Source organism: Budorcas taxicolor, chromosome 14, assembly GCF_023091745.1.
Source record: "Budorcas taxicolor isolate Tak-1 chromosome 14, Takin1.1, whole genome shotgun sequence".
Taxonomy (NCBI): Eukaryota; Metazoa; Chordata; class Mammalia; order Artiodactyla; family Bovidae; genus Budorcas; species Budorcas taxicolor.
Genome location: NC_068923.1, coordinates 35,214,705 through 35,503,062, shown reverse-complemented (window position 1 = coordinate 35,503,062; position 288,358 = coordinate 35,214,705). Strand labels below are relative to the sequence as shown.

Genomic DNA, 288,358 nt, shown 5'->3' with positions numbered 1-288,358 from the left:
ACATTGTATGGAGACGCAGAGCTTACAGAGCAGGGCACGCCCATTGTTCGACTCCAGCTGCATCCCAGCCGGGAAACCAGGATCACACAGCCATGGAGACAAGACCCTGCACAATAGCCGTGAAGAGGGGGGAAGTGCACAGGGAGAAGGAGAGATGGTCTCCTGGCACCTCCAGCTGAAAGAAAGGCAGATGCCAGCTGCTTACCAGGCCGTGCTCTGCAGCCGCCTTCTGGTTTCTGTGATGGGGAAGCATGGTGACACGGTTAAGTTTGAAATCACTGGTGACCGCAGAGCTGGGGAAGTCACTGGGGTCCTCACAGGCGGGTTACACAAGTGTGGCAAGATCAGCCCCAGATTTCCTGCTCAAAGATCTAGAAGAATGATAGAAAACCTGCTTTCATCTCTTCAGTGTGGTTTCACTGTGCTAACAACCCCAGCTGGTATCATGGACCGTAAAGAAGCAAATCGAAAACAGACAGCAAGGGGAGTCCAGGTGGTTACGGCTCTGCGCTTCCAATGCAGAGGGTTCAGACTTGATCCCTGGGGGGGACATTAAGACCTCACATGCCTCACAGTGTGACCAAAACATAAAAGTTAGGGGGAAAAACCCACAGGAGGGAAAATCCTGGGATTCTTTTTCTAGGGATATAACACATATGAGCAAATAAAATTAAATATCTCAGTGGAAGATAAACAAAACTGTCCAGTGTAAGCAGCACCTCCCAACTGTACACAGGTTGTTCACGGAACAGTCTTTCCCATTGTACACGGGTTGTTCACAGAACAATCTTTCCCACAAAATTTGGCAGGATTCCAAGCACTTAGGCAAAACACCTTGGGGAACATAGAGAATAATATTTTTCCAGGTCATACTTTCCTTGATATGAAAACCCTTTGGTATTTCAAAGAAATCATATCTTGTCTCTTCTTAATCCATCCCCCCCCCCACCCCCGAAATCAGTAGATTTCTGTTAGTGTCCCAAGGCTTCACTGCTCAATACTATAGACACATATATGGGCTATTTATACTTAAATTAATTAAAATTTAATATGACTTAGAATTGTGTTCCTCAGTTGTGCTGACTGTATTAACAGTGCTGCTGCTGCTAAGTCGCTTCAGTTGTGTCCAACTCTGTGCGACCCCACAGAGGCTCTACCATCCCTGGGATTCTGCAGGCAAGAACACTGGAGTGGGTTGCCATTTTCTTCTCCAATGCATGAAAGTGAAAAGTGAAAGTGAAGTCGCTCAGTAACTGTCTGACTCTTCGTGACCCCATGGACTACAGCCTACCAGGCTCCTCCATCCATGGGATTTTCCAGGCGTGGCTAGTGGCTACCATATGAAACTGCATGGGTATCCATCAGAACAGAAAGTTCTATTAAATAGCACTACTTAAAAAGCAACTTCTTATGTTTTCTTCTTCTTTTAACCAGAAAGTTACATTTTGGTATGAAATAAATAATTTTCGAAAAGCTAGAGGTTTTAAATTACAGATTCAATCTCAAAATCTAAACCAAAGTAATTCCAACTATCAGTTTCCAGAACAAATGAAATGAAGTGAAAACAGTGAACTAATAGAAGACTTCTCTGTTCCTCTCTGCTGGTTGAGTACCAAGTCATCTTTCAAGGCTTTCACCCCCAAGATGCTGTTGGTTAGTCACTCAGTCGTGTCCCACTCTTTAGTGACTCCATGGACTGTAGCCTTCCAGGCTCCTCTGTCCATGGAATTTTCTAGGCAAGATTACTGGAGTGGGTTTCGATTCCCTCCCCTAACGGATCTTCCCAACCCAGGGATCGCACCCACGTCTCCTGCATTGGCAGGAGGATTCTGAGCCACCTGGGAAGCCATAACAAATACAATAAAGACTTTTAAAAATGGTCCCCATAAAAAAAGATCTTAAAAAAAAAAAAGAGCATGGACCCTTGATCATTATCCCCCCAACTCACACATACCTAGGAGGGACGTAATGAAAATAAACCAAGGCACTACTACACCAGCCATCAGTTTGTGCCAGGAACAGAACTAACGCTCATTTCCAGGGTTGCGAGTTCATTACAGGAAGTAGACCCACCCTCAAGGAGCTCATAAGCAGGCATTTACTTTCTTAAAACTGATTTAAAGTGCTGCTGGCTTGGACAATAAAGAATCTGCCTGCTAGGCAGGAGTCCCGGGTTCGATCCCTGGGTCGGGAAGATCCCCTGGAGAAGGGAATGGCAACCCACTCCAGTATTCTTGCCTGGAAAATTGCCATGGACAGAGGAACCTAGAGAACTTACAGTCCCTGGAGTCACAAAACAGTGGGCACAACTGAGCAGCTAAACAACAGCGACAGTGAAAAGTTCATCATTTGAAAATGTTGAGAGTGTTGAAGTCAGGAGTGATTGGACAAAACGTTAAGTTGGTGGAACTGGGGAGGTCTTGCGTCTCCCACTCAGAGGTGCACGCCAGTCTCTGGGGGAGTGTGTGGAGATGCTCCAGCAGGTCTGGGGTGTAACCCAAAGGTCTCTGCCGCAAGCTCGGTGATGCTGCCGATGCTGCCCCTGCTGGTCCCCAAGCAGCACTCAGGGCTCTGCAAGGACCAAGGTGGGAGCCCTTTAAAGCTTTGACCTTTGGGGCTGCAGTCCCTGCTCACTGTCCGCAGCCACCGGCGGGGACCCTGCCAGCTGCGCTGCTCTCTCCGGAGGGACAAACCTGAACTGGACCTGTCCTTACGGGCACACGTGCTCCTGCACACATGCACACACATCCAGGCACACAGACACACACGCACACATTTCCCTGGTGGGCTTCCCTCCCTGTACATCTGTTGCTGCATCTGCAACAGGTTCCGGGTGCTGGAGTGAGGCAACCAGACCTGCTGCCCAGAGCCCACTGTCTGCAAGAGGCCAGACTGATGGCGACCCAGCACCCTGAGTAAGATGGGGCAGGCAGGGATGCTAGAACCATGTGCTGCACATGCCCCTTTGGTCCAGGAGACTCAGTCTGTGCCATGCCATCCATGGCACCCAGCATCGTTTGCCAAGAGTTGAGTATCAGCGTCCCCAGAATTACTCCGCACTGCCTAAAACTGCATGAATACAGAGAATGTTTCATAGTGTAGGGTGCAGATCTGTTTAAATTGAATAAAGATGCAAATACTTTGCCTGGCATCTGTTCAGTTATCATGGAAGGGGGAACCATCCTTAGCAAGTCCTGGGTGGTCAGAGAGTACCCCAGAGAAGTTGGCCTTGAAGCTGAGAACTGAACTGTGGGTGGGTGGCACCCAGTGTAAGCTAGGAAGAAAAGGGCTGGAGAAAGCCTTCCCGTGGGGAGGGATGAGCTGCTGTAGCACCTGGAGGGAGAGATGGGGGGACCTGATGCCTGTAGCCACCGCAATACAGAATTAGAAAGGCCAACCGCCAGGTCCAGTCTCATCTCCCCCACATTCTCACTCATCAGCTCGGTTCACAGTCATTTCTTCTTTGACTAAATCTCACATCAATTAACTTTACAGCTCATGTGTTACCTGGGTTTCATGATTTTTGCAAATGTCTTACATAGATGGGAAGCCCCTAGAGGAAAAGAGGGTGCTCCAATTTTTCTTTATGACACCAACCTCCCCTCGAGACTGTTATCAGACTCTCTGCTTTGTGCCACAAGATGGCTTCAGCAGGTTTCTTTGCCCTCGAATTTCTATTTCGGCTCGGCCTGCGGAGTGGGACAGAGGAGCGGAGTTGAGGGAATGGAAGAAGAAATAACCGTGAACTGAGCTGATCTGTAAGAATGTGGATAACTGTAGCAGCTTTATTCATGATTGCTAAAACTTGGAAGAAGCCAGGATACCCTGCAATAGGTGAATGGATGAATAATAAATGGTGGTTCATCTGGGAAATGGAATATTACTCAACATTTAAAAAAATATAAATAAATGAGCTCTCAAACCAAGAAAAGAATGGAGGAAAACTTACATGCCTATTACTAAGTAAAAGAGGGCTTCCCAGGTGGTGATGGTGGTAAAGAACTCTCCTGCCAATGCAGGAGACATAATTAGACATGGGTTTGTTCCTTGGATTGGGAAGATCCCCTGGAGGAGGACATGGCAACCCATTCCAGTATTCTTGCCTGGAGAATCCCATAGATAGAGGAGTCTGGCAAGCTATAGTCCATGGGGTCGCAAAAGAGTCAGACATGACTCAAGTGACATAGCATAGCATGGGTAAAAAAAGCCAGCCTGAAAAGGCTACATATTGTATGATTCCAACTACACGGCATTCTTAAAAAGGTAAAATTATGAAGACAGTAAAAAGATATTTGTTTTCCAGGGGTTTAGGGGTGAGTAGAAAGGGATGAGTAGGTGAGCACAGAGGATTTTTAGCATAGTGAAAATACTCTGAATGATATTGTTATAATGCGTGTATGTCCTGAGACATTTGTCCACAGCCACAGAACACACACCGCCAACTTGAATCCTGATGTGAACTGTGGGTTTTGGGTGACTGTGATGTGTCAGTATCAGCTGTAACAAATGAACCAGCTGGTGGGGAAGATGGATAATGGGGGAGCTAAGGTATGCCAGGGCATTAGTATGGTTAGGATTATGGGGGAAAAGGAGTGAGTGTTCAAGACTATGGTCATCACCAAGCAAAGACAAAATCAAGAATAACTTGGAGAATGGTGAAGAGATAAAGGTCTGGTCCAGGGTGGGTTCCTGTACCAGCTGCTGCAAGAGAAATGCCCTTTAATGGATTCATCGCTCTCACAACAAATCTTTATTGGGCCCAACGTGCGTCGGGCATGGTACCAGCTGCTGGGCTGCAATGATGCTCTGCCAAGGAGTCCACAGGCAAATGGACAAGAGACCACAAGAGAACGGTGGGCGATCCGCTCGGATTTCCTCCTATTTCCACTTACTGATCCCTGACCCCAGAAGAGAGCTGATCACAGGTTAGGCTTTTAGAGATGTTTCCTCATGAAGTCCAAAATAGCATTAAGAGGATGACAGGACTAACACAAGACTGAGCCCCGCTTGCTATGAAAACATCCAGGGGGCGTCTCACTCAGTCTTAGGGAGGCAGGAAGACTTCCCAGAGTGGGTGGCTTCAACGGACTTGAGAGAGATCAAGTACTGTGTCTTTTCAAGTCTAAAATGGACACTTTGTTACTTCTTGACACACCTGAGATTAGGATATATCTCAAATTCACAGTTGAATTGGAAACATGTTTTCCTTTGTCAGAGGCATACACATTTATGGCGCACCTTGTGGGCAGTCACATTGTGAGCTTGTTGAGATGTGATCCTGAAGCCAAGCCAGAGTCCTTCCAGAAATCTGCATGGCCATTAACATCACGAAATCTCAAATTCCACCTCCCTAAGGACCTTGTGAGGGCTTCCCAGATAGTGCTAGTTGTAAAGAATCCAGCTGTCAATGCAGGATTCACAAGAGACGCGGATTCGATGCCTGGGTCAGGAAGATCCCCTGGAGTAGGAAGTGGCAACCCCCTCCAGTATTCTTGCCTGAGAATCCTATTGCCAGAGGAGCCTGGCGGGCTACAGTCCATGGAGCGACTGATCACACACAAGGACCTTGCATGAACCCACTCCTCACCAGCCTCCACAGTGGACTCTTCAGCTGCTGGTTCTGCTTCCTCTGAACCTGACCGTGTGCTTTCTCACCTGCTAATTCCCCCTCAATCAGCCACAACTTTCCAAAACCAGGTCTGCTCAGGTGACTTTCCTTCATGACAAAATCATCTCAGTAGCAGGGTGCCCAAGTCCCTTTGAGACCCGGTCTTCACCAGCTGCCTGTTTCTCCACCTCCCCCACTCTTGAACTTGGCTGACTCCCAGCTAATTTTAAGGAATCTAAGACGCCATCAGTGGTAAGTCACACCTTCATTTTATGGAACATTAAGAAAGAAAAAGAGACACTTAATCAACTGGTGACGCGCTGTCTCAGGCCAGGTCCCCAGGAAAAAGCCTCTGAGGAGACATGAGTGCAGAAGGTTGACAGGGAGGGCTCCCCAGAACAATAGTGGTGAGCAGGTGAGGGCCCAGGAGGCTCAGCAGCCCCACAGGGAGCCCAGTGGCAGGTGGGGAGCAGAGGCTGGAACCCCACGTGGACTAGGCACTGAGTGTGTGGGGCAGCCTGGGGTCAGGCAGCTCCCTCCCTCCAGCTGACAGCTGCCCTTTGTCAGCCCCTGAGAGATGAACTTGACAGGGGATGTGGGCAGAGCCTACCTCATCCACTACAGATGCATGCATCGTGAGGTGGTTTCTGATGTGATGTGTTAGGAGATGAAAAACTGGGCATCTTCCAGTTAAACATACTGTGTGGGCAGTTGATTCCTTTTCTACTGACGTTATTTGGTGTTAGTTTTGCTGACTTGCAACAAAGAGTCTTCATAATCCAGGGTAGGAGGGGCCACAGGGGAAAATGATACACCTGTTTTTTTTCGTAACATGGCTGTTGCTGTTCAGTTGCTGCCGCGTCAGACTCTTTGCAACCCCGTGAACTGCAGCACGCCAGGCTTCCCTGTCCTTCACTCTCTCCTGGAGTTTGCTTAAACTGATGTCCATTGAGTCAGTGATGCCATCCAACCATCTCCTTTGTTGCCCCCTTGTCCTCTTGCCCTCAATCTTTCCTAGCACTGGGGTCTTTTCCAATGAGTCGGCTCTTCCCATCAGGTGACCAAAGTATTGATAATCAATTTTAAGTATATAGTTCAGTGATGTTAGGTACATTCACCTTGTTGTACCACCATCATTGCCGTCCATCTCCAGAACTCTCTCATCTTGCAAAAGTGAGACTCTGTTCATTAAACAAAAATTCCTCCACTCCCACCCCCATCCCCTAGCAACCACCACTCTACTCTGTGAATCTGATACTCTAAGTACCTCCTAGGAGTGAAGCTGTACAGTATTTGTCTTTCTGTGACTGACATTTCACACAGCATAATGTCCCCAAGTTTCATCCGTGTGGTAGCATGCAAGAGAATTTCCATCCTTTTCAAGTCTGACTTATATTCCATTGTATGGACATTCCACCTTCATTTATCTGTTCATCCATCAATAAACATTTGGGTTGCTTCCACTCTTGGTATTATGAAAAGTGCTGCTATGAACCTGGCTATGTAAATATCTCCTTGAGATTACTTTCAATTTTGGGGGGTACGTGCCCAGAAATAAGATTGCTGCTTCATACGGTGATTCTGTTTAACATTTGGAGGGACTGCCACGCTCTTTTCCATAGAGGTTGCACCATTGTACAATCCACAAACAGTGACAAGTTGGCTTTTCCAGTTCTCCACATCCTTACTAACACTTGCAATTTGTGTGTGTGTGTGTGTGTGTGTGTGTGTGTGTGTGATAGTAGTCATTCTAGTTAGTGTGTGGTGATATCTTACTGTGGTTTTATTTGCATTTTTCTGTTGATCAGTGATGTTGAACATCTTTTCAAATGTCTTTTGGCCATTTGTCAATCTTCTTTGGAAAAACTTCTATTCAAGTCTTTTGACCATTTTAAAAATCAAGTTATTTGATTTTCTTTGCTTTTGAATAGGAGGAATTCTTTATATATTCTGGATATTAACTTCTCGTAGGATATATGATTTGCAAATTACACCATCAACACTTGAACTTCATACTGTCTTGCTGCCTCAATGCCTCAACAGCTCCACAAACAAGCTGTGACTCAGCCCAGGAGACAGGTGCATCCGTGAGATAAGGCTGGTCTCTCCCTTAAGAACTTTTCTTACCTTCACTGTGACCAGTGACCTTCACATGCACCAAAGCCTTTCTCTTGTGTACTCCATGCTGGCCCCAAGTAGTAGACACACTTACTGTATCTCTCAGCTCTCCACTTGCACTGGTTCAACACAAATATTTCTCCCATTCCATAGGCAGCCTTTTCCCTCTGTTGATAGTGTCCTTTGATGCACAAAAGTTTTTAAGTTTGATGTGGTCCCATTTGTCTATTTGTCCAAACACCCATTTGTTTTGGTGCCATATCTAAGAAATCACTGGCAAATCCAATGTTATTAAGATGTCCCCTATGTTTTCTTCCAGAAGTTTTATAGTTTTCAGTCTTATGTTTAGATATGTTTTTTATTTTGAGTTAATTTTTTATTCTATGTAAGAAAAGGCTCCAACTGCATTATTTTGCATGAAGACAGCCAGGTTTCTGATCACCATTCATTGGAAAGATCATCATTTCACAGATGAATGATCTTTGCAGCCTCATCAAAGAATATTTGACCATAAACACAAAAGTTTGTTTCTGGGCTGTCTGTTCTACTCCACCAGTCTATCTGTCTACATTAAGTTTATGGTTCCTATAGGGTAGCCAAAACCTGTAGGTAGTTGGTTTGGAACTCAGAAAGTACAGAGTTTGGGACTGACATATATACAGGACGATGTATAAAACAGGTAACTACTAAGAACAGTTAGAACTGGACATGGAACAACAGACTGGTTCCAAATAGGAAAAGGAGTACGTCAAGGCTGTATATTGTCACCTTGCTTATTTAACTTATATGCAGAGTACATCGTGAGAAACGCGGACTGGAAGAAACACAAGCTGGAATCAAGATTGCCGGGAGAAATATCAATAACCTCAGATATGCAGATGACACCACCCTTACGGCAGAAAGTGAAGAGGAGCTAAAAAGCCTCTTGATGAAAGTGAAAGAGGAGAGTAAAAAAGTTGGCTTAAAGCTCAACATTCAGAAAACGAAGATTATGGCATCCGGTCCCATCACTTCATGGGAAATAGAAGGGGAAACAGTAGAAACAGTGCCAGACTTTATTTTTTGGGGCTCCAAAATCACTGCAGATGGTGATTGCAGCCATGAAATTAAAAGACGCTTACTCCTTGGAAGGAAAATTATGACCAACCTAGATAGTATATTCAAAAGCAGAGACATTACTTGGCCGACTAAGGTCCGTCTAGTCAAGGCTATGGTTTTTCCAATGGTCATGTATGGATGTGAGAGTTGGACTGTGAAGAAGGCTGAGTGCCGAAGAATTGATGCGTTTGAACTGTGGTGTTGGAGAAGACTCTTGAGAGTCCCTTGGACTGCAAGGAGATCCAACCAGTCCATTCTGAAGGAGATCAACCCTGAGATTTCTTTGGAAGGAATGATGCTAAAGCTGAAACTCCAGTACTTTGGCCACCTCATGCGAAGAGTTGACTCTTTGGAAAAGACTTTGATGCTGGGAGGGATTGGGGGCAGGAGGAGAAGGGGACGACCGAGGATGAGATGGCTGGATGGCATCACTGACTCGATGGACGTGAGTCTGAGTGAACTTCAGGAGTTAGTGATGGACAGGGAAGCCTGGCGTGCTGCAATTCATGGGGTCGCAAACAGTCGGACACGACTGAGCGACTGAGCTGAACTGAACTGAACTGAACTGAAGAACAGAGCACAGGGAACTCTACTCAACAGTCTGTGTGGTGACCTAAATGGGAAGGAAATCCAAAAAACGGGATATATGTATACGCGTGGCTGATTAACTTTGCTGCATAGTAGAAACTAACACAACATACACAGCATTGTAGGGCAATTATACTCCAATAAAAATTTTAAAAATAAATTTTAAAAAGGAAGGCACTCATTAAAGAGCTTTGGGATAATTCTGTGAAAAATAAAATAGGTCAGGAGGGTAATAAATTCACACATCAAATTATGTAAGCTAGGCATTCTTATAGGAGCTTCGCATGCACTGTGACACATTTAATTAATGGAGCTATGAAGTGTGCTCTTCATAGCCCTGTTTAATACAGGTGGAGATGCAGGCACAGAGAGGCTGAGCAACTTGCCCATGGTTGCGCAGATGCCAAATGGCGTTTGAGGCTTGAACACAGTATGTCTGGCTCCAGAGTCTGTGCTTTTACTCAGGACACTGTGACATCTCTCCCGTGGGAGTGGAAGATCATGGAAAGCTTCGTGGAGGAAGGGGCATAGACCATGAAGCCATGGGCAGCAGGGAAAATAAATCCCAAAGGAAGAGAAGCTTCTGGGTTGTCAACATTTGTCTTACTTCTCTTGTTCATCCACAGAGTCTATGCCCAGTAGTTTTTGTTAAAATCATTTGAGCTGATTCTCCTCAAAGAGAAAAGATAAGACTTTGGTAAATTTGAGGGAAATCACACTCTGTGAAGCAAGGCTACTGCTGCTGCTAAGTCGCTTCAGTTGTGTCCGACTCCGTGCGACCCCACAGATGGCAGCCCACCAGGCTCCCCCATCCCTGGGATTCTCCAGGCAAGAATATTGGAGGGGGTTGCCATTTCCTTCTCCAATGCAAGGAGGAGGCTCCTTTTCACCCTACTCCTTCCATCTGACCTGGTGCTATACCCAGTGCCCAGATACACCTGGGCAAGGTAGCCCAGGATGGGCAGCCAGCTGCCCAGACCCACCGAGGTCTGAGGACACGGCCCCAGGACCTGCATTGTGACCCAGCTCCCCAGACATTCTTCAGCATATGAATATTTGAAAAATGTTGAACTAGAGCAAGTAAAAGTTTTACCTAAAGGAATTCAACTCAGAAAATAATGATCACCATAGAATAGTAAAATTCTTCCATAATTATCAACGTACAATCAGATATTAATTCACGTAGTGGAGCATTTTATGAGTGTAGCACATGTTGACTGTTCCTAAGACTCTTATCTCCTCATTTCTGTTTAGATTTTTTAAATGTGAAGCTCATTCATTAAAAAATACAATCATACAAATCTGCCTTCACTGTGCTACTTACTTGCTCTTTAAGACCGAATAAAATTCCCAACCATGTTTGATACCGTGATTCTCCTACTTGGGAAAGCCTTTACACTAACTGTTAAAATCATTAAGCCAATGTCCTCGATTTAATCTTTAAGGTTGACCAGCCAGCATTGAGTCACTGTAATCTTCTAGGTCAGACAGGAAAAGAATTGACGTCGTTACAAAGTACCACTGCGTAAGCATCTTTGAGAAGATGGCAGCCAAGTGTACACAGCTGGTTAATGAGAGGTGATAGCTAACAGTCCCTGGGCAGGTGAGTCGGAGGGCCTGGCCCCGGGCATTGCAGCCCTTGTGGGGGCATCTGTGACACACTTTCTCTGACATAACACATCTCAGGGAGGTATCAAGATGTTTCCTCTCCACAGATAATCCGCCAGCCTAAGAGGTTTGATGGTTTGGCACGTGCTATGCCCAAGGGACTGATGCAGTAAGGGATGTTTCATACAAAGGGGCTTTCACCATGAGCCAGCAGTGTTGATCTGCAGCTAAAAACAGAGTTGCATAAAAATAACCCTTCAACTTCTCACCCTGAACAATGAATATGTTTTCCAGAGAAACACATATGATCCAAACAAGCCTCATTTCTCCAGCTTTTACTTTTTAAAAAAGGAAAGATAAAAAAGGAGATCAGCTGACCTCACTGGTTTGCCTCACTCATCTGTGACACGGACCGCCCAAAAGAGAATTATAAACATACCTGAAAGGTCTTGTCACATTATGTCTAGCTTTCAGCAATAAACAAAGAAGTTGTTCCTAGCCATGAATTTTAATATCCTAATTAGCATAAATACTTCCATGTCACAAGTTAATGTGAGTATTCCTCTCAATTTTAAAGAGAGATGCCAGGAACTCAGCTCCCTTCACACACCATCCTCTCTGTCGCCCCTTCTCTTCTCCCAACCTAAGTCAGAGGGAGAAGGAACATGGGGTGATTTCTGGAGAACAGAGAGATAGACAATCACAAGGCCCAAATCACCCAGGACCCGTGTTGGGCAAGTCCAGGAGCCAACAGCAGCCTAGGGGACTGAACGCTAAAGACAAGGTTAATGTCAGGTTAATTCTCATCAAAAAAAAATTTTTTTTAATCACTCACTCCATTCCAGGGTCCTGATCATAAGACAGGAGGAAATGAGCCTGAGAACCAGAGTCCTGTCAGAGTGAAAACTGTGGTTAAACAAAAACAGAGAGAGAGCCCCTCGAGGCCCCAGGCAGTGGGGGAAGGATGGGGAAGGTGGGCACCTGACATTTGGAGCAGTGGCCCCCACGTGAGTACACAACGTCCCCGTCACTGCCACCCTCCTGCCCGTGTCCCCAGACCAGCTCCATCGCAATAAGTTTCCCCAGTCCCGTCCAGTTTCGTACATAATGTTTATACATGTCTGCTATAGAAACTACATTCTACTCACACCTTCCTTCTTTTTCTAACCATAACCAATCCAGATTCAGGCAAAGACAACATCCTATGTGTCTCCAAGATTCGGGTTTTTGGGGGGAGGGGGCTGCGCCAGCTTGGCTTGCAAGGTCTTAATTCCCTTACCAGGGATTGAACCCAGGTCCTCTGTGAAAGCAGAGTCCTAACCACAGGTCTATCAGGGAAGTCTCTTTCAGCCACTGGTCCCCAGGGGTTGGAAGGTGAGGTTTGTCCTGTTTCCCCTCCCTCAACCATAAATTCACCCCCTACACACACACCCCAAGCCTATCCACAGTGTGAAAGCTCACACCCAGTTCTCCTCACTTCCCACCTTCCTGGGGGCCTCTGACCAGACCTGTGGGTATCAACAGAAATAATCAATAAACAGTCAATCAAAGCAATAGAACAGAGCTTGAAGAAAGTGAAGTCGCTCAGTCGTGTCCGACTCTTTGTGACCCCGTGGACTGTAGCCCACCAGGCTCCTCCGTCCATGGGATTCTCCAGGCAAGAATACTGGAGTGGGTTGCCATTTCCTTCTCCAGGGGATCTTCCTGACCCAGGGATCGAACCCAGGTCTCCTGCATTGCGGGCAGCTGCTTTAACCTCTGAGCCACCAGGAGACCTTAGTTTAGACCTTAGACCTTAGAACAGAGCTTAGTTTGAGCCAAACAGGGACCTCTAGCCTAGGAGACAGAGATTCAAGACTTGAGCTATATTGTACCTGAATACAAAATGGGGGTAGCTTGTAATAAAGAATCTGCCTGCAATGCAGGAGACCCAGGTTCGATCCCTGGAGAAGGAAATAGCACCCACTCCAGTATTCTTGCCTGGGGGATTCCATGGACATAGAAGCCTTGCAGGCGACAGTCCATGTGGTCACAAAGAGTCAGACATGACTCACTGACTAACACTTGTAAAGGCAAAAACCATACAAAAAAAAATCAGGTAATGTAAGTTGTTTTTCAAGAATTACACTTGGAGCTGGGAAGAAGCAAGGGTGCTTATTCAGGAAGGATGGGGTGGGGTCTGAAATGGTTGCAGAGGCTGGGAGGGACCTTGGGATCATGAGGTGGCCGCAGGCAGCTGGCCACATGCACTGTTTTGAGAGCGGCTAGTGGTGTCCTTTGATACAATTCACAGTTCAAGTTCTTGGGGAAGCAGAAGTGTGTCTTGAACCCACATCCACAATGACCACCAGCCGCACACTGGAGTAACTACAGTTACTCCATTAAATATATATGAATCTATTTATTTTTGGCTGTGCTGAGTCTTCACTGCGTTCGGGTTTTCTCGAGTTCCCATCTGTGGGGCCTGCTCCCTGGCTGTGCTGTGCATGGGCTTCTCATCGCTGTGGCCTCTCTTGCTGTGGAGCACGGGCTCTGGGTGTATGGCCTTCAGTAGCTGCAACTCCCAGAGTCTAGAGCACAGGCTCAACAGTTGCAGCACACGGGCTTAGTCGCTTCCCGGCATGTGGGATCTCCCTCGATCAGGGATGGAACCCGCGTCTCCTGCCTTGGCAGGGGGATTCTTTACCACTGAGCCACTACAGAAGACCCCACAGTTACTCCGTTTTGATTTTTAAATGCATTCTTCTCTTTCATGGTTAAAGCAAATGTATGATGACCATTTAAAAGGTCACAAACTCTCTAGTTTGTTGGCATAAAGCCCGAGTTAAATTGTGTACAAGCCAGAATGACTTCCCCATCCTCAGTGTGTGAACATTCCTATTGTGTCAGGGACAAAGGGAGACAGCAACCACTGGCCCATCTTCAGTTCCAGCATAGCTCACCCCTGGCCATGGCTCTGCGGCGTGTCTGTGCTGGTCGGAGGCCACGGGAAATGATTCCATTCCCAGGGCACTCTGCTCCTCTGGAAATCCCGGCGCTGCCCGGGGCTCAAGGAAGCTGGGTGGGCAGGAGAGAAGGGTGGTGACTCTACACAGGGAATTCTAGGAAAGCAGTACTTGGGGACACCCCTAGGCAGTGTCTAGGCCAGAACAATTGTCCTTATCAGTGTTGCAAGAATATGAAAGCTATAGTGGCCCTGAAAGTCAGAAACACAAAATGCCAAGTGTCAGATTCCTAAGACTGTGACTCACACAGCCCATTTCTCCACTCTTATTCATTCTCTCTTGTTATTTTTTCCTCGGTAAACACTTGCTGGGCACCTGCTCAGTGTCCAGGGTCATGCTTTGTACTGGTTGTAGTGGCTTCTGTGACTTACTTCAACTTGTTTCAGTACAGTCAATGTGCAAGTGTGTGTGTGTGCATGCACACGCATACCAGCTAGTTGCAGCTCGAATTCACACATATGTGATCAGGAAAGCATGCCCGGGGGCCGTCCACTCGCTGCACATCCTAGACAACCCCCCAGAGCCAGTGCTACCAGGCTTCAGCCCACAGATCTCAACTGACACTGAGGATTTGCTTTTCAGCATCCTGACCATCGAAAATAGATATCGGTTGCAGCACTAGTGACTTACTAGTTATCATCATGAATGTGAGAAGGGGCTTTATACTGGTGAAAACATCTAAGACAGGGAAGATGGTATAAAAGGTTGAGACATTCAGTCTGGGGAGATGGAAACACGATAGAGGTGGACGGTGGCTATGGTTGCAGTGCAGTGGGATTATACTTCATGCCACCAAACTGCACACTTAAAAATGGCTACAATTTAACTTTCATGTTACACATCATTTTTTGCATTTCAATAAAATGCAGTGCCTTTTATCACAAAATTTCTTTAAGGTTTAGACACTGCCCATACTTGCATGATGGCTTCCCTGGTGGCTCAAATGGTAAAGAATCCACCTGCAATGTAGGAGAACTGGGTTCGATCCCTGGGTGGAGAAGATCCCCTGAAAAAGGGAAAGGCAACCCACTCCAGTATTCTTTCCCGGGAAATCCCATGGACTGAGGAGCCTGAAGGGCTACAGTCCATGGGGTCACAAAGAATCGGACACGACTGAACACAACTAAACAGCAAAAAAATCTTGGGGGTCGAGCGGTCACACAAGGATTTCTGGGCGGGATTATCTGGAAGGATGACTTGGTGTTCAACCAGCAGAGAGGGACAGAGAGTCTTGTATTAGTTTATTGTTTTCATTTGCTATGGAAACTGACAATTGGAATTAATTTGGTTTAGATTTTGAGACTGAATCTGCCATTTCAAACTATCTGGTAATCTCTAGCTTTTTGAAAATTCATTTATTTTATACCAAAATGTAACTTTCTGGTTAAAAGAAGGAAAAATAAAAAAGTTGTCTTTTGAGTCATGCTGTTTTGAATAATGTTACTAAACAGAAGCAGTTTGTAGACATAGAGAACAGACTTGCAGTTGCCAAAGGGGAGATGGAATGTGGGGCAGAGCTGGGGTGGGAGTTGGGATTGGTAAATGCAAACTATTACTTATAGAATAGATAAACAACAAGGTCCTACTGTAGAGCACAGGGAACTCTATTCAATATCCTGGCATAAACTATAATGAAAGAAAGTATATATATCTATTTGTATAACTGAATTATTTTACTACACAGCAGAAATCAACCTGACAGTAAATCAGCTATACTCACCAAGTGAAAGTCACTCAGTAGTGTCTGACTCTGCGACCCCATGGACTACACTGTCTATGGAATTCTCCAAGCCAGAAGAGTGGAGTGGGTAGCCCTTCCCTTCTCCAGGGAATCTTCCCAAGACCTGTTCAACCCAGGTCTCCTGCATTGCAGGCAGATTCTTTACCAACTGAGCTATCAGGAAAGCCCATACTCACTAAAATAAATTTTCTAAATAAATAAATAAAAATAAAACAAAGCATTCTGCATTAAAGGAATAAGACCTACAAGAAGGTAGAAATGAGTTTCTCAGAGCGGAGATGGGAGTGCTAACTTTGTTTCTCTAGGAGGTAGTAGATTTCCTGGGGCGCGGGGGGCGGGTCGGGGGCAGGCACGTGATGGACATGCTAAGTTGTTTCAGCTGTGTCCAATTCTTTGTGACTCCATGGACTGTAGCCTGCCAGATTCCTCTTTCCATGGGATTTTCCAGGCAAGAATATTGGAATGGGTTGCCATTCCCTTCTCCAGGACATCTTTCCAACCCAGGGATCAAACCCAGGTCTCCTGCATTGCAGGCAGATGCTTTACCGTCTGAGCCACCAGAGAAGCAGAGGTGAGCTCAAACCCCAGGGAAAATCACCGTTAGCTTATGTCCCTAATAAGTTTCAGGCACTTCCCTCAGAGAATCTACCCTTTAACACCTTTTTCGGTGAACTAGAGCTAAAAATAAAGGAAGCCTTTGTATTTGTTTATCTGTTTTGTATTTTTTGATTATGTTTTTTCCCTCTTACTTGCCTTAGATTCCAGAAATGGAGAAAATGTATATTGCTGGTATTTCTTTTTGGCACTTCTGATATTTTGGGGCCAGACATTCAAATCCTGGCTCCACCACACACAAGCTGTGTAACCCAGGCAATTTTCTAGTTCCTCTAAGCCTCAGTTTCCACTGTAAGATGGGACTGGCTATGGGGTGAAGGTTGAGAATATCCACCAAAAGCGCCTAGCATCGTGGTATCCTGGACTGTTACCCAGGCTGGCACCGCCCTCCCGGCCAGGGCACTGGCTGTTCGGAGTCCTCCCTGGTGGAATGGAGTGGACTTCACTGGAAACAGAGGAGAATGTGCTCTTCGTAAACATATTTGGGGCAGCTTGGTGTATCGTGGGAAGAATGTGGCCTTTGGAGCCCACACTTGGGCTCACATTCTTGCTGTATCTGCTCACTGGGTGACCTTGAATATTAATTAACATCTGAATCCCCATTTCCCCTCCTCACAAATGAATATCTAATACTCATTGGGTTGGAGATAAGGCTGGTAGGGCATTATCTGGATGGACTGATTCTTGTTAATTTTCTCCTTCCCCCTTGTAACAGCTTCACAGGAAGGAGAAAAGGTAAGCCTCTCTGTGGGGCCCTTCACTATGCATTCCAGGAGTCCTGGGTGTGTCCTCAAAGTCGGGATTGGCCCTCGGTCCTGGGAATATGGTGGAAGGAAATACAACTTGCAAGAGTAAAGCAGTGTATCCCGTGCAGTGAACTCGATTCCAGACCCTTTGAACAAATCATCACTCCCGTGGGAACCGTCCTCTTATTGGAACATTCTTCTTGATAAAATTATTTCAAATGTTAAAAGTAAAGATTTTTAAAAGCCATAATTCTCCTTCCTGCTACAACTATTTTTGGTTTTAGCTATTACCTTGCTGTCTTTGGCTGGGGCTTCCCAGGTGGCACAATGGTAAAGAATCGGCCTGCCAGTGCAACAGACTCAAGAGATGCAGGTTCGATCCCTGGGTTAGGAAGATCCCTTGGAGAAGGAAATGGCAACCCACTCCAGTATTCTTACCTGGGAAATCTCATGCACAGAGGGCTACAGTCCATGGGGTCCAAAAGAGTCTTTGCCTACCTGCTGATACGGTTTATTGTAGCTTCTGTCAATACAGTAATATTTATATTCTACTTTTAGAATATAAAATATGGTATTGTAAACTATTTATTTTCTACTTTTCTATGTAATACTATTCATTTGCTAGCACAGATTTCACATGATTCTATAAAATAGCTACATAATAGACCTACATTGTAAAAGTTTTACAATACTGGATATGAATATTACATGACAGTTTATGCTACAATGGCCTCTTTATGACCACAGTTTAATCTTTTTCATTTTTTTCCTTAGTAGATTATATTCTTTGCAAAAAATTATGGTGGCTTTGATGCATTATGGGCCTCCCTGACAGCTCAGTTGGTAAACAATCCGCCTACAATATGCAGGAGACCCCAGTACGATTCCTGGGTCAGGAAGATCCACTACAGAAGTGAAAGGCTACCCACTCCAGTATTCTAGCCTGGAGAATTCTGGACTGTATGCTCCATGGGGTCGCAAAAAGTCAGGTGCGACTGAGCAACTTTCACTGATGCTTTATATCTGTAAAGCAGTCCCCTATAAAAATGAGAAAAGCTCTTTGTTACCAAATAGTAGATTCTTCATCCAATTACAGCCAGGAATTTGTTTTGTTTGTTTAATTTTTATTAGAGTATAGTTGATTTTCAATATTGTATTAATTTCACATGTATACCAAAGTGAATCAGTTGTACATAGACATGTACCCACACTCTTTTTAGATTCTTTCCCCATATAGGTCATTACAGAGTGTTGAGTAGAGTTCCTTGTGCTATACATTAGGTTCTTATTAGTTATCTGCTTTATATATAGTAATGTGTATATGTCAATCCCAATCTACCCAATTTATCCCCACCTTTTACCCCTTGGTAACCATAGGTTTTGTTTTCTACATTTGTTGTTGATATGATACCTGACTCTTTGTGACCGCATGGACCGTCATAGCCCGCCAGGCTCCTCTGTCCATAGGAGTTTCCAGGCAAGAATACTGAAGTGGGTTGCCATGCCCTCCTCCAGGGGATTCCCAACCAAGGGATCAAAACTATAACTCTTTCATTGGCAAAGTGAAAAGTGAAAGTGAAGTCACTCAGTCGTGTCCAACTCTTTGCGACCCCATGACTGTAGCCTAACAGGCCTCTCCATCTATGGGATTTTCCAGGCAAGAGTACTGGAGTGGGTTGCCATTTCCTTCTCCAGGAGATCTTCCCAACCCAGGGACTGAACCCAGGTCTCTCGCATTGTAGGCAGACACTTTATCCCCTGAGCCACCAGGGAAGACCTGCTTTCAATGGCAAGCAGATTCTTTATTGCTGAGTCACTGGAAACTGTTTTCTACATATAAGTTTCTATCCGTTTTGTAAATAAGTTCACTTGTACTGTTCTTTTTAGGTTTCACATATAAGTGATATCATATGATGCCTGTCTTTCTCTGTCTGACTTACTTCACTCAGCACAACAACCTCTAAATCCACCCATGTTGCTGCAGGTGGTATTACTTCATTCTTTTTTATGTACAGCCAGGAATTTGATCAGTGGGCTGATTTCACACTTGGAGAAACTGGGGTACAAACACATTCTAACAGATCTGCCCTTAGAATCTGTACACCAATGTACTTATCTCATTTTTTTTTTTTTTTTTTTTTTTGGATCATGCAGCACAGCTTGAGGGATCTTAGTTCCCTAACCAGGATCGAACCCAGACCCCCAGCCATGGAAGCACAAAGTCCTAACTACTAGACCACCAGCAATTCTCTCATCTCAGTTTTAAGTGACCAGGAAAAGCAATGATGTACATTTCAGCAGTGGGTCCCTTGACAAATCACCCAGCATTTCCAGAGAGAAAAACCACCCTGGACTCCCTGGAAGTCTGGAGAAGAAAGGTGGTGGGGGAGGGGGGCAGGAAGAGAATTAGGACGAATAATCTGTTACACATACACTGTGTGCAGCGAGAACAAACTGAAAGGGCGCCCAGCCTGCCCCAAGGCACAGGATGTAGCTGTCCTTCCGAATGGCTCTTCTGTCCTATCGAGGCCCATTGTCTCATGGAACCCAGGCCTAACAATGTCCCATTGTGGCCGTGCAAAGACAAGGTGGTTAAATCCCAGTTTTCCAGCTATCTGTCTTCATTTTCAGTCTCCCGGACTGGTCCCCTGAGGATGGCTCTGTTCCACTGCCTGGGCTCCACGCTGCCAGCCGTGTAAGTAAGGATGATTTACAGGCTCCTGGATCTGCCTTGAGGACAATTATAAATCTCTCATCTTGCTCTGGCTTTTATAAACATGCAAAGATGACAGCACACATTTCCAGGGTGATAACAATGGGAGAAACTCTCTGCATTTGCCTACCCGGAGCCTGCTGTCCATCGCAAAGCCACGTGTGTGGAACCATGCGGATGCTTCCCATGGACAGAAGATGCTCTTAAGGGCTTTATACAAATCAGTGACTGGATCAATACTTTCATTTTAAAGGAAATTTAAGGACCAACTTCAGTTGCAAGAGACTGTTTTGCTTTAAATAAGCCTGGAATGGGTGTTACTACCATGTGGATTTTAAAATCCCTACACTGAAACAATTCCTAATGGCAGCCAACTGTTCTTGTTGCCCCAGATTCTGGGTCATGTGACATCTCTGCGTCGCCACCGGTGTGGAAGGACCGCATAACCAGCCAGCTGCAGATGGTTAATAAGGAGGCACTGGAGTGATGGAAAGTTCCCTGGAAATCACCTGCTTCCTGTGTCACCTCCCAGATGGAGAAGGTACTGGCTTGCTGACGGTGTCTGCAGAGAAATGAAATCCCAGGTGTTTCAGAGAAGACGAAGCATTGTCATCGCCATATGCTCCGTGGTCCTGCCTTTGTCTTTTCCTTCCTTTCTGGATCAGAGGGTCTTGGTACTGATGGACTTTGCTCTAAGAGTCCAAGCAAGAATGCCCGCTGGGTATGGAGGTGCACAGAAAGAAGAGGCTGATTCCTTGGAGAGGGATGGGTTGCAGGGTCTAAAACGTTCTCTTCTGTATACTCAACGAGTCTGTGGGCTGGACATGGAAGGAAAGCACCCCAGCCGGGACCCTGCGTGCACCGGGCAGCCACAGGCTGGCTGCCCCATCACTCTGCTGCCTCCTCTCCCGCCCGTAAGATGGGATGACTATTGTGCCATCCTCACCAGATACAAAGAGATTTAATGCAGGCAGAAGTACCTTATGAAAGTAAGTTCCATCTTTTGTGTGGAGTAACAAGCAATCAGGGAAGGCTGGTACTTGGCTGTCACCAACAGTGTGTGTCTTCAGGAGCTTTTAGAAACAGGTGTACCTCTTTTAGCAACTCCCCCCACCCCTTTACACTGACTAGCTGAGAACTGCTTTCCATATCTGCGAAGCTGTATTTCCTTCTGTCCTCCACGGGGGTTGGGGTGTCAGGACTACTGATAACTTGTTGGGGCTTAGCAGGGAGCTTGTTAGGTCTAAGCTCGGGGTGAAGAGGGAAGGGGAAGGTGGAAATAGGCTGTGGGGGAGGAGGTTTGGGAGACAAACCATAATCCACATTTTTTCCTAACAGGATATTCATCAAACCTAATTTTGGATAAAAGTGACATAGGTGACATTTTCTAAATTGTGTTACAAATTTCTCAACTTGAAATGCCTGCTTTTTACGTGTTTAACTGTGCTGTGTGTTGTTAAGACTCTTTGGATCCAGTTTGGGGATCTAAACTCATCCACTAACATTAGAGTGTTGTCCTTTTCCTAGCTGACTGTAAAAGAAGAGAAATATGTATTTTATTGGAGAAGAATGGATACATATATATGTGTGGCCGAGTCCCTTCGTTTTTCACCTGAAACTGTCACATTGTTAATCGACTCTACCCTGATACAAAATAAAAAGAGAAAAGAAAGAAATGTATATTTTATCTCAGTGGGTCTGAACCTCTTCACCAGCCTCAGTGAATACTTAGGGGGTGACGTGACTGAAGGTTGCTTGGAACCTCCGTCACGAAGTTCGTCATAGAAAGAAGTAAGTTTAGTGATAATCTTTTCTGCAGTTTGTTGGAGCTCTGTTTCCCAGTCTGTGAAATAAGAAGCTTAGATTAGACGCTCCCGTCTGTTAGCACAGAGTAAACAGCATCCTTTCAGGACGATTTTCTCTGCTCCTGCCCCACCTTAACCTTGGGGCTTAGTAAATAGTCAACCCATCCACAGGGATGGGAAGGGGAGGGGTCCTCAAGGGTTCTTCTGGTCCACTCTACCCTCACCCACCATTCCAATATCTACCAGCAGGAAAACCCAAGCTTTCTCCAAGCCAGTTGAGTTCAGTCAGCAATCCTATGGGGACTGATGTACGAAACAGAATCTGCACTAGGTTCTGGGAATACAAAGCAAGTGAACGCCTGTCTTCCAATGGTTTTTCCATCTTGGTGGGGGGAGGGGTGTGGGGAGGACAGAGTCAGGGAGACAGAACAGTGAGATAATAAGGTCAGGGCTCTGCACAGTATGAGCTCAGGTGGGGAGGAGCATGCAGGGGAGGAAAGAGTCCCCTGGATCCCGCCTCCCTGGATGGATCACACAGTAACTCAGAGTCAGGTCTGTGGGGCTCCACAGTCAGCTTAGACCACCAGAGTCCACCATAATGAGCTCACCCACTGAAGACTACGGAGCCACTTCCAAACATTCTAATATAATCAGAGTTCATCTGTCAGAGGTGAGAGACCAGTGGCGGGAGACCCCCCCTGCCTCCATCAGTCTTCACACAATGGGCCTGATAAAGCCCCCTCTTTAAACAAAGTGCCGGCAATCACTTTATCAGATGTAATTACATTTTCTAATCTCACAGCAACTTCCTCGAAGGCACTGAGAATCTCAGGTGAAGGATCTTCCCAGAGGTTATCTATTTAGGTTCTGTCCAGTTTACGTCTGCAGGTCTAAGCTTTATTAAGCATTGTCCTGGCCCCGCAGGTGGTGTCACACCTAAACCCAGACAGACTGACCCCCAGAACTAGGGGCCATCGACTCTAAGTCTGTCTCTGAACCATGTCATCCCTGAGGCACCCAGGCCTCTCCCTCCTGCTTGGGAGGCCTGAGAATGATGGAACCTCAAAGGCATTTGGTGAAATCTGGGCTGAGATGGTGCCTGGTTCATTCAGTGTGATGCCCTGAGTGACACACACCTCACAGGTGAGGTCTGGGTTACACCTGAGGCTCTTGATTGCTGGACCCAAGATTTCATATGCAAGGAGGCTGTCAGTGTGATGGGTGATTAAAGACAAGTGGTGCAAAAACCCGGTCTGAGATTGTATAAACATCATAAGTAGGGAATTCTCCAGCAGTCCAGCGGTTAGAACTCCAAGTTTCCAAGGCAGAGGGCACAGGTTTGATCCCTGGTTGGAGAACTAAGAGCCTACAAGCCCCATGGCGAGGCCAGGGAAAAAAAATCATAGGTAGACAAGTCAAGCACACAGGTGCGAAGAGACGACTTATTAGAAAAGAACCCGATGCTGGGAAAGATTGAGGGCAGAAGGACAAGGGGATGGCAGAGGAAGAGATGGTGGGATAGCATCACTGACTTGATGAACATGAATCTGAGCAAACTCCGGAAGATGGTGATGGACAGGGAAGCCTGGTGTGCTGCAGTCCATGGGGTCGCAAAGTCAGACACAACTTAGCAACTGAACAACAGCAAAGACAAGTGGCCAGTTTGTCATCCAGGTCTTCTTATTTGTAACTTGATTAAAGAGAAGAAAAACTTGGGTGGGGGCAAGGAGGGACAAAGCTGGCACATATTATCATCAGCCCTAAATGTCTTCAAGTTCCTCATGTCTTTCAGTGAGTTCTTCTCTTTTGGGGGGAAGTATTTTCCTAAGAGCTTTAGGATTTCTCATCTCTGACTGTGCTGCTTGCTGAGGACTGATTTGGTCACAGGTTCCCTTATCCTCTCAGCAAACAATACAGACAGTCACCACTGCCCACCCCCCCTCCACCATACCTAAGGCTACGATGCCATAAAGCTCAGTTTTTCTCTCTTGTCAAGTTAGAACCTTGAATGTCTGTCTGGTTAAACAGTATAGCCGTGTGGGTAAGTTCTTCAGAAACAACTGTGCAATACTTCCATTTCCCAGGCACTCCTTGAAAAGAGTTCTCTGTGATTGTTACTAATTTGCCCTTTTCCGAAGTGATAAATGCCCGTTAATTCAAGCACCAAGAGATGGTAAATGGTGCAACAGTATAAATTAACCACTTGGTCCAGGTGATCAGGGAAGCCTCAGTGGCTCAGAGGTAAAGAATTGGCCTGCAGTGCAGGAGAGATAGGTTGAATCCCTGGGTCAGAAAGATCCCCTGGAGAAGGGAAGAGCAACCCACTCCAGTATTCTTGCCTGGAGAATCCCGTGGACAGAGGAGCCTGGTGGGCTACAGTTTTGGGGTCACAAAGAGTCAGACACAGCTGAGGATGCACATGTACCCCAGGTGATCAGAGGAGCCACCCCTGAGGCAGGTGGGGAGCCTGGTATGTGGGGAACAGCACAGCCAGAAAGCTCACCACAGCCCTACCTGGAAACCAGCTCTGTAACCAGGGGCCCCTCTGCAGCCTGAAATCTACCTTCCCCTGAGGGACCTGCTGGTCCAGCAGGAATGGTCCCTTGCGACACCAGGACTTGATCTTGCGCAAGGAACATCCTTTCTCTCTTGTACTACCTTTAACCCATAAGAACTATTTAGTCTGGTCTATTTAAAGAAAGTGGTGCAGTCATGCCAAGGTGAAGACTCTGCCAGAAAAAACAAAATCCTAATCACTCCTTTAAAGTTATATGTATTGCAAGTGCTGGGTAAGCTGTTCACAAAGCACCACAAGGTTAGACCTCACACCAACCACACAAACAGGCGTCACACCTATTTCTGAGATGCGGAAACTGGGGCCAAGAGGTTGGGAAGGTGCTCGGGTCACTCACTGCTACACAGGGCAGTGGGGAGGGATGAAGCCAGACCTCATGTTCTTTACTGTTACTCTTGGCAGCTAAACTCATAGAGCTTTGAAGAGCATCTTGTCTGGTCAGACACAGCACACGGGGCTGGGACTGGGGCTGACCTAAAATCCTCCTGTGTTTACATGAACTTGAGTTTTAAATCTTTATTTAAATTTCATTTTACTTCATTTTTCATTTAAATTTCACTTTTCATTTAAATTTCCTTTATAGACTTCTATAGATAAGTCTGTACGTTCTTGAATGAATCAAAAGAAATTTTAAAAAAAAGAAGAAGATGGAATCTGTCTGTAGGACATATGTTGTTAGTCGCTCAGTTCTGTCCACGGCCTGAAGTCAGCCATGCACCTCTATCCCTGGAATTCTCCAGGAAAGAATACTGGAGTGGGTTGCCATTTCCTTCTCCAGGGGATCTTCTCGACCCAGGAGTAGAACCTGGGTCTCCTGCACTGCAGGCAGATTCTTTATCTCTGAGCCACCAGGGGAGCCCAGAACAGATATTATTAATACAAAAAATGTATTCCTATATACAGTTTTTCTGTATACAGCTTTTCTATACACAGTTTTTATATATAAATGTATTGCTATATACAGCTACAAATAGATGGGGGAACAATGGAAACAGTGAGAGACTTTATTTTCTTGGGCTCCAAACTCACTGCAGATGGTGACTGCAGCCATGAAGTTAAAAGACGCTTGCTCCTTGGAAGAAAAGCCATGTCCAACCTAGACAGCATATTAAAAAGCAGAGACTTTACTTCGCTGACTAAGGTCCATCTAGTCAAAGCTATGGTTTTCCCAGTGGTCATGTAGTCATTTCCTCAGACATAAAGCTGAGGGCTGAAGAATTGATGGTTTTGAACTGTGGTGCTGGAGAAGGCTCTTGAGAGTCCCTTGGACTGCAAGGAGATCAAACCAGTCCATCCTAAAGGAGATCAGTCCTAAATACTCATGGGAAGGACTGATGTTAAAGCAGAAACTCCAATACTTCGGCCACCTCATGCGAAGAACTGACTCGCTGGAAAAGACCCTGATGCTGGGAAAGATTGAAGACAGGAGGAGAAGGGGACAACAGAGGATGAGATGGTTGGATGGCATCACCGACTCAATGGACATGAGTTTGAGCAAGCTCCGGGAGTTGGTGATGCACAGGGAAGCCTGGTGTGCTGTAGTCCATGGGGTCACAGAGTCGGACACAACTTGACTGAACTGAACGGATATACAGTAGGTACGGACAAACACTGTTTGATTCCACTTATACGAGGTGCCTAAAATAGTCAAAATCAGAGTCAGAAAGTACACTGGTAGATGCCAGGGGCTGGGAGGTGGTGGTCGGGGGAGTAGTGGGGAGGGGAGATGAGGAGTTAGTGTGTAATGGAGACAGTTTCAGTTTAGGAAGGTGAAAAATTTGGGAGCAACTTGATGGTGAGAGTTCACAGCCATGTGAATGTGCTTGGTGTCATTGAACTGTAGAGTAAAATATGGTTAAAATAGCATGTCTTATATTATGTGACTTTTACCACAATCAAAAACATTTAAAAAATTAACAAAGCAGAAGAAAATGTCAAAGATGCTCATGAGAAGAGGAAGAGTGAGGAATATCACAGATGGTCAAAGGAAATGATCGTTTTCAAGCTGCTTGAATCAGCTGAATTGCCCTCTATTTGTACAATTCACGCTCCTGTCTTCAGGGCATGATAGTTGTGTAGGGTCGGTTCCTGAAGATGTTTTAACCATCCCTCCTGCCTCCACTGCCCTCCTCCCCACAACAAGGCAAACCAAACCGGGGATCCAGGACCCGCCTCTGTAACACGCAGAAGTGGGAGAGAATTGCATGAGAGCCAGAGAGCTATGCAAGGAATTTGCAGAGGACACAGGAGTTCACGAATGGAATGGCCTCCAAGCTCGCCAAAGCATCTCGTTCCTAATCTTCCTCTGTGTTATCAGACTTGGGTGGAAGCCCACAGCCAGCCAGTGTGGAGAGACAAAGCTCATTCTCCAGGAGGGAGGGGAGGGAGGGGAGGGGAGGGCCCTCGCCCCGCCCCCCGCCCCATGATGCCCCTTCCTTGTATTCTTACAAGATGGTGAGCAGCTGGCCCACTCAGCGTGCAGTCTCCCTTAACCGCCTGCTGGCCGCCCTACCTGGCAGCCCACACTGACCTCTCTGATGTCTCTTGTGAGGGAGCCATGGACAGGCGGCCAAGAGAGGAGGTGGGAGGGGAGATTCAGGCCGAGGGAGTCCTTGTGCAAAGGCCAGGGAGGTGAGAATAGGGAAGCAGCTCAGGGCTCTCAGCGGAGGTCCCTCCAGTCAGGGGGCTCGGAAGGTGCCCAGGCTCACAGGTGACCCTAGATTAATAAACAGGACCTCTGCGGTCAGGACACAGACATCCGCGACCCCAGAGGCAGCCATGGCTGAGCACCAGGGGTGCCAAAGTGAACCCAGAGAAAGGCAGGGGTGAGGCCGAGGGCTGGCATTGGGAAAGTGTGCAGAGTGGATGGTGGGGTCTCTGGTGAACCCCCCATTTCTTAAGCACGAGGAGCAGAATCGCCTGTGAAGAGACTGCTATGGCTCCCAGACAGGAGACGGTGATGTCGGCCCTAATTCTGGATACAGGAAGGACCCACAGCACGAGGAGGGTTTCAGAGATCAGAGGGAGTTAGGTGGGGAGGGTCAGGGGGAGGGGCGGCTACATAGCCAAAGGGATGAAGAAGCGGCGAGTGGTCAGGAAGACCTCTTTACTTTTTATGTGAGTATAAATATAGGGTATTTACTTATCTATTTTGGCTGTGCTGCATGGCTTATAGAATCTTAGTTCCCTGACCAGTGATTGAACTCACACCCTAAGCATAAAAACGTGTGGAGTCCTAACCACTGGCTGTGCTGCTGGGCTCAGTCACTGAGTCGTGCCTGACTCTTTGTGACCATAGTCCACTAGGCTCTTCTGTCCATGGGGTTTCCCAGGCAAGAACACCGGAATGGGTTGCCATTTCCTACTCCAAGGGATCTTCCTGACCCAGGGATCAAACTCTGATCTCTTGCATCTCTTGCTTTGGCAAGCAGACTCTTTGCTACTAGTGCCACCTGGGAAGCCCCCTAACTACTGGACCACCAGAGAATCCACAAAATAGGGTATTTAAAATACGACTATTCTGGAAAACCCTAGAAGTATAATTTCTAGACTCAAATATTTCATTGTTTTGTTTACCAAGTATTGTTTACTCCGTAAAAAATAATTTTTAATGTTCATCAAAAAGGAGTACATCAGTGTCTGCAGTAATGAGCTTTCTTATTCTTACAAATAAAATCAGAAGTGGTCCTCAACATAGCCACCCAACTTAATTCAGCTCCACTCTGGGCTCTCCGTGGTATTTTTCATCACTGGCTTAGTTTTACAGAGGGAACATCAGCATCACCTTCTGAAGTCTTTGAGAATTCAGATCTACACAAAGTTGTTAGGAGAGAGCAAGAGAGGCGAATAATAGAGGACTATGGGGAAATGATAAAATAAAAACAAAGTCCTATGATTATGTCTATAATAAAAAAATTTATGTTATGAAATAAAGCTATGAGGAAGATACTCAGGCCCACAGTTGCAAATGTAACTAAGCATTTAGCACTCGATCCATTTTTAGGTTTATTTCAGTTGTAGGCACTGAACTGCTTTTCCACTGTGGTGTTGGAAAAGACTACAAGGAGATCCAACCAGTCCATCCTAAAGGAAATCAGTCCTGAATATTCTTTGGAAGGATTTCAGCTGAAGCTGAAATTCCAATACTTTGGCCACCCGATGAGAAGAGCTGAATCATTGGAAAAGACCCTGATGCTGGGAAAGATGGAAGGTGGGAGGAGAAGGGGATGACAGAGGATGAGATGGTTGCATGGCATGACTGATGTGATGGACATGAGTTTGAGTAGCTCCGGGAGTTGGTAATGGACAGGTAAGCCTGGCATGCTTCAGATCATGGGGTTGCAAAGAGTCAGACACTACTGATCAACTGAACTGAACTGCTGCTACTGCTGCTAAGTCACTTCAGTCGTGTCCGACTCTGTGCAGCCCCATAGATGGCAGCCCACCAGGCTCCCCCATCCCTGGGATTCTCCAGGCAAGAACACTGGATTGCCCACTGGTTGCCATTTCCTTCTCCAATGCATGAAAGTGGAAAGTGAAAGTGAAGTCGCTCAGTCGTGTCCAACTGAGCTGAGACACTGGTAAATCAGGACACAGAGCACAGTGGACGGAGCACTAGTTTCCATGGCCTGGCTGTGCCTCCCACTTTGCCTGGGACCCCAGCTGTCCTGTCTCTGTGGGCCTCAGATGCCACTCTATCTCATGAGCCCTTGTAATAAGGAGTGTTTCTCCACCCAGTGGCCTGTTAGAATCCCCTAGGAAGAGTTTACACATCAACGCCCCTAGAGATTTCTGGTAGTAGGTCCTTGACATCAATATTTTTTTAAAAAACTCCCCAATATATGGGTTAATAAAACAAATATTGTATTTTAACACATATACGTGGAATCTCGGAAAAAATGGTACAGTGAACCTATTTGCAAAGCAGAAATACAGACACAGACCTAGCGAAGAAATGTATGGACACTAAGGAGGGGAAGAGGGAGTGGGTTGAATTGAGAGATCGGGACCGACGTATGTACGCTACTATGTACAAAGTGAAAGTGTTAGTTGCTCTGTTGTGTCCGACTCTTTGCGACCCCCTGGCCTATAGCCACCAGGCTCCTCTGTCCATGGAACTCTCCAGGCAAGAATAGTGGGGTGGGTTACTACTCCACTTCTCCAGGGCGTCTTCCCCACCCAGGAGCGAATCCAGGTCTCCTGCATTGCAGGCAGATTCTTTACTGTATAAAATAGGTAACTTAATGGGGAACATAGTGGTGACCAATATGGGAAGGAAATTGAAGGAGGAGAGGATATATGTGTACGTGTGGCTGATATACTTTGCTGTGCAGCAGAAAACAACATGACATTGTAGTGCAACTAAATTCCAACAACGAAAAAAAAAAAAGAAAAATCTCCCCAAGTGGTTCCAATGCATTGCCCAAGCTGGTAATTATTGGATGATCAAGACGATTTCTATGCTCTCTTCTAAAAATCAGGTTTTTCAAAAACCTAATTTCATGGGACACTTCTCCCTCAGTCTCTCATTCCAAAAAGAAAATCCAGAATAGCACAAGCTTCCTTTTGTTTCCAGGGAGCACACACAGGCAAAGACGCAGCAGTCAAGACCAAGGTTTAAGTGTGCCCTCAGCGCTGGGATGGTTTGGCTGATTTTAAGGAGAAAGTCTCCATAGCTTCTGAAGGTGGGTTGCTGTTTCCAGGTGCACTGAGAGGTCCCCAGGTGAGCAAGAAGGAAAGGAAGTGAATGGAGCCCTGGGCCAGCTCTTGGAACCGGCCAAGCCGTGGTGGCCCTCCGGCCACTAACCTTTACGCCAGTGGAGTGAGCCGTCCCTGAACACAATAGAAGCTCTGCCACTTTGAAGATAAGCTCACACAGCCTGCTTGAAACAATAATTCTGTACTTTCTTTCCTGTTTCTAGATTTATTTTAAGTATTAGTATAAAATGTCAGAGCAGCTGATAGCAGCCAGATCAGTTTGTATAAAACTCGACTGCCTGTTTGTGGTATATTATGGCTATATTTGACACAGGAAAGCACTTAATCATGCAGGCTATCAGCAGACCACACCCACCTTTGTGAGGACCCTCCGAGGCCACAAGATTTATCACTGTGAACTTGAACTGGATGGACAGGCCCTAATGGATAACACAGGCTACTTCTGAGAAGTTGGGTCTAGAAGGGTACCATCCACAACCCAAGGGCCAGAAGAAGGTCCGGAGCACAGAGCTATCTCCCACGAAGGGCCTGAGCATCTCCCACCTATGCCCTGGCTTTCATCTTAGGCCGCTGAAATCTTCAGGGTGGAAATCTGATGTAGTGGCAATTGCGGCAACCTCCCAAAGCCCCATTTCGCTCCAAAATAGCTTTTTCTGAGGCTGCTAACCACAGTTTTCTCTGCACACCAGCTAACCAGTGAACAGTGAACCTGTTTACAGAAAAAGCCTAGCATCTCCGTTGTTCACTAGTCTCTTTTCCAGTGGGTTACTCTGTTTGCATATTTGCAGGTCTCAGCAGTTGGGAGGCTGGCACGGCAGGCAGGGGGTGGTGGGGCCCCTTTTCACCTACTGGACACCTGAGGCCCATAAGAGAAGTAAGTGAGGGCTTCCCTGGTGGCTCAGTGGTAAAGAATTCACCTGCCAATTCAGAAGACACAAGTTCAGTCCTTGGGTTGTGAAGATTCCACATGCCATGCAGCAACTAAGCCCATGGGCCATAACTACTGAGCCTGCACTCTATAGAGTCTGGGAGCCACAACTACTGAGCCCACACACCACAGCTATGATGTCTGTGCACCCTGGAGCCTGTGCCCTGCTACGAAAGAAGCCCAACACAGCAACTAGAGTAGTCCCTGCTTGCCGCAGCTAGAGAAGATCCCACCCAGCAACGAAGACCCAACAGTCAAAAATAAACACATAGAGAAAGTTACTTCTTAAAATGTGACTAATGCAGACAGAGAAACTGAACCTTTATAAGCAAAAAGTAAGTGAGCTGGCATGGCGAGGTGTCCACAAGTCTCCGCAATCCAGAAACCCCAGCCCTAAATCCTTCTGCTTGCATGCGAAGCACTCAGGCCATTCCACCTGGTGCTGGCATTTGCCCAGAGTCAAAAACTCTGAATTCCGCTCCTGGTTTCCCCTTTCTGTAGTGGCAATGTGGCCTTTCACAAGTCACCTGTGCTGTCTGCTTCTACCTCTGGGGGTGATGGTCCCCAGATACCCAGTGTACTGGGATGTACCCAGATGGGAATGTACACCGCAGAGGACTAGTGTCGAATGGATGGGAAAATACTATTATGTTGTCATTAAATATTAATATTCTTAAATACCTGTTTGGAATTACACTCTGGGGCCAGTCTCACCGCTCACAGCTCAGCTCTTCCAAGTTGCTTACCAAACTCCTCCCAGCTTCAGTTTCCTCATCTGTAAGGCAGCAACAGTAGAATCTTATAGCTTCTTTTTCTCATTATTATGGACATATTCTGACATATTTTTAATGGTAGAAGGAGAGGGAGAATCAACTACAAAAATCCGTGCATCATCTAGGCCCAAACATCTTTTCTCTGATTTCCTCCAAACCAAGTCCCAGGCAGCAAGTCCTTTCCCAGTCTCAGGCTAATTAGGTTATGTTTTCTAACATCACCACTGTGCCATGTCACACCCAACAAAATCAACAACACTTCTTTATCATCCAATATCTAGGCCACAGCCAATTTTCCCTGATTGTCTCAAAGATGTATTTTTACAGTTGGATTATTCACTCAGAATGAGAGTAAGGTTCAAATGCTGAACATGGTTACTATATATCTTAAGCCACATTTATTCAGTAACAGTCTTCCCCCACCTCACCCTACCTCCGCCTTAAATCACAGCATAGTTATGTTGGAGAAATTGTATCATTTGTCTCCTGGAATGTTCCACATTCTGGATGAGGTTGATTGCTTCTTTCTACTGATATCTAACTCTCTCTACCCCATCCTTAGTACAGATGTCCTGGTAGGTTTATGGGAAGGATTACATGAGTTGATACCTATAAAACAGTGCTATATTCATTTGTAAAGGCTGCTGCAACAAAGTGTCACAAACTGGGTGGCTTAAGCAACAGACCTTTACTCTATCACAGTGCTGGAGGCCAGAAGTCTCTCTTTGGCTCCTGGCTGCCATTTCTCCCTGTGTCTCTTTACCTCCTCACCCTTGTATTTGATTCTGTCTCCAAACTCCCCTTTCCTAAAAGGATGCCAGTCATATCATGCTGGGACCTACCTCAGTGACCTCATCTCAGTTAACCACACCTGCAATAATTGATTGCCCAATAAGGTCACATCCTGGAGTGCTGAGGGTCAGGACTTGAATATACCCGTTTTGTGGGGACACAGTTCAACCCATAAGAGCACAAATACGTAGCAGATGGTAAAATTTCTATAAATATTAGCTATGTTGTCAATAATTCCATCATGACCATGTTATATTGTTACTTATTCAAGGATTCAGTGAGTCAATTCATGTAAAACATTGAACACAATACCTAGTCAGTAGTGAAATTTCTATAAATATTAGCTACGAAGTTGTAATGTGTTACAACATTACTTATTTAGTGATTGTTTCTGTACTAATGTATATTCATGTTAGAGTGTTTCTTCTTTAGTAATTTTGATACCAATTTAAATTCACTCTTGTTGTTCAGTTGCTCAGTTGTGTCAGGCTGTTTTCAATCCCATGGACTGCAGCATACCAGGCTTCCCTGTCCTTCACTGTCTCCTGGAGTATGCGCAAACTCATGTCCATTGAGTCAGTGATGCCATCTAACCATCTTATAAGCCTCAGTAAGAATGAGCCTCAGGCCAAATCTATTTTACTAGGTAGGGGCACAGGAAAAGGTCTGCCGCTTGGGAGAGAAGAGGGTAAGGGGGAGCCCGCCCATGGCCACCAGAGCAGCCGGAAGCCCCCGCTGGGGAAGGTCAAGTCCTGGCTCTCCTGTGTCACTGGCCATATCGTCTGGACATGCTGCTTCTTCAGACTGAAGTTTCCTTCCCTCCGAAGAGAGCAAACGTTTGATATACTCCAAGAGTCTTTCACTTTTGCTATTTCTAGGTTCTATAAAGAAAAGGATGGAAAAGGGCATAGCAGACAACTTCACTTATAACATTAAGAAAGCTATTTCTCTCTGTTTATAGTATCATCACAAAATTTACCAGTTATTAGGCAACTGGTAACTATGTTTATGACCAACCTAGATAGCATATTGAAAAGCAGAGACGTTACTTTGCCAACAAAGGTCCGTCTAGTCAAGGCTATGGTTTTTCCTGTGGTCATGTATGGATGTGAGAGTTGGACTGTGAAGAAGGCTGAGCACTGAAGAATTGATGCTTTTGAACTGTGGTGTTGGAGAAGACTCTTGAGGGTCCCTTGGACTGCAAGGAGATCCAACCAGTCCATTCTGCAGGAGATCAGCCCTGGGATTTCTTTGGAAGGAATGATGCTAAAGCTGAAACTCCAGTACTTTGGCCACCTCATGGGAAGAGTTGACTCATTGGAAAAAACTCTGATGCTGGGAGGGATTAGGGGCAGGAGGAGAAGGGGACGACAGAGGATGAGATGGCTGGATGGCAGCACTGACTCGATGGACGTGAGTCTGAGTGAACTCCGGGAGTTGGTGATGGACAGGGAGGCCTGGCGTGCTGCGATTCATGGGGTTGCAAAGAGTATGACACGGCTGAGCGACTGAACTGAACTGAACTGAACTGAACCATGCTTAAAGGCTTCCCTGGTGGCTCAGTGGTAAATAATCTGCCTGCCAATACAGGAAACATGGGTTTGATCCCTGGGTAGGGAAGATCCCCTGGAGAAGGAAACGGCAACCCATTCCAGGATTCTTGCCTGGGAAATCCCATGGACAGAGGAACCTGGCAGGCTACAGTTCATAGGGTTGCAAAAAGTTGGACATGATTTAGCAACTAAACAACAACAGTCAGTTTAAAATGCACCATAAAAAAATTGTTGTTTTTTTTTGTGAAACTGGTCAAGTAAAAGGTCAGCCTCCTTTTGTAAGACAATCTTCTTCACTTTGGTTGATCATTAGTTGTTTTTTGTTTTCTATCTCACAGACCATTTTTATTTTCTTTTTATAAGTGAATTTTCTTTGCTCTCAGTGTTGTGGTTATTTCTTTCTCATTTTTAAGCCTCTAACTAATTACTTTCTTTTTTAACTTTTTAAAAGTTTATTCTGTATTATAGTATAGTCAATTTACAATGTTGCATTAATTTCAGGTGTATAGCCAAGTGATTCAGTTACACATATCCACATATCCATTCTTTGTCAGATTCTGTTCCCATATAAGTTATTACAGAGTATTGAGTAGAGTTTCCTTTGCTATACAGGAAGTGCTTGTTGATTATCTAGTTTGTATGTCAACTAGCTACTTTCTTTGTCTTCCTTATTCATTTTTTCGTCACTAAGCTCTCTTTCCTGATCTGTGTTCTCTTTTATTCCCCTCCTTGGTACGTTTTCTTTCTTCTTCCACTCATTTCTTCCTTCTTCACTCTGGAGAAAGGAGTCCACATTTCTTGATACAAAGATAGAATCCCAGCATTCCAGGGAGAGCTCATCCTGAAAAATCTACTTACTTTTTTCAGATGAGACCAATAACCAAGAAAGCTGCTGCTGAGGAGAAAGCAGCAGGACTCAGCGTAGAACTGCACAGTTCTTCACAGCTTTACACAAGGCTCTGCCTCACACCCCATAGAAAGCCACTGTCCCTGCTGGATAACCCTACCCGGGGACAACTCTCCCAGGAAGCTCAGATTCACTGCCCAGGAGCCTGTTGGGAAGAATGGTGGGCAGGCATGATGCTCAGCCAGGAGGGAGCCTGTTGTGCAGCCAAAACACAGCCTTTGAGACGCTGACATCGTTAGAAGAGTGAGGATTCATGTCTGGATCATCAGAAATGATCACTCATTGAAAAGCAATCTGGAATTGACCGAGGGCTCTTAACAGCTTCTCATAGGTGTACCCACAGCAAGGGGGACTCAGGAGGCAGCTGTGTGGGTATGTGGGGAGAAGCGGGCAGTGGGAGCTGCCTAGACCAGGAACCAGCGTCCAGGGGTCGTCCATCATGATGGGCCCTTCATTTTCTTTCCCCACCCATCCACCAGGCAACATGTCCTCCTGGTTTTGCTTCCCTAATAGACTTTTCTCCTGAAAAACACAGTTCCTGTTAGAAAAAATCTACATGACTTTCTGTCTCAGACCAATTTCACTTGGTTGGACAGTACAAGCCAGTTTTCCCCTAAAACCCGATTACCCTGGATAAACTGAAAGGCCAACGTAATACAACCACAGGTCAGCAACACTTGTGACTCGAGGAATAAACAATAAGGAAGGAGTCAAAGTCCGTTTCGAACGTGTAAGTCAGAGTGTGCAGCAGGGTGACACACCACAAGCACAATGAGGTGGAATCACGTGTAACAGCCTGCAGCCTGGCCTCCCCACTGGCCGTCTCTACCACGGTGTCAGGGCCGAGGGTCCCTCGGACACCGTCAGGAGCCTCAGGGCCGTATCCCACATCCATGTTTGTCCAACAACGACGTGTCACGTGCTCACTACATGTATGACCCTGAGAACGTGCTACACGACCTCACAAGGATGAAGAACACAGGGCCGAGTGTGCAATATAAGACACGTGTAAGTGGCTGCAAGTGCAAATGTATTGGTTATTTGTACCATGTGTCACTTAAGATGCTGTTGGCAGCAAATACTAGAAAATTACAGCTTCTCATTTGGTTTAATGAATAAAATAATTGTATCATCTCACTGGGGCTTCCCTGGTGGCTCAGACAGTAAAGCACCTACCTGCAATGCAGGAGACCCGGGTTTGATTCTGGGGTCAGGAAGTTCCCCTGAAGATGGGAATGGTGACCCACTCCAGTATTCTTGCCTGAAGGATCCCATGGACGGAGGAGCCTGGTGGGCTACAGTCCGTGGGGTCGCAAAGAGTTGGACATGACTGGACACTGACATGTACACATTACCTCACTAAGAAGTCTAGAAATAATGTCTGATGCAGGATACAGCATGCTTGGGGCTGGTGCATGGGGATGACCCACAGAGATGTTATGGGGAGGGCGGTGGGAGGGGGGTTCATGTTTGGGAACACATGTAAGAATTAAAGATTTTAAAATTTAAAAAAAATTAATTAATTAATTAAAAAAAAAAAAGATTTCATTGTGGACAAGGATCCTAACAAATAAATTGGCTAGTGGTTAAACAAAAAAAAGGATACTAAAATAAAACACATTTAAATTCTATTAAAAAAAAAAAAAAGAAGTCTAGAAATAGGGTGACTGTACATTGGTTAATGCAACAGCCAAGATGTCCTCCTGGGCTAGGGTCTCTCCTTTTCCTTGGCTGCCCGGGACACTGGCCTTGTCCCAGGGCTGTCCCCTCGCGGACACAGGAGGAGAACAGTCATTGCACGTGACACATCAGATGGAAGACCAGGGCCCAGTGTGTCCAAGTGTCAGGCCTTCATTTTTATGGTCAATCATCTTTGGCTCTGCCCCTCCCCCACCCAATGTTTCACGTCTCAGAATTCTCAGAATTATGTCACCAGCCAGACAAATATTAACCTGAGCACCTGGACCAATCAACACTCAACATTCCAGACCTAAGGAAGGAGCCCAGGACGCAAGACAGTGAAACAAAATCTGGACCCTGTTATCAAGGGGGAAAAGGAGGTGGGGGCTGTCAGGTGGACGTCTGTGGAAACACACGCCTAGTTACTGGAAAGTTTCCTTGAAGCTGTTCAGCCCCATCCCACAGACGTGTAGACAGATCTAAACCTGGACTTCAAGGAATCTGAGAGTCTCCCACTGCTTTGCAGGAGAAAGGAAAACACCATGTCTCCCAGAACCGAGGCCGGCGCTGGGGTCAACATGGCTGTGCCTCCTCACAGCCCTACTGTGCGCCGGAACCTGCGTGCAGGTCTGTGCTGAGCATCCCACACCCGTCAGTTCCCTTGCTTCCTCCCAAGTCCTGCTGAGGGAATGTCTTATCCCCTTACACTGACTAAAGGAGACAAAACCAAAAACTTTGCTTCGAAGAAGTGAAGACATTTGGAGTCACACAACTGAGCGGTGACACAGGTGAGGGTCAGCCCTGCTTCTGGTCCCCATCTCTACTGCATCTTGCTGGGGTGACCAGGGTTGGGGGGAGCACGGCCGCATGCCCCTCACAGGCTCTGCGCTGTCTCAGAACCTGGGGCTTGGGGCTGGGTGGAGAGAAGCCTCGGGGGCTTGTCCAGGGGGCTTGCTGGTTGTCTGAGGCCACCTGGGAACCTGGTAGCTACAAAGATAAGGCTTTCCTCCTCTCTCTCCCAGGAAAGAGAGCTCATCACCCTGGTGGCTCAGCGGTAGAGAATCCACCTACAATGCAGGAGACCTGGGTTCAATCCTGGAGTCAGGAAGATCCCCTGGAGGAAAGCATGGCTACCCACTCTAGTATTCTTGCCTGGAGGATCCCATGGACAGAGGAGCATGGTGGGCTACGGTCCATGGGGTCGTAGAGGCAGACATGACTTAGCGAATAAACAACAAACAACATCGCTGTGGATGGTCACAGGAAAAGCAGAGCTGCCTCGTGAGAGGACCGGACGTGTACCCTAGAGCCACATCATCCCATCAGACTTCTCTTCAGGAAATCTGGGACGCCCTCTGCCTCCACCCCAGTCAGCAGTGACACACGTGTGCTATGCTTCAGTGTGCACAGGGTGTCCCCCACATGCCACCTCATCTGATGCCAGAGATGAGACAGCCCAGACCAGCGCCATCCCAGAGAACTTCCCAGGACGGTGAGGAGGTTCCGGATCTGCCTGCCCAAGGCAGGAGCAGCAAGCTCCCTGGAGCTGGTGAGCACGTGAGATGTGTCTCCATGACAGAGGAACTGCCTCTTTAGCAGTAACTAATTTTAGTTTAAATTTAGAGAGCCACATCTGGCTGGCGGCTGCGGGGGTGAGCCGTGCAGGTGCAGGCGTGGCATGACTGCTCAGGCTCACTGCTCTAGTAAGCTCCACTCCTCCATTTGTGGTAACCGGTTGTGACCAGAATTCCTCCCCGGTTCCTCGAGTTAATCATCAACCTGATCTCAATGTTGGAAATTAAATTCTGTGACAAAAACTTCTCAAGTATGAGTTCAATAAGGGGAAGGGACCAAGAATAATTGACAAAAACTTTCCCTTATGTCAGGGAGGTCTGAATTTGTTGGGCAATGAGTATATATATATATAATCAGGGCAAATATGAATATACATATATTATCATATAATGATATATATATATAGTCCCCTCGTTTGAGTGAAGTTTTCCACTTGGGTTCTGGGTAATAGGATGAGCTGCTGAAGTCAATAATGTAATACCCAAAAAAAAATCTACTGATGAAGGGGCATGGCCATAGCTGTCTTTCCCCTCCTGGGAGGAAAAAACAGAACCTAAGCCTCTGCTGTGAGTCACTCGTGTGCCCATCACTTGTAGAAAGTTCTAGGCACCAAACAGAAATCATTATCTGACAGCGGTCCTGCTTGTCATCCCTGGGCAGGCCCGTGAAGGGGACCTGGGGACCGGAGGACAGGAAGGGAGGGACTGGATCAGTGAAGCGTCGTGCTTGAACAGAAAAGAGGCACAAGGGTGAGAGCCCGCCCCCCCCGCCTCCCCGCGAAGATTTTTCTTGCCTTGTGAGGCTGTGGGTGTAGCTCCCTGTTAACCTGCACAAACCTTCCATCCTGCAGCGTGTTCTTCCAGGGCCCTGTAAGGTCATGGATGGCGTTTCTCTGACTGGCTCTCTGCCCACTAAGGGATCTTGGAAATGCTTGAGAAGAGCTGCCAATGACAACATCCCCACCCAACCCCCACCCATGGCCCACGGCCTCGGCCTCGCTGCTGCGTGAGGCTGAGGCCCATGGGCGTCTCTGGCATCTCTGCCATCTCCACCGCCCACCTTCCTGGACAGAGAGGGGGGCAGCTCAGCCGGGCAGATGACCCTCACCTCCACCCCGGATCGAGTCCCATGGAGTCAGACACTTCATTTCATCGTCATTATTAATAGCTGGGTGTGGGGATGTTTCCTGGAGCACACGATAAGAACCACATGGAATCAGGAGGAAACGAAGTCATGACTCAGCACTTTCCCCCCTCCCATCCAAGGGCTGGGGAGAGTTTCCTGTTCGACCTGAGGATATCTGGGGGGTCTGGGACGACTGCCCGGTGTCTGCTTGGAGATCTAACATTGCGTGGGGTCAGGGTGGCCAGCCGCTGAGATTTGGAAAAATGGCAGCTAGCCTGTTACGGTCACCCTCCAGCCCTTGGGTCTGAGGCCTATGAGCAGAACCGCCTCCCTCAGTTCATCACTGTGCCAGCTTCTCTTTCCTGCACTCCAACCAGTCTGTCAAAGGGCAGGAACCTAACATATACAGGGTTTTGTTCAAGGTCTCTCTGTAAATATAGAGGTATATCAGATTAGCCTCTTTACCTCCCCATGAGGTAAGAAAATATTAACCTGTTTTGTGGGTGTCCCAGGTTGCTCAATGGCAAAGAATCCACCTGCTAATGCAGAATATATGGGTTCCATCCCTGGGTCAGGAAGATCCCCTGGAGCAGGAAATGGCAACCCACTCCAGTATTCTTGCCTGGAGAATTCCACACACAGAAGAGCCCGGTGGGCTACAGTCCATGGGGTCACAAAGAGTCGGACACGACTGAGCGACTGACACTTTCACTTTAAGGTTAAACGAGGTCATGAAGGTGGGGCCCTCATCCGATAAGACTGAAGTTCTTAGAAAAGAGGATAAGCCCCCAAGATCTCTCTCCTTCCATGGCCACAGAGGAGAAGACTTCATCTTGAGCCAGGACGTTGTCCTCACCAGAATCCTCTCTCTAGGCAGCGTGACTTCAGACGTCCAGCCTCCAGCATCATGAGAAGATGCTCAGCCCCTGTTGAAGCCGCCCAGTCTGCTGGGGCCACCCTCGCAGACTCAGACACCCAGCTTGGGGCTTTGAGAACTTTCTCTTAAAAACTCTCCACGTTAACACTCAGAAAAATGCCATGCCCTGAAACTATGCCCCACCGCACATTCCTTGCCACCAACCTGCCTCACCAGCACGGCCAGGACACAAGACACATGGTAATTTCCCAGAAACACCAAAAAAACTTAGTAATTAAGATAAATGCCATCTTATTGAAATATTCTTTCAGTGAGTGAGTGTTGCATGCTCAGTCGTGTCCGACTCTTTGCGACTACATGGATTGTAGCCTACCAGACTCCTCTGTCCATGGGATTCTCCCAGCAAGAATACTGGAGTGGGGTGCCATTTCCTTCTTCAATTCTTTAAATAAATAAAAATTAATATCAACCATTCCATGAAGCTTTGGCCCCTTCTGTTCGGCCCACAACTAGCCAGGGTGAGAACTGTCTGTCCTGGGCTCTTCAGGGTAAGTGGAACCCCTGTGGATGGACCCCAGACTCCACTCCAGAGATGAAGGAACAACCATTCTTCCCAGGACAGATGATTGTTATTAAGCTGTTACTGATAATCAGCACCTCTGGGCTGACCACTGGTGTCTCCCAGACTTGATCCTGGGTGCAGCATACTCAGTGATGAACAAGGGGGTGGGGGCTGCCGTCTGCATAGGGGCAGAAGCAGGTGAGGGGCAGTAACAGTCCACAGGGCTTGGCACAGGCAGCCATGTGCCAAGAAGAGAGGATGACAGATGCAGGAGGAAGACACCAAAGCCTGACCAAGGGCATCAGGAATGGCACCTGGGCAGGTGACATCTTAGTTTACCAAACACAGGGGCAAGGTAACATGAGCGTGTGCTGCACAGCAGCTGCTGTTCACTGAATATTCATATTAGTTGACAAATGGCAAACATCACGGCCAAAACTAAGGATGTCTTACAGGAAATCTGTGCTTCTTTCTCGAACACTCCCATCCAATCCATCAACAAATTCTGGTGGTTTCACCTTTAAAATGCACAATCCAACCACCTCTTGACAAGTCCAGAGACCGCCCCCCCCCCCCCCCCCCCCGCCCCCCGGGCTGAGCCGCTAAAGCCCTGGCTTCCTCCTTTTCCTCCTCACCCATCTCTCAGTGCTGGTTCCAGAGCCATCTTGCACATCTCATCATACCCAGACCTGCCAACCATTTCTCCCCCTTTTCTTTTCATTTTTAAATTTTAATATATATATATATTTATTTGGCTGGGCTGGGTCTTAGTTGCAGCATGTGGGATCTAGTTCCCTGAGCAGGGATGGAACCCGGCACCCTGCCTGGGTCCTAGCCACGGGACTACCAGGGAAGTACCCAATTCTCCCTTTACTCAGAGAAGTCCAGTGAGTCAGTACTGCTGCTGGATGGTTTGCAGAAATCCAGGGGACCCATGAAGAATTATTTATGTCCAAACAGTATCCACCCCTCATTTCTGTACCATCTCAGTTTCTAGTAGACTTTCCTGTAAAAAATACCACTCTGTCATTCTCTCCAATTTATCTGACCACAGAGGCTGGGGCTAGGCCTCCTCAGTTAGTCTCATACAGCAATTAATTAAGGTTAAGACCTCCTGGACCCTGAGCAGTAGAGGGAGGCCAGGGCCCAATCATACCCCCCAGGGTCCTGGATCCAACCAGCCGAACAAATCCCACAAACCATCAGGGTCTCCCTTAGAAATCAAAGTGGCTTTTCCCTTAACTTTCTGTGTTAAGGAAACTTAACCCAATGCAAAAAGGCAAAACAGTTGTCTGAGGAGGCCTTACCAATAGCTGAGAAAAGACGCAAAAGGCAAAGGAGAAAAGGAAAGATATATCTATCTGAAAGCAGAGTTCCAAAGAATAGCAAGGAAAGATAAGAAAGTCTTCCTCAGTGATGAATGAAAAGAAATAGAGGAAAACAATAGAATGGGAAAGACTAGAGATCTCTTCAAGAAAATTAGAGATACTAAGGGAACACTTCATGCAAAGATGGGCATAATAAAGGACAGAAATAGTATGGACCTAATAGAATCAGAAAATATTAAGAAGAGGTGGCAAAAATACACAGCAAGAACTATACAAAAAAGATCTTCATGACCCAGATAACTGCAATGGCACGATCACTCACCGAGAGCCAAACATCCTGGAGTCTGAAGTCAAATGGGCCTTAGGAAACATCACTACAAACAAAGCTAGTGGAGGTGATGGAATTTCAGCTGAGCTATTTCAGATCCTAAAAGATGATGCTGTGAAAGTGCTGCACTCAATATGCCAGCAAGTTTAGAAAACTCAGCAGTGGCCACAGGACCGGAAAAGGTCAATTTTCATTTTAATCCCAAAGAAAGGCAATGCCAAAGAATGTTCAAACTACCACACAATTGCACTCATCTCACATGCTAGCCAAGTAATACTCAAAATTCTTCAAGCCAGGCTTCAACTGTACATGAACCAAGAACTTCCAGATGTTCAAGCTGGTTTTAGAAAAGGCAGTGGAACCAGAGAACAAATTGCCAACATCCACTGGATCATAGAAAAAGCAAGTGACTGCTTGCTTTTTCCAGAAAAACATCTACTTCTGCTTTATTGATTACCCCAAAGCCTTAGACTGTGTGGATCACAACAAACTGTGGAAAATCCTTCAAGAGATGGGAATACCAGACCACCTTATCTGCCTCCTGAGAACTCTGTATGCAGGTCAGGAAGCAACAGTTAGAACTGGACATGGAACAACAGACTGATTCCAAACTGGGGAAAGAGTATGTCAAGACTGTATATTGTCATCCTGCTTATTTAACCTACGTGCAGAGTACATCATGTGAAATGCCGGGCTGGATGAAGCAAAAGACGGTATCAAGATTGTAGGGAGAAATATCAATAACCTCAGATATGCAGATGACACCACCCTTATTAAAGAGATGAAGTGAAAGAGGAGAGTAAAAAAGTTCACTTAAACTCAACATTCAAAAAACAATGACCATGACATCCAGTCCTATCACTTCATGGCCAGTAGAAGAGGAAACAATGGAAACAGTGAGAGATTTTGTTCTCTTGGGCTCCAAAATCACTGCAGATGGTGACTGCAGCCATGAAATTAAAAGACGCTTGCTCCTTGGAAGAAAAGCTATGACCAACCTAGACAGCATATTAAAAAGCAGAGACATTACTTTGCTGACAAAGGTCTGTATAGTCAGAGCTATGGTTTTTCCAGTAGTCATGTATGGATGTAAGAGTTGGACTATAAGGAAAGCTGAGTGCTGAAGATCTGATGCTTTTGAACTGTGGTGTTGGAGAAGACTCTTGAGAGTCCCTTGGACTGCAAGGAGATCAAACCAGTCAATTCTAGAGGAAATTAGTCCGAAGTATTCATTGGAAGGACTGATGCTGAAGCTGAAACTCCAATACTTTGGCCACCTCATGCAAAGAACTGACTCTTTGGAAAAGACACTAATACTTGGAAAGATTGGAGGCAGGAGGAGAAGGGAACAACAGAGGATGAGATGGTTGGATGGCATCACCGACTTGATGGACATGAGTTTGAGCAAGTTCCAGGAGTTGGTGATAGAGAAACCTGGTGTGCTGCAGTCCATGGGGTTTCAAACAGTTGGACACAACTGAGCAACTGAACTGAACTGAATACAAGCCCAAGGCATTAATTCTGGTCCAAGAGAACATGTAGGACATTTTATTAGCCACAACGATCCTGACCAATGAGTGTAGCCCAGCTTAACTGGCCTTCAGGGATGCGGTCACAGCACTGACTACTTCAGGTAAAACCAGGGGCAGGTTCCACACCACCTCTCCTAACTGGCTGCTTCCCATCACAGGAGAAAGTGCCCACAGCCGTGCATAAATAACAAGCCAGGATTCCTCCACAGTGCACCCAAGACCCAGCGTACAGCTGCTTTGGCAAAGGGCCTCCACCACTATCCAAAGGCCACATGATCTCCTGGTGGTATTTTCCTAAATACCTTCAGGTCTCCTAGAACCACTCGTAGAAGTCAGGCCCCGAGTTGTCATGAAAAAGGAAGATTACCCCTGGGCTTCCAGATTTGATGCAGAGCACTGAGCGCACACCAGGCCCCTGGAGAGAATGCCCACAGCTGTGGGGGCCACTCAATAGAACCCACATCACCAGGTGAGTGTGAGAGATGGACAAGGCCAATGCAGTGGTATGCTGCTCAGCTGGTACGTCTGTGGGTCCCAGTTCAGCCTGAAAAATGGAGTCTAGCCCTTATGTTTAGAATGACTGGGGACTTCCCTGATGGTCCAATGTTACAGGGCATGTGAGTTCCATCCCTGGTTGGGGAACTACGATTCCACATGCCACAGGGCAACTAAGCCCGAGCACCACAAGTAGAGAGCCTGCACTCTGCAACTAAGATCAGTGCAGCCAAAAAAGCAAGTAGAGTGACTGCCTGAAGAGCAGCCCTTGTAACCTGTTAAGTCTGCACACGTCGCCCGTGGGCAGCCTCCATTCACCCTACTGGGTGGTGCGGCCATGGCTACAGTAGCCAGAAACGAGGTAGGGGACAGGAAGACATCCGGTGGTGCCAACAGTATGCTTTTGTCTTTGCACGTGCGGGCCCCTCCACTGCTGTAAACATGTCTTCTGCTGGCAGCGCTAGAATGATGAGGCTAGGCTCTCAGTTTGCAAGCAGGAGACATGCCTCCTGGTTCTTAATGGTCACCCTGCTCCTCCTGCTCATCCTGGTTACTGCCCTAGAAGCTGAGAAGGGAGACAATTCCATCCCAGGAACTGCGAGATCCAGTGAGCAAACGGCCTCCCTCAGGTGTGTGGACCAGGAAGAGAGGAGGGCGAACAGTCAGCTTTGGAGGAGGCTATTTCCACCCCCGGCCACACCGGACACCTGTGAGTGGGGGAGAGTGAGCTCCATTCAATGCTGGACTGTCAGAGCCTTCTGCGTTAAAACCTCACCATTGTCGAGATGCCAATGGTCCAGAAAACCAAACACAGATGCGGGTCAGTGTTCCACTGACCAGGGCAGCCAAGGGTGCATCCCACGTGATGTGGCCCCACTTTGTGCGGATGGATGAAGAAGGGGAGAGCACACACAGCTCTGGAATAGCTTCCTTGAGGCTGACAGAGTCCTCGCACCAAGGAGGCCTCTCTGGTCATCCCTGGAACTGGCCTGAGGACCCCTGGGAGCCCTCAGGCTGGGCTGCCTGCCCTCCATGTGATATGGAGATGGGGTCAGATGTCAGCCGATAGAGCTGGGTCCACCCACACTCTCTGAGAGCAGAAACCTTACAAGGTGCATCCTTGTGACCCCACAATCCTGTGCAGAACAACAAGAGTCCATAATAAATTATATTATGAGGAGGCAAGGGATTAAGACTGAAGCAGAAAAATAGAACAGCAAAAATTAGGTACATATTCAGTATGTATCTATATATATATATGCAAGGATAGTGAATAGAGAAAAAGAAAAGGAGTGTCGCACAGAGAATCAAGTTTGTAGTGTGTAAATATTTATACTTTAAAAAGATTCTATGAAGAACCAAAAACCATCTTTTAAATCCTGCTGAGAAAGCCATGCTAATCTCTGTAAATTGTTCAGTGGGATCCATCATGTTTTTCCTTTCTCCATAACCAAAAACAGCCTGAGGGACTTCTTCTTTTATGTTTGTGGGACTCAGTCAGGTAGCAGGAGGGTATGGGGGGGTCTCCCTTCTCACAGTCCAGCTGGAAAAGGCCTCCCTGTGGTGGGCTGGGGTCAGCATCGGGGTGGGGAGGGGAAGGCAGTGTGGGGTGTGGGAGGCCCAGAGTGGCCACTCCATCTTGTCTCACCACCTCCCTCCCTCCCTCCCTCCCTCCCTGCACATCAGTTATGTTAAAGACAAATTGGGATAGAATTTACCCCCATGTAAAAAATTTGCCCATGTAAAATACACCGTTCAATAGTGTGAGAATATTCACAGAGATGTACACTGTCTCCATGGTCTGAGTTTAGGATAACGACACCACTCCAAATGTCAAGACCCGTGAGCAGCCATTTCTCCAACCACCCCTAACTCCAGCCCGAGAAAACCGCTGATCTGCTTTCTGTCTCTTGCTCTGCTTGTTCCCAACAGTCCACACAAACAGGATCACATGGTTTGTGGTCTCTTTGCCCGGCTTCCTTCATGCAGCCCAGTGTGTTCGCGGCTCCTCCGTGGTGTAGGGCATGTCAGCAGGTCATCCTGCTTTTCGGCCAAATAACACCTGCCGTGCACCACACATGGATGCACCCCTTGGTGTGTATCTGTTCACTATTTAATGGACACTTGAGCTGTTTCATGTTTCGACTATGATGAATAACGCTGCTAAGCACATTTATGTAGAAGTTTATGTGTGATTGTATGGCATCAATTTTCTTGGGCACGTACAAGAGGAGGCATATAGTAACTCTACGTTTAACATCTTGATGAACTGCCAAACTACTTTTCTTACCCACTGCACCAGTTTACATTCTCACCTGCATTCTAGGAGGGTTCCACTTTTTCCACCTCTTGGCCAACATTCACTAGTGATTTTTTTATTATACTTATCCTAGTGGGTTTGAAGTGGTATTTCTTTGTGGTTTCAATTCATGTTTCCCTAAATTCCAGAAAGACACCTAATTCTGCTTCATTGACTACGCTAAAGTCTTTGACTGTATAGATCACAACAAACTGTGAAAAATTCTTCACGAGATGGGAATACCAGACCACTTACCTGCCTCCTGAGAAATCTGTATGCAGGTCAGTAGCAGCAATTACAACTGGACATGGAACAACAGACTGGTTCCAAATTGGGAAAGGAGTATGTCAAGCCTGTTGTATATTGTCACCTTGTTTATTTAACTTATATGCAGAGTACATCATGCAAACTGCCAGGCTGAATAAAGCACAAGATGGTATCAAGATTACAGGGAGAAATATCAATAACCTCAGATGTGCAGATGACACCACCCTTATGGCAGAAAGAGAGGCAGAACCAAAGGGCTTCTTGATGAAAGTGAAAGAGGAGAGTGAAAAAGCTCGCTTAAAACTCAACATTCAGAAAATGAAGATCATGCAGTCCCATCATTTCATGGCAAATAGATGGAGAAACAATGGAAACAGCGAGAGACTTTATTTTCTTGGGCTTCAAAATCACTGCAGATGGTGACTGTAGCCTTGAAATTAAAATATGCTTACTCCTTGGAAGAAAAGCTATGATCAACTTAGACAGCATATTAAAAAGCAGAGACATTACTTTGCCGACAAAGATCTGTCTAGCGGTATGGAGACTCCTTAAAAAACTAGGAATTAAACCACCATATGACCTAGCAATCCCACTCCTAGGCATACATCCTGAGGAAATCAAAACTGAAAAGACGCATGTACACCAGTGTTCACTGCAGCTCTGTTTACGATGGCTAGAACATGGAAGCAACCAAGATGTCCATTGAGAGATGAATGGATAAAGAAGCTGTGGTACATATATGCAATGGAATATGACTCAGCCATAACAAGGAATGCATTTGAATCTGTTCTAATGAGGTGGATGAAACTAGAGCCCATTATACAGAATGAAGTAAGTCAGAAAGAAAACTATAAATATCGTATACTGACATGTATATATGGAATCTGAAGAGACGGCACTGATGAACTAATTTTCAGGGTGATAGTGGAGAAACAGACGTTGAGAATAGACCTGTGGACAAGGTGGGAGGAGAGGGGGAGGAAGGGGAGACGTATAGAGAGAGGAACATAGAAATCAACAATACCATGTGTTAAAACAGAAAGCCGATGGGAATTTGCTGTATGACTCAGGGAACTCAAACAGGGGCTCTGCAGCAGGCCGAAGGGTGGGGTGGGGAGGAAGTTGGGAGGGAGTTCTGGGAGGGAGGGGACATGGGTGTACCTATGGCTGATGCTTGTTGATGCATGACAGAAAACCACAAAATTCTGTAAAGCAATTATCCTTCAATTAAAAAAATTTTTTTAAAATGTCTGTCTAGTCAAAGCTATGGTTTTTTTAGTAGTCGTGTATGGATATGAGAGTTGGATGATAAAGAAAACTGAGCACTGAAGAATTGATACTTTTGAACTGTGGTGTTGGAGAAAACTCCTGAGAGTCCCTTGGACTGCAAGGAGATCCAACCAGTCCATCCTAAAGGATATCAGTTCTGAACATTCATTGGAAGGACTGATGCTGAAGCTGAAACTCCGATATTTTGGCTACCTGATGCGAAGAATTGACTCATTGGAAGACCCTGAGGCTGGGAAAGATTGAAGGAAGGAGGAGGAGGGGACGACAGAGGATGAGATGATTGGATGGCATCATTGACTCGATGGACATGAATTTGGGCAAGTTCCAGGAGTTGGTGATGGACAGGGAAGCCTGGCATGCTGCAGTCCATGGGGTCGTAAAGAGTCGGATATGACTGAGCTACTGAACTGAACTGAATAAAATGCTAAAGATGTTGAGCATATTTTCATGTGTTTATTGGCCATTTGTATATCATCTCTAGAGAAATAGCTGTTCATATCTTTTGCCACCTTAAAAACTATGTAACTTGTCTCTGTTGATGTGAAGAGCTATTTTTATATTCTGAGTACTGGTTTCTTATCAGATATATGATTTCTAAATGTTTTCTCCCATTTTGTGGGTTGTCTTTTCACTTTCTTGATACATTATCTGTAGCACAAAAAGTTTAAATGGTGATCTAGTCCAATTTACCTATTTTTTTCTTTGATTGCTTGTGCATTTGGGGTCACATCTAAATGGACATTAGCTAACCCAAGGTCACAGAAATTTACTCTCATGTTTTCTTCTAAAAATGTAATAGTTTTAGTCTTGACACTTAGGTTTATGATGTATTGTGACTTCATTTTGTATGTGACGTTAAGAAAGGGGTTAGCGTTCACTCTTCTACATGTGGATAGCCCTTCTCCAGGCATCATATGTGGGAAAAGACCGTTCTCACTCTATGGAACTCTTTTGTCAGTTTTAAGCAAAAATAATTCTGTCTTGCTCTGACCACAGCCTGAGCAGAGGGCAATGAGACCATTCACATTCCTGAATTTCCAGTACTGGGTAAGTTGTGACACAAACCTCAGCCAAATGCATTTGTTAACTAAACAAACACAAGAAGCGTACTTAACCTTGCTGAACTACCTGAGAGCTTGAACCACTTCTGTTTGCTATAAATACTCAGCACTGTGGAGGAGGCCGTGTTTCTATTGAAACTCGATCCTGGAGTATTTGTCTGAGAAGCAGGGGGACTGATTTTCCTGTTTTACCCATGACCCCTCCCAATAAATGCATTTATTAATTTCCATGAATTGTTGTGGCTGCTGGGAGGTGTAGAGCAGCCGCCAGTGGGGGCCCAAAATCCCAGGCTGCCAGCTGAAGGCCACATAGACAGTGGACTTGCTCCTTCTCCACCCACCATGGTCTTAGTCTCTCTGGTTCACGTCCAGTTCTTGCCTGACCTTGGTCTTCCATCTGACTGCAGAGAATCTTGGGCACATTCAAGTTCTCCAGGCCAGTTCTCTGATAGCTCCTCAAAAACATCAAATGAAACCTCAGCCTTCAAAGTGGACCAACTCAAGCTACTTGACCAGCTCTGTGTGCTTAGTGGCTCAGTCATGTCTGATTTTATGCGACCCTGTGGAATGCAGCACGCCTGGCTTCCTTGTCCTTTAGCATCTCCCGGAGTTTGCTCAAATTCATGTCTACTGAGTTGCTGATGCCATCCAACCATCTCATCCTCTGTCATCCCCCTCTCCTCCTGCCCTCCATCTTTCCCAGCATCAGGGTCTTTTCCAGTGAGTTGGCTCTTCGCTTCAGCTGGCCAAAGTATTGGAGCTTTAGCGTTAGTCTTTCCAGTGTATATTCAGGGTTGATTTTCTTTAGGATTGACTGATTGATCTCCTTGCCTCCCAAGAAACTCTGAAGAGTCTTCTCCAGCACCGTAGCTCTAAAGCATCAATTCTTTGGTGCTCAGAAGCTGAGGCCCAGAGAACCCAGGGGCTGGCCTGTGTCACACAGGGAACTGAGGTTTTAGAGAAGGATTGTAAACTTTTGGTGCATGTTAATGTTCTGGGTCAAAAATCACTGATCCGAGACAGTTTTCCAGTCAAAGCTGATGCTTCCAGCATGCCACTGGCCCACCCAAATGATGAAGGTGAGATTTGGATAATCAATGTGAAATTAATTGGGTAAAAGATGGAGGAGGGGGATGGGCAGTCACTGCAGCCTCAACAAACCAAATCTAAATCTGATTCCCCACAGCACGGCTGAACAGAAAGGGCCTCCTCTGGTACATTTTTCTCCGCGTGAGATGTGTGACAATGAGAGGTCAGCTGACCTGGGTTCCTGGGATTATGTTGAGATTGTACAAAGAGCCTCCCAGTCTGTGTCTCGCAGGGCCCAGGTGCTGGCCACCACTGGACGTGGGTCCCCAGACCTCACTGTCCACTGCAGCAATTATGCTCTCTCTCTGCAGCTGCAATCGGAAGAGTGCTTTGTGGACCACCAGGCATTTCCTGTGATAGAATATCAGAACGCCAGCGGTGGCTGGGAGGAGGTGACCTCACAGGGCAAAAGTTCCCTTTCTACAATAAACATTCTCAGCGTGGCCATGTCAGAGACTTCCTACACAGACCCCACACCTATGAGCCACTTGTCATCGTGACACTGAAGAGCTGGAGAAAGAAACACAACCGTTTCCAGCAGATTCTCTTTCTGGAAAGGGACCTGGCCTCTGGGTTCTGAGTACATGAGCATCATCCTGAAAACCGGTGAACTTACAAAACAGAAAGAGACTCAACAAACGTAGAGAACGAACTCACAGTTGCCGGGGGGAAGGGGTAGTTAGGGTGTTTGGGATGGACATGCAGACACTGCTGTATTTAAAATGGATAACCAAAAAGGACATACCACACAGTACAGGGAACTCTGCTCAATGTTATATGGCAGTCTGGATGGGAGGGGGCTTTGGGGGAGAATGGATACTCATGTATATGTATGCCTGAGCCCCTTAGCTGTTCATCTGAAACTGTCACAACATTGTTATAAGAGAACTTAGGGGTTCTACAAAGCAAACAGTCAGTGGTTCATAGGTGAGGGATAGAGGCCTGAAAACCTATGACCCTAACGCCCTTTAGCATCTTGAGGGGAGAGGATAAGGGGTGTTTGCTGTGCCCCACGGAGAGCCTGGGAGCATTGTGGGGGGTAACCAAGGCCATTGACCCCAAGGCTTTATGTCCCCAGCAGCCGCCATGCAGAAGAGAGTCACTGAAGAAAGAAGTCAGGGCCGTGAGATGATGCGTCGTCAAACTCGGTGTCCAGGGAAGACACGCCCTGGGGGATGGCAGTCCAGGGAAGGGGAGCTGGCACGCTTGCCCCAGCCTCCTCCTCGGACCCGCACATCTACCACCAGTGGAGACAGCACCACAGGCCAGAGGGTGACGTTCTCTCCTCTCTCTCAAAGACCTCTCTCTGTGCCTGACTCTGCCTGTGTGTGTGAACAGAGTCCCGGGTTCTCGCCCGCAACATCTCCCGCTTAGGGGCTGCATGTGTCCCCACTTGTAAATAAGGAGCATCGTTGTGGACGGACCAGTGTGCCAGCTCGAGAGCAGATGGACCTGTCAGAGCTGAAGGTTAACTTCAACCCTTCCGAGGGTCTTGTGAGGAGCCACGTCCTTAGTGAGAACCCCTGCGAACACACCCACCTCTCTCCAGCTTGGAGCTTGGACCCTGACTTTCACCTGCTTCCAATGAGTGATGCTTCCCACTCATATGACCAGACCCCTCAGTAGCTTCCATCCTTCTTGTAAAACAGGATGCAATGGTTTGACTAGGCTTGTGTTCTCCTAGGCTCTGTGGCTCCTAGCCTCTCTCTCTCTCTCTTTCTCTCACACAGAGACACACATGTCTAGAGTTCTTCCCATCTTTCTACAAGAAGGTGACCACAGCTGGGTTTGGCTGGAGGCGGGATGGTCAGCTGTTCTCACCCGTGTCCTGAGCTCCAATCCTAAGCATCCCCAGGCCCACGTCCCTGAGGTCAAGTAGGAAGCACGTGAGACCAGCGGCAAACCCTGCACAAATGTTTAGTGCGTGTGCTCAGTTGTGTCTGACTCTGTGTGACCCCATGGACAGCAGCCCACCAGGCTCTTCTGTCCGTGGGATTCTCTAAGCAAGAACACTGGAGTGAGTTGCCATGCCCTCCTCCAGGGATCTTCCTGACCGAGGGATCAAACCCCCATCTCCTGTGTCTCCTACATTAGCAGGCGGGTTCTTTACCACTAAGCCACCTGGGAAGCCTACGTATCTTTGCGCAGTCAGATTCACCCTAGTTCTCCTCTAGGATCCCCCGTGTCTGAGAAGAGCCCTAAGCCCTGGTCTTTTTCTCCTTCTCGTTCCATGTGAACCAGAATTATAGGCAGGACGTTGGAGCAAAGCGTTGGCCCCTCTTACACCTTCCCTGAGCCCACATCCCACACAATTTGCCTTTGATGCTACTGCCGCTGTGTCTGTCTGAGGATTGGACAGAGGCTCCTTTCAAGACCACAGTGTGGGTGACCCGTGCCCCTAGTCCAGGGACTCTAGTCAAGCTGCCGTTGTTCCAGGAGCAAGGTTGGGGGGTACCCTCGCCCAAGGACAGGGGTTCCAAGGCTCCGGTCTAGGAAAAGGAGCTGGCAGGTCCATACAGGAGGAGGAGGGATTTCAAGCTCCAGCCTGATGCAAACAGCAGCTACATCAGAGATGCCTCAGAGCCAGGACCCTCCACCCAGCAGCCCAGACAGCAGGCACTGCCTCTGCTGAAGCAACACAGTGCATATTCATAGGTTTGGGGAACGAACGGGGCAAAGAGGCGCATGTCTCCGGCTTCTGAGCAGCTCCTGAGAGCTGAGACACTAGCTTTCTGAGCGGGGACCATCCCTGCCCCGCTGCCGAGCAGCCACCAGGTTTTCTTCTTGCTCACCCTGCTCCTGCCCGGGGTGCCCGGGTTCACCCTCAACTCACCCATTGTTCAGTTTCCTCCGTCAGCCTCCTAACCCACGGCTGAACCACGGCAAAGTGACGTTTACAAACACGTCTGTTTGGCTCTAATAAATTGGCACTGACTTCTTCTCTATAGAATATTCAGGAAGGATGTATACAATGGGGCCCAGACAGAGACCCAGGCCTGGCGGATGGAACTAGGAGCTGGGGGTGATGTCATCTGGGTCCCGGGGAGGACAGTCCCTCCCCTGCGGTGACAGAGGACCAGGTGCGTCATCGCCCCAGACCCCAGCCCGCCCCACGTCTGTGCATCAGCAATGCTTGATCGAGGGCCTCTGAGGCCCTCAGGCTCTAAAAGTTCGGGTCATGGATATAGTTTCTGAGCACTCATCTGGTAGCAGGCCTAAGACAGCCCAGACTCTATCCCTTTGACTTTGACCTAATGGGGCAGGGAGACACCCAACGAACAATTATAAAGAGAGGAACACTGTGCGCTCTCCAGGTCAACATGCAGTCTGGGCACCATGACAGCATGGATTTTTGCAGACTTAAGGAACATGAAGAGGAAAGCTACAGAAGAAGCTGGGGTGCATCTCAGTGGGAAATATGGAAGGCCTGATGGCATTCCCAAGACATGGAACTTGCAGGGAAAACAAAAGCCAAGGGCGCTCCAGCACAGTTCTTACTCCCCATGCCCACAGGGCCTGACCAGTCCAGGTGAATCCACACCAGCCGTCCAGGCGTCTCCATCAGCAGGACACGCTGATCCTGGCAGATTCAGGCTCAACCTACCTGGAGACCCGGATTCAGAAGACTGGTAGGAACAAAGACAAGCCGGACAGCGGGAGGCCAGCCAAAATCTCAGCAGGACCATAGCACACACACCACCCCACACAGTGGACCAGCCTGGAGGCAGGTTGTTTTGTTGGGAAGACCCGATGGAAGAGGAAATGGCAAACCACTCCAGTATTCTTGCCTGGTCCCATGGACAGAAGAGCCTGGTAGGCTGAAGTCCATGGGGGTCACAGGAGATGGACCTGACTAAGCGATGAACACCAACTAGCTGTGCAGCCTTGAGCTTGTTGCTTAACTTCTCTGTGCCTCAAACCTTCCTATGTAAAATAACCTTAAAAATACATTGCAGTAAGCCTAAAATGTTGCCAACTGGAAGATGTGCTATTTTATGAGCCACTAAGCAGGAAGAAAAAAAACCACTGTGACCTAGTGCTTTCTTATTGTTCCAATTTTTGATTTTATATTTTGTGAAGAATCCATCTTAGATCTTTTAAGATGCAGGTTTTTACTATGCCACTCTTACACAGGCATTAAAAGGAAAAATAAATCAATTAGGAGACTTCTGCTATTGTTCAGTCACTCAGTCCTGTCCGACTCTGTGATCCCATGGACCGCAGCACGCCAGTCTCTTCCGTCCTTCACCATCTCCTGGAGTTTGCTCAAACTCATGTGCATTGAGCTGATGAAGCAGGAGACATCTAGCCCATTCTCAGTTCAGAGCGCAGCTCTCCACCTTCCCCACGGCCTGCAGGCCTGGCCGTTGGCACCCCAGGCACTGTAGCCCCAGCAGCATTTCAGCAGAGCGCTTCTGCACCATCTCCTCCTGGACTTGCAACAAGCCTCAGACACCACTCCTCCAAGCGTCGCTTTCTTACTGCTGCTTTCTTGATCTCCCAGAAGTGTCCAGCTTCCAGAGCACGGCTACGGGCCTTTCCAAGTCCAAGTGACCCCCAATCCGTCCACCCCTCTGAGACAGCGAGGGTTTCTGTATCCTCCAGGCCACCAGGAACTCGTGAGCATGCATAGCAAGACCAGCCCGGGGCGACCACAGCCGGATGCTAAATGCTGGGCAGGTGGTGCCTCGGGTCCCAGCAAGGAGTCACATTCCTGCTGGGCCCCAGCCGAGGGTCGTGACCTTGAGCTCACTTCTTCATGGAGCACAGTCCTAGTACACCATCAGCACTCAATAGACGCCAGTTCTTTTCTGCTTTAAAAAATTTTTTAATAATTTAGTTTTAAATTTTCGGCTGTGCTGGGTCTTCGTTGCTGCTTCCTCTAGTTGTGGCAACTGGAGCCACTCTCTAGCTGGTGCTCCGGCTTCTCAGTGCAGAGGTTTTTCCTGTTGCAGCTCCGGGCTCTAAAACACAGGTTCAGTAGCTGTGGCATGTGGGCTTAGTTGCTCCGCGGCACGTGGGATCTTCCTGGACCAGGGATTGAACCTGTGTCTCCTGCCTTGGCAGGTGGACTCTTTACCACTGAGCCACCAGGGAAGCCCAGTTCTTTTCTGCTTTTAAGAAACACATGCAGCAACAGGGAATGATACTCAATATTTTATAATAACCTCTAAGGGAAAACTCTGAAATATACACGTATACATATTTCTTCAGCTCTGCCAAGTAGCCTGAGGTCTGCTCTCCTTGGGATGAAGTTCAAAGATGTGTATCCAGCAGCCAGGACTCAGGTTGGCTCAGAGGCATCCCAGCAAGGGACACACATTCTTTACGGGTCGGCACAAGTGCATACGTACAGTTTTTTCCATCTCTAATTATTTCAGCTTAGCTCAGTGATTGCGTATGTTCTTGGGAGCCCAGAACAGCCTTGATGGTTTTCTTTTGTGTGATAACGGACTTGGAACACTGAATCCTATTCCTGACCATGACGGGTCACACACCCTCCCCCATATACAAGCAGAGTGGGAGATGGGAAAGGCCCTCCCCTGGGTGGGGTCCTCGGAGGAGCCTGTGGAACAAGGGCCAGGACACCCTCTTCCAGTGTCTGGTGCCTACTGCATGAGTGACCGGGGGCCATGAGGAGGCAGCTGATGCCCCACTGGAAAAGCCATCATTTCACAATCCTTTGTGAAAAATAGACCTTTGACCCTTTACAACCATCAGTCCCTCCCCTTGCATTTGCCTCTGGTGCAATTTGGTGTTTCTAAGGGAAATAATTTGAAATCTTGATTTGACAAGTCATTAGCTACAGGGACCAAAACTCTTTGTTTTGTCTGTAAAATGAGAATCAATAGCACAGGCCTGGGTGGCAGGCACCCAGGAAGAGGAAGGGGAAGAGAGGCACTTGCCTTCCCTTGAAATGAAAGCTATGACAAACATAGATAGCATATTAAAAAGCAGAGATATTACTTTGCCAACAAAGGTCTGTCTAGTCAAAGCTATGGTTTTTCCAGTGATCATGTATGGATGTGAGAGTTGGACCATAAAGAAGCCTGAGGGCCAAAGAACTGATGCTTTCTAATTGTGGTGCTGGAGAAGACTCTTGAGAGTCCCTTGGACTGCAAGGAGATAGAACCAGTCAATCCTAAAGGAAATCAACCCTGAATTTCATTGGAAGGACTGATGCTGAAGCTGAAGCTCCAATAATTTGGCCACCTGATGTGAAGAGCTGACTCATTAGAAAAGATCCTGATGCTGGGAAATATTGAAAGCAGGAGGAGAAGGGGGTGACAGAGGATGAGATGGTTAGATGGCATCACGGATTCAATGGACATGAATCTGAGCAAACTCCAGGAGAGAGTGGAGGACAGAGGAGTCTGGCGTACTGCAGTCCCTGGGGCTGCAAAGAGCTGGACACGACTGAGTGCACAACAAAGCATCCCCAGGTCAGCATCAGATGTCAGGTTTCAAGTGTTCCAACGCTGTTGATGGCTTAGGATGTGGCTTTGAGCCCAAAACATGAGTATTTGGCGTTTCAGTAAATACCACCCAGTTGTGCCCAGATGCAGTCCCAGCATGGAGTCAGAGAGAGCCAGCTCCACACTTGCCCACAGCCCCCAGGTTCTTTGGTTTTTACTGCATCGTTGGTGAGTGCTGCAGGCGTCATGCAGTCATGAACAACTGAATTTCTCGTTTCTCTCTCAGGTTAGGGGATAAGGCTTCATTTGTATCTTACCCCAGCAGCAAAGAGGTGAATATCCGCTCGGACTGAAGGAGGACCAGTCGCTGATTGAAACTGTTGTTCAGTCACTGATTGTGTCCAACTCTTTGTGACCCCATGGAGTGCAGCATGCCAGGCCTGTACTCAGGTTCATGCCCGTTGAGTCAGTGATGTTGGTAGAAGAGAGCCTCTCAATTCTCCAGGGCAGTTGGGCTCAGAGAGTTGGGAACCTCTCTCCAAGGAACCCGCTCCTGAAACCTTGAGGTGGAGAAGAAAAGTGCTCCAAGGAGCTCCCAGGGGGCCTAACTCTGCCCAGAGGGCTGGGCTCCCATCACAGGGTGGCCCAGGAGTGCAGGGCAAGCGGCTGCTCCACACTTCCTCTCTGTCACTTAGCCCAGCCACAGAGTCCCCGGAGCTGGTAAGCCTGGAATCTCAATTTATAAATTTCTTTGTTTATTCTGAAGGAAAGAAGCGGGAAGTTCATTTTTACCGGTGACCTTGACTAGAAGTCTTTGATGAGGAGGTTTCACGGGTTAAAGGTTCATCATGGTTTATTTATGTCTTGATAAAATGACGCCATCCTTCTTCTTACATTTTTTTCCGCATTTCTCTGATGGATGTACTTCTTGAAATAAACTACACACACACACACACACACACACACACACACACACACACACACACTCACACAGGACACCTGTAGTTAAAAGCCAAAATTCTTCAATTTACTATAACTATTTTTATTGTAGCACCATCCCAAACTATCATACAAACAATGTCATGTCATTTCCGATATTTGCCTGGACTTTTAGAGCAAACATTGTGCCAGTCTTTCTAAAATGTTTTAGACTTTAAAATATTCCTTCTCCACAATTATTCCTCAAATACAACTTTATATGTTGTACATAACAGTTTTTGCTACTACTATATTTGTTTTCTCTTCATTTAAAGAGCAAAACGTTATTTCAGTAGAGGAAAATAACATTATTACAAAAAAAAAAAAACCACTAAAAAAAAGACAGCTATGGGTCTAAAGTCACCCTTAAGTATAAAAATCTTGAGGAAATGGCTCCTCCTAGTGGTCTTGACGAGATACTGCAACATGCAAGCTCCGTATCTCGTACCAGAGCGTCTCAAACTTGAAGGTGTACGGAAATCATCTGGAATCTTGTTAAAAGGAAGACTCTTACTCAGCTGAAAGGACTGGAGGACTGGAGATTCTAAACTGCTAATGAGCTCCCTGGAATTCCAATGCTGCTGGTTCATGGAACTTCCATGATTTTGACGATGTCTAGTCTCTAGTAAAGCGATGCTCAAAATTCTCCAAGCCAGGCTTCAGCAATACATGAACCATGAACTTCCAGATGTTCCAGCTGGTTTTAGAAAAGGCCGAGGAACCAGAGATCAAATTGCCAACATCCACTGGATCATCAAAAAGCAAGAGAGTTTCAGAAAAACATCTATTTCTGCTTTATTGACTATGCCAAAGCCTTTGACTGTGTGGATCACAATAAACTGCGGAAAATTCTGAAAGAGATGGGAATACCAGACCACCCGACCTGCCTCTTGAGAAATGTGTATGCAGGTCAGGAAGCAACAGTTACGGCTGGACATGGAACAACAGACTGGTTCCAAACAGGAAAAGGAGTACGTCAAGGCTGTATATTGTCACCCTGCTTATTTAACTTATATGCAGAGTATCATGAGAAACGCTGGGCTGGATGAAGCACAAGCTGGAATCAAGATTGACAGGAGAAATATCAATAACCTCAGATATGTAGATGACACCACCCTTATGGCAGAAAGTGAAGAGGAACTAAAAAGCCTCTTGATGAAAATGAAAGAGGAGAGTGAAAAAGCTGGCTTAAAGCTCAACATTTAGAAAACTAAGATCATGGCATCTGGTCCCATCACTTCATGGCAAATAGATGGGGAAACAATGGAAACAGTGTCAGACTTTCTTTTTGGTGGCTCCAAAATCACTGCAGATGGTGATTGCAGCCATGAAATTAAAAGACATTTACTCCTTGGAAGGAAAGTTATGACCAACCTAGATAGCATACTGAAAAGCAGAGACATTACTTTACCAACAAAGGTCTGTCTAGTCAAGGCTATGGTTTTTCCAGGGGTCATGTATGGATGTGAGACTTGGACTGTGAAGAAAGCTGAGCACTGAAGAATTGATGCTTTTGAACTGTGGTGTTGGAGAAGACTCTTGAGAGTCCCTTGGACTGCAAGGAGATTCAACCAGTCCATTCTGAAGATCTGTCCTGGGTGTTCTTTGGAAGGAATGATGCTAAAGCTGAAACTCCAATACTTTTGCCACCTCATGTGAAGAGTTGACTCATTGGAAAAGACTCTGATGCTGGGAGAGATTGGAGGCAGGAAGAGAAGGGAACGACAGAGGATGAGATGGCTGGATGGCATCATTGACTTGATGGACATGAGTTTGAGTAAACTCCAGGAGTTGGTGATGGACAGGGAGGCCTGGCGTGCTGCAGTTCATGGGGTTGCAAAGAGTTGAACACAACTCAGTAACTGAACTGAACTGAACTGAGTCGTCTAAAAAGAATTAGAAGGTTGTAATTATATGTAAGGACTTCCCTGGTGGCTCAGATGGTAAAGAATTTGCCTGCCATATGGGAGACACGGGTTCAATCCCTGGGTAGGGAAGATCCCCTGTAGAAGGGAATGGCAACCCACTCCAGTATTCTTGCCTGGAGAATTCCATGGACAGATAAGCCTAGTGGGCAACAGTCCATGGGGTCACAAAGAGTCAGACATGACCAAGAGACTAACATTTCACAAAGACCTTTTCCTGGTAAAAATTCTAAAGTCAGACTCATTTCCTCCATTTTCTACAAAAGGCACTGTATAGTTGAACTGGTGGCATTGATTACTAATTGCAGAAAAGCTTATTGCCCTAAGTGAATTCCCATTAATGCTCAACCCTTATTTTGTTAATACCATATGTCCCCTACATACGAACAAGTTCCATTCTGAGAGGATATTCTTAAGTCCAACAATGTTAACCCAGTATGACCAGCACAATTGGCCATATAGTACTGTACTGTAACAGGTTTATAAGATTTTCCACACAAATAATACTCAAAAACAAACATAAAAAATAAAGAAAACATTTCAAGTCCCTTTACAGTACAAGGCCCTTAAAAAGTACAGCAGTACAGTACGCCTGGCATACAGGGGCACGTATGCATCTTTGAAAGTTCAGACGTGAAGGTTCGTGTGCAGGGGACTTACTGTGCAACATTTAGAATGTGTTCACTTGCTCCTGCGCCCACTGCCTTACTATGAGCAGCTCTGAGAGCAATCTTTCTGTGTTCTATTTCACCTCCCTGGCAGGCGTCATCGGCTGAATTATAGCAGGTGCCCAGCCCGCTGATCTTGGGAGACGAATTTTCCAGATGAGGGAACTAAAGCAGGTGGGCACACAATGAACCCCTCCTGGCAGGCATGGACCCAGCGAGCGTGCACCTCGAGGTTCTGCTGTGTCACTGGGTCCATCCTCCCTGAAGCCATCCACCCGATGTCTTCACAAGGATAACGAGCTCTCCTGCTTCCTGGGCCTCTCCTCTGCCCACCACCTGCCAAGGACGCACATCCTCTCTCTCACCAGCACCACAGCCGTCTGAGGAGGGGATCATGCTCTTGCTGTCTTGAAGGGGAGGCCGCTGAGGTTTGAGTTTTGAAGCCCCCTGGGGAAGCAGCCCCCACGGGACCACCTCATCCAAAACCTGTGGCTTTAAACCACTTTGCCACCATGTGTAACCCCAGCTCGTGAGCACACACTTCCTGGGACATCTCTTTTAGGTAGTCTGCAGCCAGCTTTCAAATGTGAGTGAGGATATACAGTCCTAAAAATTAAGAGTTTGTCTATTCCGTACCCTTAAGATGTTAGGAGGTGCTGTGAATGTCAGTGTTGGAAACAGGCAAGCGGACACCTCAAGCTTTACAGGACCTTAGGGAGAGCTGGGTGAGAATCAGAGTGCATCCTTTGCTGCCACTTTGGGTTTAGTTCCCCCTTCCCTCCTCCCTCCTCCTCCTCCTCCTTCGTCACCTACTGCAGCCAAGGAAGAGCTTGGGTTTGCTGTGCCCACATGCAGGTCCCAATTCCTTTAAAACTGAGGAAGAACCAGAGTGTTGGGAGCAGGCTACGTGTGGCACTTTGGGCTCTGTGATTTCATTGCCCCTTCCCTTAGCTCCCCGTTCCCTTCTACTGGTCTGTGTAGGCCAATCACTCCACCTTTCTCACTGTCGCAGCCCCAGTGCCTAGCGCTGTGCCTGCTGTGTGAATGCTCCGGGTGTGCTGAATGCACAGAGCATCAGTACATCCTAACTAAGGAGGACCACACCCCACTCCAGGACTCTTGCCTGGAGAATCCCATGGACAGAGGAGCCTGGTGGGCTGCAGTCCATGGGGTCGTGAAGAGTCAGACACGACTGAGCGACTTCACTTCCACTTTTCACTTTCATGCATTGGAGAAGGAAATGGCAACCCACTCCAGTGTTCTTGCCTGGAGAATCCCAGGGATGGGGGAGCCTGGTGGGATTCCGTCTATGAGGTCGCACAGAGTCGGGCACGACTGAAGCAACTTAGCAGCAGCAGCAGCAAGAAGGACCAAGGTCACACCGGGAAATGCCTGCAGTCTCACATGTGGTCACTAGATGGCAGCCTTGCTTCATTTCTGAAGGCTAAGGATGTTGGGGGGTGTATATGTGTGGTGTGTGTATGTGTATGTGTGGGGTGTATATGTGTATATAGGTGGGGGTGTGTGTTATGTGTGGTATGTGTATGTGGGTGGTGTGTGTGTATATGTGTGGTGTGTGTGGGACATGTGTGGTGTGTATGTGTATATGTGTGGTGTGTGTGTGGTGTTTGTGTCTGTGTGGTGTGTATATGTGTGTGGTGTGTGTGTGTGGCATGTGTGTGTATATGTGGGGGGTATATATGTGTGTGGTACATGAGTGGTGTGTATATGTGTGGTGTGTGTGTGTATGTGTGGTGTGTGTGGTACATGTGTGGTGTGTGTGTATATATGCGGTATGTATGTGTGGGTGTATATCTGTGGTGTGTGTGTGTGTGTGGTGTGTGTATGTGCATGTGTGTATATGTGGGGGTGTGTATATGTGGGGTCTGTATATGTGTGTGGTACATGTGTGGTGTATATGTGTGGTGTGTATGTGTGGGTGTATATGTGTTGTGTGCGTGGTGTGTGTGGTACATATGTGGCGTCTGTGTGTATATGTGGGGGGGTGTGTATATGTGGGGGATGTATATGTGTGTGGTACATTTGTGGTGTGTATATGTGTAGTGTGTATGTATATATGTGTGGTGTGTGTGTGTGGTGTGTGTGTGTGTGTGGTGTGTATGTGTGGGTGTATATGTGTGTGGGGTGTGTGTGGGGAGGTGTGTATGTGTGGTGTGTGTGTGTAAATGTGGGGGGTGTGTATATGGGGGTTGTATATGTGGGGAATGTATATCTGTGTGATACATGTGTGGGGTGTGTGTGTATATGTGTGGTGTGTGTGTGTATATGTGGGGGGGTGTATATGTGGGGGGTATATATGTGTGTGGTACATGTGTGGTGTGTATATGTGTATATGTGTGGTGTGTGTATGTGTGTATGTATGGTGTGTGTGTGTGTAGTGTGTGGTACATGTGTGGTATGTATGTGTATATGTGTGGTGTGTATGTGTGGGGGGTTGTATATGTGGGGGTGTATATGTATGTGGTACGTGTGTGGTGTGTGTGTATATGTGGGGGTGTATATATGTGTGGGACATGTGGTGTGTGTGTGGTATGTGTGTGGTGTGTGTATCTGTGGTGTGTGTGTGTATATGTGGGGGGGTATATATGGGGGGTATATACGTGTGTGGTACATGTGTGGTGTGTGTGGTGTGTGTGTGTATATGTGGGGTGTGTATATGTTGGGGGTATATATGGGGGGTATATACGTGTGTGGTACATGTGTGGTGTGTGTGGTTTGTGTGTGAGGTCTGCAGCAACCTCTCCCAGGTCTGGACACATACCCTGTCTCGGAGACCACAGCCATGGGTACACACCAGGGGCCCACGTGGAAGCGAGACAGGGGCTCTGACAAGAGCTTCTCCAACTTCAAACAATAGCCGGCAGTGCCTGGGCTTTCTCTGGAAATCTTCCCTCCATTCCTGGAGATGTGAGCATTTCGGATGCGTTAGGATGGCTCCCTTTCCAATAGCAGGAGATGAGTTTAGTTCCAGTCAATGTGACTCCACAGGGGGACTGGGCTCAGGACCAGCATCCCCAGGGGGTTGAGCTGGGGCCTAATTCTTCACAGATTCTTAAAAAAAAAAAAAAAAAAGACAAGGAGGAAATACTGTCAAATCATTCTATTTGCCTAGTATTATACTGATACCAAGCCAGACCAAGACACCACAAAAATCATGAACAAAATACTAGCAAACCAAATCTAAGAACAAAAAAGCAAGTAGGGTTTATCAATGATCTGCAAGGCTTGTTCAATATATCTGAAAATCAATGTAACACCCCCAAAATAGAATAAAATACAAAAACCACATGATCATTTCGAAGACGCAGAAAAAGAAATGGACAAAATTCAACATCAACTGATGATGAAAACACTCAAGAAAACAGCTGAGGTTTCTTTAACTAATGCCATAAGACCTATTACAAGAGTCAGAACTGAACAAGCTGGCCCTGCAAGTGGTGAGAATGAGGAGTACATGGGATCTTGCTCAGGGGTGGGAGGGGGATGAAAAATGGTTAAAAGACTTTAGACAACAGCCTGGTATGTGAGATAGGCGTTTACCCATGAGCAAAGGAAGCACACACCCAGAGACTGGTACACAAATGTTCGTGGCAGCTTGATCTGTGATAGACAAAAACTATAAACGAGGCAATTACCCTTCTCCAGGTGGATGAGTAAGCAGATTGTGTAATGGAACACGTGTGCTGCAGGGGGAAAGAACCACTACTTATACACACGTCAGCGTGCAGAGGTCTGAAGCTTATCATGATGGTGGCAGGCCATGGCACAGCCACGAGACGGAGAGGCACTCAGCAGTCAAAGGGCAGAACTGCCTGCAGAAACACTGGCATGGCTAAGCCCTCCACAGGCCTTGTGCCAAGTGAAGAAAGCCACACTCAGGATGCTACAAAGCCTGGGAGGGAAATTCTGGAAGAGGCAAAATCATGGGGCCAGAAGCCAGATCACTGGTTGCCAGGTGTTAGGATATGAGGGAAGGAACTGACTAGAAATAGACAAGAGGTAACCATGGAGAGGGTAGTCGAGTGTACAAATGTGTCACAACTCAGCTGGACACCTGAACACCTTTCCTGGACAAAACTCATGTCTCGATAAGCCAGCGTTCTTAGGAAGAGACATCGGCAGTATTTATTGGAGAGACACAGGCGTCAGCCAGGCCACAGAGGAGGAGGACAGAGTTGACTCTACGGTGGAAAGGGCCCTGTGGAAAGTTTTGCCAGCAAGTCCACAGCTGTGGACTTTGGCCACCTGATGCGAAGAGCCAACTCATTAGAAAAGACCCTGATGCTGGGAAAGATTGAAGGCAGGAGGAGAAGGGGATGACAGAGGACGAGATGGTTGGATGGTATCACCGACTCAGTGGACATGAGTTTGAGCAAGCTCTGGGAGACGGTGAAGGACAGGGAAGCCTGGCGTGCTGCAGTCCATGGGGCCACAAGGAGTTGGACACGCCTGGGTGACTGAACAACCACAGCGGTGGGAAGAAGGCAGACGGTACACACAAAGCTGTGAGGACGCCAAAGGAAAGGCCTGAAGACACTGACACAACACACACACCGCCCCCGACTGGCCTCTCCTGTCGGGGACGAGACTTCCTTTCCTGCAGAGGGACTGTACAACACTTTGAGCCTGGGTTTACAAGGATTAGCAAGATCATGGCTACTTCTGTGATTGATTCAGAGCAGCGAGCGCTGCCAGGCTCTCTGACGAAAGCGTGCACTGGGGCTTAGGCTTAGTGGATGACAGACGTCTTATCCCAACCCACTTAACCCACCAGGTTTTGCCTTTTGGTCTCAAAAGGACTTATTCTTTGAAAGATGCAAGTGTCTAGAGCTCACTAAAACAAACAGAAAAACTTCCTCTTTAAAAACCTTTTAAAATGCTTTCAATGTGAAAGTAATTATTTAAAAAATGCAACCTCATAAAACCTAGACTAGTAGCATTCAAATTTATTTACGAGATAAGAGACCAGAAGGCAAAACCTAGTATTTCTTGATGTCTTCCAACAGTACCCAGGTTATTCTGTAATTCACAAGGAACTTAAATCCTGAGCCAGAAATGCTGACAACTGCTCTGCACAGTAAATGTGTTCCCCATTTCACGTCTGGGGAAACTCAAGTGTCAATACATCCTCTGTGGTGACCAGCACGGAGCAGCATGGGTTAGAAGGTCAAGTGCAGTCTGATCTCTGCCCTTTGGCCAAGTGAGCAGGTCAGGAAGATCCCCTGGAGAAGTGAATGACCAAGTAATATATTTATATAAAAGAAATTAAAATCACTTTGATGCTTATAAAACCAAAAGATATACACAGGGCTTCCCCGGAACCTTAGAGGTAAAGAATCTGTGCAATTCAGGAGATGAAGGTTCGATCCCTGGGTCAGGAAGATACCCTGGAGAAGGAAATGGCAACCCACTCCAGTATTCTTGCTTGGAAAATCCCATGGACAGAGGAGCCTCGTGGGCTACAGTCCAAGGCATTGCAAGAGTTGGACCTGACTGAGTGACTGAACAATAAACAATCACATAAGAGGTGGGCCACGTAAGATGCTTAATTCATGAACACTTAAAAGGCACTTCTGTGCCAGGTGCAGTGGGAAGTGCTTCACACACTGATTTCTCTCAGTCCCCATCATCACCGGATATGTTAGGCTCTGTCATCATCCCGCATTTTTCAGATGGTGAAGTGGAGGCTCAGAGAGATTAAGCAGCGGTCACACAACTAGTACTAGATTCTGAGCCCAGGAAAATTCTCCTGACCAGTTTGCACACTGGCCTCCATGCCTGGAGCCTCTGCCCAGGTAACCCAGTGAGTCCCTGGCCACAGAAGGAGACAGAAGGAGTCAGAAGGAGTGGGTGCTGCAGTTAAGAGGATGCACCCCGGGTCAGCTGGCTTCCATGAAAGCCTAGATCAGCACCGAGGTTCACAGCCAATCCCCCGACACAGCACAGGGTCTATGCTCACTGACGCCAGGGAGTGAGCTTTGCTCTGACACATACTCAGCTGCTGCTGTCAGACGCTTGCTCTGCCACTGCAGTCCACCCGCAACCCGAAGGACAAAGGGACATTAAAAGAGGAAAAGGGGAAACCCCTGACGCGCCAGTGGTTAGGACTTCACGCTCTCACTGCCAAGGGGTGTGGGTTCGACCTCTGGTCAGGGAACTAAGAACCCCCATGCCGAGAGGCATGGCCAAAGAAAAGGAAAATAAGGCAAAGCAATCCACAGTAATTACTTTCAGGCACTAAAAGATCTTTTCTAACCCATATCAACTGAAGACTTCTCTGCAGACACGCACAGGCCACGTCCTGTGAGAACAGGCTCAAGTCACACCAGGCAGGACTGGGATGTAGATGGGAGGGCATGTGGCTTTCCTACTTAGATCTGCTGCCTTGGAAATGACCTGGCACAGGGCACTGTTACATAACGCAGCTCCGGTCTCTCTGCTGACCCGGATGAGAGCAGAGTGGACAGACTCTGTGGAACGTGCCTGCGCTGGCTGAGAATGAGCTGCAGGAGTACGAGATTAAGGCCAGGATACAGCTGTTTGTGACTAAGCCCCGCGCCCCGAGCGACTGCTCCCCAGCATGACGCATCACCGGGCACCTGTTTCCTGTTTTCATTCTTCCCTTTATCGTTCTCTCCTGACTTCCCTCCACCTGGAGGGCCCGAGACCACCAGCTTCAGCAAGTCTGGTGTCTGCCCGCCTCCTCCTCCACTCTCACTGTGGCTCCGGGTAGCTGAGTCATTTACTGGGTGCGGGGGACACTCTAAGGGCCTCTTGAGTACTTCCTGGGGCTGGAAGCTGAGATCCCATCATCCACTTGCCCGTGATTACCTCCTCCCTTCACGTCTCCTGAAGAACTGCCTGTCGGGGCCCCTCCAACACGGCTGTGAACTGAATCGCAAGCCAAGCTCCGGCAGCACGGCCAGGGGGTGGGGGTGGGTGGTGGTAGTAGCCCACCCACAGCGAGGTCCACTCTGCAGAGACAAGTGGTCCGCTCCAGATGGACACAGGACAGGATGTGCTTAAATGTAAGGAAGTTCATTTCTGCACAAAAGGTTGAGGTCATAGAAGCCTTCCTCAGCCCAAGACAACTCAGTCATCATGGTATTTGAGCCTGTGCTACAAACAGTACGTATCACTACACTTCAGCCAGGCAGGCGAAGGGACTTATCTAATGGACCCTGTGTGAACGGCTTGTTAGTCGCTTAGTCCTGTCCGACTCTGCGACCCCATGACCCCAGGTTTGGTCAATACCAGTATCCAGCCAGGCTCCTCTGTCCATGGGATTCTACAGGCAAGAGCACTGGAGCAGGGTGCCATTTCCTTCTCCAGATCTTCCTGACCCAGGGATCGAACCCAGGTCTCCTCATTACAGGTGAACTCTTCACCATCTGAGCCACCAGGGAGGCCTATGTGAATAGCTTAGTTAAGAATAAGAGTAGACATCATTTAGAAGTGGACATTTAATTTCCAAATACATGGTGTTTTATACGTTTGATATTAATTTCTCATTTAAATGCTTTCTTCTCTGCAATCACCCTGTGTTTTTTTCAGTCTAACTTCACTGAGGCTTTCAACGGCTGAGTCAAGTATCTCTCTCAGTAAAGGCCACAATGCACTTGAAAATATGTGGGTTACTTTTGATATTGATTTCTAAAACAATTTCACAATGACAGAACAGACTGTAATGTTTCAATACTTTTAGACTACGACACTTAATGCGCCTTTGTTTATGTCCCTGGATATGTTCCAGTGTCTCCTAGCTTATAGTCTATGGAAACTTCAAATTTGTACCAAATAGGAAAAGGAGTACATCAAGGCTGTATATTGTCACCCTGTTTATTTAACTTCTATGCAGAGTACATCATGAGAAACACTGGACTGGAAGAAACACAAGCTGGAATCAAGATTGCCGGGAGAAATATCAATAACCTCATATATGCAGATGACACCACCCTTATGGCAGAAAGTGAAGAGGAACTAAAAAGCCTCTTGATGAAAGTGAAAGAGGAGAGTGAAAAATTTGGCTTAAAGCTCAACATTCAGAAAACAAAGATCATGGCATCCAATCCCACCACTTCATGGGAAATAGATGGGGAAACAGTGTCAGACTTTCTTTTTTTGGGCTCCAAAATCACTGCAGATGGTGACTGCAGCCGTGAAATTAAAAGATGCTTACTCATTGGAAGAAAAGTTATGACCAACCTAGACAGCATATTCAAAAGCAGAGACATTACTTGGCCGACTAAGGTCCATCTAGTCAAGGCTATGGTTTTTCCAGTAGTCATGTATGGATGTGAGAGTTGGACTGTGAAGAAGGCTGAGCACCAAAGAATTGATGCTTTTGAACTGTGGTGTTGGAGAAGACTCTTGAGAGTCCCTTGGACTGCAAGGAAATCCAACCAGCCCATTCTGAAGATCAACCCTGTCATTTCTTTGGAAGGAATGATGCTAAAGCTGAAACTCCAGTACTTTGGCCATCTCATGCAAAGAGCTGACTCATTGGAAAAGACTGTGATGCTGGGAGGGACTGGGGGCAGGAGGAGAAGGGGACGACTGAGGATGAGATGGCTGCATGGCATCACAGACTCAATGGATGTGAGTCTGAGTGAACTCCGGGAGTTGGTGATGGACAGGGAGGCCTGGCGTGCTGTGATTCATGGGGTCGCAAAGAGTCGGACACGACTGAGCGACTGAACTGAACTGAACTGACCGTTGTATGAAAACTGTACAAATCTTAATTATGTTGAATTGGTTCATAGTGCTTTTCAGGTCTACTATACCCACTTTTCTGTATATTTCTTCTATTAATTTTTGAGGGTTTGACATCAAAACTAAAAATCTACTAAAAAAAATCGTAATTATGCAGTGGAATTAAAGTAACTTTGGTCTGTATTTTCCAAGTCTCCTATAAATGTGTTATCATACTTTCATAATTTAAAAAAGAAAAAAGGTGCCGTTTACCCTAATGGAAAGTGTTTTTGAAACAGTATTAGATGTAACAAGGTAACTGCCTTTATTTGCTGTCTATGACGTTTTGATTAAAAAAAAAAAAAAAAAAAGACTCCAAACAAACCAATGGTTCTCTCACCTCTGGGAAGTAGGTCAGGAACCAGTAACAGACAATATGGACTTTCACTTTTTAGACTTCAGTATTACATAATTTCAAAACAGGCATTGGCTATTTTCATGATAGAAAGTTTTTGAGGATCTTTCCCAGTGACTTTAAAAAATGAAAATGTATTCTCTTAATCACTGTAATCATCAAAAACATGTTTTCTGTGTACCTTGCTGTTTTGCTTTGCAATCTATCACCTCTCTTCTTCCACATACAGTATTCCAATATAACTTTTTAGAATCTAACACAGGAAGCCTAAGACGGCTTGACGGTCAAAATGTTTAGAAAAAGGAGGCATGGAAAAAAGTAGATGGTGTCTGGTTCTTTATTATTACTCTCCTTCAAAAACATCGTTCTTACCCAGATTGATGAATTAATCACTTAGTTTTATAACTTACTGAACAGAATAGTGAATATACCATTAAGCACATGCTTTTGTATGCTCAGTCATGCAAACTCTCTTGTGACTTTACGAACTGCAGCCAACCAGGGTCCTGTGTCCATGGAATTCTCCAGGATAGAATACTGGAATGGGTTGCCCTTTCTCCCTCCGAAGGATCTTCCTGACCCAGGACTCAAACCCACGTATCCTGCACCTCCCTGTGTTAGCAGGCAGGTTCTTTACCACTGAGCCACCTCAGAAACCCCTACTGTTAAGCACAGAAATAATGAATTCTGCACTTTTTTTGATGTTTGTCTAATTTAAGTCAATTAACCTCAGGGTTGAAGTTTGGTCAATACCAGGAGGCATCAACCCCCACTGCTGGTTGTCAACATTCCCACTTGTGATTCACCCATCACAACAGGGTTTTTCAGCTGAGAACACAAGCTGCCAAAGAAAAGACTTCAGCCCCTTGTGTTAGAAAAGGGCTGTAGCCAAGCTTTGGCCAGGGGTATGGGTGTAGTGCAGGTTTTGTGTGGCAGCTTCCAGACTCGTCTTGGGGAAAGCAGCTCCGTGTGGGTTCTATTTGGGTCCTAAAGATGCATCTCTCTCTAGGACTGGGGGAAGCCAGCGACTGAGAGACCAGTCGACCCTACAGTGATTGCCACACTTCACTTGAGAGAACAAGAAACCTGATCTCATTCAAGCCACTGAGACCTGGGGCTCCAATCAGTGGAGCCAAATCTAATCCCAACACTGCCAGCTCTTGTCACTGGGTCTCCTGGAAATAAAAGCATGTTTTACAATTGTTGCCTATCCTCTGAAATTCACAGGTGACTATCAGAGAAGGTAATCCTAGTACTGATTCTTATGAGTTCTGGATACTATGAAATGGCTTAATAACAAGCCAAACTAAATAATCCTGCATAAACTGAAATATCCTCTTGGTATATAAATTACTTCATCGACTAAATATTATACCAGCAATATCTGAGGTAGATAAATTGACAAATAATGCACTGTTTAGGTTTTTAAAAAAAAATTTTAATAAAATAAACAGGAATCATTTTAATTCTACTTTAGAATTACCAGGAATTATTCAAGATTTAATTGCATCAGGATAAATTAAGCTTCCACGTGGTTTAGATACAACAGATATTTGCAAAGCTAAAAAAGCTCACTGACTGCTAAACCTTTTACATTAACAGTTTAATTTTCACGTTACCAACTGTTCTTATTTCTTATATAACCACTGACCGTTTTCTTCAAAACCATTTAAAATGACTGCAAAACAAAGGTTTCCAAAGTCTACGAAATAAGTAAAATTGTATCAATTGGAACATTTACCTTCTTCAAAGAAAAAATGTTAATGGCTTGATCATTTTTGACAGCTTTGCCAGAGCTGAGAAAGATGAATTCACTTGGAATTTTCATTTCAATCTTGCCAGCAAATACTGCAATACTTAGAAACTATTCACCAGCCTTACACTCACATCCAGCAATTTCATCAGTCTGGGTTGAAGGCTTACTGTCTCGACTCTGGGTAAGAGGTTCCTCAGGGCTAACCAAGAGGCACACCAGCTCAGCAGCAGCCCTCGGACCCCGACCGACCGAGAGGACAACAAAGCAAGACCAGCCCATCTGCATTCATTCTGATTTGCAACAATAAGACAAGACCTGAATGGGAAGATGATGGAAAACTCAAGCGGAAATGGTCTAAGAGCTGCCCACTCCCTTGGGCAGTGTGCCAACGAGCTCGGGTTGCTGAGACACACACAGATCCACATCTTCCACATAGTTCTTGCTTACTGTATTTTTAATTTTGATTAAAAAAAAAAAAGAAAGACGTGATTACACAGAAAACATCATCCTCCTCAGAAACACAAACTGAGCCGATGCAGTGGGAGACACGTGTCACCACCCCTTCCAGTGCCCTCCTACCACTGGCTCCCCTGGACGGAGCTCAGGAGCTGTAGTACTCAAGCAGCTTCTCATCCGTAGGTTTCAGAATCTTCTTGTCTGCCATGTTCACCACCCATCCGGGAGCCAGACCAAAGAAAATCTGCCGTGGATCCTTTCGAGTACTGAGCATTTTGAAGAGTTCGTCTTTAGTGATGTCGGGTAAAATATAGCCATACTTCTTGGCAAGCTCCAGTCTCGCTTCGGGAAATCTGGCGGGATCCGCCAGGTAGCCTCGATTCCTCGCGTCAGTGTAGTAGGGGACTAATGCCTCGGGGGGGAGCATCCGCTTGGGAATGGGTTGTCCACGGAGAAAGAATGGGATGGGTTTGCATAGAATTTCTAAAAAACATTTTTAATAAAGAGAGAGATGCAAATACTGGTAATATATATACTGGTTTTCTCTTAATGATATTCTTTTAATTATTAAATTATTTCCAAAATGAGAGCTTAATTCCAAAAACTTTTTTTTTTAACTTAGTAGACTTAAGTAAACAAATGGAAACACTTGATCTTCAAAAGTTTGCATCTTGAAGGTCAAAGTCACTCCTGGGTTACCAACAATTAGTGAATTTCTAAACATAGGGCATTTGAGCTCCAGGTTTTTTTTTTTTCTAAAAAATTTTAGGACATACTAGCTGAGGTGTATCAGAAGACAGAGCCCCACCAGCCACACCACTAGCAGAAATTCCCAAAACAGGAACCGAGGTGTCTGAACAAGTCAAACCCTGGTGAGGCAGTCGACACAAGGCCCCGAGAGGACAAGCTTACCCAGGCTTCGTGGGTCGTAGAAGGCGGTCGTGACAACACCCCCGTTCTTCTCAATGGCAGCGATGGCCAGCTCAGAAGCCAGCTGAACTTCTATGTTAACTTTTGCCTTAAAGGTGTCAGCGCCCTGTCATCCGTCAAAACAAAGTGTGTGAGGCAATGGCTGCGCTGCCAGCAAACTAATCATTAGGGCCTCCTCCCTGCCCTGTTTTCTCCTCTGGAGTGCCTCCAGCCCAGCAGCTACTCCTACTTTAACATCTCTGCTTTGAGGTCCTATTAAACACCACCAAATCGTTCCTCATTTCTTTAGGCCACCCTATTTTCCTAGTTTTCATTCCCTAAGAGCAGGGATGATAAGACTTCCATTTTACATATTCAGCAGGCACCACCGTAAGCACCCATTCCCAACACCTCCTTAATAGCAGATTGTTTAGCCCTCAAAACAACTCTAAACCAACAATCACTGTGACTCCAATGCCATAGATGGTGGCACAGAGAGCCTGGGCAACCTGCCCAAGAACATAAAGCAAGGGAGCCTAGTCCCAGTGGCTGTGTTCCTAACCACAACATTATGTCATGTGATACAGACAGAAAGTTACCGGAAATTCCTGACCTACAAGTAAGCAAGAGGCCAAGAGATGGTTTAAACAGGGGGACAAGCACGGTGGAGCCAACGGAAGAACAAAATAGCTGAGCTCTGGAGGGCCAGCCCTCTTGAGCAAAAGAGGCAGAGACAAGAGAAGTAAAAACAGTTCTGAACTTTTTTACAGTCCTGTCTTTGGTCAATTTCATTAGGCCTAATTTCAAAACAGATTCTGACAAAAATAAAAAGATGGTAGCACTACCATTCTTTTTGCAGTGGTAAAAAGTTTTCTGCTATTTTCGTGTGGTTGAAACAAGGTGGTTCCCAGTTTCAAAATATTCCATCAATTGTAAGACACATTTCTCCCTTCTCTGATACTGGTAGGGATTTTTACAATCAATGGGGCCTTTGACTCAATAAAACAAGGTCTTGCCACGTTACGTGACATTTCTCATTACTATCCATAGACTGCTTAACCATTTCCCTGTCTCTGGGCACTAGTGTTAGTTCCAGCATTTTCAGTGCTGTAAGAAGCCTATTTAGTATTTCTTTATATCAATTAAGTTTCTTTTATCTTGTTTTACCTTAGGACACATGTTCCTAAATTGGTGATTTTATGCTGAAAAGATCAAAACCATCTTATTACCCAATATTGACTGCAAATCTGAAATCCAGAAAAAGGCAACTGGTTTACAAAGCTGTAAATGATGAATAACTGTACATACTCAACCAATAGATTTCAGAATGATTTTTGCTAGTTTAATAGACATATGTCCAAAGCTGTTGGGATGTACAGTTTAAGGTCTCATGAGGTCATGGGTTTTTCTGTATGTTACTTTATAACCATGTTCCTTGATATGCCTAAAGTAGAATACTGAGGCTTAATCCTGTATTTGGTATTCTCTCTTCAAATCATTAATCTGGAAAACTTTTATCGACAAGTTTACTTTTTCAAAGATCTGAAAGGTTTTCCCATAAACTATGCTTCCCTCTAGTGGACGCTAAGTCACTTACACAGCAATCAACTGTATTATTGACACAGAAGAAAAAGGGGATGGGGGGGGCATTAGTTGATTAACAATGTACAGGTTCATTTGCCTATAAAACTCCTGGCCAACTTCTCTAAACAGAAAACCTCTTCCCTACAATCATAACTGGATTTCATTCATCCCTTTCTTCCATAAATACTGAGTGACTATCACAAGCCAGTATTTCCAATGTTGAAAATACAGCAATGAGTCAAAGCACCTGCACTCAAAAGAACTGACATTACAGTGAGGAAGACAATGAAAAATGCCTGCACTGCCTGGTAATAAATATCAGGTGTTCATATATTCAAAGAAAAACCCTTTTGGGCACAATAAGGCAGACCGTCAGATACGAGAGTGTTCCTTTATAAAGAACATCTCCATAATAAAAATAATTTAAGCCTCAAATAATTTGGAAGGAAAAAAAAAGTTAAAAAGATCCTCCTTCTAGGATGACATCTGAACAGAGAACCAAAGAGAGTGAGGGAGCAAGCTGAATGGATACACAGGAAGAACACCCAGGACAAGGGAACAGTGGCTTTCTAAAACCACAACTGAATATAACACAATCAACCACTACAGAATGGTTACAACTCGAATGAGATAAAAATGAAGGAGGCACAGTGTTGATTATACGGAAATCAGAAACAGTCATCCATGAAACTTACCAAAAAAATTTAATTCAGACTTACCTCCTCTACCAGCTGGACTCCATAGTCCCTTTTAGATGGCTGGATGGTAACACCTCGCCCGTTGACCAGCTGGGTTAAGTCAATAGGTTGTGTGGGATCCACGCGGCCCAGGTCAATCAGGTACTGCAGCCTATTGAGACTCAAAGGCTGATACTGGCGTCTGAAGCTACGAAAAAAAGCAGCAACAGATGGAAAACTCAGCCAGACTTATCTTCCTGTAAGACCTCAAGATAAACGCAGAGTTCTGTCCCGTCCTTTCCTGCATCAATTTAGTTGGTTTAAAATAAAACTCCTACATTTACTTCACTCATTTATACAAATAAATATGTGAAAATTTTAACATAATATCTGAATTATGCATTAATGGATCTCAAAGTAAGAGCAGTTACCATTTACTGGGTGACGACAGTGGGCCAGAGTTTCAAACATAAAATCATTCTAAACCTCCGGAGCATGCACCATTACCTCCATTCTGCAAGTCTGGGTGTAACCTCTGGCTTTTTTCCTCTACTAAGTCAGGCTAAACTTCATTACCAAAAATGGTTCAAAGGAAGGGTAGCAAAAGTTTGCTTTAAAGAAGTGGATTTAAATTTCTACCAAGCTATCATTTGGTGATTCTCAGAATCACAAATTTTTACACTAAGAAGCAAAGCAAAGTAAAAAAATTAAACCACAAACAAAGCAAACTTACCTGTGTCCTTCATTAAACCCGTATTTGGGGATTCGAAGGTAAAATGGAGTCTGGCCTCCTTCAAAGCCCAGCCGGGGCCGGGTTCCTCTCTGCCGTTCTCCTTTGTGTCCCCTGCCACACTTCCTACCTCTTCTCTGACCTCTTCGCCGTCTTTCCTGGAAGGAGAGAAGAATGTTTTATGAGCTGCAGATGCACTTTTTAAAGTATATTTCACCTCTGCGCTGTCAGGTGGTAAGGCCCTCATTCATCCTTCCAGCCAGCAACGAGCCAAACCCCCTACGTGCCAGGCACTATTAGAACTGCTCTGAGGTCAAGACACCAAATTATTTAAAAAAAAAACTTTTTTCTTACTTGGCGAAAGCAACGAGTTGATTTTTAAGGTGACAGTATGCCCATAACAGCTTTTCTAGCTGTGTTCAGTGACTTGCAGAAAGTAAAATATCTTTCCCCTTAAGATAAAGGTATAATGGAAAAGCACTTCATGCTAACCCAATACTGAATGAGACAACCATCTGCACTTCCTGCGACCTCGCTCCCCGCCCAGGTTAACGCGATTACTCCTCTAAACCCGACCTGAGAGCTGGGACTACCGGGGCAGGCTTCTCGCATCACTCAAGAGCAGGGGCTCGCAGGCCCCTCGTTCCCGCAGCGCCTCTAGACCCGCGACCCCAGGACTCCTGCGCCATCCCCAGCCTTACCGGTTTCCTGGAGCCCGGGTTCGGCCTCAGGTTAGCCAGGCTCACACGAGGCAGGGCCCGAAGCAGGTCCAGGGCCCAGGGCCCTGCTGCGCCCCGCACCGGGCCGGCCATGACCCGCTTGCATGAGACGCCGCAAGGGCGCCTGGCACCCAAACCCACGTGATCTCGGGCGCTGCTTTACGGCCGCGGCCCCGCCCCCGTCGTGCAGCAGGAGCGCAGCGCCGCCGGCCTCGGGGCACGCCGGGAGCCGGTCTTCATCCAGGCGGCGGCGGGTACGCTAGGCTGTCTCCTCCGAGCTGACCTGGCTTTGTGTTTAGTTCACTGGGGATGAGACCGTATTTTGAGAGATCGTGCCTTGTTCTTGGCTTGGAATGTGCTGCGTTTTCTTTCGCCGCACAAACACCTGTTGAAACGCTGCGCGTTGTATGACTTGGTGTCATTGCTGAGCTGTCTCACAGTCTGGTGCTTAGAGAGGCAAGGTCTCCGAGCGCCACGTGGAGCCCAGAATAGTATACTCGGAGCTGAAGTTCCGGTTTGGAGCTGGGAGCTGGGCTGATTATACGCCCTGTCAACTGAAAAATTGTACAACACAGAGCTGTGAGTTATTTGGGGCAAAATGAGAGCTATAGCCTAGAAGACAACCACTCAGCTCTGAGAAACAGTTCCGAAGTAGGGGTGGGGGGGGGGGGGAGGTCGGCTTATATGTTATTTTAGTGGAGTCAGGAGTCATTGGAAAAGACCCTGATGCTGAGAAAGGTTGAAGGCAGGAGAAGGGGACAACAGAGGATGAGATGGTTGGATGGCATCACCGACTGGATGGACATGAGTTTGAGCAAGCTCCAGGAGTTGGTGATGGACAGGGAAGCCTGGCGTGCAGTTGGACACGTCTGAGCAATTGAAATGAATGGAGTCAAGCACATTTTGCAGCGGCTCCTGCTAGTAAGGAGGAGCAGGTGCCCCCATTAATGATTTCACTGCTTTTCTAGACACAAGGAAAGTCAAGAATTTGGGCTTGTAAAATCTGAGAATGTCTGAATATATGAAGGTCTGTTCTGTCAGTTTTTCCCAGAACACAGATGCCTCACTCCTGATCTCAGACCTGAATTCTGAAGTGAGGGGTTTGTTGAAAGACAGGGGCTGCAGTGGCTCCTGACTTCGTCCTTGTAGAGGCAGATAGTGAGTGCCTTTCAGTTGGCAACCCTGAGATATAATAGTACCCAGAGTTGAGCTATTACCACTGGCTGGCTGGTACCAACCTGTGCTTAAGACTCAAACTCTGCACCCCACCCAGGTGCACTTGTGGTGCTCTGACCAAGTCAGAGATGCTGACTTCACTTGCTGTTAATGAAGGAGCCACCCTGGCTTGATTCATTAACTAAATAACCCCTTGTTGGGTAGATGTTATTACCTTTGACAGACTTGGCAAGGCTGGTTCAGTTCAGTTCAGTCGCTCAGTCGTGTCCGACTCTTTGCGACCCCATGAATCGCAGCATGCCAGCCCTCCCTGTCCATCACCATCTCCCAGAGTTCACTCAGACTCACGTCCATCGAGTCCATGATGCCATCCAGCCATCTCATCCTGGGTCGTCCCCTTCTCCTCCTGCCCCCAATCTCTCCCAGCATCAGAGTCTTTTCCAATGAGTCAACTCTTTGCATGAGATGGCCAAAATACTGGAGCTTCAGCTTTAGCATCATTCCTTCCAAAGAAATCCCAGGGTTGATCTCCTTCAGAATGGACTGGTTGGATCTCCTTGCAGTCCAAGGGATCCTCAAGAGTCTTCTCCAACACCACAGTTCAAAAGCATCAATTCTTCGGCGCTCAGCTTTCTTCACAGTCCAACTATCACATCCATCCATGACCACAGGAAAAACCATAGCCTTGACTAGACAGACCTTAGTCGGCAAAGTAATGTCTTTGCTTTTCAATATGCTGTCTAGGTTGGTCATAACTTTTCTTCCAAGGAGTAAGCGTCTTTTAATTTCATGGCTGCAGTCACCATCTGCAATGATTTTGGAGCCCCCAAAAATAAATTCTGACACTGTTTCCACTGTTCCCCCATCTATTTCCCATGAAGTGATGGTAGCTTAACCAAATTCTAATAGTAAGCAGCCAGGATTCATACACTGCCTCTTACCACGTAACTAGTATTTTTTTTTAAATAGTATAAAGTTGAATATCTGCAGCCCAAAGTACATTATTTTCACTCAGAAATATCAGCTTCCTTATTTTTGTCTTAAGTGAGTGTGATACAGACCATGCCCCATTCCTGTACTGTTTCTTTTGTTGTTTCACCCTCTTGCTGGGGGTTTGTTCCTACTGGTGATCACAAGTAGTGAAGGTGGAAATAAAATTTTGGAGGGCAGCTATTTCTATGTTTAACTAAACCTTTTTGAAGTTATTTTAAATCAAGTATTAAAAAATAAAAGGGGATTCCCTGGTAGTTCAGTGGTTAAGATTCTGAGTTTTCAACTGCTGGGCCTGGGGTTCCAGCTTTGGTCAGGAAACTCAGATCCCACAAGTTGCATGTGTCAGGGCAAAAAAGAAAAAAAAACTACAGAAAAAGTTTCATTCATTCCTTTATGTGAGCAATATTTGAGCAAGCTACTGAACTTGTTACAAAAATATACATGGAGGAAGTCAAAAGTTTTGTTTCCAGATTATTTGACGGTAATGGAGATCTTCCAAAAATGAGTACTTTTGAAAAGTTAAAAAAAGCCTTTTATAAAGCTAATAGCACAAATACTTTCAAGAGGGAGCGGACATATGTATACCTGTAGCTGATTCATGTTGATGTGTGGCAGAAAAAACCAAAATTCTGTAAAGCAATTATCCTTCAGTTGAAAAAAAAAAAAAGAAATACAAATATATGAGTTCTGTAAAACAGTGTGAAGATACAAGACCAGACTCTATTTAGAAATATAGAAAGAAATACAGTGAAAAAATAAAAGCTAGTTCCTGACCTTAAGGCTTCTCAGTTCAATATATTTCATCATCTTTCTGTTAGAAATTTTATACTTCTGGGAAGAAAATTGCAAAATATGTTGCAAAATGTGTCCTAATCTCCAGAAAGAAGCACAATTTCCCTGCTTATCTAGAAAAATCATAGTTTTCACTAAGTAATGAGCTTCTGGGTGAGTGTTCATTTCCAATATTATCATCAAAAAATTTTCTATTGAATAAATGAGATACAGGAAACATAAAACAGTGTGCTGCACTTCTGGGAAGTAGATGCTTTCTGTTGTATAGGTTATGTAATGTTATTGGTGGACATCGGTTAATAATAGTATAAGTAATAATTATTTGTGTTTAGCTATAGACTCCAATTTATCCCATAGCAACATGTTGACCAAGCATATAAAAGTGAAAATAATTTGATGAGTCTCACCTATGTTTTAAGAATGTAAAATTAAGGGTGTGTGGTGAATAAGTCATGAGTCATTGATCTTTATGCCTATAGAAGTTTTTCATCATCATTATCATTGCAAGATAATGTTTATGAACCACCCACATGCTTGGGGTGTTGTGCTACCCCTGTTTAAATCACATTAAGGAGACCTTGTAATAAGAAAACATCTCAGCAACTATTTAAGTTCATCCTGACTCTAGCCCTGGTTAATAGTGACCATTGAGTCATGTAAAAGAATGAAGTGGGACTTCCCTGGCAGTCTGGTGGTTAAGACTCCATGCTCCCACTTCAGGCAGCAAGGGTTTGATTCATGGTGGGAGAAATAAGATCCCACATGATGATCATTAAAAATTAAAACAGCATTAAATATGGATTTTGAGGGGACAAATTTGACAAAATATTAGGCCAGTGGGGCTTCCCTGGTAGCTCAGTTGGTAAAGAATCTCTGCAATGCAGGAGACCCCAGTTCGATTCCTGGGTCAGGAAGATTTCCTGGAGAAGGGATAGGCTACGCACTCCAGTATTCTTGTGCTTTCATTGTGGCTCAGCTGGTAAAGAATCTGCCCGCAATGCGGGAGACCTGGGTTCGATCCTTGGGTTGGGAAGATCCCCTAGAGAAGGGAATGGCTGCCTACTCCAGTATTCTCGCCTGGAGAATTCCATGGACTGTATAGTCCATGGGGTCGCAAAGAGCTGGACACGACTGAGAAACTTTCATGCTATTCAGGTCTATATGATAAAAAGTATAAAACATTACTGACAGAAATCCAACATTACCAAAATTAATATCTATCAGTTCTTAGATCAAAAGTTTCAGTTGTCAGATTTCCTCAAATTGGTCTGTAGACTCATGAACCTCTCAATGAAAATCCCAAAAGCCACACACCCCCTTTCTTTTTTTAATCAGCATCAATTTAAGAGTTTTGAGAGCCTACAAAATTTTAAGCACTCAGATTCAGGACAAGAATGATTGAAAAAACAAAAAAACCATGTATAAGACCTTCAACTCAGCATTCTGGCCATCATGTGAGTAATGTGAAGTTTTTTGTTTTTTTAAAAAATCTTTGCTCACTGTCTTCCTTACCCTGGACTCCCTAAGGACTGTTAAAAACAAAATTCAAACTGGGGCTCTGTAACAACCTAGAAGCCTGGGATGTGGGGGGAAGGTGGGAGGGATGTTCAAGTGGGAGGGGACATGGGTAAACCTATGGTTGATTCATGTTGATGTTTGGTAGAAACCAATGGAATACTGTAAAGCAACTGTCCTTCAGTTTTAAAAAAAACCACATAACTTCAACTGAGTAAAAACTAATGGCTTTATGCAACCATTCATAAATTGGGCAGCATCCCATATGGCAAATAGAAAGGAGGTCTGAAGAGCTGCACAGACAGAGGACTTTTAGAGGTAGAAAGAAGGTGGGAACAAGAGTTCAGTTCAGTCGCTCAGTAGCTCAGTTGTGTCCGACTCTGTGACCCAATGGACTGCAGCATGCCAGGCTTCTCTGTCCATCACCAACTCCCAGAGGTTGCTCATAATCATGTCCATCCAGTCAGTGCTTCACCCAACCAACTCATCCTCTGTCGTCCCTTCTGCCTTCAATCTTGCCCAGCATCAGGGTCTTTTCCAATGAGTTGGCCCTTCACATCAGATGGCCAAAGTATTGGAGTTTCAGCTTCACCATCAGTCCTTCCAATGAATATTCAGGATTGATTTCCTTTAGCATTGACTGGTTGGATCTCCTTGCAGTTCAAGGGACTCTCAAGAGTCTTCTCCAACACCACAGTTCAAAAGCATCAGTTCTTCAGCGCTCAGCTTTCACATCCATACGTGACTATTGGAAAAACCATAGCTTTGACTAGACGGACATTTGTCGGCAAAGTAATGTCTCTGCTTTTTAATATGCTATCTAGGTTGGTCATAGCTTTCTTCCAAGGAGCAAGTGTCTTAATTTCATGGCTGCAGTTACCATCTGCTGTGATTTTTGGAGCCCCCAAAAATAAAGTCTGAAACTGTTTCCGTTGTTTCCCCATCTATTTGCCATGGAGTGATAGGACCGGATGCCATATTAGTATTTTGAATGTTGAGTTTTAAGCCAGCCTTTTCACCCTCCTCTTTCATCAAGAGGGAGCAGATTAACTCATTTTGGGGGGGAGATGGAAGGGATCCTACCAGGCTCTCTAACACCCTCAGGCCCACCAGGAAACTCCAGACTGATTCTGACATCTTGCCAGAGACTGAAACAGACAAGTTCGGGTAGTGAGTTTCAGTTTGGTGATGATGCCAGCCTGGCAGAAAGGGCTTGGTTCCATTTGGGGCTGGTTGTTACTCTTTTGACAGATTGCATATATCTTTTAGGGCTTCCCCGATGGCTCAGTTAAAGAATCTGCCTGCAATGCAGGACACACAACTTCACTCTCTGGGTCAGGAAGACCCAGACCTCCTCCTTAGAGGAGGAAACGGGCAACCCACTCCAGTATTCTTGCTTGGAGAATCCCATGGACAGAGGTTCTTGGCAGGCCTCAGTCCATGGGGCCGACTTAGCATCTAGACAACAACAATATAGCTTTAAATTTCTCCACTAGATTAAGACAATGTCATTTGCCGTCTGGTTCTACAAGAATGAAGTAAACAGTCCCTGATCTTCAATACCCCCTGAAAGGAGTTCAGGGTGGAGATCAAGAATGAGGCATCCAGGGACTTACCTGGTGGCTCAGACAGTAAAGAAGGAGGCATCTGTGTTTCAGGAGAAAACTCGAAGAACAGGCCTTCAGACAGTAGATACTTCCAGGTGAAAATTTTTATGAACCCAAACTGGTATCTTCCCACCTTCAAAAAAGCACCAAAACCGTATTTTCTCCTGACTACCAGCAACCTACAGAAATGCTGCTTGACCATCTCAACACTTGGACCAAAATCGTATAGAAGCTGACCTCGCCCACGCCCCCCTTCCAGAGATGCTCCTCAGAGCTCAGAGGCTGTGTCCCAGGGTACAGTCCTTAGTGAGCTCCCAAACAATACGGGACCAGAGCTCACAAGCTGTGGCTTTTCACCAGTGGTCAGTCGTAACCTTCCGAAGGTCAGGGCATTCTGACTTTTAAGTGTGCCCATCTCTGCTCCTCCCAGACCTCACCAGGTAGTAGAGAGGCACTGGGCCCCCTCCCGTGGTCGGGTGCCTAAATCAGTATTAACTCCACATCCGCCCACTGGTGAACCGTGGAAACCCGGTGACAACCGTTTCCCTCTCCAGCTGCAGTTTAGAGGAGGAGGGGAGCGGACCCCCGAAGTAAACAGTGGAGCGGCCCCTAAAAGAAACGCCGCGAAAGCTGCCCCAAGTCCCCACCTTCGCAGGGCAGAGACCCGATGCCCGGGGTCGGCAGTGACCGCGCGCCCCGGCCCGCCAGGCCCTCCGCCCGCATGGAGCATGCGCGGCCCGCGCGCGGAGGTCAACTCGGGCAGCCCTCGGCCGCAGCCAACCGGGCGCCACTCGGCGGGACATTGTGACGCGCAGGCAGCGGCGCGGAGGGCGGCAGGGACGCGCGGGGCCGGGGGTGCGGCGCGGGGCCGGGGGGGCGGCGCGGGGCCGGGGGTGCGGCGCGGGGCCGGGGGGGCGGCGCGGGGCCGGGGGGGCGGCGCGGGGCCGGGGGGGCGGCGCGGGGCCGGGGGCGCGCACGCGCCGGAGCGCGCGCCCGTGGGCGGGCCCGACTCGCCGCTCGCACGCCCTTGGGCCCGGCCGGGCGCCCGCTCCGCCTTCCGCTTCCGACGCGCGGCCGCTGGAGCCGGTGTATGTGCGGCAATAACATGTCGGCTCCGCTGCCCGCCATCGTGCCTGCCGCCCGGAAGGCCACCGCCGCGGTGAGTGCGGTCGCGGGCGCGCGCCGGGGAGCCCGCGGGCCGGGGGGAGGGGGTGGGACGCCTGGCCGGTGGGTCGGGTGCGGTCGGGCGGGGGTGATAGACGCCGCCTGGCCCGGGTGTTTGCGGAGAGCGCGGGGTCACGGCGAGCGGGAGGCTGTTTTCCCACCCTCGAGCCCCCATCCCCATCCTGAGCCCGTGCCCCGATCCCCTTGTCCCCAATCCTGCGTCCCCAGTCCCGATCCACTTGTCCCCATCCTGAACCTCCAGCGCGAACCCCCATCCCATCCTGAGCCCCACGCCCACATCCAGAGTCCCCCACCCGTGCCCCGGCCCCGGGAATTTCCCCACCCCGCCCGGCACCCCACTCCCAGGCCCCCATGTGAGCGGACGGCGCCCCAGCCCCAGGCAGCTCTGGAGCAGGTTTCTGCCTGTCTGTGGATGGGAAAGGCCTTAAGCCCCCAGGAACAGGACTTTATTTTCGCACCTCACACCCCTTATCTCAGAGTTTGAAGGCTTAGTGTCGTTTCCGATCAGGGTGCCACTGCTTAGGAAACTTGTGCGTGAGGATCTCAAACTTTTACCCCGGGAAGCTCCTTTTTTGTGATGGAAAAATTCTACCGCGTAGGTGAGACTCTCACGGTCTGACCTGAAAGAGACAACTGTGTTCTGTAGAATGTGATCGTTTGCCCAAAAGCATGTCTAACTGGAACCTCAAGAAGTGCTAAAACCCCACGGAAGTTATCTGAGGAGCTTTAAAGAGAGAAGTTAAGTATTTTTGCCGCTTCAGCGAGGTCTGTGGAGATAATTAACTTGCTGAAGGCAGTGTTCTGTGACTCCTGGTATCCAGCTTAACCAGAGCCCCAGGCTGTGACATTCTGGTGGTTTCTTGGGGTGTTAATCAGTCATTGCTCTTTTCTCTTTTAGGTGATCTTCCTTCATGGATTGGGAGACACAGGGTAGGTAACCATCCTTAGTACCCTGATGAACGAGGTCATGCACCCCTACACGAGCAAGAATTCACTGTTGAAGAACTCTAGGACTATATAAAAAAGACTGCTAGTCATATTTCTTACACTTGGGTCATGAGATAGAATCCTTTCTTTTTTGATTCCCAACCCCACCCCCTGCAGTTTCCCCCATCCTCTTAATTTGTCATGCATCAACTCCTGTTTCTGGAACATATTAAAACTGCAAACTCCTCCTTGAGTTGCCATGGGTACTGGATGCCAGAGTTGGGAGGTATGTTTGTAGAGCTTGCACTTGAGAACTTTCTGGAGGTGAAATTTCAAGGCAGTTTGAGAAGAACTGGTGGATTTTGTGTAGTGAGATACTATCAATGTGAGTATTCTGAGTGAAATCTTGAATGTTCTGTTCAAAAATCAGTTGAAGGGCAGAGGATGCAGTGTAAAGATTTGTTCTGAGGCTTATCAGACACATGGCTTTAGCCCTGTGGTTTATCTGTCACTCAGCTTTTCTCTGTATTGAGAGCTTTTTTGGGGGGGAAGCCGGGGAGCTATGCCAGGTCTTAGTTGCGCCGACCCAGGATCTTTGTTGCAGTGCTCAAGATCTTCCTTGCTGCATGAGGACCTAATTCCCTGAACAGGGCTCAAACCCAGGCCCCCTGCATTAAGAGCTCTAAGTCTTAACCCCTGGACCACCAGAGAAGTCCTGAGGGCTTTTTAAAATTTAAATCCAGGATTATCTGTTTGAAATGTCAGTCAAGTTGTTGTTATAAAATTGTTACAAAATTACAGAATTGGAGGGAAAGTGAAACAAATAAATTTTGATAAAGGAGCCAAGACACTATTGAGTCTTTACAAGGAAGCACTGGGCTAGAATTAGATTAAGTCTTAAAAGCGATTGATTCCTAGTATCCTTTTAGGCCTCCCAAGTGGAGGTCCATGCCTTACATGGAGTTATGGGAAGGGTTATAGGACTTTATGGTCAACAGGTAGTCCTATGAAAAAGACAGACTTGTTTTCCTCTTTATTTATCCATCTATCTATCTAATCCAGAGGTTTTTAGAGAAGCCCTGTTTCATTACCTGACAGACAGAGAGCATCTTGGTCCCCTGCAACTTTCCCAATAAAGAGCTTTGAGGCCTGAAGAATCAGGCCAAGAGAAAAAAGCTTCATTTGGAGGAAGGTTCTGTGTGGACCCCAGTGTAGCCAGATACTTTAGACAGAAGTTAAGAGTGAGATGGTGACGAAAATGACCACCGTGAGATTATAAAGGCTGAGAGCAGCTGTGACATCTTGACTAAGAGTGAAGTTTATATAAAAAATTAGAAGTCTGAAGGACAAAAATTAGAGGTCTCAGTTCTGACAGTGCTTGGTGGGGTGGCACCAAAGAAAGCTGACATTTAACTGGTTCCATTAACACATGAGAAAATTCAGCACCAGCCTGTCTGACAAATGGTAATTCAGTGTTTAAGATAGTTTTTGGAGAACTGAAGTTCTTTTGTCAGGTTGACTTGCAGGGTGAAGAGGGTTAAGCGATTCAGTTTGTTGCTATAAAAATGGGCAGCTTTTTTTTTTTTTTTTTTGGTTAAGGTTCTTTTTTGCAAGGCCAGCCAAGGTGTGCTGTCTTAACTTGGATCTAGCAGTCTATGTCCTGTAGATTCCTCATGAAAAGTGTTTGGTGGCCAAATGAGATTGGGAGACCTTGTGTAATTCCATAGTTTCTCAATTCCCATATGTCATTTCCCCCACATTTTTATGTTTCTGAGTTTGGTATTCATCTTATATGTGTTTATTGTGATGGTGATTTTTTTTTTTTATAAAAAGATTTTTTTCAGTGGTGCCACTTAGATTATGTCTTAGTGTCAAGGGAATATGATATGGCTTATTCTCCCTTTGAAGCTTTACTGTGTGGGCACTAGCATGTTTAAAGCTCTGAAAAGTTCTGCAAGAAAGACATTTGACCACATGTTCCTCTGCATAACCTGTGTAATAAAATGTGTTAGTCCACACTATATTGCTTGAGATCAGTTTTCCTTCCAAAATAAAGATAGCTTTGGTTATGATTATGGAAATGTTACATTTGTCTTGTAAAAAAAAATTCAGGTTCAGATATATTTGAGAAGAGAATGAAATCAGTTGAAATCCTACAACCCAAAAGATAAATACTTTTGAGAGTATTTTTAAACTGTTTTTTTTTTTTTTTAATACGTTCAAAGGTATAGAAGAGTTGCAAGAATAAAGGGGCTTCCCAGGTGACTCAGTGGTAACTGAGTGACTCAGCTGTGACTCAGTCAGGAGTCAGTGATTCCTGACTCCACCTGCCAGGAGAGGAGACTGGTTCGATCCCTAGTCGGAAAGATCCCCTGCAGGAAGAAATGGCTATCCACTCTAGTATGCTTGCTGGGATAATCCCACGGATAGAGGAGCCTTGTGGACTCCAGTCCATAGGGTCGCAAAGAGTTGGACACGACTGAGTGACTGAGCATATGCTAGAATAAAACAGATTCCTCAATTCCTTCTACTCAGATTCACTGAGCTCTATCTAACATGTTACTGTGTTTGCCTAAACTTGGAAAAGTTGCCAGTACCATGACTCTTTACCTCCCAACTTTAGTACTTACCTGCTAAGCACGAGCACAGTCTCCTGTATAACCACAGACCAGTGTCTGCTTCAGGAAGTGTAGCACTTCTTTAATGTTCTTATCGGTCTACCCTGTTACCTAACAGACCTTGGCAGCTGCCCCAGTAATGTCCTTTGTAGTAATCCTCTCCTCTTGCCCTTCAGTCCCTGCCACGCTGCCCTGAGCAGCTGCAGCGTTTGAGTCTCTTTTAATCTGGGACAGTCCCTCTGCTCCTCTCTGGTGCTCAGGATGTCTACCTTTCTGCATGGATGGTACTGGTCCCTCGTTTAGGTTTGTGTGGCACTTCCTCACATGGAGGTTCAGCCCCATTCATTGCCTCATGCTGGGAGCCAGATGGGGTCCTCTGTCCCATTACTGATGCCGCCCCGGGTCACTCGGTGAAGGCGGTCTCTTCGTTTCCGGCTTCTCTGCGGCCGTATTTTCCCTGTGTGGTAAGCGCAAGTCGTGAGGAGGTGCTTTTAGATGATGCAAATCGTACAACGGACTTTCACCCAGGGCTTTTTGCGTGGGTGAGTCTCACTGGAGGCAGGTGTTAGTGTGTCGTGGTTCTCTAACTGCCACTCCCCTGGTGTTTTTGGCTTGACCCTCCTCACTTCTGTCATGTGGACTCATAGAATCACTTAACAGGTTATGTTCCATCATTGTGTAAAATTTTAGCTGCTTCTATTAAAATAACTTTACAGTTACATGAAAGTTACAGAAGTAGTATTTGGAGGTCCATGGCAACCCACTCCAGTATTCTTGCCTGGAGAATCCCATGGACAGAGGAGCCTGGTAGGTTACAGTCCACGGGGTCGCAAAGAGTCAGACATGACTGAGCGACTTCACTTTGCCCTTCACTCAGATTACCCAGTTGTTAACATTTCTCACACGTTCAAGAATAAAGTTGCAGGCCTGTTGCCTCGTTACTCCACGGAGCTGCAGTGTGTTTTGTAAGCAGAAGGCACGGCCATGTGGCCACAGCATACCCATCAGTCAGGCCATTCGTGTTGACCTGAAGCTCCCATCAAACCCACTGTCCACAGTCACATCCCTCTGCTCTGACCAGCAGTGTCCTTTGTGGGTCCAGATCACAAGTGAGCTGGTCAGGTTGAGCTGTCAAATCTCCTGAGGCTCCTTCAGTCTGAATCGGTCCATCTTCTTAGCTTTGGTGACCTGGACCCTTCTCCCTGACGAACCAGTTCCTGGATGGGGTGGCCCTCAGTCTGGTTTATGTGACTTCTCGCTTTTGGTAGGGACACCACAGAGGGTGCCATGCGGGTCCCGGGCCCACACTGGGTTGATTTTTGTGCCTCTGATGATGATTTTATGTTTCACTACCTGGTTAAGATAGTATCTACCAAGTGTCTCCAGAATAAAATTAGTAAGTATAATTGCACTTTAAAAGTATTTTGTGGGGAGATGCTTTGATTTCATAAAAATGTCTGTTTCTCATCCATTTTTCCCCTTTGGATTTAGCATCCATTAATGATTGCTGTCTGCATCTGTTACTGTGATGGTTGCCAAATAGTGTTCTTCTAAAACATTCCTTCATTCTGTGTGTATTCACTGGCGGTCTGCAATATCGTTTCAGCCCTCTCTGTGTTTGCCTTTTCAGTCAGGTTTCTGTGTCCTTAAGCCTTTTGGGGAAGGTGGATTAAAATAGAGAAGTAGTTAACAGAAAAGCAGTTAATGTTTATTTCAAAACCATTTTATCCAAAAAAGGCTTAAGTTACTTTTATTTTACCCTTTAGTAGAGGTAATGGGGCTTCCCTGGTGGCTCAGTGGTAAAGAATCCGCCTGCAGTGCAGGAGCCACAGGAGATGTGGGTTCAATCCCTGGGTCGGGAAGATCCCCTGGAGGAGGGCATGGCAACCCATTCCAGTATTCTTGCCTGGAGAATCCCATGGACAGAGGAGCCTGGCGGGCCACAGTCCATAGTGTCACAAAGAGCTGGACACAACCTAAGCAACTGTGCACACAGAGGTAACATGTAGAAAGTACCAGGTGTAATGTCAAGTGTAAGCAAGTAGGGAGCTGTGTGTTTGTAGTGTGATCCCATTCTTGTTAAATCTGTGTTTACCTCTCCAGAGATAGCATGCAGAACTTGGAAAAAAATATGTTAAAAGATTAACTGTTTATTTCTGGCTGGAAGGATTTTGATGATGTTTATATTTTTCTAGTTTTTCTGTTACTCCATTTTGAACATACATATGTCCACATTTGCACAAGGTGCGAATGTTAAACTTGTTTTACTTTTGATGGTGTAGTAGCAAAAGAGAGATAGCAGACAGTTGCTTTACCCCTCTGAGGGTTTTTTCTTCGTATAAAATGAATTATATCATCTATCTTGGCTATTTTGTTAGGCACATGGTTGGGAGATTATAGAGTTTAAAAAAATACACTTTGTAGATTTGAAAGTCCAGTGAAGTATATGAAAGAGAAAACACTGCTCTCTAGGAAACATTAGAGAGCTTCTCATGGTAAAGCTGAAATCACATGCTTTGGGTTATTTCTAGGTTGGCAATGATTTTTTAAGGGGTGAAAATTTGTCCTTACAAATGTAAGTAACTATTTATTCTGTTACTAACGGGACTGTAAAACAGTATCTAATGGTGTACGGGACTGTAAAACAGTATCTAATGGTGTTACTTCTCCACCAGGCATGGATGGGCCGAAGCCTTTGCCGGGATCAGAAGCGCCCACATCAAATACATCTGCCCGCATGCGTAAGTGTTTCCAGTTTTCAGGCTTGCGATTTGGAGTCCAGAGAAGAAGCATCATGATAGCTTTACTTTTCCAGAAAAGCATTTGTATATGTTCAGCTTCAAACTAAAGATTAGTAAGTTCTTTAAAACATAAATGTGACCTGGTTACCTTGATTTTTTCTTCCCTTTTGTTTTTTTAATTGAGAAATTTAAAATAATGTTCTCTTGGAGATTGATTGAACTCACAGACAGGAAAATTCCTGTAGATACACAGATACTTGTTAAGTTCTGAGGATATCCATGAGCTGTCTCTGAAGGGGATTTGCCTGTCAGGTTTGTGACTACCTTGAAAAACCTTTGAAATTCCATCAACTAGAGACAGTATGATGCAGCACAGAGAGAACACATACTTTGGAGTCTGTAAGATTTGGCTTTGAATCCTGAAAATATTTTTAGGTCTCCAAAAGATACTAGTAAGTTTTGAGCAAATTCAGAAAGTCCCTGAGATGAGCAGGTCTTAGATCAGAGGGTGCTGAGGAGTGGTAGCCGTGGAGAAGCCAGTGGGATGAGACGAGTGCTGACGGGTCAGTAGTTCAGCCTCGGAAGTGGTCATAGCAGCAGAGTGGATAAATACGAAAGAGGAAGAATATCTAAGACTAGGTAAGAAAAGGTTCCCTCCTCTTCTTATCCTGTAGTACAGGCTTCATCTTAACCATTGCCAGTGACAGCTGCATAATGTGGCCAGAGTTGCCGTGTGCTTCTTAATGACTCAGGCCAGAGACAGGATTCTTGATGCTGTTGGAATTTCTGCTCTATTGTTATTGGCCCCCAGATTGAATTTGGTGTAAACCTATCTTTGAACCTAGGGAAGCAAGTTTATGTCCTCAAGGAGATTTTGCTAAGATTTTGTGACATCTAAGGTGGACTTGTTTCTCAAGTAAGAAGGATGGTGGTGAGATGCAGTTAGAGTGTGTCTGTTCTCTCCTTTGGTACCTGGCTGCAGGCGGGTGGTCCAACATTGTCAGCACAGAACTGAGTTGGGTATAGTGGACACTCAGGCAAAGCTAATGTTTTCCTTATTTATTTAGAGGTCTTGTAAGCAGGTAAGAACTAGAAAATCAGCACACATGTCATTTGAGCCTACGGGAATCGATGTCACCTTTTCTGTGCAGTAAATTGCTTGCATCCCTTCCCCCCCACCCTTAGCCAGTCTGACATTTCCAGCCATGTTGGCCACTGTTTTCTTTCTCACGTCTGGTCTGAAAGTATCGAGTAACGGTGTAGATAAAGAAAGATATTTGTTTGCCAACTTTAGTCCATCCCAGTGGCTGCTCTTGTCTCAAGAACCATTTGGAGAGTGTGGAGCACAGAGTTGCACAGGTGTGTGTGCAGCTCAGCAGATCATCTGTTTAAAATTGCACACTCGATGTTGTGTGAGCCTCAAGTAATTATCTGCAAAAGATGGTGTTGACTAGGTTCTGTGCTATGGTGTATTATTCTTGTTTTTCTTTTTTCTTCCCCATGTAGGCCGGTTATGCCTGTAACATTAAATATGAACATGGCCATGCCATCATGGTAAGTAAGACTTCACTAATTTACTAAGAACTTTTTACTTAGGGTTTTTTTTGTGTGTGTAAACTTTTCTTTCTTTTTTTTTTTTTTTTGTTTTAATCAGAATTGCTTTTGCATACATCAATTTTTAATGAACTGTCTTTAAGTTGCAAAGTTCTAAAGTGAAATGTAACCTTTATTTCACTGTCTTGGTTCTCATGATTTAGATTCAGGGGTAAACTTAAGGAGCTGCGACAGCAGGTAGAGGAAGAGGAGGGAGTGGGTGGATAGAAATGCCACGGAGTCTCAGCACTTGACACACCTTTGCTCACTGCCGTGACCAGACGGGGCGTCTACCTCCCGCCTCGGCTTCTTGGCAAGCTGGTGGGTGTGTAGGGAGACCACTTCCTGATGAGCCCTCTGGGGGTCTTCAGGGTGCCAGGCGTTCCCTGTGTGCTTCACAGTCGCTCCTTTGTTCTCTGAGCCGCATCCAGGCCACGTGTTCTTCCTGCTGCTCTGAGAGCCCTGCCCTCAGTTCTGCTCAGAAATGACGACTCCGACCCCCGGGCCCTGTTTTCCTTTTTACTCCAGCTAGCTCCTGCCGACGTCTTACCTTTCTAGTGACTGGGGGATCCAATGTCCATGGCCCGTTCACAGCCTTGAGTGGCTGTTGCCTCCAGGACTCTTCTTTTCCCGCTGACCTTTTCCTCTCTCAGCCTCAGGCACCCACATCTCCCCTGGGCTCTGCCATCTGGAGCTGCCCCATCTCTGAAGGCACTTAGCCCAGGCCTAACCAGCAGGCATACTTGCTCCCCTGTCTCCACACTCCTGTCAAGGCATCGTGGGGACTCTGGTGTGTTGCCACCTATCCTCTGCTTGTCCCCACCCCCTCTAACCCAGCTGAACGTTCATCTTTGTCTATGGGAGATTCCTTGGCAACTCTCACAGGTTCCTGCCCATGGTGGCCTCTGATTCTTCTGTCTTCCCTCTCTGACAGAATCCCTGTCTGGCACCAAGACTTCCACCTCACATTGCTCCTGACCATAGTCTGAGCATGTAGTGGATAGCGGGGCAGACCCAGATTCAGGGTCAAGTGGTGATAGGCTCTCCAGACTGTGGTCAAGGCGGCCCGAGGGCCTTGTGTAGCAGGTGCAGGCCTTGCGCGCGAGGTGCTGCACTGGTGCAGGGCTCTCCAGCCAGTGTGACTAGGAGGGAAGTGAGGAGATGGCATCTATTCGGGTGTCCCAAGGGCTGAAGATTCCTCCCCAGGTGTTAGGTTAGCCTGGGTCATTCTGCAGGTGTTTCTAACTTTAAATTATGTGACAGTGACTTTCTAATAGTATCTGCATCTACTTAGTGCAAAAGGAACTCACAGGATATCAGATTCACACATTTAAGTTGACTCTTTGGCCTGCAGAGACAGTTGTTATTTAGTCATTAAGTTGTATCTGACTCTTTGTGACTCCATGGACTGCAGCCCACCAGGCTCCCCTGTCCCTGGAATTCTCCAGGCAAGAATGCTGGAGTGGGGTGCCATGCCCTTCTTCAGGGGATCTTCCTGATCCAGGGATCAAACCCATGTCTCCTGTGTCTCCTGCATTGGCAAGTGGATTCTTTACCATCTGAGCTATCTGGGAAGCCCAGAAACAGTTTAGTTTGAATTTAACATTCTAGAGAATATTTCTGGTTAGCGTTTTTTCTCTGAAGTTACCATCAAAGGTAGTTATCAAAGGTAGATATTCTTAGAATCAAACAATTCTTTTAGGACTTTGCTTTATTTTCCAGGTTTGACATTATTGGGCTTTCGCCAGATTCACTGGAGGATGAAACTGGAATTAAACAGGCAGCAGAAAATGGTAAGTAAGGAAAGTTTTATAGTAGATTCGGTTTTGTATTGCTGTTGATGAAAACTATGCAGCTGTCTAAACTCAGGTGGTGGCACTATGCCACTCTTTTCTGATCACTCTTACCTTGTTGGACTGTTAATTATGGTCCATGAAGATGAGGTGGATGGGAAGGAATGGCGTTTTATCAAACTTGAATGCTGTCAGATGCATCATTTTGCTTTCATTGATGTAGGCAAACAGAAAGTCACAGAATATTTCATACTTGTGGCCAGTTAAATTTGGAAATTTTCATCTTAAAAAGGTGAAACTCTTACATATATATCAAAAGTGAAAGGAGGTAAATTTGTAAAAGGTGCAGTTATTCTCATAGTATTATAAAGAAAAATGGAATTATAGGGAGTTACTGAGTAATATAGTTAGTGGTATGTGTTGAAATATTTTGCGGAAACAAAAGAATTCATCTGTTTCCCCGCCCCCCCCCCCCCCCCATTATTTACTGGCTATAGGGAAAATTAATACTGTGTTTGGGGGTTTTAAATAATAAGGCAAATTATTCAAGCACTGTAAATCATGACCCGCGTAAAGTACTTAACTATCTATGATTTTAAACTAACAGCTTTTAGGTACAAATGCCCATGGACGGAGGAGCCTGGTGGGCTGCAGTCCATGGGGTCACTAAGAGTCGGCCACAACTGAGCAACTTCACTTTCACTTTTCACTTTCCTGCATTGGAGAAGGAAAGGGCGACCCACTCCAGTGTTCTTGCCTGGAGAATCCCAGGGACCGAGGAGCCTGGTGGGGTGCCGTCTATGGGGTCACACAGAGTCGGACACGACTGAAGTGATTTAGCAGCAGCAGCAGCAGCAGCCTGGGGTTCATTGGAGAGAAAGAACTATAGAATGTATATGAGCAGAATGGACCGTGGATAAAGGAATATTCATATCCCTCTACACTGATGAGAGAAAAAACTGCTTTACAAATCACGTAACAAATAATTGAACAGTTTAAGCAGTGCCTACGAAATTGAGTTCTTGAAAATACATTCTAATTTTGTATTTTAAGAGAGTGCTTCAAGTTGTTCACTTGTTTTGACCTTTAATACACTGATACAATTTAAACAGGAAAAAATTAATAATGGAAAAGCACATCAGTGGACTTATCTTTGAAAGTATTGGTGATTTAATTTTTGGTGATTTTATTTTTTATGTTGTTTTTAGTAAAAGCTTTGATAGATCAAGAGGTGAAGAATGGCATTCCTTCTAACAGAATTATTTTGGGAGGATTTTCTCAGGTAAGATAAAAGTTTGCGTGGTGTGTCATTGGTGTATTTGTCTAGAAGCCTCGATCCTTTTTTTATGGGAGTCCTGTTTTTAGAAGATGTTACAGAATATGATGTACTCCTTACCTTTAATGCTGAATTAAGTTTGATTGGACTGGGAAGTTCTTTTTTACTTTTCTCTGTCAGTGATAGGCTTTACTCTAAAGATTACGACTTGAAAGTCAGTTTATTTAAGGAAATCAATTGGAGCCTGGAATGTGTTTTTCTTGAGTAACCACAGCGCACACGTAGCTGTATCTGTTAACAGCTACATGATAACAGCTCTAGATAAAACTGCTGAAACACAGGTATGAGGCCCTGTCCCAGGAGATGACTGATGGGAAATAAGGTCAAAGAAGAGAAAAATCCCTTCCTTCTTTTTCTCACAAATTCCCAGTGGTCGAGCCCCACGGACCCCCTGGAATCCCAGTCGGGTGGGATCAGAGTAGGGGCCCCGACAAAGGGGACCCCAGTTGGGGGCTGAGCCAGCCACTTGACCACCCCTGCGTCTGTGCTGGTCCCAAGGTCGGGGCTTCTCCAGCCACACCCTGTGTTCAAGAATCCCTCTGTGGTTCCCATTCTGGAGTAGATGGTTCTGGTGAGGGGAGCCAAGTCAGTCTTGGTGATGTCATTCTGTCCTCTTTTTTCTTGTCATGCAGAACAGGTTTTAGATGAAAGTGTATGATGTTCACTTTTGGCATCTTTCTTCTCTTCCTGTACTTTTTCTCCCACCTGCGGTACTTTTTCTACAGTTACGACATACTGACATTTACATCTTAATTTCAGCTCATCACCTGTTTGCCATGTCACCCCCCCCCCCCCCCAAACTGCCCTCACTGCCAATCTGTAAATCCTCCAAGGCAACAGTTTAGTGTCCAGACGACCTGAATTAGGGCAGTGTCGGAATTATGGAATCATTTAGAAGTTAGAATTCAGTGGAAACATAGGTTGTTGATATGATACAGTAAAAAGACGTGCTGTTGATGTGGTATTTGTTGGAAGTCACGGGTAATGTACATTGTAGTGCACACACTGTGACATAAATGTGGTTATAGGAATGAACACTTGGTTCAGACAGGAGTCTGTCAAGGAGATTCGTAGATTAGAGCAGACAGAAACTAAATCCTAACATCTTAGGCAAGAAAGAGTAAGTTACGAGTCTGGGGTCACATCCCAGAAGCCAGCGATGAGAATGAAGCCAGGCTTTCAGAGGCAGGTCAGACTCAGGTAGCTCTCCCCCGGCATCTGCCTCTCTGCCCGTCGGCCTCACTTGCTTCGCCATCTGTGGTTGGCCTCTGCTTCCTCTCGCTTTTCCCATTCTTGAGCTTACATGTTACATGTTACAGCCACATAGACCGTGACAGTCACTGAATTTCTCAGATGAGAAAGGCTCTCACATCCTTGTGTGGCCCTGGAAGCTGTGGGCTAGAGTGAATACAGGCTTCGGGCGGCGGGTGAGGGGGGGTGGTGGGGGGGTGGTGGGGGGTGTTGTGAGCTCCCAGCCAGTGCTCCCGAGGTGTCCCCCCAGACAGTCCTTATCATCCTGAATTCTTAAAGTAATACCAGTTTAAGACCAGATTTGATTTTCTACCCAAGACTTTGCAGAGAGGATAGTGACTATAAATTTGGACTACCCCTCAAGCATTGTCAGGGCAGCCATGAACTCTGCTGTTCAAACTGCATCTTGGCTGGTTGGGACATCACTGGGGTCTCATGACTGTCTTCAAGGTGGAGAGTCAAGTCCTGGAGGACGTGCTGCTCGGGGGTGCGTGTGTTTCTACCAGTTTGCCTGTTTCAATAGGTGTCAGCCATCCAGTGTGACTTTTTTCCTAACAGATGGTATTGATAACAAGAATCACTCCCACCGCTCTTGGCAGCAGATCCGCCCCACTGACTCTGCCTGTTGTCTCTCCAGGGAGGAGCTTTATCTCTGTACACGGCTCTGACCACACAGCAGAAGCTGGCCGGGGTCACCGCTCTCAGCTGCTGGCTGCCACTGCGGGCTTCGTTTCCACAGGTGCCTGACGCATGCGTGCAGCGGGGCATCGCTGAACTCTGAGATGGCAGATATTGTTGAGAATAGCCCCATATTAGTAGTAGTAATATACTTAAATTTTTAGGGCGGTTTTAGGTTTACAACAAATTGAACTGGAAGTACAGAAAGTATCTGTTTACTTTGTGATCTATTTATGTAGACTTTATCTGCACACTACACTGCTTTTACTGTGGATTGCAGAAAATGTAAGAAATGAGTGAGTCCTTAAAACAAGAAAGAAAGAAGTCCCTGCTGTCATGAATTCTATATTTGATGTCTTTGGTACACTGTAAGATTTATATCAAAAATTAGGGCTATTTTTAATACATAGAAATAATGTTTTTGGAATGCTCAGTATGCTCACTGCTTAACAGCAGAATTTTGCCAGAGAATGTAGTTTTTAAATACTCAATATGTAAAGCAGTACATAATACACACAAAGGATAAGGACATTTTCAAATTCATCTTTAAACCTAGCATTTTCTTTTTTCTTTGTCACTATATAGTAACTCTTTGGTGTCTTGCACATAGTGTTGTTTATTAACCTTCTTATTTAAATCAAGTAAGAGCTGAGAAGAACATGATTCAGCTAAAACATACTGAGTCCAGACTCTGGACATATGACTAGGATACAATGTGCTTTGAGGAACTGATTCATTAGAACGTTTAATATAAGCAGGGTGATCCTATGTCCTTTAAATGAAGAGGTGGGGGGCACAGGGATGGAGGGAGTTTCATTTCTGTGGCCAGATGTCACCTGTGATGTAAGAACATGCCGTATGATACGTGCCTATCTCTGGTTGTACGCGCCTGACACAGCGCGCCACCCCTTTGAGTGAATAACACAGCTCTGTCGTGTTGTCTGCAGGGCCCTATTGGCGGCGTGAACAGAGACATTTCTATTCTTCAGTGCCACGGGGACCTGGATCCTCTAGTCCCCCTGATGTTTGGTTCTCTCACTGCTGAGAAGCTGAAGACATTGGTGAATCCAGCCAATGTGACCTTCAGAACCTACGCAGGCATGATGCACAGTTCATGTCAACAGGTAAACGACAGGAAGCAGTGATGACAGGCATACCTCTGCAACTTTTTGCATGTGATATTTTTAGGATAAATAACATTTGATGGCTTAGGGGTTTAAAAGAAGTTAATGAATGAATTCACATTGAACCATAGGTTAGTAGGACTTAGATCAAAGTTTATTTCGTTTAATTCAACATTCATTCATCAACTTCCCACTTGCAAACATTGTACGTAATTCAAGGACAAAAAACATTCCTTTATTAAAATCTAAAGTAGGTTAACTCAAATGAGAATTTTTTTTTTTTTTAATTTTTACTTTATTTTACTTTACAGTACTGTATTGGTTTTGCCATACATTGACATGAATCCACCACGGGTGTACATGCGATCCCAAACATGAACCCCCCTCCCACCTCCCTCCCCACAACATCCCTCAAATGAGAATTTTTAATAGGGGAGAAGAGTATATATCCAAGTGACTATATAGCGAGCAGACTGTGATGTATGTTATGTTAGAAGTTTTTTAAAAGTTCTCTGAAAAGCTCTCTGAGAAAGATGATCGCTTGTTAAGAATGAAGGACGTCAGGATAGGTTCAGAGGCTCTAAAAGGCCGAGACTAAAAACTGACTGCTCAGCACCAAGGCAGTCCAAGTTAACATTTTTTTGCACCTGTCAGCCTGGCTAAATCATCTACTTTTAAGGGCAGAGAAGGCAAGTAGTAAGATTTATCCAGAAGGACGGGGGACCTAGGACTCTAGGTGTGACTGAGAAGGCAGTTGAACCCCTGATGACGTATCAGATTTGGCAAGGCTGGCAGCCAGATCCCAGGAGGGAGGGGCTGCAGGTCGAAACCAGTGGTCTTCACAGCCGGCATCCTGTCACAGGTGCCCCGAGCTTAGCACACACACACCCAAGCCAGGACCCCAAACTCAGTGCCTCTGGGTCAGCACACTGAGGACTCGGGGGTGCACCTGGGCACTTGTGTTTGTGTGGAGGGGACCTATGCACTAAATGGGAGGACAGTGGATGGACAGCTTGAGGCAGAAAGTGAGAGGCGGTGGGGCTGGAGGAGGTGGCATTGCAGGGACCTTTGGGACCACAGAGGATGTACAATAGGCTGGAGGTGATACCGGTGAAGGGTCTCTGTGTGCTGGGGTTTGGATCTGTGAGGTCAGACACCAGGGGTAACAGCAGGGAGCCTGTTCTGGGGCAGTGATAAGGTGGAGCCGCAGGTAGGAGGCATGGAGCCATGTCTTCGGGGATGGGCTCTCTTCCACGGCTCTCTAGGCCTGTCTTGGGCACCTGCCCTCCCTCCTTCAGGTGGCTGGTTGTGTGTGATTCCTCATGAAGGCACAGAGTGTTTGGTGCTACTGGTATAGCATCATCGTTTTAGTGGGGGTGTGTTAGAAGCTGGGCACTGATGCTTAGTTGACAATAGTTGTGTGTGTGTATCATGTCTTCTCCAGGTGGTTATTGTCACTTCTCAACCCCCCTTCCCCCTGACCCCCAGCAGAACAAAGTACATACCATTTTCCTGGGACTTCATAACACTAGAGCAGTCATTGAATGTATTAATACAATCATCACTATCATCGTAGAAAGTATTCCCAGATTTCTGTTGGTGCTTCATTTCTCTGTCACCACTTTTTATGTAACTGTAGTAAAACCGTGGTTTCACGTTATCTGTGCACACCATGGATTTAGTTAGCAGAATTTAGTAGGGATTTCATTTCTGATTTGTGTAACTGCTTATCAGACCTCTTTATTCCAAACAGGAAATGATGGACATCAAGCAGTTCATTGATAAGCTCCTACCTCCCATTGACTGACACCGCCAAGAGGCCTTGTGTAGAAGTGCACACCAGCATCGTCCAGTGGAGCACACACTTCTTCCTGTGCCCGACCTTGAAACCTCTAATGTTTGCAGTGTTAAAACGTTTTGCAAATATACACCAATGACACAGACTAAATAAATCTCCTCGTGGGAAATGTATGATCTTTGACATTTCTCTATATGTATTTGTATGATATGATCCAGGATACACTAGTGTTAAAATAGATGAAGCAGCCAGCTTCTTTCTCCCAAATGTAATTCAGCAAAATCATAAAATACTGCAACCGGACTTTTTTTAACTAGGTCACTTGAAAATTACTAGTATGCTTAATGAAAACTTGTTCAGGTGTAAATGAGGATTTAAGACATAAAGGGTTTATACGTGCTGTGACTTAGGACTATGGTCATATCCCCAAATTACATAGTCACCATGCAGTATCCATATTTTTATATATGTGTTCTTATATACTTAATGATTATAATATTAAGAATGAGGTGTTATTACATTATTCCTTATAAGAGGGATAATGCTTCTAAGTGTCCATAAAGAGTAATATTGCTCTCTAGAATTAATGGCCCTTTTATTTTGGGGACCAGGTTTTTCTTTGCTGAATATGATTTCTGTTCTATTTAATGTTCTTTTTTCCTCTCTAGAAATATGTTCTTTCTTCTTTTTATCCTTCATAACAGACCAAACATTGCCTCCTTGCCATAGACACTTGCAGTCAATATATGCTGTAATTTGACATTCTGAATCACAGAAGAGGTGGAATAAAAATGTACTGATACTTATAGAAAGAAAGCTGACATCCCTTCAGAGTTTGTACACTACTTCCTAAACTGGAGTTTAGTCCACATTTTGGACCTTCAGAGTTACTAGAATCTTCAGTGCAGGAAATGAAAATAATTCTGTGGTTGTATTTTCCTGTAATTAACTGAAAGAATAGTTCATATTCTAGTATGTTCTGGAATATTTAAAACTGATCTTAAAAACTGTAATCTCTAAGATGATTTGCTCTAAGGTGATTCTCCTCATAGCATAGAATTTACTTATTCTGCACATATGTTTGAAACCGACTGCTGTAGGAAATGAGCAATCATTTCAAAAATTTGCTTTATTCTTCTCTGCCAACAGACTCATTTAAAATTTTCACTGTAGTCAAACGATATTTTTAAGTTAGCTTTTGTGCAAATGTAAAAATAGCAATTATTTGATTTTAAATAATCAGATTTTTCAAACTATCGGTTAAAATTACTTGAAAATAAATTTATGGGTAACAAAAGTTAGTCAGAACTCAGTAGTTACCACACAGTTTAATACATACCAAAAATGTACACTTGATATTTCTGAGCTGGTCATTTTTCTGCTGTATTCCAGCTGACTAGGACAGTGTTAGGATGGCATCTTCATAAATGGGTGCTATTTGATGATGGAAGTGACTTGGTATGGACTACATAGAGCATGTGAATAATGAAGCCATATGTTTATGTCTGGATTCACAGTTTTTAAACAATCATTTACTAAGTCATTCTGCTTTACCTTGAAGAATATAAACTGTTGTTTCACTGACACAAATCAACAAGATCTAACTTATGGCAAGAAATAGTCCATTGAAATACTGTGCTGTAACGTGGGAAAATGTAAATCTTTTTCACGGTTTCTATCAATGTGAAATAAAATTGAATTCTGACTTTGCTGTGACTGGCTCTTTGGAATATCTTTGACTTTTGAATTTGCCTTGGAATGGCTGTACGGAAGAGGAAGACAATGATGCAGTTACAGGAATACAGGTGGAGAGAGCAGATCGATGGTGGAGTGGAGTCAAGTGGGAGCCAGTGTTAATGAGCTAAAAAAATCTCCAGTTTGATCTTAAGGGTTCCTGGCCTATTGAAGTTTTCTGTGGTGTGTCCTTCTGTCTTCTCCTTTCAAACAGTTTCACGGGATTTTAAAATTAGTGTCATAAATCAGTTATCCAAGTGGTTTTTTCTCCTTTTATTTCACTGCTATTTCTTTCTTTTCCCTGTAAAGGGATCCTGTCTGCCTTTTAAACAGTCCTTTGGCTTTTGATTTTGAATCAAGTGACCAGCTCACCTTTTCGTGAGGCTGCTTGTTCCATTTGAGGGTGGCCTTCCTGCTTAAGAGAGTTCTGTGCTGAAATCTTGTCTCCAGCTTTAGCTCTTTCTTAGATTTATCCTTCACAGCAGTGGCTTATTTCATGTGATAACCTTTTATTTCACCATCCTTTTGAAACTCTTGGTTCAAAAATAGGTGTGGTCCAAGCATGATTTTAAATCTATCTACAGATAACAACAGTGTCTTACTAAAACTTAAGTGCTTAGTCCGTTCCAGGCAGGCACTGTACTAGGCATTTTATATCCTTTACTCATATAGTCCTCACAACCTTATCTTCATTTTCCAGAAAAGGAAATATACCTGGAGAGATGAAGTGTTTGCCCCTGGTCCCAGAGCTGATATGTGTAGAAGCCAGGGTTCAAAATGATGTGTTTTCCTTACCCTGTAGTCCCCTGCCATGCTCTGTGCCCCCAGGAGGTAATTTAAATGCTTCTAAACATTAAAAAAAAAAAAAAAAAAAAAACTTGTTTCATATCATTCAAAACACCAAGTAATGCCGAATAGACTGGGGTAAAATTCAGCTTGCCCTAAATAAATTGCATCCTCCAAAGCGCAGAAAGAACAGAAAAGGAACCTAAACCCCACAGGCCACACCTAATTTGGGGGCTCAGAAATAACACCATGATGAAGCAGGCATCCTTTCAGGGGCTCCACTCTGTCACCGGGTGAACCGGAGAAAAATCTGACTCCTCGGAAGGGATAGGAGGAATTTGTCTGTCTTGGCTTGGGCTCTGACAGCGAAAAAGAGGGGAGCCCTTCCCTTGAAACCACAAGCTTTCCTCACAGATACCTGGATTCTGAATTTGTACTGTTAATGTGGCCTGGAAACACATAAGCTTCTAATGAACAAGAATTTCCCTGGAAAGGTCCATGATGGTTCAGTGGCTAGGACTCTGTGCTTTCACTGCCAGTGGCCAGGGTTCATTCAAATCCTGGTCAGGGAACTAAGATCCCACAAGCCTCAGGGTGCAGCCAAAAAAAAATTTTCCTGGGACTGTGTCTGCCCCTCTGGTACCTGGAAGAAGCAAACAGATTCTCCCATAGACAGTGATGTATTCTCAGCCCAGGTTGGTTAGTTAGCCCTGCCAAAAGTGAGCTCAGCACCCCTAAAGGACAAACCTGATGAGAAAACTACCTGCACAGGTGAGTACCAGGTGACACAAAAGGCAGAGGGATCACTGGGTTCTCAGGAAAGTGAAGAGACTAATGGTATAAGAGAGTTCAACCAACCAGAGGAAAGGACAGACAGGTGAAAGCACACAGTATCAGAAAAAGCAAACTTGTAGACACACAACATAAACACTCCAGTGAGAAATCTTCATGGAGAAGGATTATTTATGATGGTATTTATGATGGAGTAAAATACTTGAAACAACCCTATGTGGAATAAAAGTCGCCCAGCTAAATAAATTACTCTTCACTTGTACAATGGCTTGTTACACAGCTGTTAAAATTAATTTGGGAAAGATTCAGAATAAATTACTGATGAAGAAGTATGAAACACAAAGGAGTGGAGAAAATAACACCGATATATTTCACTTGGCTAGGATTTGCATGAAAAAAAAAGAAACCCATATGTGAGAAGGATGTGAAGGATCTGATAAAACAGGTCACACAGCATGACTGGGGCAGGGATGCAGCCGGTAAGGACAGGAAGGGAGCAGGCCAGGCTTGGATATACTTTTTTTTATTCTTCAGATTTTTTTAAAAATAGTGGTTAAATATAACAAAATTTACCATTTAAACCACTTTCAAAGTATACAGTTCAGTAGCGTGTGCAACCATCACCACCGTACACCTCCAGAACTTTAATCAGCTTCCCAAACTGAAACCCCACACTCCTTGAGTTTAAATCGTCACATATGACCTACAAAAAATACTCAAATAGATGAGTTAAACTGCATATTAAACACAGAAGACTTGTATGCATGAAACTGTGTATGAAAGAAACTCATTAGAAGAAATTCGAGGGAGCAAAAGGAAGGGTGAGAGACTGGAAAAGCAAAATGAAGAGGTCCAACCTAAAGTTTCATGGAAGCTGCAGAGCACAGAATGGCAGAGAAGCAATACTTGAAGATAAAATGACTTGACATTTTTCCAGACTTCAGGAAAGGTAAGAAATCTTAGATTCAGGAAGCAACATGAGTTACTAACAGAAGAAACAAAACTAAGGCTCTAGGGGCTTCCCTTGTGGTCCAGTGGTTAAGAATCCGCCTTTCAATGCCGGGGATGTGGGTTCCATCCCTGGGCAGGGAGCTGAGATCCCACATGACACATGGCCTGCCTGTGTGCCACAACAAAGACCCAGTGGAGCCAAAAAAGAAAAAAAATTAATTAAAAAAAAAAAAAACCAAAGTTTCTAAAGAGACATTTCATGGTGAGAAGCAAAACTGAATACCATAGAATAAGATTCCTTTTTTTTTAGAAAAAGATCTTAACAGCAATCAGAGAGAGCCTACTTGAAGAGTCGCATCACACTTTAACAAAACACCACCACCAGAGGTCAGAAGATAAAGGAATAACATAAAAGTGGAAGAGAAAGGATAACTGATAAACTTAGAGGTGAATTCATTTTACAGTGAGGGCAAAAGAAAACCACTTTGATATAGAAAGTTTATGAGAAAAAAGAAGAAAAAAATGAATTAGAGGAAAGGAGAGATGCAAAGAATGGGCAGAGTGATAAACATTTGGGTAACTCAACAAGCAATGGCTGCATGAATCTAACTAACTTGGGAGCTGAAACACAGTTTAAAATGACCTAAAAGTCAAGGAACTAGCAAGGAACATGTGAAATCCAAAATTAAAAATACAATACTATTTACCATTCCCCAAAAGAAAAAAGAATACCTACCTGTATACCTAAGTAGAAATCAATGATGAAAAGATAATTTTAAATCTAAAACGAAATAAAGAGAAAAGGGCATGGTTCAAATTACTCTTTCACCCAAATAACTGAGCTAGAACCATATCTGACATCCTAGTATAGAGGAAACATTATAAGGTGGTGAGTTTTGATTAGTGATGGTTAAATTGGGTGTGGGGTATGTCTGCAAACTGCACGAGATGGTTCAGTTCAGTTCAGTCGCTCAGTCGTGTCTGACTCTTTGCGACCCCATGAATTGCAGCACGCCAGGCCTCCCTGTCCATCACCAACTCCCAGAGTTCACTCAGATTCATGTCCATCGAGTCAGTGATGCCATCCAGCCATCTCATCCTCGGTTGTCCCCTTCTCCTCCTGCCCCCAATCCCTCCCAGCATCAAAGTCTTTTCCAATGAGTCAACTCTTCCCATGAGGTGGCCAAAGTACTGGAGTTTCAGCTTTAGCATCATTCCTTCCAAAGAAATCCCAGGGCTGATCTCCTTCAGAATGGACTGGTTGGATCTCCCTGCAGTCCAAGGGACTCTCAAGAGTCTTCTCCAACACCACAGTTCAAAAGCATCAATTCTTCAGCGCTCAGCCTTCCTCACAGGCCAACTCTCACATCCATACATGACAACTGCAAAAACCACAGCCTTGACTAGACGGACCTTTGTTGGCAAAGTAATGTCTCTGCTTTTCAATATGCTATCTAGGTTGGTCATAACTTTTCTTCCAAGGAGTGAGCATCTTTTAATTTCACGGCTGCAGTCACCATCTGCAATGATTTGGGAGCCCACAAAAAGAAAGTCTGACACTGTTTTCACTGTTTCCCCATCTATTTCCCATGAAGTGACGGGATCAGATGCCATGATCTTTGTTTTCTGAATGTTGAGCTTTAAGCCAACTTTTTCACTCTCCTCTTTCACTTTCATCAAGAGGCTTTTTAGTTCCTCTTCACTTTCTGCCATAAGGGTGGTGTCATCTGCATATCTGAGGTTATTGATATTTCTCCCGGCAATCTTGATTCCAGCTTGTGTTTCTTCCAGTCCAGTGTTTCTCATGATGTACTCTGCATATAAGTTAAATAAGCAGGGTGACAATATACAGCCTTGACGTACTCCTTTTCCTATTTGGAACCAGTCTGTTGTTCCATGTCCAGTTCTAACTGTTGCTTCCTGGCCTGCATACAGATTTCTCAAGAGGCAGGTCAGGTGGTCTGGTATTCCCATGTCTTTCAGAATTTTCCACAGTTTATTGTGCTCCACACAGTCAAAGGCTTTGGCATAGTCAATAAATCAGAAATAGATGCTATTCGGGAACTCTCTTGCTTTTTCCATGATCCAGACGATGTTGGCAATTTGATCTCTTTCTTCTGCCTTTTCTAAAACCAGCTTGAACATCTGGAAGTTCACAGTTCACGTATTGCTGAAGCCTGGCTTGGAGAATTTTGAGCATTCCTTTACTAGCGTGTGAGATGAGTGCAATTGTGTGGTAGTTCGAGCATTCTTTGGCATTGCCTTTCTTTGGGACTGGAATGAAAACTGACCTTTTCCAGTCCTGTGGCCACTGCTGAGTTTTCCAAATTTGCTGGCATATTGACCTTTTAGAACTGACACCCAAAAATGTCCTTTTCATTATAGGGCACTGGAATGCAAAAGTAGGAAGTCAAGAAACACCTGGAGTTAACAGGCAAATTTGGCCTTGGAATGCGGAATGAAGCAGGGCAAAGACTAATAGAGTTTTGCCAAGAATGCCCTGGTCATAGCAAACACCCTCTTCCAACAACACAAGAGAAGACTCTACACATGGACATCACCAGATGGTCAACACCAAAATCAGATTGATTATATTCTCTGCAGCAAAACAAGACCAGGAGCTGACTGTGGCTCAGATCATGAACTCCTTATTACCAAATTCAGACTTAAATTGATGAAAGTAGGGAAAACCGCTAGACCATTCAGGTATGACCTAAATCAAATTCCTTATGATTATACAGTGGAAGTAAGAAATAGATTAAAGGGCCTAGATCTGATAGAGTGCCTGATGAACTATGGAATGAGGTTCGTGACATTGTACAGGAGGCAGGGATCAAGATCATCCCCATGGAAAAGAAATGCAAAAAAGCAAAATGGCTGTCTGGGGAGGCCTTACAAATAGCTGTGAAAAGAAGAGAGGTGAAAAGAAAAGGAAAGATACAAGCATCTGAATGCAGAGTTCCAAAGAATAGCAAGAAGAGATAAGAAAGCCTTCTTTAGTGATCAATGCAAAGAAATAGAGGAAAAAACAGAATGGGAAAGACTAGAAATCTCTTCAAGAAAATTAGAGATACCAAGGGAACATTTCATGCAAAGATGGACTTGATAAAGGACAGAAATGGTATGGACCTAACAGAAGCAGAAGATATTAAGAAGAGGTGGCAAGAATACACAGAAGAACTGTACAAAAAAGATCTTCACGACCCAGATAATCACGATGGTGTGATCACTCATCTAGAGCCAGACATCCTGGAATGTGAAGTCAAGTGGGCCTTAGAAAGCATCACTACGAACAAAGCTAGTGGAGGTGATGGAATTCCAGTAGAGCTATTTCAAGTCCTGAAAGATGATGCTGTGAAAGTGCTGCACTCAATATGTCAGCAAGAGAAGGTAGTCCAGGGTATTAACTGGGCAAAGATCTACGGAAGGAGCCTACACTCTCCAGAATTGATTATTTCGATTTTCTACCTCGGTTTTGGGTTGTTAGTCATAACTTTTTACATTTCAACTTCCTCACTTATCTTCAGAGCAGGTGAGACGCCTTCATCAATTTCCTTGATGAGAACGTTACTGTCAACGACTATTCTACTATATTCAAGGTACAGCGACCAACATTCTGAGTCAGGAAACAAACAAGATTGGGTCCCCGTCCTCACGGCGTTTACAAACGACTTTAAAGAGGAAACTCTTACAACGGCCACATCCTTACGATACAACAATCTATTGAGGGGGATGGAGAATCCTATTTCCAGGCAGCGGTCGACGGCGGGAAAAAAAGCTGGGGTTCTCACCACGTTCCATCCTCCAAAGCCGCCGGGGGGACCCCGGGGGATGGTCTCTGCGGGCGCCACGGCTCGTGGACGGGAGACCAGCAGACCAGGGGGACCGGAGCACCAAGGGACCGCGGTGGGGAGGGGTGGGGGCGGGGCCGCAGGTCGCGCGAGCGAATCTCCGCGGCGCAGCCCGCCCACTTTCACGACAGCCGGCGAAGACCTGCGGCCCGTCGGGCCTGTAGCCCAGCTGGTCTCTGTCGATTGGTGACGCCTGCTCGGCGCGCGCGCCGTTCGATTGGCTCTGCCTGCGGGGGAGGAGCGCCGCCGCCTCTGCCGCCGCCGCCGCTGCCGCCGCCGCGGGCTCGGTCGGTGAGGAAGCGCTTGGGCACGGCCTGCTGAGGCGCCTCGCAGACGCCTGGGCTCGCCCGCCGCCCGCCAGCTTCGCGTACTTCCCGTCCCACACGGCCGGGCGCGGGGCAGGCCCGCCGGAGCCATGGAGGACGAGGTGATCCGCATTGCCAAGAAGATGGACAAGATGGTGCAGAAGAAGAACGCGGTGAGCGCGGCGGGCGGCGCGGGCCGGAGCGAGGCCGGGTGGCGGGCGGGGACCGGACGCAGGAGCCTGGCGGCCTGACGGGGTTCGTGGCCCGCGCCGCCCGCCCTCCCTGCTTGACACCGGCGAGGCCTCGTCCTGGGGCGGGGGCCCTCGAGGGAGTCCTGACCCGCGTCCTGGGGAGAAAGTCCCGGGGCAGGGGTCCTGTCCCGCGTCCTTGGTAGGGGAGGCCTGGGGAGCGAGTTCTGTCCCACGTCGCGGGGAGGGGGTCCCGGCGTGGGAGTCCTAACCCGCGTCCTTGGGAGGGTGTCTTGGGAGCGGTGTCCTGTCCCGCATCTCGGGGAGGGGTCCCTGGAGAGGGAGGTCCTGGGGAGGTGTCTTGTCCCGCATCCTGGGGAGGGGTCCCGGGGCGGGAGTCCTATCCCGCCTTCTTGGGAGAGGGTTCTGGTGGAGTGGGGTTGTCCTATCCTACATCTTGGGGAGGGGCTCACGGGACGGGAGTCCTATCCTGCGTTCTTGAGAGGGGTCTTGGGAGGGGTGTCCTGTCCCGCATCGCGGGGAAGGGGCCCTGGGGTGGAGTCCTGGGGGGTGTCCTGTCCCACGTCCCGGGGAGGGGGTCCCGGGGCAGGAGTCCTATCCCGCGTTCTTGGGAGAGGGTTCTGGTAGCAGGGGGTGCTCTGTCCCACTTGCCGGGCACAGGGTTTCGGGGGTGGGGAACTCCATCCCGCGGCCGAGGGCCCGCTCTGAGCGCTGAGGCCCCTGGGGCTGGTGCAGCCGGGTGAACTTCATCGAGGCGTTCTCACTATAAACTTGACGGTGGCCGAGCCTCTTGGCTTAGCCCAAGAGTACAGACAGCCCTCGCCGTTTGAAAGAATCCGTTCTCATTTTCCGGGCTCGTTGGCTAAAAACGAGAAAACTTCGAACAGCGGTTTGTGATCTGTTTCAGACACGAAGCTGATAAAGCAAAACGTGAAATTCCCGGATCATTTTTTTTTTTTTTTGAAAGGGCTAAACATGCCATGGATTATCTCAACTGTCTTCCATGTTTGTTTAGCAATTAAAAAGGTAAACGATGCCAGTGTGTTTGGCAAGCTGCTAAACTTTTTTTTAAGTGGATCTCCTTAGGCAGTAGAGTGCAGAAGGGCTGTGTCTAAGGCACACACCCTGACGAGAGTGTGCTGCTGGGCGGGTTTGCACAAGTGTCCTGGCTGGGCCTCTCTGGGCGCTTTACTGTTGATGCCAGCAGCGTTTTCTGTCACTGATAACGTGTTTATGTGGATGTGTTCTCTTGTGGTTTGTATGAGATGTCCCAGTTTCTGCATTTCTGTCCACCTGCCTGTGCCACTTTCAGTCCCTTGCTTCAGAGCTGTCTGTTCTGTCGCTCAGTCGTGTCCGCTCTTTGTGATCCCATAGACTTCAGCACTCCAGGCTTCCCTGTCCTTCACTGCAAAGCCGTCTTTTTTCAGCTAAACTGAATTCTCAAACTAACTGGAGAGAGGAAAGGGGTGCTCTGGTTTGTATAGCACTTTAGAGAAAGCACTTTACAAAGCATCTGTGCAGCGGCATTTTGGGACTCCAGACACAGCTGTGCTGCATCCATTTTACAGAATAAGAAACCAAGTCAGGCCAAGTAGTTCCTCAGCTTCCATGAAGGGTACACTGTGGATTAAGCCAGGAGCTGAGTGTTCTGCTGGACTGCATGCCAAAGCAGGAAGCAACCTTAAACACCGAATTCTTCAGGCTTCAAACTTAGTCTCTTCCTCTTTTCCTTTCACAGGTGCATTGCCTAGCATGCGATTTCATAGCCTGTTAATCTGCATTTGCAATTTTGGACTTTTAAAGTATTTCCTGTTTGTTTTCTGTTCTAGACAGTTGCCTTTGCTATTTGTTTTTTCACAGGCCATTCATTGCCTGATGCAAGTGATGAATTCTGGGTATTTCATTGGCTGAACATTTCTGTTATTTTGCTTAAATTGGCAAGTTTTTTCTCTGTCTGGGGAACGCTCAGTTCAGTTCAGTCGCTCAGTCGTGTCCGACTCTTTGCAACCCCATGAATCGCAGCACGCCAGGCCTCCCTGTCCATCACCAACTGCCAGAGTTTACTCAGACTCATCTCCATCGAGTCGGTGATGTCATCCAGCCATCTCATCCTCTGTCGTCCCCTTCTCCTCCTGCCCCCAATCCCTCCCAGCATCAGAGTCTTTTCCAATAAGTCAACTCTTCGCATGAGGAGTTTCAGCTTCAGCATTAGTCCTTCCGATAGGGAATGCTGTTGCTGTTAAGTCGCTTCAGTCGTGTCCAACTCTGTGCGACCCCATAGATGGCAGCCCACCAGGCTCCACCGTCCCTGGGATTCTCCAGGCAAGAACACTGGAGTGGGTTGCCATTTCCTTCTCCAATGCATGAAAGTGAAAAGTGAAGTCGCTCAGTCGTGTCCAACTCTGTGCGACTCCATGGACTGCAGCCCACCAGGCTCCTCTGTCTGTGGGATTTTCCAGGCAAGAGTACTGGAGTGGGGTGCCATCGCCTTCTCCGACAATAGAAGCGTAACCTAGGGGAAAAGGCTGTTAGTTGGATAATTGTTTTCTCTAACTTGGGCTATATAATCTATCCTTTAATCATCTAGTGATGCTTGTGTTTGTTTCCTTTCCTTGTAATAGATATTTCCCCAAAATGAGGAATTTCCTAGTGAGCAAGTATTGAGAAGACCAGTTTATGCTTATCTGCAGTTCTCAAATTATAAGGACATAATGCGTCAACAGAAGAATGAGAAGTATCACAAATAAGCCTCAAGTCTCATTTTTCTTCTCAAATCTTCTATTTTTCTAGTAGTACAAAATTTACCAATATAAAAACTTGCCCCCCCCCCCGCCCCGCCCTCAAAGAAAGGTAAAATTGACTGGCTCTTTTACTTTTTTCCTGTCTCTTTTCCTGTCTGTGTTACAGAAATTCAAATAGGCAGATGAAATAAAGAAAGGGAAACAGTCTAAATGACTCTCCCTCCCGGCCCACCAGCAGCCCATGAAAGCTTTTTAAGTTGTTCAGTAATTTAACAGAAGCTGTTCTGGGGAATTGTAGGATTATGATAGATTTGTTTCTTTTTCGTGTGTGTGGCTCCCAGATTTTCTCTACAAGCTATTTTTTATACTGTTTTTATACAATGAAAAAATGAACTTTGCTAAAAAAATAATAGTTTTCCTCTGAATTGAAGTTTAAGTGCTGTTGTTAGATAGTGCTTTACTATCATAGTAAAAATCATAGGTGTCGCTTTTAAGTAATAGTAAAAACAGCTTCCATTAATTGAGCTATTACTCTGAGCTAGGAATTCTTCTCAGTACCTACCTTATCTGCTTTATTCCTCAGACAGTTTATTGAGCTAAGTCTTAATCTCTATTCTAAAAATGAGGAAATTGGGCTTCCCTGTCAGTTCAGTGGCTGAGACTCCATGAGTTTGATCCCTTTTGGGGAATCTAAGATCCTACATGCCATGCAGTGCAGCCAAAAAATAAATTAAAAAAATATATATTTAAAAAAAAATAAAAATGAGGAAGTGAAGTATTTAGGCGCTTGAGTGAATTCTTAAATCTAATAGCTACAGAGTGGCCAAATGAAGATATAAATCTGAATCTGTTTTGTGTCAAAGCCAGTACCACTCTGTTCAAGCATCTACCACTCCAAGCATCTCTCTAGAATCTGGGTCTTGAACCTTGTCTGGGTACATTGGGCAACCAGGGTGTTTGCTGTTGTGGGACAGACAGGTTTCTCTAAATATCCCCACAATATCCTGACCCTGGTGCTGCCCAGAATGTTGCCCCGTCTGTGCACTTGATCTTAAACAGAGTGCACTTTGAGGCCATGATGAATCATGTGAATTAGTTCTAAATTTTCAGATATTAGCAATTTTTTACATAGATTTTCTTTTTCTTGACATTTTGACTTAATGTCAGTAAGCAAGTCTGTCTCCTAATCTTGGTTCAAATTCTGACTCTTCTGAACTTTAGCTGTTAGGGTCTAAAATGTTTTTTTGGTAGTAAATTGGATACAATTTAGTAAAGATTAGATGAATATAAAACTCTTGGCAGTACCTAGGATATGAAGGACTGATGTTGAAGCTGAAATTGCAGTACTTTGGCCACCTGATGCGAAGAGCTGACTCATTGGAAAAGACCCTGATGCTGGGAAAAATTGAAGATGGGAGAAGGGGACGACAGAGGATGAGATGGTTGGATGGTATCACTGACTCAATGGACATGGGTTTGAGTAGACTCTGGGAGTTGGTGATGGACAGGGAGGCCCAGCATGCTGCAGTCCATGGGATCTCAGAGTCGGACATGACTGAGCAACTGAACTGAACTGAAAAACATCTTCTGGTTTGTCTTTGTAAAGGATTTGTATCACTTGACTTAGAGGAATCAAGTGAGAACTTAGAATTTTCAAGTTCATGGACACATTTAATGAGTGATGTTGATTTGTTTATTTTTTTCTTCACTGAAGGCTCAGGGCTGAGTAGAATTAAATTGCAAAGAGAGAATCTAGGTGCAGGGATACCTGAAATATGTACATTTCTAAGGCTTAATCTTACCTGGGTTGGGGAAAAAACAAACAAACTGTGGTTTCCATATCAGGGTTAGATTAATTAGCATAAATCAGAATTTAGAATGACTACCCAGTCTTTGTGCTGCTGTTCATGGGGTTGCAAAGAGTTGGACATGACTGAGTGACTGAACTGATATGAACACAATCTTTTATAACAGCTTTATATAGCTGTACAATACAGTTCACCTTTTAAAGTATACAATTCAATGGTTTTTAATATATTCTCAGAATTGTACAGCTATCACCACTATCTAATTTTAGAACATTTTCATCACTCCGGATGGAAACTATCTGTTAAATAGCCTCTTACATAGTCACCGTATCTGCCCCCAACCACTAATCTACGTTCTTTCTTGATTTGCTTATTCTGAACTTTTCGTGTAAATGGAATCATACAATAAGTGGCCTTTTATTTTTTTCGCTTGCTGTTTTCCAAGTTCATCTGTGTTAACAGCATGTCAATACTGTGTTCCTTTGTGTTGTTGAATAGCATCCCTTTTTTCTGATGGATATATCACATTTTGTTTATTTACTCATCGTATGATGGACATTTGGGCATTTTCCACTTTTTTACTATTATGAATAATCTAAGCACATTCTTGATCAAGTCTTGGTGTGGACATATATTTTAATTTCTGTCGGTTGTATGCATTTCTGTAGGAGTAGAACTGCCAAGTCATCTGATAACTGTGTCTATGTAGCCTTTGGAGGAACTTCCAGACGATTTTCCAAAGTTGAACTATTATTCTACATTATCACCAGTAGCGTGAGGGTTCAAATTTCACCACATCTTCATCAGTACTTGTTATTACGGCTTTTTGACTATAGCCTTCGTATTGAGTATAAAGTGGTATCTCATTGTGGTGATTTGCATTTTTCTGATGACTAATGATGAACATTTTTCAGTACTTGGTGCCCTTGCATATTGGAGAAATGTCTGTTCAGATCCTTTACCCATTTTTTAAATTGAATACTTGTATTACTAAATTGTGAGAGTTCTTTATGTTCTGAATGCTGCTGCTGCTGCTAAGTTGCTTCAGTTGTGTGCGACTCTGTGCAACCCCATAGATGGCAGCCCACCAGGCTCCACCGTCCCTGGGATTCTCCAGGCAAGAACTCTGGAGTGGGTTGCCAAATTTCCTTCTCCAATGCATGAAAGTGAAAAGTGAAAGTGAAGTCTCTCAGTCATGTCCGACTCTTAGCGACCCCGTGGACTGCAACCCACCAGGCCCCTCCGTTCATGAGATTTTCCAGGCAAGAGTACTGGAGTGGGGTGCCATTGCCTTCTCCATTATATTCTGAATACTAGACCCTTATCAGAGATAGGGTTTGCATATATTATCTCTCATTTTGTGGGCTGTTGTTTCACTCTCTTAATAGTGTCTTCTGAAAGATAAAAACTTTTGTTTTTCTGGCTGCATTGTGTGACTTGCAGTATCTTACTTACCCAACCATGGACTGAACCCAGGCCACTCCTTGAAAGCACTGAATCTTAACCGCTGAATCACCAGGGAATCCCCCAAAGCTTTTAATTTTTATAAAGTTGAATTTATGTATAAATTTTGTATCTTACCAACCATCTCTCAAATGTCAGGCACTCTAATTTGATACTTCTTAGGTGTTACATTACCTCATTTGATCATCTTAACTAAAGTTTAGTGTAATATGCTCATCTACACATGAAGAAGCTGATGCTTGAAAAAGCAAAGTAACATGCCCAAGATCTGACAGTTGGGAATTGACAGAGCCTGGATTTTAATCTAGACCTACCATGTACATGTGTGCTCTTTGTGTTCTGTGTTGCTCCTTCCCTCCTTGAACAGAAGGCTATTTGGATCCTGGACAGTCTTGTATATACTGGGTTCTCACCATACCATATTTTATAAAGCACTTCTCTCTGATGACAGGTAGTAGTACCAAGGGTGTAATAAAGTAGTCTGTAGCTGTTTATCTTTTAGCCAGTACTGTGAACTAAATTTGACTCTGGAAGTTGAGGCAGACTCTTTCTTTCTCTTGCATCATTGTCTGTAGGAGATGCTGCAATCGAATAGACTTGACTTTTAGAAGCAGGTGATGATTAGGGACTGTTTAGTAGTGCTGTTTGCTGGAGCTAACACAGAGCAGAACTGCCCCAAGGGTGGGGCTGTAGAATGGACAGAGCAGTGAGGTAAGGCCAGGAAACTGGACTCTTGTCCCTTTGCAGTACCCATCCGTATCGCCTCAGGCAAATTACTTACCTTCTCTGAATTCAGGGTTTTGGTTTTTTTCTTGTTTAATTGAGGGTTTGAAGTGGAGGCTCAAAGATTTCTGCTTATTTTTAGATTTCCTGAGGTCAGAAAGTGTTTCTGTTTTGCCTATTGCTGTGTCCTCAGCACAGCAGAGAGCTTGGCATGTGGTGTAAATGGGTGTTTGTTAAGGGGGAGTGTGTCATTTGACAGAATGGGGTAAATCTCACTTTTTCTGGTTAGTAAATCATGTGACCTTGTGCAAGTTTCTTAACTTTTCTGGGCTTTTAATTTCTCATCTGTAAAATGAGGATAATAGGATTCCTGCTTCCATAGGATTCATTATAAAGATGAAATGAGATACTCTGTGCAGTGCTTGCCACATAATAACTCTCAAAAAAGTTTAATTTCCTCATCTGTAAAATGGGAATAATAGGATTCCTACTTCCACAGGGTTCCGTGTAAAGATGAAATGAGATACTATATACAGTGCTTGGCACATGGTAACCCTCAAAAAAGTTTTTGTCACTGAATTAACATATGATTGTCTCTTTTTTGCCCTTTTCACCCATCCAGATCATCATATTAATAGTTGTTTATTTCCTAAAGAACCTTGATTGAAATACACATCTTATTTGGTTAGAACACACTGTAATTCTGAGAAAGGTCATACTTTTATCCCATAAGTGTTATTTAACTTTTCCTTCCTTCCATAGCCTATATCTCTAACCCCAGTCTCACCAAAGAGATCCGAGTGAAAAAGGAGAGTGTGATGAAATTAATGCAAATCTGTTGCTTCCTTCTGTTTGAAAAACAGCTTAGACCTTAAGCCACATTGCTGATGTGTTAGAAGAGTCAACTTTATATGCAACCCAGCTTTATGTAAACCTAAGGAGACCCTGCTTTTTAAGGGACTCTTAGAATTGTGATTCTCTTCACTCTTAATTGATCTTAGGTCAGAAATTTTTCAAAAAGACCACAGAGACTTGAGTAGAAGAAAGATATCTACGGTAGATAAGGGTGCAGGCAAACAGTCTCGTAATCAGAACCTTCAGAGTCTTTGACATATTTCAGAATTCCAAATTTTCCAGGTTTATAAAGGTATTGGTATAGTACAAACATCACATATTTCATAGTATCGTCAGTGGGAGCTGGGCAGTTCCCGGTAATCAGACATTGGCATTTCTATAGTGAAATGTAACATTCACAGATTAAGTAGGATAAATAGAACTAAATAGCTCTGTACATCTGTTGAGATTAGATGTTACTGCCAAATGAGTTTATTGAAAATCTATGGCAAATCTTTTGGGTTTTAAAGGATTTTGGTTTGGGGATTTGCAGATACAGGATTAAAGACACTTGCTCACAAAAATGGCATGCATATAAAAATTCTTGATTAACAGTAAATTTAAAGTCAGTGTTTTATTTTTTTAACAACTCTAATGTTTTACAATTTTTAGTTGTCTCTAAATAAAAAGAAATTATAGAATTTATGGTCAGGAGGCATCTCTAAGAGGTGGATCCTTAAAATCCTTTATAATGACCTGTTTCATAATTTCTATTGAACTTAATTTTTAGCTAGGAGGTTCTGGGTTAAATTAAAAGGATGTATCTGTTGCCAGAAGAAAATTTAATACTGTTTTATTCTCCAGGGCCATATCTGTTAACTTAAAGTGGAAGAATTATCTGGCTAGAAACCTTTGCTTGATTTTAAACTTAAGAAATAGGGTGATACCATGAGGTTCCTTGCTTGTTCCGTGCTCTGGGCTTTCTGTTTTCCCAGGGTGTGGTGTGTTTCACTGGTTCATGGAGTGCCTAGTTTTCATATTTTAACATTTCAGAAAGCAGAATAAGTTACACGTATTGCTGGCCAGATGGATGTTGAGATGTACTTTCACAGACAGAACATGCAGCCCAGCATCAACATCGTGGAGCAGGTGTCAGTGACTTGGAAGGAAATCTGAGAGTAGCGGGGTGCTCTTGGCCCCCCGAGAAGCCAGTGGGAGAAGAGCAGTTTGGTAAAGGCAGCAGGCTCACACACCCAGAGCCCACCCTGGTGCCTGCAGAGAGCTGATGGTTCAGAGCTGGGAGCTCTTCTATGGATTCTTTTGTGAAATGTTGTGTTACTAGTGTTTTGACACAGCTTTTTGTGGGCTAAAATCCGATATTATGGAATCTGAGTCAATAGGCAATTCATAAGTGTTAAACTCTGCAAAATAGTTTTAGAACCACCACCTTAGCTAGTTTTGATTATATTTTTCTATATGTAAAAGGTAATATGCAAAAATTCCAAGTCTAAAGGAACTGCAAAAGTAAAAAGAAGTGATAAGAAAAGTTTATGATAGTTTAGTAGTTTTTTTATTAGTGGTATGTAGAATAATGATCTGTCCAAATATAGTACATTAAGTCACTATTAGACTAAATGGAATATGATTGATTAAGTTAAATGTATTAGATGAACTGAACGGAACTGAACTGAAATGTGGTTGATTGAATGAGTATCACGTTGGAACGTTGGCCACAAGCTGTAGGTGGCACTGTTGCCTCTCATGAAATTCCAGCCCCTTAGCTGCAGTGCTAAGTCGCATGTCATCAGCTGCATGGGAGCCTTTGATTCTAGATGGGAATCAGAGCCCTGGCAGAAGATGGGCCTGCGAGCTTAACAGAGACCTCACTTCTGGATTTCCTTTCAGAATTTGCTTCTTACCTTGCAAAAACCAGGTAGACAGCAGTGTCCTTGAGTCTGAGCTGTGAGGTGCAGAGGCATGGTGAGAATGGTAGAGAAGCGGTGCCCCCACCACCATTCTCCCACTCCTGCTTCCATAGCTAATTGCCCTGCATGGAAGTCTGGGGGTATTGTACCACCACAGTGAGAGACATTGCATATTTCTAGTTGGGACATATAAACAAATACTACTGAAAGTAAACCTTCACACGACAACACATAGGTGCTGGTTGTAACCCAATAAATGGATTTTATGATCCTCTAGTGAGTTGCAGCCTATTTGGAAAACTCTTTCCTCTCTCTCCTTTTCCTCTTTCATCTATGTATCTGTATCTCTATATACCATTCTCCTCACATGAATAAATGACTCTCAGTGAATTGTGGATAGGAAAGTACACATTTAAATCTCTGGTTACTCTTTGCTTTACTCTCTGGAGAACTTAGTTTGAAATTATTTTATTTTATAGGCTGGAGCATTGGATTTACTGAAGGAGCTTAAGAATATTCCCATGACCCTGGAACTATTACAGGTATGTCCTAACATATGTCATAATTTTTGAATAGGTAATTGTCATAAAATAACTGAAACATCTTCAATACCAACATAAGTTTTTTGTATTTTCCTCTTATAGTGTAAAACATTATTAACTTGTTTTTGTTTTTTTTTTAAAGGTGGTAACATAAATTAGTAATCTACTGAATTACCATCATAGAAAAATGTTGCCTGCTTTTTTGAAAGGTTTTCTGCATTCAAGTGCATGCCCCACCGGCTGAGAAGGCAGTGCTTTAGACAAGTTGTAAAGCATTCTAAAGTTCTAACAGTTTTTCTTCACTGAGAAAAGTTCGTAGAACATACTATCTTCTACAAGAAAGGAACCACTTTCTGTGGGGAAAATGTCCCCCAAATGCTGATCTCAAAGCACCTGTCTGTGTCTGCTGTGGAAACTCCCCCCGCTGTGCTGCATTCTCTGAGAGAGAACACAGGACAGTCCAGTCAGATACATATTCTAGATTCTTCAACAGCTGCCCTACATCTCTTTGTTGAGTGCATTGAATAATTTAAAAGGAAACCTTAAGGATCCATTTATTTCTCAGCTTTAAAGTTTATAGCAGGGTCTCCCTTTTATATCTCACTAACAATTCCTTTTGTTATTTTATTTCTTTCTATAACCATATTTTGAAAGATTGTCTACTGACAACCTGAATTTACTAATTAAGTCACCATTTTTTATCTATCATCCATAATTGGCCATCAGAGCGTTTATGTTCTCGCAGCACAGTTTGAAGACAGTTGATGTGTGGGAAAAGAGCATGGATTTTGGAGGCGACAGACCTGGATTAAAATCCCAGTTTTGCCATTTAGTAATGGTGTGCTGCTGGCCAGGTTATTTATTGACACTTCCAGTCTCTTCATCTTTAAAAATAGGGATGATGGTTTCGATTTTAAAGGATCTTGGGATGGTTGATGAATATGGGCGTTCCCAGCACGCCCCTGAGCAAGTATGTCACCGCAAGTTAAGTTTTCTGTATTCTGTGAAGTCCATTTTTAGTATCTGTGATCGTGTGCTGGTGTTTAACCTCGTGTAGACGGTAGTATTTGTTTAGGTGTCCTCCTTATAAGGTGCAGCGCGTGATGCACATAGTCATCTGTACAGGAGAATGTGAAGAGGCAAAGTGGGTGTGTGTGAGCCATGGTTGCATCCGCCTGCCTTGCCTACACACACAGACACTCTTTGTTCTGTTCTCTTGTGAGAGAGACTGACTTCATCTTACTAGTTGACCAGCCTCACTTCAGTAGTGAGTTAACGTGCCTGCAGATCTCGGTGGTGAGACCCTTGATGTGTGTGTCTTAAGTCGACAGTCTACTGCTAAAAGAATTGATACAGTTGATGTTTTTTCTGTTCTAAAATGAAGAGGCATCTGGAAAACAAGAAAATCAAACAACGAATTGCCTGAAATAAAATTGCTTGTGTACTTTTTTTTTTGTCATTGCCTTGCAGTCCACAAGAATTGGAATGTCAGTGAATGCTATTCGCAAGCAGAGCACAGATGAAGAAGTTACATCTTTAGCAAAGTCCCTCATCAAATCCTGGAAAAAGTTATTAGGTATCTTCCCTTATATATATTTATGATCTGGTTTATTCAAACATTGAGTTGTTGAATTTTTTTTTTCTTTTAATGAATATAGGTGTTTTGAAATCTGTACTTTATAATCTGGGAGGGGGCTTTAGTCTGACCTTGAGGGTTCTGCTTTTTAAGCTAGTCAGATTTAACTTTCTTGGTTTTTTTTAATACTTACAATTAGATGGCCTTTTTTTCTTTTTTTTGCCACTTTATTTTTTAATTGAAGGATAATTGCTTTACAGAATTTTTTTTTATTTCTGTCATACATCAATAAGAATCAGCCATCTGTAGACCCATGTGCCCTCCCTCCCCATCCCACCCTTTTAGATTGTCACAGAGCCCCCGTTTGAGTTCCCCAAGTCATACAGCAAATTCCCATTGGCTATCTATTTTACATATGGTGTTGTAAGTTTCCACATTACTCTCCATACTTCTCACCTCCCTCCTCCCCTGGATTGCCTCTTTAAGAAGAAAAATTTTCCCCAAGGGGAAGGTGTCCCACTTTTTGAAAAAAACTATTTCTAACTTAGAGAAAGTTTTCAAAAATAATAAAAATAATTCACGTGTCATTTTTCTAGGGCATCCATCTTTAATATGTGCCATGTTTCTTTTGTCATAGTCTCTCTTCTCTTTTTCTCTTTATGCTTACACTTTATTTTTTCCAAACTACTTGAGAATAGGTGGATCTCTCTTCTTTATTGACTCTTTAAAACTTAAGTGTGTGTTTTCTTGGAACAAGTTTATTTTCTTACGTAATCCTAATACAGAAAATTCGGGCAATTTAACATTGGTACAGTTACCTTAATCTGCAGTGCGCTGTCGTTCCAGTTTTGTCAGTTATCCCAGTAATTATTTTTCCAGCTTTTTCCTCATCCTTGAGCTTTTTTATGTCTTTTAGGACATTTACTTTTGAAAACACATGCCCCCTCCTCCCCTCCCTCTGTTGCTGTGTGTAGGGGCTTGTCTGGTTTTGGCCTGCGCAGTGCATATTACAGGCTCTTAGTTCCCCAACCAGAGCCTGGATCTGGGCCCACTGCAATGAACACGCTGAGGCCTAACCAGGACCGCCACGTTCCCTGTTCAGGCTTTATCTGTCATTTTCTCCTGACTAGATCCGGTTGTGTGTCTGTAGTTGGGGTGCTGTGCATGTGTGTCATGTCCTTCTGGGGTGTGTGGCGTACAGAGATAGGACGGTGTTATTTCTGAGACTCAGCCAAGGTGTACAATGCATCACTGATGATTTTTCCTCGTGTCTAATAGAAGTTCTGTGGGAATCACTTTAAGACCCTGAAACTATGGTGCTCCCTGTCAGACCTTCCCCCACCCCCATTTGGTATCCCCCGATTACTGCCCAAACCATTCTTTCCAGTGACAGTTGCAAAATTATGATTTTCTAGTTTTTCTACTTTTTCTGTTTTCACACATCCTCATTCTGTAAGAAGAACACTCTTCTTGCCTCCCAGTTCTTTTTCTGTTGTGAATGTGGATGCATAGGTTCCTGTTCTGTATAATGGATTATAATCCATTCCTGCTCATATTTATTTTGATATTTACATTGTCCTAGGTTTGACCAGTGAGCACCCCTGCACACTGGCTTCTGTGTCTCTTTAACAAGCTCCTTGCTTTTTGTTGTTGTTTTTTAACCTCTTTCCTGCATTCTGGCACCACCCAACATGCTGGGCTCATCTGTCCCAGCCCTGGAACCAGCCATCTCCTGAGCAGTTACCATTCTCATGTGGAGGAGAAAATAAAAGAAGTGAAGCTTTTAAAACTTCATAGATAGCAGCAGTAATAATAAAAGACCTATTACATATAAGAGCTTGGAAACTAGTAACCAAGAATTGTAAAGCCTATGAAATTTAGAAAGTTCATCCTTAAGAAAACTAACTAAATAGACGATCCTGTATTAGATTCCAAACCAGAAAGCATTGCCGTTTAGGTTGTTAGCTAGATTTCTGGGAGATTTCCTACTGCTTCTGGTTAGCACAGTTCTGAATACTTAAGACACACTGTGTGTGGGCCTGTATTAGTGCACTTAGTCCTCCCAGCTGTCCCGCGTGCTCGGGGCTGCTGTAACCCAAATTCGTGCTGAGACAGTCGAGGGGCTGCTGTAACCCCACTTTGTGCTGAGACAGTCGAGGGACTGAGAGATTAGGTGCCTTGTTTGTGCGCAGTAGGAGGAGTGCTGACCGGCTGAGCTAGGGAGTGGTCTGAGCCCTCTGAGCCGGGCTTTGCTGCGTGGCTCACCACCCTCTGCTCAGAGGTTGGAGTGTTTTTACGACTGTTCCTGCCTCTTACTGCCCTGCCTTTTCAGAGGGCCACCCTAGTGCTCACTGCACCATGGCAGCGTTACAGCTCCCCCACCAGCACTGGACCTTGTTAGACGGTACTGCCTGATTGTATTACCTGTCCCTTGTGGCTCAGATGGTGAAGAATCTACCTGCAGTGTGGGAGACCTGGGCTTGATCTCAGGGTCAGGAAGATCCTGGAAAAGGAAATGGCAGCCCACTCCAGTATTCTTGCCTGGAGGAGCCCATGGACAGAGGAGCCTGGTAGGCTGTACAGTCCATGGGGTTGCAGAGAGTTGGACACAATGCATCATGTGACCTTTCTGAAGCCTTCTGCACGTCTTGGAAACACGTCTTGGTCCTTGCTCTGTTCTGAAATGTCATCGCCGATCCGTGCTTTCTTCCTCACGATACCATAGCATCTTCAGGCCTTCCAGGGAATTATAGAGTAAAGGGGACAATACAGTTGGTCTCTGAGAACTGACAGGTGTCCTGAGGACTGGATTCCCATGATAGTTCTGGAGTTGTGCTTGGGACTGTCTTCCGTCAGTCAGTCCTGTCCAGAGTGGCATGTTAGCGTCGTCTGGGGACACTCAAGCCCCCTTCTCCTCCGGGAGCTGGATGGAGTGTTGGGGTGGGAGCTTAGAGCTGCCTGGGCAGTCATGCCTCAAGGGTGAATGTTCTTCCATGTTCTGTACAGAGGGCAGTGGAGAACTGAGTTATTCATGCAGCTCTAGTACTCGTGTACGGATCAAAAAGTAGACCAAACTGGGGTAGTTCAGGGGCCAAACATTTCTGAACCCAGCTTCACAGCTGTTTTGGTTGATATAAACGTGAATGTTTCTTTCCAGTGTTGCCTTCACCCAACCTATTTTATGTACTTTATTTTCCCGTGTTTGATGACTCATTTCTTTAAGTCTTAAAGCTTATGCTTTATTAGTATTAATAACCTGTATTAGTTTTCAGATTATTTAAGATAGAGGAGATGCTAAGTAGGCCTAACTCATAATCCTGAAGTATATTCTATGAAAATCTTCTTTGTTTACTATCTCTGAAATATTTATTTGTATTTTGAGTACCACCTCAAATTTTTTTACTTCATGAAAAATTATCAAAACAACATTGTTATATATACTTTGCACTTTAATTTTTTTAATGTGCAGTGTTTTTTCCATGTACATTGGCTAATAGAATAGCTTGCGTAAACTTCATTTACTTGTTAAAAACTTAGGATTTTATTGGGTTTTTGTTTTCTTTTTTTGCTTGCATAAATAGCTTGATAACATGTAGTAGTCCTGTTTTTTGTTTTGTTTTAACAAGTGCTGAAACTTAGGAATTTCATACATTTTCAGATGGACCATCAACAGATAAAGACTCTGAAGAAAAGAAAAAAGATACTGCAGTTACGTCACAGAATAGCCCTGAAGCGAGAGAGGAAAGGTATTTCACTTCATGGAAGCTCATGTGTTTTGGGAGACAGGGGTCCTGGAGGCTTCAGAAAACACAGGACTGACCTTAGAAGGCCTGTGGAGTTGCTGCCAGGTCCATGCAGGCTGTGTGTGGAGGCCGGCTGGGTTACCGGCAAGGGCAAGGGGCTGCCTGCCGGTAGGGAGCACCAGGTGACGTCCATGGAGTGAAAGGCAGGATTAGTTTGGTAGAACTAATTGGCGGAAATCTTTACTGTGGTAAAAGTTAACTGAAACTAGTCTGAAAATATTTCAGTAAGAATCTAACACAGCAAGTTAAATCAGGAGTGTTTGAAGTGATTAGGTTGACTGGAAGAGTTATTAATTGTTGGAATGGTATCGATGTTTTTAGGGAGAGATTAAGAGATGTTTGTATTTTCACAACTCCTCACTCCATGTGGTTTTTATCCTGAAGCGGTGTCTCATGTATAAGCCTCACTGGTTGTCTGATTGGAGCAGGGTTTGCCAGCGTTTCTCTCTGGTTTTGGTTGAGAGCAATCATAGTCTTTGTGCCCTCCCCTCCCACCTCTGCTCATAACTGAGATCCTGTCTTTTCATGTGCTGTATTGAGGCGTAACGTGTATTTTCTGTATTAAAAATATTGTTTAACATTTAAAAGGAGGATCAAAGTTAAAAAAATAAAAGACTTGTCTCATCTTTACTAAAAGTTTTAACTTCTTTTTAATCTATATACAGGCAGGTTTTTTCTTTTTCCATTTAAGAATCACTGGAATATTATTTCATTTATTTAGGCCCAGAATTACTGTTTTTAGAGAGTAATGGTAATGATACTCACTTTAAGAGAGTTTTCCTGACTTCTCTTTTTGTTTTTTTTTTGTGTCCGTGTGTATATTCTAGCAGCTCCAGTGGCAACATGAGCAGCAGAAAGGACGAGACCAATGCCCGGGACACGTACGTCTCATCTTTCCCTCGGGCGCCGAGCACTTCTGATTCTGTGCGGTTAAAGTGCAGGGAGATGCTCGCTGCTGCTCTCCGAACAGGAGGTAAATGTTGTTGCTCAGTCCCTTGACCAAGGCCGCTGCTGCCCTGTCCACCTCGTTTCATCCTCTGGGTGGGACCCCGATGGTTGCTGCCCCTCACTGCCCAGCCTAGGGAGCGGCTGTTGTGCCGGACGTTACTGAGAGCAGTGAGGCGCAGGCATGCAGGCCTCTGCTTATTACGGGTGATTCTCAGAAACAATAGGTTCCTTCCTTCTGGTGAATGTTCCCCTGAGTCGTCGTTATTTAAACTCTTTTTTACAATCCTTTTTCTCCTCACATTTAATCTGCAAACTCAGTATCCGCCCCCCTCAGATTGAGAGTTAATGATACATATTACTGTCCGGTTGTTAAATGTTACTATGACATATAATAAGTTTTATATTCATAATTTCATTTCCTACTCTTTTAAGTGGGAAAGAGATTTTGGTTTATATATGGGAGCTCTAATTTAATCTGGAGGTATTCATTCCTATGTAAAATTTGGCTTTAAAGTTTCATATATAGGAATATATATTTATTGTCTTCTAAAAATGCATCCTTTTCTATTCTCCTGAGCCCTAGTTAGTATGACCTATTTTTCTTCTTACTCTGCCTTTTCTTTACTCTGATTCCTTTATTATCTCTATGTATATTTTCTTGTTTCTTTCTAGTTTCTTTTTGTTCCTTCTGTCACTTTGAATGTTTGCCTAGAAGTCTTTTGAGTGTGTCCATATATGTGATTGGCTGATGAAATGAATGGTTTCTTTGCATGGAAGTCTGAGGCGGGAAGGAGACAAGACAGTACTTTGCATAAGTTTCTCTGCTCTCTGTGGGAACAGCCAGAATTTCTGGAGTTGTGAAATGAGGGGTTGCCTGCTGGATGCGTGACTCCCCGACTCCTGAGGGATAAGGCATCATCCATGCAGGAGCCCTGTGGACACTAGCTGAATCCAGAGGAGGAGCCGAGGGAGTCACAAAGAAGACCAGATTCTAAGGAAACTATACTGAAAGGATTCTTTGTACAGGGCAAGTGGGGCTGAAGAAATAGGAATATAGTTTAATTGGCTCTGTACTGAAATTTTCTTTTAATGTGTGGTAATCATTCATTCATGACACTTCTCTGTGTCTGTGTTTAGATGACTACATCGCCATTGGAGCTGACGAGGAAGAATTGGGATCTCAGATTGAGGAAGATATCCTTTGCGTGTATATTCACAATGGTGTCAAGAATCCACTAGATTATTTTTTCTTCCTGTAAAGAAGAGAAAATCTTATTCTACAGTTTTTGTCTTGATTGTTTTGGTGGGAAAGGGAAAGGCTGTCTGTGACATGTTATTCTTGTTTTCCTCTTATGTAGAAGTAAGACACGTAATGGTGATAGTGCTTTTATTTTTCTGCCTTGCAAATTGAGACTGTAACGTCTCATGGACACGTGCTAGCGAGTGTAAAGTGGGGTCTCACCTTGTGGAGAGGGGGGCCCTGAGCAAAGCATAGAAATCCCCTGAGCTCGTCATCCTGTGCGTTCACGCTGGTTGCTTCAGAAAGAACTCTGGTTGGGGAGAGGGAGTCTTGCACATGGGTCCGGCCGCAGGGACCATCTGGTGACAGGTGACAGTGTACCGCAGGCCTGTCCTGGCTGAGGGGTGGCTGCTCTAGGGCTGGGCCTCTGCTGGAGCCTGTCCCATTGAGAAAAACCTCCTGCTAACCTGGCTTCTTGCTGAGCCGGAAGGAGATGAACCTCCAGGCCACTACGAACTGGCTGTGTGGTCTTTTTGAGGCTTTTAGGATCCTTGGCAGAATGCAGATTTGGGCCAGGGAAAGCATGTATAAGTTCAAGCTCTTTTTCTAAAGTTTTCTTACTCAGATTGAATACCTGAGTTACATTTTTAAACCCTTTTAATCTGTGTCACTTGGCATTAAACATTGAGAAAGTTTAATAGCATTCATAGCATAAAATCACTATTTTTTGCCAGGTACTGATCAGGAAATCAGGCCTTATTAGGAAAACAGTGCCTTATTAATTTAATCTGAATTGGAAATACTGCTTAGAAATTTCAGGAATTCTTATCGTGGCAGAATTTGAAAAAAATGATCTTAGGACCTTTATAATTTAACCTTTTTCCTTAACGGCCTAGTACCTATCTATCAAGAAATAAGGAATACAGACATGAAATACAAAAATAGAGTACGAAGTAGGATATCAAATCTTAAGGATGCCAAAAACCCAAATTTAAGGAAAAACGTGCTGTGTGGGAACATTCCTCCTGACTTGTTCGCTAGAATGACAGCAGAGGTGAGTGTATTTGAATAGAACATTTCTGTGGCAGTATTCCATGATGTCAAGTGTAAAGTCTGTTTAAATCATGAAATACTGAATAAATACTAGATCTGTAATAGCTATCCTAGTACACTTTTATACACAGTATATACAGTATACTAGATAAGAACTTAGGTGATTGAATCTGTTAGCGTTAGTACTTTGTCCCTTTCATAACTGTACCGTGATCTTTGAGTGGTTGCCTTATTAAATTATTGTCAAAAAATAAAAATGTTATTTATTGTAGATTCATGTAGAATCAGAATTAAATTTCTAATTGCAAACAGACTTTGTAACCTCTAAGCTCTTTTCTTGGTTAAATACTATAAGATTGGCTACATCTTATTGACTATCCTTATATTTATTTAGAAAGTGATGCAGAAAATGATATTCATTGTTTGCTTTTTTAGATGTAGCAGTTCATAGATATAAGCTGAAGTGTGTCTACAGTTTCACTGTCTTACTGAGCATCCAAGTGAATTTGTCTTTCTGTATAACTAATGAAAACTATATTTATAAGATTCATTTTTTAAAACCTCATTAGAATAATTTTAAACTTTCCCAAAGTACAGAGCATAGTGTAATGAAGTCCTATTATCTACACATCACCTAAGCTTCAAATATATTAAGTAATTTGTCACTTGTTTATCATCTGTCTCTTCTTTGTTTTCTTTCTTTTCCCCTGAATTATTTTCAAGTAAATTCCAGACATTGTATCTTTCCACCTCTCTATCCTTCAGAGAAATCTGTAAAAATCTGACATTTTTATGTAACTACACTCATAGCATCACTGCATCCAGCAAGTCTAGTGATGATTCCTTGGTGTATCTGATATCTGGTTTATAGTCATTGTATGTTCCTGGTTGTACATTTACTTTGTATCAGGATCTGAAGTCTAGATGTCACCTTAAGCTTGGTCTCTTAAGACTGTGTATGAACATAGTTAAGTCTCCTTTTCCAGCCCCCTTTTCTTCCATGACATTGACCCATTGAAGAAACTGGTTTATCTCTTGTGTATCTCACACTGAATTGCCCATTTCTTCCTCATTACACTAATTTTTCTGTCTCCATTCTTTTCTGTGAACTGGAAGCTAGTTTTGTAGCTTAGATTATATACAGGTTTAACTTTCCCTGCACAAATGCTTCATCAGTGGTCCTTCTTACTTCATACTGCATCACTTCAGGAGACATGTATCTTGTTCTCTTCGGGTGTGGAAATTTATCAGGGATTTGTGTGCAGTCTCATCCCTTCTCTGTGAGGTTCTCCACTGGCCTTTTATCTGCTTGTTCACCCACTGATGATCCTTGCCTGAACTGGTGATGTCATTAGGAACTGCAAAACAGATTTCTAGAATTCTGAAAGTCCTTTCACCTTTCTTAGCTAGACTTCTTTTATAAAGGAGCACTTGCTCTGAGTTTAAGGCCATTGGTTAGGATAGGAAAGGCAGGTGAATGTGTAATTCTTCCCTTTGGTTAACAGTTGTCAGAAGCAGTGGTTGGCGCCCCACTAACCCCCAATAGGGGCTTTTATTGCCATTTTTGCATGTGTTTGTGCTCTACTTTTTTAAGTGTCATTACAGACTTGTGACTTTATTTATCCAGTGGGGTTGATCTTTTCAGTGATTTATCATGGTGGCTGAAGAAATTATCCTCTGTCTGGTCAATGGAGCTCTGTCACGTAGCCCCTCTGTCCAGTGATGCGCTCACAGTGGTCAGGCAGCTCAGAAATGTGTGTTCTTTCCTTATTATTTCGCTTCCTGGCACAGGACGATACTCTGCCTTTCTTGTGCATTTCTTGACTCAAAACTGGAACCAAACATTCCTCTGAGGCCCCTGGTTCCTTTTCCGGCGAAGGAGGTGGGTGCAGTACTAGAGTCCATGGTCTGGATACGCTCATCACTATAGGATTGCATTAAATGCAGCTTTCACATACAGACTTCTGAGTGTTTGGGGAAAATGTAAGAGTAAACAAACTGATGAGTCCTTTGAGGAAAAATATGATATTTCACTTTCAAAATTTTAAAAGTTGATTTTGATCCTGTTGTTGTTTAACTATTAGAGCATAAACAGCATTCTGCATGTGTGTAGAAGGTGCCTGTAACTGGGTGGTATTGCTGTCCTTATGATAGGAGATGGCTAGTGATGAGCTCAAAGAGATGCGGAAAAACTTGACCAAAGAAGCCATCAGAGAGCACCAGATGGCCAAGACGGGCGGGACCCAGACAGACTTGTTCACATGCGGCAAATGTAAAAAGAAGAACTGCACTTACACCCAGGTTTGTGACTGTTAATAGATGGACTTTCATAGTAAGAGGCTTACAACTCCTGTTTCAAGACAAATACCAACGTATTTTCAGTTAGCTGGATTTGTTAGTATTAATGTATCCTTCTACTTGAAATCTCTCTCAAAACATATCAAAATAACTTTGTGTTTCTAGTTACAGTCTTATATTAGAGCAGATGTCAAGTTCCCCAGTCACAGAGGATGGGTATTGAAGGCTCTTGTTGCTGTCTGACTTTTAGAAAGGTTTTGGCAGTTTTTGTCAGAATGAAGTATTTGTAATTTTTACATTTTTGCAAGTTTGTAAGAAAACTGAGAGGTCTTTTAATTAGTATTTCTGTGCTTCTTATGATTAAAATTTTTCGTATTTGTTAGCCATTTATCAGTAGTATAATGTGCGAGTTTAGATGATTTTCCCACTTATCTGGGATAAAGATGAGAAGACAAGGACTTTTGTTTAGAAATGTGTGTTCTTTCCTTATTATTTCGCTAATTTGTTAATAACTTGTTTTAGACTGTTACACATTTTATTGTGCTACCATTGTAGTTGATGTAGGATATCCTAATTTAAGTTGGATTTTCTGTAGTAGTGTGAAAAGCAGTGTTTTTCACCCACCTTTGCCATAGGTACAAACGCGGAGTGCTGATGAACCTATGACAACGTTTGTCGTCTGCAACGAGTGTGGAAACCGGTGGAAGGTAGGGTCCCCGGGGGGTTTCCTGTTTCACCCGGCTCTGTGGAGTGGTTTCTCCCTGGGGTGGTTACACTGGCTCTTCTCTGGGGGCTGTCCCGTGTGTCCCATGCTCACACTGCCCCATGCTGGGGAGGCTAGGGCTGGCGTCTGTTGTGGATCACACTATTTGGTACTCTGCTAGAACTAGGCAGTGACTTTGGACACTGCCCTCTGCGTGGTCTTGGTGCAGGAGTCAAGGTTGGATCTTAGAGGTGTAGCTACTGTGTCGCCATCCTGTGCGCACGCTGTCCTTTCAGGCGCTCCCATGCTTGTTCTTCTGGAACACATACATGTGTGTATGGTTGCATAAATGTTTATCCTGGAAAAACTGCTGTACCTCATTGAAGTCCAGCCCACTGGTTTCAGTGTTTATTCTAGGAAATCCAGATGAGCACTGCCATGATCTGGTAGGCTTCTCACGAAGCCTTTTGTATTGCCTGTGTTCTCCTAAATTAGCCCCACACAGGCAAATAATGTTACATGAATGATCCATTCTTCAGTGATTTCTGTGAGCCACAGAAACATCACCTAAAACAGGTAGGGACATGAGGAGTGTGTGACTGGGGGCTCCCACAGGAGGAAGGTGGGCTTTGGAGCCAGACACGCTTTCGGCTCCTTTGCCCCTTACTGTTGCTGAACTGTGATATTTTCACAGACAAATATAAATAAGACCCACATTACAGGTCATGCCGAGTAGTAGAAATGATAGATTTAAAAGTGCCTGGTCATTGTTGATACTCCAAAAATGCTTTCTATTTGTGATTAGTTATGTGTGTGTGTGTGAAAATTCTACAAGCTTCTTTTCAAGTTATTCTTACCTTAGACTTTTCCTTACTTTAAAACAATCATAGAGGTTAAAGCATTTCCTGAAATCAGAAGTGAACAAAAAAGACAGTGGGCGGAGGGCTCCAGCAGGGTTCCAGGGGTGAGGCCAGTGCCTGTTTCATTACACACAGAGATTCTGTTCTTGGGCCTGGAGGTTATGGTGCTGACAGTGTCTTCATGGCTTGAAGCAGTGTCTCCTGTCTGGAGCTGGCAGTTTCTTTAACTGGTCTACGGGAGAGATGTTCATGCTGTTCAATCCTGTTGGGCAAACCCGGTTTTTCCAGCGCTCTCCTGGATTTGTTTAGCATCAGGAGGAGGAGGAAGACTGGGTATATCACAGTTTGTATTGAATACAGGCAGTTTGCTGCAAAGTGCTGACACAGTTCCTGTTGGATTTAAGAAAATTCAATGTAATGTAGAAAGCTGATGCCTATGGTGGCTTACTCTGGAAGTTCAAATTTGGAATTAATTTTTTTAACCTAAGAATTAAGGAGAGAAGTGCTTAATAAGAAAATATTTTATACTATTTATGTATGCTTAGCAATTCTAAATTGGAAGAGTCAAACACAATATAGGTGACTGTTCATGTCTGGAAAATACAGCATATTTTTTAAAAATGCCTGTTTGTTTAGCAGTGTCATGTGTATGCTGTGTTGAACAGGGAAGGAGGTACACCCCATTGTCTGTATTTAAAGGTCTCATAAAATATTTCTTCTTTTTTGACAGTTCTGTTGAGTTGGAAGCATTGGCAAAACATCTGGACCATTAAGAAGATGGATTTTGTAATTAGCTTTAAAGACTAGGTCAACTAGCTAGTTTTCCTGCAAATCAGATTTTTAAAGTAACTTGCCTCCCTTGGGTTAGTCTCTGGTTTTGACATAGTGTCCCTTCCTTAAACGCCTTCTGTAGTTTCAGGTCAGTAGGGAGACCACATAATGGTATCTGTTTCAAAACTTTTTTTTTTCATTTTTATAAACTTTTGGCAGTTAATTTTTACCTTTTTTTTCTTCTTAAAAGAAAATGTAACAACTTTTATACAATATAAAACATACGCAGTAGAATGTTACTCTTCTCAGTTAACACACAAGTGGAAATTACATTTTTTTTTCCTATATTGGCATGTACCTGCAAATATTAAAAAAGGATAAGAGGCAGTGTAATTATAAGTTTATCAGACATGGTGTGTATTCAAGTAATACTTGACCAGCTTATCTAAATTGTATATAATATTTGAACTAGCATATGAAATTGATTTTAATTATTCTGTTCACAAGTCTGGGATAATTAGATATTATTTTGCATTTGTAACTAACTGTGATCCTCATTTCTTGTAATTTCTTGTACATGTGTATTACTTGTTCTTAATAGATTTTAGCTTTTGGAAATATGACTTGACTTTGTTGAAATCAGTTTGGTTTGTTGTTTATTTACCTGTTTGACTTTGTAGTGTATTTTAGTTTTGCAGAACACTGTTGTAATTTGGTATGCTTTTCATAAATCCCAGACAGGCAAAGAGTGGAAAGTTTGAACCATTTTTACCTTTTGTAGGAAGACACACTGGGAGGAAGATGTTAGCATTTTAAAATAGTGTGGTTCCTGTGAACAGTTCCTGACTTGACTTTGATTTGGAAATCTGCCCTGACAGGACTTTAAGGCTTATATAGATCATTAAGCTGTGGTCTTTCCATATGGAGACTGATGGAGCACATTTCTGTCCTAACTGACTTGCTGCCTCTGTTACACAGGAGTAGGCTGAGGGACAGACGAGTGTGTGGGCTATAACATGGCCCACGTTTATGGGACGGACCTTGCAGTTAAGTGTGTGCCATCTGCTTGGTTGGGAATAAGGAAGAATGATCTCACTGGCTGTAGCACATCTTGAATCTCCAGTTATGAGGACCACATCTCATCCTGCTTCATCTCCCCTCTCCAACCCCTATGGAAAGACTTCAGCACCAGCTTGCATGCCCCTCCCTCCCTTTCCCCACTGCTCACCGCAGGTCAGTTTGATGCAGTAGAGAAAACATCCAGAAGTCCACATGAAGACACCACATGTAAGAATTGGCCACTGGTGCCATCCCACCTCTACTTTGTCAGGTCACAGAGTAACCTTTTATCACTTGGAAAATAACATGAATTTTTGAAAGAATGAGTGTAAGAAGATTAAAATAGTCCCACTTTTAAGTGAGCCATTTTTAAATTTGTAATTCAATAAAGTTTCTTGTTATTAAACATGTATCACATTTTGTCATTTTATTTGGATATCTATACTTGCTTTATTTTTTGTTTAAAAAGTTCTGCTTTCCCAACTATTAAGGTGTTTTTAAAGTACAGTTTTAACTAATGGTTGCCTGGTTGTAGGTATGAAGGGACAGGTATCGAGCAGTGGTGCAGAGCACGTTTGTTGTCTCCTCCCTGGACCCCGGAGAGGGATTCAGGCTGGTTCAGAGCAGAGTACATGCGTGCATCCTCTGTGTGCACTCAGTGTGATACGAAAAACCAAACAGGGAGTCTTAGATTGGAAAATCCCAGCCAGTTATAAAGTAACTGGAAGTAAACAGTTCTCAAGGGTAATATCTTATAATGTCTATTTCTAGGACAAAGCAACTGTGTTAAATTAACATAGAGGAAGTAAGATGTTGCTCAGTCGCTAAGTTGTGTCCGACTCTTTGTGACCCCATGGACTGCAGCACGCCAGACTTGCCTGTCCTTCACCATCTCCCAGAGTTTGCACAAATTTATGTCCATTGAGTCAGTGATGCAATCCAACCATTTCATCCTCTGTCACCCCCTTCTCCTGCCTTCAGTCTTTTCCAGCTTTTCCAATGAGTTGGCTGTTCGTATCAGGCGGCCAAAGTATTGCCGCTTCAATGTCATTTCTTCTAATGAATATTCAGGGTGTATTTCCTTTAGATTGACTGGTTTGATATTGCTGTTTAAGGGACTCTCAAGAGTCTTCTCCAGCACCACAATTCGAAAGCATCAATTCCTTGGAGCTCAGCCTTCTTCATGGTCCAGCTCTCACAGGAAAGCTATAACAAACCTAGAGAGCATATTATTGAAAGCTGAGACATCACTTTTCTGGCAGAAGTCCCATGTAGTCAAAGCTATGTTTTTTTTCCAGTAGCCATGAACAGATATGAGAGTTGGATCATAAAGTTAGATGTAGTGACAGTTAATGAAGAACCATCCCCGGAAGGCAGAAGATCACCACCTCGGTTTTCCAGCTCCCCTGAGAGTGATGAGTGTTCATGTGAGTGTTGGGGAGCCACGGCAAGAGTTCTGACACACAGACACATGTGCATCACAGTCTACGTGCCTCACAGATAGAACAACGTTTAAAGTGTTAGCATTAGACTTCCACAATGATTGCCTCCAGTTCAAAGTATAATTTGGGGATTTGCGGTATCAAAAACAACAAAGTGATGAGATTTAAGGAGTTTTAGTCAACAGTTACTCTTTCCTGCTCCCTGCAGCCCTCCACCTTCACCCCATTTAGCTGTATGTAGAAAATTAGCCATTCAAGAAGAATTGAGGGACTTCCCTGGTGGTCCAGTGGTCAAGACTTACCTTCCACTGCAGGAGTTATAGGTTTGGTCCCTGGTAAGAAAATTAAGATCCCATATGCCATAGGATACAGCCGAAAAGTGAAACAAGAATGTCCCACCAGGAAATGTAAGGTGAATAGTCACTGATGTAAAAAATCCAAGTGTTTCAGAAATAAGCAAAGTGCCAGCGTTGAAGATGCTACTTCATAGTGAGTAGGACAGAGGTACTGCCTGACGAGTTCCTAGGTCAAACTGGTTGTGGGGGCTCCCCTCACCCACTACGTAGTTCCTAGGATGAATGACACAGGTGAAACCAGTCCAGCGCAACAGCTATGATGAGCAGCTGTGAGTTGGGGAAGGTGGAGCCCATGCATTTCTGTGAGAAACTTGTTCACTGCTGTGTTCAGCACCTCGGAGAATGGGTGCACCCAGTGGAGGCTCATGGAATAGTCCTCTTGCTTCTGTTTGTGTTATATCTCGACTGGGGAAGCTGAGCCATGAAGGCAGTCCCACGACTGTGGACCTGGGGGAAGGCAGCTAACCAGTGCTGGCAATGTTGTGGACTCAGTTCCAGGAAGAAGTAACAAGCTCCAGCCTTGGGAGGTCTCTTCTGGCACTTTGGTTCTGCAAAGTGATGCAACAGGTTTATTATTAATTAAATTTTTTATTCAAATCAACCTGTGTACTCTGGTCCTTGTTTATCTAAGTGGTAGATGGAAGGTGAGAGCACAGATGACTGCCTCCAATGACTGTTCTGATTCCTCTCCCCAGTGCTATAAAAAGACAGCTAATTTTTTTTTTCCTTAATGGCCCCAACTGCAGAGAGAAACATTTCATATATGATGTGCCATAGAGTCTGATTAAATTAGCCCAGGTGTTTCCATAATTGGAAGACAGCTGCTTTGACACGAAAGGGCTTTTCCACTCATATGCAGCTGACAGTGTGTATCCAAGTTACCTTTGTAATAATGCTGTTAGAAAGGGTAGCTGATCAAAAAGCAGAATTGTGAGAGCCCTGGGAAGGGAGAGCATTGCTGTATCTCTTGTCTCTCTGGCGCTAGTTCCCAAACATCTGATTCATTTAAGGGATACTTCATCCCCATGTGACCTTGCTGGGTCTGTCAGTGTTCCGCCCCTCCTCACCTGTGCTCCTCCCTGGGGTTACTGTATGAAAGGTGGGATGATAGACAAGTGCTTCCACTGGACAAGCTGAGCCAGGAGGAGCTGCCCCCGGGCTCCCTGTACTTTCTACCCGCTGTGTGCGGAGACCCTCTGTGTGTGATGAGCCAAGGGAAGTTGAGATGGGGAAGGGAGGTCAGGTAGTTGCAGGCATTGCAACTACCCTGGACTTCTGTCAATGGAAGCTGGTCCATTTACTTTATGCTAGTTTAAGATAGACTTCTATAACAAGCAACTGAGAAAAGAAAGATGTTTTCATATTAAATGGTTTAGGATGAATACGTGAGTTCAAAGTAAATGCATGATTCTAAGTAAAAGTGAGATAATACCACATCAAAACCTGTGGGAACACTGCTAAGATTTCCAGTTAAACTACAGAAGTGTTTTTGATCCAGAAGAAGCATTGAAGTCCCAGTTTAATAGCGGGCTGATTTATCTCAAGATTGTTGCATGTACACAGATGACCCTACAGATTCACACACTGGATTTGTTCATGGTGGGCTTCCCTGTTGATGCAGACGGTAAAGAATCTGCTTGCAATGCAGGAAATGGGCATTCAGTCCCTGGGTCAGCAAGATCCCCTGGAGGAGGGCATGGCAACCCACTCCAGTATTCTTGTCTGGAGAACCCCATGGATAAGGGAGCCTGGTGGGCTACAGTCCATGGGGTTGCAAAGAGTCAGACACAACTGACACTTCTGGGAGAAATGGAAGGGGCACTCAAGTGAACCCAGGGAAGAGCTTAGGGTGGGCGGCACATGGATCGTGAGGCCCAGGTGGGCGGGCTCAGAGCAGGAATGTAGCACTTGGACGTGAGGATGCTCCCCTGGGGATTCTTGGGCACTGTCAGCCAGTACCAGGTTCCCAGGTGAGAAGGGGTGGACCAGAGCCTGGCGGGAGCTCGGATCATCTTCACAAGTTCCTTGTCGCCTAGAAGGCTTCTAGAGCTCAGCTCCTCTCTGGACCAGTACTCATGGTGGCTGCTGTCTCTGCCCCACACATCTGTCGTCTTTACTCGGGTGTAAGCGGCTGCAGGGCAGTGTCGATGCCTCAATCCCTAAAACATCCTCTCTGTCTAAGGAGAAACATGAGACCCTAGGAGATGGAGTCAGAATCAAGATGCAAATTATCATTATATAGGAAGGATAAGCAACGAGATCCCATTGTAGAGCACAGGGAACTCTATATTCAACATGCTGGGATAAACCATTTGTCGTTCAGTCGCTAAGTCCTGTCCAACTTTTTGTGACCTCGCATATGCCAGGCTTCCCTGTCCTTCACCATCTCCCAGAGCTTGCTCAAACTCATGTCCGCTGAGTCAGTGATGCCATCCAACCATCTCATCCTCTGCCACCCCCTTCTCCTGCCCTCAATCCTTCCCAGTATCAGGGTCTTTTCCAGTGAGTCAGCTCTTCACATCAGGTGGCCAAAGTACTGAAGCTGAGGCTTCAGTATAGCATCAGTGTTTCCAATGAATATTTGGGGTTGATTTCCTTTAGGATTAACTGGTTTGACCTCCTTGCTATCCAGGGGACTCTCAAGAGTCTTCTCCAGCACCACAGTTTGAAAGCATCAATTCTTTGGTGCTCAACCTTCTCTATGGTCCAACTCTCACATCCGGATAAACCATAGTGAAAAAGAATATACATAGGTACAACTGAATCACTTTGCTGTGCAGCAGCAATCAATTAACACTGTAAATCAACTGTAACAACAACAAAAAAGGACACAAGAGAGTTTAACGTCTTGGAAAGGGGGAAAGAGCACCTTCAGTGGGGCTGGGCTCAGGAGAGGGCATGGATGCTGGTCCACACGGATGTATAGGTCGTCAGGGCGATGGAGGCTTGGGGGGGCGCCATGGTCACAGTAAAGGAGGAGGGGAGGTGTTTGCTGAGAATGAGGACCAGGGGCTTGAAGAGTATAATGAAATCTTCAGACTGAAGGGCCAGGGAGGGGGTGACCAAGAGGAAGGCCATCCTGTGAAGGCTGAGGCACCAAGTGTGGTTCAGTCGCTAAGTTGTGTCCGACCCTTTGTGACCTCAGGCTTCTCTGTCCGTCAGATTCTCCAGGCAAGAAGAATACTGAAGGGGGTTGCCATTTCCTTCCCCAGGGAATCTTCCTGACCTAGGGGTTGAACCTGGGTCTGCTGCATTGCATACGGGTTCTTTACTGACTGAGCTTCATGCAAATTACGTTCTGGATGCATTTCTTCCCCACTCATTATAGTGATGGTTTAGATCTGTAAGCCTGTATTTTCACCTATGAACTATGAATTTATTCTGTTCACCTGTGATAAAAAACAGTGGGCTCTAAAGATGAAATCCTGGTCTGGGAACTAAAAGAGAATCTTGAGTGTGTCTGTATTTAGTTAATCTTCAGTTCAGTTCAGTCGCTCAGTCGTGTCCGACTCTTTGCGACCCCATGAATCGCAGCACGCCAGGCCTCCCTGTCCATCACCAACTCCCAGAGTTCACTCAGACTCACGTCCATCAAGTCAGTGATGCCATCCAGCCATCTCTTCCTCGGTCGTCCCCTTCTCCTCCTGCCTCCAATCCCTCCCAGCATCAGAGTCTTTTCCAATGAGTCAACTCTTCGTATGAGGTGGCCAAAGTACTGGAGTTTCAGCTTTAGCATCATTCCTTCCAAAAAACACCCAGGACTGATCTCCTTTAGAATGGACTGGTTGGATCTCCTTGCAGTCCAAGGACACTGCAACACCACAGTTCAAAAGCATCAATTCTTGGCGCTCAGCTTTCTTCACAGTCCAACTCTCACATCCATACATGACCACTGGAAAACCCATAGCCTTGACTAGATGCAACTTTGTTGGCAAAGTAATGTCTCTGCTTTTTAATATGCTATCTAGGTTGGTCATAACCCTCCTTCCAAGGAGTAAGCCTCTTATAATTTCATGGCTGCAATCACCATCTGCCATGATTTTGGAGCCCCGCAAAATAAAGTCTGACACTGTTTCCCCATCTATTTCTCAAATAGTTACATGTACAAAAGAAAGGCTGAGATAAAACTCTTGTGCTTTATTTTTTTAGAGTGAAAATGCCCATGTTCTTTCAGTACTAAAAAAGGAAATATGCTTATTTGAATGTTTGTGATGAATGTCACTAAGTTGAAAATTCATTCTTTAGGTTGGCAGGCTCTGGTAATAAAAAATAAAGGTAACTTGTCAACAAAACGATTTTCTAAACACTGCTTCTCTTACCAGACTTTTGAGGCTGATCCAGTTAAGAGCACAGCACTTCACATCAACCATGTAAGATACACATAAACATATATACACATTTAGCAATACATACATGTATCCTAAGATACAGCAGGGTACCAATTTTACAAGTAGCGGTCACATTTTTATAAAATGGGAATCTGGGTCCTGTTTGTTCCCATGATGTACCCTTTGAAGGCAATGTGGCATCTTCTTGTGTATCCTTTGTCACTTGAGAACACACTACTGTCACCGTAAATGTAACTACACAACCTCTCTACACAGCCATACCCCAGTCTTTCCAAAAGGATCAGGAAAGGTGGCTGCAGTTTTCTTGGTGCATGTATCAGTTTTCTGCAGAAGAAAGCATCTGTTATTAAAACAGCCCGAGCACAACCAGCAGAAGACACTACCGCCTCTAAAGTCCCTGTCCTAGACGGAGCCCACGAGTTCTTGGATTATTTTATTAATAATAAATATCTTTGATATCCTAGGCTTCCACTGCTTTCTCGGATAAGGAGCGGAGCAGGTCTTTGTAGAGAGCGGAGTTCGTGAAGCGGGGGTATGAGTCCCTGTGCATCAGCGTGTAGATCTGCAGCTGGGCATCATCGAAGATGTTCCGGGAGGGCTCGGCCATGCTCCTGTTGATGGTCTCCCGCACGCGTGAGTCCAGGCTGACCTGGCGGAGGCGGGGGAAACACCGGGCTCGTCAGACATGGTCCTCTCTGGACATCCACCCCAGACTCGCACAGCTTGTTTGGCTTTTTAAAAATCCCAACCAAGCAAGATTGTCCCCAATGCTAAGCTACCAAAGGAGGAACTGAACAGAGAACAGGGGTCCCAAACTTCAGAGGTGTTGGAAGCCCCTGGTGGGTTGGTTAAACCGGGTGGAGCCCCTGCAGAGCTTCTGGCTTAGTGGGTCTGGGTGCGGGTGAGAATCTACATCTCCCATGAGTTCTCCGCGATGCTGGTAAAGTGATGCTTATGGGGGTTGTATTTCTTTTTTAAAAAAATTTATTTATTTTTAATTAAAGGATAATTGCTTTGTGGTATTGTGTTGGTTTCTGCCAAACATCAACATGAATCAGCCACAGGTATACCTATGTCCCCTTCCTCTTGAACCTCCTCCCCATCTCCCTCCCCATCCCACCTCTCTAGGTGGTCACAGAGCACTGGGTTGAGCTCCCTGTGTCACACAGCAAATTCCCACTGGCTGTCTATTACACATGCTAATATATATATGTTCCCATGCTGCTCTCTCGACTTGTTCCACCCTCTCCATCCCCCTGGAGAAGGCACTGGCACCCCACTCCAGTACTCTTGCCTGGAAAATCCCATGGATGGAGGAGCCTGGAAGGCTGCAGTCCATGGGGTCGCTAAGAGTCGGACACGACTGAGCGACTTCCCTTTCACTTTTCACTTTCACGCACTGGAGAAGGAAATGGCACCCCACTCCAGTGTTCTTGCCTGGAGAATCCCAGGGACGGGGGAGCCTGGTGGGCTGCCGTCTATGGGGTCGCATAGAGTCGGACACGACTAAAGCAACTTAGCAGCAGCAGCAGCAAGGGCACTTGGCACCCATTGGTGGGACCACTGCCCAAGTCTATGAGGAGTAGGGAGCAGGGGGAGTTCCTTATTCTGGAGCAGCGGTAAGAGGGCCAGGCGACCAGACACTGAAGGGGTCCTTTGTGCCCATGGCCTCGACCTCTGGCGGGCACCTACCTCCTTAGGAGAGAGAATAGAAATGTAGTCTTCATATATGACCCTCGCTTTCTCTTCAATCATGGCTTTATTCGCTTCTTTCTTCAGCTCCTCGCACGCCATCCAGAAGAGCATGTTCTCCTCGCTGAACTCGGTCCGCAGAAACTCCCGGAAGGCGTTCCTGCCCGCGGGCGTGAGCATGAGCTTGTCGAAGGACTGAGCCCAGGCGCTGGCCTCCTCCAGGGTGGGACCCGGGCTGGGGGTGGGAGAAAGGGGTGTGGGGAGCTGCGGGATAGGGAGCTGATGGGAATTCAGCCCTGGACAGATGTCTTTTTCCCTCTGAGAATGAAAATGTGCACATAGGCCCTTTCAGGCTGAGAAAGACTTGTCCTCATTCCTAAAGCCTTCAGCAAAAATACGAGCATGGATTGAATTGTGTCTCCTAAAAAAGAGATGCTGAAGTCCTGACCCTGGACCTTGTGTTAGAAGTAGGATCTCTGCAGATTTAACCAAGTTAAGATGCGGTCGTTAGGAAGGGTCCTCATTCAGTATAACTGGTATTCTTATAAAAAGGGGGATTCGGATACAGACAGACACATGCAGAAAAGGTATGAGTCGATAAGTGAAAATAAGTCCATTGATAATACAGGAAGAAAAAAGACACTTTTAAATTTGGCATTATGGAAAGTAATTTATATGTTTTTTCCAACTTTTTTAAAAAAACACTTCAAAAAATAATATATTAGCTAAAGCATAAAAAAAGAGTTAAGAAAAAATGGACATTTAAAATTTTCCTGAACCTCAACAGGATGTGTATTTCATTATGTTCTTTTATTTAAAAAGGTGAATCACATAAAAATAAAATATATCACCTTTTGCCAAGAAGCATCAATTTATATTTGTGGTTAACAAGCATTAGATTAATAAATGGCACTGACTTTTCTCCCTGTCACACAATAAATTGAAAGCAATCTGCTGGGATTACCCTGGTGGTCCAGTGGTTAAGACTCCAAACTCCCAATGCAAGGAGCACAGGTATGGGTTCAATCCCTGGTCAGGGGACTAAGATCCCACATGCAATGCGGTCAAAACATTTTTTTTAATTAAAAAATAATAATTAAAAAGAATTGTGCAGAGTGAAAATGTGATACAACATTATGATTTGATATTAAACTGCAGTTAGATAAACTATTCTAGTGACACATATAATGCAAAACATCAAAAAATTCCAGCTGGGCATCCATAGGATGATGGATGTTCACTAAACTTACTGTAATCATCATTTCATGAGGTATGCAAGTTAAATATTTACGTTGTATACCGTAGGATTATACAGTGCTGGATGTCAACTATATCTCAAAAAAAAATTGGAAGAAGAAAAAATAATAAGGAATTAAAAATAGTAAGGCTGGCATTTCTGTCTATTCAGCAAGCTAAACACTATGAGATTTTACCTTTCTTCACAGGTGGGAAGGTCTTCTGTTCTGACTTCATAGGAAGTCCTTCTAAGCCTTTGTTCCTCCTGGTTTCTTACAGTGAGACTGCACGAAAGGAGATGAGGGTTGAGATCATTCTGTATCAAGTAATAAGTTCCTTGTTTTCTTGACACAAATGACTCTGCTTTGTTTTCTTAAGAAAACCAAAAGTATGACAAGCAAGTATCAGCAAAATAAATTCTATATATAATACTCTGGTCTACATGAATGTGGGACAGTTGACATTTAGAATAATAATGCTTTTCGTAAAACAAATGAACAGTTAGGTTGTATGCACTTTGGGGCTATTTGTAGTCATTTTGTGTGGATGTCTGTTTTTATTTCTCCTGAGTAGACACTCAGGAGTGGAAATATTGTCACATGATGACTCTATTTTTAACATTTTGAGGAAGTCCCACACTGTTCTCCTCCAAAGCAGCTGCACCATGTCACGTTCCCACCAGCAATGCTGGCGGGCTCCAGTTCCTCCACACCCAGACCAGCCCTTACTATTGTCTGTCTTTCTAATTCTAGCCATGTAAGTGGGTACGAAAGGTATCATGCTGTGTGTCTGATTTGCATTTTGCTAATGACCCATGACATTGAGCATCTTTTCAAGTATTTACCAGCTATTTGTCCATCTTCCTTGGAGACATCTTCTTGAGTTATAATTTGACTAAATTTTCTGTTACTTTGCTCCCATACTTTGAAGACATTGCTCTCATCTTTCACAGACGCACATACCACATGATACTTGGTTTCTGGCTGTGATGATGATGTCCAGGCATAGATTTATATTTTATTCATCATAGTTGTTACTAGTAGGAGGAGCCTGCTTTGAGGCCCGACACCACCTGCCCACCCACCCCCCCCATCAGTCCCAGACTTTATTCAGGCCATAATCCTGCCTCCTATGCCTCCCAAGGCAGCAGATCGCAGACTGGATAGATAGGATAAATGCCAGCGTCATTCCACATTCATGGGGACATCTCTGAGCACCTTTCAGGTACCATCTCACTGAGCCTGATGAGCAGAGTGAAAAGTGCAGAAAAGGGGCTTAAATGTGGTCTTCTTCCCATTAGGGGGTCCTGGACACACGTGGTGCAGGGGCTGCCAACACACCCTTTCCTCCGGTCCCCTGCTGGGTCCTCTAGACTTCTACTCAGGGCTGTAGGCTTGCCTCAAATGCCAGGCCACTCAGCCCTGTATTCCCACCAGAGTCTGGGGTTCTGTCCCGAATAGACAGACCTCCCAGCATTGAGTTCCATCTGTTCTCAAAGGGTCGCACTTCTAGGCCTACTCACCGGAGTGGAGCTTCTTGGAAATTAATGCCAGCCCAAGGCAAGCAGGAGCAGACCAAACAAACTGCCTGGGACTTCCCATTTTCAACTTTCCGGTCCCCTCATCACTTCGTGTGATTCTGTCACTGATCTATCCCAGGGTTTCTTCTTCTGCATGGTCTGGGTCGAACTTGCAGTCAAGCCCAAGTACATTACAATGGTTTCATTGACTAAAGCTACACGCACATTTGGTTGGCATGAGGTATGTTTCATATACAAGATATCAGAGATGCAATCTAATGCCCATGTGATTTCTGAGTGTAAATCATACTCCTTCTTCCAGATCTTCAGCAGTGACTCAAACAGTCAAGTTGTTTCTCTTTTTTTAAGCAATGAATGTGTATCTTCCTCTTCGAGTAAGTTAGCCTATATTTTTAGCTTTTCCTCTCTCTGTCCAGCATAAATTTTAATAATTTTCTTTATTAAAAACAGTATTAATAGAACAGAAGCAGCAGAATATAAAATGCAGGCTCATGCTCTTTCATAACCCTAATCTTTAAGACCCAGATTAAATTGTAACTCCTCCAAAAACTCTTTATCTCCAAGTAGAGGGCCTTGAGTTCACTCCTTTTTGACAATATAGGCACCATTTTTGCCCAGATATTAACATTCAACTATCAGCTAGCTTAGATTGCTCTTCAGACATTTGATATATATTAGTTAGCCTGATTTCAGGGACTGGATTTTGTCCGTTCAGAGCTAGGATGCAGCCTTGTCTTTTTTTTAAATATTTATTTATTTTTTAAAGGTTAGCAATGTTGGGTCTTCGTTGCTAGGCTGGCTTTTTCTCAAGTTGCGGTGGGTGTAGGCTTCTCACTGTGGTGGCTTCTCTTGTTGTGGAGCATGGACTCTAGCTGCACAGGCTTCAGTAGCTGAGGCACACAAGCTCAGTAGTTGCCTTACTGGGGACCCTAGAGTCCATGGGATTCAGTCATTGTGGTTCTCAGGCTCAGCTGCCCCATGGCATGTGGGATCTTCCCAGACCAGGAAACAAACCCATGTCCCCAGCACTGGCAGGCAGATTCGTAACCACTGGACCACCAGGGAAGACCTTGTGTTTTTAATCACTTGGCTGACCCCAGGCTTAGCTGTAGGAGGCGGGATCTTTCAGCTGAGGCATATGGGATCTAGTTCCCAGACCAGGGATTGAACCCTGGACCCCGAATTGGGAGCACAGAGCCCCAGCCACAGGAGCCCCAGGGAAGCCCTTGTCTTGGTTTTTTGTTTGTTTTGTTGTTTTTGTGGTCCTTTACAAAACCCACATCAGTGTCAGCCATACAGCATACAGCCTTACAAAGCACTTACTGAATCATCATAAGCTGGCACTGTTCAAGGCACCGTTTTCTTATCATAAGCATGGTCATAACAAAGCCACCAGCTTACCAAGAACAGCTGCAGCAGCAGCACCAGCAGAAGCAGCAAGCGTTGGACCCCTGGTTCTCTACTCCGGGCTGGCCAGGGGCGCAGGCTGCGGGCTCCTGGGCTGCGCACACCGGCCGCTTCCGCATCTCCATCCATTCTGACCCCATTGGCTGCAACAGGAGAAGTGGAGTGGAGGGGCAGAGTTAGTATCAGGTAAGCTGGAGATTCCACTGTTTGCATCATTGAGAAGATGCAGTGTGACTCTATCCTGTCATCTCTGCTAATTCTGGTAAAAGTTGGTCCTTTGAACCTATTCATGCATGTGTGTTAAGTCACTTCAGTCATGTCCAACTCTTTGCGACCCATGGACTTAGCCCGCCAGACTCCTCTGTCCATATTCTCCAGGCAAGAGTACTGGAATGGGTTGCGGTGCCCTCCTCCAGGGGAACTTCCCAACCCAGGGATTCAATCCTGTCTCCTATGCCTCCTGCATTGGCAGGTGGGTTCTTTACCACTAGCGCCACCTGGGAAACCCTTAGAATCCATTCATTTACCATTTATTCACTGTCTAGAATCTGCCATGTGCTGTGATAAATTCTAGTAACGAAACAACGAATGGAGGTCCCTGCACTAAATTGCTCACAGTTTGGTCAAGGAGGTGGATGCTGACAGGACATCCCTTGACATCACAGTGAGGACGTCCCACAGGTGCGTTTCCCAGTTTGCGTGCCCCCCCAACCCCACCCCTGCTGGACCAACTTCGTGGGGCACGTGGGAGCAACTGCACTGACTGGATCACAGTGGCAAAGCTCTTGGAGCCGCGTCTGTGTCCTGCTCAGTGATGCCCTGGGCACACCCAGGAGACAGTGACGCCTCCTCCACAAACGTGCTGCCACCTGCAGAAATGATGCCCTGGCCTTCCTCCCTGGACATGGTGCCACTGGAAACCCCTTCAACCTTCCCCTTTCCTGAGAACTACAGGAATGTCTAGAGGAGAGAACTATAAAAGCAGCATAAGAAAGAGAAATTGCTGAATCCATTTTTAACTTTTGATACAGTGGTTAAAAAATTGTTGGCAGAGTAAAAGGAAAAAAAAATTTAAGTCTTTAAAGAACCTTAAATAGGTCTTTGGAATTAAATTCTGTATTTGCTATTCCATTCCAACATTAGATTTATCTATTCTTACTATTACTTATCTTTTCACGTTATTGGACTTTGTTTTAATTATCATAGTTTTATTATGTATTTTCATATTGAGTAGGCTAACTTCTCTTTATGAATTAAAACTCATTAACAACAGCTTTGGATTAGCCCTCGTCTTTTCATTACACGGGGATGTACGTTCCAGGACGGAACAAGAGACTCTTCAGAGGGTTGTACTGTCCCTCATCCACAGGCAGAACAATGCTCACAACACCTGTCCAGAGCACCAGCCTGGGCAGTCCATCCTCCCAGGTGGACCCAATTCTCACCGCATCAGTGGCATTTCAGTGGAGCCAGAGACAGACAATGCTTTCACTTCATTTAGGACGTGGAGGGGCAAGGACAAGCCAGCACAGTCTCCAGACTAATCAGCTTTGAACCACAGATGCTCTGGGTAACTGTTATTTTCTCAAAGATACTGATGCAACTTGCCTCATTAAAAACAAAATCCCAGGGCTTCCCTGGTGGCTCACTGGTCAAGAATCCACCTGCCAATGCAGGAGACACAGGTTCAGTTCCTGGTCTGGGAAGATCCCACATGCTGCGGAGCAGCTAAGCCAGCACGCCGCCACTACTGAGCCTGTGTTCCAGAGCCCAGGATCTGCAATTCTGAGCCCAGGTGCTCTAGAGCCCGTGCTATGCAACAAGAGAAGCCACCAAAATGAGAAACCTGAGCACTGCAACTAGAAAAACCCTGAACAGCAACAAAGACCCTGCACCGCCAAAAGTAAATAAGGAATTTTATATTTTTTAAAATCCCACTTGTTTCTCAAAAAAAAAAAAAGAAGGACTGTGATGTGGTCATGTCAGCAGGCTTCAAGAGACTCCTGTTTCAACATCTTTGCAAGACTGAGTCTTAAAGTTTGATTTCTGTTCTCTTCATACTTTCTTCCTCTCTTTGAGTCAGTATGGGTATTTTTCATTTCCTGAAAAATAAGCCATCCCTTTCATTGCATTTTCAAATTTACTGGAACTTGTCATTATAGGTTATCTTAATTATTTGATCGAGACACTTTCAATTATTGCAGGCCTGTTCAAAATGCAAACATGTAGTAACTTATGGGAGAGTTGTGTAAGTGTCACTAAATATTTGTAGAGAATTAATTTTTCAAGTGTCATAGTTAATTAACATGAAGACTAATAACATATATTAAATACCTACCTATATACAAGATTTTAAAAATATGCCATTGTCATATGTGTTAGTTCAACTCATCCTTTCAGACACTGATATGTGGTCTGATTTGCCAGACGAACTTTGTGCATCTCTTTTGTGGCCTCCATCATATGTGTGGGAGAACTCTGAATACATTTCATTTCCATCTGCTCTAAGCAACACAGAATCAGTACTCCTTTGACACTGCCATTATATTCCTCTTGTGGGCTATGTGTGGCACAGACTACTGGCCATAATTTCAGTGTCTGTTGGCATGATCCAAGCATGAGGCCCCAGCAACTAGCCTTTGTTTGAGGGTCCAGAGGCTTAGAAGTTAGATGAATGTAAAGCCAATGTCAGTGACCTCAGAAACTGTTTCTATAATTTATGGCAGCCTGAGGAAATGGTAGAAAACAGGTTGGCAGTTTATTAAATGTTCTGTAGTCCACTGGGCTCCTCTGTCCATGGGATTTTCCAGGCGAGAATACTGGAGTGGGTTGCCATTTCCTTCTCCAGGGGATCTTCCCAACCTAGTGACCGAGCCCACGTCTCCTGCTTGGCAGGGAGATTCTTTACCACTGAGCCACCTGGGAGGCCCAATTAAATATTTAGATCTCAACTAAGAGATCATCCTACTCAAACATGGCTTTTCCATTCCCAGGAACCCAACATTTAAGAGAACTCTTTTCAAGATTAAGTAAAGAAAAAAAAAAAGTGAATTCTTAATCTTGATCAAAATATTTGGTAATTTGGGATTGAAAGGAGCAACTAGTTATAAAAAAATTTAGCCTAACAGTGACTTTCTCAGAAAAGTTATTTTCTTGTAAACTTAAACTTGGCAGTTGGATTCCATGAATAGCTATTTATTTTCATTATGGTTTCCAAATTCTGAAAATAGCCATTATTCAATTACACATAGGGAATATGATGTAAGAACAAGCATCGCACGGGAAAAAAAAAAAAATCTTCTCTCTTGAAAGGGCCTGATTCTAAGCTGTAGAATCATAGACAAGGGCCTGATAAAGGAGAACCAAGAACCTTCAAGGACATAACATTAAAACCATCCCCAGCGATCTTTAGAAGGATGATCTTACCATCAGTAAGAAGTGATGGGCCCTGAAAGAGTTAAGCCAGAACATAAGGAAATTTGAGAGACAAACTCCCCTTAAAGCCAGGAGTGCTCTCTCTTTATAAGGACAGCCTTTATAAGGACAACCTTTACAAGGACACCCTGGTCTTTATAAGGAGACTCCGGTCCAGTGTGGCCTCATCTGCACCTGATTACATCTGCAAAGGCCCTTTTCCAAATAAGGCCACATTTACGAGTGTGAACAAGATTCAAGGCTAATTAAGAGAACAATGCTTCATATTTTTATGGGGCTTCACAGATTACAGGAGACTTTCATATGTATTACCTCATTTGTATTTTCCCCCACATTTCCGTGAGCCAAGAAAGACAGTTATTAGCTCCTCTTCTCAGGTGAAGAGACCAAGGCTTAAAGAGGCTTACCTCATCCCTGAGGTGCCTCGGATGGACCTGTAGCCCAGGTGGCCAAGCCCACTGTCTTTCTTCATGCCAGTCTGTCAATCCAAGGGCCTTCTTCAGAAATTTGACAGCTCAGCACAAACACACGCATTTTTCTTTTTTTCAGATGCCTGCATTTTATAACACACTAATGTGCCAATATTTCTAGTTATGATGTTTACTTTGACCTGTACGTGATCTAATCCACTTAATTTTTAGGCCAAGGGAGCTAAGCGACTTTTCCATGGCCCCTTGGCTAATTGACAGTGTATAAGTGACTAGAATCTACAAACAGCTCACACACACATGCACACACATGTGACTCATGTTATTTCCGATACATTATGCTTCTTCCCTTGAGACTGTACATATTTTACATTTTTTAAAAAAACTGTAACCATTTTTAAAATTGAAGTATAGTTGATTTACAATGTTGTGTTGGTTTCAGATGCCCAACAGTGATTCGGTTACTTTGAATAATCTTTTCCAGATTCTTTTCCATTGTAGGTTACTATAAGATATTGAATATTGTTCTCTGTGCTATACAGTAGGTCCTTTTTTCCTATTTTATATACAGATTCTTTACCATCTGAGCCACCAGGGGAGCCCATTTTATATACAGTACTGTGTATGTGTTCATCCCAAACTCGTAATTTATCCCTCTCCCCGATCCCTCTGGTTACCGTAAGTTTATTTCCTACATTTGTGACTCTATTTCTGTTTGTAAAAAAGTTCATTTGTATCATTTTTTAAGATTCCACATGTAAGTGATACCATATGATATTTGTCTTTCTCTGTCTGACTTAATATGATATTTTTATAAACATTAATATCTCAGAGGTTAAAGCATCTGCCTGCAATGCAGGAGACCTGGGTTCGATCCCTGGGTTGGGAAGATCCCCTGGAGAAGGAAATGGCAACCCACTCCAGTATTCTTGCCTGGAGAATCCCATGGACAGCGGAGCCTCATGGACAGTGGAGCCTGGTGGGCTACAGTCCATGGGGTCGCAAAGAGTCGGACACGACTGAGCGACCTCACTTTCACTTTCACTTTAGGTATTCAGATATTCCAATCAGTTTTTCATTTCTTTTGGCCCCAAATGCAGAAACCAGTTGCACATGTAATTGCAGATATAAGATTTCATCAAAGGCAAAACTTTAAAACCAAATTTGAAAACAAAACTTTTTCTTTTTTTTGCCTTGCTGAGCAGTATGTGGGATCTTAGTTCTGCAACCAGGGGATCCAGCCCACACCCCCTGCGGGGGACACGTGGAGTCTCAACCACTGGACCACCAGGGAAATTCCAATAAAACTAATTTTTTTTAAAAATGAAAATCCCCAATGAAAAAAGGAATACATGCTGATGAATCCTCAGCCAGGCTTCCATGCTGAACACAGAGAAATCACAGCTCTGCTGAACTCTCTAGTCCTTCTCCCAGCCCCAGAAATAACCATTATTAAGATTTTGATGTGATTCTTTCCCAAACCATTTCTTTATCTCTTTTTTTGGTTGTGCCACGAAGCATCTGGGATCTTAGTTTCCCAACCGGGGATCGAACCCTCGGTTGGAAGTGAGGAATCTTAACCGCTGGACTGCCAGGGAAGTCCCTCCAGAACCATTCCTATGATTATAAGAACACATAATTAACTTTAGTTTAAAACACAGTCTTAGTAATGCTTATCTAAACAGCCTCGGATGCTATGTATGACTCTGTGCCTTATGTTTTTGCTTTAAAAATATATCAGAAATCTTACTGAATAGGACATGTAGCTCTGACTCCTTCATTTAATAGGTGACTAGGCTCTCATACTTTAGATGCTTCGACATATCATGACACAATTACTCTTCCCCCTAGAGATCATAAAAGATTGGCGGATTTGACTATATAAAAATTCTAAACTTGGGAGCCATGAGCTAATATAAACAAGGCTGCCCCTGCCAAGTGTGGGAAAGTTTAAGTATCAGAAAGAAAATATTAACTGCAATGAAAAAAATATCAGATGTGTGTGAATCTGTGATTTCACAGTGATGCAAAAACACTCACTGTTACTTTTAGAAAATGTTAGGGAACAAACTGATTTTGAAAACTGGTAAATACTGACAGAGAATCAAGGTTTTATCCTATCTTTTCCAACACAAACATGACTCCAGGGTAACCGAAGAGTTGATAAGGAGAAATTTCTCTTTACAAAAGTTTGCTTGTTGTTGTTTAGTTGCTCAGTCGTGTCTAAATCTTTGCGACCCTGTGGACTGTAGCCTGCCAGGTTCCTCTGTCCATGAGATTTCCCAGGCAAGAATACTGAAGTGAGTTGCCATTTCCTTCTCCAGGAGGTCTTCCTGACCCAGGAATAGAACCTGAGTCTCCTGCATTAGCAGGCAAAGTCTTTACCACTGAGCCACCAAGGAAGTCGCTTACAAAAGTTTACTAGCTAGTAAATGGAGATGCTCCCGCCTAGACCATACTATCTGACCACCTCTCATACACGTTATGGGGCTTCGCTGGTGGCTAAGTGGTAAAGAATCTGCCTCCCAATGCAGGATACATAAGAGACATGGGTTTGATCCCTGGGTAGGGAAGATCTCTTTGAGGAGGGCATGGCAACCCACTCCAGTATTCTTGCCTGGGAAATCCCATGGACAGAGGAGCCTGATGGGCTACAGTACATGGGGTCGCCAAAGAGTCGGGCATGACTGAGCGACTGAGCAGAGGCGGCACGTTATGCTAGCACATTAATTGACTGGATTTCCTCTCCTAATATTTTATGTGATGCTGAGAAAGATTGAAGGCAGGAGGAGAAGGGGGTGACAGAGGATGAGATGGTTGGATGGCATCACCAAGTCAATGGACATGAGTTTGATCAAACTCTGGGAGATTGTGAAGGACAGGGAAGCCTGGTATGCTGGAATTATGGGATCTCAAAGAGTCAGACATGACTGAGCGACTGAACAAAAAATATTTTTTTAAAGTTTTTTTTTTTAAGTGGATAATTTTTGAAAGTCTTCATTGAATTTGTTACAGCACTGCTTCTGTTTTTGTTTTGGGTTTTTGGCCCCGAGGTAGGGTGTGAGATCTTAGCTCCCCGACCACACTCCCTGCACTGCAAGACGAAGTCTTAAGCGCTGGACCACCAGGGAAGTCTCTCCCAATATTTCCTGGAGCCTCTTCAAAGGATCAGGTTTTTGTTGCCTCTCTGAATTCAGAATAGAGCTCCTCTCCTCCATGGCCACACCTGTTCGTTTCCCTTTGGCTCCTTCCTGAGCTCCCCTCAAGGGGTACCAACATCATCAAGAGAACAGTCTTCCAGGAACATTCTCTGCATCCTCCTGAGACTCTTTCCCTTGTTCTCTGCAGTAACGTTTCTGAGGACTTAGCCCCATTTGCTCCTAATTTTAGCCTCCTTTCGGTCTTTCTGCCTTCTAAGTCTTCCCAGCCTGGGAAAACTCTTTCTATTAATAACACCCTTCCCCCAGATGCAGGATGATTTTTCGCAGATGTGAGTCAGTTCTAGGTTCTGCTCCGACCCCGCCTGCAGGGCAAGTGCATCCAGGGAGTGCTCAGTGGTGGTACCTGGTGGAGGGTGGGGTAGGGCTGCCACAGGTTCTCCTTGGGGTCTGGCACTCACCCCGGGGTGGGGTGGAGGAAGCTGTGATCCAGGACCCTCTCAGCCCGAGCCCCTCACTCCTGGTAGAACTGGAAGAAATCTAGGGCACAGGGTAAGGAAAGGAACTGTTAGACGTCTTTACTCGTGAGGGAGGAGAGAGCAGTCTGGTATGCCAGGCACGCAGGCTTCCAGAACCCAGAGGAGCTGTTTCTAAGGATGAGTGGCTCTGAGGCTGATGAATCCGACAAGAAGTCTTTTTTTGGCTTCTTGTTGAATTTCATTGAAGAATCTACACAATGGGACTTTCCTCGTAGCTCAGTGGTTAAGAATCTGCCTACCAGTGCAGGGGACACAGGTTTGACCCCTGGTGCAGGAAGTTTCCACATGCCCTGGAGTAACGAAGCCCAGTGTGCCCCAGCTGCTGAGCCTATACATCCGAGAGCTCCACAACAAGAGAAGCCCCTGAAAAGAGAAGTCTGTGCACCACAAGTAGAGGGTAGCCCCTGCTCACTGTAACTAGAGAAAACCCTCGCATAGCAAGGGAGACTCAGGGAGGGAAGGAAGGAAGGAAGAAAGGAGAGAGGAGGGAAGGAGGAAGAAAGAATATACACAACGGATAGCCAAGGTCCTGCTGTAGAGCACAAGGAACTATCTTCAATATCCTGGGATAAACCATAATGGAAAAAAACATACAAATGAATCACTTTGCTGTACAGTGCAAAGTAACACAACACAGTAAATCAACTGAAAAAGGGAATTTACACAGTGGGGTTTGAAGACCAGACCAACTGAAAGTAGAGGGTGGATGGATCACACAGTGCAGAACTCTCCCTGGAGTTAGCTGCCTACTCTGAAAATAGCAACAGGTGAAGGTGGCTTTCTCTGAATGACATACTCCAGGCATAAACACCAATCAGCTGGTGCCAATTAAGTCACAAACAGGCCCTCAGCCTGCCCAGGGCTCCCACCTGTTGTTATTATTAGCGGCTGAGAAATAACATGAATCCTGTCAACAACGGTGTTTCTACTGTTTCGTGGGATCTTGAAGTCAGCTGATTTTAAGTGTGCGAATCCTGTGGTCTAGTCATCACCAGAAAAAAAATCCAACTCACTCTGGCTCATGAAATATTAATGAAGAGCTAGAATTACTTGCACTGACTTCAGCACAGTTAATAGACCAAAAGTCAAATCAAATCTGTGTCTTCCACTTCACAGGACACAGAAAGCTATCAATGTTTAGTAACCTACCAGTTTTAGCGAGAGATCTTAATGTGTCCTCTAGTTTTCAAATTTTTCTGCCTTTTGGTTTTATTGCCTGGATAATTTCAGGTCTATTTTAGGGAAAAGCTGGTTCATTATTTTAGGAGGGGAAATCAACTGAGAGTTTAATAATAATAGACTTTTTAGAATTATAATTACTTCCAGATGGATGATCACATCTGTCCTTAGCTTCTAAAAGAACTACTTAAGTGACCATCTGTTTTTCAGTAACTTTGAATGGAAATCTTTACTCTTTTGTTTATCTGGTTGTCACCAAGTTTGTAACTTGAACCACACTGAAGGTTTTTAAGACTAGGATACTGATGTGCTTTTCTTCTGTCATTATTAAATGAACATATTGTATAACTCAACTTTTGCAACTGCCTTTGGGAAATTAAAGTATGATCAGAAGGAAGTAAATGAATTATACATGCTTTTACTTGTTCTTTCTTAATACCAATCAACAGTTACAGTGTATTTTGCAAGTACTGATTGAAATGTTGACCGTGGGCATTCCTTACCCCATGAGGCCATGGGATTTCTCAAGGAGACAATAGATGACTGCTTAGCCCAGGGCACCTCTGAAAGAATTCAGCATTTACTAAATCTTTGTCTCTAGGGCTGTTTCAGGCAATCTTCAAACTGGTAAAGAATGTGCCAGGTCTGGGTAAGAATTTCTGCCAACTTTTACCACTTCCTTTCAAAGCAAGGAACACGTGCTTGGTTGCATCCAACTCTTTGTGGCCCTGTGGACTGTAGCCCGCCAGACTCCTCTGTCCATGGGATTTCCTAGGCAAGAATACTGGAGTGGGTTGCCAGTTCCTCCTCCAGGGGATCTTCTGACCCAGGGATCAAACCTGAATCTTGTGCATCTCCTACATTGGCGGGTGGATTCTTTACCACTTAGCCACCTGGCTCTTTAAGAATTTCTGAGCAATAATTGCAAATTTCAGAAAAAAACAGGAATAAATATTTTCAACACAGACAAGTGAATGTCTAAAATCGAACGGGGTTGCAAAAGAAAGGGACTTGGTGGGTGACAGCTGACAGAGGCGGCTTCCTTCTTGAAATGATGCAAATGTGAAAATGTTCTCAAGCGGATAACGGTGATAGTTACTCTGAATCTACTAACAGTCCTTAAACTGCACATGTCTAATGGGTGTCCTCTGACATAAGTCACTTGCCTGCACTGTGCTTCTGGTGGCTGTCATTCCTACTTCCTGTTTCATCAAGTTCACTTGACTCAGGTATAGTAACTAACTGGGCTTCCCTGGTGGCTCAGTGGTAAAGAATCTACCTGCCAGTGGAGATGCAGGTTCGATCCCTAGTCTGGGAAGATCCCGTGGAGGAGGAAGTGGCAACCCACACCAGTATTCTTGCCTGGGAAATCCCATGGACAAAGGAGCCTGGAGGGCTATAGACCATGGGGTCAAAGAGTCAGACACGACTTAGCGACTGAACAACAGCAACAACAACGATAACTAACCGGACAGTGGTCATTTGGTTGGAAATGATAAAGCCAGCCCGTGACTGAAAGTTGAGACACATCAGAAAAGGAAAGAAAAATATCCAAGGACGAAGGGAGAGAGAAGATGGTGGGGACTAGTGCCTGTGCTGTGCTGCTGCAGTGGGGGGTAGTGGTGATGCCAAGAACAAAGGTGACGCTGGGGAGACAGGAATGGAGCACCCCACGGCACTGGAGCATGGTCCCTATGGGGCCCAGATCCTAGCTCCAGAGGGAAATGCTACAGCCCAGTCCAGAATCATGGTGTTTATCACAAATCTTTAAGTGTGTATTTTGGGGGAAAGTGCCATGGAAATCCTTTCCCTGCATGTCATGTTACAGTGGGGAGTCCAGATGAAGACGCTGGGCCAGTGAGACAGCATCCCTGTGCTCTCCTTTATCCACACAGGTTAGCACCAAGGTCAGGAATGCAAGCTCTTCCTTGGTTAAAAGCATTGGAGTGCTCTTTGGCCCAGAGAATTTTGATATTTATAGCCTTTCCTACAATCAACAGGGAAGAAGTGGGTTCCCAAAGTGCACCCTGAGAAACAAAATGAACAGAATGTAACTAACTACAATTCAGATTTTACTTAATAGGGAAGACAGTGGGTAAGTGCAATGAATGCCATATAAGTCCTGATTCTGTTCAGTCTCATACGTATTTCATCTCTACCTCTGGCTTTAAAATCTAAATAAAACTAGAGCCTGGAGGGTATCATGGATTACATGTGCTTCAATGAAACCCTGAGAATGCGAATAGAAACTTCACGTGAATGTAAAGCCTCTACAAGTCCACACTTCTATGAAAGTGCCTGAAATGCTGATGAAAGCAGAAGAGCATTAAGAAAGAAACCAGTTTCATCAAGAAGACAAGAGACAATAGACGTTGCCAAGGCGGTGAAAAAGGAAACTTGAAGCATCATTAGTGGGAATGTAAGTGGTGTGGCCACTATGGAGAAGGATATGTAAGTCCCTCAAAAAACTAAAAATAGAACTACCAGATGATCCAGCAATTCGACTTGACTCCGGTAGATACCCAAAGGACATGAAGACAAGATTTAGATATCTTATCTGCACACCCAGGTTTACTGCAGCGTTATTCACAGTAGCCAAGATGTTGAAACAACCCAAGTGCCCATTGAGGATGAGTGGATAAAAAAGAGGTGGTATACATACAGGACTGAATATTATTCAGCCACAAGAAAGGAAGATATTCTCCCATTTGGGAAAAACATGGATGGACCTTGAGAACATCCTGTTAAGTGAGGTAAGTCAGACAGAAAAGTACTAGATTGTATCGCTTACATGTGGAATCTAAAAAAAGTTCAATCTGTACAAACAGAGACAAATGGTGGTTACCAGGGAAACCCAGAGGGTCCTCTGAAAGCTCCCTTGCAGTCTTGTAGTCTGGTCCAGTCTGCGGGCTCTCCTGACCCATTCTGTGTTTACTGAGCACAAACCTCATACACATCAGGCCTGGAGGAATATTTGCTGGTTGAAGAACTTCTTTTCCACCAGTTACAGCAGATGGGTTATGAAATGTATTAATGTACATGCAAACCAAGGATAATAAAAGTTACAGAAAGGTGTGTTCGTAAGTCACTAAACTAGGCTTTTCTACCTTCAGGTCTGCCTAGGCAAACTTTTTATCTCTTTTTTTTCCCACCACAAATTCTACTTGTCGCCATAGGAAATTCTCCACGATCTGTGACTGGATGGTAGGGTTGGCTAGTCAGACTTGGCCTCTTGTACATTATCAGTTAGAATTTTCATCTGTGATGATAATCCTATTATAAATGATATGAAATATTCGCTCCCGTCCTGTTAAAGCTTTTAGGCTGTAATCTGAATCCCTAAGAGCCTTCACAGTCTGAGCGCCCATCCACAAAATCTTTGTGTGGATCATTTCCCTCTCCTTTCTTCATTATGACTTTGAAAAAATATTTTATATCAAATTTAATAAAATATCTGTACTTAATTATTTCCTGCCTCCAGTGTCATTTTTTTCTGCATCAGTTTTGAAAATTATTTATTTATTTAGGGCGAATAGTTTACAATGTGGTGTCAGTTTCTGCAGTACAATAAAGTGACTCAGCTGTACATATTCATAAATCCACACTCTTTTTTTGTATTTCCTTCCCATTTAGGTCGCTGCGTTAGTACTTTTGGGACTTGCTAACTGTCATTAAGTTTTCCCATTCATATGAAAATGCTGAATGTTGAAATGGTGGATACCTGAAGGAAACTTAAATTAGATCCTTTGATTTTATCTCCTATAGGAGATTGTCTTTCACCGGATTCGTGGTCTGTCCTTCTGAACTTTTTTTTTTATTTTTTCTTGAGAGTGCCTTATCACTCTAAGAAATGTCATTGTTATTGGTTGAAGTTACTTTTTTAGAGGCCGTTTCCTAAGATCCTGGTAGTGGTACTCCACACTGACATTTAGATTATGGGTCAGAAGTAACACTTTGTCTGTAAAGGACTAGAGAGTAAGTCCGGTGGCCATGGGCAGTCCATCTCCAGTTCTCTCCCCCACAGACTTTAGGGGCAGTGCAGAGTTGAGTAGTTGCAATGGAGACCACGTGGCTCTCAAAGCCCAAAATATTTACTCTTTTTATCTAGAATCCAGTCGTGGTTAGTCCCCCTCCCGTGGCCATTAATGGTAATCCTTGACACCAGAATAAAATCTTAGCTCCTTATCAGGGCCTGCTTTCTCTCAATCATTTCCAACCTATGTGCAGTTTCCCTTTTGTCTGAATGAGCAGATGGAGTAGTAAGCACACATTACTTCTGTTTACTCCGTGGGGCAGTCTCCACACTGACTCAGACCTACACCATCCACCCACAGAGCCTCGCTCTTCACCCCACAGCTGTACACGGGCCACCTTTAGACAGACTGGGATTACTTTTTGATGCCCATCAGTGGATGCCTCTGGAGTCCTTTTCCAGCAGGTATGCTGCTGATGAGAATGGGCTAATGGACATACCAGAACACCTTCACGTCGGTTCCACACTGCCTTCCTGTTCCCAAGACAGTTCTCCAGGGGCTGAGCTGTTGGGATGTTTTTGTCTGCTGTTCCTAGGACATGTGTGACAGAATCTCTGTTTTGGTTTTCTACAATTTGCACCAAAATATCTCCTGAATTTTCGGTTCCCCGCCACCCCACGCCCTGCCGGCATGAAGTATTAGATGGCTAGATATGCTGAACAAGCAGATCCAAAATTGCAAAAATTCTCAGTGAGTTGGAATGTTTAATGCTTATGCATTTTAGGCTGTAGAGAACCATAGCCATTCATCTCTTTTTGTGTGACCACAGAAAGCAGTCAGACATAGGGAACTAGGAGTAAAACCCCATCCTAAAGGATGCATAAAAGGCTCATAAAGGAACAATTTCCATTAAAAAATAATCTCTATGCAGTCTCCACATTCTCAGACTACATTTGATATATTTTAATAAATAAGTGCTCTATCACAATTAGAACTTATAGCTTAATACCCTCAGGATTTTGAATACATCACTAGAAGATAACAGAAGAGGTATCTTTTGGAGGTTAGTTTATGATGCGTTTAACCTGAACAGGCAAGTTGTTCATGTTATTAGATTTTGTGAACGTTTTTCATAACTCTTGTACCATTTTCTTCACCCTTGTTTAACCCACATTTATTCCACCTGGTCTGGTATGCTGTTCAGATATTTTTGTTCATAAGCAAGTACTTCATTTTGCCAGAAGTACAGTACAGAACTTCCAGGTCATTTAAAGGTCTAGAAATGCCTTATTTTCTATAGCAGAGACTTAGCTCTAACGAGAATTTGATAAATTCTAGGTTGTTGTAAAACTACATCCCATAATTCTTTTTTTTTTTTTGGCTGCACTGCACAGCATGTGGATCTTGGTTTTCCGACCGGTGATCAAAACTGTGCCCTCTGCAGTGGAAGGCAAAGGACCCTGGACCACCAGGGAAGTCCTGAGACCCCACAGTTCTCAAGCCTTCACTGCTGTGACGAGGGCAGACCTCTCGGAGTCTGGAGGCTAGAGCAGCAAAACCAGCTCCAGTGGCCCCCATCACGCTGAGCAACCGAACTCTGAGCAGGGCCTTTGGCCTCAGGAATGTAGGACCACAGCGCTGTCCCCCTGGCCAGGGGCTGAAGAGGCAGGCAACTCTGGAACCGCCCCCCAGGACTGCTGTTTCCATCTTAAGCTCAGTCACTCAGTCATGCCTGACTCTTTTCAACCCCATGAACTGTAGCCCACCAGGCTCCTCTGTCCATGGGATTCTCCAGGAAAGAACACTGGAGTGGGTTGCCATTTCCTCCTCCAGGGGATCTTTCTGACCCAGGGATTGAATCCATATCTCCTGTGTCTCCTGCATCAGCAAGCAGATTTTTTACCACTGAGTCACCTGGGAAGCCCTAACAGGAAACTTAATGTAAAAATGATTTTTATTTTGGGACTTCCCTGGTGGTCCAGTGGTAAGAATCTGCCTTGCCATGCAGGGGATGTGGGTTTGATTCCTGGTCTGGGAACTAAGATCCCACATGCCGCAGAGCAACTAAGCCCAAGGGCTGCAACTACTGAGCCTAGGTGCCACAGCTAAAGAACCTGTAGGTGGACAGGAAGGTTCCCACATGATGCAACGAATATTCCATGTGCCACAACTAAGACGGGACACAGCCAAATAAATACAAAACCTTAAATCTCATTATCAACCTCCTCCCGCCATACATGAAAGTCATCTACAAGGGTTGGGTAGGGTGTGGGTTGAACAATTCTTTCCACCAACTTGCATCAGAACAGCAATACAAGCTTGCATGGACCTAGTCAAACAGCCCCAGAAGGCTTGGGAGCGCTGCATGTATTGCTGCAAACTCGTGTTCTGGCTCTCTGGAGCAAACAGCATCCAGTTAGCATCAGATGTGACAGGCGCACAAACAGAGAAAAACCAAGAAAACAAGATGTTTTCCTCCACTTCACAGTGGGACTGAGGTGCACACAGTCAACCCAGGACATTAGGAAGTTCAACTGCAAGGTGACTTTGCATGAGATACCATTGTCTAAAATCCAAACACTGATACGTACTTGAGAAGGATTTTATAGTGTAAAGTTTATTAATAACTGGAAACTGAGAATTCCCAAATCAGCAAGGTCAATCAGCTGTAATAATCATTGAAATAACTCCAGTGAAATATCACTGCCAGGTAATGGAGCATATTGCTCACTTTTCACAAATGACTCCCCACACAAATAGCTAGAATGAAATCAGCTGGGTTCTACGAATTTGTAATTGCGGAACACCACCTTGAGCACTCAGTCACATCAGACTTGCCTGTGAACAGCTGCTGCAGAAGCCCATTCAGTCGTACTGGGAACTAACTCACGCCGGGCAGTGCTGTCCCTTAAAGTGGCTGCTCAAGGTAACATTCAGGGACCATCTCAGAAGGGCTGGGGAGTCAGTGACTCACGTGTAATGTACTGAATGCTAGGCTCTGATTCGACTGACCCCTATTAGCTGCTGCTGACACTAAACAAATATGAATAGAAGCACACCCTGTGAGTCACCTGGTGTTCTAGCAAACCAATCTGCTCTATTCCCAGTTGGACCATGATTCACATGATAATCATAAGGGGCTGACTTGATACATGCGATTTCAAAACTCAGTTCTGCTGAACTGACTTAGGAGCCTGCTAGAAAGTCACTCCTTGCTTAATGCCATGGATTTCCATCTATGAACAAGTGTACAGAAATGCAAAACTGAGGGTAAGCTATCCAGTTCACAACTGGAGAGAACCATGGTCTCCTTCAAGGATGCAGATGCAGTTCCTAGAAGTACTTTCCGTGGTAGATACATCATTCCTGTGAATAACTGTGCAAGACTACTCACTTGAAAGGCTCTGCCATGTCATTTTAAACCACTTATCTGAAGTCTGGGGGCTTCTCAGGTAGCACCAGTGGTAAAGAAGCCACCTACCAATGCAGGTAGATTTAAGAGACGAGGGTTCGATCCCTGGGTCAAGAAGATCCCCTGGAGGAGGGCACAGCAACCCACTCTAGTATTCTTGCCTGAAGAATGCCATGGACAGAGGAGCCTGGCAGGCTACAGTTCAAGGAGTCACAAAGAGTCAGACATGACCAAAGTGACTTAGCAGGCACACACGTCATGTCATTTCTAAACTACTTATGTGAAGTCTGGACCTTTAAGCTGCATCTGTTAGTGAAAGGTGAATGTCATGAGCCGGCTCCATGCAAAAATGAAAGAACACCAGGACTTTGGGAACTGATGTTCAAGTGTCTGAAATGAAACCAGCCATCTGTGCCACTGTATTAAAATAAGAAAACTTCTTTACCTCTCTCACTCTTGTTTGTCTACATAATCTGGAATAATAAAATCTCCTTGTATGTAATCTAAGTTGTGTATGACTCTATGCAACCCCTTGGACTGTAGCCAGCCAAACTCCTCTGGATCCATGAGACTGCCCAGGCAAGAATACTAGAGTGGGTTGCCACTTCCTTCTCCAGAGGATCTTCTCAATCCAGGGATCGAACCCATGTCTCCTGCACTGGCAGGCGGGTTCTTTACCACTGAGTCACCTGGGCAGCCCAATCTTGGAAGACTTTACAGGCTAAAGACTGTCAAAAGCCAGAAGAAAGGGGATTAAAAATCTAAGAAAAGGTCAAAAATGTTTTCTAATGTAAAACTGCTACAAGGGATTAATCAATCAAATGTGTTGAGTCCTGCCCCGAAGGCCACAGGGGCAAGGCCTCGCACCAAGGCCACAGAAGCGAAGCCCAGAATCAAGGTCACCTCTGAAGCTGACTGAGCCACTGTGTAACCTTGCCAAAAGCCCCCTGATCATCACTGACAAGCTTCCTGACTCCCAATTAGGTAAAGGTGCCCACTCCAGTAAACACCCTATAGTACCCCAACCAATCACCTAATGCCAACCTTCCAGAAGGAATTTTGTCTGAAGCTGTAAAAATTTACTATTAACCCACGAACACTGTCGGCTTTCCCTGGTCTATTAGGTGGTCAGACCGCTGTGCTCACAGTGCCCACTTTATCTCTGCTCTTTGTTCTTAATAAACTTCTCCCTTCTGAAATGCTGTGTCTGGAAATTCTTTTCCAACCCATGCTCAGACTGCCTCAGCAAAATGTGGGATATGAAATTCTAATGCTGTCTCTGCTTTGATCTGACACCTCTCCATACCTCGAGCAAGTCACGTGGTCATATCTTCTGCTGTGAGGGACCATGATTAAAGGGTCTGACAGTAGTAACAACATTACTGCCTGGCCTTTCTTACGTTGAAGATAACGCATGCTTGTATATTTTTTCCTTCTGGTTTCCTATTTGTTAGAGGTTCATGAATCTGCAAGAGTTTCCCATGTGGCTCAGTGGTAAAGAATCTGCCTGCCAATACAGGAGACTCAGATTTGAACCCTGAGTTGGGAAGATCCCTTGGAGAAGGAAATGGCAACCCACTCCAGTACTTTCCTGGGAAATCCCATGAACAGAGGAGCCTGGCAGTCCTGGGGTCTGCAAGAGGGACTGAGCACACACATGCATCAATCTGCAGTCAACAGAAAATCATCTGTTTGGTGTGTAAGAGCCCTGGGCATCGAGTCCGATCTAATTCTAATCTCATTTTGGCTTCTGTTTAGCTGGAGATGTTTGACAAGGCGGTTAACTTCTCTGAATGTTTCCACTTCTGTAAAGTGAAGTAAGTGAATAATCTGACTTTTATCATTCTATACTTTTGATATCGGGCTTCCTTGGTAGCTCAGCTGGTAAATAATCCACCTGCAATGCAGGAGACCTGGATTCAGTCCCTGGGTTGGGAAGATCCCCCAGAGAAGGGAAAGACTACTCTCTCCAGTATTCTGGCCTGGAGAATTCCATGGACTGTATAGTTCATAGGGTTGAAAAGAGTCAGACATGACTGAGCGACTTTGATTGGATTTTAGGAAAGTTAGCATTTCTAGCTCCCAAGTTTCCACATTCTCTTAATTAAAATGGACTCAGTGTAGTATTTTAATGCAGACATTGGATTTTCCAAATATAGCATGACCTAAAACATAGTTTTAATGCATATTTGTTTTACAAAGTGAAATATTTTGAAGTTTAGAGATAATCTTTTCTTCTTTTTAAAAATAATTTTATTTATTTATTTGGCTGCACTGGGTCTTAGTTGAGCCACTGGAACTCTTAGCTGTAGTATGTGGGATTTAGTTCCCTGACTAGGAATTGAACCTGGGTGCCCTGCACTGGGAGCATAGTCTTAAACACTGGACCACCAGGGAGGTCCTGAGATAATATTCTTAAAATGCTATTTGAAGGTTATAAATAAATAAAATAATTATTTGAAATAAAAGTGTCCTTATAATGTAGAAATGTATTGTTTTTAAATTTAGATACTGACAGAAAACATTTTATATTTTCCTAATTTTGATGGACATCTTCTATTTCATTGAAAGGACTAATGCTGAGGCTGAAACTCCAGTACTTTGGCCACCTCATGCGGAGAGTTGACTCATCGGAAAAGACCCTGATGCTGGGAGGGATTGGGGGCAGGAAGAGAAGGGGATGACAGAGGATGAGATGGCTGGATGGCACTTGACGCACATGAGTTCGGGTGAACTCCGGGAGTTAGTGATGGACAGGGAGGCCTGGCGTGCTGCGATTCATGGGGTCACAAAGAGTCGGACACGACTGAGCTGAGTGACTGAACTGAACTGAACTGAACAGGGCTCTACTGCATTAATTTACTGAATGTGTGCTAAGAGGCTTCAGTCATGTGGGACTCTTTGCGACCCCATGGACTCTGGCCCGCCAGGCTCTTCTGTCCATGGCGTTTTCTAGGCAATAATACTGGAGTGGGTTGCCATTTGCTTCTCCAGGGAATTTACTGAATGCTGGCAGTCAACCCAGTGAGTGGGTGGGCTACTGACACTCGAAGCAGATTTGAGAAACTTTGGGCGCCAGAGGCATACCTGCTTTTCTTATCTCTATTTTACAGACGATGAAAACTATGGCACAGGGAGGTTGAGTAACTTGCCTGAAGTCACACAGCTAAACGGAGATCTGAATCTGGACAGTTCCTGAGTTCAGGACTTCTACCTATTACGAAATATTGTGCCTCCTACGCAATACTGACACGTGATACAAAAGATGCCACTAAACGTACAGGACGAGGCCCAGGAGAAAATCAGGTCGTGAGCAAAAGGGAAAACAAAGCTAAGACTTTACAGGCAGATCCTCTTCATTACAATTTCCTTTGCCAAGTCTGGGGAAGAAGTCACATCCATTTCGTCAACTCGGACCTTCGTTTGGTCAACTTCGCGATCTGGAACCACCAGAAGGGAACTGAAGCCCAGCCACGCAGGGGCCCTGGGCTCCAAAAGAGGGGAGCTGACGCCGGAGGGTGACGAGAAGAAGCCCCCGCCTCCGGGGATAGCGCGAGCCCCACGGGCGAATGACGGCTTCGGCCCGCTGGTGGCCGAGGGGCGTTCCGCCGGCGCCGCAGGCATCCGCGGGACACCCGGCGCCCTCTGGCCAATCGGCTCGGCGGGGTCAGACAAAGAGCGCTCGGCCTCGGCCGGATTCTCCGGAGGAAGGGAAGTCGGGGTGAGTTCCCCCGGAGCTCCGTCCTCCTCACAGACTGAAGCTGGGCCTCGGAGCCCACTCCTGCAGCCGGTCAACCGCGGGGGTCGCGGGGACAGAGCTGCACTCCCGGCCTCGCCCCCTGCCCGGTGCCCAGGCTTTTCCCCATCGCTGGCCAGTCCCGGGGGCTCGCAAGCCACTCGGGCCCTCAGGCCCTACCCTAGTCGGCTCCCGCAGCATCGAGACCACCCCCCACACCCGCTGCCCACTCCTTCCAGCCCGCTGCCCCCACCGCTGTAGGGCCCCGGGCGCACAATCCAGTCCCGCCGGCGCCCCGCCTCCTCCGCGACCGCTCCCTTGCCCACTCCTCCACAATCCAAGGAGGGGAGTAGCGGCGCCCACCGACCCCCAAAGCCCACTCCCCGCTTCGCGCCGCTGCCCCAGAGGTCCACTCCAGCCCCGGGCCCGCTCAGATCCCCGCAATCGGGGCGCCAGACTCGTTCCACCTTCCGAACGCAGCCGGGAGAGCGCGGGCGACTAACCGCGCGGTTACTACAAGTAAAACACCCGCCGCGCCGCCTGCACCTCCTCCGCGCGGGCAGAGGGTGCAGACAGTTCTGTCCACTGCGTTTTCAAGAGCTTCAGGGCCGACACAGAGTCAGACCCCCGGGGCTCCGTGGAGGGCGCCAGCCGGAGTGGAAGTCTCCACTTCCTCTCCACCTGGGCGCACTGCCGGCCTCCGGCGCCCAAAGTTTCTCAAATCCGCTTCGGGTGTCAGTAGCCCACCCACTCACTGACGCCGGGCCACCGGGGTCGAATCCTGCGGACTCCCCGGCGGAGACCCTGAAAACGCGGTCACAGTCCAAGCCCAACACCCGCTGCGCACTGACTCAGGCCTGCTCCCGCCACCGCCGTCCTGCCCCCCGTGCGCTTCCCGCCCAGCCCCCGCCGCCCGGGTATCCGAGGTCTGAGCGCGAGTCCGGAAGGGAGAAGGAGCCGCTGAGCTAGCGGGTACTCACGGTTCCTCCGTCCACCCGGAGAGCCGGAGGGGTGGCTGGGGCCAGCTCGCCTCCGTCCTCTGTGCGCATGCGTCCCGCGAGTGCCTGATTTTTATTATAATTCCAAGTGCAGCCCTTGTTAAGCCCGCGATCGCCCTCCCTGGCTCTCCTCTGCCTTTGGCTCTCGGCCTTTCCAGTCGCCCTCGGCTCTCGCTCTTTCCCTCCCTCGGCTCTGCCTCTCCCCGCCCCTCTCTCCTGCTCCCTGGCTCCGCGATCCCAGGGCTCGCCTCCGGCGGCGCGCTCCTCTGCGGCGAGAGCTGGGGGTCCCCATCCACGCCCGGACCTTGGTCCCCTTCTCCAGCCCCTGATTAGGAAGTACGGAGAGTGGGCGCCGAAGACCCCCCTCGGCTATTCATTACGCTGGGGTTCGCGGGGACTGGATGGGACTCAGGCGTGCGGGAGAAAGAGCGTGGGACCTTATGAATGGAGCGGTGGGAAGGAGGAGCCAGTGTGCGCGCGGGGTTGGGCCGCGCGCCCAGGTGCTGCTACCTGGAGAGTTCGGCCGCCGACTCTCCGCCTCGGGAGGGCAGTCCCCACCGTCTCCTTTCCCCCGAGTGCTTCTCCCAGCTCGCCCCCCACCCTCTCAGGCTGCAGCCTCAGCCGCCAACGGCCCGATACTGAAAAGGGGTTCCTCACCCCTCCCTACCCGCCCGAGTGAGTCGAAGGCCCCACCTGACTGGATTGCGGGGTGGGGGTGGGAGCGAGCGGGGGATAACTAACTCCTGACTGGAATCCGAGGAAGGAGGAGACCTGAAGGGTGGGGGGAACCCGCCGCCCAGCTCTGCGGCCGCGGAGGCCTTAAGACCGCGGCGCTCCCTTGGGATCGAGACGCAGTCTGACTGCCGGGGCCGTGCGCCCGAGCGCGGAGAGCTGAACCGAAGCTGGAAGCCGACCTGACCCTAAAATAACATCACGTCATTTCCTCCCTGTCCCCCCAAGCCCGCAGTAGCCGGGGGCTGGGGAGTGGGAGCGCGAGGAGGGGGCGGAAACTTGTCCCCGGTTGGCTTGGAGTAGCCGGAGGAGAGCGACGCGTTAAGACCGAGTGTTTGAGAAGCCGCCTCGCAGACGGCGGGGGCCCCCTCCCTCTTCCATAGACTCTGGAAGGAAGTGGTCCGGGAAAAGTAGCCTCGAGGGTCTCTTGGGGGGAGGGGTGTGAGGCGGGCAGCCGGCGTCTTTTCCTTGAACGTGCGCTGCCGGGTCTGACCTTCCCGCTTGCCCTCCCGCTCTCCCCTTGCCGGCCCCACATGGAGTGGGTCAGTCCGAGTTAGGGAGGAACCCGGGATGCTGGCGTCCCGGTGAGGTCGCTGTGAGACCACAGTACTCACGGGTATGGGCGAGCTCTGCCCGGCGCTGGCGTCCACTTCCCGAGGCAGACGTCCCCCTGAGGGTCGGCCAGGCAGTGCCAGAGCTGCCCTGAGCAGGAGCGAGAGGCGGCCCGGCCGCTCCTCCTGCCCCGGCGAGAGCCCGGCGGCTGGCAGGGCCGGGATCAGGGCGGAGAAGTCCCGGCGCCGCAGGGGAGCCTCAGTAGGGGGTCGCCGAAGGAGGAGAGCGAAGAAGCGCGCGAGGCCGGAGAGCGTGCCGGAGAGGAGGCTGAGCAGCGTCGGGGCAGCGGGCGAACCTGGGAGCTGTGCGGGGCCGGCGGGCAGGGCGAGAGGCGGGGGAGGAGAGAGACAAAACCACACAAGGTCATTGTGGGGTCCTGCTGCAGACCGAAGAGGAAGTGCAGAGTACCAGTTTGCAGCATTTTGAGGCGTTACTTTGGGGGTGCAAGAGAAGTCGGTGAGAGCAAGAGGAGAAGGACTCTGCTTAGTTTCTCCCAGCTGCTAATCCTCCCCTCTCTTCCCTCTCTGCCTCACCGCCTTCTCCTCCCACCCTCTTCTAACTGCCTGCTACTTAAGGTGTGGTCCTTGGACCCGCAGCTTGGATAATACTTAGGAGCTTGTTGGAAAACCAGAATCTCAGACCCTATCCTGACCCACCGCATCAGAATGGGAATGTTAACATTCCCAGGGAATTCTGAGACCTGTTCCCTGTGAGGTGCAGTGCACAGCAGTGTCTGTGTTCACCTCTCTTGGTTCTTTCGAATATGGTTGAAAATCTGCTTCACTTTTGCAACTCTCACTCTGCCTCATCCTCTCATCCTGCCTCTTTTCCTCTGTCTTGTTCCACCGTCCAAAGTGCCCAGAGCTCTACTAGAGACGGATGAGGTCACCAGGGCCTGTGAGAACAGTCCAGGGGAGGCCTGGTTACAGGCAGGAGACTGAAGGGCCTTCAGGCTGGAGGAAAATGCACTGGCGATTTGATTTCGGTTGTGCTGGGTACTGGGGTCAGGAGAGACCAGAACTTAGCACAATCTACAGCCCCCTTTCCACACGCCCTGTGTTCATCTTATTCCTCCAGCCAATGCTGGAGGCAGGCCTCCAGCTGAGAGGCAGGCCTCTCACCTTCCACTTGTTGCGTGGGAGATCTAAGAGACTAAGGTAAAGATAAACTTTCTTCTTGTTATGTATAGGTAAACGTTAATTTAGAACTCAGGGCCTCAGGACTCTACCTTGCTACCAACGCGACCGCTAACCTTCGGAAATTCTTATTCTTTGAGTTCATCCGATTCATTTACGCAGTAAAAGGATTGAACTTTGGCTTTTTGAGGTCACCCTCCTTGTTCAGGTTTTTGGAGCTCTCAGAGCTTCTTGATCCACTAACATTTAGTGAAGTTACAAACCGGAACCTAACTCAGCCAATCCAAACAGCCCCCGCAAGCAAAGTGAAAAGACAATTAAATGTGTGTGAAAAGCAAGAGCTAGTGGTTGCCAAGAAAAATAAAGGTGGAGGCGGCAAGCAGCGAATACAGGCAACCCGGGGGCGTGGCGGGCGTCCTCGGGGCGCGGCGACCGCTCTCCAGGGTCCTGAAGGCGGGAGCGGCCGCGTGGGCTTGGCCGCGCGTCCCCGCTCGGCAGTGGCAGGGCCAGGCCTGCTTCCTTTCCTCTGGTGGGAAGCGGGTGTCAGGAGGGAGCGAGGAAACCTAGCAACCCATTCTCATTCATGAGGCCCTTTCTGGGAAGCTGCCGGGCTCTCCGGCTGATTCGTCCTTCGCTTGTTGGTATGCGCCCGGCGAGAGTGGAGCTGGGTTTGCATTTCCGAGCAAGTTCACTGTTGAGCTTCTCTCATTACCTTTTCCTAGAGAACGGGGTCGTTCTCATAGTGTTTTCATTCTCCGCGTGCGGACGCTTCTCTCCCCTCCCCCGCTTTCTGGACCTCCGCAGCGTTTATTTTAGGGGTTGGACCCGGAAATCCCCGAGTCTTCTGGATGCGCGCCAAAGGCTCACTCGAGGGGGGAAGTGAGAGATGCCGAAGAGCCCAGAGCCGGCCTCGGCGCCCAGGGTCTGTCTCTCGGGGAGGGACGCAGGCGACCAGCCCCTGGGCGGGGGGTGGGAGGAGAGCTCGGCTGCGGCTGCGCCCCTGGATCTGGGCGGGATGCCGCTAGCCCCGGGCGCACCTGCGGGGACCGTGGGCCAGCGGCCGCGGCAGCTCCAGAGCGGTGCCCGTGGCCGCAGGCCTATGCCACTATGCTAAGCAAGTCAAGAGAAAACAGGCCTGGTTCCCGGCGACCCGGAATTGGCAAGCCCACCCCGCGGCCTTCCCAGCCCGCTTCAGGCAAGCGCTGGAACAGAGCGGAGAGCGCAGAACTGGAGCCGCAGGCGCACCTCTGCCGAGCGCGCCCGGCTGCCGGGGCCCCGAGGGTCGCTCCACAGGCCTTTCGCGGGTCCCGGAATTTGAGTCTCTAGATCAGATTTTCAAGTGGTTTTTCGAGAACATGGAACCTGTAACCTGACTCTTCTCCCGCCCCAGCCCTTCTTCCGGAGTTGCTGGACGCCCCTTCCTCGGCACGCTTCATTAGGCATTGCGCTGCGGTCCTGTGAGCCCAGACAGAGACGCTTGTGAGGGAAACCGCAGACATGTGCAGGCAGAATATAAAAGCCCGGCTCCTCTGGGCCTCTGGAGAAGTTCACCTCTTCCTCTTCTGTAGAGTGGTGTTTTCCCTAGGGCAGCAGTCCGCTCCCCCAGTTCTGGCTCCTGTCTTGCGAAGGACCGCCGGCTTCTCCAACTAGCGGGGATGTGAAGGCTGGAGGCATCGGGTGCTGAAACCCAGCCACTTCCTTTGCTCGTTTTGGCAAGGTCAGAGCACGGAGTATTAAAGCAGCCACAAAATTCCATCCAAGAAAAGTTATCCGAGGAGAGACCTTCAGCCGCAGGCGGCGCCAATCACGCCGAAAAGCCTGGTCTTCTAGGCCAGGTTCTGTATGACAGTCCAAGAGTTTAAGAAACAGTTCCAAATGGAATCATCTTGGAATCTGTATTCCTAAAAGGACTGTTCCCAGGGACTCCAGAAGTCTTAGGGAATCCCTGATTCTGATGGGGAATCCACCTTCCTAACTGTTCATGTTGCTTACTGAACTGCAGAGTCAATATGAACAGAGTCTCACTCCCTTCAAAAGGAAAATTCAGAAATGTCATTCACCCCTAAATAGTACATTTCATAAAGGAAACATCCACGGTGGAATTAAACTACTTCTTTACCAAAAATTTATGAGAGCCTTTAAAATGAAAATCACAGAATGGAATTTGAAGTTAGATTTAATTTTTTGAGCTGACCTATTTTTCCTGAACTTTATTATTTTTTAAATTTTATTTTGTTGTGGTTTAGCCATACTATATATTTTAATTTTCTGTCATTGGTAGACGTCGTTTTTCCATGACCACAACAATCATATTAGTTCACAACTGCAGGGCTGCATGGTTCTAATTTTGAATATTTTAATTAAAAATGTAAATGAACTGAAGCATTTGTAAATGAAAAGAAAAAAGGATCCATGTACCAAAGTCCTAAGACTTCAAAATCTTTCTCCCCCATCTTTCTTATTTCTTAGCTCATTTAAGAGGATGAAAAAGAAAAGAAAGGAAAAGTAAACTAAAGCCTGCACTGTCTTCTGTAATATCCCATATATCCAGAGATCAGGAGGGAATTTTTAAATTACATATCAGAAAATTAAAAAGAAAAAATCAAAACTCATTTTTGAAGCTTTAGTGATTTTTGGGGGGGGTCTCTAAATCTATAAAAATTACATTTGTCTACACTAGTAGAATTTTTTAAATTATGAATGATTACAATTTAAAAATTATATATATTATGTAATATATAATTATAGAATAATTATATATAATATAATGCTATATATTTTATAATATATAATTTAATATATATAAATAGATATACACCAAACAAGCTATTCCTAAGAAGGAATAGGCAGTCCCCTAATAAAATTTCCACTATATTTTGCACACTTACTTTTATCATAAAAAATATTGACTTCTTTTTACCCTGATGTATGAGCATTTTCAAAATGTTCTCATGTATGTTACTCGACTAATCACTACTCCCCTGCCCCCACCCCCCTTCTATTTAATGAGGAAACTGCAGAGCAGTGAGGTTAGATGATGTTTGTTAGGACAAGTAAAACCATAATTCAAAAATACACATGTTCCTCAGTGTTCACTGCAGTGCTGTTTACAATAGCCAGGACATGGAAGCAACTTAAATAGCCATTGACAGATAAGAAGATGCAGTATGCATATATAATGGAATATTACTTGGCCATAGAAAGGAATGATATTGGGTCATTTGTAGAGATGTGGGTGGACCAAGAGTCTGTCAAACAGAGTGAAGTAAGTCAGGTAGAATAAAACAAAAACATATATAAACACATATGTGTGGCATCCATAGAGGTGCAGACATAGAGAACATGAACTGGGAGGTTAGGATTAACATATATACACTCAGTCAGTTCAGTCACAGCACGCCAGGCCTCCCTGTTCATCACCAACTCTTGGAGTCCACCCAAACTCATGTCCATTGAGTCAGTGATGCCATCCAGCCATCTCATCCTCTGTCCTCCCCTTCTCCTCCTGCCCTCAATCTTTCCCAGCATCAGGGTCTTTTCAAATGAGTCAGCTCTTCAAATCGGGTGGCCAAAGTATTGGAATTTCAGCTTCAACATCAGTGCTACCAATGAACACCCAGGACTGATTTCCTTTATGATGGACTGGTTGGATCTCCTTGCAGTCCAAGGGACTCTCAAGAGTCTTCTCCAACACCACAGTTCAAAAGCATCAATTCTTCTGTGCTCAGCTTTCTTTATAGTCCAACTCTCACATCCATACATGACCACTGGAAAAACCATAGCCTTGACTAGACGGACCTTTGTTGGCAAAGTGATGTCTCTGCTTTTTAATATGCTCTCTAGGTTGGTCATAACTTTCCGAGCAAGGAGTAAGCGTCTTTTAATTTCATGGCTGCAGTCACCATCTGCAGTGATTTTGGAGCTCAGAAAAATAAAGTCAGCCACTGTTTCCACCATTTCCCCATCTATTTGCCATAAAGTGATAGGACCAGATGCCATGATCTTAATTTTCTGAATGTTGAGCTTGAAGCCAACTTTTTCACTCTCCTCTTTCACTTTCATCAAGAGGCTTTTTAGTTCTTCTTCACTTTCTGCCATAAGGGTGGTGTCATCTGTATATCTGAGGTTATTGATATTTCTCCTGGCAATCTTGATTCCAGCTTGTGCTTCTTCCAGTCCAGTGTTTCTCATGATGTACTCTGCATAGAAGTTAAATAAGCAGTGTGACAATATGCAGCCTTGACATACTCTTTTTCCTATTTGGAACCAGTCTGTTGTTCCCTGTCCAGTTCTAACTGTTGCTTCCTGATCTGCATATAGGTTTCTCAAGAGGCAGGTCAGGTGCTCTGATATTCCCATCTCTTGAAGAATTTTCCACAGTTTGTTGTGATCCACACAGTCAAAGGCTTTGGCATAGTCAATAAAGCAGAAATAGATGTTTTTCTGGAACTCTCTTGCTTTTTTCATGATCCAAAGGATGTTGGCAATTTGATCTCTGGTTCCTCTGCCTTTTTGAAAACCAGCTTGAACATCTGGAAGTTCACAGTTCAGATATTGCTGAAGCCTGGCTTGGAGAATTTTAAGCATTACTTTACTAGTGTGTAAGATGAGTGCAATTGTGTGGTAGTTTGAGCATTCTTTGGCATTGCCTTTCTTTGGGATTGGAATGAAAACTGACCTTTTCCAGTCCTGTGGCCACTGCTGAGTTTTCCAAACTTGCTGACATATTGAGTGCAGCACTTTCACAGCATCATCTTTCAAGACTTGAAATAGCTCTACTGGAATTCCATCACCTCCACTAGCTTTGTTCATAGTGATGCTTTCTAAGGCCCACTTGACTTCACATTCCAGAATGTCTGGCTCTAGGTGAGTGATCACACCATCGTGATTACTGGGGTCGTGAAGATCTTTTTTGTACAGTCCTTCTGTGTATTCTTGCCACCTCTTCTTAATATCTTCTGCTTCTGTTAGGTCCATACCATTTCTGTCCTTTATTGATCCCATCTTTGCATGAAATGTTCCCTTGGTATCTCTAATTTTCTTGAAGAGATCTCTAGTCTTTCCCATTCTGTTGTTTTCCTCTATTTCTTTGCATTGATTGTTGAGGAAGGCTTTCTTTTCTCTCTTTGCTATTCTTTGGAACTCTGCATTCAGATGCTTATATGTTTCCTTTTCTCCTTTGCTTTTCATTTCTCTTCTTTTCACAGCTATTTGTAAGGCTTCCTCAGACGGCCATTTTGCTTTTTTGCATTTCTTTTTCTTGGGAATGGTCTTGATCCCTGTCTCCTGTACAATGTCACGAACCTCCGTCCATAGTTCATCAGGCACTCTGTCTATCAGATCTAGTCCCTAAAATCTATTTCTCACTTCCATTGTGTAGTCATAAGGGATTTGATTTAGGTCATACCTGAATGGTCTAGTGGTTTTCCTTGCTTTCTTCAATTTAAGTCTGAATTTGGCAATAAGGTGTTCATGATCTGAGCCACAGTCAGCTCTTGGTCTTGTTTTTGCTGACTGTATAGAGCTTCTCCATCTTTGGCTGCAAAGAATATAATCAATCTGATTTTGGTGTTGACCATCTGGTGATGTTCATGTGTAGAGTCTTCTCTTGTGTTGTTGGAAGAGGGTGTTTGCTATGACCAGTGAGTTCTCTTATACACCGCTGCTACTGCTGCTAAGTCGCTTCGCTTCAGTCGTGTCCAACTCTGTGCAACCCCATAGACGGCAGCTCACCAGGCTCCCCCGTCCTTGGGATTCTCCAGACAAGAAGACTGGAGTGGGTTTCCATTTCCTTCTCCAAGGCATGAAAGTGAATAGTGAAAGTGAAGTCACTCAGTCGTGTCCGACTCAATGACCCCATGGCCTGCAGCTACCAGGCTCCTCCGTCCATGGGATTTTCCAGGCAGGAGTACTGGAGTGGGGTGCCACTACCTTCTCCCTCTTATACACTACCATGTGTAAAATAGATGGCTGGTAGGAAGCTGCTGTATAGCACAGGGCATTCAGCTCAGTGTTCTGTGATGACCTAGAAGGGTGATGTAGGGAAGGTGGGGAGGAGGGTGGTCCAAGAGAGAGGGGATATATATACATATATGGTTGATTTACTTCATTGTACAGCGGAAACCAACATGGCAATGTAAAGCAACTATATCCCACCCCACCCCCACCCCCTGCAAAGAAAAAGCAGAGCTGGGCCCCATCCTACAACTCCTGGGCATAATGCTCTGTGGCCCCACATCCACAGACATGTGCTTATTATTTACTGACACCAGTGACAGTAATCTGTGACAGCGATGGTGTTAACTCCTAGTCTCCAAATGAATATGATAGTTTCCCGTTGTAATTATGTACATCTGACCACACTGATTCTCTATGATCAAAATTCCAATGTCTCATTCTTCTCATACTCAGCAGTGAGGATTCCAAGACTAGTTATGCTTCCAAACCTGCAGATGAGATTGAATGACTGAGTTCAACTCTATAGGTACAAGTCAATTCATCACATGGCTGTTAATTCTCTATTTCCCTACTAAATTGTTTAGTTCTCTGAGGTCCTAAAAGAATAATAAAGGCTCTATAATAGCCTGATTTACCTGAACTTAAGGAATAGTATTTGGGGGCTTCCCAGGTGGCTCAGTAGTAAAGAGGCAGGGAAAGCAAGAGATGCAAATTCAATTCCTGGGTCGGGGAAGATCCCCTGGAGGAGAAAATGGCAACCTGGTCCAGTATCCTTGCCTGGGAAATCCCATAGAGAGAGGAGCCTGGTGGATTACAGTCCATGGGGTCGCAGAGTCAGATGTGATTGAGCATGGCGCAAGGAATAGTACTTTAGGGCCTAACAGAGAAGCCTCTGATAATTTAGTTAGTGAGGGATTTACACCAAAGCTTTAGGAGAGTCAGCCTCATAAAAGTCAGACACCTTTGGTAAGTTAAATCCATGGAATGCAGAACATTGTTATTCTGAAATGAAATTCAATGTAGGTGACTCTGTATGATGTCCAAAGTTTCTATTTATTTATTTTTTTGCAAGAAAGCTTTCAGTCTTAGAAAATTTAGAAGCGGCAAGACTTCCAAAATGATTGACAGCCATAGTCTAATGTAATTGTAAATCATGCATTTCTTTTTCACTTCATATAAAGTTTCTCTTAAGACAAAGGAGCAGGTCAAGAAGGATTTATATAAAATTCTGTAAAGCTATTACCCTTCAATAAAAAAAATTAAAAAAGGATTTATATTATGATATTTCATCCCAAGACTTTTCAAGATTTGATGTCAGTAACTTCAAGAAATGAAAAGCTCTTTTGTTAAAATCCTAAGAGCTGGTGGAGACCAGTGCAAGCTTGACTGGTGCAGGTGACAGAGACGCTCACGATCATCAGTATTCTCTTTCTTCACTGTGTTGTTGTTGTTCTTTTAGTCTGCAAGTCATGTCCAGCTCTTTGTGAGCCCATGGACTGCAGCACCCCAGGCTTCCTGTCTTTCACTATTTTCTGGAGTTTTCTCAAACTCATGTCCATCGAATCCGTGACGCCATCCAACCATCTCATCCTCTGTCGTCCCCTCCTCCTCCTGCTCTCAGAGTCTTTCCCAGCATCAGGGTCTTTTCTAATGAGTTGGCTCTTCACATCAGGTGGCCAAAATATCAGACTGGTATGTATGTGTATATGAAGTTTCCAATGCCGTTGTCATTTGAATCCTAAACACACATAACACTAACCCCAGACCCAAACCTTGGCCCTGCCTTATAGTGGAGACCCAGGGACTTCTCTGGTGGTGCAGGGGTTAAGAGTTCCCCTCACAATGCGGGGGTGAGAATTTGATGCCTGGTCTGGGAGAAAAGATCCCACATGGCTCCCAGCCAAAAAACCAAAACATAAAGCAGAAGAAATATTGTAACAAATTCAGTAATTATTTAAAAAGTGGTGCACATCAATTTTTTCTTTTTTAAGTGGAAATGCAGAGCAGAATCCACAGAGGAAGCTCTACAGCCTGCGGGCCTCCCAATTGTGCACTTCAGCATTCCCTGTGGGACTGCCCAGCGCGTTAATTAAATTATAGCTGCCTCCTTCACAGGTCCCGCCTTGGCGTCTACACTGAGCTTCTGTCCAGTCTAATCCACTCCCACCTTGCATGAGGGGTGATCTCTCTGCTGGCAAATGTGATCATGTTTTCACTCTTTCCATCTAACCATTCAATGGCTCATGGTGTCTCTGCAGGACTCAGTGGGGCATAGAAGACCTTTCCTGGTTTGTTGACACTCTGCTGACTCACCCAAGTTTCTCACTGTTCTTTTATACTCGAAGTTCCAATCATTTTAAGATTCCTTCAGTTCCTAAAATCCCCTTGTTTGTTCACATTCCTGCTCTTTGTATAGACTGTCACCTCTACTGCAGTCCCTCCCCTTGCCCCATAGAGGCCTCCTTTTTTCTCCAAGGGCCATCTCCCACTCACCTTAGATGCCATTTCCTTGGGATCTCGCTCAGGATGGGTCAGCAGTCTGTCTGCTTTCTCTAACCACAGTACTTCCTGCCCTGTGTTGTAACACTGACTGTTCATTTCCCCTGAGTCTTCAAGCCCAGTGTGTGTCAGAACTATGCCTTATTCAGACCTGTGTCTCCAAAACCTAAAGCCTTCCTGGGATGGAATGTGTATGCAATCATTTTTTCCTAAATGAATGAACTTGGGAATGACATGACCTGGGTTTGATGATTATGGAGGCTGGGTAATGGGTTGCTGTTTAGTCGCTAAGTTGCTATAGTCGTGTCTGACTCTTTGTGACCCTATGGACTGTAGCCCGCCAGGCTTCTCTGTCCATGGGAATCTCCTGGCAAGTATACTGGAGTGGGTTGCCATTTTCTCCTCCAGGGGATCTTCCCGACCCAGGGATCTAACCCATGTCCCTTGTACTGCTGGCAAATTCTATACCACTGAGCCACCTGGGAAGCCCATGGAGAATGGACACTTAGGGTTTTATCATGCTATTTTTCTCTGCTTTTAGGTATATTTGACCTTTTTTTGTAACAAGACGATCTTACAAAAGACATGGTGTTTAACTTATCGAGGGTGTGTCTCACATCTTCTTAAATTGCAGAAGACCAGAAACGATGGTATAGAAGCAATCCCAGTTCCCTGCACACACCTCAAGGATATGATTTTATGAAATGAGTGTTTGGAGAAGGCCTGATGCAGAAGGGAACACAAACCAGAGCCTGCACTTCATTTGTCCCCATCGATCAGGCTGGATCCCCCAGTGTCACAGCGGAGGACATGAAAGCCAACAAACAGGACGGCAAGAACAAGAGCAGCCATTGTTCCGTCCAAAGTGGACAGTCTGTGACGGCCGGGAAGACTGCTTGCGCTTGTGCTTCCCCACTGGTTCCTTGTGAACCGGGTTTTGTGTGAGCCTCACTCAGGCTGCACGAGCTCCCTCCCTCTCTGCCTGGCTGCCCGGCTGCCTGAGAACTTGTCAGCTGGCCCTGATTTCTTTCAGTTGGACTCACTGGATGGCTTTACCCGGCATTTTAAAAAGACTGTTTTTCTTGAGGAAGCTGGAAGTTGGCACCTACTTGAAATGACACATCTTGGGGCCATTCAGGATTTGTAGCTATCATTAATTTCCCTCAGGACATGAGACATTGGCTGAAGAAAGATTTTAACAGTGACCTCACCTGATGTGAAGAGCCAATTCATTGGAAAAGACTTGGATGCTGGGAAAGATTGAAGACAAGAGGAGAAAGAGGCGACAGAGGGTGAGATGGTTGGATGGCATCACTGAATCAAAGGACATGAGTTTGAGCAAACCCCAAGAGACAGTGAAGGACAGGGAAGTCTGGTGTGCTGCAGTCCATGGGGTTACAGAGTCGGACAGGACAGCGGCTGAACAACAAGTTAAAGAGGTCAGGAGAAAACATCTCTGATTGGGGTCTCAGGAAGCAGAGCAATAATGCAATTCTATTTACTAATCCGTCAGCCAATTAGTATTGACTAGGCTCTTACAATGTGCCCAGCAGGTGGAGGCCCATTTTGTAGAGGGAAATAACCAGGTTAACAACTGATTATTGGAGACGGTGTGCCTGCGTGCTCAGTTGTGTCCAACTCTTTGTGACCCCATAGACTGCAGTCTGCCAGGCTTCTCTGTCCATCAAATGGGCTACAAATCAAACACGTGGGTCTGGGGAGTTTACCAGGATGGCAGGGCTAATAGGAAACCTGGATCCTTGGGTACAGGTTTTTTTTTTAAATTCAAAGTATCTGATAAAAAAAGAATCAATCAAATGAAATTCTATCTGGCAGGTATTACTGTCTTGATTTTATAGACAGTAAAACTCAAGAGAATTAAAGCTAACTTGGACCTGAATTCAAACCTCATTCTTGCCATTCCAAAGATACTGCTTTAGGTCCTCACTCTGGTGGCAGCTTGGCCCTGGCCAGGATGCACAGAACAGGACACCTGTGGCTGGGATAAAGAGGTCTTCAATTTATCAGACTCCAGTTAGTTATTAATACACTGGAGCCTCAAGTTTCACTAGCTTGAGATCCTGCACTGCTTGAATTTCCACCATTCACCGTTCATCACTCCCTTCGGTCTTTTACAAAACAGAGCAGAGCCATCTTGCTCTTGGGATCCTCAGCATGGTCACTGCATCTGTGCCTGCGATGGAGGGCTGGGTGCCAAGAGAGCAGCTGAGTGCTGAATCCTGACTCAGCAAGAAGGCATTTGAAAATGCAGTCAGCTTTCTGCTTCCATGATTACCAAAGGCACTCTATTTTTTCCCTTTTTTGATGTCATTTATGGAAAAAGAGAGCCTGTTTCTGACAGATGAGCCCAGCAGAGTTCTCCTGGCCTTTGGTCAAGACTGCGCAGAACACAGGAGGTTCTGAAGTGAAAGGGTGATGCAGGGCAGCCGGCTTCTTTGTAACCAGAGGTAGAATCTGGTGCCTGATGGGTCTGGGGCTGGACCAGGCTTCAGCATGGCTTCAGGAGAGGCGCCAGAAACAGCTGCACACACCAGGTCTCTCTCATGCTCAGGTTTTATTTGCCCCAGATTATGCTATTGGGACTTCACACTTGTGGACCTAATATTAGCAGTCCATGCACATTTTGTGATGGGAACAATATGTTAGTTCATTCATATCTAAGTAAACTTAGATGAGCAAACTCCAGGAGATAGTGAAGGACGGGGAACCTGGCATGCTGTAGGCCATGGGGTCGCAAAGAGTTGGACACGACTTAGCAACTGAACAACAACAACACATCTAAGCACCAAATGAACTTTATTTTCTTCCTAATGGGAGAAGTCAGGCCAGAGTGAGAGGATGAGGTGTCCCAGGTGTGACTGGGAGTGTTGGGGAAGGTTTGAGGTGAGGGGTGGGCGCAGGCTAATGGCTGTGGTGCCTGGGAAACCTTCTTAGCTTCCTTCCCTAATGTCCTCCCCTCCTCACCTGCTTCCCTCTGTGTTATCAGGGTGCATGAGGGGTGAAGAGGGGCCCCCAAAGCCTGGGCTTCTTCAGGGGCCAAAACATGGTGGACAGGTCTGGGGCTGGAACCCTGGGAAAGGGGAGACCTTGATGACACTAGTGAGTTGTTAAAAACAGTTTGCAGCTATTTTTAGGAAACGACAAGAACAGAAAAAAGGCAGCGTTAGGATGTGGCTCTTAGTTCCTGATTAATATGCTTATAATCCAGCAAACTTGTTCTGCAGTGAAAGTCCCCACGTAATTAAGTACATATCCTCCTATGATATGCGGTGCGGGTGGCACCACTCTGAGCTTTCCACTGAAAACTTCAAAAAAATATCTCCTTCACGACACACGGCTTTCCAGGCAAACGGTCACAGACAAAAGACTTAAACGCAGCTTGCAGAAGCAGAGAGAGTATACTTACTGTAGAATTGGGAAAGGTGGTGTGAAATTGCTAATATCAGATGCTTGGATCATTTCTTTCTAGCAATGTTTTATTCATTCCATGTGGTCCTATTTTGCTCAACTTTTTTTTTTTTTTTTAACATAACCTCCAGCAACATTTCCTGATAACTTAGAAGTAAAAACAGTCATGTCTCCATGTATCTGGGTGGTTAGGTGATCCACACTGGATCCATCTGGTCTGACTCAAGACAGCAGAGAGGGTCACATGAAGCTTTCACCATCCACTCCGGTACTCTTGCCTGGGATATTCCATGGGCAGAGGAGCCTGACAGGTGACAGCTGATGGAGTCACAAAGAGTAGAACACGACTGAGCACACACAATGGATAGAAAAATGCTAGAACTCAAACCCTGAAAGCAAGTCAGTCTCCTTCGAGTACCTGATTGTTCTGGGAGGGCCACACGCTGGTTCAAACTTACAGTCATTCAAAATGTGTGCTAGACAACCGTTTAAGTTTGTCTCACAGGTGACAGGACTGCCAGGACCGGCTTGACCCAGGGGTGGGTACCGGACCCCACTGGACTCTACTCTCCTGGGAACTGGCAGTGAGAACTTGGAGAGCAGACTCTTCCACAGACCCCTGGGGTCAGGTTCCTGAGCTGCCAGGCTCCTGCCGTTTCCTTTTATCCTCCAGTCAGGTGCAATCTGAACAGGTAGCTGCAAACAAATGTTGAGACTAGACTTATGATATTTAAATCATTCCTCAGTCTGTTTTTGAATAACAGTTCTTGGAATTGTCTCTTATTTGAGAATTGCTGTGTTGCTATGCTCAGTCATGTCTGATTCTTTGTGACCCTATGGATTGTAGCCTGCCAGGTTCCTCTGTCTGTGGGATTCTCCAGGCAAGAATACTGGAGTGCGTTGCTATTTCCTTCTCCAGGGGACCTTCCCGACTCAGGTATTGAACCTGCATCTCCTGCATTGGCAGGCGTATTTTTTACTGCTGAGCCACTAGGAAGCCCTACTTGAGAATAAATCCTGGTGATTATTAATGTTGAAAATTCAGCTTCACATAAGCAAAATATGTTCCTTTGGAAAAACATATTTGATTACATCACTAATGTCAAGTTAAATTACATAGTCTGCAATTTGGGTTTTACTCTTGAATATCTGAATATGTTCCAAGGTTTAAACTATCATCTTTCAAAAGAGTTGCTACATTTTAAATTACTTTCTTCAGTCATTTCAAGTGCAATAATTATAAAGCCATTCTGTAAAGTTTCTAACTCCAGGCTACAATGCCTCCCAGGCTGCAGAGAAGCCCTGTGTGGCTTCTATCACAGCACCCGGGAAGTGAAGACATGTTTTAGAATCCTGAGACACCATGGAATAAGAGGCTTCTTATCTTGTGCCCTGAGTCTGGTGTGATGGGTAAAGACAGGAAGCCCTACAAAGCCATTGATTTTAGAATTACTGTCATTTGTTCATGTGTTCAGAAACTCTAGGTTTACATTCTCAAGAACAAAAGCAAACTCAGGCTAAGTTAGAAAACTACATAATACAATACACTCTTGATTCTCATTCAGAAAAAACTTCAGAGGAGCGAAGAAACCTGTTAAAATGCTGTCTACCTTTGCTAAAACAAGCCACCTGGTGGCACCGGTAGAGACGTTTGCCTCTAAAAATACAACCCAGTGGGAAAACCCAATTTTTTATTTTTGGAGCAGAGCAAGGTTTGCTACAGGGTCCTGCAAGGAGACGTGTTGCTTATGCCCTGCAAAGCTCATGACCTGAGCCCCCAGGAGGGTTTCAGCAAAGCATTTTTAAAAGCCAGGTTGCTGGGAGCAGGTGTTGGGTGGCAGGGTGTGAGATGAGCTGGTGTGCAATTCTCTGATGGGGCTGATGATAATGTCACAGGGGGTGTCCCGGGCTCAGGGCTCACAAGATCAGTCCTTAGGCTCCAGGAGGCCTGGGGCTGTGTGCTCACGGTCCTCAAGTAGTCAACATCTTCCATTTGAAGGAGGGTTTTTATGTCTGTAAAGCAACTCAGGAAATGTGCTGTACGCAGGGAGAAGCTACAGCAGAGGGAAGGACTGAAGGCCTGTCCCTGCTTCCCAAAGCCCCACAGTTGGGGGTTGGGAGGAGGGAGTGTCCTGTTCTGTTAGAATTCCTCTCTTTTCTCTGATACTTCTCAACCTTGAGGAGAACAAAGAAAACCCAATCTTTAATGTAAAACTCTGAAAGACAATTATTTAAGCATTAAAAAAATTGTAAACATGACCAAAACTTTATTTAAAAGTTTTTATCTAAAATGTTGAAGAATAGGACTGACGTGGGTCTTTTTTGTACACTATTATTTTCAGAGTAGAAAAATCTTTACTTCCACTGTGGAGAATGGAGAGGCTGACACTGGGTTTTAGGAAGCAAACAGTTGGCTTTCCCGTGATAGTCCCAGCGGAGGAGAGAATTGCATTTTCCCAGCAGCCTCCCTGATGATAATTAATGGAAAACAGTTAATGACCCAACTCTTTAACCTCAGAGGACTGACTTTTTCAGGTCAATTGAAAAGTACAGATTATAATTGTACATTTTTTAATGCCTGTATTGTGTGTGTGTATATATATATATGTATATTTTAAAGGTATGCATTCTTTTAAAATTGAAATACAGTTGATTTCCAATATAATGTTAGTTTCAGGTGTATAGCAAAGTGATTCAGTTTTGTATATATGTATATATATTCTTTTCAGATTCTTTTCCATTGTAAGTTATTACAAGATATTGAGTAGAGTTCCCTGTGCTAGGTGTGTATTTGTTAATCCCAGACTCCTAATTTATACCCCTTCCCAGAGATTCACTTTGAAATTGAAAATTGATCACTATTTCATTGATTACAGTGAAAGGCATTAACTGGTATCTTAGATGCTTCATCAAGTTAAGATAGAGTCCAGATTAACTATCTAAAACTCTAGGGTGATAACACTACTTGTTTTGACAGGCTGAAAATAGTTTTGCTCTTTTTTTTTTTTTGTAGCACCATGCACCATGTGGCATATTAGTTCCCTAACCAGGGGTTGAACTTGAGCCCCCAGCTTTGGGAGCAAGGAGTCTTAACCACTGGACTGCCAGAGAAGTACCCAACAGTTTTGCTCTTGACAGTGAAAGTCACTCAGTTGTGCCCGACTCTTTGTGACTCTATGCACTGTAGGCCCGGAGAAGGCAATGGCAACCCACTCCAGTATTCTTGCCTGGAAAACCCCATGGACGGAGGAGCCTGGTAGGCTGCAGTCCATGGGGTCATGGGGTTGCAAAGAGTTGGACACGACTGAGCGACTTCACTTTCACTTTTTACTTTCATGCATTGGAGAAGGAAATGGCAACCCACTCCAGTGTTCTTGCCTGGAGAATCCCAGGGACGATGGAGCCTGGTGGGCTGCCTTCTATGGGGTCGCACGGAGTCGGACACGACTGAAGCGACTTAGCAGCAGCAGCAGCAGCAGCACTGTAGGCCACCGGGCTCCTCTGTCTGTGGCATTCTCCAGGCATGAATACTGGAGTGGGTAGCCATTCCCTTTTTTCGGGGATCTTCCCAACCCAGGGATTGAACCTGCATCTCCTGCATTGCAGGGGTATTCTTTACCACTGAGCCACCAGGGAAGATCCCCATAGTTTTGGTCTTAATGCCGCACCACTGACCTGGCTTCTGTGAGCCAAAACTGAGCAGCAGGAGAACTCTTTACACCTTTCCAAGGACAACACCACGCGCTTTGTTATGGTCCCCATAAAAGGAACACAATGTAGCTATGATCACTGAGAACTCAGAGTCCCTGGGTCCGGAGCCTGGGGAACCCTCCTCCTTCTGCTCACCTGGAATCACCTGCAGGGGGCCCCGAGGATTGCTCGCCAAGGATGGAGGATGTAACCACGACAGACTTCCAGATGAGCCTTTCCTTAGGCAAGTTTATGAGCCTCTCAGTTGTTAATTATGACAGAATTCTTTTCAGAGGGCCTTCACAAAGGGAAGAACCAACTCTGTCCTTGGGGAACTCGCTCTTTCACAACTGGAGGCAGGACAGGATAACTTTGTCTTCTGAATACATCGATATAGATGTATATGGTGCTGGATATTGGAAGCCTAATTTCTTTCTTGCTGAGAGATTTTTCCTTTCTTCTTTCTGCTCCCTGCTTTTGCCATAAAAAGCTCCATTGTCTTGGTAGGTACCTTTGGGGGCCTTGGAGTTTATCTCTCTCCTTTCAGTGTGTAATATCTCACAGCAAGGGCTTTGATGGGCTTCTCAAGGGGTCATACACCTGGACCAGGAGAGCACCGAAAAGTCTGCACTCTCAGAGGGACAGCAATTAAAAGGACATGAAAAATAATTTTATGTAGAAAATTTTCTGGTCTAAGCTCTGATCACTTTTATTACTGGGAAAGAATGCATACATGTGTATGCATCTATCTGTACTGACAGATGGATGGGTAGATAACTGCTTACCAGGGTGGCTGTCAAGTTTCCTCTCTCTCACTTTTATCACTAAAAAGAGCACCCGGTCCAGGGAGCACCCCCTCTCCCACTCGGTCTCTGTGCTCTGAGTGGAAGGAAGCAGAAATCCTGGTGGAGAAAAAATAATCCCGATGAAGTCAAGTTCATAAGTGTGTGTCTGTGTGTGTACATGTGTAGGTGGAGAGATGTTAATTTATTTTGTAGTAAATTAGCAGTTTTGTTGGGTTCTTTGGGCAGAATGCACAGATAAATCACTACTGAGGAGGTTGGATTCCAGCCTGGGAAATTATAGCCTGCTTCTAAAGCACAGCCAGAATCTATTGACTTAGTAACGAAGTCAGTGTCAGAAAAACATGGGTTTGAATCACCACTTAGCTGACTGCCCACATGTAACAGTGTTTTTTACAAACATGCTTTCTCATCTCTAAAAAAGGTTTGACCACCTCAGCACTTCTGACCTAACGAAATTGGTTAAGAATCCAAATAAAAAAGAACAGCAAGAAGAACCACAATAGACAACACATTTATGCAACACAAATGAATTGTTATTTTCAGTCTAACCTACCTTTGGAAGGATTTTTTTTACACATTTAATTCTGAAATTATTATAGATTCACTGGAAGTTTCACAAAAGAATGTACACACAGTGGTCCCACACACTCTTCACACAGTTCCACCCAATGGAAACTGCATAAATTGTACAACATCAAAGCCAGGAGACACATTGGTATAATTCTAAGAGCTCATTCAGATTTCATAAGTTTGTATGCACCCGTGTGTGTATGTGTGTGTGGGGGGGAGGGGTTGCCATTTTCTTCTCCAGGGGATCTTCCTGACCCAGGAATGGAACCCACATCTTCTGCATTGGCAGGTGAATTCTTTACCACTGAGTCACCTGGGAAGCCCGACAGGTGAGTGTAGTCCTATGCAATTTTAACACATGAGAAGGTTTGTGTAACCACTGAAATCAAGTGTAGCTTCCTATTGAACCACTGAAATCAAGTACCTTCCTATTGAAAAAGCTTCCCAATGACTTAACAAACAAACAAACAACTTCTCCTTGTGCCAGTTGGTTAAAATAAGATCGGGGAGGAACTTCCTTGGTTGTCCAATGGTTAAAACTCCAGGCTACCAAGGTTCCATTCCTGGTCTGGGAACTTAGATCCCATATGCTGTATGGTGAAGTCAAAAGATAAAACAAAAAACTATGGGGAAAGGACAGATCTAGATAATTAGAATCTGCATATACGTGATTATTATGAGGATATGAGTGAAGGCACAGGCACAGTTTCTAGTGCTGCAGAATCTGGACAGGTCTGCGGTTGTAGAATTTATCAGCATTTACTTCTGAGCTCTGATCATTATTGGTCACAGGCATTAACACATGTCCATCCCCCTCCATACTAAATAGCCTTTTAAGAGGTGCTTCTATTTATAGTTAAGAGGATTGACAGACTTAAACTGTACTTTCTGCAAAGATACACACAACGCTGAGTAGGAAAATGGTTACTCTTCGGGGAAATCACATTGTCTAGTGATAGAAATTCATGCTTAAGAAATTCAGCTAGGCAACTATGACTTTAGAAAAAACACCCTTAGTTCCTAAATGGTCTTTCATGCCTGTATTAGTTTTACCAATTTTTTTTTCCCTCAAGCAATTTTGGTGGAAAGCAATCTATACTTTTTCATTGGTGGTGTTTTAGTCACTCAGTTGTGTTCAACTCTTGCAACCCCATGGACTATAGCCTGCCAGGCTCCTCTGTTGATGGGATTTTCCAGGCAAGAATACTGGAGTGGGTTGCGGGTTCTTTCTCCAGGGGATCTCCCCAACCCAGGGACTGAACCCGGATATCTTATATCTCCTGCATTGCAGGTGGATCCTTTACTGACTGAGCCACAAGGGAAGCCCATTTTTTTTCATTACTATATGGGATATAACTTTTATGTCAGAATATCTAAGCATTGATAGTAGCCATAGAAATCTATGGCTAGGTTTTCTGCTTTTTAAGACATTACTTCCTGAAACAAACAAAATGTAGTCATTTGCTGTTGTAAAGGGAAGCTGTTTAGGTTGGAGAAAACTGGAAGAATCAGGTTGTTATCAAAGTTCTAGTTTTTCTCTTGGGTTTAGTTTGGAAGCCTTTTTGATAAATGTTCAGTAAGGTAAAGTGAGCACTGACACTAAAGCTTGCTTATGGTTTTGTATTCTTTCTGGATAAACCCTTTCCTTGCCAAGAACGGTCACGGACTGGGGAGATGGTCTTACCTTGACATTGTGCGTGGCTGTGGCACATCCTTCATTTTCCACGGTTTGGTGAACATTCACATTATATGCCTCAGCCCACGGCAGAGGCAGAAATCGTATCCGCCTCGATGGTCTGGAGAAATGTTTCTGGTGGCCCTGTTGGTTGTCTTGGGAAAGCCTGGGCATGTTTTTACAATAACGCCTCAATCAAATCCTGTAGCTTGATTTTAACGGTACCAGCCCAGGGTCCACTCTGATTTCTCTTCCTTTGGCTGGTGCTGGGCCATCGCTTAGTCTGCTGAGGGCCTCCCTGTAAAGTCGCATCCCTCGAAGCAAGAGGATTATCTGTGTTGTGGGTCACCAGTTTATCCACAGTCCGTGGGCTCTATTCCAGGATGAGAGTCTAGGTATGTTCTGACTGCCCTCTACAGGTTGCAAGTGAAGTGAAAGTGAAGTTGCTCAGTTGTGTCAGACTCTTTGTGACCCCATGGACTGTAGCCTACCAGGCTCCTCAGCTCTACAGGTAGCAATGTACTCCTAATTCAAATTTAATGCTACATCAAAACTGAAAGAAATGATTCAAGTGATATATTGCTTAGTATATCGTGATAAAGGAAATAAATCATGTGGTAATATTCTGCATTTGTAGTGTGTGATATGCGAAAAATTTGGACTATACTATCGAGAGGCAGAGGAGCCATTTTATCTCAGTCTCTTAAAAGGTCCTTCTAGCAGCAGTCGGCTTTGTGGCTGGAAATGCTTGCTAAACTCATAACCACACTTCACTTCAAAGATTATTACTTTTTATTTATGTCTTGTAGAATTAATTGAGGACTTCCTTGGTGGCTCAGATGGTAAAGAATCCACCTGCAGTGCAGGAGACCTGGGTTTGATTTCTAGGTTGGGAAGATCCCCTGGAGGTGGTCATGGAAAACCACTCCAGTGTTCTTTCTGGAGAATCCCCATGGACAGAGGAACCTAGTGGGCCACTGTCCATGGGGTCACAAAGAGCTGGACGTGACTGAGTGACTAAGCACAGCACAGCACAGAATTAATTGAAGTAATTTCCCTGTGCGATAGTCATCTAACCATGAAGTCAAAACTTGGCTTCTACGTCATACTTCCTTTTTGTAAAGTGCTTTATAAATATCAGATTATTGGACTTTTCCTGGTGGTCCAGTGGTTACGTCTCTGCGCTTCCATTGCAGGGGGCCTGGGTTTGATCCTTGGTCAAAGGTATCTAAGGCCCAGGTAGCTTCTGCTGGGTCTGGAGGAGTACAGAAGTAAGTACCCCAGGTATGCATTGCTGGGGACTATGAACTGAAAAAACTTCCTTTCAAAACATAGTCCCAGGCCCCCAAAATGGATATATAAAACTAACATAAGTTGGACCACACATCATGTTAAAAAATTAACTCGAAATCAATCATAGACCCAAGTTTAAGAGTTAAGATTATAAAACTTTTAAAAGGAAACTTAGGAGAAAATATTTGTAATCTCAGATGAGGCAAAGCCTTCTTAGACATGATACCAAAAAGCACAAGTGACAAAAAAAAAAAAAAACAGGCAAACTGGATTTCATCAAAATGAAAACCTTTTGTTTTTCAAAGGACATCATCAAAAGAGTGAAAAGACACCCACAAAATAGAGTAAAATATGGCAAATCATAAATACATAATAAGGGACTTATATCGAGAATATATAAAGAGCTCTTAAAAAAAAAACTAGAAATGGGTGAATTACGTAAACAGATGTTTCTCAGAAGAAGACAGGCAAATGGCCAAAAAGCATATGAAAAGATGCTCAACATCTTTGACTTCCATGTCAAAATCACCAACGAGATACCAGTAGATAGGCTTTAATCAAAAAGACAATGACAAGCTTTAGTGAGGATGTCAAGCACTGGCACCCTCACACACTGCTGGGGTGAATGTAAAGTGATACCTTCCCTTTGGAAAACAGGGTTATCATTCAGTGTAGCAGTTCCCTTGTAGATAGCCGCTGAAGCCAGAGAAGGGAAACATGTTTACCAAACACTTGCATGCAAGTGTCCAGTACTGTAAATCAACCCACATGCCCATCAACTAGTGAAAGATAGACAAAGGTATACCCGCACAATGGAATATTTATTCAGCTGTAAAAAGGAATGAAGTACTGATATGTACTGACACACGAATGAGCCCTGAACATATACGAAGTGAGAGAAGCCAATCTCTAAAGATCACGTATTGTATAATGCCCCTCCTAAAATGTCCAGAATCGGCCACTCCTTAGATACATAAAGTAGAGGGGCGGCTGCCTTGGGCAAGAGGGTTTGGGGAGAGATGGAGAATGATGGCTAAAGAGTAAGAGGTTTCTCTTTGGGGCGATGAGAATGTTATAACACTGACTGCAGTGATGGTTGCCCAACTCTGAGAATACAGTAAAAATCTGACATTTGGGATCTATGTCTCAGCATATGCTTCATAACTGAGACTCGTTTTAAGAACGCCTGATTCACTGAATTGTCAAATCCAAGTGAAAGTTAACCGATTTCAAAGCTCTAAATTAACACTTTCGGAATGACGGTTACGATAAATGATCAATAAACTTTGGCCCCGCTCTCCGCCTCTGGTGCCCCCGGCCCTGTCCCGGGGAGCGCCGGTGTCGGGGTGGGGAGAATCCCTGCTTGCCTCGTAGACCGGCGCTCCGCGAGCCGTTTTGGGCCCTCCCGGCTTCCGCCTTCCGCGCGGTCACGTGCCCCGACTCACGTGACCGGCGCTCCTGTCATTCCGCCGCTGCCGCTCCGGCTTCCTCCAGCCTGTGCCGCCCTCAACGTCTCCTCGGTGCGGGACCGCTCCCGCCGCCGCCGCCCAGGCCTCCGGACCGGGAGGACCCCCGACTCGGCTGTGACTCTGCTCCCGGACCGTCGCGTCCTCCTGCCTCCTTTGGGTGCGTCGGGGGGTCCCGCGGTTCGCGGGGTGAGGCTGCTCTCGGGTCGTTCCGGCTGCGGCCCCGGCTCTGCGAGCCTGCGGTTTCCCCGCGTCCCTGCCGCGCGCTGGCTTCCTCCTCTGCCCAGGCGCCCCCGGCCCTCCTCCAGCCCCGGGTTCCCAAGTGTCTTTCCTTCCCGGTCTCAGCGGCGTTTGCGGAACCGCAGAGCCTCCCCCGCAGGGAAGGGCAGGATAGAGCGTGGACCGGCGAGAGGTGCTTTCCCCGGGTCGGGGCGGCGGCTGTGGCCGGCGCGGGGTTCGGGTTGTTCAGGGCCTAGGTGACCGCCCGCCCGCAGGCACCGTCGCCCGCCGCGGGAGGGCCAGCCGAGGCTGGGCCCGCTCGATTCCGCGGTCCCAGTTTGGCCCGAGCGGAGCCTGTTTATACTTGGGCCCGGCCGGTCCGCAGTGCCTCTGTTTGTTTAGACAGCAAATCCTCAGATGTAGAGATCCCTTCCAGACTGACTTAAGGTCGTTGGGACCCTGGAGAAGAATTTGGGTTGTGGTTTTAGCTTGTTTTTGGTCATAACTATCTGTGAGCTTTTATTTTGTAAACTGGATCTTGTATTTTGTGTCGTGATACAATCAGGCTTAAGCTTTTATCTTTAAGTTTAGGAGTCAATTACTTAAAAGCCCATTATTGTGCATTCATATCATCAGATCAGTCTCCCATTGTTGACTGAGCCTAAAATGTAATCTCAATACAAATTATCTCAATATTGATTTTGAAACTGCTGTTAATTTTGATTGAAAAAAGAAAGCTCTGCCTTCAAAGATGTTACATTCCCACTTTGAATCTCTTAATTTGATTAACGTTATCAAAAGACATGTAGGTTTTTCATATGTCACTTTAAAATGGTACTTAGTAAATGTAGAGAAAATAGTTGGTTCTATCTATATTATGCAAGTTCTTATTTTTAAGTTGATCACAACCGTGTATCGGAGAAAGCAATGGCACCCCACTCCAGTACTCTTGCCTGGAAAATCCTATGGATGGAGGAGCCTGGTGGGCTGCAGTCCATGGGGTCGAACAGAGTCAGACAGGACTGAAGTGACTTAGCAGCAGCAGCAGCAACTATATAGATTTAAAATACTTTATCTTGTATGCCTATTCTAGTAAGTATGATTTCTGAATTTAATATCTTATGAAAGTGAAAGTTGCTCAATCCTATCTGACTTTTTGTGACCCCATGGACTATACAGTCCATGGAATCCTCTAGGCTAGAATACTGGGGTGGGTAGCCTTTCCCTTCTCCAGGGCATCTTCCCAACCCAGGGATAAAACCCAGGTCTTGCGTATTGCAGGTGGATTCTTTACCATCTGAGCCACAAGGGAAGCCCAATATCTTATGATTACTTTTAAAATGTTACTGCGGTATTAGTGCCAACAAATGGAAAACATTTCCTGGAAAAGTGAAAACCTATAGAGAACACTTTTATGGAGTAGTGCATAACTGGACAAGATTTGAAATATAATGATGTTAATGTGCAGGCTTTTTAATGTTTGTGATGAATGCTCCTAGAGATTATGGTGATAATGATGCTATTGATGATAATAGTAGCAGTTGTTAAAAAACAATCACACCTTGTATTCTGGTTTTGCCTTGCATGCAAATTGAAGATCGGTAGAACAGTCAAGATCATAAGTTTAGATGACCAAGATGGATATCCGGGGCGCTGTGGATGCTGCTGTTCCCACCAACATCATTGCCGCCAAGGCTGCGGAAGTCCGTGCGAACAAAGTGAACTGGCAGTCCTACCTCCAGTAAGTGCTGGTTCGCTGTGAATCAGGGCTGTCACGCGCCTGTGCTTTGGCCTTCTTCATGGTCATGCTTCTGTGAGAGGAACACTGGAAAAAGCCCAACAAATATGGAAGAAAACACTTCCTCCTTAGAACTGTTAGCTGTCACCAGCTTAGTGTGATGGAAACAGCTTGGGGCTCCAGTGGGTAGGCTGTGCTGCTCACAGTGCTTAAAAAAATTTTTTTTATTAAAAATATAAGTACTTATTTTTGGCTGCGCTTGGTCTTTATCGCTTTGCTTGGGCTTTCTCCTGTTGCGTCCAGCAGGGGCTACTCTAGTTGCAGTGCACCGGCTTCTCATTGCAGTGGCTTCTCTTGTTATGGAACATGGGCTGTAGAGTGTGAGGGCTCAGAAGATGTGGGTGCACGGACTTAGCTGCCTCACGTCATGTGGGATCTTCCTGGGCCAGGGATCGAACTGGTGTCCCCTGCATTGGCAGGTGGATTCTTTATCACTGGATCATCAGGGAAGCCTCTCATAAAGGTTTTAATTTGTCAACTGACTTAAAAAGGACTTTTGTTAAAAGCCTTTGCCTAGGTGTTAGGTAGAACTGCCTTTTAGATTCATAGTCTGACCAGGTGAAAGGAGTAAATGTGTAGTCAGATGTGTGCTTGACAGAACTTCAGGGTCAGAGGGGCGTGGAGGAGGGTGGAATTGAAAGCAGGAAGCCCACTGGGCTGTGGCCATGGGGCTGAGCCACCCCCGAGGGGCATAGAGGAAGGTGTGATTGGAAGCCAGAAGCCTGCTGTGCTGTGGCCATGGGATTGAGCCCCCCGAGAGGCAGGTAAGTAGGGAGCAGAGTGAGGTCAGGAGGAAGAATTGTCAGGACTGCCTGACTGGGCTGGCTGTCACAGAAGGGGCCAGAGCTGCTGACCTGTTGGGTTGGCTTGGGTGGGGACAGGCTGAGACCTGGCTAGTGCCCAGAGGTGGTATTTTATCGAGTTTTGGGGAACCAGGCCTGTGCTGACCACCTCATGTGAATTGTTTCATCTTCAGTCCAGCCCTTTAAAGACAATGTGGTTCTTGTTCGCATCTTGTGGGTCAGTGAACTCAGATCCTGGGAGCCCCTGACCAGGAGGTGGTGCAGCTAAACTCTGAAGACAGGTCTGTGGGTGCTGGGCCTGGGGTCAGTGCTCGCAGAGAGAGGAGAGAGGCAAGCATTCTGTATCACTAGCTCATAGGGACCCTTCAGTCCTTACTGAACAGAAATCTCATTCTCTCTTTCTAGGGGGCAGATGATTTCTTCTGAAGACTGCGAGTTCATTCAAAGATTTGAGATGAAAAGAAGTCCTGAGGAGAAGCAGGAGATGCTTCAGACTGAAGGCAGTCAGGTGATCGGTACAGAGAGCAGACCACGAGCCCTGCCCTGGGTTGTTAGACATTCTAGAGATTTTCTCAGTGATTCTTTGACATTCCTCTTAAGCAGATGTCATAGTTTTACTAAAAATTCTCTTTTGTTGGAAGACATTTGAGTGATTTCTAGTTTTCTTTGTTAATTTTGGAAAAACTGTCATACTGAGTGTGTATATGTTCCTCCATCCTTTCCAGCATTTTCTAAAACTTTTGTTTTTTTTGAAATAGGGTGCATTCCTGGCGTGGAAATTGCTGTTTCAAAGTATACAGTATTTTCAAAGTTGCTTAACTTTTTTTTTTTGTTTGTTAAGAAAATTCTTTGTCTACTTTGTATTCTCACTAGAACAACATCTAACTCTGCCACCCATCAGAATTTCTGAATTGGGGCCCTGAAGGGCTGAAGGATCTGGTGCACAGGCTAGCCCAAATGTACAATCCTGGGAAGTGTGGGAGGAGGCATGTTATGAGTGCCAGTCTTGTTGAATTCTAGAGCGATCGTGACTCAGTTATTAAATTGTAGGATGGAAACTTCTGATTGCAGCACCTGAACTGAATTCCTGTACTTTTGCTGTTTTGGTATTCTGCTTCCTCATAAATGCATAAGCCTTCCCAAAAGACCAAAAAAAACCCAAACATCAAAACAAAAATTTAAAATTAGATTGTCTGTATAACTTTTTCTTTATGGTATCAAGTGTTGATGATGGCTAGGTTTATCTATTTTAAAATAGTAAACATTTGACATGATTAGAAATTATAAAAAATCTGATGTGAGTATGGCCCTCCTGTACTTGGTCACATATGTGTGAAAGGATGCATTTTCTATAATTGCATCCTCATTTAGGCAAGAGAATAATATTTTACTGAAATTCCATTAGAGCATTGTGTCTGCAGTTGAAAACAGTGATTAATGTTCATGTCCTCTTTTTTTTTTTTTTTTTTAGTGTGCTAAGACATTTATAAATCTGATGACTCATATTTCCAAAGAGCAGACAGTTCAGTACATACTCACCCTGGTGGATGATACGCTGCAGGTGGGTGTCTTCCTCAGCAGACATGTTCTGTCCTTACCTTGTGTTTTCCCAGGAGTAGCATTTCTGTAAGGTTTCACTTAAGCACTTGTTTGCTTTCAGGGTGTGACGGTGTGTTTTTCTTCACAGTGGGAGTTGTCATTTGCTTATCATGGTGAAGACGGGGCTGTCCCCACACTGGCTGTTGTGGTTTTCAGGATTTTGGGGGACTGGTGTGTCTTTTTTCCACATTTCCTCTGAGTTCTGTGCTGAACACGGCAGTGCTTGATGTACCCCCACAGGCCTTCTGGATGCTCTGCGTACTCACAGATGACACGGCTTCTTCTCCTTCAGTCTTTCTACAGATTTCAGCGTCCTTGTGTCCTGGACCAGTGCCGGGTACTGGGAGCTCAGTGCTGACTGTAGGCAAGGTGTTTGCCCTCAGAAGCACGGTGTGTTTGGAGAACATTTTGCTCATCATTTGGGACCTTTCCAGTGGCTTACAGTTTCTATTTAGTGCTCTGTTGTCCCTCAACACAGAGACTCCCTTATTCACAGTATTGTATTTTTGTACCCAAGTATAATCTAGGTTTAGATTGTTGGCATCCAGAGTAATCCTTTTTGAAACAGGCCAACTGGCTACAGAATCCATGGCCTGTCGATGTTAATGATGACCTACTTGAACTTACAGTTTTTTGATGAAGTCATTACCATGACTATTTCAGTTCTAGACTCTAATGATGTGTTACTGAAGGAGATAGTTTTCTACTCTTCAAAAACATAACTGGTATAAACCGAAATGAAAATCCTTGGGGATTTCCCTGGTGGTCCAGTGTCTCCCAGTGCAGGGGGCATGGAGTCTGTCCCTGGTCAGGGAACTAAAATCCCAAATGCTGCAACTAAGACCTAGTGCGGCCAAGTGAATACATATTAAAAAAACACAGTGTATATATTTATTTTGACCCTATTGTGCAACATGTGGGTTCCTAGTTCTCCAACAAATGTTCTGACCTGACTACCCTGTATCGGAAGCACGGGCTCTTAACTACTGAGTCACCAGGGAAGTCTCAAAACCATTGCGTTTAAAAAGATTTATTGATGTGAGAATTAGAATGACTGTTGATGTGTTTATTTGCGTCATTGCCAAATACTGCTTCTTAACCACTGTATTCACTTAGTGAATCAGGTAGTGGATTTCAGCCATCGATACACAGAAAACATTTCAGTGAGAGGTAGAGCTTGTATTATTTGAACTGAGAAACTAAGAATTAATTGTTCCTCAGATCTGTCTGCTGGTATATGCTGGTTTTTGCTGTCTACACCTGCCCTGATTTTTCTAACACAACACGCTAGGAGTAACCATGAACATTCGAGATTTCTTTAATTCCCTGTTTCCCCTGCCTGCCTGGAAATAGCTTGAGGTGCTTCCTGTGGATCCTTCCATCTAGACCTAAACTGGCATCTTTCTGCCTCCTCCCGACTTTGTTTGTGTGGATGGAGGGTGAAGGTGTCCGGACAGCAGTGCGAGGGGCAGGTCAGGAGTGGGGCAGGCTGAGGAGAAGTGCAGGCATCTGTTAGCATGGCTTACTACAGTTAAATTAATCATAATACATTGAGGTGATTTTTATTTAAAGACATCTACCCCTGTCCCCGTCACCACCCCCTGCTCCACTGTAGTAATAATGGGGGGACAGATCTCATACAGACTGGAAAAAAACACACTGATTGAGGGAACGGAGAACGAAAGGCTGAGAAGCGGTGCATAATTGTCATGTTCTTTAACAAAATGCATTCTGATCAGTGATTGTTCTTTCTAAGGAAAATCACCAGCGTGTTAGCATTTTCTTTGACTATGCTAAACGTAGCAAGAACACCGCCTGGTCCTACTTCCTGCCGATGCTGAATCGCCAGGATCTCTTTACTGTTCATATGGTGAGTTTTGAATTGATCACGTTTCTGATTTCAGGAAGAACACCAGTTATGATTAGGTGACCTCCCAGTTGCCAGAGGAGTGGCTGCTCTGACGCTGATTTTTCAGAGCTCCATTTCCTTACTGGTGGTTAGTGACAGGGGTGTTGGGGGTGGGGGTGGGGACCGTGGGAATGGGGCTGGGTGCTCAGAGGAGGTGGGATTGCCCTGATACAGTTCAGATTTTGCAGAGCATTCCATGAGTTTATTGACATAAAAGCCTGGAATTTTGAAACACTGACTTGCTTATAAAAAGTACTCAAAGAATGAAGCAGTATTTTATACTGCCTTTTTCTCCCTGTCTATATCTGTCAATTTCCAGGTTTATTGATGTGTAACTGGCAAAACTGTAAGATACTTGAAGTATACATGATGATTTGATGAACATATAATGCCTATTTAATAAAAAAATTCATGATTTGTTTTATAGCTTGAAGAAAATTGAGAAGTTTTTGATTGAGGAGAAAAGAGTATTTGTTTCCATTGCAAGATATGACTATTTCATACCTAGGATATATTTTGTATCAAGATATAGATAAAGTGTGAGACTTGCAGGGGCTTGAATGAGTGAGGTGGTGCTGGCAGTGTGTTGTGGAGATGGCTCAGGACTCTGGCAAGTGGTTTGGTGAGAGTCTCTAAGGACTTTGGTGGTCTTTTGATCTTTGCTGGTCTTGTAATGAATCCCAGTCTTACTTTTGAAACTCAGAATAAGGTAGGGAATGTTCTGAAATTCTTAACATACAACTGATTTTGGTTCACTTTAATGGAAATATTTAAAACTACATTTGACCTTATTAAAATATTTTTAAAAATGAAATATAATTTGTTATGTTGGGACAAGTCGAGAGCTAAAAGAAGTCATGCTACAAAATGGTTACAAGTCCTGCTTTTTAGGGTTGATGTTGTGATTTTTAGAATAATATTCAAATGCAGTTCTTGTTTTTCAGGCAGCAAGAATTATTGCCAAGTTAGCAGCTTGGGGAAAAGAACTGATGGAAGGCAGCGACTTGAATTACTATTTCAATTGGATAAAGACTCAACTGAGTTCACAGGTAAGAGACACTCCTCTTAGTATTCTTAAAAGAATGTAGCGTCTGGTTCTCTAAAGCTACTTAAGATATTTATGTGAAGTTGCAGAAACTCTGTGTTAAACTAGAGCCATCTTGAACTCTTGACTCAGCCATGCTGCTCACAGGTCTGATAGGGGCTTCACCTTTTCTCTCTCTGACTGGCTTCCACTCAGACCTTCCTGTCTCTTCTGCCACTCGGGATTTTCCCATCTTGCATTTCTGCAAGTGGGGAGGATTGCCCTTCCCGGAAGGCAGCTGCCAAGGTCACATGGATTGGAGGATTGGAAGGACTCACACAGCTTCAAAAGACACACTCTGGGTGGCCTGGGGCCGCTGTCTCTAGCTTGAGATGCTGTCTCACGCAGCAGCTGCCTCTCTGGATCCACCATGTCCTCCTGGGATTGAGTTTACAGCTACAGGGAAACAGGTGGCCTGCTTGCAGGTTGTCTTGCTGCTGTCAGGCCTCTTGAACCCGCTGCTCCGTGAAGGAAGACAGCTCACGGGTGTGACAGCTGGCAGATGACAAGTTGTCCCTTTTGTCTCCCTGGTTCCCTGGAGCAGGACAGGTGACTGGACACTTCCAGGGGCTGAGCTGAGGGTTTCTTTCCTTCTGGGGGTTCAGTGAGCAAGTGTGAGGTGGTAGGGCACTTGGAGGGAGTAGCCTCAAGGGAGCAGTGAGCCGAACTGGGTGGGGAGGAGATCCATGGAAGGACAGGTAGGAGGCAGGGTGGTGTGTGTGGCGGTGTGGGTGACAGCAGGGGTGAGGCCAGGAGAAGCATTGCTGGTAGGTGTGGTGGTGACAGTGTTAGATCACAAATAAAGGTCTACTTGAAATAAAGTTTTGGAAAGGTGTCATTTAGACTTTAGGTGGCCTTATGATCTTAATAGAGTTTAATTTGATGCATGAGAGAGACACCATGACATTTTGCTTGGATTTATTTTTTGTCTTATCCTCCCTTGCCTTCGTTTGGGTGGGGCGGGGGGCGGGTGGAGCCTCATAGTCTTTTTTGTTTGGACAGGGAGATTCTGAAGTGTCTTGAACAAAATCAGTTATTTTCTCTGTCAACAGCATACATTTTTACAGGTTTTGGGCTTAATTTTTAGAAATATTTTTATATGAGCCACAAGTTTGCAGATTTTATAGAACTGTTGAGGGATTTCAAAAAGAAGATATTTAGAAAGTGAAAAATAGCTATGTGAAGACAAGGTTTAAAATTCATGAGTGTGTACCATTTGGGATGAGAATGTTTAATTACATAGGTAACCCCTCATTCCCATTTCCCCCCGTATTCTGAGGCTAGTTTTCCCTTTGAGCAGACATCATCTTGCTTTGGGGTCAGCTGTGAGGCTGTGTGGTAGCCAGACTCTTAAAACCAGAGTGGGTAGCAGAGATTGCTTGCTGCTGTATGCTTCCAGCACGCTGGGTCGTTTCAGCTTAGACTTCTCCTCATGGGAGTAACGTTTGTGTTGTGCCTCACAGGTGATCTGTCCCTGTTAGCACTATTAGCTGCGGTTGTAACCATGGCCAGTGGTTGGGGGGATATTCCTCTAGTCCCTAGTTCAGTTCAGTTCAGTCACTCGGTTGTGTCTGACTCTTTGCGACCCCATGAATTGCAGCACGCCAGGCCTCCCTGTCCATCACCAACTCCCGGAGTTCACTCAAACTCACATGCATCGAGTCGGTTTTGCCATCCAGCCATCTCATCGTCTGTCGTCCCCTTTCCCTTCTGCCCCCAATCCCTCCCAGCATCAGAGTCTTTTCCAATGAGTCAACTCTTCCCATGAGGTGGCCAAAGTACTGGAGTTTCAGCTTTAGCATCATTCCTTCCAAAGAACATCCGGGGCTGATCTCCTTCAGAATGGACTGGTTGGATCTCCTTGCAGTCCAAGGGACTCTCAAGAGTCTTCTCCAACACCACAGTTCAAAAGCATCAATTCTTCGGTGCTCAGCTTTCTTCACAGTCAAACTCTCACATCCATACATGACCACTGGAAAAACCGTAGCCTTGACTAGACGGACCTTTGTTGGCAAAGAAATGTCTCTGCTTTTGAATATGCTCTCTAGGTTGGTCATAACTTTTCTTCCAAGAAGCAAGCATCTTTTAATTTCATGGCTGCAGTCACCATCTGCAGTGATTTTGGAGCCCCCCAAAATAAAGTGTGACACTGTTTCCCTATCTATTTCCCATGAAGTGATGGGACTGGATGTCATGATCTTCGTTTTCTGAATGTTGAGCTTTAAGCCAACTTTTTCACTCTCCTCTTTCACTTTCATCAAGAGGCTTTTTAGTTTCTCTTCACTTTCTGCCACAAGGGTGGTATCATCTGCATATCTGAGGTTATTGACATTTCTCCCGGCAATCTTGATTCCAGCTTGTGCTTCATCCAGCCCAGCGTTTCTCATGATGTATTCTGCATAGAAGTTAAATAAGCAGGGTGACTATATACAGCCTTGACGTACTCCTTTTCCTATTTGGAAGTAGTCTGTTGTTCCATGTCCAGTTCTAACTGTTGCTTCCTGACCTGCATATAGGTTTCTCAAGAGGCAGGTCAGGTGGTCTGGTATTCCCATCTCTTTCAGAATTTTCCACAGTTAATTGTGATCCACATAGTCAAAGGCTTTGGCATAGTCAATAAATCAGAAATAGATGTTTTTCTGGAACTCTCTTGCTTTTTCGATGATCCAGCGGATGTTGGCAATTTGATCTCTAATCCCTAGTAGAAGCAGGTATTTCAGTGTTTGAAACAATTTTCATCAGACCCGAGCTTGTTGGTGTGAGGTGAATGTTCTTAGAGACCTTTCTGTGTCTTTCCAGCGTGCTGGCCCTCTCTTTTTTAATTGCCAAGTCTCTGGCCTTGCTCAGGTCTAGCTTCTCTGCTTTGCACATCGTGTTCCGGGGAGAGTTTTCAGCCCCGTGTGCTCTGAGTCTGGTCACTGCTTCCACTGGGCTGGCTGCTGCCTCTTGCTGTGGGCAGACACTCCTCCCCCAGCCTTTGGTCAGGAGTCAATTACAGCCCTCTTGTCTGAGGAATGAAGTATTGACTTGTTCGGGATTTTTTTTCTTCTTTGCTTAAATGCCATGTGATAATACTGTCTCTGAAGGTCTCTTTTTCTGTATCATAAGCATTTTCTCTCTCATAAAAAAGGACCACACTTTCATGATTCTAATAAAAAACTTTTAAAAGTCTGAATTAGGTGCAAATTTGAATATTTTGTTTTTCGACTTCACAGTGACATTTAGGAGCCTTCTTTCTGATAGTTTGAGCATTAATTATACTTGCGTTATAGTGGCTTATGCCTAGCACTTAGTCAGTAATAGTTGTTGACTAAAACAAAGGAAAAATTTCCTTGCAGAAATTCATTATCAATTTTCTCTTGCATACTCAGCTTCTGGCTTTCTACTTCAAATTTCCTTTGCCCATTCCTGTTTAACCTGTGAGGTTCTGATTGTCATTATAGCGTGTTAGCCTTGCTGTGGATAGCCTCATCTTTGAGTCCCGCATAGTATCTTTCCATCATCAGACACTTGTTTTGAAAGCTTCGAAGCAGAACACAGTGTAGATAGTTGGGCTTAAGATGTTGTCTTATTGGAAAAACAGTTCAGGCAGTAAATCCTGAGACTTGGAAATTTTGCACCAGCTTCACTTAAACAATTTAGCTGGAACTTAGTATGTAGTTTATTATTTTAAGATAATTTAGGATAACTTACTGATTAAGATATCTGGAAGAATGTAACAATGTTTAGAATATTTCATGTATCCCCATGCTTTTTATTAGTTGATGATACTCCATTAAATAGGACTAGGAAAATAATGATAAAATTAGTAAGCTGATAAAGTAGGATAAGATTAAAAACAAAACTAAGTAATGAGTTATTTATTTCATAATAGAAACTGCGTGGTAGCGGTGTCGCTGCTGAAACAGGAACAGTCTCTTCAAGCGATGTAAGTACACTCCCTCTTCATTCACTGGCCTCCTCACGCCCCAAGCATAAGTTACTTTGAGCCATAGACAGTTAGCATCCCCTGGATGTAAGTCCACGGATTTGGTGCCGCCTCCACTTCGGTTAGTGGAGTCCTGAATGCTGTGCATGAGCCGTCCTAGGCTGTGGGGTCACGTTCTGCTGTCTCTGGATGTGGGACGCCCTCTTCCTGTTGCGTTCCCCTTCAGGCGGCTGTATCTCGGGCCTGAGAGTCAGAGCGACTCGAGTGAGTTCACCAGAGCTGCTGTCTTCAGACCCTAATGTCGGACAGATCCATGAGCCCCGTGTCAGGCAGCTGGAGACAGTCCAGTTCCCTGCTAGTCCGAAGACCCACTATTTGCCCTTGTTGCTCAGGATTTTCTGGAGGCCTATGGTGGGGGCAAATCCCCCCTTTTCAGGCCAGACATGCCCCACGTTTCTGTAGAGCCCAAAGGTTAAATGTTAAAACTAATCATATCTCCCAAATTCCTTTCCTGGCTAGAATAATCTCCCCTGGTTGGGAATGGTTTGATTTCACTGTATTCAGAAGAGTTCAAGAATTGGCAATAAATGTGGACAAGTAGGAGCTGGCACAGTAAGTGCCAGTTGAGAGAGAGGTGGGGAAAGAGTTAAAAATAGAGAAGAGTTGTGTCTACATTCCCACCTGCCTGTGATAGGCCTCAGCCAAGTTCAGGGGGAGCCACATGGGATCCGTGTTCATAATCTGCAGCCAACACCCCATATGTGTGCTCGCAGACTAGGGAGGGCAACAGAATCCATTTCAGAGCCAAGAGGGGTGCTTCTCTTGGGGTGTGGGTGGAGGGACTTGACCTCTTAACCCTAGCACACTTGGGTGTGTTAGGCCAGAAATCAGCACAAGCCTTCTGAGGTGGAATCAGAACAAGGTGTAGAACCAGGTGAGCAGTTTGGGGGCTGGGTGGGGAAGGAGGAGGTAGGCTCCAAGTCTAGATGCTCAACCACAAGCAGATGTTTAAGTTAGGAATCTTTGTCTTATATGACTTGAGTTTTTTCCTATCAGTTTGAAATTTTGAAAAATTGTTTGGAAAATCATCTGGTTAGATTTATTTGTCAAATATTTTAAAGGTGTTTTGAATGACACATGTCTATAAACTGAAGTGGTTGTTAAAGGGTCTGGAAGCTATTTAGGCTTCTGCAGTGACTGAGCTCTGGTCACATGACATCCCTTTCTTGCTCTGTTCTGTCTGTCACGTGGAACACATGATCCTGTTGACCTGGTGGTGGTCAGTCAAAGTGGGTTGTCTGGTGGACCTGACACGTACATCCCAGCAAAGTTAGTAGCATCGAGGGTGATTCTGGGTGGAGAGAGGATGGCCTTTGATGTCCAGTCTCTTCCCTTTAGTGTCCTGCGCACCTGAACATACTCCCTGTCTCTTCCTGAAGGGTCCTGCTTCTTCAGAAGGCTCTCCACTTGGAAAGCAGATGAGAGAGGGGTGTTAGCACTCCTTTGACGGTTTCATTTTAGTAGGGGGATTGGAATTGGTAACTGGTATTTATGGAGCTCCTACTATATGCCTGGCACTGTTTCAGTCACCCGGCATTTACATCTCCTTGAATGTTCACAGCTCGTCTTTGATGTGGGTCTTACCATAAGCCACATTTCAGGGATGAGCAGTGAGGCCGCTGAAAAGGCACACTGGCTTGCCTGAGGTCATCCACTTGCCCGCAGTCATCTGGTCATGGCAAAACTGCCATGGAGACAGTGTCCTTCCCAAGACGGGTTCTAAGACCTGTGGACTAAACCTGGAGCTTTAGACATTCTCCAAGTTGCCTCACCTACTCAGACTTTTAAAAAATAGCCATGTTACATCTTAAAATCTGTTTAGAGTTTCAGGCAGTGTACAAATGGGGTTGGGTAAACTGCGTTCCCTACTGCTGCCACTTGATGTCAGTATAAGACAAGCAGGGCACAGCTCTGCACTGTAGTATGAGAAGCACGATGCCTCAGTCTTGGCTTCTGAAATGGTACAGAAGTGACATCCCAAGTTATGAGTGGACCCGTGTAGACATTTTTATTTAAATTATGTTCGATAGATGAACTTTGCTTAAAATGCATATGTTGTTTTTACCTGAATGTGAAGATCATGAATGACTTCAGATTTCTCGTACTTAGGCTGACTGATGTTCTACTGTCATTCAGCTCTTTGCTGACTCCTGCATGTGGATTATTAGTTTTCGGTTTTTCCAAGGAAATCGTATAGCCTTGGCATTGATTGCTGTGCTGATGCCCTGACAGAAAGAGGAACCCTGTGATATCTCCCAGCCTTTGGAGGAGTTGGAAGAGTCTGGGCATCCTTTTCCCTTTGTCCAGCTTCTTCCATGCCTGTGTGCAAGGGAGCAAGGGGACTGCCTGCTCCCTGTCTGGCCATGTCCTTTTCTCTGGCCATCTCTGCTGTAGACCCAGCTCAGCCCTGGTTATTGCTGGGTGGACATAGTTTCATTGGCAATAAGTAACACAGTCAAGTTGCCAGGTTCTCTTGTCACTTATTCTGTCTTGCCATTTAGTATTTTGGAGCAGGTCTGTCCAGTGGAACTTGCCATGATGATGGAAGTGTTGTTCTTCATATTCTCATTGTCTACTCTGGGACCCCCTCGTACACATGGCTCCTGAGCCCAGAAATATGGCAAGTGTGAGTGAGCAGATCAGCTTTCCATTTTATGCAGGCTTTTTGGTTGCTTTGTTTGCAACATTATCAAAGTATGTTTCTCATATATAGTCTTTCCACTCGCAGTTCAGCAGATTTTCATATTTTTACAGGGTTGTACAACCATTGCCACAATCTAGTTTTGTAGCATTTTCAACACCCCAGGAAGAAACCGTGTTCTCATCAACAGTCACCCCCATCCTAACCCCCTGCCTGCCTCTGGCAAGCATTCACCTGCTTTCTGTCTCTGGACTTGGCTCTTGCAGCTATTTCATGTGAGTGAGTCATGTGATACATGGTTATCTGTGACAGGCTTCTCTCACCTAAAAGTATCATGTCTTTAGTAACAGCATTTTAGAATGAAAGGGGAAAAGAAACCTTAGCATTTTTGACTTTTGGCCAAATTCCTTAAATTGTATTTTCTGGCAGTTCCGACATTCTTGTTAATGTGAAGTTAGTTTTATAGCTTTGATTCTATTTTAAATTTAAGGCTATGTTTTTTCTTTTTTATAAATTCATTTATTTCACTTTTGGCTGTGCTGGGTCTTCGCTGCTGTGCAAGGGCTCTCTCTTGCTGTGTGTGCAGGCTCCTCGTTGCGGTGCCTCTTGTTGCAGAGCACGGGCCCTAGGGTGCAGGCTTCAGTAGTTGTGGTGTACAGGTTTAGTGGCTGTACAGGATGTGGGATCTTCCCAGACCAGGGATTGAACCCGCGTCCCTTGCATTGGCAGGTGGATTCTTAACCATTGGGTCGCCAAGGAAGCCCAGCTGTGTTTTTAATTTAAGACTTTTCAGTCTTTCAGAGGAGGTGGAGAACTTTCATGATTTGCTTCTTTAACGTCTGTCGATGAGTTTATCAGAAGTGCTGCCCAGTAGCAGATGTGAGTGAGCTGCGTCAGACACCTGGATAGGGCAGGCTTGTTATTAACTCCAGTCCCCTCTCGCTGGTGACTTGTCAAGTCTGTGAGGACCTCAAGAAGTTCACGACCAATTATGTGTCTTTGTGCAGGTTTCCAGAGCATTACTATTTACCAAAAGCACTTCCTGGATCATTTTCATTGTTCAGTTGCCTTTTATTTTCTTGTCATAAAATTAGTATGTTTTAAACATTGAGGATCATTAAAGTATATGCAAAGAATGAATGTTACAAAAAGGAGAACAGATAAGCTATCAGTTTTGCTATTCTGATCAGATGTTTGGAAGGATTGTGTATATTCTAGCAATGCAAAAGAAAATTAAATGGTAAAGTATTTCAGTGCCAGACTTTCCTTTACATAATGTTTGTTACCATGGCTATATATTATCATAATAAGGTAACCTAATATTGTATTTCAAATATGTTCTTGGAATTGCATACAAAGCTGTCATTTATAAAGTAAATCATATTTTCTGAAGTCCACAATAATTTTTCCCTACAATAAAGGATCCAAGTAGTCATGTAATTAAATTACATGACTAAGCAAATTAGATTGAAAGCAGTACTTGAAGGAGATTTATAAATTTGTAAATTAATAGTGAAATTGCTTTTTTGGTAAGACTTAAATCTAAGATGAAATTATTTTAATTTAGGTATTAATTTAATATAGGTATTTTATGAATGTTGACTGGAGAGTCTCTCTTAATAACCCAACTTCAAGAGAATTCTTGTGCTGCGTGTGTTTTAGTTCCTGAATATGAGGTAATTTTAATGATGATGTACATTGTAATGTTTTGTGTTTAATGGAAACTGATGTCAGTTTAGATTTGAGTAGCAGAGGTTTGTTGTTTTTTAATTTGGTGAGCTGGTATTGCTTTCTTGTATTGATGAGACAACAATTTTGAAGAGTTTCAGTGATATGCCAGAGATAATTTAGCAAAACTTCTGATTGCTAAAGCCTCTCTCCCTCTTTGCCTCCTTTCCTTTCTTTGGTCACTTTTTTTTCATGTCATAACTTTTTGGGGAGGAGAAAACGACCCTTTCCTTTTTCTGGGTTATTCTGACTGGTCAGAGAATTAAATTGATGTGAGACAGAGGAACAGGAGAAAATCAAATTTAATTACATATATACAGGGTTATGTCATTGTACATGGCTTTTGGTAGATGTAACCACTCATGCCTGGAGCACTTGATTTCTAGAATGGAGTTGCCAGGGCACAGGGTACATGTGAATTTAGATCCAGCAGTCCAGTCACTTTTCTAAACCAGTTTGCACATCCGTCAGCAAAGGGAGACGGTTCCAATTTCCTCCTGACACTAACATTGTCCTGCATTACTCTCTAAAGTGAATGTCGTGATAGAAGCAAAAACTACACGTGCACACTTGTGTGTGTGTGAGGTGTCCACACTGACTTTTTAGCTCTATGAGAAAAGATTTGTTTCCTAGTCATGAAACATTGAGTGCTTTGGGGGTGGGTTAATCACCAGTCCTGGAGGATTTCATTTACAGCTGGCTTCTGGGGTTTATTTTGGTTGGTTGTGTGCTTGATAGGTTCAGCTCTGTGCTTCACTGATGCCACCAGACACACGTGTGTTTCCAATATCTCTAGACAGCTGTTCTTCTCTGCACTGCAGACTTTTTCTTTTTTAAGTGCCCACGATTGCAAAATTTAGAGGAATATTATCTTTTAAGTTTGTACTTAAATCCCTGCGTTATGGAGACGGGTGTTGAAAAGTGGTCTGTAAACACTGTAGCAGCTCTAGTGTAACTCTGGCACAATGTCTCTGCAGTTCCTATGTGTATCTTTTGTTGCCTTCCTGCTTTATCATTCCTCGTTCCTTGAATTATTTTTAATTCTCCAGAATATGGATCTGGGGGCCCCTCTTGAATTCTGCCAGTTGCACCATAATGTAGGAGAATTCCATTGTCAGCCATATTGGAGAGTGTATTTGATGATCTTCTCTTACATGTATTGAGAAGTCAAGTTGCTTTTTCTCTACCAGGGAGGCTTGTGCACATTGTAGCTGGATCTTTGCTTAGCCTGTCACATGTTAGCTAATGAGATTATCCCACACCCTACGGGATGTGCCCTGTTATCCCCCCACTTTATTGGTGGGAAGCTCACTCAGGGACCCAAGACTAGGAGGTGGCCAAGTATGGCAGGCTGGTCCCAGAGCCTTTGTTCTTAACTGTGATACTCTGTTACTGCCTTTCTTTCCGGGTGGAGGAGTAGATGTTTGAGCCCGTGGATCAGTTCATCTGGAGAGAGGAGGGGCTGGAGTTCTGGGAGGTAACTGGAGGTGGAGGTCTGGTCCTCAATGGGGAAAGTAACTGTTGGACGTGGCACTTGAAGGTCACTGCTGACCCGAGCAGTTGCCATGTAGGTGGGGTGGTAAGATGGAAGAGAAGTAAGAACCTGGTGATGGACCTTTCAAGAAACCGTCATGTATTAGAAGGAAGAGAGATGCAGAGGTTGGTACTGCATTTAGGGATAACATGAAGGTGAGAAAGATAGAGTTTGTTTAGGTGGTGAGTAGAGGAAACCAACAGACACTGGAGCTACATGTTGCACTGTGAGAGAGGAGTGGGCTGCAGGCCTCCTGGGGCTGCGGGGCCTGGACAGCAAGTACTGCCAGCCTCTGCTGGATGAGAGGCACGTGGGAATGGACGTAGGTATAGTGCCATGTAGGGTGTGGTGTTGGCAGCTGAGCGGCTCTCTGGCTGCTGAAACGAGGGAGGAAGGTAGGGCAGGAGGGTGGGGGTGATGGTAGAGGTGAGAGCATGGGCATGGCTCTGGGGGGCATGGGCATGGCTCTGGGGAGGGTGTGGGTGATGGTAGAGGTGAGAGCATGGGCGTGGCTGGGGGGGCAGGGGGTGATGGTAGAGGTGAGAGCATGGGCGTGGCTCTGGGGAGGGTGTGGGTGATGGTAGAGCTGAGAGCATGGGCGTGGCTCTGGGGAGGGCATGGGTGTGGCTCTGGGGAGGGTGGGGGTAATGGTAGAGATGAGAGCTTGGGCGTGGCTCTGGGGAGGGCTGAGAGCAGCCTGAGCACCAGGTGGTGGTGCAGGTCTCCAGCAGGGCCTGGATTGTGTCTCTGTGGGAGCAGAGGCGATGACTCACTGCAATGATTGAAGGCTGATTACTCTCTTTAGAAATAAGTCATTGAATAATTTTATACATGACACTAAATAGGATGATGTGAGAGAAAGCTAAGGAAGTGATATAGTTTCCTTTGTTTAACTGAAGGCGGTTATTCAGTTGTCTGTCAGCATTTCGTTCACTGAAAATAATTTCTGAGCGTGTTGGACTGCCTCGTGGTGCATCACAGGAGAGAGTGCGGTTTTAGAAGGAACATCTTTTATCTGCTCGTTTATGTGTGAATGCTGAAGCTGTAACTAGCAACGAAGAAGCCATTTTAAAAATGTGTCGTGTATTGCAGTATAGAATGGTAAATGGACCCGGAAAAAGACAGCGAACCAAGAAATTTTTGTGTTGAGATTGATGATAAGTGGAAGAGGAGAGTGTGCCCTAGGCTGCCTTTTTGTTCATTATTGGAGAAAGCTTGCCCAGACTTTCTCTCAACAAGAAAGACGGAATTCTGCTTTTGTGAAGGGCTACTTACCTGCTGACCTTACTGGAAAAATACATACATGTTTTCTCCCATTATGGAAGATTGTTTTAGAACTGAAAATTCACCTTTTTTTTAGGTCATTAATTTTTGCTAACATTTTGAGTGTTCAGGCAACTTATGTTAGTACTATTGGATATATTGTGCTTTGGGCAACTATGTTCACTACTTTCTAGGTAAAACCTAAGATAACCTTTCCCTGATGAGTTTTGATTATTCTACCAAATATCATTGTGTTTCTATGTTTGAGTGCCTGGAATTTCTTTGAAGTGTCAGCTTTTAACAAGCTTAGTTTAAATTGAAACGTAGAGCTTCAATAGCATCATGTGTGTTAGGTTTCGTGTATTTATATGACATCCACTGTCCTCTCCTTTCTTTTTTCTTTTTGTTAGCGTGCTCTTTAAGGCCAGAGTCTGAAATTTCCCCTTGTTCCTTCATTTTTTACAGATGTAAGGCTCATGGTAAATATTTAGGGAGAAGCCCAGGCCAGATGTCACAACAGCTTTTCTAAGATGGAGGTGCCTGCAACTTCTTGGGGATTATTTACTCATATTTATTTCAAGCTTCAGATTTAACCTCAGTTTCTCTAAGAAACTGCCGCTGAATTGATAGTTTTAAAAAGTCATAATCTTTTTCACATGTTTAATTAGGTTTCATATGCTGTATAGTTTTTTTTAAGTTATTTTTTATTGAGTTTCTATGAAATGTCTTAACTCTGTGCTGTATGAACTACTTTACTTAATCCTAAGAGTACCCTTTCAGAGTGCTTAGCAGTGTCATCCTTACTAAGGATGGTTCAGCAACCAGCTTCATATCATTCAGATATGGGTCCATCTCAGAGACTACACTTCTGTCTTTTTCATTTTATTGTTGATCTTTGATATTTATATAATTATGAAGAGCAGTATTGTCTGTATCATGCCTCTCTTCAGGGGTAAGTGAAACACTGCAGGATAATAAGCTGTTTATCAAACCATATCAAAGACATAATTACTGTGTTCCTTGATTTCCCTGATTAGATGTAGGCTTGAACCATGTAGGCTTAATTTCACAAAAGAAGTCAGCTTCATTTCTAAGAGTCAGAGAGGAAAGTGAAAAGGAGAATTGACTTTTGAAAAAACAAGAGACTTTTGGATGTTCTGATATTACCATCAGAAACCCTAGTAAACAAACTCCAGACTCTGGCATCTGTGCAACCTGGTGACCTGAGGTGCTTTCTCTCACGCAGAGTTCCCAGTATGTGCAGTGCGTGGCCGGGTGTCTGCAGCTGATGCTCCGAGTCAATGAGTACCGCTTCGCCTGGGTGGAGGCAGATGGGGTGAACTGGTGAGCCCTCACTTGCCATGTGGGGTAACGTTTAATCACTGAAATGAAGGTGTTTTTTAAAAAAAATTTTTTTCAAATGTCTTGTGTGATGTTTTCCCCCAGGAAACATGCTGGAGACTCAGGGCCCCTGGTTTTCATTGTTAGTGTGTCAGGTTGGTGCTCGCCACCTTGCCCAAAGCAACATTCCAGACTCCAGAGGGAAAGCAGGCCTTCAGCATAGACATAGCATCTTGTTTGTGTACACAGTTTAGTCCCTGGTGCCTCAGCGGTAAATAGTCCTCCTGCCAATGAAGGAGACACAGGTTTGATCCCTGGGTCAGGAAGATCCCCTGGAGGAGGAAATGGCAACCCACTCCAGTCTTCTTGCCTGGGAAGTCCAACAGACAGAGGAGCCTGGCGGACTACAGTCCATGGGGTCACAAAAGAGACACAAGTTAGCAACTGAACAACAACAACATCTTCTAGGCAAAGTTCTATTTCTTTGTAGGGGGCTGATCACCAGTCATGTTCCCAGAGGCCAGCCAGGGGCCTGGTGTGCAGGCAACCCACTTCTTAGGACAGCTGTCTCACGTGTTAGCTCTCCTCCGCACAGAAACCTGAAGGAGACTACGCAGGTGGTGTTTCTGGTCTGTTTATCTTCTTCAAAGTGATGTGATATTTGGGGCAGTGCAGTAAGAAAGGATAATTATTCATTTTACTATTATATCATCTTCTAGGTGATTTCATCATCCATTTTTTAAAAATAACTTTTGTCTTTACTATTTTTTTATCATACTTGAGAATAATGAGTGATTAATGATAAAATAAGATCTAGGATGGTGAAATAGTGTGATTCTTCAAATTATAGTTAACAAACTCACAGTATTAGTTCAGTTCAGTTCAGTTGCTCAGTCGTGTCTGACTCTTTGCAACCCCGTGAATCGCAGCACGCCAGGCCTCCCTGTCCATCACCAACTCCTGGAGTTCACTCAAACTCATGTCCATCGAGTTGGTGATGCCATCCAGCCATCTCATCCTCTGTCATCCCCTTTTCCTCCTGCCCCCAACCCCTCCCAGTATATCTTAGGTTTATAAATGGGTCCAATAGACCTGTATTGTAACTGTAAGATATATTGAAAGAAAGAAAGAAAGTGAAGTCGCTCAGTTGTGTCTGACTCTTTGCGATCCCATAGACTGTAGTCTACCAGGCTTCTCTGTCCACGAGATTTTCCAGGCAAGAGTACTGGAGTGGGTTGCTATTTCGTTCTTCAGGGGATCTTTCTGACCCAGGGATCAAACCCAGGTCTCCTGCATTGCAGGCAGACACTTTACCCTCTGAGCCACTAGGGAAGCCCAAGATATATTGAATTTTATCCTATTAAACAAAAAGTGCATTTTCTTTTTGTTCTTTGAAAGACCTGTAAGAAAGAGTAAAAGTCATGAAACAGCTGTTTCTAAAAATAGTTATAATTGCTCAAAAGAAAAACTCAAACACCTAAAGTTTGGTCTGTGGACCCTAACAGCATACAGAGAGGCTAACCAGATGCTCTTTTCTAGTTATTGGTACTAGTATTTTGGAGGATGGTAATGTCAAAGCCTTTGACTGTGTGGATTACAATAAACTGTGGAAAATTCTTCAAGAGATGGGACTACCAGACCACCTAACCTGCCTCCTGAGAAATCTGTTTGCAGGTCAAGGAGCAACAGTTAGAACTGGACATGGAACAACAGACTGGTCCCAAATCGGAAAGGAGTACATGAAGGCTGTATATTGTCACCCTCCTTATTTAATTTATATGCAGGGTACATCGTGAGAAACGCTGGGTTGGATGAAGCACAAGCTGGAATCAAGATTGCCAGGAGAAATATCAATAACCTTAGATATGCAGATGACATTACCCTTAAGAAGAACTAAAGAACCTCTTGATGAACGTGAAAGAGGAGAGTGGAAAAGTTGGCTTAAAACTCAACATTCAGAAAACTGAGATCATGGCATCTGGTCCCATCCCTTCATGGCAAATATATGGGGAAATAGTGGAAACAGTGACAGACTTAATTTTCTTGGGCTCCAAAATCACTGCAGATGGTGACTGCAGTGATTAAATTAAAAGATGCTTGCTCCTTGGAAGAAAAACTATGACCAATCTAGACAGTATATTAAAAAGCAGAGACATTATTTTGCCAACAAAGGTCCATCTAGTCAAGGCTATGGTTTTTCCAGTAGTCATATATGGATATGAGAGTTGGAATCTACAGAAAGCTGAGTGCCGAAGAATTGATGCTTTTGAGCTGTGGTGTTGGAGAAGACTCTTGAGAGTCCCTTGGACTGCAAGGAGATCCAACCAGTCCATCCTAAAGGAGATCAGTCCTGAATATTCATTTGAAGGACTGATGTTGAAGCTCAAAACTCCAATCCTTTGCCACCTGATGTGAAGAACTGACTCATTTGAAAAGACCCTGATGCTGGGAAGGATTGATGGTGGGAGAAGAAGGGACAACAGAAGATGAGATGGTTGGATGGCATCACCAACTTGATGGACATGAATTTGAGTAAACTCCGGGAGCTGGTGATGGACAGGGAAGCCTGGCATGTTGCAGTCCTTGGGGTCTCAGAGTCAGACATGACTGCGACTGAAATGAACTGAACCAGTGTTAACTATTCAGTTTAGCAACAAGAAAGGGCATAAATAGAATCTAGAATATGTCATGTCCAACCTACACTCTTTGATATGGTAATACCCACCAACAAGGTTAGTTGTAATCAAATTAATACAGAGACTTTTAAGCTGAGAACAGGCATTAATAAAGGTAGAATATGTTAACTTGCCGAGAGTGGGACAGTTTAGAAAAGTCATTAAATTTTTTCATTTTTTAAAGAAAGAAAACATGTACTTTTACTCTGCCTTTCTTTTGTTTAGGATTGAAGGTTTTCTTTTTTTCCTTTTTGGTGCTCCTCAAATCACAAGCAGGGATCCTGGGAAGAGAAAAAATTGTGAGCATAGCCTGCTTGAGGAGAGTGGAAGGGGACTGTGGTTTAAGAGCCCAGGACCTGTTTTCTCTGTGTAGTTTCCTTTTCAGTTACATGAATGGCACACACTATTTTTGAAAGTTTAAAGTATATAGTAATATAAAGTAGCATATAAGTGAAAGGTAAGATTAAAAAGGAAATTGTGTGCTGAGGTGCAAGGGTCACGTTCTGAATGCTGGTCAGGCCCTCCTGCTGTTCACTGTGTGAACGCGCGCCCTGGAGCAAGGGGGCAGCATCCTGAGACTCCGGCAGGGTGGACTGGCCCTTTGAGAGCAGGGGTCTGGCTCGCTTCCTCCTGTAGGCAGAAAGGAGAGGACATGATTCTGAGAGACTGGCGCACTGGGGCAGAAAGAGCAGTCAGTTATTTCTACTTCCGGTTGCACTGTCCTATTACTAAAAGTCGTCTCCACCTGTGTTCCTTTCAGCATCATGGGCGTTCTGAGTAACAAGTGTGGCTTTCAGCTCCAGTATCAGATGATCTTTTCCGTGTGGCTCCTGGCTTTCAGCCCGCAGATGTGTGAACACCTGAGGCGCTACAACATCATCCCTGTCCTGTCCGACATCCTGCAGGAGTCGGTCAAAGAGAAGGTGACAAGGATCATCCTCGCAGCGTTCCGCGTAAGCATTTTGTGGGGAATGTGTCCTGTGGGGGGTGTGTGTGTTCTGTGGGGTTGTGTATATGTGGTGTTCTGGTGTGTGTGTGTTCTGTGAGGTGTGTGTATGTGGGGTGTGTTCTGTGGGGTGTGTGTGTGGTGTTCTGTAGTGTATAATGTGTGTGTGGTGTGCGTGGGGTGTGTTCAGTGGGGTGTGTGTATTTTTTATGGGGTGTGTGTGTGTGGGATGTGTATGGTGTTCTGTAGAGTGTGATGTGTGTGTGGTGTGCGTGTGGTATATTCAGTGGTGTTCTGTGGTGTGTGTGTGTGGTGTGTTCTGTGTAATTGTGTGTGTGTGGTGTGTTCTGTTGGGGGGGTGTGTGATGTGTGTGTGTGAGAGGCATTTTTTGTGCAGCCTGAGGCCTTTCAGCAGGTGCAAATGTTGCTTGTTCTCCCAGTGGTCATGGAGCTATGGATTCTTGGTGAGCTTAGACTGAAATATCACAGATTGTATTTATGGCAGGAGAGGGGACCAGGGAGGAAGCTGTCTATATGGATGGTATGTGAGGATTGCAGACGCTTGTTGGGAGTGTGACAGTGCTATATTCAGGTGGCCTTGTTTTCCAGGAGGCTATTTGAGGTTCTTTTTTCTGTCCTGGGCCCTTCTTTTAGAATTGAGTTGTATTTCTGATCCTGGGTCTGCTGACCAGCAGTCATTTCTAAGACAGCTTTAGAGATCAGTAGTTACTTTGAGCAGTGAAGTTGTCCTCTTAGGATGTTAGGATTTTGGCCATGACCTCAGTCAGCATCTTCCCTTAAACAGACCGGGAAGTTGAGGGTGCGGGGGGCAATGCTGGACTCTGTAGAAGTCACAACGTTCAAAAAGTCACAGGAAGTGTACAGCCAGACTGAGATTCTTTGTTTTCTTTGGCCCTGATTTGGGAGCACTCCAGATTGTTGATCAGCTTTTTATGGACGTCTTAGAAGTAGGCTAATGTAGCTCTTTTTCTAGTTTTCCTTTTGACGTGGTGTGTTAGCAAGAGTGTTGGCTCTGGAGTGGACAGACCTGGAGTGAGTCCCAGCATGGCTGGATGGGACGGTGGTATGAGCTCTCAGAGCTGATTCCTCCGTCTATAGAAAGTATTGAGTGAAACTTAACTCATTTCAGCATTGGGTAAGGATTCAATGAAGTAACAGACAAAGGGCCTGGCAATAGTAAATATACAGGAAATAATTCTCTTCCTCCCTTTCTGTCCATAAAAGCACAAAATAATAGCCATCTGCCTCTTTAACCCCCACCTCTATGAATTGTATTCTAGGTTAATGTGGCACCTAGGCAGAGGTCAGGAGCTATTCTGTTAGATTTAGAAGAGGCAGCACAAATGTTTTACTAATATTTAGCAAGATTTAACAGTCTTATTTTATTTGCAGATTCTTTTTTTTTACCCACACACAATGCATGGAACTTTGTGTTAATTTTTGGGCTTCTGTTGTCCAATTTGAATTTCAGAGTATTTAAAATAGACCCAATCTATTGACAAGTATATTAGTTTTTTAGACTCCCCTTACTAAAGTGGAACAATATAGTCATTGTATGGTTAGACTAAAGACTGAATATCAGAAAAACATCCTTAGACATCCAAAACTTTGATGTACCTAACTGAGTTAAAATTGAGCTATTAATAAGGACATAGTAAAGCCATTTGATTTAGACCATCAAATAGGTGAAAAAAATGACAATGACATGTTATTTTTTTTTTTATCATTCTCAAATTCCTATAACCTTTAATAAAGATTTCACTGATGAGGTTGTTTGAGGATCATCTAATTATACATTTCTCCACACATCCTGAGGAAGAAAATTTTTATGCTGAAGACTTTAGGAAGCTTGCTGAGCTGCTGTGAGCTGAAGAAATATAGCAGCTGTTTTTTTTTTTTTTCCTTCATTTCACTGGGTGAAATTTTATTTTTGAAAATGTCAGTCTCACTTATTCATAGCAGGTGCTGAACTCCAGGTCTCCATAAATGTTATTCCATCGGATAACTTGATATGTCAGTCTTTTGTTCCTAAAATAAATTAGAATGTTCTGAGGCTTGTGACTGAGAAAGACACTCGGGGCTGTATTTGTTGTCTAGAGTTCTTCATCTGTTGTGAATTTCTTTCTCTTTTTTGGCTCTGCTTAGTCCAGATCCTACCTAATATGTCAGATAGTAAGATAAATTATATTTTATGACTGCATGAAAGCTTGGGAAGAAATACCACCCAGTTGAATTTGGATTTATATTAGCTGTGTTAACTATGATGTTTAATTCACACCCACATACGTATGCACACACACAGACACAGACAGGCACAGCCTTGCATATTCTCTACAGATAGTTCACAGTCATAACCCCTTCAGAGAGGCCCTCTGTTCTGTTTCATTGTTCTGTGTATCTGTTTTATGCTAGTGCCATCCTGTTTTGATCACTATAGCCTTGTAATTTAGTTTGAAATCAGGAAGTGTGACCTTTCCAGCTTTGTTCTTCTTTCTCAAGATTGCTGTGGACATTTGGAGGCTTTTGTGTTTCCAACCAGATTTCAGGATTGTTTTTCTGTTTCTGTGAAAAACATCATTAGAGTTCTGGTAGGGATGAATCTTACTGATTTTCATAGGCTAAGCCAAAGCCTCTCTGCATTTATTTAGCATAATTGTTAGAAATGTAACATCCTTGCAGAAATAAAGAAGATTAAAATTTTGGTACAGTTGATTTAGAATTGTTGTTGCAGGATTTGTGTGGGAGCATGGGGGAGGGGATTAGACAGCCCTTCCTTGCCAACTTTGTTGAAGTGGCTCTCTTGAGAGCTTGTTTGTCCTTACTCCAGACCTGAGCATGGGCATGATCCTTGCTTAGAAACATTGGTTAATTCAGTGAACAGTTTATCTTTAGAAATACTTAGATTCTTTTGCTGCTTTCGTAAGTACTCCTAAAAACAGAAAATTGCTTCTGATAATTGTTGAAGCAATATTGCTGTCCTGTGTGCACTGATAGGTTGATGTGGGGGAGAGAAAGGTCACCGATTAAGAACTAGGGGATACTGAGAAAGCAGTCTTTCTTAGCATCCTACGGGCTTTGTGTGGCTGATGAACAGAGCGTTCATAGTGGTGCCCCCAGGAGCAGGGCTGTGACCAAAGATGGGGATGGCCCTGTTGTTAATGTGTGCAGGGTTTTGAGGCTAGTCTGGGGGAATAATTTAAAATGTTTAGTGAGCCAGTAGAGAAAGAAGGAATCAGAAGAATGCTCCTGAGGTGGGACAGATGCTCAGGCAAGAAGTCAGAGTTTGTGACGCAGGCATCCACTTAAGGTGATGGGTACCCTCAGAACAGGTGGAGGAGAGAGGGTGGGAAGGCAGGTGCAGACAACATCACATAACAGGTTACATCATTTCTCATCGTGTCTCCGTCTAACCCAGAACTTCTTAGAGAAGTCAACTGAACGAGAAACTCGCCAAGAGTATGCCCTGGCGATGATTCAGTGCAAAGTCCTGAAACAGCTGGAGAACTTGGAGCAGCAGAAGTATGACGACGAAGACATCAGTGAGGATATAAAGTTCCTCTTGGAGAAACTCGGTGAGAGTGTCCAGGATCTCAGGTGTGCTGTCCTCTTTGATTCTCACGGGCTGGGTATCCTGCCTGGCCTCGTATTTTAAGGAAGTCTCAATTTGTTACTAACTGCGAACTCAGAAGATCACGCTAAAACATGGTGTCTTTTGTTGAAAACTGAGGGACGTGGAAACACTGGCTCATCACCGTGGGGACTATTGGTCAGAGCTGTGTGTGCTCTCTCCTCTTCTGGGGGAGAACCCACCAATCTCTGTTGTCTGAAATCCCAGCCACTGTTCTCCCTCAGGTTGTGGATGCCACCCTCGGAGAATCTGCCGGTTTAGAATCCTTTTTTAAGCAGCAGTCATTTCATTTATGGAGGAGGTTTGCTCATATAGGGAAAGAATATTTTTTTCGTGCTTTTTTTTAAAGTTTCTGTTGCTTCATTGTTTATATTAAAAAATTATGCAAGTGATGTACATGTAGTAGAAAGAAAAATCCCTCCCTTATTACAGTCCAGAAGGGACTCCAGGTCACTTCCCCATCTTCCCCACCTCGTCTACCCACACTCTGATTTCTAAACACCTTCTAGCCCCCACCCCCAACACACAAATGCAGATGGGTTCCACATATTCTTCTGGTCTTCGTTCTTTTTTGTATAATAATAGTTTGACAGTTTTCCCCATTAACCCATGCATTCTTTGTTTTTCAAGTACTGACACATTCTGGAAAGAGAGTTATATACTAAGAAGAGTTGGGGTTTGGGGTTTGAATTATTAGGCTACTTTGTCCACGTGTGGCCTTGAACAAGTTTCTTGACATTTTGAAATCTCAGTTTTTCTTTTGATAAAAGAGTGATAAACGTTCTAATCTTGTAGGATTTAACGTGAGGTGTCCAGCACATGCCTTCAGTGTAATGTATGCTCTGGGAATGTATTTACCAAATAACTCAGTGCAGTCCATAGTCTGAAGGCCCAAATGCCTATGTTGAGGTGGGAGCTGTCACCTGCATCAGTGGTTTATACAGAGTTTTATAAAAGAAAGCCAAATGAGTTTTCTCTTTGTAGTATAATAGGCCAGCCATGGGCTTGCAGTTTATATAAATTCCATTTTATTATGTTTATTTTTAAAAATTATCATTAGTTCTTCTGTAATAATGATTTGAGATCCTTTTAAAAAATAAATAAGATTAATAATAGCTTTCTAAATTATTTAATCCATGCTAGCCAATTTTTACTACTTACTGATTCTTCTGACTGAAAGCCACAGTCACAGAAAACTAACCCATCTAATCACATGGACCACACAGCCTTGCCTAACTCAGTGAAACTATGAGCCATGCCGTGTAGGGCCACCCAAGACGGGTGGGTCATGGTGAAGAGTTCTGACAAAATGTGGTCCACTGGAGAAGGGAATGGCACACCACTTCAGTATTCTTGTCTTGAGAACCCTATGAACAGTATGAAAAGGCAAAAAGATAGGACACTGAAAGATGAACTCCCCAGGTCGATAGGTGCCCAGTATGTTACTGGAGATCAGTGGAGAAATAACTCCAGAAAGAATGAAGAGACGGAGCCAAAGCGAAAACAACAATCCCATGGACAGGAGCCTGGTGGGCTATAGTCCGTAGGGTCTCAAAGAGTCAGGCACAACTGAAGCAACTTAGCACATAGGCATAGTGAATAATTTTTGAATTAAAATGCATTTCAATTTGTTCATGTACAGAGGTTTTGTTTCTATTATTAATCTATAGTGGGCTAATTCAATTAGTGGATTATCTCTACATTGTTGGTAATCACGGTTAAAAATATTGTCCTGAGGTATGTGTTCTTATTTTTGTAGTGCCATTTCATAGTTTGACATTTAAAGTATAATAGAATATACTACTTTATTTTATGTTAAAGTAATACACTGTTTACATAAATGTATCCTACCATATTGAGTGGTCTGTTAAATACAGTATTTTAAGTGGCGTGGTAGAAACAATGCTAAATTATCAGATATTTCAGTGACATATATTCATGTGTATATTAAGAGTAAGGATTTTGGAAACAAGTGCTCCTTTTAACATCTCATGACGAGCATTCAAATTTGACAGAAATGTTGGACCTCAGTGCTCTGAATCAGTTTCCTGTGGCTTACTGAAGATGATTTAAGCTGTTTAAACTTTGTTTAGGGATGATATATAGAGGATGCTCAGTCTCTATAGTTAAATCATTAGTGAAGATGTGCTACGTTTTTTACATTTTGGAGTATCTCTCAGAGATTCTTATAAACTGAATTTTTTCAAAATTTTTATAGCTCATTTGATGAATACAGTTCAGAACTTAAGTCTGGAAGGTTGGAGTGGAGTCCTGTGCACAAATCTGAGAAATTTTGGAGAGAGAATGCTGCGAGGTTAAATGAAAAGAATTATGAGCTCTTGAAGTAAGTTTCACATTCAGTTAATTCCAGTTTACATGCTAAATAAACTCCGTCATTCCACATACTCATGGACATATTTTTGTCTTTCTTTAAGTTTTTAGAAAGTCCATGGTTTTAACATATATTTTCTTGCTTACTAATGTGGTTGAATACCTTTTCATATGCTTATTGGCCATTTGGGTTATCTTTTTTCCCAGGAGAAATGCCTGTTCAGGTTTTGTTGTTGTTTGTTTGTTTCCCCATTTTGTAGGAATTCTGTAAGTATTCTAAACATGTTCTGTGTCACGTGGAAGTGTTTCACTGCCCTGAAATCTCCCCGTGTGCCCCCTGCAGCTTTCCCTCCCACTCTCCCCCTGATACTGTGGGACTCGCGGGCAGTGGACATTATGAATCTGAAAGTGATCTGTTATGTGTGTTTAAAAGGTCTGAAGGCTGCTAACTTATGTACAATAAATGATGTGCAGTGTACTGTGTGTAGTAGTGGAACTTGTAGAAAATATGGTTATATTTGTAACTGTACATTTTTGAGAAAGTATCAGCATTATATCTGTGTTCTCTTGTGCTCTAGAAAAGAATCAGAAATCAGTCTCTCTTGGAATTAAATTTATTTCAGAATTTTGACCAAACTTCTGGAGGTGTCTGATGATCCCCAAGTCTTAGCTGTTGCAGCCCATGACGTTGGGGAGTATGTGCGCCATTACCCACGAGGCAAACGGTAAGGGAGGAACCTGGTTACCTCAGGGATGGTCAGCAAGGGTCCTAACTCACACACTTCTGTAAAGTAGAGTCATTCAGCTGGGAGCTGATGGAGTAAGTGGAATCAAGGTGACCATAATGCTGGGAATCATGGTAAATGATAAGCCTAATTAAAAATGGGTGGTATAAGAATAGAAGCACATGTGTGGAACACAATTGTGCCTTAGCCAGTAGAGAGCTCTCTAGAAAATTCACGTTCAGGATTTTCTTTGGTTTGTATGATGTAATTTAAAAGCCATTTCATGAGTACTGGTGATTTTCTGATTATTACTGTTATTTGTTATAATATTGAATTGTTAATGAACTGAGTAGGATGAATGAATGTGATGGAAGAAGTTCTTTTTGGGGGAAAATAATCACATCAGCTTCCTATCCTTCAGTCCCCACATCAGCACCACAAATGGGGGTTCCTTGTCCTCTGGCAGGAAAGAATTTGCTAGATTCAACGACTGAGCTACTATAACGTAGTTGATAAAGGACTGAGCTGATGTGTTAGGTAAGGTGGTGTTCTAATCCATAGTACCTGGCGTGGGACAAGCACTCATAAAAACTGGATATAATTATACTACATGTTTCTTTTTTCTCAATACAGTACATTAAAAAAAAAAAAAAAAACATGTTCTAAAAGTAACATACAAGAAGGTCTCCAGGTGAAGTCTCTCTGTCATCCCAACCTGTGTGCTCCTCTCTAGGCTGTCTTGCACCACCAGCAGCCTCGCTGCACTAAGGCATCCCAGCCACTGACTGTGTGGTGGTGGTGGCCACCAGGCACCCACACTGCTTGCCTGGACTTTAGACACCCACTGGCTCTTTGCAGGGCCCTGCCCTGGCAGACAAACAGGGACCTTTCTTCCATTTGTGATGCAATAACTATTTACACTTTGCTTTTGTGTCTGTAGTAACTGGATTTTTCAGGGTGTTGCAGGGGGGCAGCAACAGCGGTGTGATTGTCAGTCCTGTTGGTGCTTTTGTCAAGAGGAATCTCTCATCTCTTTTACTGCCCAGCAGGGCATAATGGCATACTCCATCATTGCAGGAAAGGGCAGATATCTTAATAAATCGAGTCTTTCTCAGGAAATTAACATGGCTCCTATGAGGTGTTTTTTAACCTCGTGTTCACTGCCGCCTGCTTCTGAGCCTGTATCTGGCTCCCAGAATGGCAGCCACTGGGCTTATTATTGATCTGATATTACTTCAGCTGTTAGGTGGTATGCAGTATCCTAATTTTTAAGCAAGCCACAAATGCTGATAATAAAGAACTTAATATTCAACTGCCTGGAACACTATAATCTAGATTACCCTAGCAGTCCAGATTGATCATATTTGCCCAGATGAGGAAATGAGGATAACAATTGGATTTATCATTAGGAGTTCAAGAGAAAATGTAGGAATGCTTCAAATCTGTGATTTGGGAGATATGATATTTAAAAAAGATGTGTGTTGTTAACTTACCAGTATGGTAACTTCTCTTTGTGAAACTCCTGGGTGGCTGGGGGCTGGGGCTCTCTGTGACTAACAGCAGGCATTGGAAAGTCAACTGCCGCATGTTCACTGTGCGGCTTCTGTCCTGCAGGGTCATCGAACAGCTGGGTGGGAAGCAGCTGGTGATGAACCACATGCACCACGAGGACCAGCAGGTGCGCTACAACGCCCTCCTGGCTGTACAGAAGCTCATGGTGCACAACTGGTAGGTGTCCCCTGGCCCCCTCGTCCCCTTCCACATGTTCTTATGGAAACGCTTTCATGAGTGCTGGTTTTTGGAAGCAGTGATTTAGATTAATACCTAGAAGTAGATTTTAGCCATTCAGAGCAGTGATGTGATAGTTTAGGAAACAGCTGCATTAATGTTCTCAAAAAAGGCGTATGCGAAGTACTTTGTTGTTCAGTCGATGTCTGTTGAGTTGGTGATGCCATCCAACCGTCCCATCCTCTGTCAGGTTCAGTAGGATTGCTGAAGTATAATTCTTGTCTTGTTAATAAAAATTTCATTTGAATAGTTATTTCTCTTGAAAAGTTTATTGTTCAACGTTTTCATTTTTTAAATGTGCATTTATGATGTGAAAAAAATCTGAGTATGGCATAGGATAACTAGAATGTTCCCTTTGGCAGTGGAGAAAATTTTTTGGTCGAGAATTTTATTGTTCAAATGATCATGCATTAAAGATGAAACATTTAAAATTTGAAAACTTTGCCTTGAATTTAGGAATTTGATTTAGTTTCACAGTAAATTTTTTGATGTAGGATTACAAAAGGAAAAGTAAATTTTTTTAGGGCCAGTGACTGGTGTATTTGCTCTTTATTATTGACTAGCCAATTAGAGAATATCCATCCTTTCTCTCCCTTTTCTCTAGTTACGTGCTAAAATATTTTAGCTTTAGTGTTTTAATTATGATAGATCCTCTTTAGTGGAGAAGCTTAGCCTCAGCATTTCCTGTACTTTCTTTATTAAAAGAGTTTTCATATGAAAATTAGAATCCAGTTAGAAAGAATTCTAACTGTGGATTACACAGTTGATTAGACTGTAGCGTTTGTTGTGACAGACACATTTCTATGGCACTTTGTGCCAGAGGATGTAAACTGCTCCAGTAATAGCAAGTTATTCAACATCAAATTGGTGTGAGACCAAATAGAATGTCATTTGGAAGGAAAACCTTTGGCAGCATTATTTCCAAACGTAAAAGGATTTTGAATCAGTATTTTTATGCAGGTAACCAAGCTGGTAAAGCCTACTGCTCTACTTTCCTAAAATAGAGGCTTTTTAACTAAACCATGGTACTGGTGTTTAGAAGATGTTTCACACCAAATAAAACCTGAAAACATAATTGATTTGGTTTCCTCTGAGCATTTAGTTTGTCTTGGTTTAATGAAAACAAAATTTTAGAAGTGGTGTATTTTAGTATAACACAGTAACAGAAATATTGAAAATAATTAAAATACAGCTATGGGTAAAATACGAGTCTGTCTGAATGGCGGCGGCAGCAGCGTTTCCTGACAGGATCGAGCATGTTTTCTCTGCTTTGCTCTGAGGCCCGGTTTCCAGATTTCCAGCACTCTCCAGGTTTACTGTTTGACTTTTCTACCATAAATCATTTTTAGGTTTTTGGTGTTTCATTATTCCCAAGATCTCTGTTGATTAGACTAAATCATAATTGTGGATTTAGTAAAGTTAGAATTTCTTTTTTATTGCGGAGAATAGTTTTTTGGTTTTTAGTCTAAAATTACATTATGAGTATAAACTAGAAACTTAGGAAATCATGGACCTGGATTATCTCTGGTTCTCAGTTCGGATTCTGCTCTGAGGCATCCAGTTCACTTTTCTTGTTGATGCAAAGATGGATTTACCCCTGGTTTATGGAAAATGGAGTGTAGAGTTTTATAGTATCATGTGAAAATATTGCTCACTTCTTTGTCAGTTTATGACTGATTTCTGGATTATTTTTGTGACTTGCAGGACATAGAGTAGCCAGCATTTCCCCCTCCACTGGACACCTGTGTGTATGGAATAATGGGTTACATGTAGCCCCAACTGATGTGGGTGGGGTGTCAGGGGCAGAATGGAGGGAGGGGGCAGTAGGCACACACCGGGGTCCCTGTAGTTCAGGGAGCCTTGAATGGTCCAGTCCCAGCCATGGCCCTGCTGAGTGGATGTGCGGGCTCTGGCCTTCCCGTCCCCACATGCATTTCCTGGTATATCCCTCGTTCTTTTGAACAAGACTGGATTTTTATATTCATGAATTTGGCAAAATAGATATAAACAATGACAACTTAGTCTAGAGAACTTTTGTATAGACCCTCAGCTTCTGCGTTAATAATCTAACGTCATACAATGTCATCGTTTCTCTCCTACAGAATGATTTTAAATGTAATCAGCCTCTAATTCAGAAGCAGCCATATGTGCATATGGACAGCTCAGGACTTCAGGAAAGAAACACTGAATTTTGTAGGTAGAGGATCTTGTGTAGAACTTTCTCTTTGTTTCTAGATTCTTTTTCAACCTATTTTCAAGCAGAATAATAAGTTAAGAGTGTTAGACTCTCTAGTTCTTTTATGTGTAGGTAAATAATATAATAGAGAGACCTCACAAAGCCAAGGGTGTGGGTGATGCTGCTTTTATTCTTCAATCTTTACATCTGACTGGGGTATTTTAGTTATTCTGTAAAACATAGCCATAAATGAAGTGATTAAAAGAGTTACTTATGAACAGAATTGAAGGGAAAAACCCCTTAGTAAGTTTTAATTTCTTAGCCTTAACAATCATGTTACTATAACAGTCCATGTGATTTTATTTTATTTTTAAAAAATAAATTTATTCATTTTAATTGGAGGCTAATTACTTTATAATATTGTAGTGGTTTCACCATACATTGACATGAATCAACCATTGGTGTACATGTGTTCCCCATAACATATGACATTTCCGAATTTAACATGTTCCAAAATTAATTTAGAAAATTGTGGTCTGTCTTGGGCTGCCTGGAATTTTCCACATTATTCTTATGACATTTTTAGTGGAGGAATTCTCAGGTAAGACTATTTATTACATTCTAAATATAATTCAAGTAAAAGGAGTCTACAATAAGCCCTGAATATGGACTTTGCTCGCATTCTGTCCCCTTAATAAGAGTCCTTGTAGCGGCATATGACATGTTGCATAACTAGATTTGTATGTGCTGTGGTCATTTCAAGTGTGTTTGCATTGTACTAATTGCTTTTGGTTATAATTACTTGATCTGGAACCAGCATTTAAAGTGAAAAGGAGGGAATTCTGGTTGTGGTTCTACAGGTATGGAGCTTGAAGTCTCCACTCCATCTGAACAAGTAAACAGCTGAACAGACTGAAAAATTAAGTAACCCTTGTTGAACCCACAGGAGAGAACAGTAACACTTTGCAGCCAAGACTGAAGAGGCATGTGAATGCAGAGTTGCTGCTCAGGGGAGCAGGACTCAGACCAGGGGACAGTGAGGGACCAGCACCTGGAGGAGGCTGGACTATGGCTGGTGAATCACAGGAGGTGCAGTATGCACAAGGCTAGGGGATCTAGACGGGGGGTTGGGGAGTGGGCCAATACAGTGAGCATTCTCTCCAGAAGCCAGACCAGTATCTCACAGTAAATAGTTAAGAAGAACTCCCACGGCCTTTTGTCAGAAAGGGGAGAGGAACCATTCTGAAACAGCCCAGAGCTCTTGTTCTTAACCAGGCCTGTACTCAGTGGAGATTCATTAACCCAGCCTGCCAGGGTGTCATCAGAGTCTGACTGACCTGGGGAAGAGAAATGACCAGTTCCAGCAGACTCTGACCATCCTTTCCTACCCAGAAGTAGAAAAACCCCAAGGGACACTTGTGAAGGTCACAGTCTCAGGGTCCAGGTTCAGTGAAGACTGAGACCAGATCATAGGACTCCAGAAAGCTTCCTTTCACCCTGCCTCACCACCATGTTACTTAAGATTTATTTATAACAGTTTCTTTTACCTAGCACACCAAATCCAACTATTAGAAAAATACTGCAAAGCGTACCAAAAAGAAAAAAGAAAAAAAAAGTAAGCGTCAGAACAAGCCATGGGGAGAATGTTGGGGGAGGAAGGAAAGTTATGACAAACCTAGATAGCATATTAAAAAGCAGAGACATTACTTTGCCAACAAAGGTCCCTCTAGTCAAGGCTATGGTTTTTCCAGTGGTCATGTTTGGATGTGAGAGTTGGACTGTGAAGAAAGCTGAGCTCCGAAGAATTGATGCTTTTGAACTGTGGTGTTGGAGAAGACTCTTGAGAGTCCCTTGGACTGCAAGGAGATTCAACCAGTCCATTCTGAAGGAGATCAGCCCTGGGATTTCTTTGGAGGGAATGATGCTGCAGCTGAAACTCCAGTACTTTGGCCACCTCATGCAAGGAGTTGACTCATTGGAAAAGACTCCGATGCTGGGAGGGATTGGGGGCAGGAGGAAAAGAGGACGACAGAGGATGAGATGGCTTGATGGCATCACTGACTCGATGGACATGAGTCTGAGTGAACTCTGGGAGTTGGTGATGGACCAGGGAGGCCTGGCGTGCTGCGATTCATGCACGCACATGACTGAGCGACTGAACTGAACTGAACTGAAGCATTAGAACAAGCCATGGCAAGAACGTTGGGAGATCAGGCTGTAAACTTTAAACAACCATGATTAACATACTTAGGACCTTAATGGATGAAATTGACAGCATGCAAGAACAGATGAACAAGTTAAACAGAGAGAAATCCTAAGAAAGGACCAAAAAGAAATATTAGAGGTCAAAAATCCTGTAGCAGAAGTGAAGAGTGCCTTTGATAGACTTATTAGTAGGCTGGACACAGCTGTCTACAGAAAACACCAGGCCTACTTGGGTTCACCATTGAATTCTACCAAACATTTAAGGAAGAAATGTTAGATCAGTTCTTTGCAATCTTTTTAAGAGGTTAGAAGCAGAGGGAATACTTCCTAACTCATTTTGTGAGGCCAGCATTGCCTAATACCAAAACCAGACAAAGACATTATGAAAAAACCATAGACCAGAATCTTTTATGAACATAGATACAAAAATCCTCAAAGAAATATTAACACACTGAATCCAACAACATATAAAAAGAATCATACACCAAAACCAAGTGAAATTTATTCCAGATATGCAAGGCTGGTTAGGCATTTGAGAATCAGTTAATATAATCCATCACATCAACAAAAAGAAGAAGAAAAATCACATGATTTTAACCCATCAGTTCAGTCACTCAGTTGTGTCCGACTCTTTGCGATCCCATGGACTGCAGTGTGTCAGGCTTCCCTGTCCATCACCAACTCCTGGAGTTTGCACCAACTCTTGAATTATAACTATAGATGCATAAAAAGCATCTGACAAAATAAAACACCTGTTCATGATAAAAACTTTCAGCAAAGTAAGAATAGAGTTCTTTCTCAATATGATAAATAATATCTATTTTTTAAAAACCCTTCAGCTAACATCATACTTATTGTTGAAAAACTGGAATCTTTCCCACAAAGATCTGGTACGAAACATAGAGGTCTCCTCTCACAACTTCTTTGTACTGGAAGTTCTAGCCAAAGCATTAAGACAAGAAAAAATAAATGGTATCCAGATTGAAAAGGAAGACATGAAACAGTCTTTGCTCCTAGATGACATGATCATCCATGTAGAAAATCCTAGAGGCTTGACAAAAAAAGAGTCTTCCTGGTACTAATAAGCAGTTATAGCAAAGCTGCAGGAAATAAGGTTAATACACAAAAGTCAATCACTTTCCTATGTACCAGCAAGGGACATAGGACTTGAAGACCTAGTATAAGACTGCAGTAATAAAGATAGTATGGTATCGGTGAAAGAGTAGACAAACAGATCAATGGAACAGAATAGAAAGCCCAGAAATAGGGCCCCTTAAATATAATCAGCTGATCTCTGCCAGAGGAGTGAAGATAATGCAGTGAAATAAAAGTAGTCTTTTCAACAGATCGCGCTGGAACAACTGCACATCCACATGACAAAAAAAAAGGACCTGGACACAGACCTTACAACCTTTACGAAAGCTAACTCAAAATGGATTGTGGACCGTACACAAAAACTCCTAGAAGACAATGTAGACAATCCAGGTGACCTTGGACATGGTGATGTCTTTTTAGATACACCACCAAAGGCCTGATTCATGAAAGAAATAATTGAGAAGTTGGACTTCATTAAAATTAAAAAGTTCTGCTCTGTGAATGACAGTGTCAAGAGAATAAACCACAGACTGGGACAAAATGTTTGCAAAAGGCGTATTTGATAAAGGACTGTTATCGGAAATACACAAAGGACTTTTATTTTTTATTTGTTTGTCCATGCCATGCAGCTTGTGGGATCTTAGTTCCTCAACCAGGGATTGAATTTGGGCCCCTGACAGTGAAAGCACAAAGTCCTAAACACTGAACCACTGGGAATTCCCTGCAAAGAACTCCAGAAACTCAACAATAAGAAAACAACTTGAGTACAAAATGAGCTAAAGACTGGTGGCTCAGAAGGTAAAGCATCTGTCTACAATGTGAGAGACCTGGGTGTGATCCCTGGGTTGGGAAGATTCCCTGGAGAAGAAATGGCAACCCACTCCAGTACTCTTGCCTTGAGAATCCTGTGGACGGAGGAGCTTGGTGCAGGCTACTGTCCATGGGGTTGCAAAGAGTCGGGCACGACTGAGCAACTTCACTTTCACTTTCTTTCTTTCACCAAAGAAGATATACTGATGATAAGATTAAGAAAAGATGCTCCACATCTAATGTCATCAGGGGAATGCCGATTAAAACAAAAGCTAAATAACACCACACACCTATTAGATTGGCTGAAATCTGGAACAGTGGCAGCACCAAGGTGCTGGTGAGGGTGTGGAGCAGCAGGAATCCTCATGTGTTGCTGGTGGGGATGCTACATGGTGCAGCTGCTTTGCAAGACAGTTGGTATTTTCTTACAAAACTGAACATACTCTTATATATTCTGTGATCCAGCAGTTGTATACCTTGGTATTAACCCACAGGGTTTGAAAACTCACATCCTCACAAAAACCCAGCACATGGATGTCTGTAGCAGACATTTTGGAAGCTACCAAGATGTCTTTGCTTGAGTGAATGGATAAGCAGACTGTGATATGTCCAGACAGTGGACCGTTATTGAGTGTTAAAAAGGAATGAGCTGTCAAGTCATGGAAAGGCATTGAGAAACTCTAAAGGCATATGATTTAAGTGAAAGAGGGCTTCCCAGGCGGCTCAGTGGTAAAGAGTCCGCCTGCAATGCAGGAGACCCAGGTTCAATCCCTGTGTTGGGAAGATCCCCTGGAGAAAGAAATGGCAATCCACTCCAGTATTCTTGGAGTGGGAGAATCCCATGGACAGAGGAGCCTGGCAGGCTACAGTTCCTGGGGTTGTAAGAGTCGGACATGACTTAGCAACTAAACAACTGAAAAAAGCCAATCTGAAAAGGCTACATACTGTATGATTCCAATATACGGCATCTAGAAAAAGCAGAACTGTGGAGACAGTGAAAAGATCAATTGGGAGACTCAGGGAAAGGATGAACAGGCAGAGCACAGGGGAATATTAGGACATTGAAAATACTGTGTGAAATTATCATGATGGACGTGTGTCATTATACATTATTCCAAGCATTTGTTACCAAGTGTGAGCCGAGGCTAACACATCTTAACCACTCAGAGTCCTAGCACACCTGGGGGCTCACTCTGGATGGTGTACAAATGTAAGCTAGGCAAGCTAAGACTCTGGGTGATTAAGATGTTGCAGTGTCAGTTCATGCTTGGTAACAAATATACCCTCTGATGTGGGGCGTTCATGGTGCGGGAGGCTCCATGTTTGTGGGGACTAGGTATATCTGGGAAATCTCCGTGTCTTTCTCTCGATTGTTTTGTGAACCTAAAACTCCTCTAAAAAAAGGAAAAGGGGCATTTGCTGCCAGTCCTAATGCTTTGAGTGGCCCAATGCATGGCACATCATACTGTGTGTGAGAAAAACGATGAAGTGCCTAAGACTGCTGCTCTGTCGATAACAGAAGGTAGAGGTGATGGGTAAGGAGGGACTGGACTGTTCTGAACATAAGCTGGAGTTGAAGAAACTCTGGATTTGGCTAATGATATTTAGATTTTATAGCTAGTTTGTGAAGGTTTGATTGCTTGAATTCCTATGGGAAAGATATCTTTGTTATTGTGAATTTTGCCCAAGTTGCTTTCATAATAGACTGTAATACAACTGCTATTAAAACTTATGTTTTTGTTTCTTAGGACCAGAATTCATGTAAATAGAGAGTCTACTTTTAGAATCACTGATTTTTTTTTTTAAATTCTGTGGATCACCTCTTTAGGGATACTGCTAATTTGTTTAGTCTTTGAATTTAAATGCTATTAGAAAATGAAATAGCTAATGATGATGAAAATATATTTGAGAAAATAGGTTGAGGACTCACGCTGTGATGTTCTTAAACTGTTTATTCTCACATCTACACAATAACATGTCTTCAGCCACCAGGAGCTGAAATAATGTTCCATGAAGCAGTGCTATTTAGGGATGAAGACTCTGAGGTTTAAATCAGACAGACTTGGGTTTACATACCCTACATGCTGCTAAGCAGCCTCACATTACAACATGTCATTTAATGTGCTGAACTCCAGCTCCTCATCTGAAAAACGGGCTCCGCTGTAGCTTCTGTGGATGTTACTGGAAGAGTCGAGATGAGGATGCACGTCCAGCAGGCAGCGCTGGGCTCTGGAAGAGGCAGATGTTGGAGATGGCACAGGTGACCTTGGTCGCGGCTTTCCCCAGGCTGGGACTTTAAAGTGTTGTGAAAACAGTTTCCCTGGGCTTCCCTGGTGGCTCAGATGGTAGAGAATCTGCCTGCAGTGCAGGAGACCCAGGTTTGATCCCTGGATTGGGAAGATCCTCTGGGGAAGGAAATGGTAACCCACTCTAGTATTCTTGCCTGGAAAGTCCCATGGACAGAGCAGCCTGGTGGGCTACAGTCCATGGAATCACAAAGAGCTGGACACGACTGAGCGACTGACACACACACACACTTAAGTTTGCAGTTTAAATGTGTTCCTGTCAGTTAGATACAGATGAGGGAGAGCACTATGCTTTCTTACATGGTTCATAAAACATAATTTGCTTTCTGTATAATACTCAAAGTCATCATAAAAGCTAATGAATAACTCCAGCTGAGTAAACTGTAGTGAATTTGCATGAAAGGAAAAACAGAACTATATATGACATATTTGAAATTTAGTTTTTGTCTTTACTAAGTAGAAGTCTGTACTGGAAACAGGTATAAAGTCTGTATATTCAAAAATGAATTGTTTTTATACATTCAGAAAAGAATATTTCCTGTATGATTTATACCTGATTGTTTTCCAAAACAGAGTTGGTAAAGATTAAGAGAAATGTAATTATGACTCAGTTGTAGTTTTAATCATTATTATGATAAAGATGTGGGATGGAGAATTCTAGGTTCATTATCATTTTAGTTATGAAAATGTACATACCAAAATGAAGACTAGAGAAAATAGTTCAAAAATGATAGTAAAAGTACATTTTCTACTGACCTTCTTGGAAGCCAAGGCAAAAAGGAAAATAAATGAGACCATAGTTTTCTCAGATTAATATGTTTATCAGGAGACAGTTCACTCTTTTCCCTGGCACTAAGTTACATAGTTGAAGTTACCATGCTTTGAAATCATATAGTCATAGGTATACCTATGGCTGATTCATGCTGATGTTTGGCAGAAACCAATACAATACTGTAAAGCAGTTACCCTTCAATTAAAAATAAATAAATAAAAATTATATAGTCAGTGTCTTCAACTACAGTTTTAAAGAATGAATAAAAGTGTTTGAATATTTAAACAACCCTAAGTACAGTGAGGGTTTGGCCCTTAATCGTAATACAGTGCAGGCCTCGTGTTGTTCTTGGAGTTAGTGTAAGTCAGGCCAGGTCAGTACTTCTCGGTGCCCTGGGGCTGGCATCACCCTCAGACCCTCAGACCCTCTTTCAGATTTGAGCTGTCTCGAGGGATGCTCACAGCAACTGGGAAGCCGTTTGTTAGGATCGTGGATGCTGAGATGTAGATCTTTTATACCCCCGACAAGAGAACGAAATCTGTGTTTCTTAACCACATATGAGCTCTCTCTCAGCATTCAACATGATGTCTTATGTGGGCTGTTTCTTACCTGGATTTTTTTAAAGGGAAATATGTCTTCACACTCCCCATTTTTTCAGTTTTCAGAAGTGCTGACATCTGAAGAGATGTTAAGATTTTGGAAAAAGACAAAAATTGCCCTCTGCCTTTCTAGGTTCTTCTAGCTGGTCTAAGAATTTGACATGAGACAGATTAACAGGAGAAACTCAGATTTAATCACATATACACAGGGACCTGTCCTAGGAGGCTTCCATGGCATCTGAGAGGAGGAAGAGAAGAGGGTGGACATGGGGACTTCAGCAGGCAGGAGGCAGTTCACACGGAGACAGACAAGCAGGTGTTTGGAGAACAGATGTTTGTGGGGACTTACTGGGATGGTGGGACACAGAGAGGACTCTTCTTCAGGCCCCATCCAGCTCCCCACACCCGGCCTGTGCTCTTTGTAGATCTCCCAGGATAGTGCTCTTCTGGGCCAGGCACTTCATCTGAGGTCTGTAGACAGGTAAGGGGCAGGTGAAAGGAAAGACTTCACGAACTGTGTGTTTCTTAAAAATAATTGTCATAAAATAATCCTCATGTTGAAGAGATATTCTGTGGGGTGGCACATTTTGTTTCCCTACAAACTTACGGATGACGTTAAAGAAGGAAGTATTACACATCTCAAATTTTGCTTTTTGGGCTGTAGAAGTTAACGGTTTAATGTCCACTCCCATGGATTGCTGGTACAAATCAGATGCCCTTTGAGTGAGCTGTGAGTTGAAATGGTGTATTAATCTTTATGTGTAGAGAGACTGACTCGGTACTCAGATAACTCATTTAGATAGCTCTGAAGTCCTGTTAGAGATGTGTTTTCATCCCTTGAAGTGAAGTCTGTAGTCACTTTTCCTCTTGCTTGACAGTAATGTAGCCTTAACCCAAAGGCATGGTAGCTCAGCTGGTAAAGAATCCAGCGGCAATGCAGGAGACCCAGGTTTGATTCCTGGGTCAGGAAGATCTACTGGAGAAGGTATAGGCTACCCACCCCAGTATTTTTGGGCTTCCCTTGTGGCTCAGCTGGTAAAGAATCTGCCTATGATGTGGGAGACCTGGGTTCAATCCCTGGTTTGGGAAGATCCTCTCCCTCGTAGCTCAGTTGGTACAGAATCTGCCTGCAGTGCAGGAGACCTGGGTTCGATCTTGGGTCAGGAAGATCCCCTGGAGAAGGAGATGGCAACCCACTCCAGTATTCTTTCCTAGCGAGTCCCATGGACAGAGGAGCCTGGCAGGCAATGGGGTTTGCAAGAGTCCAAGAGTCAGACACAACTTAGCAACTAAACCACCACCACCACTCACTCCTGTATTCTGGCTGGGAGAATTCCAGGGACTGTCTAGTCCGTGGGGTTGCAAAGAGTTGGACATGACTGAGCGACTTTTACTTACTCACTATTATTGTTGTTGTTGTTATTATTATCATCATCTACTATAAAGATGGAACAGTGTCTGCTCTCTGCACCCTCTTTTATTGGAGACCAGGCAGCCTCTCAGTAGAGAGAGGAACGGGCCTGTGCCCTGGCAGTTCACCTGCCCGCTCTGCTCTGAGCAGGTAGTCACAGCTTCCCCGCACCCCCATAGGTGGAGATGAGACACCCGCTCCCAGGTGTTGCAGAGAGGAGACATGCGGGCTCACTCGTGCTCAGGTCTCCATGGTGGCCTCTAACTGACTGTGGGTGGGGCAACCTCTGTGTGTTCCCAGGTGCAGGCCCCTGGTGTCAGGACTGCCGTGTGCCCGGTGGCACACAGGACTTGCAGGTAGCTTGGGTGATGCTCAGGAGTGTTAGAATTGACCACACTGGGTGTCAGGATAGCAGATCACCATGCTTTCCAGGCCTAGCCCAGGGAATCGATTTTTCTCCAGAACTCTGTTGACTGGGTCCCCGATGTGTAGGGTAGGCTCTTGTTACTCCATTCAGTCCTGGACGGTGTTTGTTCGAGGACCTAGTGTGGCTTCAAATCCCTGGCCACTCGAGCCCTGCACAGATGATCCTCTGTGTCCATGGGTCATCTGGGAGGAGTGTTCTCCTGCCGTTGCTGGTTGAATCTGCAGACAAGGATGCTGCGGGTGTGGAGGGCAGACTGTGTACCTGAGGTCTGGGGATTCTGCAGTAAGCATTGTACTCCCCAGTCCCCTTCTACCTAAACCTCACAGACCTATGCAGCCACAAGTGCTCCCTGGTTGGAATCTTCCTCAGGGCTAGCATTGACTGTGACCATAAACTCTTTTATTTTCTAATAAAATTTGTAGGCTTCTCTTTTGACCTTTGCATAAATTAAAACTTAGCTGTTGGTTGAAGAAAAGATCCCTGTTGTCTGTGTTAGGGTGGTTATTCTCATTAATACAGTAATAGATTATGTGCTTCGGATGAAACCTAGAACGAGTCAGTGGTAAGAACTTTCCTACTGGGATAAAAAGATAAACCCATAAGCCACTGTCACACTTGAGGAAGTTCAGTCAGGCTCGCGTGTTTAAACCACAGCCTCCTCCAAGCCCTATGGAGTTCTCGCCCCTCACTTGTGCTAGTTCCCGGAGCTCATGCTCTCCCTGTCTGGGTTCTGTGTTGTTTCACAGGCATCTTCATGCAGGGATGGCTTTGGGCTGAGGCTGTGATGGGAGAGGGTGGACAGTGCAGGGGCCGAGACTCACCCCATCCCTGGGTTCTGTGCCTGTGCAGGATGGCAGGTCACCTTGGCCTGTGGATCCTTTGGGGCCCCCAAAGGCTGCTTAATGGAGGTGCTAAGACCAGGGGAGGTGGAGCGGTGGCTGAGGGCTGGAAACGCTGACCCCTGCACCCACTGAGCCACCTTCACACTCATCCCTCAGCCAGCCCCCCAGTGAACACCAAGAACCTGCTCTCCACCAAGTGATCAGCTGGAGTGTGAATCTGATCTCTAGTCCAAAACTCAAGATTTTTCCCTCGTTACAGGAGGAATCTTGTAAATGTTCTTAAAAAACCTTTTTCTTGTCCTTATTAGTTACTTCAGAAACAATAGGCAAGTCCTTTGTCAGAAGATAGGGAAAGGTTTCTGTCCTGGAATCACAGTGGTACCCATCTGCAGTTCAGAGCTGAGTATACACAGACTGTGAGCTTCCGAGGTGGTGCTAGTGGTGAAGAACTTGCCTGCTAGTGCAGGAGACGTAAGAGATGCGGGTTCAATCCCTGCAGGGGTTGGGAAGATCCCCTGGTGGAGGGCATGGCAGCCCACTCCAGTGTACTTGCCTGGAGAATCCCGTGGACAGAGGAGCCTGGTGGGCTGCAGTCCATGGGGTTGCAGAGTCAGATACAACGGAGCAACTTCGCACAGCACGTACGCTGACTGGGTGCTTGTCCAGTTGATTTTCTGAAGGAGAGAACGTCACCTGAAACATTTGGAGACCGCCTCTCTAAGCCACAGTTTGCTTCCTCTATAAAATGAGATTACTTTTCGGCTCTTGTGATTGTCCTGTGGGTTCAGCAGTACCATCTTGGCGAAGGTTTCAGACTCCACCAGTGTAGACGGAGTGAGCGCTAAGTAACAAGCGGCTCTGATTAACTGTCGGATCCTGGAAGTTACTTCCAGTGGCTGTTTTCACATGTGCCTGTGTCAGTCTCTAGGGATAGACAGCTTGTATTTCCTAATGTCAGGAGGCTTCTCATGTGTCGGTCCTACTTGGATTTGTACATAGGTTGATTTTGAACTTGTTAGGTTGCAAAAGAGCACAGCAGACGAGACTTGACAGGAAGGCAAACGTTGCTTGTGGTCGGATGCAGAATTACTCGTTTACGTGGGTCACACCTTGTCTGTATGTACATGGTAGATGGAGTGTTTAAAATTCGTGCAATACTGGTACTTTTGAATTTAGGCAAGATCAGTTTTCCGGGGCTAGTTTTTAGATGTTAAAGTGAGTAGAGACGACAGTGTATATTGTGCTTCAGTTTTGAAAAGAACTCTTTACTGATTCAGTTCTAACCTCCCTTGCTGTTTCCTTCCTGTGTTTCAGGGAATATCTTGGTAAACAACTCCAGTCTGAACAGCCGCAGACTGCAGCTGCCCGGAGCTGAATGGGCTCAGGGCTTCTCTTGGATCTCCAGCTGCCCTCTCACCTGGGGTAGAAGACCTGGAGTGGGTCTCAGTAACTGTGGTCAAGCTCAAACCATTCCTCATTTTATGTGTCATTTCTTCTTTGTGTAGCCTTTCCCAATGCTGATTTCCCGTTAATTTGTCTTAAAGTAGGTGCTTTCTGTATCTGAGGAAAATATTACTGTTACATATACTCCTCATAATTTCTGTATTTATTGTTCTCTGGAATGAATATAGGGTTATTAAAACATTCTCACTCCAAATACATTTTTTCTCTTTCCTTGTTCCTAACTTGAACTATTATAACAAAAGTACCTTTCGTCCCAACCGAATTGGGAGAATTGTGTTTGCAGAGTAGTGAATGGTAAATAAATGTTTTGAATTCATATGGAGTTTTGTCTTCCATCCATCCGCCCGCCCATCCACACATGCACATTGCAGCAATCTTCTGCTAATATTGAGAAAACCTTAAAATGTTAAACGAACTCTTACCATGGCGCTGTCATCTAAAAGACTTGTTTATGAAGCAGTGAGGAATTTTAGCTGTAGGTTATTTTCACTGATTTCTTATTTACTCTTGGATTTTAGTACTTCAAGTCTATTTTCTCTGAATACTTTCTGGTTTAAATATTGCCAATAGGTATTTTATTTCTACCTCCCACCTTTTGTTCTGGAACTCCCAGCCTTCACAGGGGCATCCATGGCCTGGAGGTTTACCTCCCCCAGATCTGAGCCTTTTGTTTTTAACCTCATTGCCTGGTCTGAGTCTCATTTTTGTTTCATTTTCACTTTCATTCTGAGCAGTTCTCTGATTGTAAAGATGGTAAGGCTAATAGTTTATATGGTAAGTTTTCTTCTATAGAAAGACACTCCTAGCACCATCTCCTGTTTAAGGATAAAAGATTGAAAAGGTTGACCTGACCACCTTCATCCAATTCCCAGTTCTCCCACCCCATGCCTCTGGCAACCACAAATCTGATCGCTTTTTGAATTAATGTTTTCATTTCCTTTGGATAAATACCCAGAAGTGAAATTGCTGGGTTGTATGGTAGCTCTATTTTTAACTTTTTGAGGAACCTCCATACTGTTTTTCCCCAGTAGTTGTGCCAGTTCACATTCCCACCAACAGTGCACAAGGGATCCCTTTTTGCCACATCCTTGCCAACACTTGTTACCTCCTCTTGCTCTCACAGCTGTGAGGTGACGTCTCATTGTGGCTTTGAGTTGCAGTTATCCTGTGATTATTGTTCAGCATCTCTCCATGTGCCTGTTTGCCATCTGTATGTCTTTGGAAAAATACCTCTTCAAGTCCTCTGCCCATTTAAAAATTATTTTTAACTACTTTTATTGTTTTAAAATTCTTTTTTGTGGTGGGAAACTTCTTTTTTGTGTCTTGTCGACCTTCATATTTTAGAAGATATGTGAAAAGGGCCTTCCCATTGGCAGGTGAAGCTTATTCCCACACATTGTACCTGGACAGTCACAAGTACCTGTTTTATTATAAAAGACCTGGTTAGAATGTTTCTGGCTTTGAGAGAGTACCAGTTTCTAGTGATTTTCAACATTTGGGCCAAGGTCTACGTTTGGAATAACACAGAACAAGTCTTATCCTTAAGATTCTACTTTTTAGAAGCACGTTCATTCTAGAATAGTGCTGCTTTATCTTCATCGTGTTTCTATTTGAACGCTGGACGCCTCAGACCACGTTTTGACAGAGCAAGGTGAAACAGACGTGCGTCATGTGATGTGTCAATGGTGAGATGAAGACCTTCCTTCCTGGGTAGCCTGACATCAGGAGAAACTTGAAAAAGTGAGAGTTTTTGCTCTGAAGAGAGCAGCAATGCCTGTAATCCCCCCAGGGCAGGGATCCTGAGTGGGGCTTGCAGACACACTGCCTTGCTCGCGCCCTGCCTCCTATTGCTCCCACACAGCTGATGGCTCAGCATGGGAGCCTGACCCACAGGCAGCAAGTCTGGAGATGACAGCCACAGGGGGGTGGGCCCAGGAGGAGACACGCTCACCAGGATGTCTTGTTTGGGATGTTGACATGAGGCATGGATGAAAGTAACTGGCAGTGAGATGACACACGTGGAAGAGATACCTAGAGATGAAAGGCTGTAAAACCCTGAGTAAAAATCCCTGAGGCAGAGAGGAGAGTGGCAGGTGAGCTGCGTGACAGCCAGGTGAGAAGGACAGGGTCATTGGTGCCCAGTCACCAGACTTGTGGGAGGCAGAGGACAAGAGCCGCTGCCCAAGACCAGTGGGTGGGCCATCACTGAATACAGGGTCCACATGTGAAAAACACTTCTGTGGGCTAGCAGCCAACAACTGGAAATTTAAAATAGTGTAAAAAGACTTCAAAAATTTAACAAGAGTATAAGATCTGTGCACTGAAAACTAAGGTTCCTGAGGCAAATGAAAAAAGATGACACACAGGAGGAGATATGTTCTGACCATGGATTGGGAGATGCACGTGGTTAGGGTGTCAGTTCTGGGTTGGTCCGTAGGTTCCATGTAGTCCCAACAGCAGTACCATCTGGCTTCGATGTAGAAATGAACAAGCTGATTTGAAAGTTTGCATGGAGATGCAAACGACCTGGAAGAGCTGAAACAGTTTTGAAAGATTTAAAGTTGGAGGCATTAACAGTACTTGGCTTTAAATAGAGCCAGGGTGGAACTGGCATAAACATCAGTTTATAAACCAGGGACAGGATAGAGTCCAGGAACAGAGCTTGATGGAATCAGTGTAAATGAGCGAGGACTAATTTGGGAGATTAAAAACAAGATAGGATGAAAATACTGCACGTGATAGAATGTGAGCTGTGAAGACCATGATCAGACTTTGTGTGGAGGGCCTGCCCCAAGTCCTGTGAATGCTTTTCCTTGTCTGAATCTTGCAACAGCCCTCTTGTGAGGCTATGGCTGTTACCCCTGTTTTAAAAAGGTGGAGGGCCCTAGTTGAGGTCAAGTGACTTAGCCAACTTAATGGGGTTTGTCCTCAGCTTTAACACCCGGTTGACACAAGGAAAATCAGGGGTAGCTGCCTATCAGAGATATTCTAAAGTCAAAACAAGCACCCAATTTACTACCTAAGCAACTAGATGACCGAGCAGTAGAACTCTATTGAAAATGAGTGGAGGGACTTCCCTGGATCTTGGATGTGGTACCTGAGAGGGGCTCCCATAGGCCCATCTGCCTGGACAGGCCCAGCTTCAGGCTAAGCCGTGTGAGGTAAACCCTCCTATCGTATCTGTAACATTCCAAGCATGTTAAAATTCAGGTGGCATCCCTAGTGAAAACTAACCCAGGCACTGAACTGTAAAAGACATGTTGTGCATAACCAAGCTTCAAAGGGATGCTTAATAAGCATATGATTAATGTCTGGTGCAGATTTACTCAAATTATGTTTTATTTTGAGGTGAAAACATGACACTGAGATGGAAATAAATGATTAGCCACAGAGTTTCTGTATCACCACCGTATAATCAGACCATCCATCAGTATTTATTTGAAAAAATCTAAGCAAATTTTTTGATGTATGGTACATTAATTCAATTCAAATCAACCAAGTTGTTAAAAACTACTGTGACCTGACCTAAGTAGTTATTGTGCCCAGGAGTTGTGTCGTTTTAGGTTTGTGTGTGTCCATGTGTGTTTGTTTCCACGTGTGTGTGTGTTCAGGTGTATATGTGTATATAAAAGTGTGTAAGAGATGCTACTTCTGTCTTTGAAGAATTTATAATATAGGAAGAGAGAGGAATCATAGTTTTAATATAGGGCAAATATGCTTAATTCTAAAAGAAAAATTAAAAATGTCTCATGTGGTTGCCAGGAATGACGTACTGCTTTGGTTTAGAGAAACGGGAAAAAATTACAGATGAGATGAAACTTGAGGTCTGTGTCACTTTTCCCAGGGGCGTTTCCTAAGGCCTCAGTCACTTGGCTTCCTCTGAGCTCCGCCAGCAGGACTGCCCTCCTCACCTGACCGCTGACATCCTGTGGCCAGATGGGGTAGGTCCGAGTCAGTCCCCACCTGACAGACTTCACAGCGCTGGCTGTTCTTCAGCAGCCCTGCTGTCTCTGAGGGTGATCTGTTTGCAGCTTTGACTGATCCTGGTGGGATGAGACATGACGCACCTACTCAGCAGAGAGGGAGCTCAGGTCATCACCAGGCACAGCCACTCTTGGGACCATCTTGCAAAGATGCACTTACTAAAATTGGCACCTGGAAAGCTTGAGCATTCCAGAGAAGAGACCAAACTGTCTGGGTGTGGACACCACGGGAGCCCACAGAGAGGACCACGCTGAACTGACAGCCAGTGAGAGGTCATCACCTGTCCATGGGGAAGGAAACAGACGACGGTTTCATCATCCATCGGCATCTCTTTTGACAGCATCCTCCCCACAGGCTGTTCCTTGAGGTCATGACTGCTCCTCGCTGGCTCTTTTTTCCACTTCACAAAACAAGAACAATCTGAAGTATTGGTCTTGGTGAACCTTTTTATCCAAGTCCCATAAACCCATGTGGGGTTTTCTCCACCTTAAATATGGTAGATTGCTGTTGAGTGAAGATAACCTTAGAAATCGTATTTTGGTCAATCCTGCGATGTTACAAATGCAGAGTGGGGCTGGGTGAGAATGCCACTTTCTATTTGGTGCCTTCATTTCCATGCCCTGATCCCTGGGAGCAGTGCATCCACCTTCAGGGCAAACCCTCTGAACATGGAGTCTCATGAAGGCCTGAGGTCATGGCATTTTATCCAGATACAAGCTCACACTTCCCATCTTGGGGCAAGAAGGGGCTGTGAGAAACTTGGTTGTCTTTCCCACTGCTCAGGACTGTGGATTTGGGAACAGGGACCCTTTCTGGACTCAGCAGAATCTTCATTCCCTCCTGCATTCTTCTTCCCCAACATGTATAGAGTCTTTATTAAGTCTTTTCTCTTCATGTCATACATAAATCTGTTGTTTACCTGCCACATCTATTTAAGGCAAATCACCCCATTTGGTAAAGACAAAGAATTTGTGGCTCTAAATCAAAGCTTCTCACTGTTCTGTGGTTTCAGAGACCCTGTAAGAAATCATGAATTTTATGAAAATGCACACACTCATGATAGGATGTATTTAAATATTTTTTTTAAATTTTTTATTTGAAGGACAATTGCTTTACAGGATTTTGTTGGTTTCTGCAAAACATCAACAATGGGGTGTTTCGTGAACTTTTTGAAGCTGAGGTTTTCATGTCCTTGATGCTAACTTCTGGCCTTGCAAAAGCAGAAATTCCGTTCCCCGAATTTCCAGCACACAAAAGACTCTCAAGTCAAATGTACTAAAAACAGTACTCGAGAATCCGAGAGCCAAGAACCGAGGGTGTTAAGAAAGCCTTCCAGCTGCCTTCACTGCAACCTTGAAGAATCCCCCAGACAGTGGGCAGTTGGGGTCCGGGTCATCGGCCGCTGCAGGTGAGGACCCAGGTGTGTGAGCTCCTTCCTCTGTCACATGAGCCTCCCAGAGGGAGCAACCTGGTCTCCCATCAGGCAGCAGGGTGCATTGTCACCAGCTAGGTCACCTGGACTGGGTATGAGCCCAAAGCCAGCCCATAGGCTTTCTCTTATGAGAGAAACACAACTAGAAACTAACTAGCCAACCAAATATCTGAGTAGCCAACTAACCAAATGATTAACTAACCAACTAGCCAACCAAATGATTAACTAACCAACTAGCCAACCAACCAACCAACCAACTAATTAACTAGCCAGTGAACCAACTAATTAACTAGATAACTAGCCAATCAACCAACAACTAATTAGCTAGCCAACTAATTAGATAACTAGCCAACCAAGCAACCAACTAACTAGCCAACTAATTAACTAGATAATGAGCCAATTAACTCCATCCTCTCTTCCCTCCCTCCTTCCTCTTAAGTTTTTCTTTCCCTCTGTTCTTCTCTTGCTCTCTCTCCTGGTTTTCATGTTTTCTTTCCCTCTTTTTTTGTTCCTGCTTTTGTTCCTCCACAAGCTGAGTGTGGCTCTGGCCCAGAGTTTTCCCAACGTTGGGGTCAGGATGTCTGGGAGGAGGCAGTGTTGCTGAGACAGGGTGGGGGTTAAGGGCCTTTGCTATAAGTCACCAGCTCTGAGGGCTGCAAGGGGAGGCTGTCTGGATGGAGACGGATGATGAGCTGGGACTGGGGTTGCCCCTGGGCAGGCCGGGCCATCCCGCAGTCAGGGCCGAGACCTGGCTGATTCCTGGGGTCTGATGACATCACGCCCCTGGTAGACTCCCTCAACAGGCAGCCTAGTCTCAGCTGAGTTATGCCAGCTCTCCGAGGGTCTGTGGTGCTGGAAGTGGGGGAGGGAGGTTCAGGCTGCATGGTGAGCGCTTTCAGCCCCCCAGAACCACCCTTATCCTTGCCTCAGGACATGTCATCCTTTATTCCAGGAAAAGACAGAGAATTGATGGTGCGTCAGGAAAGAAGCTGGAGCAGGTATGGAAAAGTAGCTAAATAGATTTTACAACATTTGAGCACAGTATCAGCAGGGACCTGGAAGGGGCGGTCAGGGTGGACCGCCCGCTCAGGGTACTGTCGGCACAGAGTGACCAGCAGTACCGGGGAGAGACGGTGCCACCAAGGTCCAGCTGGGCTAGAAAACGTCCTGAGCGCAGGCTGAAGGTCACGCCCTAGACGTCTCAGGAATGGAAGGCTGAGGAAGGAAGAGAAGGCAGGAGAAGAGTGATTGGATGTTCACTAAGGGGATGGAGGGGTAGTTAGTGATCTTTTAAATTCATTCATTAATTATTTTTTTCGGTGTGTCACAAAGCTTACAGGGTCTTAGCTCCCTGACCTGGGACAGAGTCCTGGCCCCAGCAGCTCCAAGCTCTAACCACTGGACTACCGGGGAATTCCCTCAGTGACCCTTCTTAGAAGGCAACACAGCAACAGGTTTCAAGATCTTTGAAAATGCTAGCACCGTTGGATTCTGTCACTCCGGTTATAGGAGTCTAAGGAAATCATAACCGACGCTCCCTGAAATTCATCACAGCTATTCATGGAATAGCTATTCTAATGGTTTAAAAAATCCAAACCATTAACAGGAAAGTTAATGTTAATGCATCAGTCAAGAAACATCTGTATGTGAGGACATTACATGGCTGCTGCTGCTGCTGCTGCTAAGTCGCTTCAGTTGTGTCTGACTCTGTGCAACTCCATAGACAGCAGCCCACCAGGCTCCCCCGTCCCTGGGATTCTCCAGGCAAGAACACTGGAGTGGGTTGCCATTTCCTTCTCCAATGCATGAAAGTGAAAAGCGAAAGTGAAGTCACTCAGTCGTGCCCGACTCTTAGCGACCCCATGGACTGCAGCCCACCAGGCTCCTCCGTCCATGGGATTTTCCAGGCAAGAGTCCTGGAGTGGGGTGCCATTGCCTTCTCCAGAGGACATTACACAGCCACTGGTAATTTGTTGAAGAATTCTCAGTGATACAAGGCAACCTTTTGTATTTCAAGTAAAAAAAAAAAAAAAGAACGAAAATATACAGATAATTTCAATTATGTGAGTTGATATATGCCTATATATATAGATTTATTTTTTAAAAAGCCCAGATTTTGTGTTGTATTTATAATTTGGATCTGCTGTGATCACAGTTTATTTTTGTATGTACAATTTATGTGATGAAGAAAGAAACCTTAAGAATGATTTTTCATAACTCTAAGAAAATTTATACACCTTTTTCTGTTATCTGGGTCAATTAAAACAAAGCCAGTTTTGTCAAAGTTGAATTAACTACCACGTTTGGTAAGTAACATAAGCCTTGATAACATCCATACCATAAATAAAATTCCTCACAAGTAGAACAGTATTAGAGTCTCAAGATCGAAAGTTTTACAACAGTTAACAATTTTGATTAGACTATAAGCTCACAGGAGTGTCTATTGTGTATTACTCCATTTCTTGGTGAAAAATACAAAGTAAACCTGACTGCAGAGAATCTTCACCTGTCTTGGGGCATCACCAGCTGATCTGCTGCTCTGTTCCCTGGGTTCTCTCAGCTCCGCCAGAGAACACCCAAGATTATAAAGCATCCATTTAATTGTTTCTGGAACTTGTGGCCTTCGGTTTGTTAAAAGCCAGCTGAGGTGCAGAGAAGAGTTTAAGAGTTTATTTGAGCAACAGTTGATGGGAACCAGGCAGCACAGTGAAGGAGGAGGTGCTGGAGGTCAAGGGAGGCTGGAGCCTGGAGAGATGCTCCTCGGGGAGGAGGAGACGGAGGGAGAAAGGAGGCTGTTCATTGGTGGAGCTCAGCATGGCTGGCCAGTTGTGATGGTACCTAGGTGCAATTTCCTAGTGGGAGGCAGTCACAGTTTGAGGTTTTGTTTTGGTTTGTTTTCCTGTGCTATGAAGCCATCAGAGCCTTGTCAGTTTGATGGCCTCCTTACTGAGTTAACTTACAGGTTTTAATGATGGTTAATAATGATAACGATGATTTAATGATGATAACTAAAGCTGAATAAGAGCATTTGAGCACATATTTTCCTCTGTATACATGTCTGCATCCCTCTCAGTTGACCTACACAGCACAGCCTACATCCCAGGCTTCTCTAGACTCCCATCCCTGCCATCCCTGTCGCAGTGGGGCCCGATGCTGGGAGAGGGTTCTCCCCACCCCACTCCTTGGGGATCAGTCCCACCTGCCCCCCAGAGCTTCCTCCAGGTGCCTCTGGTTTGTCTCTGGTGACACCCCTGGTTCCTCCCGCTCTGCTCATAGGCTCCTCAGAGCCTGGGGCCTTCCTCAAGAAGCTTCCTGAGCCCAGTCTCCCCCGCCGATCCCCAAGGTTGCAAGCACCCTGAAAGCACAGTGTGTTGGTATCCCTCCCCTGCACCCAGCCCCTCACTCAGGGCGGTAAACAGTAGGTGCTCAATTTGGATGTGAACTATTCACAGAAGAAGTGAGTGAAAGTGAAAGTGAATGTTGCTCAGTCATGTCCAACTCTTTGTAACTCCATGGACTATACAGTCCATGGAATTTTCCAGGCCAGAATGCTGGAGTGGGCAGCCTTTCCCTTCTCCATGGGATCTTCCCAATCCAGGGATTGAACCCAGGTCTCCCACATTGCAGGCAGATTCTTTACCAGCTGAGCCACAAGGGAAGAGGTGAGGGATGCTCACTAAAAGCCTATGGAAGAGTAGGTGGTTACAGTTCAAGGGCCCTTACTCTGTTTTGCTCTCTTCCTTTCTCAGGCAGGAGGGCTGTGGGGACCAGTGTTTGGCTGGTGGGATGTCTCCTATGAAAGATGGTAATTACCATCCAGATATCCGGGAGTGCAAAGTCAAGTGGGCCTTAGGAAGCATCACTATAAACAAGGCAGTGGAGGTGATGGAATTCCAGCTAAGCTATTTCAAATCTTAAATTCCAATCCCAAAGAAAGGCAATGCCAAAGAATGTTCAAACTACCACACAATTGCACTCATCTCCATACTAGCAAATAAATGCTCCAAATTCTCCAAGCTAGGCTTCAACAGTATGTGAACCCAGAACTTCCAGATGTTCAAGCTGGATTTAGAAAAGGCAGAGGAACCAGAGATCAAATTGCCAATATCCATTGGATCATAGAAGAAGCAAGATAATTTCAGAAAAACCTCTACTTTCTTCATTGACTGTGCCAAAGCCTTTGACTGTGTGAATCACAACAAACTGGGAAATTCTTCAAGAAATGAGAATACCAGACCTCCTGACCTACCTCCTGAGAAATTTGTATGCAGGTCAAGAAGCAACAGTTAGAACTGTACATGGAACAACAGACTGGTTCCAAATTGGGAAAGGAGTATACTGCATATTGTTACCCTGCTTATTTACTTATATGCAGACTACATCATGCAAAATGCCAGACTGGATGAAGCACAAGCTGGAATGAAGACTGCAGGGAGAAATATCAATAACCTCAGATATGCAGATGATACCACCCTTATGGCAAAAAGCGAAGAAGAACTAAAGAGTCTCTTGATGAAAGTGAAAGAGGAGAGTGAAAAAGTTGGCTTAAAACTCAGCATTCAGAAAACTAAGATCATGGCATCTGGTCCCATCACTTCATGGGAAATAGATGGAGAAATAGTGGAAACAGTGACAGACTTTATTTTTCTGGGTTCCAAAATCACTGCAGATGGTGACTACAGCCATGAAATTAAAAGACGTTTACTCCTTGGAAGAAAAGTTATGACCAACCTAGACAGCATATTAAAAGGCAGAGACATTGCTTTGCCAACAAAGGTCCATCTAGTCAAGACTATGGTTTTTCCAGTGGTCACATATGGATGTGAGAGTTGGACTATAAAGAGAGAGTTGGACTAGAGTTGGACTATAGTTGGTCTAAAAAGACGGACTACAAAGCGCCGAAGAATTGATGCTTTTGAACTGTGGTGTTGGAGAAGACTCTTGAGAGTCCCTTGGACTGCAAGGAGACCCAACCAGTCCATCCTAAAGGAAATCAGTCCTGAATATTCATTGGAAGGACTGATGCTGAAGGTGAAGCTCCAATACTTTGGCCACCTGATGCAAATAACTGACTCACTGGAAAAGACCCTGATGCTGGGAAAGATTGAAGGCAGGAGAAGGAGATGACAGAGAATGAGATGGTTGGATGGCATCACCGACTTGATGGACATGAGTGTGACCAAGCTCTGAGAGTTGGTGATAGACAGGGAAGCCTGGCGTGCTGGCAGTCCACAGGGCCGCAAAGAGTCGAAAAAGACTGAGCAATTGAACTAAACTGAGTTAGCATTGCATTTCCTGGGGCTAAACAACGGGATGTGCAGCTTTCCATCCATAGAATGGTGTCAATTGTGCTATTTGATGGCATTGTTATGAAGATGAAATGAGGTCAGGAATTTGCAAGAATGGCTTCTTTAAGGTCCTGACACAGAGTCAGTACTTAGTGACTTCCCCCAGTAACTAGGAGGAAGTCTGTGGGATGGACTGCTTATCAGAGAGAGGCTCACCAGGTTGGAGAGCCCTCTGCAACACTCGTGCACATTCAATTTAGAATCAAATTTGGGATCCATTGTTCAGAGCACTCATGGGTCTGTAACTGTTCTCTGTACTTGCTTGCGACCTGAATTCCCAAGCCGCCTGATTGTTTTCCTAGCTACCTGCCAACATCCGCTTTTTCAATACCACTCAGCCATTACCTTGGTGATGCTAATTTTGGTGAATAAAACACAGATAGATTCTTTTTAAAATTTCCATGAATGCAAATGGATTTCTGGACTTGAATATCATGACCTTGTTTTGGTCACTGATTCACGGTGGGTGTCGTGAGATGTCATTTCAATAGAGGGTTTGTTTTTGCGAGAACCTTGACCTCCCAATGAAGTTTCTGCTCCTCCTTTCAGGGAGGCAGACAATAGCAGTGATGCCCTGTACCGTAGCTTGCTGGCTTTTACGTGCTCATCTGGGCACACGGCAAGCCGAGTGGAGAGCAGCACTTTCTTATACTTCTCAAAGGTGCAGGGAGGATCAAGATCACCAGAACCGTCAAGTCAGTCCTCACAACAGAGGAAGAGACACTGTGAGCGGTGCAGAGGGAAAATGGGGCGAACAGACAAAAACACGTATGTGCTGGGGCTGCGCCATGGCCCTGCCCTTCAGGTCTTTACGTGAGACACACAAGGATGAGGATCGCAGCACTGGAGGAAAGGGTGGTCCTCACCTGAGACACAGGAGGACAGACAGCGCTGGAGGGAAGGGCCTCGGGTTCTGGCTCAAGAGTCTCTGATGTTGCCCAGAGAACAGTTTTCCCACTCTCCTCCTCAGTAGCTCTGTGACCTTGAGCAAGTGACAACATCTCTGTGTCACTCCTTCTGTAAAATGGTGATAGGAAGGGTACTCGACTCATAGGACTATGATTAGCAACACATGTGATAACATTCATGTGACCTTAGGTAGCGCTTGTGTTGAATAAATCCCACCCATTAGTGCCTGATGACCCTGCCAGTTTTCAGATGAGCTGTACGTAAAGAAGGCTGAGTGCCGGAGAACTGATGCTTTTGAACTGTGGTGTTGGATGTTGTGGTCCGGGCGCGGGTTGGAAAAGAATTTTCAGACATGAGACAGAATGAGAGGGAAATAAAGTTCATTAGAACAGGAGATGCTGTTAGAACAGTGGGCCAGCTCAGGGGAAAACTGACGTTGGACGGGGTCCTTAGTCCCCTTTTATAGCCAGGGTACAAGGAGAGGGATAGGGGTCTTGCAGGTCATTTGCTATTTGGATGAGGCATGTATACTGGGTTGGGGGAAGAGTAAGGCAAATACCTTCTCCCTGTGGGGTAGGAGGGGAGACAGGTTATACTGGTCAGGAGGACCTTAATTCATTAATAGTTATAGAATTGGGGATGGGAGGGAAGGTCAATAAGGGTCTGGTTTTTCCATTCCTGTATTACAAGACCCTCCTTGGTTTCATCTTCTCTTTCATCTTCCTTGGGTCACCACATGGAGAAGACTCTTGAGAGTCCCTTGGACTGCAAGGAGATCAAACCAGTCAATCCTAAAGGAAATCAACCCTGAATATACATTGGAAAGACCGATACTGAAGCTGAAACTCCAATACTTTGGCCACTTGATGCGAAGAACTGACTCACTGGAAAAGACCCTGATGCTGGGAAAGATTGAAGGCAGGAGGAGAAGGGGACAACAGGGGATGAGATTATTGGATGGCATGACCGACTCGATGGCCATGAGTTTGAGCAAGCTCCTGGAGATACTGAAGGACAAGGAAGCCCGGTATGCTGTAATCCATGGGGTCACAAATAGTCCAACACAACTTAGCGATTGAACAACAACAAACACACAATATCCTTGATAATCTGACACTTGCTGCTCGAATTACCTGTGAGCAGTCCTGGTTGAAAATCTGAAGACTTGAACCAGTAGATAAGAAAGACTTTGTACCTTTTTCATTCAGTCCCAGAATGCAGGGCTGAATTCCCATCGCCAAGTATGCGGTCCATTGCTTTTTTGTTTTGTAAAGTAAGAAAATAGTATTTATTTATTTATTTATTCGCTCCCAAATAAATATTAAATGCCTGTCATCTGAGGGATGGTAGGATCTGGAATCTAAAATTAAATGACCTTGTCTGTGCCCCCAAGAGGTTCGAAGATGGTTGATCTTGCCTGGTGGCCCACCTTGCAATACTAGGTTCGGACTCCACCTTAAATATTAAGGACACTGGTTCCATCCCTGATCAGGGGACTATGATCCCACATGCCGTGGAGCAACTAAGTCCATACACCGCAACTAGAGACCCGGAGTGCTGAAGCTAAGTCCCGATGCAGTCAAATAAGTAAACGCATATCTCTTAAAACAGAGTTTTAAAGATAGTCAACAAATAAGCGACTAAAATGCACTGTGGACAAAGTTAGTCCAAGGCACTGCAATCCTGGTGGGAGAGTGTAGGCCAGGAATCAGGAAACACACCAGGATCTTGAATTCTGTGTTCAGCATCCCCTGCTTTCCTTCATGGTTTAGTGCAGGTGAGTCCTTAATCAGTACACTCAGTTTTGCGTGCTTTTTACATTGTTATATGAACATGCTCACGTGGTAAGAATTCTGCAACATAGTTTTCAAATATCAGTATTTTCCAAAGATTCATCCTCATTGATGAATATAACTGCTGCGTTCCTTATTTTTTTAGCCTCTACCATATAAGGCTGCCCTGGATGGAGAACCACAGTTTACTGACCTTTTCTCATTGGCCATTGGGTTTGGCTACATTTTCTGGCTCCTAAGGCCAGTATGGCCATGGCTTGCTTCCAGAACTCTGGTGCTCTGGGCAGTAGTTTCTCCAAGGTGGAAGTTCTCAAACTTTTTGTTCTAGAAACTATTGATAAAAGGGCCTTTGTTTGGATGGATTATATTTATTAATGTTTACCATATCAAAAATTAACAGTGAATGGTTTAAAATGTTAATTCATTTAAAAATAACTGTAGTCTACCTGTTAACATGGATACATGGATAACATGGTAACATGGATAGCATTTTAATGAAAATGATTATATTTTCCAAAGGAAAAAAGAAGTATCTATAAAAATCCCCAAAGTACAGGGTTGGAGAGCATCTGGCTGGTGAAGACACTTATATGCCAGAGGGTAGCCCACCTCAACTCCATGGGGACAGGAATCCTGTGTCCAGAATCTTCTGACCTATGTGTATCATAGGTGGGTCATCCTTCATCATACAAAAGTGAAGTGAAGTGTTAGTCACTCAGTCATGTCCAACTCTTTGTGACCCTATGGACTGCAGCCTACCAGGTTCCGCTGTCCGTGGAATTCTCCAGGCAAGAATACTGGAGTGGTAGCCATTCCTTCTCCAGGGGATCTTTTCGACCCCAGGTCTCCTGCACTGCAGGCAGATTCTTTACTGTCTGAGCCACCAGGAATCACTTTTAGTTTATTATATAATGTACTGGTAAATATAAGCAAGCCTTTCTCTGAGTTTTATGAGCTGCTCTAGCAAATGATTGAGCCTGAAAGAGAGAGTAATGGGGACCCTGGCTTACAGGTGAGTTGGACAGAAGTGTGGGTGACCTGGGCACCCTGCTACTTGACACTGGCATTGAATTGGGTGGGCACTCATGGGACTGAGCCCTCGGCCAGTGGGTTCTGACACTGGCTCCAGGCAGGCCGTGGGGAAGAACCCCACCCATTTAATGTCAGAAGCGTTGAGTCAGCACAAAAGCTGTGTTTCTTTTCACAGAGCCTGCTGGGAAAGTGAACCAATACTGGGTACCATCCGGTGTGGTGCAATGTGCAATCTGCTCCGTAGGGGCTGGCTTAGAAAAAAGAGACAAGAAGAGGACAAGAGGCTGCGAAGTTTGTTTTTATATAAAAAGCTGTCACCAATTCTTCTTCTTCTTTTTTTCATGGTTCAATCTCTCTTTTTTAGAATAATGTTATTTAGCTTTTTATTTTATATTGGAGTACAGGGTAAAGAATCTACCTTCTAATGCAGAATATGCAGGTTCTATCCTTGGGTGGGGAAGATCCCCTGGAGAAGGGAATGACAACACACTCCAATATTCTTTTGAGAAATCCCATGGATGGAGGAGTCTGGTGGGCTACCGTCTATGGGGTGGCAATGAGTTGGAAACTTCTTAGCAACTAAACAACAACAGTCGATTAACAATGTAGTATTAATTTCAGGCGCACAACAAAATAATTTAATTATACACATATATGGATATCCTTTTTCAAATTCTTTTCCCAGTTAGGTTGTTACAGAATATTGAGTAGAGTTCTCTGTACTACACAGTAGGACCTTGTTGGTCCTACCACTTTAAATATAAATAAAGATATAAATATATATAAATAATGCCTCCTGCTTTAAAAGTACATTAATTGAGCTGCCCAGGATTTAAATCATCCTCTCCTGGAAAAGCCCCAGGCCCTGAGTGATCAGGGGTTGGAGGAGATAGACAAAAAGAGCATCAAGTTCTTATTTGCATGTAATGTCTTGACAAGTTAATAAACCATCCAGAATGACTAATCATAATCTTTTCACATTATAAAGTATATATCTCCTAGCTGTGGTCATTAATGCCAAATGAAATGAAGGCTAAATAGGGATTTTAGCTATAATCCCATTGTAGAGTTCCTTGGGGATCACATTATACTTTAATAGAGCAGTAACTTATGAGAATTTCTTATTGCAGTGAATTTTGGTGTGGTATTATTGCTTTAGAGAAAACCCAATTCTAAAAATCTTATTTCCCATTCAGAAAGCTGAAAATATGTTTAAACTTATTGCTTTTATTCTCAGATTTGGTTATCAGCTTTTAATTATTGTCGTCATTAGCCTTCTCCCTAAAAACGAATACTTCATGTGTACCTCAGGGACTCTGTAATTTCTCTGTCTTTTGGCTGTGTCACGCGGCTTGTGGGACCTTAGTTTCCTGACCAGGGGTTGAACCCATGCCCACGGCAGTGGAAGTGCAAAATCTTAACCACTGGAAGTCCCCATGTCTCTGTTCTTGAACTCCAGCCCTTGGGGATAACCTCCCCATTAATATCTAAACAAAATAATTGAGCCCTTATCTAACAGGACTGCTGCAAGCTCCATCCTGAAGTCCCAAAGCGTGAGTCTGAAGGTTCTGGGCTGCGGTCAGGGTTTCTCCTGACTCTTACTTATTCCCTCTTTCAGAAGTGACTTCAAGCTGTTTGCCTTCCATCTCTGGCCATGCAGCATGTTGCTGTGTCTGCGAATCCCTCCATCTGTTTTATGTCCCACCCCACCAACAGGTCCTACCCCCTTAGTCCACAAAACAGAGCATGTGAGCATAAGGCTGGTGTGAAGGTTGGGAGGGGACCCAGCTCAGTTATAACCTGGAACAGGTGATGGTTGACTCGCTCTGTCCCCATAGTCATTGCCTGCACTTCACAGTCCTTCCCCACTGACTCTGATACCTTCTCACAGGTGGCAGGTCTGGGAGATGGATCTCCTAGCTGTGTCTTCCCCCAACAGACCACCAGGACTGCAGACTCCCTGATTATAGCTCTGTCAGTGGGAAACCAAAAGCTCTCACCTTGTGTCCATCCCTACAGAGACGAATTCTGCCACGACAGAGGTAACTTTTCTATATTTAGTCATAATAAAATGGACATCGTTGGAAGCATCTGTATTTTGGATTTCTTCAGCAATGTTCAAGACCAGTCTAGATTTACCCGTAGGAGCAAAACTGCTCATAAAAATGGTCCAGCCCAGGACACAGATGGAGTCACCCCAAGAATAAATTTCAGCTTCTAACCCAGATAATTAACAACAGAGGTTTTAAAAGTAGCACATTTTAGGGACTTCCCTGGTGGTCCAGTGGCTAAGACACCATGCTCTGAATGCAGGGGGTCCGGTTCAACCCCTAGTCAGGGAACTAGATCCCCCATGCCACAATTAAGACCTGGTGCAGCCAAATGCATTTTTTTTTAAGTAGCACATTTTGGAAGATTATGTACCTGTTTATCTATCTACTTGTGTCCCAAAGAAGCAGGGTTAACAGAGACTTCATCCAGGTGAGGGCAGCAGCGTAGGCCATTATTGTTGTTGCTGAGCCACTTCAGTTCAGTTCAGTTCAGTCGCTCAGTCATGTCCGACTCTTTACGACTCCAGGAACTGCAGTACGCCAGGCCTCCCTGTCCATCCCCAACTCCCGGGTTTCACTCAGACTCACGTCCATCGAGTTGGTGATACCATCCAGCCATCTCATCCTTGGTCGTCCCCTTCTCCTCCTGCCCTCAATCCCTCCCAAAATCAGGGTCTTTTCCAATGAGTCAACTCTTCGCATGAGGTGGCCAAAGTACTAGAGTTTCAGCTTTAGCATCAGTCCTTCCAATGAACACCCAGGACTGATCTCCTTCAGAATGGACTGGTTGGATCTCCTTGCAGTCTGAGGGACTCTCAAGAGTCTTCTCCAACACCACAGTTCAAAAGCATCAATTCTTCGGTGCTCAGCTTTCTTCACAGTCCACTCTCACATCCATACATGAATACTGGAAAAACCATAGCCTTGACTAGACGGACCTTTGTTGGCAAAGTAATGTCTCTGCTTTTGAATATGCTGTCTAGGTTGGTCATAACTTTTCTTCCAAGGAGTAAGCGTCTTTTAATTTCATGGCTGCAGTCACCATCTGCAGTGATTTTTGGAGCCCCAAAAAATAAAGTCTGACACTGTTTCCACTGTTTCCCCATCTATTTCCCATGAAGTGATGGGACCAGATGCCATGATCTTCGTTTCTGAATGTTGAGCTTTAAGCCAACTTTTTCACTCTCCTCTTTCACTTTCATCAAGAGGCTTTTTAGTTCCTCTTAACTTTCTGCCATAAGGGTGGTGTCATCTGCATATCTGAGGTTATTGATATTTCTCCCGGCAGTCTTGATTCCAGCTTGTGCTTCTTCTAGCCCAGCATTTCTCATGATGAACTCTGCGTATAAGTTAAATAAGCAGAGTGACAATACACAGCCTTGACATACTCCTTTTCCTATTTGGAACCAGTCTGTTGTTCCATGTCCAGTTCTAACTGTTGCTTCCTGACCTGCATATAGGTTTCTCAAGAGGCAGGTCAGGTGGTCTGGTATTCCCATCTCTTTCAGAATTTTCCACAGTTAATTGTGATCCACACAGTCAAAGGCTTTGGCATAGTCAATAAAGCAGAAATAGATGTTTTTCTGGAACTCTCTTGCTTTTTCCATGATCCAGTGGATGTTGGCAATTTGATCTCTGGTTCCTCTGCCTTTCCTAAAACCAGCTTGAACATCTGGAAGTTCACAGTTCACGTATTGCTGAAGCCTGGCTTGGAGAATTTTGAGCATTACTTTACCAGCGTGTGAGATGAGTGCAATTGTGTGGTAGCTTGAGCATTCTTTGGCATTGCCTTTCTTTGGGATTGGAATGAAAACTGACATTTTCCAGTCCTGTGGTCACTGCTGAGTTTTCCAAATTTGCTGGCATTTTGAGTGCAGCACTTTCATAGCATCATCTTTCAGAATTTGAAATAGCTCAGCTGGAATTCTATCACCTCCACTAGCTTTGTTCGTAGTGATGCTTTCTAAGGCCCCCTTGACTTCACATTCTAGGATGTCTGGCTCTAGGTGAGCGATCACACCATCATGATTATCTGGGTCATGAAGCTCTTCTTTGTACAGTTCTCCTGTGTATTCTTGCCACCTCTTCTCAACATCTTCTGCTTCTGTTAGGTCCATACCATTTCTGACCTTTATGGAGCCCATCTTTGCATGAAATGTTTCCTTGGTATCTCTAATTTTCTTGAAGAGATCTCTAGTCTTTCCCATTCTGTTGTTTTCCTCTATTTCTTTGCATTGATCACTGAGGAAGGCTTTCTTATCTCTCCTTGCTATTCTTTGGATCTCTGCATTCAGATGCTTATATCTTTCCTTTTCTCCTTTGTGTTTCACTTGTCTTCTTTTCACAGCTATTTGTAAAGTCTCCTCAGACAGCCATTTTGCTTTTTTTGCATTTCTTTTCCATGGGGATGGTCTTGATCCCTGTCTCCTGTACAATGTCATGAATCTTTGTCCATAGTTCATCAGGCACTCTGTCTATCAGATCTAGTCCCTTAAATCTATTTCTCACTTCCACTGTATAATCATAAAGAATTCGATTTAGGTCATACCTGAATGGTCTAGTGGTTTTCCTTACTTTCTTCAATTTAAGTCTGAATTTGGCAATAAGGAGTTCATGATCTGAGCCACAGTCAACTCTTGGTCTTGTTTTTGCTGACTGTATAGAGCTTCTCCATCTTTGGCTGCAAAGAATATAATCAATCTGATTTCGGTGTTGACCATCTGGTGATGTCCATGTGTAGAGTCTTCTCTTGTGTTGTCGGAAGAGGGTGTTTGCTATGACCAGTGCATTCTCTTGGGCAAAACTCTATTAGCCTTTGTCCTGCTTCATTCCATACTCCAAGGCCAAATTTGCCTTGAGCCACTTCGGTCGTGTCCAATTCTTTGTGACCCCATGGACTGTAGCCCACCAGCCTCCTTTGTCCGTGGGGTTTCCCAGAGTTGCCATTTTCTCCTCCAGGGGATCTTCTGGACCCAAGAATCAAATACAGGTCTCCTGCATTGGCAGGTGGATTCTTTACTATTGAGCCACCAGGGAAGTCCTTTAGCACGAGCAGTGCCCACTCCCAAGAACAGTGGTGTGAGTGTGGGGGCTCCCAGCAAAGGGTCCTGAGCCTGGTGTTGGGGATGGCGTCCGGGCAGACAGTGGCTGTGGGGAGGTCTCCACAGGGATAATTGCTAGCATGATTTTGAGCTGTTTGGCTGTGTAACCTCGGCCACTGGTCCTCCAGCCTCTAAGAGATATTTTGAGCCACTCAGTAACATTTACTGAATTCCTGCTGAATTAGTCAAAGTTGATTTCTATAATTTCCAAATGATTCAGGAAGTCATATGAAAGTGAGCCTGTAAATTGTTTGTGATGTATTGAATTTGCTTCTGTGGGTGTCTGTATATTGGATAAGGAAGGCATTCCAGAGGCATTCTGGTGTCTTAGGGAAGAACTCATAAAGACAGAGCATGATCGGATGAAAATGCTGCTGAGGGAGCCACATGCAGCAGGGGGTATGTGGTCATGGGCCAGACGGCCCAGACCACTGAGAATGATTGATGAAGGAAACAAAGGCAGGAGTCTGGTCTCAAGGTAGATGGACACATTAGTGTCAGTAATGCCTAACTCGCATTACTGACACATGAGAATTGTTCATTCTCTTGGCAATCTCTTGATTTAGGACAGACTATCTCCTACATTGACAGTAAGTTTTGCACCCAGTTCAATAGAAAGAGTGGAGAAGAAATTCCTGCAGGTAGAAGGCCATGTGGTCCTGGCTTCTGCGCAAAGCAGATGGATTTCTGGCTGGAAAATTTAGAGAGAAAGCGAGTTTGTGAGAGTTCTTTTAAAATCGATAAGCTGAATGTTTTCAGTGCTCTTGAAGCACACAAAAATTATTTCTCTCACTGCAGATATATTTTCTCTGTTGATTGCTGGAGTTACAATAGTCCTCTAGCTCCCTATCTTCAACATTCATGTGGTCCTGATATCCTAACGGTGAGCTTTTCCATCTTTTGTGAGTTTATCAGCATTCACAAGGTTAATCATTTCTGCAAAGACCACAGAGAGGACAATGAGAGAAGAGAGCAGAAGAATAACTGTAGTGCTTGGAATAGCTCTCTGCCCTCTATTTTACGTAACTTTGAAATGTCTGTAGCGAACTTCAGTTTTTCTCATGTGGAGTCAACAGAGAAAGTGCTAGATGCAAGCCTACATGGTAACACAATCACATGTTCAAATGAAAACTTCTCGACCTTGAGCTTGGCCAACACCTGTCATCTCTCACATTTGTTGTCATTGTTCAGTCACTCAGTCTGACTTAGCAACCCAGTGGACTGAAGCAAGCCAGGCTTCCCAGTCCTTCACTACCTTTTGGAGTTTGCTCACTCATGTCCGCTAAGTCGATAATGCTATCAAATCATCTCATCCCCTGCTACTGCTCCTCCTGCCCTCAGTCTTTCCCAGCATGAGAGTCTTTTCCAATGAATTGGCTCTTTGCGTCAGGTGGCCAAAGTTTTGGAGCTTCAGCATCAGTCCTTCCAATGAATTTCAAGGTTGATTTACTTTAGGATTGACTGGTTTGATCTTCTTGCTGTCCAAGGGACTCTCAAGAGTCTTCTCCAGCACCACAATTTGAAAGCATCAATTCTTTGGTGCTTAGCCTTCTTTATGGGATAACTAGATAAATAAAACTTTTTTAAAAATGAGAAAAACAGAACTTAAAGACAGTATATCAACAAGGAATCTTTGTGAGTGGATAAGCAAGCCTGAGGAAAGTGTTTGAACCAATTACTGTGAAAACAAGGGAATCCTAACAGCCCTGCAAAATTTATGGTTCCCAGTGGAGAACACACGCACACACCCTCTCACCTCTCTATATATGTAAATCTATGTCATATAATACAGAGAGCAGAAGTCTCACGCTCAGTTGTGTCCGACTCTTTGCGACCCCATGGACTGTAGCCTGCCAGGTACTGGAGTGGGTTGCCATTCCCTTCTCCAGGGGATCTTCCTCACCCAGGGATCGAACCCAGGCCCCCCGTATTGCAGGCAGATTCTTTACCACTGAGTCACATGGGGAAATACAACCAATAGGTTCTGATTTTCTTAGGGATCCTGACTAATACATGCTCACTCTTTTCTGGTCATTTTCTTAGTGTTTTCATTTACTAACTCATCTCACTATCAGGGATCTGCAACCTTCTAGACCAAGTGCTGAGTTGGAGGACCCAGGCCTCCGTGGAACGGGTTAGTAGCATCCTGGGAGTATCTTCCCTTAGATGAATTCCTGGCCTGGGGCTTGGCCACCCAGATTAATTAGGAGTCCAAGTCCCTGGGCAACAATCAGATTATGCATCCAATTATATGCATCTCCTTTCTTTTCTTTCAAACATCTGTGAGTCTGGCATTGTGATTAACATTTTCTGTATGAAGAAACAGAGGCTTAAAGTTTTCATGTGGATGGATCCTGATTAAGGTAACAAGGCAGCCGGAACAGATGAGGATCAATTATGCTCTGCTCTCCTGCCCAACTTCTACTTTATTTCCCTTTGTTGCAAATAATGCAAAATTTACTGTTTTAACCAGTTGTAAGTAAACATTCCTCCATATATACATATGGAGTCATATTGAATATATGGTGATAGTGAATTTTTTCTTTGGAAATATAAAAATGTCTCCTCACATTAAAAGGAACTAAATTACATAAAATAGGATTTGAAAGTCCAAGCAGTAATTGTATTACAAGTCAGTAATTCTCAGGATTATTATTAAGTAGTTGAACCAGGTTATTGTTTAGAGCCTGTGTCTAGTGTTGAGCTTCCTTGGTGGCTGAGTGGTAAACAATTTATCTGCTATTGCAGGAGACAAGGATTCGATCCCTGGATCGGGAAGATCCCTTGGGGAAGGAAATGGCGTCCCACTCCAGTATTCTTGCCTGGAAAATTCTGTGGACAGAGGAGACTGGCATGCTGCAGTCCATGGGGGTCACAGTCAGACACAACTGAGTACAAATACATACATCTGGTGTTTAGATATTGTAGGTGAACAAGTGAATATATTTACAATGTCTCTGTGTCTAGAACTATAGTAAAGAGTGGATTTCCTCTATGGCAAGTGAAATGAGGTTGACAATAAGCCATTTACTCTTTCAGAGGAAATGAATCCATTAGCATGTATAACCATAAATCGCTCAGTCATGTCCAACTCTTTGTGACCCCATGGACTGTAGCCTGTCAGGCCCCTCTGTGCATGGAATTCTCCAGGCAAGAATACTGGAGTGAGTAGCCTTTCCCTTCTTCAGGGGATCTTCCCAATTCAGGGACTGAACCCAGGTCTCCCACATTGGCTGATTCTTTACCATCTGAGGCACCAGGGAAGCTGGAAATACTTAAGTGACGTGAATTCATGTCAACCACAGCTAGTGGATGTTGCCTTCTGATCAACTTAGACTTATTGATTGTCAGATGGTAAAGAGATTTCAGGTCCTGTGTCAACTTAAATGGGTTGATAGAGGCTGCCTGGAGTACTGCATTGAATGGGTTTCTGAGGTCAGGACTGCCCATTCAGTCCTGACCACAAGTATTTAATTGAACCCCAACTAAATTCAGGCAGTGAGTTAGATATTGAGGACTGGGTGGCGGACGAGATCATCCCAGCTCCTGCCTCAGAGAACTGAGAGCCTTACAAGAAAGGCAGTGAACCTCATGATTGCATTGGGGGTGGCTGTTCTGTGGGTGGACAAGTGTGGACAAAGGTGAAGCAGCCACCTGGGTGGGGGGCTGTGAGCAGCCCCCTGTAGGTAGCAGTGGTCGAAAAGGTTTGTGGGAGTGGAGAGAAGATGAACAGATGGTGTTTGCACTCATTAAAGCAATGATGTCCTCTGCCTGCTCAGTACTCCGTGTCCAACTCTGAGATTTTTCTGTTCTTTCTTTCCTACCATCCTTTTATTTCTTCAGGAATTCCAGCTAGGGTGGTGACACTTTGGGCTTTCAGTCCCCTTGGATCTGTGGATGGAAGCCCAAAGCAGCCACCTAAACTAATCACGGTGGCTCCTGGAACCAGGGATGCATCATTCTAATGAAGCTTTCCTTTCTAATTCACTTCTGATTCATTTATAGCATCATTTCATCTTTATCTTGACTTTTTTCAAGAACCACTTATTGAAGATAAAAGTGCTCGAATCTTATCTTTTGTTCTGCACATTTAAAAGTACAATCAAGGAAAATAGAATTTATTCTCTTATCTTATGCAGCTGTTTTCTCACCAAGGAATGGTGTGTGTGTGTGTGTGTGTGTGTGTGTGTGTGTGTGTGTGTGTATGTGTGTGTGTGTGAGATAGAAAGAGACAGAGACAGCGAGGCAGAGATTCTCAGTTCACAGTGCTGATCAGGGACTGGTTAAACAGACTTGGGCTCCAAAGGCCCGCAGTGCTAAGCCCCCCAGTGTGGGCGGGGTCTCTGGTCTGGGTGGGAACAGTGCTGCCAAGAGCCTAGCCTCTTGCTCCTTGGAGACCCCTCCTCACGGTGCCTGAGAGCCCCAGGGCTTTAAAAATCAGGTTGGTCATTTTAAAGTCACAGCAGCCAACAGTGTTGTGTTGTGCTTAGTTGCTTAGTTGTGTCTGACTCTCTGCAACCCCATGGATTGCAACACGCCAGGGTTCCCTGTCCTTCACCATCTCCTGGAGTTTGCTCAAACTCATGTCCATTGAGAAACCCATGAGCAGTATGGAGAGCAGGGGTGAGCACCACAGATAGGGGTGGCCCAGGGTGAGGAAGCTGCAAGCTGACAGAGACATCTGGGTGTGACATGTGACGTCACCATGCTTTCTTGGGAGCTGAGAATTGTTCGTCTGGAGCAATAGATTGCCTGAGGCTGAGGTCGGAACCAGGGCGAATTTGCGTCTCAAACTGTGTTATAGTGCTATGTCACTCCAAAGTGCTGAGTTCCTAGGGTCAGTGTTTGAACTGAGGGGGTGAAGGAGCAGAGGATCCCTCCTCCCAGGTAGAGATCTGGGCTGTCAGCCACCTCTCACTCTTGCTTTTCCAAGGGAGATAATAAATCCTCTCTCAGCTCCCTCTTTTTTGGGCTTCACAGATGGCTCAGTGGTAAAGAATCCGCCTGCCAATGCAGGAGACTCACGTTCAATCCCTGGGTCTGGAAGATCTCCTGGAGGAGGAAATGACAACCCACTCCAGTATTCTTGCCTGGAGAATCCCATGGACAGAGGAAGCTGGTGGGCTACAGTCCATGGGTTGCAGGGGGTTGGACATGACTGAACAGGCACAGGCCCCTCACCTCCCACTGGAAAGGGCCTGGGTTCTGTGCTATAGCGCTCAGGGACGTGGGGCTATTCATTACTTCAGATTCATTACTGCAGAGTTTGTGCTCAACTCGGAGGCAGTGGTATTCGAGGCAGGATTAAAGTCCAGCCCAGTACCGTCACTCTGAGTAAAACCTCACCTTGAGTCTTTGTGACCTGATTTTTAGCACACCTCTGCCAGCCCTCCCAGAAGCATCTCAGCCCACTGAGATGATTCCTGCCCAGGATCCTGCGACCTAGAAGGATGTGGCTATATTTCCTTGCGTCTGTGCAGGGCTGGCCAACTTGACAAAGAAGATGTCCTTGGTGGCCTATGGTGTGTGACAAGTGCACATGTCACCCCCGTGGGGTGAAGCGGGAGAAGGGACCTGGCTGGGTGTTTTGGTATGTTTGAGAACTTGTCTCATCTGCTTGGTGAGTCTTTTTTCTTTTTAATTGAAGTATAGTTGATTTACAATATTATGTTGGTTTCAGGTGTACAGCGAAGTGACTCAGTTACATATATGTTTTTTCAGAATATTTTCCATTATAGGTCCTTATAAGATATGGAATATTGCTCCCTGTGTTATACAGGAAATCCTTGCTGTTTATCTATTTTATATAGTAGTGTACATCTGATAATCCCAAATTCCCAGGTTATCCCTCCTCCCATTACCCTTTGGTAATTGTAAGTTTGTTTTCTGTGACTGTGAGTCTGTTTCTGTTTTGTATGGAAAATAAGTTCATTTGTACTGTTTTTTTGGATTCCACATATGTGATATCATAAGATATCTGTCTTTGCCTGACTTAGTAGTCCATTCATGTTGCTGCAAATGGCATTATTGCATTCATTTTATGGCTGAATAGTATTCTATTGTATATATGGATCACATCTTCTTTATCCATTCATCTGCCGATGGACATCTAGGTTGCTTCCATGTCTTGGCTGTTGCAAACAGTGCTGCTATGAACACTGGGGTGCATGTACTCTTTCAAATTAGAGCTTTCATCGTTTTTGGATATATGCCCAGGAGCAGGATTGCTGGATCATATAGTAGCTCTATTTTTAGTTTTCTAAGGAACTTCCATACTGTTTTCTACAGTGGCTGCCAATTAACCTTCCCTGCTTGGTGAGCCCTTTGATTTGTCTTTTGCCATTCAAGGGTGAAACAGCATTGAAAGAAGTCTGAAATTGACATTCCAGTAGAATGAAAAGGGACAAATTCAGCATTACTTTCCAGCTTGACTTGATTTGGGGAACTGAAGTTAAGAACCTTACAATCCTTCCTTCATCCTCTAAAATGCTTTCAGAAAGGCACTCAACTTCAGGCCACATTTAAGGGCTAACGTAAGGAAGACTGAGGGCCAAATAATTGATGCTTTCAAATTATGGGGCTGGAGAAGACTCTTGAAAGTCCCCTGGACAGCAAGGAGATCAAACCAGTCAATCCTAAAGGAAATCAACCCTGAGTATTCATTGGAAGGACTGATGCTAAAGCTGAAGCTCCAGTACTTTCTCCACCTGATGCAAAGAATCAATTCATTGGAAAAGATCCTGATGCTGAGAAAGACTGAGGACAAGAGGAAAAGGGGGTAATAGAGGATAAGATGGTTGGATGGCATCATCGACTCAATGGACATGAATTTGAGCAGACTCCAGGAGATAGTGAAGGACAGGGAAGCCTGGTGTGCTGCAGTTCATGGCATCAGAAAGAGTCAGATACGACTGAGCGACTGAAGAACAGTAACCACAAGGGCTGCAGATTCATTACTGCAGTGTTGGTGAAAGCTGCTTACTTGATTTATTTTTATCACAGGAGCACAGAGTGTGGAAGAAGAAAACGCAGTGAGGACGCTGACCTGGAATAGTGGGCACGCGAGCACCTTAACCTCCGTGTCTTCCGTTCTTACCGTAATGTCTTGGTTGAGAAAGAAAATGGCATTGGTACTCTGACAACACAAGCGCATCAGCCCTGGACTCAGACTCTGAGCTTCCGTGTGAATCCCGGCTGCGCCCTTCCCGTTCTGAGCTCTCTGCCTCAGCGGCCACTTGGAGTTCATGGGGGCAATGACAAGTGGTCTCTTCTCTCACAACTGTCTTATAGGCAGTTGTGATGGCCTGTGCAATCCAAACAAAGTGCATTAGTAATGTTTTTAAAAAAATTATAAAAGGTACTTTTCCTGTACTTCATAAAATCTTTTTTTTTTCCTCCTAAAATTCTGGAAATGGTGCCAGAACCTTTGCTCATAGCTGTTGATTACTGTTTAATGGTCTCTCCGTTGTCTGCACTCGCTCTCTGCTCATTTTTGGATAATATTGTGAAGACTGCTTCAGTGTAGTTTCCTTTGAAGTTGAGAAACACTTTTTTCTTTCTTTGTTTATTCATGTTGTCCTACTAACTAGCTGATTGATAGGCACTAAGGATCTAAAATATAAACAACTTTCTCATATGTCATGTGTTATATACACTGATTTAAAATAATTCATCTTAATGAAATACAGAGGTAAATAGATTTTTAAAAATCTGCCAATTTGCCCATTCCAAGCCATTGCCTGCAGTCCTTCACCTGGATTATTGGGAGTTGATTTGAAGTTACTTCTCTACATATAAAAATTAATTAAAAAATTTTTTTCTTCTATAAAATTATAGAAGAAAAATCTGTTATGTGGCTTCCCAGGTGGCTCAGTGGTAAAGAATCCACTTGCCAAGCAGCAGATGCAGATTATATCCCTGGGTCAAGAAGATCCCCTGAAGGAGGAAATGGCAACCCTCTCCAGTACTCTTTCCTGGGAAATCCCAGGGACAGAGGAGCCTGGCAGGCTATAGTTCATGGGGTTGCAAAGAATCAGACATGACTTAGTGACTAAGCAAGAATAACAAACTGAGTATTTTGTAAATAAACCAAGATTTTTTTAATGCTTTAAGATCAGCTTACAGTGATCATGACTCTTAATAATATGTTATCAGATATTAGAGTTTTATTCTTCTCCAAGGAGCATTTCTGCAGAGTTTTGGGATTGATTCTGGCTTGATGACCCAGCAGGCTTTCCTTCTGAAAACTGGATGGAAAATGACGATGAGAGGATGGAACATGTAGTGGAAAGGGTGACTAGGTTCAAGTCCTTTCTATGCCAGGGAGCCTGCATGTGAACATGGATGGTTTGCATAATTGATTTCTCCAGAGGCTGCTCATGAATGATTAGCAAACTGTCAGGTCTGGTTTTCCATGCTTTTGCCCCTAAACCTGTAGCCCACCAGGCTCCTCTGTCTACAGGGTTTCCCAGGCAAGAATATTGGACTGGCTTGCTGTTTCCTTCTCCAGGGGATCTTTCTGACCCAGGGATAGAACCTGAGTCCCCTGCATTGCAGGCAGATTCTTTTCCAACTGAGCTATAAGGGAATCCTTACCTTAAATCTATACAAACTTTCTTCTGTGCTTCTTCCAGATTGACTTTCCCATTCACTCAGGAGAGGAAGTTGCTTCAGAGATAACTCTGAATAACTCTCCAGTGACATTTTGAAGGCTACAAAATATGAATGGGGTCTTAGAAAGAGAAGCGAGTTGATTCTGCACCTCTGTGCGGGTTGTGGGCCTTTGCTAAAGTGAAAGAATGCAGAGAAACACATGCGATTTCTGAGTCAGCTTTGACCCAAGAGCAGTTTTTTTCTGCCATAAGTACTTTGACCTTCCCTCACCCATCTGGAAAGCTCAGTAGCTGTATGTCTTCTCTGGGGCATGTTTCCTGAAATTGACATTCAGAGACAGAGCAGACAAAGCGGGGAAAGCATATAAATTTAGATCAGCCCTTTACAGAGGCTGCTGCCAGCCTCTGCCCAGACAGGGATTACTCACCCTTCTCTGGAGACTCCAGTGCTTCCTGGGGCCGCCCCTCTGGCTGGACAACATTTACTTTCAGTCAAGATGGCAGACGTGGAAATGTGGGCTATGATGAATGGGTCTCTTCAGGTTTCCAACAAAAACTCCATGCATGGTTGACTGTAACACGCACAATCCGTGGAAGCTAGCAGGCTTGTAGAGATCTCTATTACCACATATTTAGAGTTAATTTTGAAATCATCTTATCCTTTGATATAGCATTTCTGGGCTTTCCTGGTGGATCAGACAGTAGAGAATCCACCTGCAATGCAGGAGATGGGGTTCGATCCCTGGGTAGGGAAGATCCCTTGGAGAAGGGAATGGTTACCCACTCAGTATTCTTGCCTGGAGAATCCCATGCACAGAGGAGCCTGGCGGGCAATAGTCCATGTGGTCACAAAGAGTTGGACATGACTGGGTAACTAACACTTACTTTTCCACTTGAAGTCATTTTTTCCTGTGATGTAGCATTTCTGGACTTTCAGTTTGCTGTTTATCTTCAATTGACTGCATTTGTTAATCTGGGAAAAAGAGGGAAAACTAGGAAAGTCTAGAAAACTGTTCAAATCTTCTTGGATGAGCTTGAAGATGAAACTTCCAGGGCAGAAAGCATTTTGTCCACTTGAACAAAGACTGCCAAGACAAGTTACTCTGGAGGGATATCCTAGATTATTCCTCTGCAAAAGGGTGACAGAAAGCAACAAGGGGAACAAGGACCATTGGAAATTCTCGACTGTCATTTGGAGCTCATTCAGCCTGTCCTGCAATGTAGACCACTGGTTCTATAGCAGAGCGCACCCATGAAGGAGGAAACTGATTCAAAATGCACAGTCCTGTATCACCCAGGAAATTGTGAAACCTGTGAGTTGGGTGCCTCCTGGGATTCTGCGCATTTAATGAATACATCAGCTGATTCTGCAACAGGTGTTCTGAAGACCACCCTCAGGAAAACCTTGGTCTGGAGATCAGTGTACCCAATACTCTGATACAAAGCAGTGGCTCATGATGAAAGAATCTCCAGATTTTCTGGAGCAGCTTTTATTTTTATTTTGTTTACTCATTTTTAAAAAGTCTTTGAGCTATATGAAATGAGATATTCAAATTTTCCACTCCTCCAACTTCATAGATAATCTAGAACTTTTGTACAGTTCTGAGGTCAAGTTCAAGGTGAGGGTGCTGGCTTTCACTCTGTGCCGCTTCCCCTACCTCCACCATCTTCAGTTCAGTTCAATTCAGTCGCTCAGTCGTGTGTGACTTTTTGTGACCCCGTGGTCTGCAGCACACTAGGCTTGCCTGTCCAAAACTAACTTCCAGAACTTGCTCAAACTCATGTCCATCGAGTCGGTGATGCCATCCAACCATCTCATCCTCTGTCATCCCCTTCTCCTCCTGCCTTCAATCTTTCCCAGCATCTGAGTCTTTTCGAATGAGTTAGTTCTTTGCATCTGACTAGGTGGCCAAAGTTTTGGAGTTTCGGCTTCATCATCAGTCCTGCCAATGAATATTCAGGACTGACTTCCTTTAGGATTATCTAGTTTGATCTCCTTGCTGTCCAAGTGACTCTCAAAAGTCTTCTCCAACATCACAGTTCAAAAGCATCAATTCTTCGGTGCTCAGAAGGTCAGTTGTGTGGAAAACCGTCATTGTCTTGGAGGCATGTCTTTGTCTTTTTATCACTGTAATAGAAGTGTGTACAGGTAAATTTTCTTCTTCTCCTTTTTTTAATTAGCTGATATTCTTTTCAGCTCTGGAAGCCACCTGGTCTCTAACACTGGATTCCTGTGAGTGTGTCTGCCATCCATTCTTCCTAGACCTTGCAGTAAAGTGAATTGAGGCACTCCCTTCCTGTTTGAGTGCCTTGCTGTGTCTTAGACTTTGCAACTTCCTTTTTATCCTCCACGCTGATATTACAGTGTCCTTGGCTTATTGTCACTCAAGGACTTCAATTTTCAAGTGAATGAGGTTTCTGTCAGAATGACTTCATCATTCACGATCACCAAGGCAACAGGGGGACTGTTTTTTATGGGTGGTTGCTGCTTTTTCAAACAGCCAAGATGGTCCCCCACATTTTTCGAATATGTACAAAAAGAGTAAGAAACTTTAAAAACATTTTCATCACCTGTCCTTCAGATGGTGATCACGTGACATGGCCAGGAGCTTGAGGAAATTAACATGTGCATTCTGTTTTCAGATCTAGCCCAGATCTCTTGCTAAAGAACTTACACATGATAATGAGAAAGTTTTAATGCTTAGACTGAGTACTTAATTTTCTAACCAGGGTTGTAGAAGAAACTTTTAGCAGCATTAAAAAACCTCCAATGGGCTTCCCCGATGGCTCAGCAGGTAAAGAATCTGCCTGCCAATGCTGGAGCTGCAAGAGACTCGGGTTCGATCCCCGGGTCGGGAAGATTCCTTGGAGAAGGAAATGGCAACCCACTCCTGTATGCTTGCTTGGGAAATCCTGTGGACAGAAGAGCCTGGCAGGCTGCAGTCCATGGTGTCATGAGAGCTGGACATGACTGAGTGACTAAGCATGCAAAAATCCCCAGTGGATCCTTAAAGTTTTAGAAATTTTATCATTTTAATGAGATAGGAATCAGCAGCTAAGTGATGGTGTGACTAACATTCGCACTCACACCCATGTATTTAAAGTTTGCAAGCTTTATCTCATTTTGTACTGTTTACTTATTATTTTTATCTTTTGGCCTCGTCTTATGACATGCAGAACTTCCCAGACCAGGGATTGAACATGCGTCCCCTGCAGAGGGAACACAGAATGTTAACCACTGGACCACCATGGAGTCCCTCACATCCTTTTATAGTCTTTGTATTCTGATCCCATCACACGGACAACTGGCACAGTGAGCGGTGAATAGTAAAGTACCCAGCTTCTGTCAATATTTCTTGGTATTTTGCCTCTAAATCCCCATCCTCTCACTTGTCCTCACTGATTACTCTCAGGGAGTCACCCAGAATAAAAAGGAGAGATGTGGTCTGAGGCTGAAGCAGAAGAAGCAGAAAGGAAGTGAGGCTTAAAGGAAAGACCTACTTGCCGGGTGTATCCCCTGTGCGCCTTTCCCTGGCTTCCGATTCTGCGCTGTGAGGATATATATCCCATCTCTATCTTATGTCCACAACATTGTTTTTCTTTCTCTTCTGGTCTCCTATTTTGATTTATGCTATCTGGTCAGATTTTATGCATCCTTTAAGGCTATCTCAAATCCTTTCTGGCAGGGAATAATTTTTAAAATATATGTAGAGATCACCGAGTCTTGAATCATCACCTCTTCTCCCTGTACGTGGATATCCTCTATTTTTTCTGTTTCTGAAGCTAATTTTATTGTCACATGTTATTTGTTTCCATGGATATTTATATCCTTCAGAGAACGATTTATGATTTTATGAAGGCTTTTTCTAAGTTTCTTGGGGGGCGGGAAGCTTGCTTCATCAAGCCTACTGTTTCTTTGAAATATTCAGTATTTTGGGCTTTCCAGGTGACCCTAGTGGTAAAGAACCTGCCTGCCAATGCAGGAGACATAATGAGACACGAGTTCAGTCCCTGGGTCGGGAAGATTCCCTGGAAGGGGGGATGGTTACCCACTCCAGTATTCTTACCAGGAGAATCCCATGGACAGAGTAGCCTGGAGGGTTACGGTCCATAGGGTCACATAGAGTTGGACATGACTGAAGTGACTTAGCATGCACACGGTATTTTAAAATATCTTACTTTAAATATAATTTTTTTTTAACTTTGTCTCTTGGGCAGAAGCTATCGTCCATTCTCTTTCCCTGGTTATGTTCTGTTTGTAAGTTTTTAAAAGTTTTAATTAGTAAAGCACTTGCCAGAGTAATTAGAATACAGCGAACCCTTGGGTTTGAACATATTTGAAGGACTAAATGCTTTTTGAATGACTTTCCCCCCTCATGAGCCTTTTAAAATATAAACTTCAAGTAACACCGACACTGAGTGTCAGCCAGTGGAGCTGATGGGCTCTAATGTTTTTATTGCTGTCAGGAAGCTGTGAGCTTGGTTGGGAGAAAAGCATTTTCTGGATGAAGAGGTTAATTGGGGAGTAAGCAGTTTATCAGAGATGAAAATAAATTGTCATTCACAGCTAACTGATTTTGGCTCTGAGCTACTTCCTGGACTCCATTTCCATCGGCCAGAGAAGTATGGATGTTGCCCTGCACACTGCTGACAGAGGGCTCCTGGAGGTGGGTCTGGGGCCCTGCGGCTCAGATGAACTTCCTCAGATCAGGACAGGCTCCCTCCAGATGCCTAATCAAGTAAACAGAGAGTTACAAAACACTTTTCCAGGAGGAGTGATTTTGTACATTACTATCACATACTTGAGAAAATTAAAATAATATTCTACTCCTTTGGAAGGAAAGGAAATTTCCTGTAGAAATCAATAACAACTTGCAGAAATTTATCTGAATCCAAGCTGGAGAAGACTCTTGAGAGTCCCTTGGACTGCAAGGAGATCCAACCAGTCCATCCTAAAGGAAATCAACCCTGAATATTCATTGGAAGGACTGGTGCTGAAGCTGAAACTCCAATACTTTGGCCACCTGATGCAAAGAGCTGACTCATTGGAAAAGACCCTGATGCTGGGAAAGATTGAGGGCAGGAGGAGAAGGGGGTGATAGAGGATGAGATGGTTGGATGGCATTACAACTCACTGGACACAAGTTTGAGAAAACTCTGAGAGATGGTGAAGGACAGGAAAGCCTGGCATGCTGCAGGCCATGGTGTCACAAAGAGACAGACATGACTTAGTGACTGAACAATAACAACATATATATTCCATGGTTTGTTCAACTATCCATTGACTGAGGGACATTTTGGTTATTTTCAATTTGGGGTCAGTAGTAATAAAGCTGCTATAAACAATTACATATAGGTTTTTTTGTGGACATAACTTTCCATTGCTCTGGGATAAATTACCAGGATTGCAATGGCTAGATTGGTGAGTATAATTTTAGTTTTTTAAGAAGACAAATTTGTTTTCCATTTTACATCAGTTCAGTTCAGTCACTCATTCGTGTCTGATTCTTTGCGACCCCATGAACTGCAACACGCCAGACCTCCCTGTCCATCACCAACTCCTGGAATCCACCCAAATCCAGTCCATTGAGTTGGTGATGCCATCCAAACATTTCATCCTCTGTCATCCCCTTCTCCTTCTGCCCTCAATCTTTCCCAGCATCAGGGTCTTTTCAAATGAGTCAGCTCTTCCCATAAGGTGGCCGAAGTATTGGAATTTCAGCTTCAACATCAGTCCTTCCAGTGAACACCCAGGACTGATCTCCTTTAGGATGGACTGGTTAGATCTCCCTGTAGTCCAAGGGACTCTCAAGAGTCTTCTCCAACACCACAGTTCAAAAGCATCAGTTCTTTGGTGCTCAGCTTTCTTCACAGTCCACTCTCACATCCATCCATGACCACTGGAAAAACCATAGCCTTGACTAGACAGACCTTTGTTGGCAAAGTATGGTCTCTGCTTTTCAATATGCTATCTAGGTTGGTCATAACTTTCCTTCCAAGAAGTAATAATTTTTTAATTTCATGGCTGCAATCACCATCTACAGTGATTTTGGAGCCCAGAAAAACAGTCAGCCACTGTTTCCACTGTTTCCCCATGTATTTCCCATGAAGTGATGGGACCAGATGCCATGATCTTCGTTTTCTAAATGTTGAGCTTTAAGCCAACTTTTTCACTCTCCTCTTTCACTTTCATCAAGAGGCTCTTTAGTTCTTCTTCACTTTCTGCCATAAGGGTGGTGTCATCTGCATATCTGAAGTTATTGATATTTCTCCCAGCAGTCTTGATTCCAGCTTGTGCTTCTTCCAGCCCAGCGTTTCTCATGATGTACTCTGTGTGTAAGTTAAATAAGCAGGGTGACAATATACAGCCTTGATGTACTCCTTCTCCTATTTGGAACCAGTCTGTTGTTCCCTGTCCAGTTCTAACTGTTGCTTCCTGACCTGCATATAGGTTTCTCAAGAGGCAGGTCAGGTGGTCTGGTATTCCCATCTCCTTCAGAATTTTCCACAGTTTACTGTAACCCACATAGTCAAAGGCTCTGGCATAGTCAATAAAGCAGAAATAGATGTTTTTCTGGAACTCTTGCTTTTTCGATGATCCAGCGAATGTTGACAATTTGATCTCTGGTTCCTCTGCCTTTTCTAAAACCTGCTTGAACATCAGGAAGTTCACGGTTCACGTATTGCTGAAGCTTGGCTTGGAGAATTTTGAGCATTACTTTACTAGCCTGTGAGATGAGCGCAATTGTGTGGTAGTTTGAGCATTCTTTGGCATTGCCTTTCTTTGGGATTGGAATGAAAACTGACCTTTTCCAGTCCTGTGGCCACTGATGAGTTTTCCAAATTTGCTGGCATATTGAGTGCAGCACTTCCACAGCATCATCTTTCAGGATTTGAAATAGCTCAACTGGAATTCCATCACCTCCACTATCTTTGTTCGTAGTGATTCTTCCTAAGGCCCACTTGACTTCACATTCCAGGATGTCTGGCTCTAGGTGAGTGATCACACCACCATGATTATCTGGGTCATGAAGATCTTTTTGTACAGTTCTTCTGTATATTCTTTACATTGCCACCAGCAATCTATGAAAAGTCCAATTTCTCTGCATTGTCCAGCATTTGGTATTGTCACCACTTTTCATTTAACTGTTGTTAAATGAACAACAGTTGTTTCCTACAACTGTACGGTGATGGTTCACTGTGGTCTCAGCTTTCTTTCCCTAAAGGCTAGTGATGCTGAGCAACTTTTTATATGCTTATATGCTGTCTGTATACCATCTTTGAAGAGATGTCTTTTGCCCATTTTCTAACTGGATTGTGGCTTTATTCTTGAGGTTTGAGGGTTCTAGACATAAGTCCTTTGTCAGCTATGTGGTTTTCAAATATTTCCCCCCAATATCTACCTTATCTTTTCATATCATTGCAGGATATTTTGTAGAATAAATATTTTTCAAGTTCAATTTACCAAACTTTTGTTTCAGGGTTCATGCTTTAGGTGTTATGTCTGAAAAATCTCTTCACAAAGATCTAGGTTCTGGAAATTTTTTTCTATATTATCTTCTAAAATTTTTATAGTTTTACATTTAAATTTATGATCAATTTTCAGTTAATTTTGTATAAAGTATGACATGTAGTTTGAAGTTTGTCTATTCCTTCTTCTTTGCCTGTGAATATCTAATTGCTCTAGTTCCCTTTGTTGAAAAGACCATCTTCTTCCACTGAATTCCTTTTATATCCTTGTAAAAATTTAGTTGGTTGTGTTTGTGTGGCTTTCTGAGTTTTCTATTCTATTCCATTGATCTTTTTGTGTCTCCCTCTCAGTGAACACCACAACATTAAATTTCTGCGGGATGCAGTGCAAACAGAACTGATTCTGGAGATAAAAGACCTGGTGTGGCTCAAACCTCCCAGGTGTTAGTTGGTCTTAGTTATGTTGGCTTTTGAGGTTTGGTTTCCTCACTTGGCAAATTGGGATGGTACTCATTCTATATCTACTCCACTGGTGTTTGCTTTGAGAATTACTATACTATGTATTCCCACATGACTTTATCTTGAAAACATTTTCTTATTCCTTCATTGATCCAGTCAGACTGCTTGAGGGTGCAGTACCATGGACTGTGGCGGGGGTGGACAGACAAGTGTCAACAGACAGGTGCTCTGCTTAAAGAGGCTTTCATCATGCAGTGATGAAGAAGCGTGAACTCTGGAGTCAGAAAGACATGAGTTCAAATCCTTGCTCTACCACTTCTTGTGTTTGAACTTGGGAAAGTCCTCTAACCTCACTAGCCTCCCTTTTTATTTTCCATCTATAAAATGCAGATAATGACACTTAATCCCATCAGTGGTATTGCATGGTGATTAAGTGAAATAATGATTGTAGAACATAACCAATAATAGTCTAATTATATAGAGAGCAGAAGAGATGTAAACAGCAGCAAAGTTGATTCAGGGAGCAGGGGTATTTAGTTACAGAAACGTCTACTACAATCTGGAAGTGATGAATTTTAAGAAATCAGTATATATACAATTCCTAAGTTAAGAGTCGTGATAATTATAAATGCATTCAGTCAGTCAGTCAGTTCAGTCACTCGGTCATGTCCGACTCTTTGTGGCCTCATGAATTGCAGCACACCAGGTCTCCCTGTCCATCACCAACTCCCGGAGTTTACTCAAACTCATGTCCATCAAGTCGGTGATGCCATCCAGCCGTCTCATCCTCTGTTGTCCCCTTCTCCTCCTGCCCCCAATCCCTCCCAGCATCAGGGTCTTTTCCAATGAGTCAACTCTTCCCATAAGGTGGCCAAAGTATTGGAATTTCAGCTTTAGCATCAGTCCTTCCATTGAACACCCAGGACTGATCTCCTTTAGGATGGACTGGTTAGATCTCCTTGCAGTCCAAGGGCCTCTCCAGAGTCTTCTCCAACACCACAGTTCAAAAGCATCAATTCTTCAGTGCTCAGCTTTCTTCACAGTCCAACTCTCACATCCATACATTCAGTTCAGTTCAGTCGCTCAGTCGTGTCCAACTCTTTGCGACCCCATGAATCACAGCACACCAGGCCTCCCTGTCCATCACCAACTCCTGGAGTTCACTCAGACTCACGTCCATTGAGTCCATAATGCCATCCAGCCATCTCATCCTCAGTCGTCCCCTTTGTCTCCTGCCCCCAATCCCTCCCAGCATCAGAGTCTTTTCCAATGAGTCAACTCTTCGTATGAGGTGGCCAAAGTACTGGAGTTTCAGCTTTAGCATCATTCCTTCCAAAGAAATCCCAGGGTTGATCTTTAGAATGGACTGGTTGGATCTCCTTGCGGTCCAAGGGACTCTCAAGAGTCTTCTCCAACACCACAGTTCAAAAGCATCAATTTTTCAGCGCTCAGCCTTCTTCACAGTCCAACTTTCACATCCATACATGACCACAGGAAAAACCATAGCCTTGATTAGATGGACCTTAGTCGGCAAAGTAATGTCTCTGCTTTTGAATATACTATCTAGGTTGGTCATAACTTTTCTTCCAAGGAGTAAGTGTCTTTTAATTTCATGCCTGCAATCACCATCTGCAGTGATTTTGGAGCCCCCCAAAATAAAGTCTGACACTGTTTCCACTGTTTCCCCATCTATTTCCCATGAAGTGATGGGACCATATGCCATGATCTTCATTTTCTGAATGTTGAGCTTTAAGCCAACTTTTTCACTCTCCTCTTTCACTTTCATCAAGAGGCTTTTTAGCTCCTCTTCAGTTTCTGCCATAAGGGTGGTGTTATCTGCATATCTGAGGTTATTGATATTTCTCCCAGCAATCTTGATTCCAGCTTGTGTTTCATCCAGTCCAGCGTTTCTCATGATGTACTCTGCATGTAAGTTAAAGAAGCAGGGTGACAATATACAGCCTTGATGTACTCCTTTCCCAATTTGGAACCAGTCTGTTGTTCCCTGTCCAGTTCTAACTGTTGCTTCCTGACCTGCATACAGATTTCTCAAGAGGCAGGTTAGGTGGAAAAACTATAGCCTTGACTAGACGGACCTTTGTTGGCAAAGTAATGTCTCTGCTTTTTAATATGCTATCTAGGTTGGTCATAACTTTCCTTCCAAGGAGTAAGAGTCTTTTAATTTCATGGCTGCAATCACCATCTGCAGTGATTTTAGAGCCCCCCAAAATAAAGTCAGCCACTGTTTCCACTGTTTCCCCATGTATTTCCCATGAAGTGATGGGACCAGATGCCATGATCTTAGCTTAGCAGTTCATAATTAAACAAACTCAGAAGTTAAGCATCATGAAGCTCATCCTGCATGCTTAAACAGTAAAAACACATCCAAAATTTAATTTGATGTTTCTGTAATAATCTGACTTCAAGGAACACATTCTTAATTTGTTAAAGCCCAGAGTAGTTTGTAAATGTTCCCCTAAGAAGCAGACCTCCAGCACATTCTTAATTAAGTTCATTAAGTGATATGTTTGAGAGGAAACACAAATTCTTATCCACACAATGAACAGTTCTTTATTAAATGTTGAACAATGAGCTCTAGAAACAAATATATGTAAGTAGAATAAAAATGGAATATTTCCTATTTTAGAGGTCCAATATTATGGTAAAATAGTTAGGTCTGTATAGATACATTTCTGACTCAGAGAAAATAGCTCTTTCAGAGCAAGCAGGCAGGATGACTCTCATAATTTCAGAGCCCCAGGAGACCTTGTGACTTGCATCATCTCACAGAGTGTGTGAGTCGATTCAGTCGTGTCCAACTCTGAGACCATAGTCCACCAGGCTCCCCTGTCCATGGGATTCTCCAGACAGTACCAGAGTGGGTTGCCATGCCCTCCTCCTTGGGATCTTCCAGGCCTAGGGATCAAATCTATGTCTCATGTGGCTCCTGCATTGGCAGGCAGGTTCTTTACCACTAGCACCATCTGGAAAGCTCCATTATTTCACAGTGCAGTTGACTTAAAAACTAGTTACTCACTGACAAAATAACTATTTTTAGAGAATAAACATGACCTGCTAGGCTTGTTTTCAAAGGTGAATTTCAATTATATTTATACATGTGCTTCAATAATCAGGCAAATTTCTTTATTACAGTGGCAAATTTCTTTATTACAGCATCAAATTTTAATCTTAGAAGATGAGCATAATTTTGTAGAGCTTAAAAAATTATGAGAAAATCTGATCATAAGTTACCCTACCCAATATAAAAGTTTGATGTCCATGTAAATGTAAGTACTTTTTTACAAACTAGTTGCAGAACGTTCTAGTAAGAAAGATGGGAAGGCTGATCTGTGATATGACAGTTAAAGCTCAAACATCACACAGTCATGCAACAGGTGGCAACAAATTGACAGTGGTATTTTCAATGGTCCCACTCCTGACTGGTGCCTTCTAGTCCCACAAACTCTCAGGATAATTCCAGTTGTTCGCATAGCTTGGAAGTTCCTCTCACAAGTTACTGATTTCTAATCAGCCCGCTTCCCTAGTCAGTCTTACATGTGTTCTGACTGCTGGCTAACCCTTCCTGGCCGTGAAAGACAGTCCTCAGATTCAACACATCTATAACTATCCACACTAGCCTCTCTGCCTTCTGTCTCTCAGCTGGGTAGTTCCAGCCTCTGTCTAGGCAAGCCAACTAGCAGCGAGGGGAACAGATTTGATGTTTTCTCATAACAGTCATCAAGTCGCTGAGTGCTGTTTACTTCATCTCTTAAATACATCTCACAGTATTCTACTTTTCTCTGTCCTGGGTACCAGCCTTTTTTATTTTGTCTGCCATCAGAGCAAATAACTGAAAACAAAAGTTAGTTTGTCACCATCCTACTTAAAATCTCTTCAGTGTTAAGTTTTGTTTTTCAAGCATTGCACATAAGACTGTGTGATCTGGTTACTGTTTTGTGTCTGTAACTCCATGTTGGACATTTGGTGGTAGTGGTGGTTTAGTCGATAAGTTGTGTGCGACTCTTGCGACCCCATGGACTATAGCCCCGCCAGGCTCCTCTGTCCATGGGATTTTCCAAGCAAGAATAGTGGAGTGGATTGCCATTTCCTTCTCCAGGGGATCTTCCTGACCCAGGAATCAAACCTGGGTCTCCTGAATTGCAGGCAGAATCTTTACCAACTGAGCTATGAAGGAAGCCCATGTTGGACATTTATCTTTATTTATTCATTTTGTATTGAACTATCGATTTATAATATTGTGTTCATTCCAGGTATATTGCAAATTGATTCTGATATATCTATATCTATATTCTTTTTCAGGCTTCCCTGGTGGCTCAGATGGTAAAGCATCTGCCTGCAATGCCGAAGACTTGGGTACGATCCCTGGGTCAGGAAGATTCCCCTAGAGTAGGAAATGGCAACCCACTCCAGTATTCTTGCCTGGAGAATTCCATAGACAGAGGAGCCTGGAGGCTTACAGTCCATAGGGTTGCAGAGAGTCAGACACTCCTGAGCAACTAACACTACACTGTATGCTTTTTCAGATTGTTTCCCATTACAGGTTATTAAAAGATACTAAATACAACTTTCTGTGCTATAAATCCTTGCTTATGTATTTCATGCATAGTAGTGTGTTAATCCCACACTTCTAATTTATCCCTACCCTGCTTCCCTTTGGTAACTATAAATTTGGCATCTATGTCTATGAGTCTATTTTTAAAATAATTTTGTTATTTTTTTAGATTCCACATGTATGTGATATAATATTTCTTTCTCTGACTTATTCCACTCAGTATGATAATCTCTAGGCCCATCCATGTTATTGCAAATGGCAAAATTTCATTCTTGTTTATGGATGAGTGATATTCCACTGTATGTATGTACATCTTCTTTATCCATTTACCTGTTGATGATCACTTGGGCTGCTTCTGGGTCTTGACTGTGGTAAACAGTGCTACTATGAACACTGAGGTGCATGTAGAGTATCTTTTCCAATTAGAGTTTTCTTCTTTTTGGATATATGCCCAGGGGTGGGATTGTGGGATCACAGGTAGCTTTATTTTTAGTTTTTTAGGGAACCTCCATACTGTTTTCTAATCATCTGGGCTTTTATTTTCCCATCCACCCAGTCGATTAACTCAGATGCTATCAATTCAGAAGGATATATGATATCAAGAAGAAGTGTTTTATCATCAAATCAGATATTTTACTGGCTAAAGAAATTATCCTAAGGACATCTGTATGGACAAAACCATAGCAAGGTGATACATTTCTCATCATATCTGTTTCTTTTTTTACAAAAGCAAACCTTTTTTTTATAACCGCAAACCTTCTCTAAATTATGACTCTAGGTGTGCACTGTTTGTGTAAACTTGGAGAAAGTCCTGGAAGGAAGGGCTCCACATCACCTACTTGGGGGCCTCAGCGAGGTACCATGTGCCAGAGGCATTGTACTGGACAGCAAGCATGTTCTATTCCCAGAAATTTTGAAAAAAAAATGTAGGAAAGAAGAAAATTAAAAAGGAAAACTACTTGTTGCTAAAAATAGTACCAAGGAGGCAGTAATAGACAGTTTGAAAGAGCAAACAGGGGACTTCCCTGGTGGTCCAGTGGTTAGGTCTTGGCACCTTCGCTGTTGAGGGCCCGGGTTCAATTCCTAATCAGGATTGAACAGGACACAACTGAGCAACTAAAGCAACAATACACTCTAAGGACTTCTTATTAATTTCTTACTCATACCCCACATTCCCTGAAGCATTTGGTAAACCGTCTGGCAAGAACACGCCATGGAGAGGTGCACAGCAGTCTCTTGGAAAAGTGTCTATTTGTGGTAGAGGCAGTGAGCTCAGAGCCTGATACCCCCACCTTGGGGAAGAGTAATGGAGAATCACCGCCTCCCAGTACTTTGTGCTGGGGTGGTAATGATCCTTGATTTCGCTTCCTGATGATAAGTTAGCACTCAAAATTCTGAGAGTCAAACCTGAGAATACAGTAGAAACAAATGTAGCTATTAAGAAATTGTCCTCAGTTATGCATTAATTTTGGTACAAGCCACATTACAACAAAAGACACATGAAAAAGTTGTTTCAATAATCTAGAAACTTATTTCTCTCTCACATAACAGTCCAGACCTAGCCAGACAGCCCTGGAAAAATTAAGTGGCATTGCTCCAAGAGGCTGTCTCCTAGGCTTCTTAAGTAGGCTCTGGCTTTTTTAAAAAATTAATTTTTGGGGGGGTACAGTTGCTTTACAATGTTGTGTTAGAATGTTTCTGCTGTACGGCAAAGTGAAACAGCTCTGCGTATACACATATCCCCTCCTTTTTCGGATTTTCTTCCCATTTAAGTCAGCACAGGGAATTGAGTAGGGTTCCCTGTGCTGTACAGCAGGTTCTCAGTTATTATCTGACTCTAAAGTTGAGGTGATGGATTCAATAATGTCTGGCAGAGTTTGGAGTCAGTGCCTTGATTCATGCTAAGCACCAGCAGTTTTACCCACCATGGCTTTGCACTGTCACTGTGAAAGTCCTTGAGATTGGAGAGGTCTACGAATTATTGTGAAAATTTTTGTTCTGGTGCACACCTGGAAGGGTCTCTAGGACCCCTAAGTGTTTGTGGACCATCTATGAGAACCTTTACCCAGAGGAAGGGGCTGTGGGAGGAGGAAGCTGAGGGAAAGGTCAAGAAGAGGGCTCTGACCTCTGACCCATGCACAGGCACTGAAGGCACCAGCAGCTCATGTGGTCCAGGGTGAGACAGCTGAGGGGCCCCTGACAAGCTGATGCAAGAAGCTCCAGGTGAAAGGGGGGTGTCCCAAGGAGTACAGAGCTCAGAGAGGCAGAGCTGGGAGGAGGATGGACAGGATTAATCAAGAAGCTGGCAAATGTCTAGCTTCATTGTGGATGGAGGGAGCCCTAGGCTAGAACAAGTCTGTACCATGCTGCTATTGATGTGGTCCTAGATGCTCTTCTCTTCTGGAGGGCAGGACTTGCATCCACTCAGAGCCTGGCCCACTCCAGCTGCTTGGTCAATATTTTCAGAATGGATCAAGATAAACACAATGTTGTTTACTATAAAATGTAGTAAGACCAGACTCCCAGGACTGGGTGTTAAAGAATAACAACATAGAATAGGTTCAGGCAGTGACCAGAAGCGTGACAACATGCACGCAGGTCGAGCAGAATAGACACCATGTTCTGCCCTGTCCTAGGCCCTTTCTTTGTCTCACCCTTTAGCTGACTTGGTGTTTCACATGTGCACCTTGGAGGAGGAGATTGTCCATACCAAATGAGGGGGCTAGCTGAACCCTGTAGAACCAGACGATGCTAGAAGACTTCATGCTTGTGCTTCCCATAGAAACTAGAACCAAAAAAAATCACATCTGATTTGACAAGAGAATGGCATGGCTTCCATGAAAGGATGTCTATTCATAATCATATAATTAATCTCACAATCTGTTAGCCAAGGTGATATTTTTTGATAACCTATATGTTGTCCTTTGCACATATTATTTCATTAATGTACCACATCCTGGTAAGATTATTTTATTGATGAGAATAGAGGCTTAGAGAGGTTAGGAAACTACTTCAAAATTGAAGACTGAAAAATTCAAGCCTGGGTTGTTCTGAAAGATATGGCATCTGGTCCGATCACTTCATGGGAAATAGATGGGGAAACAGTGGAAACAGTGTCAGACTTTATTTTTGGGGGCTCCAAAATCACTGCAGATGGTGATTGCAGTCATGAAATTAAAAGACATTTACTCCTTGCAAGGAAAGTTATGACCAACCTAGATAGCATATTCAAAAGCAGAAACATTACTTTGCCAACAAAGGTCCATCTAATCAAGGCTATGGTTTTTCCAGTGGTCATGTCTGGACATGAGAGCTGGATGGTGAAGAAAGCTGAGTGCTGAAGAATTGATGCTTTTGAACTGTGGTGTTGGAGAAGACTCTTGAGAGTGCCTTGGACTTCAAGGAGATCAAACCAGTCCATCTTAAAGGAGATCAGTCCTTGGTGTTCATTGGAAGGATTGATGTTGAAGCTGAAACTCTAGTACTTTGGCCACCTCATGCGAAGAGTTGACTCATTGGAAAAGACCCTGATGCTGGAAAGGATTGGGGGCAGGAGGAGAAGTGGAAAACAGAGGAGGAGATGGCTGGATGACATCACTGACTCGATGGACATGGGTTTGGGTAGACTCCGGGATTTGGTGATGGACAGGGAGGCCTGGTGTGCTGCGATGAATCAGACATGACTGAGCGACTGAACTGAACTGAACTGTTCTGAAAGTGGTGTTTGGAAGAGGAGGTAAGAGAGTTTGGAGAGGGGGCAGCGTACTTTAACTTGAAATATCTTTGATGCCAAAGGGCAGCAAGTTGTATTTAATTGCTAGGAAATGTAAGGATTTCTTTCTGAAAGTAATACTTAACAGTAACCTGAGGGATCATTTCATTAGTCAACAGGGAATAAATTAGCTGCCTTTCAGAGATAGAGGAGTAGTCTCAGGATATTAGGCTGCTACTTAGCTAATTGCTTTTCTGATGTGTTAAACGTCTACTGATTCCCAAAGATGCAGTTCATTTCCTACAGAGAAGTCAGATCAAACATAATATCTTAATAATAATTAGTATGAAATGTACATTTCCTACTGGAGAGGGGTCTGTCTTGGGTGTGACCTGAAGCTGCCAGGAGGGCGGAGGGCAAGAGAGAATCATCAATAAGAGCAAACGGGACATCAGTTCTTCAGGAGACCCAGCGGTTACACAGCAGAAGTAATTGAGTTGCTTAAGGGGTATTTTAATTTTTACAAGCTATAAGTCTGCAGCTGGAAAAATTATCTGCTGAATTAATAATGTGCACAGAATTGATGTGCTGAGTTACCATAGAAATCACCTTTAGTACTGTTAACACTGCTAATTATCTTGCATCACCTTTAATGTGTTTCATAAGTAGAAATGTTTCCTAGCAGCTGCGTTAATCTATGTTCCTTCATAATTTGACTCTTTTTCTTCTTTCTGTGTGTTTGATAAAGTAAATCTTTTTAAAGACATTCCACTTATATATTTAAGCAAACATAAAGCAAAGTGCAATCATGTCTCCTGGTACCAAATTTCAGATCAGAATTCTATTATTTGGGATCATTTTTTAAATATTCTTATCTTTTATCTCACATCTCTGAGACCTCTTGAAGCCTTCTGTCTTTCCCTTCATCCATCCATCCACCCATTCATCTGTCCATCCATCCATGTATACATACATCTTCCATGTTGAAGTGCTAACCCCCAAGGACCTCAGAATGCAGCTGTATTTGAAGATAGGATCTTTACAAGGAGAAGCTTCCCTGGAGGCTCATAAGGTAAAGAATCTGCCTGCAATGAAGGAGACCTAGTTTCGATCCCTGTTTTGGGAAGAAGGGAATGGCTACCCACTCCAGTATTTTTGCCTGGAGAATCCCACAGACAGAGGAGCCTTGAGGGCTACAGCCCATGGGGTTGCAAAGAGTTGGACACAACTGAGTGACTTTCACTTTTTTTTAACAGAAGTAGTTAAGTTAAAATGAGATCATTAGGGTGAGCCTTAATCCAATAGGACCGATGTCTCTACAAAAAGAGCAATTAGGACCAGAGATACAAGCAGAGGGACAACCATGTGGGGACACAAGGAGAAGGTTGATGTCTTCAAGCCAAAGAGAGTGGCCTTTGACGAAACCAAGCCTACCCACTCTGGACCTCTGACTTCCAGCCTTCAGAATTGTGGAGAAATGAATAGCTGCTGTTTAAACCACCTAGCCTTCCATAACTGGCAGGCTCAAGAAACCAATGCAACATCCAACCTCCAAAAGGAGTTTTAAGCTAACGAAAATATCAAATGACTCTAAGTTGCTTACGGTTTTAATTGAATAGGTAGCAGGTGATATTTCAGTAGTGTGCGTGGTGCTCACCAACACTATGGAACAGACATGAAGTTTGATAACACTAGTGGATCTGTTTGAAACATTTTCGTTTGAGAATGACAAGGAGTAATGAGGTGATGTCAGTTATTCTTCAAGAAGTATCAGCACTTTCACATAGGCAGAGACCTGAAATATCATTTTTGAGAGGGAAAGAAGGAAAATGACATAGATGGTTACATCCCAGGATCTGAAGTGATAGCCAAGTTTAGTTTTTTTTTATAAATTGTTCTCTAGAATATAGTGGTGTTATAACAATGCATATGCAAGATTTATTGCATTTGCAATTGTGCTCTAATTTGGTGAGCCTCAGATTTTTTAATTCAAATCTTTTAATAATAATTTGGAATTTCTAAAATCCCGTCAGTCTGGTCACTTTCTAATTCTCTTTCCAGCAAATTCCCCATGGTCCAAAGGATGCAGAGGAGATGGTGATGACACCCTTTACTCTAATCTGAAACTACATAGATGGTGACAGTGTTTGATGCGATTTTAGAATCAACAGGTCACAGAGACAATGAGGAAATATCTTAAATGTAAATCAGTAGATGATTGGTTAAATAAATTATAATTGATCTATATGAGGAACTGCTGTGTGGTGACTAAATGTGATGGTATAAATTATATTTATAGACTAATAAAGAGGAAAGATATCTGGGACACAGATTTGTTTAAAAGAGAACAAGCTAGCAAATAGCATATTAATTTTAAAGTCTTTTAATTGGGAAGATCCCCTGGAGAAGGGAATGGTAACTCATTCCAGTATCCTTGCCTGGGAAAGCCCATGGACAGAGGAGCCTGACGGACTACAGTTCATGGGGTCACAAAGTGTTGGACACGACTGAAAGGCTAACAGTTTCACTTTCATGAGTATCTATGCACATAGGAAATATATACCACAACGTATATATTAAGTGATAACAGAGCTTATTTGTATCTGCTGGGAATTTTGCAGGTGACTTTCACTTTGTATCTATGTATTATCTAGAGCTTTGTTAACATTCTTGTCCTCCTTTTATTTCTAAAAAGAGAAGAGACTAGATGAAACCAAAAGCTGCCTTCCTGGTCTGTAGAGGGTGTGTGGAAACTGAGTCTTTGAGGGCAAGACCAGACACGCAAGAACAAAGTTCTTCTGCTGTGATGAAAGTTTCAAATTTCATCCAAACTTTACATTTCCCGGCTCAGACTCAGCTTTGAACAAAGGGCAGAGTCTGTGACTATAAACCATTTATCTCCTTTGGTCTTTGTCAGTATGTCTGGAGAGCTCAGGTCTTGCAGCCTCTGGCTCTGAGGGTGAAATTAGTTGAGGTCGAAACTTTGAAGGATTTCTTGAAATCCAGGGTTGGTAAAATTTCTCTGTTGATAAAAGGCTGATATCATATGACTTGTATGTCTTTTAAAAATGGGCACAGAAGTGAAGGGAGAGAAATTATGGGTCAATTTGACATTGGAGGAGTCAGAGTGGAGTCTATTAAGTCATTTTACCCCAGATAAATTGGAAGCAGTTACTTTTTCCTTTTAATCCTAAGAGAATAATTTTCTTTGTGTTCTTGTTATGATAGTCAAATCCTGAACTGCCAGCTTTCAGTAGGTTTATCTTAGGAATGAATACAAAGTAATCTCTATCTATCTACCTACTTACTTTGCTATCTATCTATCTATACTTGGGGATTTTTAATGCTTACCACCTACATAGTTTTACATTTTGATTTGATGATAAATGATATGTGCCTATGTGAAAAACCCAGACAATGTAGGTGCAATTAAAATGAAGAAAATCTCTGTTTTAATTTCATCTCCAACCTTTCACTTCTTAGAGCAAATTACAATGAACTGTGCTGTGTCTCTCCAGACACAGGTACCTACACCAGAATTTTCTCCCACAAGATATTCAATACGATTAAAATAAAATCTCAATACTGTGGATATTCATGGCTGAGTGATATGGCATCATGTGGGCACACCATCATTTATTTAGCCATTTCCTTGACAAGTGATGTTCAGAATGTCCCCATCTTTTTATGTTTTAATTAATACTTGAAGTACACCATCCACACTTATATGCTTATGTAAGTCTAGGTTCCTGGATGAAGAACTGTTGATAGACCCTAGTGATACTGTCAGGCATCAGTGAATTTATGAGGGAGCATTTGGTGCTAGTGGTAAAGAACCCACCTACCAGTGCAAGAGATGTAAGAGACACAGGTTCAATTCCTGAGTTGGGAGGATCACCCAGAGGAGGGCATGACAACCCACTCCAGCATTCTTGCCTGGAGAATCCCATGGACAGAGGAGCCTGGTGGGCTAAAGTTCATAGGGTTGCAAAGAGTCAGACATGATTGATGCTTGGCATGCATGCATGCTGCGTGAGTGCAGGGCCGCTGTGCTGTATTTATGTGATGTGATTGATACTGAGCAATTTACATACCTGGCGGAGAATGTTTCTCCCGGTCACGCTCTGCCTCTCCCAGTATCTGGGGTCTGACAGGTAAGGACATCAGGATCACATTCATTAAAACTGAAGTTTTTACAGAACTGGGGACACGCTATATGTATCCAATCTCTTCCAGAGGAGTTCCTGGTGCACAGACAGGTCCTCCTGAGGGGCACACCTGCTCGTGTAAGGTCTTGGGGATCTGCTCAGTAACTTACCATGAAACATCTAGAGCAAACGGCTGCTAACCACAGGAACAAAAGAACGATGAGCTTCGTGGAACTGTTGCTTCTCCTAATACTACCTGATGCTTTAATTTCTGAGATCTGTCTCGGAATGTGACATGAGAATGTTATTTTAAAATCTTGTGATAGAGGATCCTTTGTCATTCATGAGAAGTTCTCCTCGGTGTAGGCAGGATTAAAATAGTGGCTCCAAAGTCCTGAAAAAATCTGCCCAACTCAGAGTATGTGTTCTTGTCTTGATCACCCATGGGTGTTGGGGGTTTAGGGTTATAGTCCACCTCTTATGGCCTCATCAAGATGAGACAGGCTCCTCAGTGGTCAGCTTAGGATACGTGCTGCCGTTTATTCACTAAGTTGTGTCTGACTCTTTGCAGCCCCATGAACTGTAGCCCGCCAGGCTCCTATGTCTGTCGGAGTTTCCAGGCAAGAATACTGGAGGGGGTTGTCATGTCCTTCTCCAGGGGATCTTCCCGACCCAAGGATCGAACCTGTGACTCCTGCACTGGCAGGTGGATTCTTTACCACTGAGCCACCATAATCATAGTGTGTAGTGCTTCATGCACACACAAAAATCTTGCATGCTGTATATAACATGTATCTGTTTGTTTCTGTTTTCCCTCTCCCTGGAATTGTCAACATCTTTTGGCAATGACAGTTTCAGAGCTCGGCTGCGTGTTGAAACAGGGTGGTGGATGTCGATTGCCTAACAAAGCTGTGGATTGTGACACAGCTGTCTAATTTGTTGTGGAATGACAGCTTCATGGGGTAAAACCAAGAATGTAGAAGGTGTTAGAAACAGGCAATTGCAGCATGGAGCTAGAGTGCTAAAGGCCGATGTGCAAATTCATTCATCTATAAATTGATTTACTCAGAACATATTTGCTGAGTATTTTCGAGGTACTGATCTACATGCTGGACTTCCCAGGTGGCACTAGTGGTAAAGAACCCGCCTTCCAATGCAGGAGACATAAGAGACATGGGTTGGATCCCTGGGTCAAGAAGATCCATGGAGGAGGGAATGGCTTCCTACTCCAGTATTCTTGCCTGGGAAATTTCATGGTCAGAAGAGACTGGCAGGCTACCGTCCATGGGATCGCAAAGAGTTGGACACGACTGAAGCAGCTTAGCACAGACACACAGTCCACACACTGGAGATTAGGAGATAAAGGCCCTGCTCTCGTGGATGTTATATCCCAACAGACAGTGTGACAGCTAAGTAAAGAAATTCACACCAGAAGGCAGAGAAGCGCTGGTCTGCAGGGGGCTCCTGTCTGACTATGTCTCTAGGAGGAGGTGTGAATACTCAGGGCTGAGGCTGTGCCGTTGTGCAGACCTTGAAGGAGAGGGCAGGCAATTTGGTCCTTCCTTCGCTGTAGCAGATGATGAAACTTTCCTGGCCTTTTTCAGATTGGAAACGTAGCAGCAGATGAGAAACAATGAACTCTTCTGGCCCCAGCTCGAGCTGAGATGTCAAAAGCCAGCCCCTTCAACAGCATGACCCTCCCAGCTGTGTGCTCGCTGCCCTGTCTCCCAGGAGAGCTGTCGAGTGGCAGATGAGAGTTCTTTCCTGCTCTCAGGTTGAGATATTTTCCTGTTCACACACATTGCTGGCTCCTGCCAATAATGAAACTCATGGACACGGATGCTAGCTTGTCAGTTTTATTCTTAAGTCTTCATTGTCTAGCGGGGGACCAGAGCTCCTCTCGGATCTGGAAAGGAAACCAGACACCGAGCTCTCACACCATAGCTCAAGCCTCTGAGCTGAATGGGGAGTAAGAGCTTGCAAATGAAAGTGGACTGGATCCTCCCTTGGCCCGGGGAAATAAAAGACTCCTGGAAAATTAGTTTTCATCAGGTGCATGAAGCTTTTGTTTTCCTAAGTGTAAATGCTGCTGCTACTTGGAAGAAGACATATTTCTCCCCCTTCCCAAAGTTTAAATTTCAGGTTATTCCAAATAATAAGTTGAAATTCGTTGTTGTTCAGTCACAAAGTTACGTCCAACTCTTTATGACCCCATGGACTACAGCCCACCAGGCTTCCCCGTCCTTCACCATCTCTTGGAGTTTGTTCAGATTCACGTCCATTAAATTGGTGATGCCGTCCAGCCATCTCATTCTCTCAAGAGTCTTGTCCAAACACCACAGTTCGAAAATATCAATTCTTCGGTGCTCGGCCTTCTTTATGGTCCAGTTCTCACATCTGTACATGACCTCTGGAGAAGCCATAGTTTTGATTATACAGACCTTTGTTGTCAAAGTGATGCCTCTGCTTTTTAACACACTGTCTAATTTTGTCATAGCTTTTCTTCCAAGGAACAGAGTTTTAAATAAGGGGGTGTTCAGCTTGGACTCGGGGTCAGGGCAGAACCCTCTCCAGGCAATGGTCAAGACTGGAAGGCAGTGTGTTGACCAGCAAGAAAAGCACTTCAGGGTGGAGCTCAGGAGAATTCCATTTTCCTGGGATTTATATTTGCATAGTGCTTTGTCTGTGCACTTTCATCATTTCAGTTTGAGCCTCTAAGGGTTAGGCTTTTTGTTATACAGTGTCTGGCTTATTCAGTGTTTGCCTTTAGTGTAGAATACCATCCTTTCTGTTTATCTGAGTTGGGAACAGAAGAGATCACCTTTGGAATTTCTGTTTTAATTTGCATGAAAACCTAGGTTTCCAATGCATTACAATGAATGGCAGTGAATTGACAAAGGCAAATATATATGTGGTTTTTCCCATTTATATGTATGCCTTTGGTATATAGTTAGAAAACATAATATATAATCTGTACTCACTGTGATGTTGGAGAGGGGGTAGATTGGTCAGCTCTCACAGATTCAAAATAAACCTGATTTAATGATGATGCCTCTTTAAGTTTTTAAGTATACAAACCTGTCTGTAGAGAAAGAAAAGGAAAATTGGTTTTAGTGACAAAGACAGTCTCAGGAAGAGGTTGAATCAGTGAACACATAAATGAGACTGTCACTAAAAAGAAACTTCAGGATAATGAAAATGTTCATTTTAAAAGCTTTTTTGATTAGTGTCAAGCTAGAACAGAATATCTTTTTATAAAAAGCTGTACTTTAGTTTCTGCCTAGTTGCAGAAGAGGTTTCCATATAAACCTGGACCTTTTAATAAAACATTTATAAATATGGAAGATAGGTTAGTTCATACAGTGAACCCCGATGACTGTGGGATCCCTGGGCACTGACCCGCCTGAACAATGATATATATAGATTTTTGCCCACTCCATTTGGCTTGTGGGATCTTAGTTCCACGACCAGGGATCAAACCCAGGCCCTTGGCAGTGAAAGCACCCAGTCCTAACCACTTGACCACGAGGGAAGTTTTTGAACAATAAGATGAATCTGAGACACTGTCAGAAAAATTCCTTTATCTGTTCATCAAATATTTGTTGGGTACCTACTGTGTGCTGTATCTGGGGATATAGAAGTCAAGGCTCCCCACAGGGGAAACCTGATTTTTTTTTTATAATTATGTTTAAAATTTTAGAACTCAGTTTATATGAACCTATACACAAACACACACCTATATAATTAATATCATATATATCACTCTATATAAGTAGTTGTGAAATAAACTTTTGTCAATACTTAAAAAAGGTCAAGGCTCTCATCCTTTTCCTAAGAAAGGTCAGCAAATAACCTTGTACTTGTTAAGTGCTGCGCCATATTGAAAAGTAATCGGGCGTTATGTTTGTTCACGTGCTTTACAAACTGCTGTGTGAGTACATGATCCTATGAAAATGCCCAATGGTACTGCCAGCTGGACAACTCTCTCCATGCCATGCTGAGCACCAGTGTCCACTCACCAGGGTCTCTGCTCAGCCTGAGAGCTGGGCTTCCCTCTAGCATTGGCCCTGGGCTCACCCGGAATGAAACCAAAGGCTAGCAGAGTGTGAAGGCTTCAACGATGCTATTGAAACGGAAACGACTTGCAGCGCTGCTGGATACTGGAGCGGGTTGCCATTTCCTCCTCCAGCGGATCTTCCCGACCCAGGGGTCAAACCTGCATCTCCTGCATCTCCTGCAATGTAGGCAGATTCTTTACTGCTGGGCCACAGCGGAAGCCCCAGTTAAAAATTACAGAAGCCTATTCATGGTCTTATTTATAACAAAAGTGTCTGGTTTTAAGAAGACACACAATCATTCTTTCTACCACCTTTCCCTTTTTCCTTTGTGTTTTTGCTTAATTCAGGCCTTTC

General features: G+C 44.5%; 5 protein-coding genes and 1 long non-coding RNA gene across 8 annotated transcripts; 3 read left to right on the top strand and 3 right to left on the bottom strand.

Moving 5' to 3' along the window:
- Positions 1 to 71,705: 71,705 nt before the first annotated feature.
- On the bottom strand, positions 71,706 to 76,481 carry MRPL15 (mitochondrial ribosomal protein L15). Its single transcript, XM_052651669.1, has 5 exons — positions 76,327 to 76,481; positions 75,629 to 75,783; positions 74,938 to 75,103; positions 72,638 to 72,761; positions 71,706 to 72,208 (listed from the first exon to the last, which is right to left on the bottom strand). Exons 1-5 carry the CDS (start codon positions 76,435 to 76,437, stop codon positions 71,871 to 71,873), a joined length of 894 nt encoding a protein of 297 aa, XP_052507629.1. The 5' UTR covers positions 76,438 to 76,481; the 3' UTR covers positions 71,706 to 71,870.
- A 4,561-nt stretch (positions 76,482 to 81,042) lies between these two features.
- LOC128059500 (uncharacterized) lies at positions 81,043 to 83,192 on the bottom strand. Its single transcript, XR_008200595.1, has 3 exons — positions 83,075 to 83,192; positions 82,437 to 82,560; positions 81,043 to 81,565 (listed from the first exon to the last, which is right to left on the bottom strand). It is a non-coding gene; the product is annotated as an uncharacterized LOC128059500 (long non-coding RNA).
- A 252-nt stretch (positions 83,193 to 83,444) lies between these two features.
- LYPLA1 (lysophospholipase 1) lies at positions 83,445 to 101,174 on the top strand. Its single transcript, XM_052651631.1, has 9 exons — positions 83,445 to 83,586; positions 84,511 to 84,542; positions 89,833 to 89,898; positions 91,405 to 91,452; positions 93,214 to 93,284; positions 94,493 to 94,566; positions 96,509 to 96,610; positions 97,497 to 97,673; positions 99,427 to 101,174. The coding sequence occupies exons 1-9, from the start codon at positions 83,518 to 83,520 to the stop codon at positions 99,478 to 99,480; spliced, it is 693 nt and encodes a 230-aa protein (XP_052507591.1). The 5' UTR covers positions 83,445 to 83,517; the 3' UTR covers positions 99,481 to 101,174.
- Positions 101,175 to 107,840: 6,666 nt separating this feature from the next.
- TCEA1 (transcription elongation factor A1) lies at positions 107,841 to 132,857 on the top strand. Of its 2 annotated transcripts, none has more exons than XM_052651544.1 (10): positions 107,841 to 108,063; positions 118,074 to 118,136; positions 119,607 to 119,712; positions 123,371 to 123,458; positions 124,346 to 124,488; positions 125,601 to 125,657; positions 126,603 to 126,757; positions 128,911 to 129,057; positions 129,690 to 129,761; positions 131,348 to 132,857. In XM_052651544.1, exons 1-10 carry the CDS (start codon positions 108,001 to 108,003, stop codon positions 131,354 to 131,356), a joined length of 903 nt encoding a protein of 300 aa, XP_052507504.1. In that variant the 5' UTR covers positions 107,841 to 108,000; the 3' UTR covers positions 131,357 to 132,857. The 2 variants fall into 2 exon arrangements, with proteins under 2 accessions (XP_052507504.1, XP_052507502.1); XM_052651542.1 differs by having other exon boundaries at positions 124,343 to 124,488.
- Positions 132,858 to 138,618: 5,761 nt separating this feature from the next.
- RGS20 (regulator of G protein signaling 20) lies at positions 138,619 to 186,609 on the bottom strand. The gene is made up of 6 exons (XM_052651700.1): positions 186,445 to 186,609; positions 166,675 to 166,974; positions 144,464 to 144,612; positions 141,720 to 141,806; positions 140,287 to 140,521; positions 138,619 to 139,243 (listed from the first exon to the last, which is right to left on the bottom strand). Exons 1-6 carry the CDS (start codon positions 186,607 to 186,609, stop codon positions 139,055 to 139,057), a joined length of 1,125 nt encoding a protein of 374 aa, XP_052507660.1. The 3' UTR covers positions 138,619 to 139,054.
- Positions 186,610 to 189,217: 2,608 nt separating this feature from the next.
- ATP6V1H (ATPase H+ transporting V1 subunit H) lies at positions 189,218 to 235,627 on the top strand. Of its 2 annotated transcripts, XM_052651561.1 has the most exons (14): positions 189,218 to 189,354; positions 191,011 to 191,154; positions 192,420 to 192,522; positions 193,486 to 193,575; positions 195,370 to 195,483; positions 196,467 to 196,571; positions 200,481 to 200,534; positions 209,007 to 209,104; positions 212,537 to 212,729; positions 216,159 to 216,337; positions 218,590 to 218,715; positions 219,326 to 219,427; positions 221,042 to 221,155; positions 235,173 to 235,627. In XM_052651561.1, the coding sequence occupies exons 2-14, from the start codon at positions 191,042 to 191,044 to the stop codon at positions 235,231 to 235,233; spliced, it is 1,452 nt and encodes a 483-aa protein (XP_052507521.1). In that variant the 5' UTR covers positions 189,218 to 189,354; positions 191,011 to 191,041; the 3' UTR covers positions 235,234 to 235,627. The 2 variants fall into 2 exon arrangements, with proteins under 2 accessions (XP_052507521.1, XP_052507522.1); XM_052651562.1 differs by lacking the exon at positions 200,481 to 200,534.
- Positions 235,628 to 288,358: the final 52,731 nt, after the last annotated feature.

What these genes read in the sequence shown, in the direction of transcription:
- LYPLA1 (XM_052651631.1), top strand. Translation starts at nt 83,518, where the DNA reads ATGTGCGGCAATAACATGTCGGCTCCGCTGCCCGCCATCGTGCCTGCC. An exon ending in CCCGGAAGGCCACCGCCGCG is followed by an intron (nt 83,587 to 84,510) that starts GTGAGTGCGGTC and finishes TTTCTCTTTTAG; the next exon opens with GTGATCTTCCTTCATGGATT. An exon ending in AACATGGCCATGCCATCATG is followed by an intron (nt 91,453 to 93,213) that starts GTAAGTAAGACT and finishes TTTATTTTCCAG; the next exon opens with GTTTGACATTATTGGGCTTT.
- ATP6V1H (XM_052651561.1), top strand. Translation starts at nt 191,042, where the DNA reads ATGACCAAGATGGATATCCGGGGCGCTGTGGATGCTGCTGTTCCCACC. An exon ending in AACTGGCAGTCCTACCTCCA is followed by an intron (nt 191,155 to 192,419) that starts GTAAGTGCTGGT and finishes CTCTCTTTCTAG; the next exon opens with GGGGCAGATGATTTCTTCTG. An exon ending in AGACTCAACTGAGTTCACAG is followed by an intron (nt 196,572 to 200,480) that starts GTAAGAGACACT and finishes ATTTCATAATAG; the next exon opens with AAACTGCGTGGTAGCGGTGT.
- RGS20 (XM_052651700.1), bottom strand. Translation starts at nt 186,609, where the DNA reads ATGCCCAGGCTTTCCCAAGACAACCAACAGGGCCACCAGAAACATTTC. An exon ending in TGCTGCTGCAGCTGTTCTTG is followed by an intron (nt 141,807 to 144,463) that starts GTAAGCTGGTGG and finishes CCTTTCGTGCAG; the next exon opens with TCTCACTGTAAGAAACCAGG. An exon ending in CTTCCCACCTGTGAAGAAAG is followed by an intron (nt 140,522 to 141,719) that starts GTAAAATCTCAT and finishes TCCCACCCCCAG; the next exon opens with CCCGGGTCCCACCCTGGAGG.
- TCEA1 (XM_052651542.1), top strand. Translation starts at nt 108,001, where the DNA reads ATGGAGGACGAGGTGATCCGCATTGCCAAGAAGATGGACAAGATGGTG. An exon ending in GGGATCTCAGATTGAGGAAG is followed by an intron (nt 125,658 to 126,602) that starts ATATCCTTTGCG and finishes ACGGCCTAGTAC; the next exon opens with CTATCTATCAAGAAATAAGG. An exon ending in AGAACTGCACTTACACCCAG is followed by an intron (nt 129,058 to 129,689) that starts GTTTGTGACTGT and finishes CCTTTGCCATAG; the next exon opens with GTACAAACGCGGAGTGCTGA.
- MRPL15 (XM_052651669.1), bottom strand. Translation starts at nt 76,437, where the DNA reads ATGGCCGGCCCGGTGCGGGGCGCAGCAGGGCCCTGGGCCCTGGACCTG. An exon ending in ACCCGGGCTCCAGGAAACCG is followed by an intron (nt 75,784 to 76,326) that starts GTAAGGCTGGGG and finishes CTCTCCTTCCAG; the next exon opens with GAAAGACGGCGAAGAGGTCA. An exon ending in GGGTTTAATGAAGGACACAG is followed by an intron (nt 75,104 to 75,628) that starts GTAAGTTTGCTT and finishes TTTTTTTCGTAG; the next exon opens with CTTCAGACGCCAGTATCAGC.